This window comes from Carettochelys insculpta, chromosome 1 (assembly GCF_033958435.1).
Source record: "Carettochelys insculpta isolate YL-2023 chromosome 1, ASM3395843v1, whole genome shotgun sequence".
NCBI lineage: Eukaryota > Metazoa > Chordata > Testudines > Carettochelyidae > Carettochelys > Carettochelys insculpta.
This window is the reverse complement of record NC_134137.1, coordinates 350,214,213-350,477,791: the sequence shown is the minus strand read 5'-3', so window position 1 is coordinate 350,477,791 and position 263,579 is coordinate 350,214,213. Positions and strand designations below refer to the sequence as shown.

At 43.9% G+C, this 263,579-nt stretch overlaps 1 protein-coding gene across 3 annotated transcripts; it reads left to right on the top strand.

Annotated features, from left to right (window-relative positions):
• Positions 1-52,714: 52,714 nt before the first annotated feature.
• CPNE8 (copine 8) lies at positions 52,715-253,992 on the top strand. Of its 3 annotated transcripts, XM_075016147.1 has the most exons (20): positions 52,779-53,428; positions 81,579-81,619; positions 99,593-99,639; positions 114,889-114,992; positions 118,527-118,566; positions 122,965-123,041; positions 133,562-133,625; positions 137,472-137,575; positions 138,120-138,224; positions 146,552-146,593; positions 155,810-155,885; positions 176,742-176,795; positions 181,292-181,353; positions 198,517-198,563; positions 214,865-215,046; positions 221,630-221,757; positions 235,060-235,162; positions 238,050-238,107; positions 240,110-240,183; positions 252,206-253,992. In XM_075016147.1, the coding sequence occupies exons 1-20, from the start codon at positions 52,851-52,853 to the stop codon at positions 252,392-252,394; spliced, it is 2,175 nt and encodes a 724-aa protein (XP_074872248.1). In that variant the 5' UTR covers positions 52,779-52,850; the 3' UTR covers positions 252,395-253,992. The 3 variants fall into 3 exon arrangements, with proteins under 3 accessions (XP_074872264.1, XP_074872255.1, XP_074872248.1); XM_075016154.1 differs by lacking the exons at positions 133,562-133,625; positions 137,472-137,575; positions 138,120-138,224; ... (5 more) ...; positions 214,865-215,046; positions 221,630-221,757 and having other exon boundaries at positions 52,775-53,428; XM_075016163.1 differs by lacking the exons at positions 133,562-133,625; positions 137,472-137,575; positions 138,120-138,224; ... (9 more) ...; positions 240,110-240,183; positions 252,206-253,992 and adding an exon at positions 124,548-124,703 and having other exon boundaries at positions 52,715-53,428.
• The last annotated feature ends 9,587 nt before the right edge of the window (positions 253,993-263,579 follow it).

The window sequence follows — 263,579 nt, the reverse complement described above, 5'->3', positions numbered from 1 at the left end:
CAGAGAGTTCTTCTACAGATAGGGGAATAGTCTGCCTCCTTTCCCAGACCTGAAAAAGAGCCTTGTGTAGCTCGAATTCTTGTACCGTCTTCCAACAGAAGTTGGTCCAAAAATAGCTCACCTATCTTGTTTCTTTAATGTTGTATTTATCACTTACACAAGCCTACACATCCAAGATTATAAATTCCTACCAATTGTTATGGTATTATGATATTCACACCATATTTAGAGCTATGGAGAAATATTAGCTGCTGTTGTTGTGGTTATAGTATTCCAACAACATGGGAAAATCTGCCATAATATTATTTAGCAGCTACTTAACAAAATAATGAAGTTAGCATGTGTTTCAGACATTTTATCAAAAATGAGTGCCAGAACATCCAAGAAAAAATAAGATACAGTTAATTTTAATGCGTGTTTTTCTATTTGCACAAGCAAACCTGGTTCTGTTCAATATCTTCATAAATTATTTGGATAATGGCAAAGAAAGTACACTTACAAAATTTGCAGATGATACACAGCTGTGAGTGGTTGCAAGTGCTTTGGAGGATAGGATTGGTATCCAAAATGATCTTGACTAATGGATGTAATGGTCTGAAATAAACAGGATAAAATTCAGTAAGGACAAATGCAAAGTACTGGACTTAAAAAGACGTAATCAGTTGCACAAATACAAATGGGAAATGCCTGTCTCACACAGTGTGCTGCAGAAAAGAATCTCAGGTTAGTGTGGATCACAAGCTAAATATGAGTGAACAAGGTGACACTGCTGCAAAAAAAGTGAACATCGCTCTGGGATGGATTAGCACGAGTGTTGCACCAAAGGCCTGAGAAGTAACCCTTCCATTCTATTCAGTACTGCTACAGTCTCCACTGGAGTACTGTGTCCATTCTGTGTCCTGCACTTCAGAAAAGAGGTGAACACGTTGGGGAAAGTCCTTAAGAGAGCAACAAAAATGATTAAAGGTCTAAAAATATTACCTAGAAAGAAAGATTGAAACAACTGGATTTGTTTCTTGTGGAGAAGATAAGTCATAGGGCAGGGGACATAACAGTCTTCATGTAGGTAAAAGATTGTTGTTAAGAGGACGATGATAAATTCTTCTCCTTAGGTATTGAGGACCGGACAAGAAATGATGTTCTTAAATTACAGGAAAGGAAAGTTAGGTAGGCATTAGAAGAGCTGCTGATTGTCAAGGTAGTTAAGCACTGGAACAAGTTACCTAGGGAGGCTGTTGAATCTCTGTCTATGGGGGTTTATAAGAGCAGGTGAGATAAACACCTGTCTGGTTGGTCTAGATAATACTTAGTCCTGCTTCACATCAGGAAACTGAGCTGGATGAACTATTAAGGTCATTTCTGGACCCACATTTCTATGATTCTATTTAAAATGTTTGCTTTATAAGGGAATTTGTTGTAGTATCAGCCAGTGATTCAACTTGTAAGTACTATAGTATCCTAAGTGGTCAACCCGGTGCCGAATCAGCATGTCTCATGTAGGTCTCTAGGAAGATCCACAAGTAGACGATGAAGAAATCATCCTTTTGACTGTGAAACGAAAATCAAGGCTATTCCTGATGGCTGGAGTATTCTCTGTATCCTTAGTTTCCTTCTCTGCAGCGAGAAAGACAGGAGGATCAGCACAATGGCAGATCCTTCCACCTTGATAACTTTCCCTCCTCTGCTCTATCCTCAAACATCCTGCAGAGCTGGGCTTTACATGTGGCAAGTGGGGTATGGTGACCAAATGTTCCCCTATAGTACTGCATCAAGGTTAGTGAAAGTAAAAAGATATTTCTTTAAGGGCTTACTCCTATCAAAGACAGATAGCCACAGGCTCAAGCAACAGATGTAGTTTTTTTGCTATGTTACACTACTCATCTGACTTTGTAATTTAAGTTCACATGTAATCAAGCCTATTTACATGCATTTCTTTCTTATACCATCTCAGTGAAGAAATCAACTGAGCAAATAATATTAGACAATAAGTTTTTACGCTGAAGGAAAATGGAAAATTCAATTGTACAGGAAAATGTCATAAATAACTGTAATCAGAATCCCCTCAAAGGGAATTTTATAACATCAGAACTGTGTCTGAATAAGCTGAAAGCATCACAAACTTAATAGTGGTTGGGGACAGAGAATATACTCCTTTGAATATGCTTGTAAAGAACTAATCAAGCCATCCCTCACTATGACAGTATAAAAAGAGATCAGCGTTGTCAAAAGTTGTTACAAAATAATTATTGTTTTCAAACTAAAAAAAAAGGCAGCTACCACAGATCTCTTTGACCTGTCAACTATTTAAAATAACAACGAATATAAGCAACAAGAAGTCCTGTGGCACCTTATAGACTAACAGATATTTTGGAGCATAAGCTTTCGTGGACAAAGGCCTTCTTCATCAGTGGTCTTTGCCTATGAAAGCTTATGTTCCAATACATCTGTTAGTCTATAAGGTGCCACAGGACTTCTCATTGTTTTTGAGGATACTGACTAACACAGCTACACCTCTGATACTTGTCACCATGCCAGGAACTTAAGGAAAAACCAACCAACTGCATATGGTAGCAAAGTTTTCAAACCCCACAAAAATTCCATTCATTTAACCTGCTATCACTTTAAAACAGCAAAATATGTTTCTCACAGCCAGAGATCCATCACATTCTAGCCATCATCCTGGCCCAATTGATTGGGGCTGTTTCTACTCTGGAAAACTCAGTAATAAACTCACAGTTATGGAGTTCCAAGATGCTTATGACCAAGCTGTTTAAAAACAACACCAGGTGCTGACCTCACTATGTTCTCACAGTCCTGAGACTCTTAAAATACAGTATGCTGTGCAAGAACAAAAAAGTAGTACTTGATATTAGAAACATGAATAATTCAGACTCAGAAAGGAGTTGTGCATGAGGGAGAGTCTGAAGAAATTCCAGTTGTTAATCAAAAAAAAAAAAAAAACCATTGTCAACTTTAAATGAAGCTTTCATAGAGCATTGATTCAATATGGTTGAATATTTGACTCCTGTTTTTATGTTACAAGCATTGCTTCTGCTAGGACGTTTGAGTCTAATCATTAACAAAGGCTTCTCAGATTACCAGTCTGGTCTGAAGGATCTCTCTTCACAGAACAGTCTAGGAGAGGTAGTCAGGGTAGCCTGTATCTTCACAAAACAAAGGGTTCTGCTCCAGAATCTGAAGAAACGGGTATTTCCCATGAAAGCTCATTACCTAATAAAAAATTCATAGTCTTTATGGTGCTACAGCACTGCTTGCTTGTTCTTCGCAGAACAGTATGTCCGAACAGTAGTGGTGAAAACAACTTGAAAAAACAGATGTATTCCAAGAGCTGTACAGGCTTCTCATGGGGTTGCTGCTGTATCCTGCAAGGACTACGCTGTCGCTGATTGCAAATGCATTGATATGCCAGGATATGACATGAGTGTCACTGTATAGCAGCCTTCATATGGTTTGCCTAAGTAAGAGGCAAAATGGTTATCCTGGCAATTAGAATGAACCAGCATGGCAGAGAGACTGAACTAGACCCCTTGAGGGGATATAGCAGGAAGCATGCTTCCCCTGTGCATTAGAGAGCTCGGAAGCAAGTTTTGTCTCTGCAGTGCCTTTCACTGTGGGCTGTGTCTAAATATACACTAGACCCCAAAGGTATCTGTGTATAAACAGAAACAGTTTACTTAACAATCAGCCTCTTCCTCCTGTCTCTTTCATTTGGTAGTGTGCTCCAACATTTGTGATATAACAGAGTATATTACTCTAGATGCCTTTATGGTGTGATACTACACACACTGCTCTGGAGATCTAATGAATGAATTAATCAGAAAGAGCAGGCAGATTACACAGACAACTATTTATACACATGTTTCTTGTAAAAAGCGATGTAAAGTAGGAAATATGATACCTGACAGAACAATACGGGGTTCTAGAAAATACCATGGACCAAATCCTTAGCGGTTCTGTGCACGTGCAAGTCCCATTGAAATTAGCTGTTGGCTGCCTCACAGGATCTGGCCCTGATTATTTACAATCTGCATTCTGTACGCAATCTATTTCACTGTAACTGTAAATTCTTTTCATGTTCTAAAACAGATTCTTTACCTTTAATTCTGGAAACATCAACAAAATCTATTTATAGTATAACGAACCCCTCCTCCCATCTCCTGTACTCCATTATTTCTACTTGTTGGGACGGTTGACCATTTCCAAACTCCACACATCTGAAGTAGTGCAGTAGCCCCCAGGAGTATTACACCTTATGAGGTGTAGAAATTCCCCTATAATGGGTGCAGGAAGAATGACACAGGAGTTCTGCTAGCCAGATTGAATCGAAAACAAAAATTACCTGAGAGTAGTAAGGGCCTTCTTTCTTGTCAACACAGACCATATTGTTTGGGGCTAAATGGTATTATATTAGGGCTGTTGTCAGTCTTAGACCCTACTGGGTTGGATTAATCTTTCAGGCTAGGTAGCTCTGGGAGCTCCAAAACTTTTGGGATGGTGACTGCAGAAGCTTATTTTGTCTGGCTCCAGCCCTCTGTCTGATGGGGGAGTTGGACCAGATTCTCTTGGAATAATGCAAGGAGAAGGTTTTGTACATGCGCAGACTCATAGAAATGTGTGTCTGGAAGGGACCTCAAGCAGTCATCAGGTCTGGCCCAATATTTCTATCTGACCTGCCTAGCTGGTTAGCAGAGTGTGCACACTTACAGCTGGCAGCATGTGTTCAGCTGTCCCTCCCCCTACTTCGCTCCATCCTGCGCCGAGCTGTTCCAAGACCCTCCTGCTAGCTGTGCAGAGTGGGGAGAAGGGTGTGCTGGTGTTAGGTTATCCACTTGCCCCATACCCCATCTCTGGACAGCAGAAGGTAGAGGGTGGGGGGACAGCGGTGTGAATGGTGACTGAGACAAGCAGCACATTGTTTCTATGATTTTTTTCATGTGGGTCAGCTTATGTGCACTCTTTCTCCCTCTCTTTCTCTCACACACATACACACTGGCTACATCTACACGAGCACACTACGTCAAAGTAGCCTATTTCGATGTAAGAACATCGAAATAGGCTACTTTGATGCGTATCATCTACACGTGCTCCAGGGCTGGTGCCGTCGATGTTCAACGTCGAAGTAGCGACAGAGAACGTCGAAAGCAGCTGCCCCAGAACGAAATGTGGAGCGTCCACACACACAAGTGCTCCCCGTCGAAATAAGGGGTGAGAAAGCAAAGTTTCATGCCGCTCCCTTAAAGGGCCCCTCCCAGACACACTCAGCCTGCACAGCACGAGATCCACACAGCCGACAACCGGTTGCAGACCCTGGGCACGCAGCATGGGCCCCCAGCTGCAGCAGCAGCAGCAGCAGCCAGAAGCCTGGGGCTAAGGGCTGCTGCACATGGTGACCATAGAGCCCTGAAGGGGCTGGACAGAGCGTCTCTCAACCCATCAGCTGATGGCCACCATGGAGGACCCCGCTATTTCAATGTAGCAGGAGACGGATCATCTACACACACCCTACTTTGTCATTGAACGTCGAAGTAGGGCACTATTCCCATCTTTGGATAGGAATAGCGATTTCGATGTTTCGCCACCTAATGTCAATTTCAACATCGAAATAGCTCACGGCACGTGTAGACGTGACGTACTATTTCGATGTTGTGCCAGCTATTTTGAAGTAGCCAGCTAGTGTAGACGCACCCACTGTGTCACAAATGTACGATTCCCTCCTGCTCTGCCGCTGAGGTGAATCTCAACAGAGACCAGAAGCTTTCCCTGTCTCAGAGAAACAGCATATGACATCTCTCAGAAGCTTACCCTGCAGCAGCCAACACACAATCGCTGTGTCACACACCTAACCTCTGTGCCACACACACAGTCATGGTCACACACAGTGCCACAAACACGTTCCCAGTCTATATGTCACACACTGTCACAGACAATCTGTGACATAAAGTCTCCATCTCACATACCCACCACGCATAGGGGTCTCTCTAGCCCCTCAGTCCCACCCCTTCCTCTCAAGGCCAAATTTTGTGGAGTGGTGCCTCCTGTGAAAATTATTTCCCATCCCGATCTAAACGCAAGCATCATTTCCAGATGTTCACCTACCCTGTCCTTAAGAGTCTCCAACAATGCAAATTCCACAACCAAGTTCGGAGGCCTATTCCAAAGCTTAACTACTCTTATAGTTAGACAGTTTTCCCTAATATTTAAGCTACATGTCTCTTGCCACAGATTAAGCCCACTACGGCTATAATCCTCAAAGCATAGGGTTGGAAGAGACCTCTGGAGGTCATCGAGTCCAACCCCCACTGAAAGGAGGACTAATCCCAACAAAATCATTCCAACCCGGACTTTGTCAAGCAGGGACTTAAAGACCTCTAGGGAAGGAGATTCTACCACCTTCCTAAGTAACGCATTCCAGTGCTTTGCCACTCTCCTAGTGAAATAGCTTTTCCTCATATCCAACCTAGACCTCCCCCACCACAACTTGAGACCATTGTGCTTGTTCTGTCACCTGTCACTATTGAGAACAGCCTGTCTCCATCCCATAATGGACATGGAGAACAACTGATCACTGTCATGCCAAGCTTTTAAACCTTTCACCACAGGTCATGAGTTTTAAACCTATTACCATTTTTTGTTTCTGCCCTCTGGGCTCTCTAGTTTGTCTTCCTCCCCACCCTCCACGTATACCCCATCGCTGCAGAGGAGAGCAGGGGAGACAACAGAGCAGGAGAGCTTTCCCAGTCTTAAAGAGTGTGGCACCCACAAATGGACCCATTACTCTGGCTGAGGCCTAATGAGCAGATTGAGATGATCAGTTCTGATGTCTTATATACAGCACTTCTGTTAATACAGAATATTAGACTTTATCATAACTGCATCATGTAGATGGCTCATATTTAGTTCATGATCTACTGTAATAGCCAGATGATTTTCAACAGAAGTACCACTTAGCCAGTTATTCATCCTTTTGTAGTTGTGCATTTGTTTTTTTTCTCCTTCCTACTTGCAGTATTTTACACTTGTATCTACTGAATTTCATCTTGTTGATTTCAGACCAGTTCTCCAATTTGTCCAGGTCATGTTGAATTGCAGTCTGGTCCTCCAACGTGCTTGCAAACCTTTCCAGCCTGGCATCATCCGAAATTTCACAAAATCACAGAATCACAGGGCTGGAAGGGACTTCAGGAGGTCATCTAGTCCAGCCCCCTGCTTCAAGCAGGATCAACCCCCACTAAGTCATCCCAGCCAGGACCTTGTCCAGCCGGGACTTAAAAACCTCGAGGGATGGAGAATCCACCACCTCTCTAGGCAATGCATTCCAGTGCTTCACCACCCTCCTGGTGAAGTAGTTTTTCCTAATATTCAACCTACACCTCTCCCTCTTCAGTTCAGACCATTACTCCTTGTTCTGCCATCTGACACCACTGAGAACAGTTTCTCACCCTCCTTTTTAGAGCTCCCCTTCAGGAAGTTGAAGGCTGCTATTAAATCACCTCTAAGTCTTCTCTTCTGTAAACTAAACAAGCCCATATCCCTCAGCCTATTCTCATAGGTCTTGTGCTCCAGCCCCTTGTTCGAAATTTTATAAGTTTAATTTTCACTCAAGTATCCATTGAATAGTACCAACCTAGGAATGACCCATGTGGGGCTACACTACATACATCCTTCCAGTTTGACAATGAATCATTGATAACTACTCCTTGAAAGACCATAATCAACCAGTTCAGCCACCCACCTTATAGCAAGTTCCCTTGTGCATAGACCACATTCTCCTGGTTTGCTTATGAGCATGTCATGTGGCACTGTGCCAAAAAACCTTACTAAAATGAAAATATAAGGTAAGTGCTTGTGGAGCACTTGGTGAATTATAACTATTTGAGGCAGTGCTCCTAAAGTGCAATGGTAATACAGTTGTACGTAAAGTATCGGACAGAATAAATAAGCTTTATTGTTGGATGACCTCACACAAAATTATAAATATTAAAATGCTTATAGGAAAATCCTTGATTCACAGGCTACAGAATTTGCCACAGAATTCACCACTTCATGTAGAATTGTGCTGTAGATTCTTCTCTCTCATTTTTTTTTAAATTGCTTTTAGCTCTCATATTTGCTGAGATTACAGTTGGTTCACATTTTCATGAGTAATGCAGGAATGTGTACTCTCATTTGTAGGGAACTTTAAAAAAGTCTTGATTGTGAATTTTCCTCTCCATCATAATAGGCTGTTGCTTCTGAAACCTAAAGATAAGAATCTATAGCATAACAGAAACTGAAAATAAGCAGACAAAAAAAATAAATTAAAATTAGTATCAATTAACACAGGGACTACTACTCTGATTTGATTTTTAATTTTCATATTTAATTTGTTTTATTAATTTATTTAAAAATCTTGCAGAACTGCCAGAATTTTCACCAAAGTGCTAAAGAATGTAGGGACTTCTCTTCAGAAATGTGCTGTTTGTCTCCCACTGGCTTTTACCTGTAGCAGCCAGAAAAGGGTCTGCTATCAGTCTATATTCAAGTTGATGTTCCAGTTGCAGATTTAGAGCATGTCTTTGTATTACCTTAGCATATGTTTCTTAATTAATTTTCTTTTAACTTTTTCCACAGAAACTTACTCTACAGATTCATGTACCACTTACTGAGGAGCTGAACATTACGCTTCAGTAGAATATTTAGAACTTATTCATGCATATCAACATAAATGCATCTCAAAATTTGATGTCATCCTGATTTTAACGTCAAAATAAAAAAATCAGTCTTTGTTGCATATATTTCTGGTGTATTTTTAGTACCTGGTTAGTAGAATGTAAAGAACTTTTTTTTTTTAATTCAAGAGCTCTTCAGTTAAAGGAATATTACAATTATAGACAATTCAGTGACAATCACTGCGTGATTAAAGCTGTCTCGTACTATTGTATATTCACATAAAAGAAAACAAGCCTGGAAAAGTCCTCCTCCTTTTGAATCCCAGTCCTGCATTACTGAAGTCAACAGGAGCTTTACCATGAACCTCAAAGGGCGTAGGATTTTGGACTCCCTCTGTCCACCATAAGTATTATAAAAGTCAGGGTTAAAATATTGCAAATATAAACAATTTAACTGGAGAGATTAAACACCATGGTAAGAAGACCAAGAAAATTGGTATTGAAATAAGTATTCACAGACCTTGACCCATAAAAGTGTCCATTTGGTTGTCTTCTGTGCCACTGTTAAAAATGTAGGACCCTATTCTGGGCCCACTGCTCTGGTTTTTTTACACCATTAGGTAGTTACAAACCAACTGGAAGGTCATCTTAAGCAATTACATGGGTAATCCTGTTTTGTATGGGGTATTACCTGTGGGAGCACGAGCACCTGGTGGCCAGGCCTCACTCGCAAGGCAGAATGACCATACACTTCATCTTGGAATGCTATCATACAACGGCGGGAAGGTCTGAAGTCAGGCCAGGAGAAAGAAATCAGAAAGTTGACAAGTAGTTGGAGAGTCCCCAAAGAGAACATCCTGACAAGCAGATAGTAAGCCCCCAAAGAGAACAGCTGGGGCTAGTAGCTGGAAGCCCCCCAAAGAGAACATCTTGGTTGTACAACATCAGAGGGTCCCAGGGGAGGTTCAGAAAAAGACCAAGGACAGAGGAAATCTTGTAACATGTTCTGACAGGCCGGGAGGATAGAAAGCCCAAATTAGGTAACAAACGCTTTAATTGTCCAGGTATCGAACCCCCAAGTAAGAAATAGTATAAAAGGTGATTTAGCAGGAATAAGGGTGTGGGCTCCTGGACACAAGGCGGAGGCTAGCAACTTCCAGTCCAGACAGCAGACCCCGGCCTGATCACCCGGACGTCACCACCACGAAAGGTCCCAACCAAGCCGTATCGCTGACTTGAAGGGCCGCTGTAACGTAGTTATTGGTGAGATGTGGGAGCATTGGATGTTATTGGTAAGTCACATGTAATTATATATAGTTATATGTAACCTAGTATTTAGCTTATGCCAAATAAATAACTATATATATATATAACAAGTGTTAAGTAATTGTAGTTACGAATAAATGAATAAATCACTATTGGTAAATACCACTAGCTGGTCTAGCTGGGTCTGTATAGAGAATTATTGGGACTTAGAACAGCCACAGGGCATTGTGGTGTTCACAATCGGAGTGTTATTGTTCCTGGTACTCATAATACTGTGGAAACCTAGGTTTTAAAGTGAATACACTGAATCACATATTGCTGCTACACTATATCAGGCTGCTATAAAGGTGGGGTGGTTGGTCCTGGGCCACCCGACTCCCCCCGCTGTATCACACCCCACGCGCACCCACGGGACCCAGAGTAGGTCGGCACATCGTCATTACCATGAGGTATACAACAGGAATAGTGGCTGTGCTCCACCTACTTTCAGTCCTTGACATAAAGATGCTAGAGTGATGGGTGGCCAGGTCTACGCTAGAAGATCAAATCGACTTTTACATATGCAAATCCAATTACAAGTTTGCACAGCTGAAGTTGTGCAATTCCTGAAAAAATCGATTTTCATTGCCATTCTATCACTGAGGCCTATTCCTAATGGTGACCTTTTTATTATCAGTGTCAGAGCTGTCCCTACATGAAATATGCAGCTGTGAATAGGGTACCTGAAAATTTGGTGCCCCTCCTCACCTGCATGTTCTTATACGCCAAACAATGGCTCTGTTCACCTCTGCTGTTGTACTGCAATCTGGCTGGTTCCTCTCCCTACTGCCCCTGCCACTTTCTCCTGCCGGGCAGTAGCAGGGCTGCCTTCTACCTGCCCCCTCCTCTACTCCATGTGGTCCACTCAGCCAGCAGACAGTAAGGGCTCCCTCCTGCCAGGCTGGGAGCAGAGAGCTGCTCTCAGCCTCCATAGCTCTTCTCCAGCCCAAGGAGCCCCCAAGCCGAGGAAGAAGCCCCGTGGCGGTGTGAGGAGGAAGACTCAGCCCCAACCCCAGGCAGAAGCCACTTGAGGGTGGTGGTGAAGCTGTGAGACTCAGGCCCTTCTTAGAAGCTACACGAGGAGGGACTGAGGGCGGGGGAAACCCTGAGCCTCAGGCGGAAGCTGTGCAGGTAGTTTGAAGGGAAGTGAAGTCCCAGTCCCCAGGCAAAAGTCATATGTGGGGGAGTGGTATCAGTTGCATAGGGCCCCATAAAATATAAGGACGGCCCTGACCAGTGTGGGAGGACTATTCTTTTTGCCATTGAGGTAGAGTGAAGGAACTATTTTTATTGAAACCATTAGCTTTAATTCGAATGACAAAGTGCTCTCACATGCCCACAATAATAACAAAAATAATAATAATAACCAACCTCACCACGAATGGAAAGCAGCATTCAGCAGGGCCAGGAGCCACTGCAGCCCCAGGAGCAAGCTCCAGAAGGGGTGGACCCAGGGTAGAAAGGATGGGGCTTAGGGCAGTCAGATTTGGGTGCCCCTTGCCATGGTCCCTAAAGCCATACATGGAATGGCAGCACTGCACTCCATGGTGTTTCAAAAGGGTCCGGCGATCTGGCCACCACCACTGCTACTTCAGCAGCAGCAGTAGCCAGAGTTATGGGCCCCTTTGAAAAGCCAGGTCTGGGGGCAACTGCTCCTCTGTTGACAGGCCTGGCAGTATCAGCTCCTATCATGAAACTAAGCCTCCTTTCAGAATTCTGTAACTTGAGAATTTTATAACACATGTAACAGTTTTCATGCCTAGGGAGTCCCTGTATCTCACATTTGCTCTGTCCTTTATGTCCACTTCAAACTGAGGGACACTGACCAGACAGGGTCCAGAAGCAAGTCAGAGAGTAGGCGTGTGTGGACAGGGTTTTCCCCTACTGGATCAAGTGGAGCTGTAAGTCAGTAGAAATTTCCTTTATTGCAATCTAGTACATTATGCTGTGCAATTCTTATGCCTTCCTTCTCACACTAATTGAAAAGAATCAATATTAAATTGTATTAATGAGACAGTTTCTGCTGATGTATTGCAAGATGCAGTGTTCTGGATAAATGTAAGTACATCTGTAGCTAGAAGAGCATGAAGGCCAAACCAGTTTACTAATGGACGTTTTAGTTGTAGATTCATGGGCCAGAACTGAGTTTTCAAAAGTTTGAACTCCAAAGTCCAAGGCTGAACCAGTAATAGCCAATCTCATTCCAGTTTCTTAGATAGCGGGTTCCCTCCCATTCAGTAGTACTGAGTTGTAGCGAACTGCCATGTGGACTCTGTATGGAGTAGTGGCTGAGATTTTATACCTGTGGATTAGTTCATCATTATAGCCTTTATCAGCGTTGATTTCTTCTTTGTTCCTGAATCAGGAAGGTGTTTAAGGACATGTGTAACTTTAATTACATGAGTAATACAAACTGATGTTGAATAATTAGTTGCATACTTAAAGGATATTGTGTGGCAGTGAAGAAAGCTTTGCATGCTGGGGTTTGGGTAGAACCTTGCTGAAGCTGGTGGGTACAACAGATGCCTTTTATTCAGGATAAATGTAAAAAGCAGATTTTGGACTGGATCATTGAAACAATAGAAATTACCATCCAAAACTGATCCCTTTCAAGGCTGGTTAGAATCTGAGTAATGTGGGTAGAAAGGATTGACTGGAAGCTGAATGCAAATGCAGAAGGCTGGATACTGTTTGACAGAGTGTGCATGTGAGCAAGAAGCAGGAAAAACCATGACAGCAACAGTACTATGCTGTAACAAACCCAATAGACACTGAGAACTCATCTGTTTCCCCTTGTAATTCTCTTCTAAGCAAGCATTGACTACAGCCATTGACTCACATTTTGCAACTGTGGGGTTGTTTATTCCTTGTTCTTGCCTGGGAGAAACATTCAACCAAACACAGGCCTGCTCAGATCCACAAGAACTTTAGTAGCTAAGATGCCTCTGGCCATGTCTACATGTGCTCCAAACTTCGAAATGGCCACGCAAATGGCCATTTTGAAGTTTACTAATGAAGCGCTGAAATGCATATTCAGCACTTCATTAGCATGCAGGCGGCCACGGCACTTCGAAATTGACGCGGGTTGCCGCCGTGCGGCTCGTCCAGATGGAGCTCCTTTTCGAAAGGACCCCGCCTACTTCGAAGTTCCCTTATTCCCATCAGCTCATAGGAATAAGGGGACTTTGAAGTAGCCGGAGTCCTTTCGAGAAGGAGCCCCGTCTGGACGAGACGCGCGGCGGCAACCCGCGTCAATTTCGAAGCGCCTCAGCCGCCCGCATGCTAATGAAGTGCTGAATATGCATTTCAGCACTTCATTAGTAAACTTCGAAATGGCCATTTGCGTGACCATTTCGAAGTTTGGGGCACGTGTAGACGTAGCCTCTGGGTGTCAAAGCAGGTCTCAGCCCCAACCCATCCCTCCTTTGCTGGAATGGGGCCACAACATGCAGCAGTTACAATGTTTTTTTATTCAAGTGACCATGCAAATGTATTCCACATCTGGAGCACCCTGCTCCTCCCCTCCCCCTGCATGAGAATGAAATCTTTTGAGCTGCAGTGACCACTGGAATATCCCATACGCCTCACATATCTTCTCTAGCCACAGGCATAAAGGTTGTATGCGCTGTGACCCTTTTCAGTGTTTCCTTACTGCCCATGGTTGTGAGGCAGTGTCTGCGTCACTGTGCACTGCACAGTTCCCTTTCTAGCTGGGTAATTAGAGAACTGATTTTTATTATTGTAACCCATTAGCTTTTTAGAACATAGATTATGAAGATTTTCAAGGCCACATGTCTCCAAAAGCAGCACCCCCTGGTTGTGGCAGAGAGCAAGTCTCTCAGACTCCTTCTTGCAGAGGAGCTATATTCCTATCCATCTTCAAGCCTCAAAGTGCCTCATTTGTCTTGCCCTAGAGCCCCACATTAAAAGCTTTCTGATAACCATTGGAAAACTTGGAATTTAAAAATAAAATATAGTACAGGAGATGGAAAAACAAACCAGTGATCAGACCAGGTATCCGCTGCTTGTATCAAATGTTTTTAAAGGGGATTTTTTTTATAGGTGTCATGTTTCAAAACTGATATCGATTTTGGGACTGGAAAAAAACGTAGAGAATTTGTTTGATAACACACAGGCAGGATGTATAAAACAGTCATAGGAAATGTGATGCTGGGATTGCAAAGAAGAGGTCCCGTAAAGCAGGGAGAGCCCTCTGAAGCACAACAGAGCTCAGGAGTGCAACAGTGGAGGACATTGCTGTTCATGTGTTTTGACCTCTGCCCGAGACAGGCTGGCAAGAAATATTTTCCGATTGCTATGAATCACTTCATTACATGACTTGGTCTATCCAGTCCAGGGTCTGTGAAATGGTGAGGTCCTGGCCAATGAATTCTTCACTTGACTATTGGTTGTGGATGAATCACGCCCCTCTATCTGAATCAATCTTGTTTCACTAGGGCTACGTCTACACGTGCAGCCAACATCGAAATAGTCTATTTCGATGAATAACGTCTACACGTCCTCCAGGGCCAGAAACGTCGATGTTCAACTTCGACGTTGCTCAGCCCAACATCGAAATAGGCGCAGCGAGGGAACGTCTACACGCCAAAGTAGCACACATCGAAATAGGGATGCCAGGCACAGCTGCAGACAGGGTCACAGGGCGGACTCAACAGCAAGCCGCTCCCTTAAAGGGCCCCTCCCAGACACAGTTGCACTAAACAACACAAGATACACAGAGCTGACAACTGGTTGCAGACCCTGTGCCTGCAGCATAGATCCCCAGCTGCCGCAGAAGCAGCCAGAAGCCCTGGGCTAAGGGCTGCTGCCCACGGTGACCATAGAGCCCCGCAGGGGCTGGAGAGAGAGCATCTCTCAACCCCCCAGCTGATGGCCGCCATGGAGGACCCGGCAATTTCGACGTTGCGGGACGCGGATCGTCTACACGGTCCCTACTTTGACGTTGAACGTCGAAGTAGGGCGCTATTCCTATCTCCTCATGAGGTTAGCGACTTCGACGTCTCGCTGCCTAATGTCGAAGTTGGTGCCGCTACTTCGAAGTAGCGTGCACGTGTAGACGCAGCTCAGGTGTTTGCTATTCTAGCTTTCCTCCTGCTTTGGGAAAACCTCTTGTATGGAGGTTCTGCAGATGAACACGTGGATTTGGACCCTTTGAACAGCATAAAATTACCTCAATCCTGACGTGAGAAGTTCATGTCTTTGCTAGGAAAAAAAACCCAAGACTAGACTTTGTCTCAAATGGCCTTCACCAGCTGTAGCCACCTTTGGCTGAGTAGGGTGCTACGCAAGGTGGACTCAAATTCTTCCTTTTGTGCTGTTATTTAATCCTGTGTCAACTTTTTGTTATGATCCCAGTCCCTCAGTAGGGCCCCTGTGTCCAGGTCTCCATGGCCCCAGTCATTAGCCCCACTGCTGGCAGAGCTATGCTAAGAAGTTTTCTGGAAATTGCAAATGGCTTCCTAGGTGCATATTTGTTTGGCTAATTAGCATAGTAAGGCAAGAGTTTGCTCTTGGCCGAGGGAGGTGCTAGCAGTAAACACGCCGCGTGGATGAGCCTCTGCCGGCTAAACCCCACTCTGTTGCCAGGCCCTTATGCCTGAGGGCTTGGATGGATAAGTACAGGGCTTTTCGTCTGGTGGAATGCATTGGAGTGGCGTTCTGGAACCTTTTTTCCATTAGAGCACCAGAAAAATTTTCATTGCTGGTTCTGCAGCAGCATGGGGACAGGGCAGGAGCCCCCACCATCCTGCAGCAGTATGGGGACCAAGGCAGGAGCCCCTGCTGTCCTGCAGCAGCACAGAGACTGCAGCAGGCACCGGACAGAAACTCCCGCTGTCCTGCTGCGGTGTGGGGACAGGTCAGGAGCCCCCACCGCTCCTGCAGCAGCACGGGGACCAGGGCATTAAAATTGAGCACCTTATCCCCTATGAGGAATCATCAGACTTGAGATCCAGCACCATTTTTTCTAGGAAAAAAAGCACTGGGTAAGTACCTGAAAATAATGCACTTTGCATGTTGCTTTACTGGGAAATCAATGACGTACCTAGTGATGTCATATACTTCTTCATAAAGTAAGAACTTAAAATATACGTTCAGTAGCCTCAGTGTATTCTACAGTGTTATGAGAAATTTGGACTTGATTCCTGCTCTTTTATCTTGTTTCTTGTGGCATCAGTGACTTCAAGAAAAAATCACTAGTCTGCAACAAAACTGTCACAATTCTCTGATCTTGGTCAGCATGTGGGTTGGCAACATCAAAATAAAAAGGAGCATTCATGTTCTCTCTCTCTCTCTCTACCACCCCCCCATGTGGTTATATATTTGAGCACAAACTATAGCTGCTATTTCAGATCCTTTGCAACCTTCCTCCAATACAGAAAGGCCCTGGGTGACTATTTCTAAATCTTAGCTGTTGAAGTGGAAGCCAAAGGCGAACTCATTTGAATGTTTCAGGGTAAGGATTCAACATGTTACTGAAATAGTTTCCAACTGTGGGTTTATTGGCTACAGTTGGATTTACAGAGGTTTTTTATGAACCAGATTGTTTTGCTGGGCTGGGGATGCCAGAGGGGCAGTGGTGGCTCCGTCTCACAACTCCACACTGCTGGGAGGCTGGTGGGGGCTCTTGGTCCCAGGACCACTCTGTCATGGAGCTCAGGGGTTCTGGTTCCCAGCCCTGCTCTGCCGCAGAGCTTAGGGGCTCCAGCTCCTGGCCCTGCTCTGGGAAAACCATGACTACTGAGAGATGTTACTATGAAGCTAAAGGGATGTACAAGTTCCATCAACGTCCCTACTTGGCAAAATTAAAGTTGCCATTACAGCTGACCTGCAAAGAGGAAAGATGGTTGTGCCCTTTTCAGTGGTGTAGCGGTGTTCGCTGGGGTTCACCCGCCAGGGCGGGAGAAGGCCACAACACCTCACTACAGCTGGTCTCTGAGGTGGTGTTTTTTTCCAGAGTAAGCCCTCAGTTTCTGAGTCCGGTTACCTTCAGCAGGGTCAGAACAAACAAATAGTAATTAGCCCGAGCTCAAGGCAGAGCAGCAGTTACCTGAAGGTTCAGTTCCATTAAGCAGAGCCAAGCAAACATGCAGTCAGTAGGTATAGGCCTGCCCTGGTTCAGGGTGGGCAGCAAGCACTGCAGGGCTCAGCTCCTCTCAGCTAGGCTGAACAAACAAGCAGGAAGTCGTTAGACCAGCGCTAGCTCAGGGCAAGGCTTGTGATCCAGCAGGGCTCAGCTCTTTTTAGCAGGGGCTGAGCAAACTAGCAGTCTGGTGCCACCCTATGACAAGTGGCAGGGGTCGGGGATGGTGTGCAAACCCACCCACTTCACTGTGCCCCACCCCAGGGGCCTGAAAGCAGCTGCTGGTCAGTAGAGATCCAGACCCCAACACACTGACATTAACTCGGGTAGTACTGCAGCACCTGTAGGGTTGGCTGCCCCCAGGCTATTTCATATCTCCCACTCTGTAGGTACCCAGGTCCACCTGAGGTCATCAGGGTAGCAGGTAAATGGGAGGTCAGGAAGCTCCTAAGGGTTTGGTCAGGGTTGCTTGCTGACAGGTCCAACCAGTCTTTGGGTCCAGTCTTCAGGTCCTGTCAGGAGCCAGGCCAGAGGCATCCAATCCTTCCAGCATCTGCTCTCTCAATGGGCTCAGCACTCTGCCTCTTATACTTCCTTTCTGCGGGTTAGTCTCTGGGGCTGGGAGGAGGTAAGGATGCTCTGGCTCTGCCCACCCAGGCTTCAGGAAGGACTCTTCTACTTCTGGGACAGGGGAAGGCCACAACACCTCACTACAGGTGGCATGGAAAGTGTTTTCCCTGCTTGTTCTATTACCTTTCAATATCCAGACTAGCAAGTCCAATCTTTCCTGCCTTTTGCAGATATCTTTAGAGAGAACCAGGAAACTCAAAAGACAAGTTTTATCAGTGCTTACCAAAGGAAGAGACACACTGAACCTTTCACTAAAATGAGTATTTAGCCATTTGAGTTAAAATATATATCAATAAACAAAATAATGGACTAGGATCTGACTGCTTCTCTACTTCCTTTGCATCCTGTTTCCAGCACAAAGGAAATGGAAAGCAGACACCTCTCATCAGCTGAGGTGGAAGAATCTTCAGCAGGTATACAGCTGGTTCCTACACCCCTCCTTTGCAGCCCTACGTAAGGGTCCTACATAAGAATTAGGGCCCCAACTTCACAACTTTTAAAAAAAACACCTTGGCTCATCACAGAGGATAAAAGAAAATCTGTAGTGTGTTCCAAAAAAGATTAAAAACACAAGGCAGAGGTATAGCGGGGAAGAGCATGAATTCTGTTTGTTCTCTGCTGGCAGAAGGCTTGTTGTGATCTGCTACAACTTAGGGTACACCTAGACTATGGGGAAGATTGACAACAGGAGGCAACAGGTTTAAAACAAATAAAAGGAGGTGTTACTTCACATAGTGCACCGTAAACCAGTGGAATGCTTTGCTAGAGGACGTTGCAAAGGCCAAGACTATAACAAGCTTTGAAAAATAACTAGATGAATTCATGTAGGATGGGTCTATAAATGGCTAATAGCCAGGATGGGCTGGGATGGTGTCCCCAGCCTCTGTTTGTCAGAAGCTGGGAGTGGGTGACAGGGGATGGATCACTTTGGTGATTACCTGTTCTCTTAATTTCCTCCAGACCATGTAGCATTGGCCTGTGTTGGAAGATAGGATGCTAAAAAGACAGACTTCAGAAAGGAGAAGTGAATTTGTCCTGGGGGCCCACTCAGGCAAGGTGGGTAGAGAATGCCAGCTGGGGAGGGTCATACTGGTGAGTGAGAGAGCTGTACAGGATAATATGGGTGTTCCTCTGCTCATATGAACCCTAAAGTCTTAAAAGGTAAATACAAAGAAACCCATCTGTGCAGTATTTATGTTTAACCAGAGGTTCAGTCAAAGTGATGTTAATTTAAGCATTTTCTGATTGATTGCTGTTGAACTCACTTGAATATGAGTAATTTTTCCAGATGTCCCATATTCCACATAGGGCATTATGGTAATCCTAACCTATAAGAAAATGTGACCTCAGAGTATCTAACTCAAAAAATAACAGGAAGTGCCAATTAAAGTTTGTGGTGGTGGATGATAAGCACCCCAGACCCTGTTTGCAAAACAAGCTCTGGATCTAATCATGGTGCAGAAGCAGAATCTTACAGCTGCAGTGCAAGAAGTGAAAGGGAAGTTCCATGAATAGCAGTGACAATTTTTGAAGCATATGTGAATGTTTTCAAAGGTGCCTTGAAGGAAAGTTGTGACTGGAAGCAAAGCCTGTGCGCTTATCAAGAAATTCAAGAACATAAAACTGAACTCAGGAAAGAAAAAAAAAGCAACTGAAACAGCAAATGACATACTTTGGACAGCTGCTCTCAGCCGTGGGACTCAAAACAGAGCCCAACAATATCAAAGGAATCAGAGACATGCCAGCTCCAGTGCATGGGGAGACAGGCTTTCCAGGAATGATAAATTTTCTGACCAAACTCTCCACATACCCTTGATGTAGCCATGGAACCAATTCATTAACACTCACAGCAGGACATTGAGAGGGACTGAACAGGTTTCCAGCAGCAAGCGTTTGACATGCTGAAACAAAGAACCAATGTTTCCTGAGATGCCACCATTTAGGAGTGTCACTGGGAATCCAGGATGATGCATTGGAGAAAGGAATGGGCACAACAATTTTGCAGGAACAGATGGTTGCTTGTGTCAGCGGAGCCCTGTCAGAGACCGAACAGGGGTATACCCAAACAGAAAAATAGTTTCTGGCTTTGATATTTGGAGTGGACCAATTCTGTCAGAGTGTAGTCAGACACAGACCTCTAGAGGCAGTCACGACAAAGTGCCATCTTAGTGCTCTAGAGAGATTGCAGCCCTTGTTGGCAAGCCTCCATGATACCAGGTTGAGACCAGATAATGTCTCAAACAAATTATTGGTGTTTGTTGACACACTGTGCAGGGCATACATCTTTTAGCATCAGTGATGTGGGAAAAGAGGATCAGGATATAATGCAGGATGTTAATGGATTCAATCTCCCAGTTTTAACAGCAAAGCTGATGGAAATCAGAGACTCTGGAAATTGACATCCAACAACAGGCAGTCGAGCAAGGGGTATTGGCAGGCTGGATACAGACAAACATCTGGAGGCCAACCCCAGAGGGAGGGAGAAGATTCCGCAGAGAGAGGCTGACTTAAATGGGGTATTTGTTTTGGCCGAAGAACCACTGGGTAGGAGTCTGGGCACCAATTTGGTTTAAATGCTTATTTGTAAAATAGAAAAGATGTGGCATGATCAGTAGAACTGGAGTCTACGTGCCCCAGAAAAGATGTTACTGACAGGACAACAGGGAACATGGAGAGCTACTTGATGAAATGCACTTATGTGGAATAGAGCAGACCACAAGGCTTGCTGAAGTTCTATTTCAAGTTAAAGTGGAGCTGAAGACAGGTTGTGTTAATGAAACGCTTGTGAAGTAATTTCCAAAATGAAGGAAGATTGGAAGAGATTTGAACTATTTTTCATGTTGTGTTTCCCCTTTGTTACTTTTCCACTGTGGCTGAAGAAGCATAAAGACAGGATACAGTATGAATAAGTCCAGGGAAAAAGCAGGCAGGCTTTAATCATTTGATACAGGGTCCCTGAGCTAGATCCCACTGTAGAGAGAGGCACTGAGTTCCCCTGCAGGCTACAAAGACACAGTAAAGGCCCAGGACAATATTTTAAGGAAAAATGGCTTTGAGTCAGGTCAGAGGCCTGGCGCAAGATGGCTAGACTATTATTCAATTGCAGTCTGACTGACCCCAAAAGATGTCAAACTAAACACGACCCGGTCCGAGAGCTGGGTCACAGGACAGAAGGGGACCACCAGCAAAGCTGAATGGCCATCAGGGGTCTATGGAGAGAAAGAACTCAACAGTGGCCACTCTGTCATGAGGGTGCACACTAGCTGGTGAGTCATTTTGTCAATGTAGTGAGGAACATGGGCACCTTTCCAGCCCTGAAGACGAGTTTGATGGAGGGTGAAAAAAAAATTCTACGTCTTGACAAGGGTTGCGTGGGGTTCTACAGGTCATGTAAATTTGGATCAACTACTAAGAGGACTAACAGAAGAACAACTGTCGCAGGGGGGTAACCTGTTAATCTGTCGCTTCACAAAAAACAAGCAGCCCTGTAGCACCTTAAGAACTGGCAGGTTTATTTATTATGTAATGAGCTTTCGTGGGTAAGATCCACTTCTTCAGATTGGTGTAGATAGTAAGAATCCAGGGTTTATACAATGGAGGGAAGAGGGGACCAAAAGAATGAGGGCAGAAGTTAAAAAATCGGCGAGGGGTGTCACCTGTCATTAATAAGACCAGTGGAAAAAGTAAATTGAGTGGGATGGGTGTCATTCCTGCAAATATCAAGGATGGGGAAATTGCCCTTGCAATGCATAAAATAATTGAGAACTCTATTAAGCCCAGGGTTAAATGTGTCAAACTTGCAAATGAATTCTAATTCCGCTGTCTCTCTCTATAATCTTGTGGTAAAATTCTTTTGTAGAAGAATGGCTACTTTCAAATCCTTTATTGAATATCCAGGGAGGTTAAAGTATTCCCTTACAGGTTTGTGTGTATTCCAATTCTTAATGTCAGATTTACGTCTGTTCATCCTTTGGTGAAGAGACTGTCCAGTTTTTCCAGTGTGCATGGCAGAGGGGCATTGCTGGTACATATCCCATTAGTGGATGTGCGGTGTATGAGCCCCTGTTGGTGTGGTTGATGCGGTTAGGTCCAGTGATGGAGGCTCTAGTATAGCTATGCGGACAGCGCTGGCAGTGGGGTTTATTGCAGGGATAGGTTCCTGGGTTAGTGTTTCTGTGTTATGGTGTGTGGCTGCTGGTTAGTGTTTTCTTGAGGTTGGGTGTCTGTCTGTGAGAGTAAGGGATCAACTTCCAGTATAAGTTGTAGTTTGTCAATAATGCACTGGAGGGATTTAAGCTGAGGGCTATAGGTGATGATAGCTGGTGTTCTGTTGTTGTCCTTGAGCCTATCAGAAAGTAGATAGCTTCTCAGTACTCGTCTAGCCCTCCCACTCTGTTATCCCACCCCACTCCACTCCGTGGGTAATTACATTTTGTGAATGCTTGGTAAAGATTTTGTAGTTTTGTTGTCTCTGTGGGTGAGATTGGAGCAGATGTGGTTGTATCTTTGGGCTTGGGTGTAGACAATGAATCATGTGATGTGTCTGGGATGGAAGCAGGTGGCATGCAGGTAAGAATAGTGGTTGGTGGTTTTCTGGTATACAGTATCTTAATTGGACCATTGTTGATTTATACCATAATGTCCAGTGAATGGATCTCTTGTGTGGGACGATCCTTTTTCCCCCGCCCTTCTTCCTCCCTCCCCTCCTGCCCACTCCCTCACCCCTACCTATACAAATCCTGATTAATGTTGATTTTCAATAAGTCTGGAACACAGAGGGCATTTCAGAAAGCTAGAAGGAAGCTAATGATGTTTAGAAAGGAGTAAACAGGATGGCCTGTTTAATTACAGAACTGCCGGACTGACATTGATCCTGGCCAAGACAGTGGAGGGGTTGTTACAGATCTTGATGAATAGAGATTTAAAAGAAGGCAATGTAATTATGCTGACCAACTGGGTCTATAGAAAATTGATCCAATCAAATGAATGAGATTTTTAAGTGAGATTACAGGTGTGGTTGGTAAAGATAATAGTATTGACATACTCTGACTGCTATAAGGCACTTGACTTGGTAATACATGACATTTTGCTTTAAAAATTAGAAAGACATAAACTTAAAATGTCATATATTAAGTGGATTAAAAATGACTAACAGAGTTCTCAAAATGTAATTGTGAGCAGGAAGTCATCAGTGAATAAGTGAGTTTCTAGTTATCAAAGGAATAAATTCTTGGCCCTACACTATTTTTAGATATTCTTCCAGCTCATTAATAAAAACATTAATCATGGCTGACAAAGTTTCAAATGACACAAAAATTGGGGTAATGGTACCTAAGTAAGGGAGCCAGTCCCTTATATAGAGTGATCTGGATCACTTGGTGAAGAAGGTGCAAGCAAACAATGTCTACCTCTATACAAGAAGCCTCTGCTGACTGAAGTCACTGTTGGAAGGGATTTTCCTGCAAAACTTCTGTCTACAGACTACGTCTACAAATAAAAGCAGATCAAAAGAGCAATCTGCTCTGTCAACAGAGCGCAGCCAGACTGCCCGCCCTCTCTTGACAGAATGGCTGACTGGAAGCTCTGCAAACAGGGCTGCCTGGTGAACCAGAAGCCCTATCTGTCAACCATAGGGCCCTGGAGTGCCTACACAGCTGTTTTGTGAACAGAAAACTGTCAAGAGAGGCATTATACCTGAACAGGGAGAGGTATGATGCTGCCAGTGGATGTACAAACTCTTGGTAAAGCTCATTTTGCATGCAGACACTCCATGTTTTTTCTTGACAAAAGCCCAGTTTTGCCAGGAAAAGCCTCTCATGAAGATATAGCCAATAAGTTTTAATAGGGCCAAAGGCATACTTATGGGGCAAAGAATGCAGGACATACTTAGAGGATGGGAGACTATCCTGGGAGGCAGTGACACTGAAAAAGATTTGCAGGTCCTGGTGGATAATCAGGCGAACATGAGGCCTCAGTACAATGCTACGGCCAAAAGGCGAATCTCAAGTTGTATTAGTGAGGTTATTTTACCTCTGTTTGTGTGAATGATGCTAGAATTCTATATTTGGTTCAGGCATCAACAATTCAGAAAGGATAATGCTAAACTTGACAGGGGTCAGAGTTGATGCTTGAGAATGATTTAAAATTAGAAACCATGTACTACAGATAGTTTCAAGGAGTTCAATCTATTTATCTTAATAAATAGAAGGTTAATGTGTGACTTGATTACAATATATAAGTATCTACATGAACAACAAATATTTTAATAGGCTCTTCAGTCTAGCAGAGAAGTGTTCTATAGTATCCACTGGCTAGAAAGTGAAGGTAGACAAATCCAGATGGGAAGTAAACTCCAGATTTTAACAGTAAGAAGCTGTGTCTACACGTGCACGCTACTTTGAAGTAGCGGCACTAACTTCGACATAGCGTCCGTCGCGGCTACACGCGTCGGGCGCTATTTCGAAGTTAACTTCGACGTTAGGTGGCGAGACGTCGAAGTCGCTAACCTCATGAGGGGATCGGAATAGCGCCCTACTTCGATGTTCAACGTCAAAGTAGGGACCGTGTAGACGATCCGCGTCCCGCAACGTCGAAATTGCTGGGTCCTCCATGGCGGCCATCAGCTGGGGGGTTGAGAGATGCTCTCCCCTTAGCCCAGGGTTTCTGGCTGCTGCTGCGGCAGCTGGGGATCCATGCTGCATGCACAGGGTCTGCAACCAGTTGTCGGCTCTGTGTATCTTGTGTTGTTTAGTGCAACTGTGTCTGGGAGGCGCCCTTTAAGGGAGGGCTTGCTGTTGAGTCCGCCCTGTGACCCTGTCTGCAGCTGTGCCTGGCACCCTTATTTCTATGTGTGCTACTTTGGCGTGTAGACGTACCCTCGCAGCGCCTATTTCGATGTGGTGCCGCGCAACGTCGAAGTTGAACATCGACGTTGCCAGCCCTGGAGGATGTGTAGACGTTATTCATCGAAATAGCCTATTTCGATGTTGCTACATCGAAATAAGCTATTTCGATGTTGGCTTCACGTGTAGACGTAGCCAGAGTGATCAGCCTGGGACAATTTATCTCCACCACTGACAATTTTAAAATAAAGATTGGATGTTTTTCTAAGAGATATACTCTAGTCTAGGAATTACTGTGGGGAAGTACTATGGTCTGAGTTACACAAAAGGTCAAACCAGACAACCATATTTTCCCTTTTGCCCTTGGAGTCTATGAATCTGTGACCTCTGCTCCCTCAAAATCTTTCACATTCTTGGCAACTGGAGGCCTGCTGTCAGAAATCAATATCCTGGCTTGTGACATCAGCTTCATTGGTGAGCAGAACACTGACTAGACGCTAAGCTGGCAATGGTAAATGGTGGGGTGGGGGGTGGGAGTGGATCCCAGCAAGATGAACAATTATCCCATTTAAAGACCAGAGATGAAGGAATTTGGTTCTAGGGACTAGAACATGGCTCTGACTTGCCTCTGATGATCCTCCCAGCACCGACTATGTATGAATAAGTTATCCAGGTAGGCACCCACATATTGGTGGTGAAATCAAAGTAACCAGACCATAAGTCACTGAAAATGATTACCCAATGTAGGCTGAACAGCATCATGCAGAACTGATATCACCCAAAAGGTGCAGAAAGGGCTGTCTTTTCATGGGACTCTGGTGTTAACAGAATTGGCCAATAGTATTTAGCAACCATGAAGATGGAAATGTAACTTGTCTACTCATGGCATGGTTCTATGAATCAAATTCAGATGTGGACATCACTATGTGAAAGTACATGCAAAATCATGTTGTATTCTTTGGATTAGGCACAAGCCTTGTATGGCTTCTCCACTCACCAATGCTATGTCTACACTAGCCCATTCCTTTCAGAAGGGGCATGGTAATGAGCAACTTGGGAAGATGCTAATGAGTTGCTGCCATGAACATGCAGTGCCTCATTAGCAAAATGGTGGCTGCCTATTTGGTTTTAGGACGAAGGGGCTTTTGAAGTCTGAGAGATCCTTTCGAAAGGCCCCCATCTACAAATGTGGTGCTTTCGAATCGTGCACAGCCAATATTATGCTAATGAGGAGCTGTATATTCATGACAGTTCCTCATTAGCATCTTCCCATCTCGCTCATTACCATGGCTCTTCCGAAAGGAAGGGGCTAATGTAGATGCAGCCCATGTGATTCTTTCATCACTTGCTGGCCCAACTTGACCAAGAGTTCTTTCCAGACAACCTTCCACATTTTCAAGGAGAGCAGCCACAGCCCCTCTCAAGTGCATAGGGGAGGGATAGCTCAACGGTTCAAGCATTGGCCTGCTAAACCTGGGGTGGTGAGTTCAGCCCTTCAGGGGCCATTTAAGGGCCTGGGGGAAGTAGATTGAAAAAAAAGAAGAAAAAAGCATGGTGCTTGGTCCTGTCAATAGGGCAGGGGACTGGACTCAATGATCTCCTGAGGTCCCTTCCAGCTCTATGATATGTATATCTCCGTAGTTCAGGTGTGATGGTAGTCTATGTGAGTTTGCAAGCTGCTATCACCCACCCCTCCCTGCAGTGACATACTGTTTGTCATTAGCATGATTAATTATCCATTCTTTGCAGGTCCTTACACAGTGTGCTATGGTTCATATCCAAGTCACATTTAATTGATTTTAAAAAAGGTGTGACTGTTTCTTAACTTAATCCTGAATGAAGGGAGGCTAGCAGGACCACAAGCACCAATAGAACAAAGACCTACCTGATGGCAGCCACCAGTATCCTTAGCAGAAGAATATCTTTCAGAAAGATAGTCAATCGTGCTTTAAAGACTCTAGAAGATCTACTATATCCCTAGGTAAAAGTTAAGTATCATCACAATTAAAATTTCAGCTTCAGCTTCAGCTTCTCCCACTGGATCTCATTGTACCTTTGTCAGATAAATTAGCCTTCTTCTATCATAAATCTTTTACTTATGTTAGGTGCTCATAGTATCTTTGATATTGCACATAGATTGAGCTCCTTTAGTTTCTACCTCTGAGGCAGGTTGTCCAGATCTTGAAACATTTTTATAGTTCTTTTCTGAACCTTTGTAACTTCTCAGCATCCTTGTTAAAATGTGAATACCAGAACTGAACACAGTGTTACAGTAATGCTTCCGCTAAGGGCAAATTAATTGGTAACAATAGCTCCCTACTTCTATACAACTTTCTTCTGTTGATACATTCAAGGATCACATTTGCTCTTAGCCACTGCGTTGAACTGTAAACTCATATGCAATTCACCATATCCAAAGTCTTTTTCTTAGTCACAATTTAATCCAAAATAGAGACCAGTATCTATAAGAATGGCCTATCTTGCATTGAATTGCATTAAGACATATTCAAGCAAGCCCAGCTTACCACATGATTCAGAGTGCTCTGTAAACCTGTCTTGTATTTACATTAGTTAACACAAAAATTGGTGAAATTATAACTGCAAACTTTACTAGCAATGATCATTAATAAATATATTGAAACATGTTGGCCTGGGGCAGATTCCTACATGACTCCACTAGAAATGCCCCCACTGGATGATATCAGTGGTCCCTGTAAACTGTATGCTTGTGCAGCCACTCAGGAGGAATTCCAGTGCTTCCCACCTAAGTAGCTGGGCATCCCCAGCTTGGTTTGTATTTGCCCTGGTAGTGCACATTCACACATGCCTCAGTGCACATAGCAAAATTTATTTCTCACATGTATAGGAACAATCTGCACTGGGGGGAAAGGATTAGAGGGAACATGGGATTATCTCTGATGGAGAAGTATTGTTTGAGTCCTCATACATGCTGCACTGTTTTTTTATAGTGCTAATTGTCATGTTGTGTGACACTGTATCAAATGTTTTATTAAAATACAGATCTAGTACACTGCATTCTTTTCACCCACTATTGAGATTTTCTTTTTTCTCCCTTGCTTGTCCTTTAAGTTGCTCTTAAAACATACTTCTTGCTTGTCAGCTCTTTGGGTCAGGAACTGTTTTAAAATGTTGATTCAATGTCTAGGATAAAGTGGACTATGGAAACTATGGTGGTGTACCAATAACAATAAGCACATGCTGCATATTGCCTATGGTTTTCCTATCTTCTATTTGTTAAATATTCCATTTTAGTAGGGACTGAAGATTGTTAAACAGTAATTACCAGGATCATTCACCTCTTTTTTTTGTGACAGACCATTACCACACTTGTATTTTTCCAGTTCTTTAATAGTTCCCAGTTCAAAGGAGCCCTAGGGAATAACACTAAAGATGGAATTAAGCTTATTTGGACTCATTCTTTTTTTCCTGTTTAGAATTATTTTCTGTGATAGAAGAAACATCATACAAAAGTATTTTATACAGTACAAATATTTAGGCAATCCAAGTGTAATCAATTCCTGGAAGTTGTCTCTCATGCTATAATACCAAGCTAAAGTTCTTGAAAATGACAATTAGCAGCATGTGAGTGCTTTGCTCTCTCATTATGCATTTAATGGACAAAGCTTCTTATGGTGTCTGGAGGCCTCTTTCATAGGAAATCCTATCCACTTGATGATGCCTGTGGTGGCTGTTTTACTGTGGAACTTAAGGTTGTAAGAAATCATGACAGTTTCCCTAACCCCTGAGGTTCAGGCAGTCACTCGGGGTGTTATGTAGGAGGAAATAACAGGAGTTTTGCAAAGGGTTGGGGACAGCTAGTTTCTGAAATTCTCTCAGGATTTTAGGCCCTTGTACAAGTGAAGAAAGTCCTTCAAGGATGGGACAGGACAGTAAAGTGAACTTGCAGATATGCTGTGTCCTCTGCCAAGGTCCAGCAAAGGCTTACTGCTGGATCAGAAAACAGAGTCCAACTGTGGCTCAGGTATGTACAATCTAGTGATGATAACATGGTCTCAGAACTCTTGAAATCAGCTCTTCTAATATTAACTCACTGTTAGCGATGGGTGTTGCATTGAGGTCAGTTGTGAAGAAGAATTCTGAAAATGGAAACCTCCTCCATGCAGCAGAAGTATCTCAAGCACATGCAGCTAGCTAATGAAAGATGACTGTTCCCAAAAGAAGGACTGCTCTTTACAGCTAGACATAAACACTCAGCAATTGATTGGGATAAGCATTAGGCTTTCAAATTACAGTGGAAGAAATTCCTGTCCCTTACCAAGCATTACTTAAGAGTTTAAAAAAAAATGTGGTATTATTCTTCTGGGCTGAACCAAATGATGCAGTGTACAAATTTACCACTGTTTACCTGTACAAAGCAAAATGTTGAAAAATGAAATTTAGGCAGTTTTCAACACAATAGACAGTTATCAATGCCTGCTATAAAACCGAGTGAGTGGAACAATCACATCATTAGTTTCAAGTGTATTAAGTAACTAACAATTCTTTTTAGTTTTCTGATCTCTTAAGAACATGCTATTTTTTGAAAGTAAAATCTGTCTCTCTTCAGTATTTGTAGTTACAACAATAATCATGCACATAACTCCCATTTACAGATATAGTAGTATATATAGTACTAAAAACTATATTTGCAAAATTAAATTTATCCCTTGTTTACAGTTCCATTGTCTCTTACCTCTGAATCCATTTTTCTCAATGTGGAAAGTGGGAACACAGCACTATTTTTGCTGCCTTCAATGTGATTGTAAAGAAAGGAACTGCTTTCCACTCACATCAAGGAAGAAAAAGGTTTGAGCAATCAGGGCACAATTAGTACCAATTAGAACAATTTTGCAGCTGGGAAAGGAGACATTTTTGTTTCAAGGGACTCTGTCCTCCTGGCACACGTAGTGGGAAACCTGTAATTAACAATATTTTAAATATAAAAAAATTGAGGGTAAAAAAACACAAAGCTTTCACTTGCTTAGCAGGGTTAATTTTACTATTTTTAGTTTGTAGCACAGATTGGAACACATTTTTTGTAAAAAAAACTGTTAATATGCCTATTCAGAAGATTATGTCTTGCCATTAAGTTTGCTTTCCTCATCCCATATGTCTTCCTTGCACAAAGAAGAGAAATCTATTCATATTGAAAATAAAGACAGGGTGTAAACACCATATATACATACGAAGCTTCTTTTAGAAAGCAACATTCAATACAATATTTTCAAAGGGATAAGGATGTAATCTTTAAAGGACTCTCAAGGTGGCTTTCATATTCCAGGCCTAATTTTGCAATGATAGTACTTAGCTAACCATGTGCTTTGCAGGTGCCATTGTATGCATTCACAATAAATTGCAGATGCAATTAATTTCAGGCATAAAACTGCAATTGTAAAATTTAAGGTTCTCTGACAATCAGATCCTAGATGTTGAAATCATCATCTTCCATTGCTACAGTACTTAAGAATCCCTTCAACATTAATATTTCACCTTCAGTAATCTCAGTATAACTTCTTGATTGTCCGATATTGTGTGAACTGCATATTAAGATCTCTGTTCTCTTTTTTCCTGCTTCCCACATTAGAGAACTAAAATCCAGAAAAGGGAGTGCGCTGTCAAAGACATTTTACAAATGTTAGTAGCACTGATTATTTCACCTCTTGGGAGCAATTGTCTTTTTCACAATCAGTGGAAATAGCAGTCTACATTTTCCATTTGGGTAGGAAAAGGCTTTGCATATTCTGTATTAATCCAGCTAGTCCTAACTATATCCTATTGTACAACACCTGTGTCTACTTTTAGTGATGCTTCTGCTCTGTACCAGAATTCCCTATCTATTTAGGGTTCCTGTCCCACCCGCTCCATGCAGAAATTATACAGGAATTCCCTTTTGGGATTAAAATAAACATTTTCCTTAACACAGCTATAATGCTCTCCGGGTCCTCAGCATCAACAATTGTGAGAGAGCTAAACTCCTGTGTTACCTGCCCACTACTTCTTTCTTATAACAAAACTTATTTCATCAAAAATCTTTGAAGCTACATGTTGGCCCGAGGCTAGTGTAATGGCACTGCTTGGGGTCTGGACGTAATCCATTTAGAGCAGTGGTTCTGAGATTTTTTGCCATCCCCAATCCCCATTCAACACAAACCTTTCTGCAGACCACCAGCCAATGATAATGATATTCTGCTAGAACATTTATGACAAAACCAAAATTAAGTTATCTAAAAAAGTCAGATGATTCAAATCCACTCAAATGATCTAACCTTGAGCAGGATACTTTGTCTTACTGCAGTACTTTTGTACCTTATTAAAAGACAGTGCAAAAAAAATGGGACCTATGCAAATAGGCCAAACAATGACATGAAAGCTGTTGTTGTAGGTGTGGGCTTCATTGACCATAACCTGCAAAAAGGCAAACAAATGAGGAACTGAAGAGGAATATAAGAGCATTAAAGTATTTTATTTGAAAAGAACCTTTAATAAACTCAAGGGGTCAAATTCATCCTCAATATACTTCCACTTTCTTCAATAAAGTAAGTCAGGATGGTTCTGTGCAGTGACATAGATACTCAATATGCTTATAAATAAACTACTATTTTTCTAACAAATGTATTAGGTCCTGAGCTTTTGTGGGTAAGACCCAGTTCTTCAGATGATTGGAGTAGAAAAAAAAATTCCACAGGATTACGGAGGGAAACATCTAAAGTGGAATTCCTTTGCAAATTGGGCCATTTAAATTAGGCCTTAACAGAGATTTCAATTATATTATGCATCACAAGGGAAATTTATTTATTAGGCAATTTCTCCAGCTTTGATATTCTGAAGAATGGGACACACGCTACTTAATATAATTTGTTTCTTTTGTATCAGAGAGGTAGCCATGTTAGTCTGTAGCTTCGAGAACAACAAGAAGTCTTGTGGCACCTTATAGACTAACAGATATTTTGGAGCATAAGCTTTCGTGGGCAAAGACCCACTTCATCAGATGCATGGGGGGGGGTCATTTTCAGAGGGGTATTTAAAGAGTGGGGTCCCAATAAAAGGGAGGGCCAGAGCTGACAAGATCTATTCAGCAAGGTGGAAATGGCCCAGTATCAATAGTACTTATCAAAAGAGGAAAAAACAAGTCAGGTCAGAAAGGGGGATGTGAGCCTTTGTCAGAGTCTAATGTGGAGATATTAACATCCATGGCAGAGAAGCTGCGAGCCACTCCCAGTCTCTGTTTAATCCTTGGTTAATGGAGTCAATTTTGCAAATAAATTGCAACTCAGAGATTTCTCTCTCCATCTGATTTTTGAAATTTGTTTGTTTCATGACTGTCACCCTTAAATCTGCCACTGAGTGTCCAGGGAAATTGAAGTGTTCTCCCACAGGCTTCTGTACATTACCGTTCCTGATGTCTGATTTATGTGCATTTATTCTTTTATGGAGAGACTATCCAGTTTGGCCAATGTAAATGGCAGTGGGGCATTGCTGGCACATGGTGGCATATATTATATTAGTAGATGTGCAGGTAAAGGAGACCCTGATGATATGGTTGATGTTAAGTCCTGTGATGATGTCACTGGTGTAGATATGTGAGCAGAGTTGGCAGCAAGGACTGTTGCAGGGGCTGGTTGCAGGCCTAGAGTCACTGGTTTGTGATTTGTAGTGGTTGGTGAGGATTTGTTTAAGCCTCCCAACACAGCTCCCTCTCTGATACTATTTTTCTAATTTTTCTTTTAGTGTCATACAATATTTTGAACTGCAAACTCAGATATTCTCATTATACATATTCATATGTAGCTTTCAGTGATAATTTATTGCCTTAATATGCCAACATTTACTGTCAAAATCTAAAAATAAGACTGATGTAAATATGACGTGTGCAACCACAGTATGAATAAGAGACTTTATTTTAAGGAGTTCTGTGTTCAGTTGTTAAGAAAATAAAGAATGCAGGCACCATTATTGCTTTCAAAAGGCTGCCGTTTTCCCATGCTTTCACTGCTGATAATCGCAAAGAAAAATAAAGTGTGCATGAAATTGCTTTCTCAGGTTTAGCAGACAGTTTCCAGTGGCAGCTGGCCAGCACCTTTTTCCAGAAGAGCTGTAACGCAGCTATGTGACTGTTACCTAAGTGGCACTATAATTTTCATAATGTAATTATTGCTAGTGTTACAGTGCCACAAGCTAATTAGTTTTTTATTACTGTAGAGGAATGTTCATTCATCAAATGAATATATGTGTTACATAATTTGAGTAAGAGTTTTCTTCAAGCAAAAGGCAAAGCTTATGGAAAATAAGTGAAACAAAAGGCTCAGAACACCTACTGAATTTCTTATTTTGAAAGCCACCAACACAATTCAGACTATAGTACTGATATAATTTAATCTTTCATAGTTAAATAGATGTGGCAAATTTGCTTTTATTGGTCTTATTTCAGAAAGTACATATTTTAAAAATTAGAAGTATGATGACTTAAGATTTATTTGAAAACAAGTAACAAACAAGGTCAGTTGAATAATGCATAATTATTGACAACTGTATTAAAGCACCTGTGACAGAGCAGAATTATTATGCTTATGTTTTCCTTTAGATAGTAGAAATATAGATCCTTGTTTAGGAAATCATCTATATTCAGAACAAGACTTTAAGTATGTGCTTATATCCCACTGAAGTCAATGGCAATGTTCTTTTGAATACTGATGAGCTTAGGTGTGTGTTTAAATGCTTTCCTGACTTAGGGTCATAGTCATTTATGGGAGGTAGTCAACCCCGCCTAATTATTCATGCTGCAAAGCTGCAACTTGATTTAAAACAGTGCTGGTTTAAACGTTGCTATGAGATGAGAAAAAGATTCAGAAGTCTGAAGGATGATGGCTATAAAAGAAAAAGCACACATTAAATTGTGTATCTAACAAGTGTTAGTGTCACAGGGAGTAGAGAAAAACTGAACTCTGTGAAAGAGGGAATGACAAATGAGGGAGATGATGAAAAAGAAGCTTTTTTAAAATCTTAAAATAGTTGAAGTTGGTGAGTCACAACTGTTATACACAAAAAGAACAAGAAGTCCTGTGGCATCTTATAGAATATCTGTTAGTGTATAAGGTGCAACAGGATTTCGTGTTGTTTTGGCAGATACAGACTAACTCAACTACCCTTCTGATAACTATTATACAAGGTGATTGTTCAATGATATATTATGTACTAAAATTTCCCACCATTGCTACACCACTGTAGTGGCAAGAGTGCTGTCTTACATAAGGCTCCAGGGGTTGAATTTACAGGAGGGACTTTAACTTTTTTTGGGTACCTTGCAACCTAGTAGAATTCATAATCCTTAAAATATTTACAAATTATGTGACAACACATTTAGGCTAGATCCACAAAAGGGACTTAGACCTAGCATACAGGCACCCTGCCTGCAAGGTGGAATTCATAACCCTGAGTTAAGCACTCGGGCTCCCTATTTAATGTGTAGTTAGGTGCCTAAGATTACATCCGTCCTGCAATGTATGCCCAGAGTTTGAGCATCTACACTGATTGTTAAACCTATTTGAAGAATTTCCTAATATAAGTTCAAATCTGGGGCTCTGGTGTCCATACTGTAGAATGTAGACTAGAGTCAAACCACCCATACCCCAGTTTCCCTAATACTGTACCCTCCTGTTAGCCGGTGGCCGGGTAATGTGTGGTGAGGTACTCCCCTGGGTCCTAAACAACCCAGTTTTTTACTGTTAGAGCAGGCAGCTCCTAGCACACTCACCCACGGCCAGGCTGTAGTAACCAAACGGTTAAAGTTCTTATTGTTGTGCCAGGTGTGTTGCTGTGACAAAAGGGTTAACAGGGTCAGGCTTGGATCTTAACTAGTTAAAAGTTTATTTAAGCTACAGTTATAAGCGTGCGGTTACAAAAGGCTATTGTTTGCTTCTTATATGCTAGCAAAGTACAGGTGTTAACAAGTTACGTTACAATCCAATACAAAGATATCTGTTACCATCTAACACAATGATTTCTTGACACAGCGACATCTAGTTACAGAGCTCTAATTCTTTAGCTGTGCACAAAAAAAGTCGGAGACCTAGCATGGGTGTATCTTACCCTCTCTGTGTCTCTCGATACCAGCGTAGCCAAGCCGGATCAGTGACTCAGTTCTGCGGAAAGACGAATACGAGGTTGGGCATCCCCAGTTGTGGACCTCGGGAGGCAATCACCTGACCCGACCAGCAGGTAGTTGGTGGAATGCACTCAAAGTTAGAGTTCTGCTGGGCCCATCTTTTATACCCCTTTCTTGGGTTACGTATTCTCTTTCTTATCTATGGTGCCAGATCATACTGGTCTGTCTTTGTGACACCAGTTTGTTACAAGGGCATTTCTTACTTAATTTGCACTAGTAAGACAGGAGATAAGCAATTTGAGAGTACAGGACATTCTTTTTGCGTGGGCGGGGCACTTCCCCTTCTGGGATGGTTGTGTGGTCATCATATCGATCAATGCTAGCATATCTGGGCCTCAATGAGGGCATCAAAGACTGTGCTGTCAGCAGCCGTTTCCGTGCCCTGTGTGCTTCCCGGGGGAGGGGGGGGCAGCTAGCAAGCTGCCTTGTAAGGGGGAGACTTTGTCTGGCTACACCTCCTGAAGTGTGGCTTCTCTCATCCTTTGAGTGTGGTTCACTGTGGAAAAGTTTGCATGTTGCAGGAAGTTTGAACAGCCTGCAAAAACAGCCTACGGATCTCTTTGGTCTTTGTGCTCCAGCTACTGCTGTCAGCAACATTCAATATGGAACATCTTTTTGAAGAACTTCTCTTGCTTGGACTTTAAGTTCTGTATCAGGAATTGGGTTGTGCATCCTTGAGCTGCTGATGGACATTTAGGCAGTAGACATAGCTGATGATGGAGGAGGAGGAGTACCCCAAGCATGGCAGACTCAAACTGGCTGATGTTGCTCATGATGCTCAGTGAAGCTGTTGGTGCCCCTATGTACCTGGCACTTCTAGAACAGGGTGACAAACCCTGACAGGTGTGTGTGTAGGGAGTCACATTGTCATGCAGGTCAGGGATGACCAGCAGTAGGTCCAGAACTTTAGCATGATGAAAGCAACATTTCTGGAGCACTGTGAGCCGCTTGCCCTGACCCTGCAGTGTAAAGATTCATGCATGGTAATTGCCAGTCCAGAAGCAATTGGGTGTAATTGTCTGGGAAGCTGGTTACCCCAGGTGTCAGACCACTCACTGCTCTGCAGAGATGGAGTAATGGGACAGGGGGACAACCAGATTCAGCACTCTTCTCTCATTTCTCCGCACACACTCTGCACTGCTAGCAGGAGGGTCCTCCTAGGAAATGCTTGGCTGCAGGATGGAGTAAGAAGAGTGGAGGGGAAGCTAAGCACATGCTGCCAATTGTAAGTATGCAGACTCTGCTAATCAACTAGGTGGGCTGGATAGAAATGTTGGGTGGGAGGCATCCTGCCTCCAGGCCTTATTTTGCCCACTGCTGGTACAGAGGAATATTGTTTTCTTACTAATTTTCCATGATCATTATTTACCTATGTTATTTCAAATACAGACTGAATGATAAGATGGAACACAGTCTGACTATGGATTATGTATTAATTATATTGGTTACTGAAGAATTGCCAGTTATCACTTCATGTTTGACAGGTTATTGTTCCAAGATCAGGCAGAGTAATATCAAAATTACTGTTTCATAGGAACCCCGATGTGCACAGCTGCAACTCTCTGACTATAGGAAGAGTATTTTTACTAGCTTACTATCATACATTCAGCAAATTCACAGTTTTTGTGGTGCCCAACTAGCAATGGGAAATGTTATTCCAAATGGCTGGTGGGAAAACAGTAGCATATGCAACCAAAATATTTAAACATATATGAATGGAGTGGGTTTGTCAGCTTGGAGAGTGGCCCTGGAAAGAACGCCCTTCATTGAGCTGTAGCTACCTATCTGGAATTCGTGCCTCAGGAAATGTCTGCAGCTATCAGCACTTGAGACTGTGTTAAAATTCATAACAGAATCAATATGATAATGTGTGTTGCTTCCACATGGCATAACCTCTCATGACTCCATGCTGATACACGAAATTCCACAGCTGTCCTTCTTACCTCCCTTCGAATTTGTCAAATTCTGGATGCAATTTAACACTTGTTGAATTTAGCACAAGTAATTTTGTCACCTATGTACTACCTCTAACTGAAACAGACTCATTTGTGAATGGAGCCAATATCCACACTCCACTTTCTCCAGACAACTCACTGTTTCTGGACAGCTCGTTACAGAGTGGCATACTTACAAGCATGGCATGTAAGGTTATTATTTTTAAGAAACTGGAATGCCTAGCAAAAATCTGCTCTCAAATAAAATTTCACTTTCAAGGTTTTTTATTATTTGCATGGCCCAGTTGTCATATTGAACTCTAGGTGGTGAGAGGTAGCCAAGCCACTACCACGTAACTTGCCAAGAACAGATACATGGTATTAGCCAAGGCTCCTGATAACTTTTGCATGGGTTCACAGAAATCCCACACCTCATTCTATTCGTAAACATTAATATGGAGCCAGAAACTTACGCAGTGGCTTCTGTCCTTTCCCCATGCCCTCCAGGCTCCCTTGTGGGCTATTTCTCAAGAAGCGGAGATGAATCAGCCCTTCTAAGTACCGTCTGAGGATGTGCTCCTGCTGAGGGTGCTCTCCAGCCTTGTCTCTGATGTTATTGGGTTTTGGATTGAACACAAAAAACACTGTTGCAATCATTGTCCCACGTTTGCACTAAATCTTATACCAACTGGGCTATGTGAGGTATCCATTGAAAGCTGGTGATTCGCTGAATCTCTTTATAGTGCTCATATATCTGTATCATTTTTATATGTAAAGTTATAAGTTTTGGTTCTGTGATTGTATGCAAAATTTTAGTTTCTGGGAGGTCACAATAGGAGGCATGGCAACCTATTGTGAAAGGGTTCCTAGTCAGGTGAAGCTGTACTTGACAGACAAAGGACCTTATCAGATTCCAATCAATTTGGCAGTGAACATGTAACTGAGCAGAGAGGCAATGTCAAACTGTCTACATAGGACTTGGACAGGTGACCCTGCCCATGTGACAGGCACCGTATTGGATGTGCTTGTATACAAGGAGGAACAATGGAATTCCCTCCACATGGGCAAGGGTATAAAGGGGGGCTGAGATTTCTTCAGTATTGTTTTCATTCCCGCTCATCACTTCAGGAGCATCTCTGCTATGAGCTGAGTCTGGAAGGATGGCTGACCCATCCTAACAGAGGATGTACTCCAGAGACTTTTAAAATAGCAGCTAGCTTAGTGATTTGTGTATGTAATTCCTTTCTTCAACAATTTTACTCTCACACTATTCTTTCTTTCTTTTTATTAATCAATTTTTAGATTGCAAACGACTGGCACAGCATGCTCTTTTGGATAAGATCTGAGGTATACATTGACCTGGGGATGTGGCTGGTGCTGTGGGCCTGGAAGAAGCTCTTTGGATCTGGTGGGATTTTTTTTTTCATAACCTCTTATCCGTGTAAGGACAGATACAGGTTGTGGAACAAAGTAAGCTGGCGTTTGCAAGGGAATTGTTTGTGTGACTTCCTGCTGGCCAGTGTGGCAACAGAAGTGCTGTTTGTGCCTTATAGCAGAAGACCCCCCAGACTTGGGCTGTAAGTAGCCCTGTTTTAAGCAGTTTGCCCTGGTTTGGCTCTCTCAGCTCAAGGCTGAATCTGACAGACTTTTGCGTAGACGGAAGGGGATTTAGGATGTTTTTATCTGCATTTACACTGCAACATAGACATAATCTAAAACTGGGATTAACAAATGCCAGCCTGCTGAGTAGCTGCCTAAGGGTACCTGTAAGAGTCCTGGGATGCCCAGCCCTTGGCCCAGGGCAGGGCGGCAACCAAAAAGGGTTATAACACCGGCCCAGCCCCCAATTCAGGGCGGGGCAGCAGTCCACAATTTATAGTACAAGCCCAGCCCCCCGTTCAGGGCGGGGCAGCAGTTCACAGCACAGGCCCAGCCCTCGGTTCAGGGCAGGGCAGCAGTTCACAGTTTATAATACAGGCCCAGCCCTCAGTTCAGAGTGGGGCAGCAGTTCACAGTTTATACAAGCCCAGCCCTCAGTTTGGGGCGGGACAGCAGCACAAGGGTTTGAGCACAGGCCCAGCGCGGGCTGGCCCCGTCAAGGAGGGGGTAGGGGGTCGCAGACCCTCCCACTCCACTGCGACCTGGCCTGGGGCCCTGTGGGTCGCTCACACACGACCACGGCGGTGGGGATCCAGGCTGCAACACACTGCCATGGGTTCGGGAGCGTCGTTCCCCAGGCCACTTCCTACCTCTACCTCCACCGGGGGAAGGTCCCAGTCCATCTGGTCAGGGGGTCCCGCGTGGTCGGCCCCCTCCAGATCGTCCACCTTTGGGGGCTCCGGCCAGTCAGTCATGTCCACGTCATTGGGGTAGTCTGGCAGCGGTAGCACGGTAGGCCCGAGGCAATCCTGGGCCTGGGGGCTGCAGGGGTCTGCAGGAGCTCCGGGGCAGGCCGCTCCTGGGGCCTTGTGGTCGCTCACTCTCGCTGGTCTGGCAGCGTCCGGGGTTTCCTCCAAGGCGGGGGGTCTCCACCGGCGCGAGGGTCCTGGCAGGTCTGGGAAGTCCGGGTAGTCCCCCTGGGGCATCTGGATCCGTGGTTGCTCTGGGACGCTGGGGGCTTGCTCCTCTGGGCAGCGGCGGCGGCGGTGGCAGTGGCAGCGGCGGGCCCTCTGCCCCTGGCGCCGGGGAGCTTGCGGAGGTGCTCCCTCCCTGCCCGGAGGCCCAGGCTTTAATGGGTCTCGAGCCCTGCCCTTGGCTCTTCTAGCCCTAGGCCCCGCCCTCTGAGGGGCGGGCCACTGGTGTTCTGGCTCCGGGCCCACCCACCAGGGCCTCTGCGCAGCCTCCTCTGCCTCCGAGTCAGCAGGAGGCCATACCGGCTCACTACAGTACTACAGTAAATGGATGTGGCCTAAGCCTTGCCCCTCAAGGGAGTTTGGCACCTAGTCTGCGATGGAGGGAGACACCTATCTCCAGTTAGGATGCACAGTCATAAAGCTTCCTGTGCAGTTAAGAGCCTACATGAGATATTTTTCAAGATAAAACAAGGAGAAGCAGGTGATGTCACCCTTATAACCTTTAGCCCAGGTTTAGAGCATTCAATTGAGGAGATGGGCTACCTGGTTCTAATCCCCACACTGCCTTATGCGAAGCAGGAACTTGAATTAGCTCTTCCATCTGCCAAGATTATGCTTTCTCTCAATTTCTCCTGTTGAAGCTGCATCACTGTGTACAAACTCAATATTCATTATAAGAGGATGATTTTATAACTCACTTGGAGACCCAGATTCCAGTCTCCCTGCTTCAGTGAATATTAAGTACTTCAACATGATGAACTTTAACAGGAGCTATTGAGCACCCAACTCCAGAATATCCCATAGCCCAGAGTTTAGGGCATTCTTTGCTGGGGCTGGGAGATCCAAATCCCTGTCTCATATCAGGGCAGATTTGAACCTACTATTCCCACATGCTAGACATGTGCATGAATCACTGGGATTAAGGGCTCCCTTCCTAGAGTATCTTTTATGGGATCTTAAATTGCTCTAATATGCCTACTAGTTCAGCACAAGGGAAGAGAGGGAGATAGGGGAGGAAATACCTAGTTCATGAATCTGCTGAAGCTAAGGTGTAAGCTGGCTGCTGAGCTGCTGGATGATGCCAGAACTTAGGCTATGGTGTACATGCCCAGCCTCCAAAATGTAGGAACCTCTGGGGCTTTAATGGTAGGGACTTTAAGCACCTGACAAGAGCAGGAAGGCCTTCAGCAAATACTAGAGGCAACTGAATGTTAGTTTTAGGTGCCTAAAATGGCATGTAGGCCTTCTTATGAATTGCACCCACATCTGTTGGCGTTGTAATACAGTGCCATCTCACATGGCTCAGCGCACATCCAGATGGCACGATGAGTAACAAACCAGCAGCCATCCTTTCCTCCTTTAGATGAACAATAATGGGGAAGATTGTCATGATCCTAGTGTAGCCTCAGCTAATAGAATCAAGGGTATAATTCTCATCGACATTAATGGAAGCAAGAATGGAGAACTGTTTGGGCTATCAACAGGCCAACACACAAACTCATCTGATATACAGGGTGTAGGTGATAGCCATAACCAGTTCAACTAGACATGTTATTCATCTGTGAGCAGTGCTTTTTTTGGGTTTAAAAAAAAAAAAAAGGAGGAGCCAGTACTCAGCGGGCTCCCTACCCTCCCCACCACCGCAACCGCTACCAGGGTTCCTGCAGCTGGGGCTGCTGGTGGGACTACCACGCCCCAGCCAGCTCCCCACTGCAGGTCTGCCATGGACCACTGGCCCCCAGCTGGGTCCCTGGGGCTGGAGTTGCTGGTGTGGCTCCCAACACTGGGATGGAGCTGCTGAGGTGCTAGTACTGAGTACCAGCCCATACCGACACAAAAAAAGCACTGTCTATGACAGCATAATGTCTCTGATTTGGTATCAAACTGCCTCTTAACACAAAGACACAACGCAGGAAATTCAGACAAAGAGAGCTTTATCATACTGTCTCAGATCACAATTCTGCACCTCCAGATGGTTCATCTACTGGTGTGTGCCTCTGCTAGGTCTCTGAAAAGCACAGTTCACTGCACTAATGACAGAGAGGAAGAGATAAGGAGGAACCTGAACTGTATTTCATTTTGAATCACAGCCAATAATCCAAGTGTGACTTTTATATATAAATGGTAGTAGTAGGTAGAGTTGATACATTTATGTGCTGTTCCACTTTTCTAAACTTCATAACTGCTTCTATATGTAAGGTCATATTCAGGCTGCTTCTACACGTCACCTCCCGTCAGAGATGTCAGGGTAATGAGGCAATTTGAAGCAGGCTAATGAGGTGCTAACATGAATATTCAGTGCCTCATTAGCATAATGACAGCCACGCTAATCTCAAATGCAGACTTCGAATTCCAGATTGACAGTGTAGATGGGGGCAGCTTCGAAATAAGCACCCTTCTTCAACATTCCCTTACTCCCACAAAACTAGATTAGAGTAAGGGAATGTCAAAGTGAGGCACTTATTTCAAAGCTGCCCCCTCTACACTCTCAATCTGCAATTCAAAGTCTGCACTTCGAAATTCACATGGCCACCATTATGCTAATGAGGTGCTGAATATGCATGTCAGTGACTCGTTATCCTGCTTCCAATTGTCTCACGTGTAGAAGCAGCCCCCTAATAGTAGCTTAAATTGTCAAGAGGGGAATGTATGAGATGGAAAGTTTTGCTGATTCATTTTAAAGAAAATCAGGCATTTCAAATTTTGTTTTTTGCAGTAAGTAATGCGGTGAAGCAAGTTAATGTCTAAATGGTTTCTGAGACAGAACCAGAAACAACAGCCGAGTAAAGTGAAGTTACTATGTGATAAGTCATGCAGGCTTGTGATATTTCACTAGTTAATGCAGAAGTCAACCTCTTTCATCAGTTAACATTTGGATACTGACTGTGCTGCTCTAAAAATATCAAAATAAATGCTGTAGGAAAATTCTGATTCAATGGAACAAATGTGTCGATTGGTGGACAACATCAGGTTATCAAAGAGCATGCTGAGGTGCAGGATTCACAGCTTGCTTTTATGCAGGCAAAACTGAGGGATACAGCATGTTCATCACAGACTTAGCAAGCAGTGGTTTGTCACAGCACAATGTGATTTTTCGTTCTGATAAAACTCAAACTCTGTACTAAAGTCTTCAATATACTATTCTATATGTATCTCCTGTTCCTGACATAAGTGGTTTTCTAACACTTCTTGCCATTCCAAGTTCCTCAACCCTTCTACAACACATTTTTTTATCACTACAAAAATTGAGTCGTAAAATATTTTCTTGAGACATTAATGACCTACAAACAAGGAATTTGAGGAGGTGGTAATACAGTCATCAATGTTTGCATCTTGTGTCATGAAAGCAATTGTTACAATGTTCACTTATTCTGAAGACTGTAGACTGTTTCCAAGCTATGCATCTATTACCATAATGGAGTTCCAAGACTATAACAGGCTTCAAAAAAGAACTAGATGAATTCATGTAGAATAGGTCCATCAATGGCTATTAAGAATGGTGTCCCTAGTCTCTGTTTGTCAGAGGCTGGAAATGGATGACGGAAGGGGGATCACTCAACGACTGCCTGTTCTGATCACTCCCTCTGGGGCATCATGTATTGGCCTCTGTTGGAACACAGGATACTGGGTAAGATGGACTCCCTCTATGGTTTTTATCTGCTTTTTCTGAGTTTATGCTCTGAATCTGTCAGCAAAAAGAAGTTCTTTCTAATATATAAGAAGGAGAAAGCATAAGGAAAGCAGAGGTCTATAAGGGAAGGTGAGCAAATAATAGATTACACAACAGGCTGAAGCACTTAGTTTACGTTAGTCTTCTTTAACAGGATTATTTGTGACCAGATGTTTAACACAAATAATATTAAGAAGTGGGGGAAGAAACACAGGCAGGGATGGGGAAGATCAGGTTAAAGAATATGTAGATAAGTTAGATGTATTCAAGTAAACAGCATGTGGTAAAATTCACTGTATAGCAACTAACTAAAGCAATCTCTGTACTAGGAGCCATTATCAACAAGGACTCGTGAAGGATGGGTGATGTAATGAGCCAGATGACTACAGAAAGGCCAACATAGTACCTATGATCAAAAAGGAGAAAAAGGATCTGGGAATAGACCAGTAAGGCTAACTTTAACAGCCAAAAAGATAATCAGGGAAACAAATAGTTGAGCCAACAGTTTATAAGCACCTACAGCAATGTTTCCCAAAGTGTGGTCTGCAGCCCAGTACCAGTCCTTGGGGAAAAAAAAAATACCAGTCCTTAGAAAATATACAAATTATTAGGCATGATCCTATTAATTTTGTATGTTTTGTATTTTCCCACGTAATTAAGGTAATAACAATAAGTTAGGCGCTTAAGTATTTTATAATCAAGATTTATATTATGTACTATTATTATTGTGAATAAATAATAAACAGTGAAAACATTGATTTTTCACTGATTTTTTTAATATGCATTTATATTTTTGGGACACGAAAAAGGTACTGAAAAAACCTGGGTTCCAACTATATAAAACCTGGGAAACCCTGACCTAGAGGATTATAAGGTGCTAAGTAGAGCTCTAAGAAAATTGTGATGTTGTGGAAATCCCAAAACTAGCTGCAGATTATGATTTTTCCAACAGCAGGGAGGCAGAAGCAAGAACTTCATGTCAGGCTCATGTTTTGTGAGGCTAATAGATAAAGATTCCTTCTTCCCCCAAATGCTACTCTGACAGCAGGCTACCCCATGGGTGTGCAGTATCTCACAGGGCAGCCCTCCCCACTGGCTATGCATGTGTCCCCCTACGCTCTAGCCCTTACTGTGTATTAATGAACCCAGAGGGGTGGGATGGAAGTGTTGCAAGGAACCAGTTTCTGAGGAGCCCTGTATAAAGTGGCTGCTGCTGCTGCCACACTTTAGCCACCCCCTCTCTGCCCACAGGGACTAGGTATTGACAGAGGGAAAGACCTTCCATGGTGGTGCATGGGGGGAGCACATCCCCCAAACACCATGGAAGGGAGTGGCAAGGGACCAACCAGGGGTAGAGTCATCCACACCCAGGGTCATTAGTGGGGTAGAGGGGAGGGGTTGGCACCTGCAGCAGGTGTCTGCCTCCTCCCCCCCGCACTCACCATCAGCAGCACAGGAAGTGGAGCAAAGCATCCTCAGGTCACTCTGTACTTCTGGTGCACCAGTTGGTGAGGGGATGTGACTGCCCCCACAATCAATGGCAGGAAGCAGAGCAATGTGCCTGGGGGAGCAGAGCATGCTGTAGATGTATTGCTCTGCTCCTCCGACTGCTGCTGGTGAGTGTAGGGGGGCCAGACCCCAGCTGCCAACTCTGGACCATTGGTTCTGCTTGTCCCCGCACCCAAGCCATATTACCTGGGGGAGGAGGTTAGGAAAAGAGGTGGGTGAGGGTGGAGTAAGAACAGGGGTGGGGAGGGTGCAGACCTGGGGCAGGGAGAGGTAGGGTCTCCCAACTCTTCTCTAGGGAGGGGGATCATGTGGTCCTTATGCCCCCCTCACCACTTGCCTCTGAGACCTGAGGAGAGGGTGTGTGTGGGTGTAGTGAGGTGCTGTGCCTCCCCCCAACTCAGAGGCCGAGGACGCCACTCAGAGAGCCTGGTGGGCAAGCCCAGAGCCAGAACACCTGTGCCCTGCCCCTCAGAGGGCAGCACCTGCGGCCAGAAGGGCCAGGGGCAGGGCTCAAGGCTCATTAAAGACCTGGCCTCCAAGCAGGGCAGAGGGTTCTGACCGGGCTGCTGGGTGCCAGGACTGGGGGACCCACCACCAATGGGCCAGCTGGTGAGAGCTGCCCAGATCAGCCTGGGCAGCTGCAGCCAAGCTTGCCGTTGGGCCAGTACCCCAACATCCCTGATCTACCGGGGCCCTTGTGCCTGCAGCGGGCCCCCTCCTCCGAGGCCCTGCTAGGGCTGGAGAGGCTGCCCATGGCCAGTTACTCTGGGGTCCCAGAGGAGCACGGTCCTGGAGTCCTACCTGACACCTGTAGTGCTGAGGCCTCCGACCACCTGGAGCTCACAGTCCATGGACTACCCAAATGACGTCGAGACATCTGACTGGCCAGACCTACCAAGGGCTACCTACCCGGAAGAGACCCACCAGCCTGGACCTGCTGACCAAGCTGACTAGCACCCAGCACCGATGGCGGTTGAGGTAGGAAGTGGCCCAGGGAACGCTCCACCTGAGCCCATGGTGGTGTGTTGCAGCCTGGATCCTCACTACTAAGCTCAGGGTGAAAGGCCCCAGGCTCAGGCGCAGTGGAGCAGGAGGGCCTGTGCCCTCCTACCCCACCGCCCTTGAGGGGCAGCCCCTTGCCTCTGCCGAGCCACCCCATTTGGTAGCTAGCTGCTAACCTAGTGCCCCGCAATCAACTAAGGGCTGGGCTTCTAAACTGTTTATTTGACTGCTGCCTGGCCCTGGACTGAGGGCCAGGCTCCCAAAGTGTTTGCTTACCTGTGGCCCTGCCCTGAATGGAGGGCTGCCTGCTGCCCCACCCTGAACTAAGGGCTGGGCTTCCTACCTGCAGGCTTGCCTCCAGCCGTCCCTTAAAGGGGACAAGTCCCCAAGGTTGGCCGGACACAGAGGGGGCAAGCTGTGTCAGCCCATGCCACCTAGAAGAGGCGACTGCCATGAGTCGAGGCCATTACAGTGGGGAATTAGGGACATGAGACGGGGACAGCTGGTTGAGGGGCTGGAGATGGATGGGATGGGGGGTTGACTTTCTGGTGAAGGGCTGGGATGGATTGGGAGGCTGGTGAGAGGGTTGGGGGATGGCACATGTAGAAGTGACAGCTAGCGAAGTCTGGGGAGACAGGACAGGTTGAAGAGGGGCTGGGTGAGAGGTAAGGAGAACATCAGTTAAGGGAGGGTATGTGAACTACACCAAGCATGAAACCAGTGCAGGTGAGCCAACTCCACCTTCTGTTCTGCTGTTGGACAAACTGTAGCAGTTAAATAGTAACAGACAGAGAGCCATGCTAGTCTATTTACTATCAAAACAAAAAAAGGCAGTCAAGTAGCACTTTAAAGACTAACAAAATATTTATCAGGTGAGCTTTCGTGGGACAGACCCACTTCTTCAGATGTAGAGCTGTAGAGGGGCAGCCAGGGCAGGAGAAGTGGGTCTGTCCCACGAAAGCTCACCTGATAAATATTTTGTTAGTCTTTAAAGTGCTACTTGACTGCCTTTTTTTTTTTTTTGTCGCAGTTAAAGGAGGACTTTGGCAGCTGGTTTTATGCAAGTGTAACCAGGGGTGACTCACTGCCACAGTGCTACCTATTGGCCAGTGTGGGATCGGCTCTTCCATCTCAGAGAGCACTCTTTGCTGGCCTTTTCCTGTCCATTACCTGCCTCCTGTTAGCATCTCCATCTCATCAGGTGCCCAGCATCTTCCAGCTCATCGTGTCCCTTTCCTCACAGTACTGCCCCATGGCAGTGCCCCCACATCCTGGGCATATCCCCTAGGGAACTCAACCCCCCATAGCTGCCACCTTACCTCCGTGACCCTCTGCCAGTCATCAGCTAGCAGCTGACTCAAGAGCAAACTGAAGTACGAAAGAACCATTCATTGGCGGCATGGGTGTGCATCTGCCTTCTCCTGCCCTGGCTGCCCCTCTACAGCTCTGGTAACTGCCAGGCCTTGAAAGCAAGGTCTCAGCCTGAGAGTTTGCCTACCTAGACTGCCTCATCTCAGATACCCTCTCTAGCCCACCCAGCACCCAGGTTCTTTCTGTTCCATAGTTGGAACCATAGTATGCATCTTCTCTCCAGGAGCCTGTCTTATAGGGACTATCTAAGTCCTCATTGCCTGTCTTTAGCTCTCTTCTAATTGGGTCCCAGTCTCAGCCTTCACCCAGAGCTGTTTTAACCCCTTATGGACCAGTGCAGGGCAACCAGCTCTTCACAGCAAGGCCAGGGTTCTTTTTTTTTTCCAGCAGAACACAGTGGAATTATGTTTGGTCACATTTTTCCTGACTGCCATTTTGGAAGCCAGCTGGGTGGGGTGGCTCCAAGCAGCATGCAGCTCTTTAAGGAGCCATTTGCGGCTACTGCCACTCACTCTTCCGGCTCCCTGCCATGCTGAAAGACTAGTATTTGACTGAATCGGTTTAACAGCCATAGGAAGGATCTGGCATTAAACCATCCACATTGAGTGCTAGTTTTTCAGCCTGGCAAGGCCCTGTGAGCTGCCCCTGCTGTGTTGCTGGAGGGGGCTGGGCCTCGGGGTGGGAGGGGCAGTTTGGAGCTTGAATTCCACCACTTTCTTTTTTTTTTTTTTTTTTAAGAAAAAAAGCACTGAGGAAGCCACAAGCAGTCAGCACTGTTACTGCTTGGAACATGAGCAGCTACAGCCTCAGTAAGAAAGTGGAATCATTTGCTCCAAACAGTGGTGGCGCTAACTGCTGTGATTTCAGAAAACCATTCACCAAGTCCCCTCCTGACTTTCCCTGCAATCTGCTGTGATTTTTCTAACAGCAGGGAGATGGAAGTGGGCATCTGCATATGTCAGTCTATAGCTGTTGGGAAAATTGCAGTAGTTTGAGGAAGAGCACATTTTACGCAAAAGAAATGGAGCAGTGACTTTTCATTGACTGCATTCTGTGCATATCCTGTGAAAATCATTACTTTACTCATGACAGTCCTGTGATTTTCTTCTTAATCTGATCTTTTGTCAGGGTCCTAGTGATAAATAATAGTCAGAATGGATTTTCAAGTACAAATCATACTAAATCTATCTAATTTCCTTCTGGTTAAGCAGTGGATATGGAAGAAGTAGATATGACATAGCTTGACTTCCGTAAGACATCTGAAAGATAGACTTTAAGGTCAGAAAAAACCCCATCATGATTATCTAATCTAATATCCTCGACTTTACAGGCCACACAACTTCACTCACCCACTCCTGTAATAGATCTGTGACATTCTCTTAAGCAAAGTAGGGAAATCCGGTCTGCATGAAATTAACACAAATGGGTACATAACTGGGTTGAGAAAGAATATTATAAGAGTATGTGGCAATAGTTTCCTGTCAAACTATGAGGATGTATGTAGTAGAGTGTCTGTCACAGGAGCTTACTTGAGATCCAGTACTTTTTTCTGTGTGTGTGTGTGTGTGTGTGTGTGTGTGTGTGTGTGTGTGTGTGTGTGTGTGTGTGTGTGTGTGTGTGTGTGTGTGTGTGTGTGTGTGTGTGTGTGTGTGTGTGTGAGAGAGAGAGAGAGAGAGAGAGAGATTACTTACCCTTTTGAGGCCAGTATTAGAATATAAAATACTCTAGACAATATGGAGAACCTGTCTAAAATAAAACATGATGCACTTTAATAAAGACAAGTGCAAAATATGACACAAGAAGGATAAAGTCAAATGTACAAATACAAAATGGGGCATAACTGGCTAGACAGTAGTACTGCTAAAAAGGATCTGAGGGTTATAATGGATCACAAATTGGATGTAAGTTAACAGTGTAATGCTGCTGGAGAAAAGGATGTATTAACCAAAGTTATTCAAAGACATGGGAGACAATTGTTTTGCTCCACTCAGCATTGGTGAGTCCTCAGCAGTTGAGTATCACATTTTAAGAAATATGTGGACAAACTGGAGAAGCCCCAGCAAGGAGTGACAGAAAAGAATAAGAAGTTCAGAAAACATGGCCTGTGAGGAAAGGCTGAAAGAACTGGGCATGTTTAATCTAGAGATGAGGCAGGAGGAGGAAAGACCTATGATAACGTTCTTCAAATATGCAGGATGTCGCTGTAAAGAGAATAGTGATCAGCTGTTCTTCATGTGCGGTGATGATAGGACAAAAAAGTAATTTGGTTAGTTTGCAGAATAGTAGATACGGGCTATATATTAACAAAAACTTTCTAAGTATAATTAAGTACTGGCATAGGTTATCTAGAGAGGTTACAAAATCCCTATCACTGGACTTTTAAGAATTAGGTTAGACAAATACTTGTCAGGAACAGTGTAGGTATACTTAATCCTCCCTCATTACCACGGAATGGACTAAATGACTTCTGAGGTTCCATCCAGCTGTACATTTATGATTCTGTGGTGCTTTACTATGTGTAAGCCTACATCCTTTCCTAATACATATGTATTGTTCTAGTCATCATATATTCTCATATATTTATATTTTGGTTCAGTGGAGTTTTATCAGGGATGAATACTTTTTGCCTGATAGGTGTCTGCTCTTTTTCCTCGAGATAATTAATATATGATAATTATCTTTATAATGAAAGTAAGATTGAGTTTGAAGGTGATGGATAAGATCTGGAAAAGCAAAAGCTTAGGAATGAAGCTGAGCATCTTGAAAATGTGTGTATTCAGCAGCATGTTGTATGTGTGTGAAACACGGGTGATAATGAAAGATTCAAAGAGAAGGATATTGGCGTTTGAGAGGCGTTGTTATAGAACGATCCTGAGAACAGGATGGATGCAGAAAGTAACCAACGAGGAATTATATAGGAAGATACAGCCAAAAGAGAACCTACTGCACAGGTAACAGAGAGAAAGCTGTGCTAGTTCTTATATGGCTATGGTCTGAAGAAGTGGGTCTGTCCCACGAAAGTTCACTTAATAAATTATTTTGTTAGTCTTTAAAGTGCTACTTTACTGCTTTTTTTGTTTTGCTATTCCACAAGGTTATACAATGGAAGTGACAGCTACTGGGGCATACTTGCAGAATGAACGATGAATGAAAAATCAAGACTCTGGTATTTGACGTAACGGACAGTTTGAATAGGAGAGTCAGACCCCACAGACAATGGGTAGATATAGATTGGCGCAGAGCTAGTGTACAAAAACTAAGCCACTCTGCACTGCACAGGAAAAGATGGAAGGAAACAGTGAGGGAGGCATCTGACACATGGTTGTTGATGATGATGAATTGCCTTGGTGCTAAATCCTAGTAGTGGAGATAAGTTCCATTTAATTTTTACTACAAAATATGTAAATGAGGACAACAGTATCTCAAGCCAGTGGCTGGTCTCATATAATTTACCTCCTGTTTCTAGTAGAATGTTTATATCAGAAAAGCTGACTTACGTGAGTTATCCCTTGGTAAAAACACACTTACTTTAGCAGTGAAGACAAAGTGTATGAAGAAATATCTTGAGTCTTTGTGTCTGTTTTTCTCTCAGTGAGGAGCCGCTCCACTCCAATGTCCAAGATGCTGATTGCTTAGGATCTGACATAGTAAGTCTACACAGCATCTTGGAAATGTAATTCCCATCTGCTTGTGTTAACACCTGAAAATAGCAAAGTGGCTGTGGCAACATGGGCTAGTCACTGGAATACTAGCTCATCCAACTCCCCTGGGTACATATTGTCCACATGACTGCAGTTTACTCAGCAATCTTGATCAGTTTATGTAAAGCTATTTGAAGAGTCAGAAGAAATACCTGACTTATTTTCTTATTTTCTTGTAACAGGTACTTAAGACCTTCTTTTAAGGAGGACTTGTTTTTCCTTTTTATTGGGAATGTTCGACTCTCTAATTTTCTTTTTCCTTATTGATGAGAAAATTATTCCTGGCAAATCACTTCATAGTAATTTTAGTCTGAGAGGAAGATACAGGCCTTTAAGAGGTAGGGAACTTCCAAGACATTCAGAAAAATATTAACCAGGTCTCTGTCATGCCCCCTTTCCTTGTCTTCACATATCAGCACTGAGAGCTCTTGACGAAGGTGGCACTGCATCAGTTCCTTGAATATGTCTGTTTGGTTTTCTTTCATTGATGCAATTGCCCAATACTCATTTATGATTGACTTTAGGGCTCTTTTTGCTGGCAGAGACATTGGACACTGCTGGCTGAGGTCAAATATCCTTGAACTAAAGATTTTACGGTCTAAGTCCCTGATGTTGCAATCACATCTTTGTGACTGGATCTTTGCACCTGGGCAAAGCTCCACTCAATTCAACCGGTCTCCATACTGGCAAAAGGGTTGACCTGCCACATCATCTTGCAGACTCAGAGGCCTGTATCTGACATACATCATTTTGCAGTAACAGAGCAGAAGAGTAAGGGAAGAGTTACTTTTAAAAAAACCCAACAAACAAGGTGAAGTGACTGTAGTTTTTTAAGAGTTCATGTTTAATTTGGATTCTACTCAAGTTAAAAGACACAACTTGTTTCAGATATAGCTATCCTGACAATTTTTTTTATGGTTGAACAGTTATATTTACTTTTTTTTTCAATATACTCTTTTCCTGTTTCTCTGTGAAAGACCACACAAATAAGGACATGGAAGTATGGTCCAGCAAGAAGGGTACTAGTATGTAAGTCAGGAAAGCTCACTTTAATTACCTGTTCCACCGCAGACATCTTGTGTGAACCTTGGGCAATTCAAGTATCAGAGAAGTAGCCATGTTAGTCTGTATCTTCGAGAACGACAAGAAGTCCTGTGGTGCCTTACAGACTAACAGATATTTTGGGGCATAAGCATCACGAAAGTTTATACTCCAAAATATCTGTTAGTCCATACGGTGCCACAGGACTTCTTGTTCTTGGGCAACTCAGTTAATCTCTGTATATTATCCTAATCTTTAATAAGTACATTCTTAACTCACAGGAGTGGTCAGATTCCATGTTAATGAGTATCACATAAATGCCCAGGAAATATGAGATTATGGCCCTGATGATGGAAATATTTATGAATTCTTTAACTTTATGGAAATTGTCCTGCTGAGTCCAATGGACTATTCCCATGTCTCTTCTGTACTATCACTGATAGAAATGGTAGAATTATCTAGTAATGGACCAGTACTGTTGTTGGAATTCTTTTTGTTCTGAATATGTTTTAATCTCTCTCACTATCCTTAACTATATGGTCACATATTTCATTTTGCATCCCCCCTGCCACCCCATTCCATCGTGAAGATTCCTCCTTCCTGCTTGTCCCAGGTGGGCCAGAGGCCAGCTGATGGATGGCAGCAGTTGCAGGGGATTCCCTCACCTTCTCCTACCTCTAACAGTCACCATGCAGTGCTCCACCTTGGCCTCCCAGCCTGCTGAGCCCAACTTCTCCCCAGGTGGCTGGGAGGCCGCCAGCCGCCTAGTGGGGCTCAGTGGGGCCAGAGAATGTGGCACTGTGCAATAAGTGGAGGAGGGGAAGGGAAGTAAGGCCTTGGGGAAGTGATCCACTGAAGCTTGGCCCTGCCTGCCTGTCCCCAGCCCTGGTAATCCTTGCCAGACTTGTCAGGAAGCGGGGCAGAATGAGGTAGCCTATGCAGGGGGAGGAGGGGTGCAGCCCTTTGCGTATGGGCCTGTATCCCTCACTCTCAGTAACTTTCACCATCCTGGGGGTTACAGGATGCGAGGCACGTTTTTGAGGGGGGGCGCATTTCAAAGCTGGAAACCTTGCTCAGCCCCCCTGCGCCCTAGGCTCCCGGCATGGGTCTGCCTGCATCACTCCTGCCCTGAGCCCTACGCTCCCGGCATGGGTCTGGCTGCACCACTCCTGCCCCTGTGCCCCTACGCTTCCATCAGGGGACCGTCTGCAGCACTCCTGTCCCCGTGCCCCACGCTCCCTTGGGAGCCTGCCCCACTCAGCCCTGTGCGCGCACAGCTGCCGCCCCCCAGCGGCACCGGACCCCACATTAGCACCACATGTGGCCGCAGAAGACTGCACTTAACGGAGTCCCCCGCCAGGGGCCGCTGCACACGTGTTTCGGGGCAGCACGGGCGGGCTGGATCCGGTGTCTCCCGCTTCAGCAGGGTTTCCCCAGATCCAGCCGCTCGCTGCGGCTCACGTGCCAACCTCCCGGCCGGCGCCGCCCGGGGCAGGGAACGTTCCTAGCGTGCGGCCCGGAGTCGCTGGCGACCGAGGGTCACTCGTGGGCTTCGTGTCACGCGGGGGGGGGGGAGAGTTCTGCCCGCGGTGACGTCACCGGCCGCGCTCTCCTCGTCCTCCGTCGGCGTTTCCCGCCCGCGAGCTGTTGGCAGGCGCTGAGCCCGGTTCCAGCCAGCCAGTCCGCGGCCAGCGCCAGCAGCGGGCGCGGCGCCCGGAGCTCCGCGAGCTACCCCGCCCCCGCCCCACCCCGCCCCATGTTCGGGCCGGAGAAGAACTCGGGGCAGCCGACGCTGGACCGCGGGGGCAGGCTGGGGAACATGGCGTCTGTGGGGGAGTTCAGCTCGCTCAGCGCCAGCATCCCGGCCACCAGGGTGGAGGTGTCGGTCTCCTGCAGGTGAGAGCGGCTGAGACGGGGCGCCCCACCCGCGGGCGCTGCCCTGCGTGGGGAGTGCGGGGTGAACGTCCCGCCTGCTCTCCTGGTGCCTTGGGCGGACGGGGTGGACGTGCCTACACCGGCCCCTTGTGGTGTCCCGTGGGGCGGCCGGGGTGGGACATCCCTGAGCAGCGCTGGGGCCCGTGCACGCCGCGGAGAGCTGGTTTCGGGTCTGGTTGCGAGCTCAGCCCGTGCTTTCCGAGAGACGTGCCCCCACCCCGCGTGCTGCTTCGGGGGGAAGTTTGCAAACCCTCCCGCAGAGCGGGTGGGAAGCGGGACGCCCAAACCTGGTAGCACGGGCTCGTTCGCTGCCTGGCGATCTGGCGTTGGTGGCAGCAAGGCAGGGAGTGACGGCAGGTACCCGCAGATGAGGGATTCCCTCGTACCAGAGCGGTCGGTCAGCAATGCCTGAGCGCCTGCCCGCAAGTTATCTTGTCGTGGCAGCGCTGCGTGCGATGCACTGATTATCTCCTCGTGGGAGGGATGCCCACGGCGTGTGTTGCACAAGGTGTTTCGCTTTAGATCTACTCCAGACTTCTCACTGCGGGGGCCAGGGGGAGAGACCCTCGAACTGGGTTCCTGTGGTCAGGGAGCATTTCCTCAGCCCCGTCCCCACGTCTTGTGGGGTGCGGAGAGGAGGGGGAGCCCCTTCAAGGCATTGTTTTAAAAAAAACAGGTACAACTCTGATAAAATCTTAATTGTCCAGTCGCACACTCGGTCCATCCTTAACTATGATGATCGTGGTTAAAATCTAATTAATATCCTGTTCCTCGCCCATCAAAACTTACTGGGGCTGGTGCATGCGGGCGGGCAGGATGCGGTAAGTGTGGCAAAGAGGCTTTTTGCTTCGAGGGTGAAGAATTGTTGCTGTGTCCTATGAGGCTCTCTTCCTCGTGCTTAGCAATCTCCCTACGACTGCCCAATCGACTGTTGAACAGAACAGCAGTCCGTGTCGTTGTGGCTTTAATTGTTCGTGCTGCTTCCTGTTGAGAAGGAATATGAAACCGTTTGCTGAAACCTTGCCAGTGACATATTGTACTAAAGTATCCCGAGCTACTTCCTATCCTCTCTGACGCTCCAGAAGTGACTAGGTCGGCGCTGAAGGCGTGGCGGTGTTTTGCAAAACACAACGGCTGCTCGGCCCTCTCCCCCCTCCCCCTTATCCAAAGTAAGCCTCGGAGCTGTTTGGAAAAGGGAGCACTTCGAAACCAGGTTTAATCAACGACAAGTAAGATAGTCCTCGATTGCCTCCTCGCTAGGCTGATGAAAACCTAACCCCCCCAGCAGAAGGTGCTTGTTTATTCTTAAGTGGTCAGCCTCCTCCAACGATACAGTACTTTTGTTTCTCACCTATTGCCTCTCGTCTGAAACTAAAATGACAAGACATTTTTGCATAGCGATGGCCTTCTTGTTAATTTTTTGTGCAGTGTATGGCACAAGGTTGTCTCCGTCATTGATGAGGCTGCTTACTCACTGTGTGTGATACAATTAATAATCGCAAAAGACCGAGCTTCCCTATTTAGTAGGTAGAAGAGGGATGAAATTATTTAATGGGGTTTGGTTTTAAGACAATGCAAATGTTCTTCCTCTTGGGATGGAGTGTTTTGCATATTGACATTTTCAGTTTGTGCTACCTCAGAATGCTGAATTTCTAGAAGTCTCTATAGGATATCTAAATAGCACCCAAAGGGGAGCTAGACAATACACAGGACATGTGATTAAACAGGCTTCTAACAGGTTTGGGAGTTTAGCTTTAGTGTTGGGCTTTGTAAGTAAAGGCTATGCTAATATTTGTCATTTTATGGTATCTTTCACTTTTGACCCAGTGTTTGCAATTAGGGAACACTTCCATCAGATTGTTTACTGTACTATTTTGTGTTTTCTTTCACATTCAGTTTTAGTACTATAATATGGAAATAACTAAAACAGTAACTTTCATGAAACTTGAGTGAAGACAGTACTGATTTAAAAACCATATATACAAATACAGCTGATTAACTAGATAGCTTCTTAAATAGTCACTCAAGAAGTCATTTAAATGCTATACCTTACTTAACGTGATTGTGGAAAATACTGGGTATTCATGTTTCTCTGTATGTGCCCTAGGCAAAAGAAACATTCCATAAATTCATGCAACAGAAAGAAAAACAAGCCAGTTCAAACAAAACTGACTTCTTATTTAACTATTAACTCCTCCCTCCTGATTCTTCTTTCCTGTTTTATGTCTTGAGTCTTAAATTCTAATGTCTAAATATATAGGAATTCCTTAAGTGGTAAGCTTCAGTTTTTTGATTGACAGTAGAAGCATGCAGTAAATGGAAAGTGAATGACTTTAGGAAACACACTAATGAATAACACATGATTATGACTCATATATACTCATGTTTATTGACTAAGAACCCAAAACAAATAGCATTTCACAAAAAATATGCAGTATGGACAGAAGAATAAATTATGCCAGCCAGTTACAGTAATAAATGCTTACATTTTTCAATAGCAATTATATTTGTTTTTAGAAAATTTCTGCTTTAATGTATACTGTGGTATAGTATCTTAAATGATATTTTCATAATATAGAACCAATCTTATCACTAGATTGTACTAATTATTAACTAACAGATCATTAATTTGTGCTTGTCTGTTCTTACATCCCAACTACATTTTCCACTTCCTTTTTGGATATGTATAAAAAAACCATTGAACAGTGATCCATTTATTATCTGCTCACTGATGTAATTCGACTGTTAGTGGAGACAATGTGATCTACTTGTAAAAGTAAGAGATGTGGAGTTAGGAATACAATGGATGCTACTTTAGCTTGGACAATAATTCACCCTGTGACCTGTAGAAGCCACTTTACCTCTTGGTGCTTTAGTTACCTCATTAATGCATTGAATTTTCTAATAAAACTAGAGTCACATTAGTATTACTGACCATCAGAGATTTAAATAATGAGTGAGACCATCTAAGAAATCACGGATCTTGTGATTGCTCCTGCACAAAGATATTTTTTACTAGATTGTATTGTGTTTTTTTTCTGATCTGCCATTTAACTATTTTTTTAAATTGTCTCGGCCTATCACACACATGTGACAACTGGTGTTGCCCAGTTTCCTAAGTTTATTTGGTAAGGCATTCTTTTTTTTTTTCCCCTACCTGCTGCAGCTCTCACTCACACATCTGTCTGTTTCCTGCGCAGTGGTTAATCCTGCCCCTCCTTCCTCCAGTTCCTAATCAGTTTTGCCCATCTGTAGCCACAACACCTGCAGGTTTTGCCCCCAGTTTCTCTATCAGTTCAGTGTTACTGCATTTTTGCTGCTCTTGGGGTCTTTTGCTTCCATCTCCTAGGCTTGGGAGGCTACAGTTACCCAGCAAATTTATTCAAAAATAACAGCAGTTATTTCAAAATAACTTTGCTGTCGTCTAGACTATTTGAAATAGTGGGTGCATTATGTCGTAATCTGTAAACCTTGTTGCTGGCGGAAGAGCACCTGTTTTGAAATACTTGCTGTTAAGATGTGGAATAGCAGTTACAGTAAACCCTCCATTTAATGGACTAATGGGGGGAAGGGATGTCTGTTGTTCCTGAAAGTCCATTAAATGCAAGGGTTTACTACTCCTGGGTCTCCCAGCTCCAGTCCCTGCCCAAAACAAAAATTAAAATTTAAAAAAAAAACAAAAACTGCCACTCACCAAAGCCACCACTGGAGGAACCTCTGGACCCTGCCCTGTCTCAGATCCCACTGTGCATACTGAAGTTCACCATAAGTGTCCCAATGTAGTATCTAGCCCCTCTTCACTGGGCACTCGGAAAAATTACCAAATGGCCCCAGTGAGTCAATACATACACAAGCTCATTTGATTCAGCTGGGTATAAACTCCCAGTATAACAGCACAGCTCTGTGTTGGAGTTATAGTGAAAACAACTATAATATTGTAGTCTGAATTTAATTTTAGCAGGCTAAGTTCTTGTCAAAAGAAGTCTTTCGTGCTCAAATGTCCTTTATAGTGCTTTCAGCCAACCCCTTGTTGAGATCCCATTTTTGTGATTGTAATTGTACTATCCAGTTAGTCCCCAGATGCAGGATAAAACAGGGGTCCTTTTGCCTTTGGATTATAAGCCAGAGTTGATGGTCTTTGCACCGGAAACACAGTCCCTTGTGGCTTAGTTTCCATCATCTTTCCATGTTGATTTAACATGTTAGTATTGCCTTAGATTGCAAAGGTGGCTCCCATTGTAATAAGTCTTGTAAATGTAATTTACTAAGTACCACTTGATCAGCCCAAATCAACCTTTTGATTGATTACTTTCTCACTGTGTGGTTAATGAGGGGGTAGGGCTGATCTAGGAAAGAGAGTCTTAAAAGCCAGATGGGAAGTGGCCAGGGGACTGCAAACGGGAATTTGAGAGGGCAACCTTATACAACCAGTATGGTTAGGAAGGCCTGCATCACTTGTGCCAAAGTTGCACATGTCTCCTGAGCCTGTAGTGAGACAGACAACTTTACCATGGATGTCTCTACCCAGATCCTGTAACAGCAACAAAGGGTCCTGTGGCACCTTATAGACTAACAGAAAAGTTTTGAGCATGAGCTTTCGTGAGCACAGAGTCACTTCCTCAGATGCTGGTCATGGATGACCAGCATCTGAGGAAGTGAGTCTGTGCTCACGATAGCTCATGCTCAGAACTTTTCTGTTAGTCTATAAGGTGCCACAGGACCCTTTGTCGCTGTTACAGATCCAGGCTAACACGGCTACCCCTCCGATACCCAGATCCTGATGTCCTTTTGCAGAGGTTGTGGCATGCATTTCCTGCTTACAGAAGTCCAGGCTTGGGGATGCCATCTAGAATGAAAGGTGCGTGCTGATAGAATGTCTAAAGAAACAGGCTGGAGAGCTACAGGAAGAGGTGGCTAGGCTGAGGAGCATCTGTGCCCACAAGGAATTCTTTGAGAATATCAATATGGAGATGTCCAAGGCTGAGGAAGCCATCCAGCTACAGAGGATTTCTGGTCCAACAATATAGGAGGAGGGGATGGCTCTGTCTCAGAGAGGGCACTGGCAGTTGGTGATTGCTGGCAACAAGCAGTGGTCCACTCCTGTGCCCAGTACAAGTCATAGTTCTAGAGAATCATTATGCTGCTCCAGCTGCAAGAGATGAGGAACCCCCTCAGGCAGCAAAGGAGGAGAAGCTGTGTCCCCAGGGCTTGGAGCTCTGCAGCCACCACTCCCAGGAGGAAATGTAGGGTAAAGGTGATTGTAGACTCTCTTCTGAGAGGGGTGGAGGCACTCATCTGTTGCCATAACATGACATCTTAGGAAGTATGCTGCCTGCCAGGTTTCATGTCTGAGATGTTATGAAGGGATTGACAATGGACATCCAGCCCTCTGACTACTACCCCATGCTGCAACCATGTGGGCATGAATTGATACTATGAAGTATCATTCTGAGCAGATCAAAAGGGGACTACAGGGCTCTGGGTGTATGGGTGAAGGAGTCTGGAACACAGATGGTATTCTCTTTGATCCTTTGGGTCAAATGTAGGGGGTAGGGAGAGATTGATGTATCCTTGTGGTGAATGCCGAGTTGTGAAGATGGTGCCTTCGGGAGGGCTTTGGCTTTCTTGACCAGGGGATGCTTTTCCAGGAAGAACTTCTAAGCATAGGTGGAGTCCACCTATTGTGGAAGGGGAAGAGAGTATTTGGACGCAGACTGCTAATCTGACGAGGAGGGCTTTAAACTAAGTTCAGCGGGGGCAGATAACCAACGCCAGAAGGCAAGTGAAAAACATGGGGATGTGAAAGATGGGTCAAACTGGGGAGAGCATGGGCTGTAATAGTAGGGATACAGGACAGGTGAGACAGAATTGGATGGCAAAATCATGTCAGTATCTTAGCTGTCTATTATTGTGAGGCATATGGGGAATAAGCAGGAGGAACTTGAAATACTAGTAAATAGAAGACTGGGATATTGGTATAGACAGGTACAGCTTGTTCAGGAAGGACAGATGGGGGGAAAAGGGAGGAGATGTTGCATTATACACTTGGATTGAGGTTAAGATGGATATAGGAGACAGATTAGTTGAGTCTCTGGGTAAGGTTAAATGGGGTAAAAACAAGGATGATATCATGATAGGTGTCTATTACAGACCACCTAACCAAGCAGAAGAGGTGGATGAGAGTTTTTTTTAAGGCAACAAAATCATCCAAAGCACAGAACTTGGTGGTGACGGTGGAATTCAGCTATCCAGATGTTTGTTGGGAAAGTAATGCAGCAGGGTGCAGATTATCCAACAAGTTCTTGGAATCTATTGGTAGACAATTTTTATTTCAGAAGGTGGAGGAAGCTACTAGTGGGAAGACTGTTTATAGATTTGATTTTTAGAAAATAGGGCAGAACTGGTTGAGAAGGTGAAAATGGAAGGCAGCTCGGTTGGTGGTGATCATGAAATTATAGAATTTATGTTGCTAAGGAATAGTAAGAGGGAGAACAGCAAAATAGATAATGAGTTTCAGAAAGACATACTTAAACTCAGGGAGTTGGTGGGTAAAGTTCTATGGTAAGAAAGACTAAGAGTAAAAGTAATTTAAGACAGTTGGCTGTTTTTGCTAAGGGGACATTCTTACGGGCATAAGACCAAACTATTCCTATGTATAGGAAAGATAGGAAGTATGGTAAGAGACCACCCTGACATAATTGGGACAAAATCAAAAAGGAGTCTCGCAAAAAAGTGGAAACTAGGGCCATGTCTAGACTGCATGATAAAGTTGAATTTAAGGCAGCTCAATTTTATAATGTCGCTGTCTTCACTGCAAATACCACTAGGTTAATTTTAGGGAGCGTTAAGGTCGGTATTGTAACGTGGTGAGAAGTGACTTGACGTACCATCAAGTTCGAATTTAAAAGTTCGAATTAAGGATGGTGTGGAAATGCTATGTCTTTTAATAGACTTTTCTGGCCTCCAGAGGTGTCCCGTATGTATCGTGCAGTGCTCAACGGTTGTCTGCTCTGGCTGCTTCCATCTCTGCTGCTCTTCAGGTGTGCTGGAAGTCAGTAACAAGAAGCCCACAGATTTGAATTCTTCACCAGTAAGCCCAGGAAATTTAAAGGGTGCCCAGAAGCCTGAATTTCTTGTAGCCATTGCATTGCATAGGTAGCCATTGCTTGCCATCATGAGTACTTGGGTTTATGATCTGAGTTCTCAGAGTTGCAAGAGAGCTCCAGCATGGACCCAGCAGATCATGGCTCTCCTTGCTGTTTTGGCAGAGGAGTCAGTGACTGGCGGACTTCGAGTGTGCAAGTGAAACACAGACATTTCTGGAAAGATTTCATGTGGGATGATTGATAGAGGTTATTTGTGGGATGCTCAGCAATGCCAGGTGAAAGAACTCCAGGAGGCTTATCGCAAAGGCCGGGAAGCCAACGTGTGGTCTGGGTCATCTCCAAAGATGTGCTGGTATTATCAACAGCTGGACATGATTCTTGGGCGGGACCTGACCATGTTGCCCAGTCTTAATTGGGACTCTTCAGGAGGCTCTGTTCTGGAGTGAGATGAGAGGAGCTGAGCCTAGCAGCTGAGCAGGAAGAAGAGGCCAATGGAAAAGAGGATGGGAGCAGCCAGCAGGGGCCTGAGGAACGTGTTCCTGACAGCCCAGAGCTCTTTATCCTCAAGCTGGTCCTCTCTACTCCGATCCTGGAAACACCAGGGCCCGACTCTTATGGTGAGTGTTTTTTTTTTTTTGTTTTTTTTTTTTCTGAATACTACAAGTGGGTTGTGGCTGGTTATAGGTATAGATTATCTTTGGATCTATGCCCCTGAGAACAGTGTGCGAATATTTCTGGGGATGGAGCACTTATGCTTTTTGGAGATCTCCCTTTTATTTTTTTGTTCAAGGCTTTTGAGCAGGCCTGACTTACTGTGGCTTCCACTATAGCACACCTTGCCATGCCAGGCAACCAGATAGCAATCTGGTATCATGGCGCCACACAGCATTTTGACAAACTTTCCAGGCTTGTGGTCACACAGGATGAGCTCTTCTTTGTCAGTATCTGTTTAGTTTTAGGAGGGTGATGTCTTCTTTATCAGCCTAAAGAAGCACAGTAATTTGGGTTGGATTTCTTCACAATGATCCCAGCCCTTTTATATTTCCTTGGACCACATTGCTGCACCATGTGGCTGGTGGGTACTCTGTTGTCCCACCCCACCCCACAGCTGGTAGACTCTCCTAGCCATCACCCCTCCCACCATACTGTTGGCTTGATTGGGAGCCACGGATAAATGATTTTCTCTCACCAAGTGGCTGGAAAACTTTCTCCCTGCATTTCTTTGAACTTTATTGGGATCCCTCCCACCCAGCCATCCATGTGGTTGGAATCCAACCTTTACCCCTTGCCACACCATTGCTGGGTTCTGCAGACCATGCTTTTGTACACAGGTGTGTCCAGGGCTGGCTTTCCCTGCTTTAAATGACCTTTTCCTGATGAGAGTTGCTCCTAGGACTGCCGAGAAACCTTTTCCCCCTGCCATGTGGCTGGAAAACTCTAGCCCTGCATTTCTTTGCACTTTACAGGGATTCCTCCCTGCACAGCCATCCATGCAGCTGGAATGGAATCCTTCCCCCTTACCACGACGCTGCTGGGCTCTGTGGCCCCTGCTCCCAGACACTGGCATGCCAAGCACAGGCGAGTTTTCCTTGTGGAGAACTGCTCCAGGGAATGGCTTAAAAAATAAATTTTTCCCTGCTTCTGGACACTGATGGCTTCCTCCGCTGTGCATCTCCCTTTGCACCCCACCCGGTTCTCCCTAGTTAAGCAGACAATAGCTTACCATGTCCACAATTGAATGGTCTGGATAAGTGGTGGTTTGTGCAATGTTGAGTTTGATTCTTTGTCATCCTTAGAAATCAAAAAGAAAGTTTCACTGATTGTGAAGACAGAGACCCATTCATTCTATGAGTAAATGCATTGTGTGAATTGTATCTCAGTTTTGACCTTCACTTTCCAGCATAGAATCATAGAATACTAGGGCTGGAAGGGACCTCGAGAGGTCATCGAGTCCAGCCCCCTGCCCCAATGGTAGGATCAAGTACTATCTAAACCATCCCTGATAGACATCTGTCTAACCTGTTCTCCATCGCTGGAGATATTTAAGATTCCACAACCTCCCTTGGCAATTTATTCCACTGTTTGACCGCCCTGACAGTTAGGAACTTTTTCCTAATATCCAACCTAAACCTCCCTTTCTGCAGTTTAAGTCCATTGCCTCTTGCTCTATTCTCAGAGGCCAAGAAGAACAAGTTCTCTCCTTCCTCCTTATGACTCTCTTTTAGATACCTGAAAACCGCTATCATGTCTCCTCTCAATCTTCTCTTTTCCAAACTAAACAAGCCCAATTCTTTCAACCTTTTTTCATAGGTCACATTCTCTAGACCTTTAATCATTCTTGTCGCTCTTCTCTGGACCCTCTCTAGTTTCTCCACATCTTTTTTTGAACTGCGGTGCCCAGAACTGGACACAATACTCCAGCTGAGGCCTAACCAGTGCAGAGTAGAGCGGAAGAATGACTTCTCGTGTCTTGTTCACAACACACCTGTTAATGCATCCCAGAATCATGTTTGCTTTTTTTGCAACAGCATCAAACTGTTGACTCATATTTAGCTTGTGGTCCACTATAATCCCTAGATCCCTTTCTGCTGTAGTCGTTCCTAGACAGTCTCTCCCCATTTTGTATGTGTGAAACTGATTGCTCCTTCCTAAGTGGAGCACTTTGCATTTGTCCTTATTAAACTTCATCCTGTTTACCTCAGACCATTTCTGCAATTTATCCAGATCATTTTGAGTTATGACTCTATCCTCCAAAGCTGTTGCAGCCCCTCCCAACTTGGTATCATCTGCAAACTTATAAGCGTACTTTCTATGCCAATATCTAAATCATTGATGAAGACATTGAACAGAACTGGTCCTAACACAGACCCCTGCGGAACCCACTTTTTATACTTTTCCAGCAGGATTGAGAACCATTAAGAACTACTCTCTGGGTATGGTTATCCAGCCATTGATGCACCCACCTTACAGTAGCCTCATTTAAATTGTATTTGCCTAGTTTTTTGATAAGGATATCATGAGAGACTGTATCAAATGCTTTACTAAAGTCTAGGTGTACCACATCTACCACTTCTCCCCTATCCACAAGGCTCGTTATCCTATCAAAGAAAGCTATCAGATTAGTTTGACAAGATTTATTCTTTACAAACCCATGCTGGCTGTTTCCTATTATCTTACCACCTTCCAAGTGCTTGCAGATGATTTCTTTAATTACCTGCTCCATTATCTTTCCTGGCACTGAAGTTAAGCTGGCCGGCCTGTAGTTTTCTGGGTTATTCTTATTTCCCTTTTTATAGATGGGCACTATATTTGCCCATTTCCAGTCTTCTGGAATCTCTCCTGTCTCCCATGATTTTCCAAAGATTATAGATAAAGGCTCAGATACGTCCTCTGTCAGCTCCTTAAGTATTCTAGGGTGCATTTCATCAGGCCCTGGTGACTTGCAGACATCTGATTTTCCTAAGTGATTTGTAACTTGTTCTTTTTTTATTTCAACTTCTAACCCTACCCCTTTCCCACTAGCATTCACTATGTTAGGCAATCCTTCATCAGACTTCTCAGTGAAGACCGAAACAAAGAAGACATTGAGCATCTCTGCCATTTCCAAGTTCCCTATTACTGTTTCTCCATCCTCACTGAGCAATGGCCCTACCCTGTCCCTGGTCTTCCTCTTGTTGCTAATATATTTATAAAAAGCTTTCTTGTTTCCCTTTATGCATGTAGCTAGTTTGAGCTCATTTTGTGCCTTAGCCTTTCCAATCTTTCTCCTGCATTCTTGTGTTGTTTGCCTATATTCATCCTTTGTAATTTTTCCTTCTTTCCATTTTTTATACAATTCCTTTTTTATTTTGAGATTGTGCAAGATCTCCTGGTTAAGCCAAGGCAGTCTTTTTCCATATTTTCTATCTTTCCTACACAGCGGGATAGCTTGCTTTTGGGCCCTTAATAATGTCCCTTTGAAAAACTGCCAACTCTCCTCAGCTGTTTTTCCCCTCAGTTTTGCTTCCCGTGGGACTTTACCTACCAGCTCTCTGAGTTTACCAAAATCTGCCCTCCTGAAATCCATTATCTCTATTTTGCTGTTTTCTGTTCTACCCTTCCTTAGGATTGTGAACTCTATGATTTCATGATCACTTTCACCCAAGCTGCCTTCCACCTTCAAGTTCTCTACCAATTCCTCTCTATTTGTTAAAATCAAATCTAAAACAGCTTCCCCCCGGTAGCTTTTTCAACCTTTTGGAATAAAAAATTGTCTCCAATACAATCCAATAACTTACTGGATAGTCTGTGCCCTCCTGTATTAGTTTCCCAACATACATCTGGATAGTTGAAGTCCCCCATCACCACCAAATCTGGGGCCCTGCTTGACTTTGTTAGTTGCTTAAAAAAAGCCTCATCCACCTCTTTCACCTGGCTTGGTGGCCTGTAGCAGATGCCTATCAGGACATCACCCTTGTTTTTTACCCCTTTTAGTCTAACCCAGAGACTCTCAACACGTCCATCTCCTACGTCCATCTCCACCTCAGTCCAAGTGTATACATTCTTAATATATAAGGCAATACCTCCCCCCTTTCTTCCCTGTCTGTCCTTCCTAAGCAGGCTGTACCCTTCAATACCAACATTCCAATCATGTGTATTATCCCACCAAGTTTCTGTGATGCCAATGATGTCATAGTTATATTTGTTTATTAGCACTTCCAGTTCTTCCTGCTTATTACCCATACTTCTTGCATTTGTATACAGGCATCTAAGGTATTGATTTGATCTTGCCTCCCTGTTTTGACCTGACCCTCTTTTCACTCTGACATTGTTGCCCATGCTGCCTCCCATTTCTGACCCTTCACCCAGGTTTCCTTGTTCTCCATGCATCCTCAGCATGAGAGACAGGGTGCAGAAGCACAAAAGGTCCAAGCAGGACCTTATCCCACAGCACTTGGTGTAGGCTGAATCAGCTTCTGCTGCCAGCCAGAGGGACACAGCACAGTGGCCGCAGAGCGTCCTAGAGCTTAGGAGAGAGCATTCGGCACACCTGAGAGAGGGCGTGGCACATCTTGTCACAGCTATGACAGACCAAACCGAGGCCTTGTACTCCATACTTCAGCTGCAGACTCACTCCCTGTGCAGTATTCAGTTTGCAGGCTCCTCTCCCTGCAGCCCAGATTCCCCAGAATCCAGGTTGCCTACCCTTGCTCACCGCAGTTCCCAAATGGTGGGGAGGGAGGGCAAGGACAATCTGCCACTCCACTCCCAAGACCCACTGCAAAAAGATATTCCACCTCCCTTGACCCCCCTGCTTTTCCCTGTTGCTTAACCCTGTTGTCTCCCAAATAAACTTTTTTTCTTTTTATGACAACCGTGGTCTGATTTATTGGTTCACATGGGTGGTGGGATGCAGAAATCATTGTGGGAACTCAAGGCAGGGGGACCCAGATAGGGGTTGAGAGGGCTGATAGCACAGCTGCCTGCTGCTATGCCAAGGTCCACAGAGGACTCATGGCAGAGGGACTTGGGCGGGGGTGGAGCGGACTGATCTGCCTTATTTCACACGTGTGCCTCAGCTAAAAAATAACATTAGCTTTTTCATCCTGACCCCAAATACAAACATTGTGTTTGGGGAAAATAACACTCCCTTTAGATCCATTCTTTTTCCTGAACCTGAGTCCCCTTACACCCAAATAAAAGTATTCTTTCTGTGAAAGCCACACTCTGATTTATTGGTTATTCCTTAGCATTATTGGTCTTTTGTGGGACACACATCATTTTGGGGAGTGTGTTTTTGGGGGGATGAAGTACAGCAGAATTGTGTGGCTGCCCAATCATTCATGAAGCTATTTTTTCAAAGCCTCCCTAATTTCTGCTGCCTCTGCATTTACATTGGAGAATGCCCTTGTGGGTGGCCTGCTCATGGCATCAGCTTCTGTACTCCAGGTGCTCATGAAATTCTCCCTCCTGGATTCACAAATGTTTTGCAGAATACAGCATGCTGCAACTTTGGTGGGGACGTTACTTTCTGAAAGGTCCAAAAAGGTCTATAGGCACCTGAACCTCACTTTTAAATGTGCAAAGACACATTCTACCACCATTCCACACTTTTTAGAAGAAGTAGAATTGGAAATATACATCTCCTAGAACTGGAAGGGACCTTGGGAGGTCATCTAGTGCAGTCCCCTGCCCTCTTGGCAGGGACAAGCACCATCCCTGGCATCTATTTGCCCCAATCCCTAAATGGCCTCCTCCAGGATGGAGCTCACAACCCTGGGTTTAGCAGTCTAATATGCAAACCACTGAGCTCTCCCTCCCCCACTTTAAAAAAAAAAAAAAAAAAAAAAAAAAAAGTCCAGTGCCCTTCCTTTTTTTTTTAAAATCCATTTGCCCCAGATGTCTAAGTGGCCTCCTCAAAGATTGATCTCACAACCCTGGGTTTAGGACACCAATATGCAAACCACTGAGCTCTCCCTTCCCCCTACTTGCTGAGTCTGAACTTGAAGTAATCCTTGCCGCAGTCCAGGGAGCCTGTGCATGGCTTTATGAGACAAGGAAGCAGAAGGCAAGCAGGATCAACCAGTATTACTAAAGGCATCTCCACGTAACCAATCTTGATTTTCTGGTCTGGGAAAAACGTCCTATTCAGGAGCTTTCTGTACTGCCCAGAATTTTGGAAGATGAGTCGTCATGAACCTTCCCCAACCATTCCATGTTGATGCTGGTAAAACACCTTTGTGATCTACTAACATCTACAGCAACATCAAAAACTATCCTTTTCTGTTTATATACTCAGAGGCCAGGTGTTTTGGTGCCATGATGGGGATGTGCATGCTATCTGTTGCCCCACTGCAGTTAGGAAACCCCATGGCAGCAAAGCCATCCACTATGGCCTGTACATCTCCCAGGGTCCCAGTGATCCTCAGGAGTTGCTGACCAATTGCTTTGGCTGCCAGCACCATTGCGGCTCCCACTCTAGATATGCTCAGCCTGAATTGATTTGCCACTGAGCAGTTACTGTTGGGTGTTGCAAACTTCCATGGAGTGATTGCCACTTGCTTGTGAACTGTTACAGCTGGTCTCATTCTTGTATTGCTGCACTGCAGGGTTGGGGTCAGCAAACCACAAAGTTCCATAAAAGTGGACTTGCGCATGTAAAAGTTCTGCAACCACTGCTAGTCATTGCAGGACTTCAAAGTCATGTAGTCCTACCAGTGTGTGCTGGTTTCATGAGTCCAAAACCACTGCTCCACTGGGAACACTACACCCAGGGTGGCCAGCAATTCTAAGTTCTTGGCCGTCAGTTGAGCAGTTTCTTCTCCAACATCTTCATCGTCATTCTCGACCATCATCTCAGCTCAGTGCCTTTGTACTCGAAAGATAAACTGCACGAGATTCTGGGGAGTTGCAATAATGGTCTGGGCAACAACTTGAAGCCTTTGAAGATCCATGCTTGCACTAGTGCTGTGTCGGAGAAAATGGTGCAATCTCCCATTCATTTTTCATGCCGTTAGTTGGGAGTTCTGAATTCTGGGAGAGTGCTTTGCATTCTGGAATAATGACATTAAACATCCACAAGCAACAGTGGCAGTTTTTTTCCCACAACCCAGTGGTACAAAACCCCTAGAATGCAACAGGGCTAAGGCACTGTGTGATAGGTACCCACAATACATTGCTTACGTAGGCTACCTTAGGAAAAGCAATGGAGATGCAGTAAGTCAACACAAAGAAATGATAGGTCCGCTTTCCAGAACATTTGCGGACTATTAACTTTGAGGTTAAAAAGTTGAATTTATTAAATCAGTTTTGTTTCGGAGTGTAGATGTAGCCTAGGTCACGTGATAAAGGATGAATATAAATAAATACAAGTCTGTAGAAGGGAAATTAAAAAGCTGAAGGCACGAAACATGCTCAAACTATCTAGAGACACAAAGGGTAGCAAGAAAACATCTTGCAGATATTAGGAGAAAGGGGAAGAAAAAGGGCAGGGTAGGCCCATCACTCAATGAAGTGGGGAAAAAGTAATAACGATTATTTTCTTTTGGTTTTCACTGAGGAGGTTGGTGATTGGTTTGGTGGTGAGTGCTGAAGAAAATTTATATAGGCGTTGAAGCTTAGTTTCGGAGTAGAGCAAGTGAAATATTTTCAAGTCACCAGGGCCTGATTAAATGCATCCTAGAATACTCAAGGAACTGACTGAAGAGGTATCTGAGCTATTAGCTATCATCTTTGAAAAATCAAGGAAGACAGAGAATCCAGAATACTGGGAAAAGGTAAATTGCAGTGCCCATCTATAAAAATGGAAATCAGGACAACTCAGGAAACCTACAGACCAGTCACCCTCACTTTTGTGCCAGGAAAAGTAGTGGAGCAAATAATTAAATAATTCATCTTGAAGATCAGTAACAGCATGGATTTGCAAAGACCAAATCATGTCAAACCTGACAGCTTTCTTTTATATGATAACAAGCTTTGTGGATAAGGAGGAAGTAGTAGATGCCAGACTTTAGTAAAGCATCTGATCCAGTTCCATATGACCTTCTTGCAAAGAAACTAGGGAGATGCAGCCTAGATGGGGCTGCTATAAGGTGGCTGCATAATTGGTTGGCTGTTCTGAGAGAGTAGTTATGATAGTAATGCTGCAAGGGCACAACAAGTGGGGTTTTATAGAGATCAGTTTTGGGGCTGGATCCATCAGTATCTTCTTTGGTGATTTAAATTGCATACATAATATGCTAATAAAAATGACTCCAAACTGGATGAGATTGCAAGTGCTTTGGAGGACAGTATTATAATTAAAAATGATCTGAACAAACTGGAGAAATGGTCTGAGCTGCATAAGATAAAATTTAGTAATGACAGATACAAAGTACTACACTTAGGAAGGAACAATCAGTTGCACGCATACAAAATGGGAAGTGACTGAATTGGAAGGAGGACTGCAGGAAGGGGTCTAAAGGTCATAGTGAATCTCAAGCTAAATATGAGTTATCATTGTGACACTGTTGCAAAAACTGCCCATAATTCTGGGGTATATTAATAGGAGTGTTTATAAGCAAGATAGGAGAAGTAAGTTCTTTGCTCTACTCTGCCCTGATTTAGGCCTCGACTAGAGTATTGTTTTCAGAGGGGTAGCCATGTTAGTCTGGATCTGCAAAAGCAATGAGTTGTCCTGTGGCACCTTATAAACTAACAGAAATGTATGAGCATAAGCCTTCGTGGGCAAAGACCCACTTCATCAGATGCAGGTTCTGCATCTGACGAAGTGGGTCTTTGCCCATGGAGGCTTATGCTCATACATTTCTGTTAGTTTATAAAGTGCTACAGGACCCCTCATTGCGTTTTCAGTTTTGGACACCATATTTCAGGAAAGATATGGACAAATTGGAGGAAATCCAGAGAACAGCAACAAAAATGATTTTAAAGGTCTAGAAAATATGACTTGTGAGGGAAGATTGGAAGAACTGGGTTTGTTTAATCTGGAAAAGAGAAGACCAAAAGGAGACATAATGGCTTTCAAATACCATAAAGGTTGTTACAAGAATGAGGGAGAAAAATTATTCTCCTTAATTTCTGATAGGACAAGAAGCAATTGGCTTGAATTGCAGCAAGGGAAATTTAGGTTTGACATTAAGTAGAGCCTTGTAGCTGTCAGGATGGTTAAGCACTGGAATAAATTGCTTAGAAAGGCTGTAGAATCTCCATCATTAGAGATCTCTAAGAGCAGGTTAGACATCACCAGTCAGGGATCGTCTAGATGGCATTTGACCCTGCCATAAGTGCAGGGCTTTGGACTTGATGACCTCTTGAGGTTTCTTCCAGTTCTAGTATTCTGTCATAGGTGCTTTGTATGGCAGTAAAATTTTTAAATTGTGATTCAAATCACCAAGTGGAAAACCTCTATTTCAATGGCGCCCAAACTTTTGAGGGTTGCAAACCCCGCCTCCTCTTACTTCTAGCCCTTTTCCCTCGCACCTGAGCTGAGGCCAGGAGCAAGGCCATTGAGTGGTAAGGACTGTGGGCAAATCTAGGAACAGAGTTGCACCAAGCTGTGGGCAGGGAACAGAGCCCAGGCTGGAGCTTCTGGTGAGAGTGGAAGCAGAGCAGTGCAGAGATTGGGGCCAAGGTCAGACCTGGGGCCAGATGTGGGGTTGAGAGGGGGTGCTCTCCCTACTCCTGTGGGTGCTGACCCAGGTCTCGACATGACTCCCTGAATGTTTCTTCATGCCCTCTTTGCTTGGTCTGCCCCACACTTTTTTGGACATCTTTGCTGCATTTCAATATATATATATTTTTTTTAAGCAAAGTTTCCATTTCTATTTGGCTTTTTTTTTTCTTTTCAGTTGAGGTAACCATTTGTAGGATGCGAGAAGAGTTTGTAACGGTCTCATGAGAGCATATCGACCCCTCTGTGAATCCTCAGGAGAATCTAAACAGACCACTCTGTGCAAGGTGAAAGCTGCAAAACTAACTGCCATGGGAACAGCTGCAGAACAAGCCGCGCTTGCCAAGATTTCAAGGCTACGCTGGCAGTAGGCCACAAGAGATAGTGATAAGAAATGCATAGGCAATTTTAGGCAATCTTATGTTAATGAGCTCAGCTTTATCAGCTAGTGTTAGGAGGCCTGTTACAGAGCCTCTCCCCGAGCGAAGCTCCGGCACGTCGGGTTTCCCCCCCATGGGTGACAACAACGTCTCCGGGGCTCCCGTCGCGGGTGTCACGTGCTTTCAATAAACCAAATATAGCATTCTCCTTCTGGGTGCAGCCTCGTCTCTGGGGAACCCGAGCCTGGTTGGCTACACCATTAAAACATTTTGATTTACAGCTAAATAGAACTTTTATATGACATCTGGTATCTTTTTGGTATCTGGGAGGCTACATTTTACTTATGCAATTACATAGCTTAATTTCAGTTTTTTGATGTATGTTTTTGGTATGTTAGAAAATGTTGCTTTATCAATGAGAATTCTCTTTTTGCTTGTGATTTGTATCCACCTTTATTAGGATGGTAACTGGAATATACAGAAAGCAGTCAAGTAGCACTTTAAAGACTAGCGAAATAGTTTATTAGGTGAGCTTTCGCGGGCCAGACCCACTTCTTCAGACCATAGCCAGACCAGAACAGACTCAATATTTAAGGCACAGAGAACCAAAAACAGTAAGCAAGGAGGACAAATCAGAAAAAGATAATCAAGGTGAGCAAATCAGAGAGTGGAGTGGTGGGGGGAGGTCAAGAATTAGATTAAGCCAAGTATGCAGACGAGCCGCTATAGTGACTCAAAGTTCCCGTCCCGGTTTAAACTGTTTTAAATCTCTGAAAAGTGTGCAGTTTGCTTTGAAATTACAGGTTTGGAAGCCCCAAAGCAGCAGGACACATCTGTTGATTTACTCCTTTTTTCTTGTGCTAGAAGAGGTAGTGAGACAACCACAAGAGGTAGCTCTCCACAGAGCGGCGTTCACATTTGTCATGGAAAAAACTCCCCCGTCCCCCGTGTATTGTGGCTTTTTTTATGCACTTGTCAACCACAAAAGCTGTTGATCAAGTGCAAGTGTAACCTCTTTACATAATCTAGTTCTGTTATTTTATTTGAACCAGTATGTTGTGATTGAAGTGTTTGGGGAATCCTCTATTCAGTTACACAAAGGCTGTTAGATATTCAACCTTTGTTGGGATAATGAACTAATTAATTAGTTTGTACTGCACAATGAACACACTGGGCAATACAAGACACGCTTCTGGAGTGCAGGGTTTAGATTCGGAAATATTCAGGTGTTTCCCGTCTATGCATGAGTGGCTAGGAGAGCATTCATATAACTGCTTATATGCTAATGGCTGTGTGAGCAGGGCCTGGAGAAGCATTTTTTCCCCCCCATCAGCGGCACAGTGTAAGAGAAATCATGGTCTGGAGAATTAAGAGGACACAGCTGTTGAGAAATCTAGGAGGATATCACAACTCCAATTCTCTTCTTTCATAGATCCAAATATCAGAAAGGACCATTGTGGTCTGGTCTAATTTTTTGTGTAATACTGGTCATAGAACTTAAGGACTGAATCTCATTCTACCCAAATAACAAAGAGGTCCTCAAAAATAATTTACTGGGTCATGCTCAGTAAGGCCCTGTCAAAACGCAAGGATAGGATTTTTCCCCTATTGATCAGTCTTTAAGACTCTTTTCTCGCTACAGTATCTAGTTTGAAAATTAATAAGGAATATGGTACCACCATATTCAGCTGCATGTTAGTGTTAGACATCTGAGACTGTGCAGAAGATGAGGGCTCTCACTTTGTGAGTGAATTTTAAGCTGTGTGATCCACGGGCCATTGTCCAGCAGCACAGCCAGAGCGCGTGGGCCCAGCCTGGAGAGAGCAGGAGCACTGTGGCAGCCCTAGGGAGCTGTCTGGTAGCAGACCGTCGCTGGTCCAGCAAATTCTTTTTTTTGGGACCCCTTAGGTCCCAACCCTGCCAGACCAGGGAGGTGCAGCTTGTCCTGTGAATAGTTCTCTACTTCTCTTGAAGGATTTTCATCACAGTGCTATAAAAGTGATACTACTTAACCTGCAATTCCACCATTTGTAGAAGGGTGTTTCTGACAGCAAAGCCAACACCATGTTCTCTGGGTTCTTCTTGGGCTTTACCCTGCCAGAAAAAGGTGTAGTCCTTTTCCTTTAGAGATCCCGAATCTGCGAGTCGCGTCTCTTGCAGTGCAGCCATATCAACTCGGAGCCTCTTCAGTTCCTCGTTGATGACAGCGGTGTTTCGGGTGTCACTGATGGCCTGAAGATCTTCAGTCAAGCCGGTCAGCATGGTCCGCACATTCCAGCAAGCAAGCTTAAATTGTTGATATTTCTCATTTCTTGTTGATTTTCTTACTGGTTTGCCTGGTGCCCAAATTTCAGTCACTTGTCAGGTTCAGGAAGCTTAAGCCTCACGCACCCAGAGAGGCAGGTGAACTGTGGCGGGACAGTACCCTATTGGCTGGGGGCTGCCCAGCTTGAGGTGGGCGGTGACTGTCCAGTGAGATGTGAGGATCTCTCCCACCATCGAAGGCAACCCCCGGCGCTCGTTCTCTACGCCAGTCGAGCAAGAGCTTATAACCGGTATCTGTTGCCTCCTGTGTTGACGCAACGCTGTTCAGCGATGCCGGAGTACCTCTCCAGGCGTGAGCCTGAGCACTTATTATGGAGTCATGGACGGATCAGAAAGACTTCTTCGGATCACGCTTCAAACTTGCGCCAGTCCCATCCACCTGATCAGCGCTTATGCTCCAACCCTGTATGCCACACCAGAAGTAAAAGACAAGTTCTGTGACATGCTTAGTGCTGCTGTAGCGCAGATACTTGCTCGTGGACAACTGTACATCTTGGGTGACTTCAGTGCAAGAGTTGGAGCTGATTGGGCCTCGTAGCCTTCCTGCTTGGGACACTTCGGTGTGGGAAAAATGAATGACAGTGGACAGTGTCTCCTTGAACTGTGCATGTACCACAATCTGTGCATCACAAACACATTCTTCCAAATGAAGCCACAGCACAGAGTGTCGTGGAGACACCCAAGCTCGAAGCACTGGTATCAACTAGACGAGGTCATCACTAGGCGTAATAACCTCAAAAACGTCCTTCTGACACACAGCTATCATAGTGCTGACTATGATACAGATCACTTGCTACTTTGCTCCAAGCTCAAGCTGAGACCCAAGAAGCTGTACTGCTCTAAACCTGCTGGAAGGCCCCGCATTGATGCCAGAAGGACGGCAAACTTGGAGAAAGCTGAAAAGTTCAGAGAGACCCTCCAGGAAAATCTGCGCAGCGGCCCTGGGGGCGCCAATGTGACATCCAAATGGCAACATCTGAGGGATACAGTTTACAACACGGCCTTGTTGGTGTTTGGAAGAAGAGCTAGAAACACGAATGACTGGTTCGAAGCTAACTCCGATGAGATGATTCCAGTCATTGAAAAGAAGCGCGCTGCACTCCTGGAGTACAAACGCTCACCGAGCGAGAGTACCCAGCAAGCACTTGGAGAGGCCAGAAGAACAGTACAGCAGACAGCCAGGTGCTGTGCCAACAACCACTGGCTCCAGCTATGCAGCAGCATCCAGACCTGTGCCGACTTTGGTAATCTCAGAGGAATGTACGAGGGTATGAAGAAGGCATTAGGACCCACCCAGAACAAGATGGCACCTCTGAAATCCAAATCTGGTGAAGTCATCGCTGACAAAGCCAAACAGATGGAGCACTGGGTTGAGCACTACTCTGAGCTGTACTCACGTGAGAACGTTGTGGTTGACACGGCCCTCGATGCTGTCGAGCTCCTACCAGTAATGGACGAACTGGATCAGGAATCGACTGTGGATGAACTGAAGAGAGCTATCGAAAGCATTGCAGCAGGAAAGGCCCCTGGCCAGGATGATATACCACCAGAGGTAATCAAGTGTGCCGCGGACACACTCCTGGAACCCCTACATGAGCTACTGTGCCTGTGCTGGAACAAGGGTGAGGTTCCACAGGATATGCGTGACGCTAACATTGTAATGTTGTATAAGAACAAAGGAGACAGAAGCGACTGCAACAACTACCGTGGAAGCTCCCTCCTAAGCGTCACTGGTAAACTGTTTGCTCGTGTCATCCTTGGCAGACTCCAGAAGATTGCTGAGAGGGTGTACCCCGAATCGCAGTGAGGATTCCCTGCAGAGAGGTCTACCGTTGACATGGTCTTCTCTCTAAGGCAGCTGCAGGAGAAGTGCAGGCAGCAGAGGAAGCCACTCTACATAGCTTTCATTCACTTGACCAAGGCCTTTGACTTGGTCAGCAGGGATGGTCTGTTCAAACTGCTCCACAAGATAGGCTGTCCTCCACAGTTACTCAAGATGATCCAGTCATTCCACGAAAACATGAGAGGAACCATCCAATATGATGGCGCATAATCGGATGCTTTCAGAATCAGGAGTGGCGTCAAACAAGGATGCGTGCTTGCCCCGACATTGTTCGGGATCATCTTTGCACTCCTCCTGAAGCATGCCTTTGGATCTTCAACAGAGGGCATCTTGCTGCACACAAGATCTGATGGGAAACTCTTTAATCTTGCAAGGCTGAAAGCTAAGTCTAAGGTGCGGGAAGTGCTCATCAGAGACATGCTGTTCGTGGATGCTGCTGCTGTAGTGTCTCACACAGAAGACCAGCTTCAAAAACTGCTGGATCAGTTCTCCAAAGCGTGCAAGGAGTTTGGGCTTACCATCAGCCTAAAGAAGACAAACGTACTCGGTCAGGATGTTGCTGAATCCCCATCAATCAGCATTGACAACTATACGTTAGAGGTCGTCCACGAGTTCGTTTACCTCGGGTCCACCATCACTGACACCCTGTCGTTGGACACCGAGCTAAATAGGAGGATCGGAAAAGCGGCCACAACTCTGTCCAGACTCAGCAAGAGAGTGTGGAATAACAACAAGCTGTACACTCACACCAAAATGCAAGTCTACAGAGCCTGCATCCTCAGCACCCTCCTTTGTGGCAGCGAGACTTGGACCCTGTATGCCCGCCAGGAGAAGAGGCTGAACGTCTTCCACTTGCGCTGCCTCAGGCGCATCCTTGGAATCTCATGGAAGGACAGAGTGACCAACACCGCCATTCTCGAGCAAGCAGGAATCCCAACTATGCACGCCCCCCTCAGGCAGCGTCGGCTCCGCTGGCTTGGCCACGTCCACAGGATGAATGATGGAAGGATTCCAAAAGACATCCTGTATGGTGAGTTAGCCTCTGGCAAAAGACCTCCCGGACGCCCCCAGTTGCACTACAAAGATGTCTGCAAGAGGGACCTCGGAGAGGTAGACATTGAGCTGGACAACTGGGAAGAACTAGCAGACGACTGCAGCAGATGGAGGCAGGGGTTACACAAGGGCCTTCAGAAGGGTGAGATGAGGATCAGACAGCTAGCAGAGGAGAAGCGAGCGCACAGAAAGCACACTAAGGACTTGCCAGACACCCACCACATCTGCAAGAGATGCAGCAAGGACTGTCACTCTCGTGTGGGTCTTCATAGTCACAGTAGACGCTGTAAATGAAGTCCTCAATTGAAACTATAAAGGGCGCGATCCATAGTCTATGCAGACTGAAGGACGCCTACTACTTAACCTGCAAAACAAAAAAAGACTTTTCTTTTGTGCACGTATCATTTTTGTAATTGAAGTTATAAATATTGTATATATATTTGTGTTCCAAATGTTTATCTCTGTGAAAACCTCAGCAGGAAGTCTGGCCAACCTATTGTGAGAGTATGACTTGTGAGGGGATAAAACAAAGTAGCGGTCATGTAGCATTTTAAAGACTAAGAAAATTATTTATTAGGAGATGTGCTTTCTTGGGACAGACCCACTTCTTCAGATCTATAGAATTTCCAGTCCAGACCCAGTTATATAACACAGAGGTCCAAAAAAAAATGTAATAAAAACTGACAAATCAAATACATAGAACTGAAGGAGGGGGCGTTGAGGGCTGGGGGATGTTAAGTGTCTTGCCTGAGATAATTATGAACATCAAAGGAAGGGAAACAGTCCTTGTAATGCGTGCAATAATTGCTGTTAATGTGTTGAAGTTGAGTATGTGTTGAATTTGAGTAGGAACCCCAGTTCACAAATCTCTTGATGTAATCTGCTTTTAAAGTCTCTTTGTTGTGGGATGCATATTTTTAGGTCTTTAACAAAATGGCCCACTCCATTGAAATGCTCACGACAGGCTTATGTGAGCATTGAGATTCCTAATGTCTGCTCTGTGTCCATTTATTCTTTGGTGAAGGGTTTGCCTAGTTTGTCCAATGTACATTGCAGTGGAGCATTTGTGGCACATAATGACATGTATTATAATGGTTGAGGAGATAGCAGTGATTAGCCAATAAAGAATATTTAATGGGTGGCAATCTGCATCTGAGGGTCTTGGCTGTAAAACATGGAATCCAGCAGACAGGCAATAGCTGATTGCCTAAAAAGGACTTGGTCAGGTGACTTGCTTGCGTGACCCTGTCTATCTTGGAGTACACTCTTACACCAAGCACGTCAAAGAAGCGGTTTGATTTTTTGCAGCCTGCAGCTACATGTATTTCTGCTGTTAGCTCCAGCCCCAGGAACCTGGCAGGGGCTGGAGGAGCCCTGGCAGCTCTGGGGCTGGCAGCTGGGGCAAATAACCATTTTACCCATTAAAGTTTATGAACCGTTAACATATTGTTTTATGTTTTTATTAAGTGTTACAACAATTTTAATTGAGAATTTATTGTATTCAAACAAGACCTGAAAAATGTGATAATGTATACCTAACACATAATCTACAGTAATAAATCATTATCTCTTTCCTGTGGAACTACATTTTCTTTGGTGGCTCTGAAAGCTATCAATTTTCCTTCATACGGCCCTCTGTAGGCTTTGAGTTTGCACCTGCTCTTACACATAGAGAACAGTGGAATACCCTCTAGAAGGGAAAGCTATAAAAAGGACCCTAAGGTTCCTTCATTTTTTTGTCTTCAGCCTGCCTTGGAAATTGCCTGATGCACCCTGAGAAATGCAGAGGACTTTAATGGATACCCTGGCCAGGATAAGAGCATTACTGACCTGAAGATTTTACTTGACATAAAGGCAGCTGTTTAGGGTTAAAACTCCCAAGAACAGAATTAGCTGTGCATTTTCTCTTTGATAAATCATTTTGATCTGCTGGTCCTTATATATAATCACTTAAATCAGGGGTGAATATACTTTTTACGTTGGGCCCCGCTTTTCATCCCTCCAACCTGTTTAATGCAACCCAAACTGATGGAAATTTTGGTTATGTTCATATATAAAAACAAAAAAACTCTTTTGGCACATGTAAGAAAATATGTAGAATATGAAAACTTTATTAATTGGTATATAAATGTGAATACGCATACATAAGAACAGTAATATATTTCAACATTTTCGATGAGATGGGGGAGTCTGAGATCCAGCAGCTGATTGTGCTGTGCCCTCCCCCCTCCCAAGGAAATTGCTCTCCTCTCCCAAAGGGGCCTGCCCCCCACTTTGCACACCCCTGACTTAAATTCTTTTGTTTTGCCCAATAAAAAGTCTTGCTTTTAATCAAGCCCTGTGTTAATTATTACTTGGGGAAAGCTACCACTGTGCATATCTCCTTTTAATTGATAATGAGCTCTCCACCTGCAAATCGTTTGCACAGAGAGAGACGAAATTTATTTGTGGTTTTGATCCCTTTTGGGGGTTGATTCCCTGGATTGTGTACTCTAGATCTGCATCCACCCAGAGCTGTGAATAAACAGTGTGTGCATTCCTCTGCAGAAGAGCGGTTATGCCAACTTTGTGCTTTGGCTGGAGAGATCAGAGGATCTGGCTGAGCGGGTCAGGGTGGTGGGGGGAATCCCAGAGAGCAAGAAGGTGGGTGTCAGTGGCGTGATCAGCAGTACACTCGGGGGAACATCCCAAGGGGGCTTTTGTGACTGCTCCCTGTCACGCAATGACTTGGAAGGAAAAAAAAAAAAACCAAAACATAAATTGGCAGGTGACCCAAAGATTGGGGGCAGGGAAGAGTAGAGGAGGGCAGCATTTTTCATCACTGGCATTTTTAAATCAAGATAGGATTTTTTTTTTTTCTCAAGACAGATTCTTTAGTTTGAACAGGAATTGGTTTTGGGACGTTCTGTGACCTCTGTTTTCTGCAGCTGGTCAGACTATTTGATCACTACAGTCCTTTCTTGCATTACATTTTATGATTGTTTACTGGTTCTAAAAACACTCTTCACTCGCAAAAAGACTTGCATTTTTGTGGACAGTTTAAGAGCTTTGCACACTGTGCAACAGCAGTCAAGTGAATGTTTGTGTAATTAATGGAGTAGAGAATGGTATGGAAATAAGATTTTTTTTTTTAGTTTATTAAATCAGTCATAGCCTCACCCAGAATACCCTCACAGAGGTAGCTGTGTTAGTCTGTATCTTCACAAAACAAAAAAGCAGTCATGTAATACTTCAAAGACTTACAAAATAATTTATTAGGTGATGAGCTTTCGTGGGGCAGACCCACTTCTTCAGATTTGGGAATAGTTCTGTTCATTTCATTTCTTAAAAAATACATATATGTGCTAGAAATGGGAGGTTCAGAGATGATTTTAGACAACTGAGATAAAAAGAGGAGATGTGATAAAGATGTAGAAAATAGTGAATGTTGCAGAAACAGATGACCTTAACTTTGCCCTCTAGCAGTTTGAAAGATCAGTTTAAGTCATGCTTGTTTAGTTGGTGACCCCAAACCTAAAATGCCATAATTTGAGACCTATTGCATATAGCTGCTACAATAGAAAGCTAAGGTTGTTTTGATGTCCATATGGAGTATTTTCACACACGAACATGTTTGGATTGCTTTTATATTTAACTCTCTCTTTTCTTTTTTTTTTTTTTTTGGTTAGCACTTGATTTTTGAAATAATTAAAATACCTGTAAAGTACTCTACTTTGTGTAGTCCCAATCTTAACTCTGTTTTCGTATAGCATGTCTTGACATAATTATTGGAGAATGGAGGAAATTTAGAGCTTCTTGTAACTTTTTCTGAAGCCTCTGATATTGGACACTGTCAAATATAGGCCTGTTGACTTTGATGGGCCACTCATCTGATCCAGCGTGGATCATGGTAACTGTCTGAAATTACAGTCAGTTTGTGGTAGTATTCATTTTAACCCTAATGGAATGGATTAAGAAAGGCTTTGTAATGGCATTTGGTCAAATGTTATAGGGAATTTAAGATGAGAGCCATGAAAGATCATTGTTACTCAAAAATTAAAAAACAAAACCAATCTTAATTTTACTTATTTCATCCAAAATACAATGCTGGAAGAACTATGAAGTTATTTAACCTGAAGGAGGTGTAACCTCAGAGGCTCTGAGACATGGGAAAGTGAAGTCTCTGCTCTACAGCCTTGGCTGAGAGCCAGCTGGCTTTTAGCCCAGGTAGTAAAGCACATGGCTGTTGGTCACAGTTTATTTCCTCCTGCTGGGAACAAACAGGGCTGTGTTAAAACTTCCAGACTAATTCCTCTTTACCAGGGCTATTTCTGCACTGCTCTTTACAGCTGGGCATGGGGTATAAGAAAAGCACTGTGCACCAAAGTGCTACTAGTAACAGAGAGGAAGCCGTGCTAGTCTATACACTATCAAAACAAAAAGCAGTCAAGTACCACTTTAAAGACTAGCAAAATGGTTTACTAGGTGAGCTTTCGTGGGACAGACCCACTTCTTCAGGCCATAGCCAGACCAGAACCATGGTCTGAAGAAGTGGGTCTGTCCCATGAAAGCTCACCTAATAAACCATTTGGCTAGTCTTTAAAGTGCTACTTGACTGCTTTTCAAAGTGCTCCTCTGTAACTAAAAGTTTCATAGTTGGCATTAATGATTACTGTAGTCACTAATGTTAGTGAGCACATTTGTAGGAAAAATACCCTAAGTGCAATCAAATAAGGAGCTTGGAAATAGAACATTTTACTAGAGGGATCAGTGCCAAAAGATTGTTTCAGCCTGAAAGATTAAGTTGAGTCTAGCAGCTTGGTTTAGGTAGAAGTCTGCCAAGTTTCAGAGAAACTAAAACTCGTGAGCTCTACTTTTAGCAGAATTTTGAAATAATTTAAGCTGTCACAGTAATTTTGTGAATTTATTTCAATTCCTGTGAGACATTTAAATTTTTAAAATATATTTTTAAATGATCCTGGATGTTCTGCCTCTTTCCCATTTTGTAATAGTTGAGCTTACAACCAACAGCTCCCAATGCATTTGAATTTTGTGACAAACTGAAAAGTGTGAAGTTTTAAGACTGGCAGAATACCAACTCTGAGTAAATCTGATATGGATAAGAGATGGTGGAGAGCCAATTATGTCTCCGTATGTTAAATCAACTGTTTTAATCATGTATTCATTGTTGAAGCTTTCATGTATGCAGAAAAATATAATTTTCTTAATTTTTTCTCTGTTTTCATAGCAGTGTCACTTACCTGTCTTTCTTTAACAGAAACCTTTTGGACAGAGACACATTTTCAAAATCTGATCCAAGTAAGTAAAAACAATTTTTATTATGTTTTTTTTACACTGGTAAACTGCAGCATAAAGATGACAGGGAAAGCTCAAGGGTGATTCAGCCTCTAAGTCAATTTAGTTCTTGTCTCCGCAGTGGAGACTTAGCAAAGAGTTATTTGTAACAGTAGTTTTTGTCACGTAGACAATTGTGTGGTAGAAGGTGGACTGAGACTGCTGGATTCATTTCAGATAGGCCACTGAATAGTCATTGGCTGATAACTTTTAGTTTTTGTCTCTGTGAATTACATTTTCAACAAGTGACATAGGATACAGAACCTTTAAATTCTATTGCCAGTTTCCTGAGCTATCTAGGGACTTGGAAGATTTAAGCTTTTTAAAAACTTTGCTGGAAAATAAATGCAAAAACTCCTCCTGTTTTCTGTCTTCTAAATCCTATTTTCCCCTACCTCTTTTTCCAGACTTCTAAACAAATGATATAGGAAATCTTCTAAGAATCTCTTTCCTACTACTAATCTTCCTAATGAAAAGAATTTCATTTTAAATCTAGAGTCAAAAGATAAGTAAATGGCATTTATGTTTGTGTTGATAACCCAATATGTGTTGGGTCACTTAACAATGATTGTAAACTCCTTAAAGAACAGATGTGAAAGATAGACAACTCTTCTATTAAGAATGTAGATGTGCAGAGGCCCATATCCCTGAATGCCATCTTGGCAGGATTATCCTTAGCACGAAATTCTTGGCTTTGATCTAGATAGGCACCCTACGCTCAGACTTGAAAGTCAGAAGGGACAATTGTGATAATCTATTGTAACCTCCTGTGCTTTGCAGATCACAGAACCTTACCTGCTCACTCCAGTTGTTGACCCCTAAGCTTTGACCAAGTTACTGAAGTCTTCAAATCATGGTTTCATAAAATCAAAGAAAATCAGGATTGGAAGAGACCTCAATAGGTCATCTAGTCCAGCACCCTGCTCCAAGCAGGACCAACCCCAACTAAATCGTTCGAGCCAGGGCTTTGTCAAGCCTGGCCTGAAAACCTCTAAGGATGGAGATTTGTACCACCTCGCCTAGGGTACCCATTCCTGTGTTTCATCACTCTTAGGCTGTGTCTACACTACAGTCCCCTTTCAGAGGAGGAGTGCAAATGAGGGAGAGGGAAAAGGGAAATAAAGTGCTGGTTTACAAATCTTGTGCTTTATTTGTATAATCTCTTCTTATCATTGCCATTCCTAAGCCCGGATGAAAAAGGAGGAAGGTTGGGCATTGGGCTAGCAACCCAATCCCGTAAAACCTATCAATCGCTACAGAAACAACAAGTGCAACCAAACAAAATAAACACCTAATTTGGCACGAAGGTATCAGCTCTTTCTCTATGATGGCGCTAAATGAAAGCTGAAAGGAAATTCAGTGCCTGATGCAGAGCTCGATCCGAAGTGTCAAAGCCACGACGGAAGTCGGAACCTGGAACGTACGAACATTATACCAGTGTGCAAAGCTAGCACAGTTACTTTGTGAATTGTACAGCTACCAAATGGACATTCTAGGTGTTAGCGAGATGAGGTGGTTAGGAAGTGACAGGATACTCAGTGATAGAAAGACCACTGTATAATCTGGAAATGATGACCAACGTGCATGGTGTAGGCCTGGTACTCAGCAAGGATGCAACGCAGGCGTTAATTGGATGGAAGCCCGTGAGCGACGCATTATCACAGCAAGGTTCCAGTCGAGGCATGCAAAGACTACCGTGGTTCAAGTATATGCACTGAGGATGCTGATGAAACCGAAAAAGACGCATTTTACGACCTTCTGCAAGACACTATCAATGGTGTCCCCAATCACAATATGAGGCTACTTATGGGCGATATGAATGCACGAATAGACAGCAAAAGACAAGGATGGGAACACGTGATTGGCTCATATGGATCAGCGACACAAACAAGCGATAATGGAGAGCGCCTACTGCTGTTCTGTAGTATGAATAACTTGTGTATTGGAAACACCTATTTTGCACACAAAAATATTCATAAGAAAATATGGCGGTCTCCTGATGGCATCACTAACAACGAAATTGATTATATCTGTATCAGCACATGCTGGTGATCAGCTCTGTTAGATGCAAGAGTGTATCGTGGAGCCGATATTGGATCGGACCATCATCTTCTGATGGCATCGCTTCGCCTTCGCTTAAAAAGAAAAAGAGAGAGGCAATCACTCCAGTCCTTCACAGTCGAAAAGCTGAGAGATCAGGCCATGGCCGAACAGTACAAGCTCGAACTCAAGAATCAGTTCCAACAAATGCATCGTGAAACTGAACTCGAAGACCAGTGGACACAGTTCAAACAAGCAGTGACTAAGAGCGTGGAAGAGACGATTTGACAGAGAAGAGGCACGCAAAGAGAGCACTGGATACAAGACAGAACCTGGAAACTGATAGATAAGCATAAAATTGTGAAACAGCATAGAGACCAGGCAAAATCGCCAAACGAGATAGCAGAGACTATTGTGAAGTATCAATCGCTGGATCATCAAGTTAAGAAAAGCTGCCAGGCTGACAAAAAGGAATGGTTGGAATGTAAGGGTGCTGAAGCAAAAGCAGCAGCTAAGAAATGTGACACCAGGACGCAGTATCATGTTGTCCGAGAATTAATGGGTGCAAGATGCAACTCCAACATTCCTATCAAGGATAAAAATGGGAAGATCTTACTTAGTAAAGAGCAAGATGCACGCTGGGTAGAGCACTTCAAAGAGATATTAAATCAGCCAGCTCCCGTCACAACCTACAATTTTAGTAATTCCAATCCTTCTGATGAACTAGAAGTAGACCTAGGTGTGATTAAATTTGAAGAAACTGATACAGCCATTAGATCGCTGAAGAATAATAAGGCCATCAGTCTTGACCAGATCACGGCCAAATTACTAAGGTATGGGGGCAACAGTATCGTGCAAGAACTAACGGGGTTGTTGAACGCATGCTGGTGAGCAGTGTGTGTCCCAAGTGATTGGAGGAAGGGAGTGATTAAGTGACCAAAAAAGGGGAATGTCACCGACTGTAGTAATTGGAGAGGCAATACGCTCCTATCAGTCCCGGGCAAAGTGTTTTATATTGTCTTGCTCAGGAGGCTTCTGGCTGCAGTGGATAATACACTGCAGGAGGAGCAGGCTGGATTTCGGCGCAGACACTCATGCAGCGAGCAAATTTTCACGTTGCGCAACATCATTGAACAGAGTATTGAATTTCAACGGCTGCTGTCAATAAACTTTATCGATTTCAAAAAGGTGTTTGACAGAGTACATAGAGAGTCATTGTGGAACATAGTACATAGTTATGGTATCCCGCAGTGCTACATCAACACCTTCCAAAATCTCTACCTAAACGCCAGTTGCTGTGTGAGGACCAATAGTGGTATGACCGATTTCTTCAATATTGACTCTGGTGTGCGGCAAGGGTGTGTTCTATCACCATTCTTGTTCCTTTTGGCTGTGGACTTCATTATGAGGAAAGCAATGTGCAGGATGAATTTTGGTATCTCTTGGGAAAACCAGTGCCGGCTCACGGATCTGGACTTTGCCGACGATATCGCGCTGCTTGCAGAAACGGGCGAATGCTTGCAAGACATGACAACAAGTTTAGAAAAAGAAGCAGGTAAAGTTGGGTTGAGGATAAACAGCAATTTAAAACAAAGGTGATGCGGGTCGGAAAAGCTCAGATGAACACACCAATAGTGGTCGAAAGTCAGTCCTTAGAAGATGTCCGGCAGTCACCTATCTTGGCAGTATTCTGCCCAATGATGGGGATGTCAAGGCAGATGTCAACTGCAGAATCGGGAAACCCTCGGCAGTGTTCCAAAGACTATGCCAAATTTGGTCTGCGTCAACAATTGGCCTGGCTACAAAGCTTCGACTCTACGGCACTGTTGTCATGTCCACTGCAATCTAGGACAGTGAAACATGGAAAAACACTGCAAAAATATCACATAAGCTGAATGTGTTCCACCAGCGATGTCTGCGTAAGATCCTTGCTGTTACCTACATTGATCTCATTACTAACAAAGAGATTCTCTGAAGATGTGGTCTGCGGAGACTGCAAGATGTTGTGGCAGAACGTAGATTATCTTGCTGGACACGTCTTGCGTCTTTCAGATAATCTTCATCCAAAGGTAGCAATGCAATGGACACCAGCAGAAGGAAAGAGAGAGAGGGGAAGACCACTGAAAATGTGGCAAAGCACGGTTAAAGGAGACTTTAAGAACATTGGTATAATGTGGGAAGAAGCGGAAACGGTGGCATGAGACCAAAATCTCTGGAGAGCACTTGTTGCCCAATGTGCCCAGATGCACAGGCGGGTCTAAGTTGTCTTATCTTGTTTCCGGAAGAGATTTTTCCCAAAAACAAAAATGGCAATGTAGATGGGGTTCCTTCAAGCGGGTGGAAAACAATTTTGACACAACCCTTCATTCTAACTTTTTTTTTCTTCCAGAAAAATTAGTGCTTTCAAAAACGGGTTTTTTTTCCCCGAAAGAACCCTCTCTACACTGCTGTTTTTGTTTTCATAAAAGTCTTTTCTGGAAACGCGGTCAGAAGAGATTATGCAAATGAAGAGCAAGATTTGTAAACCAATGCTTCGTTTGCATTCCTCCCCTGAAAGGGGAATGTAGTATAGACACAGCCTTAGCGAAGCAGTTTTTCCCAATAGCCAGCCTAGACCTCCCCTACAGCAACTTTTGAGATAACTGTTTCTTGTTCTGTCATCTGCCACCATTAGCTGTGTCTACACGTGCACGTTACTTTGAAGTAGCGGCACTAACTTCGAAATAGCGCCTGTCGCGGCTACACGCGGCGGGCGCTATTTCGAAGTTAACTTCGACGTTAGGCGACGAGACGTCGAAGTCCCTAACCTCATGAGGGGATCGGAATAGCGCCCTACTTCGACGTTCAACGTCGAAGTAGGGACCGTGTAGACGATCCGCGTCCTGCAACGTCGAAATTGCAGGGTCCTCCATGGCGGCCATCAGCTGGGGGGTTGAGAGATGCTCTCTCTCCAGCCCCTGCGGGGCTCTATGGTCACCGTGGGCAGCAGCCCTTAGCCCAGGGCTTCTGGCTGCTGCTGCGGCAGCTGGGGATCCATGCTGCAGGCACAGGGTCTGCAACCCGTTGTCGGCTCTGTGTATCTTGTGTTGTTTAGTGCAACTGTGTCTGGGAGGGGCCCTTTAAGGGAGCGGCTGGCTGTTGAGTCCGCCCTGTGACCCTGTCTGCAGCTGTGCCTGGCACCCTTATTTCGATGTGTGCTACTTTGGCGTGTAGACGTTCCCTCGCAGCGCCTATTTCGATGTGGTGCCGCGCAACATCGAAGTTGAACATCGACGTTGCCAGCCCTGGAGGACGTGTAGACGTTATTCATCGAAATAGCCTATTTCGATGTTGCTACATCGAAATAAGCTATTTCGATGTAGGCTTCACGTGTAGACGTAGCCATTGAGAATAGCTTGGCACCATTCTCATCAGGTAGATGAAGGCTGCTGTCAAATTCCTCTCCCCAGCCCCCCAATTCTTCTTGTTCTAAGTAAGCCCAATTCTCTCAGCCTCTCCTCATAATTATTTTTGTTGCCCTTTGCTGGACTCTCTCCGATTGGTTCACATCTTTTCTGTAATAGTGGCACAAAACTGAATGCAGTACTCCAGATGTGGCCTCACCAGTGCAGAACAGAGGGAGTAATCACTTCCCTTGATCTGCTGGCAGCAGCCCAATAGGTTGTTGCCCTTCTTGGCAACAAGGGCACACTGTTGACTCATATATCTGGCTTCTGGTCTACTATAACCTCTAGGTCCTTTTCTGCAGAACTGCTACTTAGCTAGTTGATTCCCTAGCCTGTAACAGTACACTGGATTCTTCCATCCTTAGTGCGGCAGGTCTCCATGCTTTGTCCTTGTTGAACCTCAGCAGATATTTTTTGGCCCAATCCTCCAATTTGCATGGATCACTCTGGATCCTGTCCTACTCCACACCCCCAGCCTATCTACCTCTTCCCTCAGTGTGGTGGATTATACTACCTTGCTGAGGGTGCGGTCCATACCATCATCCATTAATTAAGATGTTGAACAAACCCAGGCTTTGGGGCGCTGTGCTTGATACTGGCTGCCAAAAAATCGAGCCATTGATCACTGCCCATTGAGCCAGCTTTCTGTTAACTGTATGGTCCATCAATCCAAACCAAACTTCTTTAACTTGCTGGGAAGAATACTGTGGAGACCATATCAAAAGCCTCGCTGAAGTCAAGGTTCTATCACATCCATTGCTTTCCCCTGTCCACAGAGCCCTGTATCTCTTCAAAGAAGGCTGTTAGTTGGCCTGGTATGACTTACCTTTGGTGAGTCCATGTTGACTGTTTTTTATTCCCTTCCTCTTGTCTAAGGCCATGTCTACACTTGCCCCCTTCTTTGAAGGGGGCATGGTAATCAGGGTGTCAAACTTTGAAGTGCCAGCATGCTGTGTAGCTGCAGACACTTCAAAGTAGTGTGGGCACTTCAAAGTGACTTGACCCCCCAAAATTTTGGGGAGTCAAGGCACTTTGAAGTAGCATGGGCACTTCGAAGTGCCTGCAGCTACACGGCATGTCACCACTTGAAATTTAGACACGTCAAAGTTGCCACGGGGGAGAATTTGCCTAATGAAGTGCTGCATGTGCATTGCAACACTTCATTAGTAATCTCCTATCACCATGATTAGTGCAGGCATAGTCTAAGTGTTTCAAAATGTTATTTTGAGGATCTCCTCCATGATTTTTCTAGTGACTAAAATGAGGCTGACTGGTTTGTTCCCTGGATCCTCCTCCTTCCTTTCCCCCACCCCCAACTTGGGCAATAGCTTTGCCTTTTTCCAATCATCTGGGAGCTCTCCCAGTTGCCAGCAGTTTTCAAATATAATGGCCAATGGCTCTGCCGTCACTTCAGCCAACTCTCTCAGTACCCTTCAAGGCATTGGATCCAGCCTATGCATGTTTTTTCACTCTTAAGGTTGGCTTACATCCTTCTTGTATTGTGCTGCCAAGTGTAGCAGTCCAGGAGCTAACTTTTTGTGAAGGTGGAGACCCAAAAAAAAAAAAAAAAGCCTTGGTTACTTCAACTTTGTCTGCATCATTTGTCATTAGGCTGCTTTTCCCACTCACTAAGGGTCTCTCACTTTTCCTGATCGACTTCATGTTGCTAACATACCTGCAGGAAATCCTTCTTGTTATCCTTCACATCCCTTGCAAGCTGCAGCTTCTTGGTCACATCCCTGCATACTTGAGCAATGTTTTTGTATTCTTGCTGAGTCACTTGCCCAAGTTTCACTTTTTGTAAGCTTTTGGTGTTCAAGCTTTCTGAAGATTGCTGTTTTTTTTTAAATGCCCAGCAGGTCGCTGTTTAAAGCAATGGTGCAAGTAAACAAAATTCTTATCAGTATGGGAGGAGGGAGAGCTCATCTGTGGGGGTGGTGAGGGGGTGGCAACTTTGTCTTCTCTATGTGACTTGGTCCTGAGCTGGGTGAAATCCCTTCTGTATCCCATGTTACTAGGGGAGTGGCGTGGCTACAGGAGGTGCCGCTGGCAGTTCTGCTGTTCCTTTCTCTGCTGCCTCTCCCAGCAGGAAATAAGTGACAGTTCTGCTCCTCCATGGAGCCATTTAGTCTTTTTTTACAGGATGTGGGTGGTGGGAAGTCTGGTTGAAGTTCTGTTCCTTCTGGGAGTTTCTTCCTGTCTAGAAGTTCCATTAGTTTTTATAGGCTAATCATAAATATTATTATTTTTGTTGTCTGTCTGTCTGTCTGTCTGTCCAGGCACATTCTCCCTACCCCATCTCCCTCTGTGCTGTCCCAGCTCCAGCCCCTCCCCCAGCCAGTACAGGCCCCGGCCCCTGATGGAGTTATATCCACACCATGCCAGCCCCTCCCTCCATCAAGTGTGGTGCCTGCCCCAGTCCCCCAACAGAGCACCCCCTGCATCCTGCCAGCTTTGTCCCTCCCTTGGTCAGTGTGGGGGGCCCGGCCCAGCCCTAACAAAGCTCCTCCCTGGCCAGCACAGGTCCTGGCCCGTACACTTTGGGTGTGTATTACAGCAAGTTTCTGTCTAGAACTTTCTTCCAGCCCAACTTCCGCTTCTTAGGCAACCTAATTCAAATAGCAGTCAGTTCCTTACTGGGCCTTGTTATAGGGTGAGTGCTTCAGGTCTTTGTTGAATATGGAACTCCAGAAATAAATGTTTAAGAGAAGCTCCTGATTTTGCATTCTGAAATGCATGATAGGTACATGCATTGTTTAGTGCCGATAGTTCTGTGTATGATTTATAATAAAAGGTGTAACTGCCATTAGAAAATACTGTTCCTCCCTGCTGCTCTTGATTCTATATCTAATTTATTTTTTAACCTTGTCTATTCTAATGTTCATTATTCATCTTAGCTTGTTTAATAAAACTCCCTGACTGCTTCTTCTCCAGTAATTTGGTGCCTCCAAGAACTTTGAATTCACAGCTGAGAAGAGAACTCTGGCAGGGAGGTGCCTTTTGCTGTCCTCCTGAAGTATTCTCTCAAATTTTGGCTAGGCTGTGAACATCTGAGAAACCTAGAAATCTGTTTGCACTTGTTCAGACTTATTAGAGCTTTGCTGCTAAATTCTCTAATGGACTCCTCGCCCTAGCTGAGAATGCCCCCTGCAGAACTTTCTCTAGAGGTGTGACAACATGCACTAGAATTGACATGGACTAACTCGACTAAACCTTTGGTACTTTTCTCCCTGTGGTCTTAATGCTCCCCTTGCTGTGCCCAGGTACTGTGGAGAAGGAGATTTCCCTTCTGCATTTGAATCAGGCAAAGAACTGGACCTGGGAGAGATTAGCATAAAGCAAAGTGGTTTTGGGGGGTGGGGGGGAGAGGGCGGGACAGAGAGAGAACAACAACTGGGGCCAGTTGAACCAAGACTTGGGAGCTGTGTGGGGTGGAGGGGAGAGGATACAGATGAAGGAAGGCTTGAATGTGGATGAGAGCAGATTGGAAGGGATGGGGCAGAAAGAACTGATGGCACAGGCCTGCCTGAGCATCTCCTTGTGGATGTTCACACTGGTAGATCTATGTGCTTCTTCGCTCCCTTGGATCTGCATATGGGACTGCGGCTGGCATCTACCAAAAGTTTTTATTTTTTTTTCCCCTAGTACTAATTCCAAGTAATAGGATTCTGTGTTCCAGTTGCCCTGGACTCCAGGATGGGTATTGAGTTTCCCCCATCAAACAGACCCTCTCTAGAGTTTCACTCCCATGGGTAATCCAATTTATGGTTTAATCCCTCAGGAGCATGGGGTAGTTGAAGGAAGTAATACACTTGCAAAGGGATTTTCAAATTGAAATTTTGGTTTCTTGTGAATTAAACTGATTGTTTCAGGTCAGCCTGTGATTACTTTCACTTAGACATTTGAAAATTATGGTGTCTTAAGTTCCTATTTGCCTAAGTCACTTGTCAATGAGACAGCAGTCCCCTTTGGTTACTTAGGCTATCCTTAGATTTCATCCCATTCTATGAATGAAAATGGAGGAGGAAGGGACAAAAGAGGTGAGGTAAGTCTTCCTGCTTTTAGAACTCCAGATCTCTCTCTCTCTCTCTCTCTGCTGGCAAAGAATTAGTGTAAATAAAGAAATATTCACCAGCAGAAGAGATTACACAAAAGATGATTTAGCACTTTTACAAATTCCAGGTGTTTAGCTAGTGATTTTCCACCAGTTCAGTGGTGTGTGACTTTTAAAAGCCCATCAGCAAACACATACAGTACTCCTTGAATGGTTCACCTCCAGCTATGTAATATATTGTGACCATATTGTAGCACTATTATGTTCAGCAGTTAGGCATCCAGAGTTCAGCAGCATTAATAATGTAGCAGTAATCTTTCCAGAAGTTTGTCTAAGACTATGGAAATAGGTTTTAGTATATTCAGCATAACGTCTACATTTTTTAAGTCCATTGTTGACTACTTTGCCTATTATAGTTTTATGTGTTTCATCACATTTTTCTTCCCTTGTCAGAATAGGTCAGATATTAATAAATAGTTCAGAAGTGTCACCCATTATATTTCATTATGCACTTTGGATAAGAGTTAATTTGAATCATTTTACTTTTCTTAGTAAAGCTGAAGCAAAATATTTTTAAAATAACCAATGCGCAATTTTATCAACCTTTTTCCTTAAGTCTTTGACTAAGGCTGCTTCTACACTCGCTCCCTCCTATCGGAGGAGGCCTGGTAATGAGGCAGTTTGAAGCAGGCTAATGAGGCACTGACATGCATATTCAGTGCCTCATTATCATAATGGCGGCTGCATGAATTTCGAAGTGCAGACTTCCAGTTGCAGATTGAGAGTGTAGATGGGGGCAGCTTCAAAATAAGCATCCCACTTTGACATTCCTTTAGTCCTGTTTAGTTCTGTGGGAGTAAGGGAATGCCAGAGTGGGGTGCTTATTTTGAAGCTGCACCCATCTACACTGTCAGTCTGCACTTCGAAATTCATGTGGCCTCCATTATGCCAACGAGGCATTGAATGTTCATGCCAGCACCTCATTAGCCTGCTTCAAACTGCCTCCTTACTGTGCCTCCCTCTGACAGAAGGGGATGAGTGTAGAAGCAGCCTAAAAGATGCATCTACACTCATATCTTCATTATCTTCTAGATTTCTTTTCCATTTGCTGTGTTTGTGGCATAGTGTGTGACAAAGCTATGCACTTTGAAGTTGTAGATACTGCAGATGATGAACATTCACAACTCTCTCTATGTTGAAGCTGAATCCTGAAACACAATGGTGGGGAAGTATCAGAGGGGTAGCCGTGTTAGTCTGGATCTGTAGCAGCAACGAAGGGTCATGTGGCACCTTATAGACTAACAGAAAAGTTTAGAGCATGAGCTTTCGTGAGTTAACTCACGTCTTCAGATGCTGGTCCAGCATCTGAAGAAGTGAGTTAACTCACGAAAGCTCATGCTCTAAACTTTTCTGTTAGTCTATAAGGTGCCACATGACCCTTCGTTGCTGCTAATGGTGGGGAAGAGTCTCTCTTGCTGAGTAATACAGGTTGAACCTCTCTCATCTGACACTTTCTTGTCCTGCATGATTTTACTTAGCTGAATGTTCACTTAGCATGGGTGTGGCCAATTTCCTGGTGTCCTATAATGTTTGTTTACAGCCACCAGTCCTGGCTCTCAGTGTTCTGTGTTGTTCTAAGAGTCCCATAGGCAGTGAAAGCATTGGTAATGCTGCTAGCAGTATTAACTTTTCATGGTTTGGCAAATTCTCTCCTTTAGCACCTCTCAGGTCCTGAGGGTGCCTGACTAGAGAGGTTCAGCCTGTAGCTAGAGCACGGTTTTAACAAAAAACAAAAAAAAAAGCTCCAGCTGTTTGTACTACTGTTCAAATGATTTATTCTAAATTCAGTCTTATAGGGAAAATAAACCGTAAAGACCATCTACTTAACACCTGATCTCTAGCACCATGCCCAACATGAAAAACCCATTGTAAATGTCAAAATTCATGAATACCTAATAAAATACATAATTAGGATGTATGTTTGTATTGAGCAATGAAAATACTTTCAGACGTGAGCAGTAACAGTAGAAGATTTGTTGGAATATTTATCAAACATGCCAACAATGTTTTCAACACAGCCACTTTGAAATTCCTGAGTAACTCAGATTATTGTCATAAATCTATTTTTTGAGTGTCTAACTTATTTGATACCGTAGCAAGTCATAGTGGGCATTCCATAAGAATGGGAATAAATTCACTTATAATTTTTTTACCTTTAACCATTTGATTATTGTAGAGGATGTGGGCATGTCAGAACAGTCACTGTCTTCTGAAGAACATTTTTCATACTGTGTCATTCTGACAACCAAGCTTTGCATTAGTTTTTGTTGCAGTCTACTTTTGATTGACATTTTTGGAGTGGTACAGAAATTTCTTGAAAATTTACTCCCAGATACAGTCTTGTTCATGATTTCCAACCACCCCAACTCCAGTTTCCAGGAATTTTAAATCAAATACTAGTCTATATGTTGAAGAATGTGTTGTCCCTTCTTCCCATAATGTCCTGCTTCGACACCAGTGTTGCTCCTTTTCTATTTGCATGCTCTTCTCTTTCTCCCTTGTTTAATTCTTCTACTTCTTTCCCACTTCTAGCCCCAGAAAAACCTTACTTAACAACAATCCAAGACTTTTACTTATATAACCCACATTCCTTTTGCACTACATTGTTTTATTTATTTGGAGACCAAGATGGAGGCAAGCAAGCAGTTGAGAAATTTATTTAGGGTTACTACATTTGGACGTTCAAAAAAAAAAAAAGCTCTGAGAAGGAGTGGATCCGTATATACCAACTCATATTGTATTAATGTTTTAGAGTATATCTAGTACATTAATACAATGAGAGTGGGTAGACACTGATTCAGGTACACTCACCCTTAGGAGTGTCCTCTTTTTTTCTACAAGGTCAAATATGGTAACCCTAATTTTAATGGATGTCTGTTTGCTTGTCTCTCTGTGTACATGTGCAAGGAGATAGAGCAAGGCTAGTTAGTAGAAGTGCCCAGAGCCATGCAGAAGCATGGGCTGGGCATGACTCTCCAGCTCATGGCAAAACAGTGATCTATCCAGTGTTTGATGTTGCCCACTATGGAAGTATTCATAATTCGAGATCTGTGGCAGTCATAGCTCAGGTAGGCATCTGACACTTGCTGTCACTGCTGTGTGTTTTTGTTTTGTTTAAATATGTGCCCTTAGCTATCACGTGTCAAAGTTATCCACTAGATAAACTGACTTTACTTTGTTAACTTAAGAATATTTTCATTCCATAGGATGCTTTTGTGGTTCAGTTTTGTTTTCTTTTTGGTAGACGCTTTTTGGAATACTACTAAACAATGAGCTTTTCTTTTTTTCTTTGAACCTATTTATTTATTAGCCTTGTAAATCTTGATAAATGTCTCTGGCAGATTGATGAAGATTTATGTAATACATAAGATTAAATTTAGTTAGTGCTATTTTTAGTGAAAGTTGCTGACAGGATGCGGGCAATAACAAATCACAGTAGCAGGAACCTCATTGGCCCGGGTGAAGTCATGGCGGCCATGTCAAATCATGGAATCTCTGATTCTCATGACCAGCTTTCCTTCTGAGTAATAAAATAACACATTTGTCAACCTAATAATCAAACTCATGAAATTGTAAAGATTTGCATAAAATTGTTGTAATGCAACTGTAATCTACTTGCTATGGTTGTATTCTGAGCAGCACTGATAACACCCCTGTATAATCTTCCTGATGTGTTCCCATGGTTTGTTTTTTTTTTTCAGTTGCACATAATTAGGCTTGGCAGAAATTGATAGCTGTTGAAATTATAAAAAAGGAATGGTCTGTCCATGCCTATGTTTAAGGATTTAAATTTTCAGTTCTAGGAAATGATGAGAGAGAGACAATTATTTAATGACAGATGAGATTCAAAATGTTAAAATAATATAGCTGTTAAACATGTGTCAAAATATGCAAAGTAAATATCCTTAAGTCGAACTGTTAGTTTTCAAGCAGTACTTTTCTTATTTTTTTGGTTTGCAAATTTCTATTACTATCAATGGAAATAATTTTCCATTGGTTTGTATGGTGAGATTGATGATTACTGACACCTTGCAGATTAAAAATCAAATCTTTACACACCTGCTTACAACTTGGGGAAAATATAATCATTTTATGTTAAGATTTGCATTTTAGAAGTCTTACACTGGTTGTTACTAGAAAAATTTCCAAACAGTTCAGCTGCTTTCAAAAATAAGGTTAGGGAGAAAATGTTTTTTTCCATGTTAAATTTTTACAGCTGTTTCATTGAGAAACATGGATGCTTCTCTGGGGGAGAAGGCAGATGATCCTCTCTGATGTACCCAGTTGAGAATCTAGGTGCAGGTCCACAATGCAAAGTGGATACCCTTGCCTCAGCATAAATGCTCCGAAGTCCTGTTTTTCTCTTGGCAGCAATGCAGTCTTCCTTTCAGGGACTGATACTATTCCTGTGTTTAAGGAATGAAATGAGAGTCTTTGGAAGAGAAACTATACAAATCCATAGGAATACCTGGGTGGCACATGACCAGAAGATGAAAGTACCAGGAGACAGTATCAAACAAAGATGGTTTTCAGGTATTATTGGAGAGAGTGATAATTATTCTCTGTCTGCAAACAGACACCCCTGAGCCCTTGTTAGACATTTCAGAGATGCAGACCAAAGGGAGGCTGGTTATACCTACTATATCTACTCTTTTCAACCCAGCCAAGATTCTGTGTCTCCACCTGTGTCTGTGTGTATACAGGGTACATACTGTGCCAGCTGATGGATTTCAGTTTATATTGCTATACTGTAATGGTTCTCAGTATATCTCTGACTGAGCGTCACCTTGTTATCCCTTGCTTTGGAATTAGGGAATCTGTCTGTGGGTGGTTTGGGGTTAGCTCCCTATAAACACCAGTCTCTCAAGCACTCTCCTGTTCACTCTGCAAGCCCTGTCTTTGCCTTGTTGGTAAATCAGAAAGGCATGGCAGTCCTGAGTCCCACTGAAGTCTTCTCATTTGATTTTTTTTTTTTTTTTTTTTTTTTTTTTTTGGCCCTGAGAAATTGCTACTCACAGAAATCCCAAATTCTTTTTTTCACAAACAAGCAATATATCCCAATTTGCCAGTTTTACCATAAGTCAATACTCTTTTATATAACACAGCACTTATGAGCTCTTACAATAAACCAAATGAAGGACTATTTAAGAAAGTATAGATGTTCCACTAGAAACACGAATGATTTTAAACCAGTGGTCACCATGGCTATATCTATATGGCATAAATATTTTGAAATAATATGTCCACACACAAAATGCTTTTTGAAATTGCACGCAGATATTTTGAAATAGCATTTCCTGTTCCGAAGCACTATTTTGAAAGAGTGCCAGTGGAGCCCATAAAGGCTTATTTTGAAATAATGCTATTTTGTTTCTTAATGACCCCTATTTCTTGTTGTTCTCAATACAGGTGTTATTCCTCATGGAATGACGTTTACTGGAATCTAAATAACATGTCTGCCATTTCGATTTCAACATAACTTTGCCTTGTAGGTGGAGTCAATAAGTCCCCATAAAATGACAGAGGGCCTACACTTCAGTTCTGTAGTAACACAGGATTTCTGCTCCTCTTCCCCTGCCCCCCCCAAAAAAAAAAAATTTAGATCTTGTTTCCTGAGAAGCGATCCAGCTCTGCAGTGGATTAATTTTTCATGGAACACCCACACTGAACAAATATGTCTCCTCAGTGAAAAGATCCAGAGTGTTTTTCTCCATCTTGTGATATATTGATACCATAGGTGATCGTCTGTCTGTCCAAACTATTCCTTGTTGTCTCAAGTGGTTTTGGTGTTTATACCAGCTGGTGTGAGGTTGGTCAGTTTCCTCCCACGGCAGCACTTTGCAGAGCCTCCGTGAGTGGAAATGCCAATGCCACAGGAGCCCCTTTCATGTTGGGAGGCAGCTAAAATGCTGCTTTCCAGCCTGAATGGGCTGGCAGGGAGCCTCCCACCTCTACACTGTGGCAAAGGGGACAGAGGGAGGGTGGGAGCCTTTTGGAGCTTGGACGTGGTTTAAATGCTGCATCCCAGTGCCAATGGGCTGGCGGGGAGGGGAGTTGCCCTCTGGAGTTGCCTCCTTGCCCTCACCCACCTTTTTGCACACTGGCAGGCCCAGATTTCCTGCTAACCTGGTAAGTTTCCATTTACTTAGCATTTATCAATTCCGTTATTAAAAATTATACTTTTAAAAATTTTGTTCCAAATATGAAATTCGTAATGTGAAAAGGACAAACTCAGACACCAGTATGGGATGTTGCATGTGGAAAAGATTTAGTGCTATGGATAGTTAGAAATAATTGAGTTGAGCAGATGCGTCTGTGCTCATTGTTGAAGATGGTGTATGCTGTGATGGATTTGATCATGTTTAGCTTTTTGTATGCACTACGCTGCAAAACCCTCTAGTAAGATCGTAACCATAACAAGTGTAAGAAGGTGACATTTACGAGCAATCGATTCAGCTGCAAAAAGTGGGTGTGCTGTGGAATTGTTTCTCTCATTGAAGTGTGCCATTTTACTGAAAAGGTTGGGAGCCACTGAAGGAGTTTGATACACAGGCAGTTGATTTTAGTGGGTCTAGTGAAGACCTACCAAATTGACTACAGATCACTCTCCATTTGACCCTGGTACTCTAACCCATATGAGAAGAATAGGGTAAATCAATGGGAGAGTGTCTTCTGTTTGTTGACCTTGTGCAGTGTGGACGCTGCACATATAGTACCTATGATATGTCAACTCCAGGCTACATTATTCATGTAGCTGAAGTTGTGTACCTTAGGCTGACTTAATATGGTTGTGTAGATGTAGTCACACAGCCAAAACATTTCAACAACAGTTACTGGTAACTAATCTGTTAATTAGGCCTACCACACCACTGTTTTAGGTGCACTTCACACATTCCTTGCCATAAAGTGTTCACAGCCTAAATAAAGACACAACCTAGAAATGGAGGTAAAGATAGAGTGGAAGGAAGATCGAACAAGATGCTTAGTTTAATTAAAATCATAGTACACATCTTGATTCCAGTTTAAATTCTCTCAATGCATAGGTCCAACCCCATCCTGTTCTTCCTTAATATCAACTTCATCCTCCACAGAATATAAGAATCTTGACTTGGTATTAATTAATTTTATTTTTATTGGTTTTTCCCCTTAATGAGTATAAACTGTTCCCAGATCTGCATTTTAACCTATCCATATCAAGCCTACATGGCAGACTCATCTTCTGTGCCTCCCAGACTTTGTGCATCCTTCATTCTTTTAACTGGAGTCCAGCTGAAATTTGATATGGGATATAGCATCTTTCCCAGTAGAAAGAAAATCCAGTTTAGGGCTTGATCTTTCCCATACAGTCAATAAGGGTCCCTTCAGCTCCAATAGGACTGGAATTTGGCTCTTATCCTTTTATTGCTGAAGACTGCAATCCAAAGCATTCTTTTTCTTTAGTTTAGAAATGTATTGGAGCAGGGTAATAATCTGACAGAAGACAGAAGGTGGGATGGTTTAGGGACTGGCACTGAATTAGTTTTACTCTTGATTATTTGTTCATATGTGGTGAACAAAACTAATGGCTGTTTGTGAATGAGTTGATTGTCCTAATCAAATTTGTATTGAATAACTGTTACTATTAACTATGTTACAGAAGTGCAGAGAAACCCAGATTCTTAAACCTCAATTTCCAAGTTTTCCTGCTTTCGCCTCCTGAGATGGAGATGGAGATTAAGATCTAATGTGTTTTATTATCTGTTGGTGGAAAAGGGAGTTCTTTTTTGGACTGAGGCAGCAGTGTGAAGTCTGTTACTAAAAGTGGAAATATTCTGTGTGGGCATTTAGCAACTGCTCCTAAATTTACTTTTGATATGGCATTTCCTTTTTTTAAGGCTTATGTTGCACAGGTATGTCACTTGGGCAACACTAAATGGTTTTAAACAAAAATTTATACAGTGCCTTTTTTGTATATTTGGAGCAGATATAAGGAAAAAGGCTCATTAGTGGGGGGTTTTTCCCCCTCTCCCATCCTATTTTCTCTTTGGTTTCTCTATTAATTCTCATCTCCTTAAGTTAACTAAGATGGTCAGAACAATTCTTCAGTCTGATTTTAATTAAATGTTGCTTTACTGAATTTCAAGCAGTATGTATAACCCACTGCTAGGGCCATTCTATTCCCATGCTCATCGTCCATGTTGCCGCCTCTGAGCACAGGTGTACTAGGGATTGAGTGCCAGCATTTGATATATCCTAGATATTAATTTTAACAGCAATATATGATTTACATAAAATGAATCTGTTTTAAAATAATGTAAAAAAATTATGAAAATGACTAAGCATTTCTTCTTTTCACAGTATGTGTTTTGTACACACAAGGCATTGGAAACAAAGAATGGAGAGAGGTAACGGGTTTTTTTTGGTATATTTTTGTTTTATTATTTAAGTCTAGTTGTTTGTCATGCCAAAAAGGGGAAAAATTATGGTTAGTTGCCTGATTGCTATGCTAAAAAAATTGAACTCTTAAATTTACAAGGAAAAAAATGCAAAAAGCCTCAGTGTCACTTTATTTTGAAATCCTGTATTGGATTTACAACAAGAAGTCCTGTGGCACCTTATAGACTAACAGATATTTTTGGAGAATAAGCTTTAGTGGGCAAAGACCTGCTTCATCAGATGGATATAGCAGTTTTAATTAATTTAAGAAGAAAGCTGAAGTTAGTTATCTCTGTTCATTTTCTAGGGAACAAATGTCCACCTGACTTATGTGCAGCACTATATACCATTGTTGGTACATTTAGCAAAGAGGTGAGGTGTTTAGTGGATGTAGAAATTGTATTCCTGACTTGCCTTCCTAGTCAAAGCAGAGACATTGATGTAACTCTGTGGGAAAACAACCGTGTTGCTTGTGTTGTATGTGCTCTCTAATTAGAGGACTTCATTTTGCAGAGTTGACAATTCTGTACCTTTTGTGACTAAAATCATTAACAGTAATAAGGAGGAAACATCTGATTGAGAAACAAATATGATTTTAAAATGATTCTGTATCTCAAAATAAGACTTTGAAAGCTGCCAACTATGACAGAATATTACTCTTGTATCTGTGTGCCAGTGACCAGATGGGGAATTCTCTAAGACTAAGCTATTTTGAGAGAGCATGGCAAAAACATGCCTGCCTTTGCCCTATAAGTGAAAAACTACTAATTGTTCAGTCACTTGTTCTTTTCCAATTTATTGGAAGAGCTTCTCTGTTGTGAAATGCTGGTGAAGCATTTTATTGAAGTTTCTTTTGAAAAAGGGTTGCTTGTTTTATTTAGGGCCATCCCTTTCTGCTAGCTTGTTGAATAAATTCAAAATATTTTGATCAGCTCCCATTAATAGCGATCATCATTTGTGTTGTCAGGCTTTGAATCAAGAGGTTCTCCTTGTCTCAGCTGGCTTAGGCCTGTACCCAGCATAAAGAAACTGTCACCTTGGAGAGTCCGTGGGAGGCTGAGCCATTGGCTTTTCAGAGCAGTGCTACCCTCTGCTTTGACATCTATAAGATACTTTTGGGACTTTTGCTGCATCTTTACTGGTTTACAGTTCAGAGTAATATGGCAGTCAGCAACACCTCCCTCCTTTCCATTCTATATCGTGTAACTTCAACTATTCGTAGACATCAAGTTCCACTATGATCGCCAATTACAAAGCATTGCTTGCCAAATAAGATCACAATAATTACTCCTTGAGCTCAGATTTTCATTTTTATTTCTGAAGAGAAAAGAGAACAGTTGGTTAAGGTCCATTTAATTCAGAAGGACACCTTATAGACAAGCAGGCTGCCCTGGACTTGGCAGACACGTCAGCAAGGTCTGTAGCCACCCTTGTAGCAATGCTAAGGGCTGCACCTTTCTGAGGAAAACCAGAGAGGTGCAATCAAAGGTAGAAGCTCTTCTGGTTTGGAGGACTGAAACTCCTTGCAGCCTGAACAGATGAGTCCTTCCATTCTCTGAAAGACTCTAGTGACATTCAGGTATCTCAGCATTTGTACAATTAAAACCAAGAAAAGACAAGACACACATAGTTTCCAGAGGTTCCAGTATATACAAGTGCACAGAAAATATGAACAATGTGGCTAGAAACATCATTCCACAAGGAAATGACAAACTCCATCTCAATGTAGTACATTAAGCAGTATTGCAAGCTTTTTTTCCATTTATTCACCTTGGTGCAATAAAAATAGAGACCCACTCACTACAGAATTCATAGAATCATAGGGCTGGAAGGGCCCTCAGGAGGTCATGTAGTCCAGCCCCCTGCTTCAAGCAAGATTAACTCCAGCCAAGTCATCCCAGCCAGGACCTTGTTAAGCCATGACTTAAAAACCTCAAGGGATGGAGAATCCGCCACCTCTCTAGGCAACACATTCCAGTGCTTCACCACCCTCCTGGTGAAGCAGGGTTTTGTTTTGTTTTTTTGTAGATTGACCTCCTGTGGTTCAGCAAATTCTCTGGTTCAGCATTGGTCAGGTCCCATGGGTGCCAGACTAGATAGGTTCAACCTATAGAAATGTTCCATTCTGTCACACCTACCTTGTTTCAGGATTTTTAACCAATTCTTTAAAAATAATGTATTTAAAGAAAAATAAACATACAAAACAAAAGCACATGTTCTGGGAGCTGTATTTTATATCTGTAATGCTATAAGTTGCAAGACAAATCAAAAGCTTCTCTTCCAAATACAATTGGCTATAAACCTAGTACTTTTTCAGCTCAAAAACTTTCTGGCTGTGTCTACACTATCACAAATCTTCGAAATGGCCATGCAGATGACCCCGGGAACTTCTAAATGCCTTTCTTCCTATCTGCTGAAAGCATAGTAAAATTAGAGGTGTCCTTTCGAAAAGGACCTCCATCTGGATGAGCCGCGTGGGAGCGAAATGTGGCAATGTTGAAGAGCTGTGGCTGGTGGCATGCTAATGAGTCATTGAATATGCATTTCAGTGCCTCATTAGTAATCTTCGAAATGGCCATTTGCATGGCCATTTTCAAAGATTTATGCTAGTGTAGACATAGCCTCTGTGGGGAGTGAGTCAAAACCTCATTATGCAGAAATGTGAAAGCAATGAGTATCTTGTTTTAATGGCTGCATCAAGAAAACAAGGGCAGAAATGAGTGGATAATGAGGGAGGCCACATGTTTCTTATACCAGCGCCTCCATTCACTTTCAGAAATGAAGTTACCAGTGAAATGAACATTTTTTTTGTATAGTATTCTGTATTCAAGAGAGATGGCTGTTTCTAAAAGAGCCAGTATTACACACATGACAGCAAACTGTCTTGATGTAAAGGAAAGATAAAAATAATGAAACCCATATGGTGGCAAAAGGATTTCTTTACAAATATAAAACTTAAAAGGAATCCGATAAGAACAGATGGCTAAGAAGAGTAAGTGCAGAGGGATGAGTGCCGCCTCGCAAGGGATATAAAAGTTAATGAAATAGGTAAGTGCAATAAAAGGCTTATTACTTAAAAGTGCAAATAGTGAGTGGCACAGCAAAGGCTAAATTGCACTGATGCCTTTTTTTTGGCTTCAGGGTTTGCTAAAAGGTTAATTGGGACCAGGTGATTAACACTATGTTAATCATAAGGAACAAGACTTTCTGGTCAGAATGATGAATTAGGTTAAAGAATATTTAAATAAATGAGATGTCATCAAGACACTGGGGCCAATGTACTTTCTTTCAGAATATTTAAAGAACTAATCAAATGGATTTCTGATCTATGGTATTTTATATCGCATCACATAGACAAACCACCTTCAATTCCTTCTCAGCTACTCACCTTAGATGGAACCTCAGTAGCTGTGTGCACTGAGTTTTACCTCAAGTGTGTCCCAATTTAGTACTTTTAGTGGTTAATTATAGTGGTTTTTAGTAGTAATTGTAGCTGTAGTAGTTTTGAATACAGATGCTAACAGGGGAATCCCTTTCACACAAGAGAGGGCGATCTCATGATACCAAAGCTGGCTCCCTTCTCCTGCAAGACTCTGGATAAGAGCTTGCTGGGGCTGCCGTCTCCTACCATGCCCCAAGGGTCACAAGACCTGGCTTTAAGACCCAAACAGGTGGGCAAGCCTAAGCCCAATGTGGCTCGAAATGTAAAGCTGTGGGTTCACTGTCACAAACACTGCACTCTGCCACTGGCAAAAATAGTGGGTCAAACATAGCCCCATGCTTGATGCTATCAGCGCATATGCTTATCCTGCTGCATAACAAGCGAAGTGGCCACAGCCTCCTGCTGCCGGTATCTCATTCGTACCCTTTACCTCCTGGGACCAGTGAAAGGCAACCACAGTACCTTCCACTTTGTTCTTGGTACTGATGCCTCTCCATTACTGGCCAGGCAGTATCTGTCAAACATGACAGTCCCATATCCTCCCTCTACAGCGAGGAGGAAGCAATGTCTTTATCAAATGTTGTCTTGCCTAGTATCAGAGAGGTAACCATGTTCATCTGTATCTTTGAGAACAACAGGAAGTCCTGTGGCACCTTATACACAACAGATTTTGGAGCAGAAGCTTTCGTGAGCAAAGACCCACTTCGTCAGATGCCTAGGTATCTCTCCTCTCGCAGAGGGATGTGTCGCCCATGATCAGTAATGCCCCAGTGGCTCCCTGGCCAGTGGTAACCACCTGTTATGTCCATCTGGCCCTGCTAGAATCCCTGTGCACCTCTCAGAACACACCAGCAGCAACAGCAGTGTCAATATGCCGCTCAACCCTTTTGAGGCACGCACAACCCTTTCGACATGTCTAAAGATCGAACTGAGTCAGATCAGTTCCTCGGTGATGATTGCAATGATTCATCACACACTTGATTGCAGCTCTCCTCCTCTGAGGACATGCTGATGCCACCACCTCCCTCTGCAAGTGGTGATTTCAAACTATTCCAATATCCCTTTTAGAAGGGTGGCTGACACGCTAGTGATTCCACTAACGTCGTAGCCTGATACCCAACATAAACACACCAACGTACTCCATGCCACTCCATCAGTAAAATTGGCATTGCCCTCAGGAATCCAGCTACATGTGTGGCAAACACTAGCCACCATTTTGCCAGTGGGCAACAAGGCAGAGAGGAAATGTCAGTTTGCAGAGTGTAGAGTTCCTTTTTACGCACACCCCTACTATTCCCTCATTGTTGCAGCTGCCAACCAGAGGGCTAAACAGATTTTAACTAAATCATCTCCTCCTGAGGAGTGGAAGAGACTTGATAGCATGATAGAAAGGCCTTCTCCTCTGCTTTCCACCACATACTTGAACAAATGCCTGTCTTCATTGAGTACATTCCAGGTCGTAAAAGAGAGCAATTTACAGCCAACACAAATGAGGGCTCATTCATAGCTAGGACAGCCCTACAAGCCTCTCTCAAGTCTGCTGACACTGCCATATGTTCCCTAGCAGTGGCCATGGTTATGAGGAGACCCTCATGGCTCTACGTTTCTGGCCATAGGTAGTTCAGACAAGGGTGGAAGACTTCCCCTTTGAAAGTTAAAAACTCTTGCAGAGTCTATTTCCTTGGACTTCCTGAAAGACTCCAGAGCCACCCTTCACACACTGGGCATTCAGGTGCCTGTGTAAAACCGTTAACAAAATAAGCGTCATACTTAAACAGTAAAGCAGTTATTGCATTCCAGCATGTCACTGCTCAATTTCAGTGTTCTTTTTTTCTATGCGTCCCGCTTATAATATATGTACAGTGATATTAGATAAGGCAGCTGCAACCTCTAAGCAATCTAGGAGGGTAAATGTAGACACTAACAGGGACTTTCCCTCACTCAAGAGAGGGCAATCCCACAACTCCAAGCCTGTTCCATTCCCTGTGAGGGCTCCAGACAAGAGCTTGCCATGGCTGCTATCACCTAATGCCCCGCAGAAGTCACTTGTTAATGCCCGGACAGCCTAAGACCAACATAGCTCAAAAACCTTAAAACTCTCACATCTCTGGTGCAAACACTGTGCTCTGCTACCAGCAAAACTAGGGGGTCTAACAAAGCCCCATGCTTGATCCAGTCAGCATGTGTGCCTGTCCTACTAGATGGCAAGGTAAAGGGTTTGCAGCTGCAGTACCACAACTGACTGGTGACTCTTGACCTTCAGGACACGTATTTCTATGTAACCATCCAGCTCACATAGAGGAAATACTTAAGTATTATGGTAGGTGGGCAACACTTCCAATACATGGTACTTCCCTTCTGCCTCACCACTGCATCCATGGTATTCTCCAGGGTACCAGCAGTAGTGGCAGTTCATCAGCACAAGCACAAAATATGCATCTTCTCTTCTTGGAATGGGTGCCTGATAAGAGGGGACTACCTGCAAAACACACACACAGCAGTTTATAAACAAGTAAGGCAAAGGTAGCAAAAAAAAAGTAGAAGTTTCCTAGATTCACTCACAAGCCACCCTTTGAGCCACTAGCCATTATGCCACCAAAATACCTGTCTATGAAGGTGGCTTCCATAGTGGCAATAACATCAACAAGAAGGGTAGGAGAAATTGTAGCCCTCGTGGCAGACCCACCTTTTACTGGACACAAAGTGACGGTCAGGTTCCTGCTTGTTCACCTGAACTTCTTGCCTCCTCAAAGGAGGCTATGTTACACAACCTTTGAAGCAAGATGTGCAATTGTGTTCTACCTGGAGAGTGAGCTAGAGGAAACAGAAAATCAGACAGATTCTTTGTAGCATGATTGTGGCCTCGTGCACAGCGCCTGTCCAAGTGGATTGCAGATTCCATATGCACGGTGTATCGACTCAGAGGCAAACAGCTGCCACAGACTATCAGGGCTCATGCCACATGGGTGATGGATACCACGATGGCCTCCCTGAATAATGGGCCATTAATTGACATATGTAGGGCCTCAAACCATGCTTTTGCGCACTGTGCTTACAGAAGGGGCCAATACCTGCCACAGCTCTGGCAGATGCAGTTCTTCCTTCCTCCGCATAAAAGACTCCAATACCCACCTCCATCCAATGGATTCTGCTGTGCAGTAACAATGGTTCTTTGAGATGTGTCTCAGTGGCTGCTCAAGTACTCCCCCCATCCTCCCTTCTACTTGGAGTCTACAGTGACTTCAGGAAGAGAAGGAACAGAAGAGGGGTTTGCACCACACGTGCACTTCACGGAGTGGCCAGAGCATGAGGTGCTCAGTGCGTGTGCATGGTGCAACAATGTACTGCTCTGAGATCTTCTGATCAGCAGCACAGAGGCACCACAAGACCTGAGTGGAGCACCCACAGGGACACATCTCAAAGAGCTATCAATACTATGCAGGGTGAGTAACTTCACCTACTTCATACAGCGTAAAGTCAACCTGTGGAATTCCTTTTTAGTGGATGTTGTGCAGTCCAAAACTATAACAGGGTTAAAAAAAGAAATACATTCATGGAAGATATGTCCATCGGTGGCTATTGGTTGGGACGGGCAGGGATGGTGTTCCTGACTTCTGTTTGCTAGAAATTGGGAATGGGTGATGGGATGGATCACTTGATTTTTTTTTTTCCTCTTCTCTTCATTCCTTCTGAAGCACCTGGCATTAGCCACTATCACAAGACCAGATTCTGGGCTAGATGGACCTTGTTTGTTTGAGGCAGTATGGCCATTCTTATGTTCTTACCTACTAGTGCAACACAAAAGAACAACTCCAGGCTATCATTGCAAAGGCCAGCTGCTAACCAGGCCAGCGCTTCTGACTTTCCTGGTTCCCGCTGGTCCTGCTTCTCGTTTGACTTCTGTTGCAGTAGTTATGAGATGGATGTCTTGAATTCAGATCTTGGGATTTTTGAGAATATTGAGAATTCGGTTAGAGACTTTCCTTTTAATGGCACTAACCAGATGAGTTTGATGCATATTTTACCCATCCCACTAAAGTTTCTTCAGAAACAATGAGAAGTCCCATGGCACCTTATAGACCAACAGATTTATTGGAGCATAAGCTTTCATGCATGAAATCTTATGCTCCAAAAAATCTGTTAGTCTATAAGGTGCCATAGGACTTCTCGTCATTTCTGAGGATAAGGACTAACAAGGCTACCTTTCTAATACTTGTCACTAAAGTTTCTTTCTTTCATTTTGCTGTCATTCAGGACAATTTTCAGTTCAAGGTACTGGCTTTTGGCCTATGATCTGCCCTGGGGGCCTTTCCAAATGTAGTCAGTAATAGTGATACACCTCTGCAGATGACGAATTCTGATGCTTTATTACCTAAATTAATGGCTTCTGAAAGTTTGCTCCCTGGACCTAACTTCAGAGGCAACTTGTAAAACCATAGTTCTTCCTTAAACTGGGCTTACAGTTGAACTTTTTAAAAATCCTTCATGACTCTTGGGCTTCTACACGTGTGTTTTGTTGTGCATTCTACAGTAACTCCTGATTCAGCTGTTCTTTTTCAGTGCTGGATTTGACTCTGTAGCACAATCCTCTATAAAGGGAACTACTTAGTTGCCTATCATGGAGGACCCATATGGACACTCATCAAAGAAGAAGTGGTCACTTACTATGTGCAATTATTTTAGTTCTTGAAAATGTTTGTCCCTGTGGGTGTTCTGCTACTCAACCCTCATTTCTTCTTCGAGTGTCCCCGTGGGTGCTCCACATTAGGTGTTGGGCTCACCCGGCGCCGCAGATCAGATCTTCCAAGCAGTTTCTGCCAGACCGCGCATGCGCCGGTGCGCGCCGCTCCCTTGCGCGCTCCTGGCCACGTGCGCGATCCGGTCCCTGCCAGTTCCTCTTAACCGCCGTCGGCTGCAGACGGAATCCGACTAGGCTACGGCCAAGTTAGCGTATTCAATGGTTGTAACTGTTTTTTCTTGAAAGTTTTCAAGTTCTTAGGCTACTGTTAAGTTAGCCAGTTGTTTTTAAAAAAAAAAAAAAAAAAAAAAAAATGGGACGGCATTCAGTCCAGTCCTAGTAACAAGCGGAGCACCGGAGGCCAGGAGCCTAGGGCCATTAGCCCTCCTGCCGCGGCAGGCTATCAGAGAGGGGGAAAAACAGCACAGAGAAGGTGCTGAGTACCCAGTAACAACTGAAGGATTCACCAACAATGTCCTCTTCAGGATTCAAGAAATGTGAGTCCTGCTGAGAGGCAATGCCAGCGTCTGATGGGCACAGTCTCTGCATAAGGTGCCTGGGGGAGTCCCACGTCACGCAGAAATGCTCCTTCTGTGCAAAATTAACAGCCAGAGCAAGGGAGGACAGGGAGATGCGGCTTAAAATGCTGCTCTTCGACAAGGCCCTCCAGCCAGACGTGCCGGAGCGGCCGCAGCAGGAGGGACCCTCCGGGGCCCATAAATGGAAAGCCTGCCTCCCTCACCCCATCAGCGCAAAAATGGAGGAAAGCCTCCCCAGCCCGATCCCTGCCGGCAGCAACAGCGAGCGGGACGGGAGGAGTGCACAGCCCCCAGCTGCAGCAACAGCTGATCGGCGGCGGCACAGAGAGCCACGTGGAGGCGGCTCAGCCTCCGATAATCAAACAGCCACCCCGCACCGCAGGCAGGGTGGTGGCTAAACAACCGCCGGTACCGGCGGCACCGCAAGCAGCGGCACCGACCCCCGGGGAACCGGTGGTGCAGAGCGCACAGGCACGCAGCCTGCAGGCACCGGAGGACACCGCCCGTGCAGCACCGCCCATGAGTGTGCCGAGCACGGCGCGGACGGGGCCGAGATCCCCTACACGTCAGGGGGCGGAGCTACCTCATCAAGGGAGGGGGAAGGCTGCACACAAAACAAGGCACCGCAGCCCCTCTCCAGACAGGGCTGCAGAGTTGCTTTCTCTCAGCCCTCCGCTTATGCTGCAGACTCCAACCAGAAGGCAGGGGTCCCCCCTAGCCTACCCAGAGCCCCCGTCTCCATTTTTACAACCAGCCTCGCCCTGGCTGGGACCACCTTCACCCTTCCTGGGGTTTGAGCCGCTGGAATACTATCACAAACCGTTCTCTCCAGTGTCCCAGATCTCTCGACGATCTTGCTCCCCCAGACGCAGAGGGTATGCACCAAGGGAGTGGTCTAGGTCACCTTCCCAAGAACAGTGCCCATGCTGCCATGGTCGCCCCTATCACGCGGGGCATAGACACCACCGGCAATCTACCAGGAAAAGATCCCTACAGACGGTCCCGTGTCCCCAAGGGCAATTGCGAACGGGGACAGAGACTCAAGTATCTCAGGGGGAACTGGTTATGGAACCCCGAGATTTTCCCTTGCAAGCTTCCAGCGAGAGGATGTAACATCACCAACAGGAACCGGAAAGGTCCAGAGAGGCATATCCTAGTGGTTCCTCGCTCTCCTCCCCGGACGAGGCTACGGCCCCGGGGGACGTCTATCCTCCGGACGATCTCAAACAGTTTCAAGAGCTGTTTAAGAGGGTGGCCTTCACGCAAGGCATCCAGACAGCAGAGGTGCAAGAGAAACACCATAAGCTCCTCAAAAATCTGAGACCTCTGGCCTCCTCCAAAATAGCAATACCGCTTGATGAAGCAAACTTGGAGTCCGCCACTATGATATGGCAGACCCCTGCAACTATCCCGCCTGTCCACAAGAGAGCGGATAAGAAATACTTCGTGCCGGCGAAGGGCATGGAGTTCCTGTTCAGCCACCCACAACCAAATTCCTTGGTGGTGGTGTCGTCGCAACAAAGATCAAAGACATCTCAATTCAAGACAGGGGGAACAGACAAAGATGCCAAGAAGCTAGAGCTGTTCGGCAGAAAGGTCTACTCCTCCTCCACTCTACTGTTGCGAATGGCAAATTACGCAGCGCATTTAGCGAACCATAATTTTGACAACTACACTAGGTTAACCTCCCTCATGGACTCGCTTCCAGAGGACAAGAAACCGGTGCTCAAGGCCATCGTGCAAGAAGGCTACGCAGCCTCGAGGACGGGAGTTCAGATCGCCCTGGATGTTGCGGACACAGCAGCACGCTCCACAGCTACGGCAGTGGTGATGCAAAGGGAGTCCTGGCTCCAGACTTAGGGTATACCGAGGGATCTGCAGGCAAAGATAGTCGATCTTCCCTTCGACTCGCAGAAGCTGTTTGCTGAATCAACTGACTCGGTCCTTCATTCCAGTAAAGATTCAAGAGCCACACTTAGGACCCTGGGGATTTACACCCCTCCATACTGAAAGAAAAAGTACTACCCTCAACAAAGACGGTACCAGTACCAGCAACAGCGTCCCCAGTACCACAGGGGTTACGAGCAAGGGCGACATCAACAGCACCAGCGGTACAGAGCTCCCAGGCGACGTTCCCAACAGAGCCGTGCGTCCTCGGGGCAGGGCCAAAGGCCACAAGTTTGACGCACAGATCCAGGGCTGCACCATCACTACCATCGCACAAGGTCATCCGAAGTGGCTATTCCACCATCGCCTCCGACCATTTTACGACCAGTGGCAAAGGATCACCACAGACAAATGGGTGCTGGAGATCATAGCCACGGGGTACGCCATCCCCTTCCAGTCGTTCCCACCGCCACGACCTCCACCCAGGCCCCACCTCCAGGAGGCCTCCCACGTAGCGAGGCTCGAGCAGGAGGTAGACCATCTCATGCTCATAGGGGCAGTGGAAAGAGTGCCGGAGCAACTGCAAGGGAAAGGGTTCTACTCGAGGTACTTCCTCACGGAGAAAAAGACAGGAGGCTGGAGGCCCATCTTAGATCTTCGAGGCCTCAACCGGTACCTGCGCAAGCAATGCTTTCGGATGATCACAATCGCCTCCATCCTTATGGCACTGGATGATGGAGATTGGTTCGCAGCCCTCGACTTACAAGGCGCGTATTTTCACATAACTATCCATCCGGCTCACCGGCGATTCCTCCGGTTCATGGTAGGCAAAGAACATTTTCAATACAAGGTCCTACCATTTGGCCTCTCCTCGGCCCCCAGAGTCTTCACCAAGACCTTGGCAGTGGTGTCAGCCTACCTGCACAGACAGGGGGTATTTATATTCCCGTATCTGGACGACTGCCTACTCAAAGGGGCCTCGAAGGAGGAGGTACTACACATGATACGCGTCACAGCAGGCACGTTCTCTTCGCTCGGCCTGGTTATCAATCTTGCAAAATCAAAGATAGACCCCACACAGGACATAAAGTTCATAGGGGCATGCATAAATTCTATTACAGCAAGGGTGTATCTACCAAAGACTCGATTTCGGGCCATCGCCTCCCTCATGCAGGTCATCACCTTCAGCCCTACGGTGCCGGTCCTGACGTGCTTACAGCTGCTGGGCCACATGGCAGCGGCGACGTTCATAGTACAAAACGCCAGGTTACACATGCGCAGCATGCAGCACTGGCTGGCGAGCGTATACAAACAGGCAGCACACTCCGTTCACAGGGTGGTGTCACCCACAGCAGAGGTGCGCAAATCCCTGCAATGGTGGGTAAACCCCAAGAACTTGCTAACAGGGGTACCCTTCCACCAACCACAAATATCGGTTTTTCTTACTACAGATGCCTCCCTCCTAGGGTGGGGAGCACACATGGGCGAAGAGGTGACTCAAGAGCTGTGGTCCTCCACGGAGCAGTCACTGCACATAAATATACTGGAGCTCAGAGCAGTGTTCAACGCCTGCAGACGCTTTCGAGACCATATACAAGGCAAAGTTGTCGGGATCAGTACAGACAATAGCTCCACCATGTTTTATGTAGATTGGCAAGGAGGAGGTCGGTCCCATGCCTTATGTGCGGAAGCAATCCGGTTATGGAACTGGTGCATCGCCAACAATATAATCTTGAAAGCCTCGTACTTACCCAGGCGCTCACAATGTGAAGGCAGACCAGCTGAGCAGGCGTTTTGCACTCACGCACGAGTGGCAGATCCGTCCCGATCTGCTACGACTGATTTTTCACGCATGGGGTTTTCCCAGATAGACCTGTTTTCCACTCAACACAACAAGACGTGCCCGCGATTCTGCTCCAGGGCAGGACTGGGACGGGGGTCCCTGGGGGACGCATTCACGATCTCGTGGAGGGGCCCCCTGCTTTACGCTTTCCCTCCCACAGTGCTGATCCACAAAGTCTTGCAGAAAGCCAGGAGGGAAGGAGCCTGAATGATCCTGATAGTCCCAACATGGGATCGACAGCAATGGTTCCCCCTACACCTGCGCATGTCGGACCATCCACCGATGTCCCTTCCGGTGGCGCCGGATCTGCTCACGCAAGCCCAGGGGTCCATAGTGCATCCGCACCCCCAAGGCCTGCGACTACAAGCATGGTTAATCCATGGCTCAGCTCCCTAGAGAGCACATGTACGGAGGAAGTGCAGCAAGTCCTAGAAAGTAGCAGGAGGACTTCCACCAGGAAGACCTACAAGCAGAAATGGACTCGCTTCATGGCATGGTGTTCTACCAAACAGCTAGCCCCCATTTCGGTGCCTATACCTGTGATATTAGAGTATTTACTGGACCTCAAGAGAGGAGGACTCTCACTATCCTCGTTAAAGGTCCACCTTGCCGCCTTTTCGGCGTTCAGACACGAAGAGGAAGGGCACACGGTGTTCGCCCATCCCATGGTTACCAGGTTCCTCAAAGGGTTGGTAAACCTATACCCCCCTTGGAAACCGCTTCCACCTTTGTGGAACTTGGATCTGGTGCTCAGTGTGCTAATGGGACCACCGTTCGAGCCATTGGCCACGGTTTCTCTCCGCCTCCTTACGATAAAGACGACCTTTCTTCTCGCAATCATGTCAGCCCGCAGGGTGAGCGAATTTGCGGCAGTTATGGCAACGCCACCCTGCACTGTTTTTTCCAAGGAGGCAGTAACCATACGGCTGCATCCAGCCTTTGTTCCCAAAGTTTCTTCTGAGTTTCACATTAACGAACCTATTGTCTTACCCTCGTTTTATCCAAAGCCTCGTAACTCTAACAAAGAGGCGCGCCTACACCTCCTGGACGTGAGGAGGGCACTAGCCTTCTATATAGACAGGACCAAGTCCTTCCGGAAAACGGATAGACTCCTAGTCTCTCTCGCTCCCAAATCGAAAGGAGAAGGTCTCTCTTCGCAGAGAATCTCGAAGCACATCGTATCCTGCATAAAAATGTGCTACGAACTCAAAAAGACCCCTTTACTGGCTACTCGCAAGGCTTATTCCACTAGAGCGGTGGCAGCATCAACAGCCTTTTTCAAGGGCGTTGCGCTAAAAGACATTTGCAGACCGGCGACCTGGTCATCCTATGACACCTTCGCCAAACATTACGCCCTTCACAGGGTATTCCAAGAGGATACCCGTCTCTCGACAGCGGTCCTCTCGGGGACAAGCTGCACATAATCCGATTACCCACCTCCTATCTTGGGTTACTGCTGGGTAGTCACCTAATGTGGAGCACCCACAGGGACACTCGAAGAAGAAAGGTTACTCACCGTAGTAACGGTGGTTCTTCGAGATGTGTCCCCGTGGGTGCTCCACTAGCTGCCCATCCTCCCCGCTTCGGATCTCTGTTTAGTGTTTTGCAGGAGCATCCGAGGCGGTTGGTCAAGGAACTGGCGGGGACCGGATCGTGCACGTGGCCAGGAGCGCGCGAGGGAGCGGCGCGCACTGACACATGCATGGTCTGGCAGAAACTGCTTGGAAGATCTGATCTGCGGCGCCGGGCGAGCCCGACACCTAATGTGGAGCACCCACGGGGACACATCTCGAAGAACCACCGTTACTACGGTGAGTAACCTTTCTTTCTTTTTGCTTTGGAGTTCTCTGCTCTGGAGTGTCATGGTAGGGAAGGAATTGCGGACAGGTCACCCATTCAGTGCTATGTAACAGTATGGAGCATGAAAAAGCATGTGCAAACAGAACGGATGCTGCTGTGAGAAATCTGTAACGAGGTGTGGGATGCTTAGCACACTTAAGAGTGGAGCATGCACAGGGACACATTCAAAGAGTAAGTTACTGCACTAAGTTAGTGTACACTTCTTCCTATATCCATTGAAGATAGGACAGGAAGTCATTTGTTTAGTTGCAGCAAGGGTGATTTTAAGTTAGATAATAGGAAAATCTTTATTAATATAAGTATAGTAAAACACTGGAACAGATTACTTGGAGAAGTTCTGGAATCCCTGTCACTGGACATTTTTAAGGACAGGTTAAACACCATTTGGAAATGAAGTGGGTCTTACCCACAAAAGTTTAAGGTGCTACAGGACTCTGTGTGGGGGTGGGAGGGGAGGTTGAGGCTAAATACCAGTCAGTCCCTGGGAGAGTGCGGGTATTGGTGGGGAGGGGGAAATTTAACTCTATGTCCTCTTGCATATACAAATGTCCTTGCAGTCCTATCCTGCTCTTATTCTTTGATTTTTTTTTTTTTTAAGGGTCTATAGAGTTTCAAATTGCGAAGAGTTAATATAACTAGTGTGCATGGGAAGGCGGAGTTTTCCTAAGCTTAAGGGGAAACTGTTTGTATTGAGTGGACCTCTGACAGTCTTTTTGTTCTTACTTTCTTCGTGTTTTCATGTGGGCATGGTCTTCTGCTTGCAAAAATCTCTGTTCCAGGAGAAATCTACATTACAAAACCTCATGTCCCTTGCATGTTTCTGGTCCTGTGTTTGAGATATTATAATGGTATGTAACTTATTATAAAAGGATCCTATGCTGTTCATAAGCTGCTATTTTTCTTTTACAGTTTGGAAGAACAGAAGTAATTGACAATACTTTAAATCCAGATTTTGTAAGAAAATTTATATTGGACTACTTTTTTGAAGAACGAGAGAACCTACGGTTTGATCTGTGAGTTAATCAAGACTCATTTGAATCTAATGTCATTAGCACTGTGCAAATGCACTGCTGTTTTGTCAAAGCAACCAGTGGTTTACTTTGGAAAAAGTGACATCTTTAACATGAAATAGATACGGTTGGATGAATGTGGTGGTTTTAGATTTATCCAAATGAAATAATTATGTAAAATAGTAAGCCATTCAGAGCAAATGTGAGGAATGAGTAAATGTTTAGTAGTGAAAAGCATTTGCTTTGTTTTTTTATAAAAATATTTTATAAGACTAGAGTATTGAAAAACTTAAAATTTCATTAAATTGTTAGGAAATTATACTTGGGATATATTTGCAAGCAAGGTGTTAAGCAAATACTCCAAGTGTAAATGATCAAATATTAATTGCAGACTCAGGGTTTTCTTTATCAGAATAAGACTTGACTCCATCCATAGGTACAAGTGTATATCTGATAAAAATTTAAGATGGAGATAATTGTTTAAGAAGTGAATGAAATTTGACATTGTTCGAAATAATACAATTCTTCTGTCTTTCCTAATTTTTCAGCAGTTTCTACATAGACTAGAACAAATAATCCTAGATATCTTTGTGCTACTCATAAGTACACATTTATGAGATAGAATAACCCTTCTGATATTCTTGAAAGACTAAACTAGATGCTGTCTTTGTGGAAGTAGTTGTAACAGTCCATAAAAACCACCTTTTGTAAATCTCAAAGACCTTCATAAAGTGGGTGAGCATTATCTCTGTTTTGCAGATGGCTTAATGAGAATATACTTACAAATATGAAATAACTGGAATATACTTGATGCAAAATACTTCATATGAGAGATCACTGAAAAGCTTGTGATGACATCCTCCCTGACTGAATTGACCTTGTCAGCTCTGGCTTTCCTTTTAGCTGGGACTCCATCTTTTTCATGAGCCTGTATAATTTGACCTGCCTATGGAATCTCTACTATGTTGCATCTGTAGAAGCTGGTCTTTGCCCACAAAAGCTTATGCTCCAAAATATCTGTTATTCTATAAGGTGCCACAGGACTTCTCATTGTTTTTGCGGATACAGACTGACAAGGCTACCCCTCTGATACCGAACATGGCTTCCCATTTGTGTGCATGTATCATCTTTGTAGCTTAAGTTAGGGATATGGAGTATAAACCGGTATTGTTAATGCAGTCATGTGAAGTGATGGCCATTAAGGTACTTCAGGACTATAATGGCACATTAGCAAAAGGGCAGTGAAACTTTACCTTCTTGTGGGTCAGCCTGGGAAGTATAGAGACAGAGGTCTTGCAGAGACACATGACTGTCACCTGATACTGCAATCCATCTACACGTACATTTCCATCAGTAGGTAGGAGAAAGTCAAACTGAGACAATGGATTCCTGTCTTATGCAAATCCTGTTAAAAGGTATGTGAATCTAGTTTATCAGTTATCTATAACTGATCCACCCAAAATGGCCACTGAAAATACCTAAGATGGAATGGAGGAAAAGAGTGGGTCCAGATAAAGAGGGTTTCCAGTTTGTGAAATAAGCTTATTAGAACAACTCTCAGGGGGAGATGCTGCACGTGACCAGTTTCTTAACGTATTAAGCCCAGCTTGCGTGTCCTGTATTGTTTTGCTTAGTAAGCTACGTTGTTTTGTGTGCTATCTCTTATGACCACAAAGTCCTGGCTTTTATACTTCATCACTTATGTTTTTTCAGTAAACCTAGTGTAAGCAATTGGTACCTTAGGGAAACGGAAAGGAATCTGTGCATATCTCTTTACCCTGAGAAAGAGGGTGAACATGACCTATCTTTCTTTCCCTCTGTTATCAGTCTCTGTCTGATAAGAAGGAACTGAAGATCTGGGGTGGTGTTGAGCCCTTTATACTATCACATAGCATCACAAGGCACTAGAGAGCACATGTTCTGCTCTAACTGGTATTGCTGAGGGAAGAATGTCTCAAGTTTTGGTACTTGACTTAAACTCTTGTATTCTGATTGGAGCATAGGCCATCTACAAATCTCCTCCACTTCCCGTTTTCTGGGGACAAAACTTCTACCTGACTCCAGAAGTACCCCGGTTCTTGTCCTTCGATCTCAGTAGATCTTCTCTGTGTTGCCTGAGGTCTTCCTCTTTTGCGTTTTCCTTGTGGGTTCCATTGCGGAGCTTGACAGATTATACTGGATGATGGTTTTCTGAGAGTGTGGCCTAGCCATCCCCACTTTCTTCTCTTGATTTGAACATCAAGTGGTTCTTGTCCTGCTCTGTTCCAAAGCTCCTCATTTGTGACAGTCATGCCATTTCATGTGAAGAATGTACCTCACCTGTCTGTAGCTTGTGATTTGAAGACTTTTTAGTATGCCAGGTCTCGCATCCATATGAAAGCACATTCTTTGTATTTGTGTTGAAGATCTGCAGTTTAGTCTTCACAGATATTATTTGAGAGATACATATGGGATGAAGAGTCTGGAATGCAGCTGTTGCTGTCCCTATCCTGGTATTGATATTTGTCTGTTCCTCCATCTCTGCCAATAATATTTCCCACATCTGCTCCACATCTTCCAGGTCATACCCCCCATCCGTTCCCCCCCAGTGTGGTGATGGTGGTGTTAGACTGGCTGATCCTCATTGTCTTGGTCTTTGCCTTGTTAATGCTCCATCCAGGCATTTGGGGCAGTTTTGTCTCGTGCCATGACCTTTTCTTCCGTGCTTTCATGTTGGTGTGAAAGGAGGGCGACATCAGCAAAATTAACATCTTGCTGTTTGAAAAGCATCCACTGAATGCCCCGTTGATGGCCATCTGTTGTCCTGCTCATAATCCAGTCCATTGTGACGAAGAACAGGAAAGGTGACAATAGGCACTCTTCTTGCACTCTTGAGAGTATGCTATAAGATTCTGTCAAAATGACTGTGTGAACTACTTGGCATGATGAGGGTTCATACATTGAATAGATCAGGTTAATAATTTTGGATGGGATACCACAGCATTGCAGCAGTTTCCACAAAGTGTGTTTATCAAGGCTGTCAAAGGCTTTTTTGAAGTCTATGAAGATTATATACGGGGGCAGTTCCACTCAAGCAACTGTTCTGTGATCACTTTGAGAGTTGCTCTTTGGTCAGTACAAGATCTATTGCTTCGGAAGCCTGCCTGTTCTGAGCTGTCTCAATTTCTGTCTTCATTCTGTCCAAGAGAATCCCATTGAACACTTTTCCTGGAATAGATAGTAATGTGATATTCCTTCAGGTTGCCTTTCTTTGGAAGCTTGATAAGGTAGTCATCTTTCACATTTTGTGTACTGAGTACGCACAAATGAAGTAGAATACAAACATGCAACACATCCTAAAGAAAAACATTATGCAGCAGGTTAGAAACTGTTTTCTCTGGTATGAGGGAATCTTATTTATGTATGAAATTTTTATTCAAATGTCTGATTATCAATTGTGCATATTCATTTTGTATATGTGAATAAACTGGAAAATGTGTTTTTTACGTTACCTTAAAGCTGCTACCTGGGAATAAATGTTTTTCTTTCATTCGTTAGGTATGACGTTGATTCAAAGAGTCCCAACCTGTCAAAGCATGTAAGTGGATGGTTATAACACTCGTTTATGGGATTTTTTTTCTGTACGGTGTTTATTGTGTAATTTAAAAAAACTGCCATCCTTTAGAAGGTCTATGGTATTTACTGGCAAATGGTGTGAAATGCATCAGACACAAATACAGGAATTGTAGTGTGCTGTGATTTAGAAGTGCATAAGTCTTTTCTAAAGTCGGATTCTTATATCTCCATAGTGCATATCGGGAATGCACATATAAAAAAGAGAGAGAGAGTTTTTAAATGTTAATGCCTGTTTAAGCAAATGAAGTGCTATCATCTCCTTATTGACACTTCTGTTGGACCCAAAAGTTGAGGCAGTCTACCTGCTGTTCTCTGATTTTCCAATTAGAAATTTTTAGCACTTGTGAAATCAAAGTAAGGAAGATTTCAAAATTATGCAATATTTTAATTGTAATACAGCAGAGCATGATAGAGAAGCTGTCATAACTGTTGGATATAAATATTTTATTAATAACTGATTGGAGAATTTGAAGGAGGACTCTGCAGCTTGGAAGAAGAGGATAGAAGAGGTTTGTTGGGATCGCTGTGTTCAGAGGCTGCAGAGAAAATTGCAACTCATTTGGGAGAAAGAGAGGTAGGCTTGCCTGGGTTTGTAGGTAGGGCCAAAACAACCTCCCCTGATATTTGTTCTGAATCTGGGCTTGAGGTCTGAACCTAAATTTTAGGGTCAGGTCTTTTGATGCAGTGTGCTTCCTCTATAAATCACTAGGTAGCGTGTTGTTAATACACAATAGTACCATTCAGTATCTGACAAAAATGCTATCAATCTAATATATGTCTTAAAAGGCTGAATATGGAAATTATCTGCATATATGTGGACCCAGAAATCCTAATCTGGATGGTCTGCCTAGCCCAATATCCTGTCTTCCAACAGTGGCCAGTGCCCGAGTCCTTGAGAGGGACTGAATCGACCACAGCAATTATTGCACCTAAAACAGCAATTGGGGCAAAACTCCATTGCAAAACATAGAACAAAGACTGCTTTATATTGTCACGTTTAACTTTCTAATTAAATGTAATGTTTACCTCAGGTTAGCTAGTACACTGACAATACTAATTTTGATTGTCCTTTCAGTTATCACCTTGCCACTACTTGGGATGCTAAATTATACATTCTTCATCTTCTAAGATGAACCCATTTATGTACTTAAATAATCGATTTAATCAAGTAATTCAGAGATCCTGGGTTGCACAGAATGTTTCTTTAGAAGCTATGTACAAGATAAGGTCTTTAAGAAAATACGTTTCTGCATCTCAAGAATCTCCACAAACAAAAAAGACGATGGTTAAATGCATTTCTATATTGCATTTTTCAGATATATGTCCATGAAACCTACACAAGTCAAAGCAAATAACTGTAAAATTCAGTAAATCTTTTACACTATTTGTCAAATCCTATTAAAAATCTACTCACAGGCTCTTTTCAGTGCATCTCATAACATGGTCAGGAGGGTTTTCATATTTTCCAAAAGTGGGTGTGTCTGAGAAATGAAGAATTTATAATTTCGCATCCTGAGTAATGGCTAGGTGATAATTGAAAGGACAATCAAAATTAATATTGTTAGTGTACTAGCTTAGGATGGTAAGTGGTTTATTTGTTGTGACAGGAGGAGGTCATTCTAAGGAGCAGTGAATGGGAGTGCAGATAATTTTTGGGGCAAAGGATTAGTTTGGGGCTATGGTAGGTTGACAGGATGGGTGAGGTCTGTTTATTGGCAAAAAGCCATCTCTCTGTGGGAAAAGCGGAGGTTCTGTAACCCCAGCCCCATGCTGAGCTGCCATTTAGTAGTAGGGAGATGAGGGAATGAGGCAAATTTCATACCTTCTACAAAGCTCTAAGTGAATTCAAAAGTCACCTTTACTCAGCGCAGATAGGAGGGAGACCCCTGCTGTCTGCAGAGGGCTTTCATCCCTGGCCTTCCAGCTGCAGAGGCCATGACCAGACACCCGCTGTGTAGCCCACCTCTGTCTCCTGGCACACAGAGCCAAAGACTAGGCCCAGGGTCTGCAACATGTGGCTCTTTAAGGACTTCGTGGCTCCCAACATTTGATTACAATATTTTAAAAAAAACAAAAACAAAAACAAAAAAAACCCTCTCCTGATTGTTTTTGATTAATGGTGAGTGTCTAAAAGCCCAACAAGGAACAACTGATATGTAAATAGCAAACAACATATGATGTTGAAACATTGGATATATTCAGTGCATTGTGGAATATGATGCTTTATCTGTGTTTTGATCGTGTTGCTAATTAAGACTTGGTTTTAAAAAGGAAAAGGAAGCTTGTGGCATTCCTGTTAAGTGCAACACATTTTAATAAAGAAAACTAAAATTAAATTTGAAGTATAATGGCATAATTAAAGTGGGTTTGGAAGTGAAAGTCAGGAACATGGTAGTACAAACACATGTGAAGTGTGAGGAAATGGAATGCATAAAAGGTTTGCGAGCATCCTGCACTAAACGTATATCACATTACAAATCATTGTGTGTGCACTGTCCTTAAAATAGGGGTTACAAAAAGTAAGGTTTGTTGTTATTTATTAAGGACTATATTCACATATACTGTAGCTCTTAAATTATTGAATTTTTACCAAATTTAAAAAAAAAGGGCTCTTCTTGATATTCTAGTTGCCATCCCCTGGCCTAGGCCTACTGCTGCTGAAATAGGGCTTGCTCCCGTCACAGTGCAGGACTATGAGGGCTTTTCCAACTTGTCAGTGTCCAGCCAATAGAGCAGAGAAGCGGTTCTGGTCCAGAAGGACCAAGGGAAACCTGCAGAAACAGAAGAAGAAAGGCTGGTGAAAGAAACCTCAGGCTGTTTAGGGGATGCACCAAGGAAGGGAAAGTGAAATAACCTTATCTTGTATTTGAATGTAGTGAAGACATATTTTAAAATGTTAAGGTAGTTATTAATGAATATATTTATTGTATGTACCTCATTTGACATTTATGAAACATAAAAGCATAGATATATTGTCAATGTTTCCATGTGAATATCATGTGTTTTATAGGACTTGAACTTCGTTTTTATGAAATGATTCTTGAGAATTGTCAAGCATTTACAGTTGCTACTGAAGTTATATGAAGCCTTTTGAAAGTGAATTGTGTGTGGTTCAGTAACTTTAAGAATCAGGCTCTTTTTCCTATTTATTCATATCACCCTTGGATGTTTTGAGACAGCAGGTCTTTCTGTATATTTTACCTTTATTCACACATATATAGAAGATTGTAGAACCTGTATAGTAGTGTAATTAGCATAAGGTAATTTTTGAAACTTTTCACTGAATGACTATATATGTGAGTTTTTTATTGATTTGTACAGGATGTTTTTATAAGAAATTCTTATGCCAGTTACACTGATCAGATCTTCAGTTACTCTAGTCTGAATAGTATTTTAGATAGAATTTTTTTCACTAAAGGGATTAAACTACTAGATGTCTTCACTTGTCAGTTTATAAAACAGATTTAGGTTTTTCTCATCACCTGAAGTATAACATTTATGGGAATAGATGCTGCAGAATGTTAACCCCTTGTCTTCATAATACACTGATGTGAGATGGGTTTTGACTTGTGATTTGGTTTTCAGTATGCATAGTTGCCTTACCACAGTAAAAATGAATTATCCATCTCTAAAGGGACACTTTCCAACAGTTGACGTGACAGTGACATCTGTGTGGTTACATAAGGTACAAGTCACTGTAGAATTCTGTCCATTGCATTATGATTTGGTGAAGTCTCATAGGTATATTCATTCTATATTTTTAATTTGCATGTATTGATGACATCAAAATTTCCAAATCAGTAGAAGGCAATATTTTGTTCTCTGCTTTTTTAAATTAACCTATTCATAGTGATCTCTAGGTGCTGAAAGTAGTAAGCAGAGAGCAGAATTAAATTTCAGGTTTATATGAAAATAAAGGACAAAAATCAGGCAAAGGAAAATTATTGCCATAAAGTGCTATTTACATTTTTAAAAACTTTACAAGAATTGTTTAATTTTTTAATGTAAAAAACCCATAAAAATGCTTATTTACATTATATGCTGTACATACTACTGTAATTATTTCAAAGTACCTAATTTTATGTAAAATACTGAAATTAACTGTGACTTATGGATCATAGTGAAATTTCACAACAGTTGGTAGAATATACATGTGTACACAGATGATAAAAGTTCAATAAAGAAAAGGAGGATAAATGTATTTTAGGAAAGTTCAAAGACTAGATCAACGAAAAAACAAAATGGTTTCCATGGAGGATATACTGATGTCTTATGACATATCTGTTTTTGTTTTGTTTTTATCTTTTTTGTTTTGATAGTATATAGACTAGCATGACTTTTTTGTTTTGTTTTTTTTCAGGATTTTTTGGGACAAGTGTTTTGTACACTAGGAGAAATTGTTGGATCACAGGGGAGCAGACTGGAAAAGGCAATTGTGTAAGTGTATCATTCTTTAATCTTGGATAAATAAGTACTGCTTCATAAGGTGTGGTCATTGCTATTAATTTATTGAGACACTTTGGCATATATTGTGCCAGACAGTTGTGGAGAAAATAAATTGGGAGGTGACATAAATAATATTCCATTTTGGATTTTTATTATATTTCTGTTCTTTGTGTAATTATCAAATGAAGTGATGTAGTAAAATATCTTGTCGCCTTTCTTTGACCTCAGCTGTCTTGTTAATTGTATTGAGTTTATTGCGTTCATTTACAGAGGAACAAGAAAGCAGTCAAGTAGCACTTTAAAGACTAACAAAATATTTTATTAGGTGAACTTTCGTGGGACAGACCCACATCTTCAGACCAGAGTCATGCCAGTGCTATTTGACTACTTTTTTGTTTTGATAGTACATAGACTAGCATGGCTTTCTCTCTGTTACTATTTACAGAGGAGGTTGTGAAGGCTAGGACTATAATAGGGCTCAAAAAAAGAGAGAGAAATTTCATGGAGGTTAGGTCTATTAGCCAGAACGGATAAAGAACAGTGTACCTAGCCTCTGTCTGTCAGGGGCTGGAGCTGGATGGCAGGAGAGAGACTGAGTGATCATTACATGCTTGGTTCACTCTCTCTGGGGCACCTGGTATTGGCTACTGTTGACAAACAGGCTGGATGGACCTTTGGTCTGACCCAGTATGGCCATTCTTACGTTACTGTTTGTTGTATTTTATTTAGGTAACAGTATAGCTGAAACTTTCTAGAAGTGTGAACAGAGGCAGGTAACAGGAGAGTTTTGGGACATGTAACTGTGTACACTGTGGTGAGAGGTAGTGGGACTTGCTGAATAATGCTTTTGGTCCATGTGTGGGCTGTTTGTTTGTTCTGTGTGTGTAGATCATGTAGCTGAGCTGTGGGGCCCTGGATAAACATATGAGAGATGTTCGTCTTGTATCTTTTTTTCCCAAGAATCCCATGGCTCTGATTTGATGAACCTTGTTATTTGGAGTCTTTAAGTGGTTAATTGCTCCCCACTGGTTAGGGAGTGAAGGTAAACCAAACAGGGGGAACTTAAATATAAAAAAATCACTTGATGGGCAAACTGAAGAACAATGAATAGAAGTAGTTACCAGGAGCACTTCAGAGGGTGGTTAGAGGAGGATTTGTGGAACTGTGCTCCATGTTTTTATGTAAATATGTTTTAATATGAATATGCCTAACTTGAATATGCTTCGTGCAAAATTCAGCCTGTAACTTCTTGTTGAAAAGCTTGTAATCCTCTGAATGTATATATTGTATTAATGAGCATGTATGATTCTTGAATGTGAAGTTAGAAATATGAAAGGTACACATGCTTATTAATCTTGGTCTTCCAGTGGTACTTAAGATTTTAATCACCCTCTACTGTAAATAGCATTTTTTCCTGTAAGCCCAAACTGTAGTTGGTCCTGCAAAGATGTGTGGCCTGGTGCTGGAATTAATCTTGAATTTTATACTCTTCTACAGGGGAGTGGGGATAAGAAACCAAAGGATTCCTGTCCTGGGGAAATTCTATGTAAGAGGTGGAGGAGCACATAAATGATTGTCCTCAGCTGGGTTTTGAAACTGCCTTCCTGCCCAGGGAGGATACACAAGAACACCCAAAATAACTGTAATGAGAGGGGTGAAGGAACATTGTTAGGTCAGAGAAAAAGGTCAGCTCTAGCTTGTAAAGAACTGCATCTGAAATAAAAACCAGGGTGAGAAATTTGACTTGTGTCTATTTAGGTTTAGCTGGCATGTGAATATAGATGACTTCAGAGAACTTGGAAGGAAGAGGAACAAGAAGAATTTCCAAGTGATCTTTCTATCCCATGAGCAGAGGTGGAAAGAAACTAAATAGAAATACTTAGTTACATTATTCAAGTACATTTTTTTGGTATTCATACTTTACTCGATTTATTTTTGTGACACTGACTTTTACTCAAGTAGTTTTTTTAGAAAATACTGTACTTTTTACTCCACTATCACTTCTGGAAGCACTTAGTTATTCACTATTTTCATGATCCTAATGACGCTTGTACAAGCCAATATTCTGATTGGTGATTTCTTTAAAAAAATAATCACTGCATGACTATTGGATGCTTTGCATTTGTGGCTGTGCTTTAGCCAATCAGCCTGCACAATGACCATGCCAATGAAGAAGACTTTTAAAATCTACATCAACAGCTTTGCATTAAAAAACAGCAGAAATGAGACTCCCTGAGCCTTGTGAGTCACATCTGGGAGAAGCACAGTGCCACACATAGCTGTTCATCTTACCTCTGGCTAGGGGAATGTGGTGCCAGAAACAGCTTGTAGGAGGGTTTCCCACTGCTTCTGTTGGGCAGATTTTGGCTAATAGGGGCAGCGGAGGGCAGTACCTGGGAATGGCATGGAACAAGGTAAGCACCCCCTCCTGCTCCCTCATGACCAGTCCCCTCAGCCCCAGCTCTCCGAGCCCCAATCAGCTTCTGCACTCACCCCTCCTTCCAGGTCATCCAGCTGCAGTCAGCTCCTTCATCCTCTCCCACCCAGATCTCCCAACCCTGGTTGGTTCCTGCACCCCTCTTCTGCTCAGCTCTCCCACTCCCAGACTGCTCCTGCACTCTCCCTTGCACCTGCACCCTCCCACTCTTCCAGACACCACATCCTCAGCCTGCTCCTGAACTGCCCTCCCAGGCAGACCTCCATTTCCTGCCTACTCCAGCACCCTGCTTCCCATCCAGACTAAGGATGTGAAATCCCATTTAACTGGTTAAATGCTAAATTTATTCTCCCTTCCGTGCACCTTCTGGCACATGTAGGGTAAACGACAACCTTGCTGTAAATAATTAGTTGATGAACTGGAGTGGAAGTTCTAAAAGCCTTCCAATGTTATCTTTTTAAAAATAAAATAAATTATCTGCGTAAAAGACAACACATTCCAAATTAGGCTACACAATTTAAAACCTAAATTGAGATTTCATGTTACATGAGGGAGGCATTTCTAGGTTTATTTCCAAACAAAAGGCTTACAACCCCCCCCAAAAAAAGCTGAAAGAGCATTCCAATGGATTCCATTTAATTCTGCCTACACAACACCATGCTTTTCTAAAGGAAAAAAATTGCATGCTAATTTGAATTGTAGTCTTTGAAAGCTGTTACCCTAGAGGTGAAAATCACATTATGCTTTAACAACTTGATAATTTACAATATGCATAAAAAGTATATGGAAAAAACTAAGCCTGTCAGCTCCTTTAATCTTTCTTCCTCGACTTGTCTTCTTGAGAAGCAGACAAAAGATTTTTCACTTTTAGGTCAAGACTAGTAGGGGGCCTAGATAAAAAAACATATCGGAGAGAAGGAAATTATTCTGGGGCATTTCATGCATATGTCATAGTTTCCCTCTTTCTGATTATGCAAAGGTAGGCTGGTAATACAGGAGTCTTGCTGATTGCAGCAGCACATCATGGATGGCTAGCATCACCGTTCTTGCACTCTGCTTGCCCAATTCCTGTCTTGTGAGGCTTTTCCAAAACTGAAGGTCATGGGCTGTTCAGAATATGGATTACACAAATTATTATCTGGAAATAGTACAAAGTGAAGACATCATCTTGGCCTATTGAGAAGCAGGAAGGACCACCTCCATGACGGTTAACCTGTTTCAGAGGTGATATTGTAGACTCTTAAGATTTTTATTGGGAAGATATTTTGGAGATAGCTTCTTTCGACAATGGGCAAGTATTCCTATGCTCATCCAGAAAGGCATATTGAACCGGAAAAGCCACAGAAATTATGGCCATAGGGGATTTACTCTTGTTTCATCCTTTGAGTCTCACAACATGGAAAGAAATGCCCAGTGGGACAGGAGAGAATGATCTCTGATCTACAAGTGGCATTCTTCAGACATGAGCTCAAGGGAAGAGAGGTTGGTTTCAAGTGATAAATCCACGACTAAGAAGTTTAAGCATGAGGTGATGAGACTAAAAAGTAAGGAAATGTAAGAACCTTTAATCAGGACATAGGTTGTGGGAAAATATAAATGTAAGTACTGCCCAGACCCAAACAGGAAGTCCTGTTCCTGAGGCACTACACAGTGACTGATAAGTATACTGGCTTGTCATTAGGAACTGAAATTAAAAGATTTAAATGCAGATGTCCAACCAGAGCAAACTAGACAAAAATGATGCTGATGTCAAAAGCTAAATCCGCATCTCAGAACTGAGTGCTCTCTGCGTTGAATCTCCGTTCCTAAGGTACACTAGTTACATGGCACTTACACTTGAACACTCTCTGGACATAGAGAAATGGACTGCCCATTAGAATGGCTTTGGAAAATGAGTGCTTTCTAGGGCTACGTCTACATGTGAAGCCAACATCGAAATAGCTTATTTCAATGTAGCAACATCGAAATAGGCTATTTCGATGAATAACGTCTACACGTCCTCCAGGGCTGGCAACATCGATGTTCAACTTCGACGTTGCACGGCACCACATCGAAATAGGCGCTGCGAGGGTACGTCTACACGCCAAAGTAGCACACATCGAAATAAGGGTGCCAGGCACAGCTGCAGACACCATCACAGGGCGGACTCAACAGCAAGCCGCTCCCTTAAAGGGCCCCTCCCAGACACAGTTGCACTAAACAACACAAGATACACAGAGCCGACAACCGGTTGCAGACCCTGTGCCTGCAGCATGGATCCCCAGCTGCCGCAGCAGCAGCCAGAAGCCCTGGGCTAAGGGCTGCTGCCCACGGTGACCATAGAGCCCTGCAGGGGCTGGAGAGAGAGCATCTCTCAACCCCCCAGCTGATGGCCGCCATGGAGGACCCAGCAATTTCGACATTGCGGGACGTGGATCGTCTTCACGGTCCCTACTTCGACGTTGAACGTCGAAGTAGGGCGCTATTCCGATCCCCTCATGAGGTTAGCGACTTCGACGTCTCGCCGCCTAACGTCGAAGTTAAGTTCGAAATAGCGCCCGACGCGTGTAGCCACGATGGGCGCTATTTCGAAGTTAGTGCTGCTACTTCGAAGTAGCGTGCACGTGTAGACACAGCTGAGGTGTCACCTGTGCTGAATGCTAAGAGATCTTCTTTTCTGGAGAAGGTATAAATGGTATAACATCTTCACAATGTTCATCATACGGACCTTCGACAGATTTCAAGAGCTCTTTTTCCTAGCGTTTTGGATTGGAGAAGGGCCGTCTTGGTAGAGAAATTGTTTGTGTTAGCTGACAAAGCATCCTGTACAGACTGGCTTTTTTCCATCCTCTAATGCTTATTTTGAGGCCTAAGAATGCACACCTTGCAAGGAGTGGTTCTTTGTCCTACGCTGCTAGTTAACATTTTTGTCAGTAACCTGAAATAAAACATATCCTCACAGGCCTAAGGTATTAGATGATACAAAGACTGGGAGATGGCAAATAAAAGAGGATAGATCACTAATACAGAACTATCAGGAGAGAGTGGTGAATTGCATGCAATTAAGCAACATGCATTTAAGTGCAACCAAAATGTAAAATTGTGCATATAGGAGCATAGAATTTAGACCATCGGTACCTAATGCAGGACTCTGTTCTAGGAAGCAGAAAACATGAAAAATACTTGGAGGTCATGGTGGAAAATCAGCAGAATATAAGAACAAATAAGGTGCAGTGGCCAAATGGGCTAATGAGGAGCCCTGAGTAGCAGCAGAGAGAATGTTTCACTTTTACATTTGACCCTGGTGAGGCTGCTGCTGGAATACTGTCTGGTTCTGGTGTTAACAATTAAAGAAAGGTATTTGATAAATTGGAGAGAATTCAGAGAAGAGCCTCTACACTGATTTAAAGAATAAGGGAACATACTTACTTTTTACACTTTTTTTTCCAGATCATTTTATGAGTAAGTCGATGAATAGTGGCCCCACAACAGACCCCTGGACGATACCACTATTTACCTCTCTCCATTCTGAAAAGTGACCATTTATTCCTATCGTTGTGTTTCCTATCTTTAAACCAGTTACCAATCCGTGAGGACCTTCCCTCTTACCCATGACTGCTTTCTTTGCTTAAGATTGTTAAGTGAGGGACCTTGTTAAAGGCATTCTGAAAACCTAAGCCCACTATATCTAATTGATTTCCCACTTGTCCACATGCTTGTCAACCACTCTCAAAGAAATCTAGTAGATTGTGAAGAGAAATCATGCCTCACCATGTTGACTGTTCTATAACAGATTATGTTCATCTTTGTATCTGACATTTTTGTTCTTTCCTATAGTTTCAAACAGTTTGCCTGGTACTGAAGTCAGGCTTACTGACCTGTAATTGCTGAGATCACATCTGGAGCCTGTTTTAAAAACTGCTGTCTCATTAGCAACCCTACAGTTATTTGGTGCAAAAGCTGATTTAAATGTTGTGTTACAAACCACAGTTAGTAATAGATTCACAAATGATCTGTCAAAGCTCCCATCTTTCTCAGTGTACTTCTGAAATGGGAATGACAGTCCACACAGTCATCTGTGGCACATAAGAAAAGTGTCAAGCATTCTGTTTTGGGGCGGGGGTGGGGGAAGGGGATCTGAGCATGTTGACCGATATATTCCTCCAGGTATGAAATCCAGGGCTCTTCTGCCTATTTAATCTCTTCCCATGAACACCAGATTCCTGCACAATCTCAAGTGGGACACTGATTGATTGAACCATCCTGTGAGCCGCAGCATGACCCAGGTTGTTAATTTTCTGAGACTGATAGCCTCTTGGTTGCCACCTCCGTAACCTTACTAATACTTCCCAACGCTTTCTTTGAGTCATGACCAGACACTGCACTGAAATATGGCTTCTCTGCATTTGACAGCCTGGATCTTGGAATAAACTCTTAGAGAGAGAGGCTGCTTATCCAAATTTAGTACTTTTGTGCAGAGTGGATAAAAATCAAAGTTTTTTTTTTTACATCAAAAATCATTTTTTATTTTAAATCATCAATAAAATACTAAATTTCTCATTTAAAATAAGTTACAATAACTGTTTCCTCACAAACATGCCTAACTACTAGTTCTTGTTTCTCAAGTTCTGGGCTGTCAGTTTCTGTTTCTCAGCAAACTAAGAAGTAACAGGTGGGAGGAGAGACACAGGATGGATAGGATTGTTGTTCTGTAGTTATGTGATGGTGGGCCTTGGCCAAGCACAGCAGAGGAGTTACTTAAGACATTGTCTTAAAAACAGAGAGACCATAATATATAGGAAAAGATGGTGGCAGCATAGAAGGAACAGTCGAGTGGAGCAGAAAGCAAAAGGGAAAACCTTTATTAAGTGCATACACAGCTTCCTATATTCCCCCATGGCTTTGCCACAGAAACACTACCATGCTTCTGTGGGTAAGAAAGACTTTCAGGGAATATTTTAAATAAATTTATTTCCTGGGTGAAAAAGGAAAATATGTCAAGTGTGAACAGTGCAAGAAGATGATGAAGGACCTAGTTTCAAAGGTAAAACATCATGAGAAAAATTGCTTATTGGAAGAAGATGATGTGGATATGGCTGAGGAAATTAGTTGGTTAGTAACTTATATAATTCACTTTACAGTGCATCAGTGTTCAAGACTCTTTATACCTTTTATTATAGTTGTGATTTGACAAGTAAGTTTCCAAGCTGTTTGCAGCATTAGATGTTGCTAGGAGAAATAAAAAGTTTAGCTTTAGCTAATCTTTATGGCTTGTTAATTAGTTAACTAGGTTTAGAAGCAATCATTCAAATGTACAATACAGAAAGTTGCAGTAAGAGATATCTAAAGTTGCCAAGTGTCAGTTTTTAAAATTTTATGTTACATAATACCTGTCCCTTATTTTGGAGCATCCTGGTCAAAATCTATTCTCTATTTTACTTTAGTATAACTTCAGTTTTTTTCCATAGGGAAACTCATTCTATACTTGTTTTCTCAAAATAATAGATGTGCCAGTGAGTTCAAAGGAGCTTACTATGAAATTTAAATGCACTCTAAGCACATTCATTCTCAGTTTTTTTTAGTAATTTGATTTAAACCAATGATTTGTGGGTTGATTTTAAATCATTATTTAATTATTTAAATTGCTTTGATTTAAATCAATCTACCCTGGCATCCTTTTGCTAGTTATTGGCTGGGTCTACACTTGCCCCCAACTTTGAATGAGGCATGGTAATCAGGGCAATGGGAGATTACTAATGAAGTGCTGTGGTGAATACACAGCACTTCATTAGGCTAATTTTCCCCCACAGCAACTTTGAAGCTTCAAACTTCGAAGTACCGGCCACTTTATGGAGTGAAGGGATTTTGAAGTAGCATGGCCACTTCAAAGTGCACATGCATGCTGGCACTTTGAAGTTTGAAGCTGCAAAGTTTCCGTGGGGGAAAATTAGCCTAATGAAATGCTGTGTATTCACTGCAGCACTTCATTAGTAATCTCCCGTGGCCCTGATTACCATGACCCCTTAGAAGGTGGGGGCAAGTGTAGACAAGCCCATTAGGTATAATAGTAAATACATACAGTAAGAGATTGTTGTATGAAATTGTCGCTATGGTGTACTATAGGATTATTATTCAATGGTATCATAATAAGCACTTTGGTTTAGCTTCTCTGAATTAATTTAAATATCATTTGTGTTTTACATTTGGTAGGAAAAAATAATCTGATTTTCATTACGAAGACTTTCTTTGCAGAGCAACAGTTTATTTTGGTAGAGTGAAGAAATTATGAACAAACACCTATTTTTAATTCAGACTTTATAATGTGACAAATTTATTAACAAGAAGTAAACAAAAATTACTGAAGTCATTTTAGAGAAAGACTTGATTAATGAAAACCCTGAAGGGGTGATTTTTTTTTGGCTTTACAAAAAAATTATTTAAGACAAAATACACTTTTTGCATCAGACAATGCTTTCTAAAAAAACTGGCACAGTTATATACTTTAAGAGTAAGTGTGGGGATATTGGTGAGTGGAGGTTTGTGACTTTTTTTTTTCTATGCCAGAGAATTATTTCCTGTCCATTAAACATGACGTACACTTTGCAGCCTAGGATGAACAATTTTTGGCCTCTGATTGATGAGTTTTATGATCTTTGAGACAATATGGCTAGAAATGGGCACTGTGATTCACTACACAGCAGATTTCCATTTTTTCATTAAAGAACTACTTGTCCTACAAAAATGTTTGTGACACGTCTAAACACTTGTCACATGATATGAAAATATTTTAAGATCTGTGTGTATTTCAAGGATTACGTTTTAAAATTTTCTTTACTTCAAAGCCAGTTCAGTTAGATTCATAATACTTGTAGAGCTTGGTTTTACAAGAGAGGTTTTTGAAGACTGCTTTCAGTTAGAGCTTAACATTATAAGACATTTCTAAATTACATTTTCCAGGAAATAGATGGCTTCTTATAGAGGTATTTCCACTTGTTAGATATGGTGTCCCTGATGGAAATCTGCAGACCAACCTTGAAAATATTTGTCCATTGAAGATGTTTGACTTCCCATGCAAAGGTGATGTCTTCGCTGTACTGTTTTATTAGAGAATTTACCTCCCAGCTGCCTCAGTTCCTTTGCCACTACTGCAATGAGTAAATGAAACTTACATTTATGTCCTCAATACTTGGTTGTTTTTTTTTCTGTAAGTCTATTGTAAGGTCTCACTGTAGTCAGATTGCAGAGTATTATATGATAATATATATGCTCATTGGACACCTTAAGGGCTTCAGCAGCTGAGGCAATCATACCTCTTCCGTTGCTTTCCATTTCCGGGTGAGACTCAGTACCTCAGGGCACTTTTTGCCACATGGGAAGGAGGAAAAACTAGAGATTAATTTGCTTGAATAAAATTACAGTAGGGATTATTGAGGCTCATGCCTTATGGTTTAAATTCATCACAGGCAGGAGTCATGAAGAAAATTACCCTTAAATGACCCTTGTATAATGTATAAATAAGTAAATGTTGACTATTTATGCCTACTTCTGAACCATCTGGCATTGGCTACAGCCACATACAATTTCTGTTCTTTATGTTCCTAATTAATATGACTCTCTGGCATACAAATCTCTTGCACACCTCCCTACAATAAAAACAATATATTATTTCCCTTCTTATTTCTTGCTATATTTTTAGTTTTGTGAATTAAAAAATTTTATAACTACTGCTAACATAATGGAAGCGATTATGTATAATTAAACACTATAGAATGAATCACAAAATAGAAGCATTTAGTTGTCTTCTAAATTTGTTTTTGGAGTTTTGTCCAAACGTATTTCTCATGGAAACGGTATATCTTTTAAGATCTGTTAAATTGCATCTTTTTCCAACTTCTCGGGCTTTTTTTCAGCAATAGCCTCTCCATGGAGGATACTTCTTTATTGCTTCATAGCTCATGGCAATGAAATAAAATTTATTTAGGATTTTCTTCATATGACACGACACTTCAGATTATGTCTATGGAATTTGGCTGCTGTCTTGGGCAGTTTTCACTAAATGGTAGTAAATGATTCTGAAATAAATATTTGTTTTCAGAGGAATTCCAGGGAAGAAATGTGGAACAATCATACTGACAGCAGAGGAGCTGAACTGTTGCAGGGTAAGTGAATGCATTGTTTCTTAAATAGTTTGCTGTTATGGTGCTAACTTGATCTGATATTAGACTCTTTTTTTTTTAGTGCATTTTACAAATGGGGAAAAAGAAATGGGAACACTTACATCTTTATGGACTCCTGTCGCAATTAATTATTTATTTCTTCACTTAATTGTTGTTTTCAGTTGCTGTTAACCTGCATAGTAGAGAGAGAAGTAGAGAAGAATTTGGAGCACAGATAAATTCCAATTAAACTTACTTTTACTGCTCACCAAATTATCATACTCTCAAGGTGTGCCAAGACAGTGGCTTGGACTGAGGGAGCTTTTTAATAGCAGTGTCTGTCAGAATGCTATATGCACTCTGCCTTTTTCCTCATAACTCTGGACATATGGGAGGGTGGGGACTCCAAAGAAGGTGTGGTATACGGATCATCTCAGTTCCTTCCAAATGTGACAGCAGACAGACTAGGAATCCCATTTAGGTGCTTGACCACAGTGTGACAAGGTAAGACTGGGAGGGGGTAAGAACAAGAGGGAAAAGCAGGGCAGGCAAACAAGCAGAGTGTGAACAGCTCAGGGGGAAGCCGCCCTGGGTCAATTGGGGCCAGCTGGTCCCACTTAAGCCTGCTTTTAAAAGAACCCTTGCCCAGTAGGCAAGGGGAAGAGAGAGAGCGAGAGGAGGAGAGGCGAACAGAGAAGCAAAGCAAAGCAAAAGGAGTTTTGTAGAGGCACCAAGAGGAGGAGAGGAGTGCTTAGCCTCAAGGGGCTAAACCTCCTACCCAGGAGGCCCTGAGATTTGGTGTAAGGCCAAGCAGGCCGAACACCCAGGAGGAGCCAAACCAGACACGGGGGGACAGGCTGCTGCTGCTGCCGCCATGACCACTACCTGGAGGAGGTATGGGGGGAGGAATTGTCTCGGGAAGTGACCCACGGAAGAGCTGCGGTGCTCATAACGAGGGGAGCCCTCCCCCACCACCAGCAGCCGCACAGGGTCCCTGGGTCAGAACCTGAAACGAGTGGGTGGGGCCCGGGTTCCCCCCCAGACCACCATTTCCCCTCCCCCCGGTCTCAAGGGCACCGGTGTCCTGGCCATAGGAGAGTGGACTAAACAGGGGCCTGGAGCCCAGGAGCCGTGCCAGCCGTGCCGCAACAGGTTAATTGGACTGGATTGTTTCCTGTGCCTCCATCTTAGTTTTACTTAATTTTGAGCTCATTTTTGATTAAGGATCTTGCATGTGAGAATTAAAAACAAGCCTCTCTTACTCTGCCATGTTTTCTTTTTTCAGGTGTGTATGGAAGCTTGGTGGGGTAGGGAAGGTCTTTTGTCCTTTTATTGCTCCATATAGATCAGCTTTATTCTAAACTAGCACCTTTCCTTGCTCTATCTTTCCTAAAGAATAATGAGAAGTCCTGTGGCACCTTATAGACAAACATTTTTTGGAGCATCAGCTTTCATGGGCAAAGACCTGCTTCATCTTTTCCCACGAAAGCTTATGCTCCAACAAATCTGTTCGTTTATAAGGTACCACAGGACTTCCTGTTGTTTTTGTGGACACAGACTAACACGCCTAAGCCTCTGATTCCTAAAGAATGTTACCTAGAGTCTTGGTCCAGCTTCTAAGACCATGAGATCACCTTCACTCAATAGATATCATAAGGTGTTCCCTACTAATACTGGCAGAACTGGAAGGTACCATGGGCAAGGTGGTCATATTGGTTTTCTGTCTAGATATTCTCCAGCATTTAAAAGGGCTAAAGAAAGGCAAACACACAGGAAACCTTTCAAAAGCCTTCAAAGAGAATGTTGTGCACTAGTCTTCATACTTGCCAGGATGAAGAGATCTGTATCAAGCACATTGTTTGGAGTAGAGCTCTAGAAGAGCCTATTTAACTTCTCGCTGTAGATCCAGATGTTCAAACTTTTCCACATAAGAACACGGGTTCATAGTCTTCTTCCCCTCTTTGTAGAATGTTTCAGTTTCATGAAGTTGCAGAAATAATGGCTACCACCTTAACCATTCCTAGGTAACATAAGAGGAAACTATATACTTAGTTTTCAATATTCTGAATCCATCCTTTAGGGGTAATATTATCTTGTGAATTCAAGGAAGTTTATTACAGCTAGCAAAACAAAATACCTGATTAAACCAAGTATTGGGAGAGGCAGTTTGTCTTTTTTTTTTTTTTTTTTTTTTTTTTTAAAAACCTACAGCAGTCCCAGGGAGACAGAATACAGACTAACAGCTATCAAAACAAAAAAGCAGTCATGTAGCACTTTAAAGACTAACAAAATAATAATAATTACCTAACAAATTATTTTGTTAGTCTTTAAAGTGCTACATGACTGCTTTTTTCGTTTTGATACAGTAGTCCCCTGACTTTTACCATGGTTGCGTTCCTGCACAACCCCATGTAAGTCAAAATTCATGTTACTTGGGGGAACCAGGAAACTGACCAGCACAGTAGCACTGGTCAGTTTCCTGTTTTCTGTGAGCAGCAGGGAGCCAGGCACCAGTTCCTCACCACCCTAAATCATGTTAAACCGAGATATGTGCAACTTGTGAATCTCAGCGTTCTATTGTAAACAAATTGATTATTGACATCTTTTTCTTGCTGATAATTCCAGCTCGAAATTCATTGATAGTGATGACTCCTGCCCAAAGACATAAAGCTGGTGGTTGTGGAGAATGAGGAGGTTATTTATAAATGTTATGTGTGCCTCAGTTTACATGTGGTAGTCTCTTGTCTCACTGCATAGCATCAAGTCAGAGGAAGCAGTAATGGAAAACCTGAACAGGAGATAAAACAAAACAATGGCAGAGATAAGACCGTATCATAAATGATGCCAACACTCTTGGGAAACAATGCGGAAACTGTTTCCACTAGGCTGACAAGTTATTCTTTTTGGGCCTAACCTCAGATAGAAGCATATAATAAAATGTTATGGATGGTAACTTAGCAGGAGGGAAGGAGGAAAGAAAGGGTTGTTAGACTGAGTCTGACACACAGGCTGAATAAGACACAAGCAGAAGCTGCAACAAGCAGTCTGCTTCTCCTAGCCTAGAGAAAGAGGCAAGTGAGCTAACTGAGGACTAATAACAAATAGTGCTGTTCTTACACCTGGTGACGTTATGTCTTCTGTGACATACATAACAATATGTACCCATTTAGACATGAGGCCTCTACAACGCTGGCTAAAAAAGGCATTATATACCAAATATGGAAAGTGCACAGAGGTGCGTTCCTATTCCAACAGTCAACTCTGCAATTCTGTCGGCCACAGAAGACCCAAATATTTCCAGTCTGGGGTGGTAGCCTATTATTAATTCAGTCACTGGAATTTCAGAGAGGAGGGGAAAAATCCATATTAGTATTCTAGATTTAGGTGGTTCAAGTATTACAAGCAATATTCCACTGACACTTTATGTGAACAAGCAAGCTGTGGAAAGGAATGAAGTTCATTTGCCTGTAACCAGAATTCTTTTGAACTCTGCATATGCAAACTCCACACCCACCTTCAGAGCCTTAATTTGAACTTTGACTCCAAGAAGGTGATGGAAGGAACTAAGGCATCTGGTGCACCATGCCATGTCTTCCTATTATAGTTCTGCCTTCCGAATGCTTGGAGCCAAGCGGGGGGAGGGGTCTGTGAGTGCTACTTGTAGAAATCTTCACTGGGCCAAGCTGCACTGTTAGCATATCCCAACAATGTGTATGTACAGAGATTATTTTGAAGGTGAGTAATCTTAGATGTTAAAATATAAATGAAATAGGTTTTGGCCCATGGTTTATTCTTTATTTTGGCAGATGACATGCTGTGCATTACTCTATTTATTTATTTATTTTTTAGGATTCAGTACTTATGCAGTTTTGTGCGAACAAGTTAGACAAGAAGGACTTCTTTGGGAAATCTGATCCTTTCCTAGTATTTTACCGAAGCAATGAAGATGGCAGGTAGATACTCTGCAACAAACCTATACAATAAAGGAATGTATCTGTGGATATCTGGTGGTGACATTTTGTAATATACACACACTGCATTTTGATTGATTGGGAGACTGAAATTTCTAGTTCTGTATAAATTACCTAGAGCGAGGTCATGCATAGAAGGGTCTTAGAAATCTCTCTCAAGTAGGTCTGTCCAAGTCCAGAAAAATAGTTGTTATTCCTTGTGTAAGCAGCTGAAGATTACCAGGTCCCAACTCGCCTTCTCTGAGTTCTGACCTTTATAGGATCAAATACCCCTCCTAAAGTGAACACAGCAGTCATGAACTGGCACAACTGCAAGTTTATGAATTCCAGTGTCCAGCTTTTTCCAGTTAGGTAAAACGCTCCAAGAACTACACTTCATCGTACTTCTGTTTTAAATTGTATGTAGATATTTCTAGTTTTAGAATAAAGTTATTTAAATACTGAGGTAGATCAATAGATTGATTTTTTTTTTCCTGCATATTTGTGACTTTGCATTTGATAACTCAAAAGTGCACTTTTTTTCCAGTTTTACGATCTGTCACAAGACAGAAGTTGTAAAAAATACATTAAATCCTGTGTGGCAGGCATTCAAGATCTCCGTCAGAGCACTATGTAATGGAGACTTTGACAGGTAAGATAAAGATTGAGTTCCATATGTAAAGAGAATTTTCTTTTACCTAGCATTCTTTTGTGGGTAACTTCTGTAAGCAACGCTGCTTCTGAATTTTTGGTTGGGCTATTTAATCTTCATTTTAGAAGAAACAGAATTACAATAGACCCCTGACTTACGTGGGGTTTGCATTCTCGCAACCCCTGCATAAGTCAAATTTTGGACAACTCAGGGGAGACAGGAAACTGATGAGGGCAGCAGCCCTGGTCAGTTTCCTGGCTCCAGAGAGTGGAGGAGAGCTGGGGACCAGACAGCAGTCTGGTTCCTGGCTCCCCTCTGCTTGCAGAGCTAGGAAACTGACCAGGGCAGCTACCCTGGACAGTTTCCCTACTCCTGTCAGTGATGGCAGCTGAGAGCCTGACTCTCAGCTGCCGCCACGGAAAGAAGCGTCTGCCACCCCAGACTGGACTGGAGAAACCTCTCCTGGCAGTGGCCAGGTCCCCGCCACTCACAGTTGCGTTAAGCCACGATATGTGCAACTCGAGTGCATGTATCTCAGGGTTCTACTGTAGTTCAAAACATTGGTTAAACTTTAAAAATATTTGTCTGATTCCTTCACTCAGGGAACAAAGTTTCTTTTATCTAGGAAATAATTAAAAGTTGCAACAACTAGACATTTCACATAAATCAATGTGGGAAAATATTTATCATGAGTAATTCAGATTAGCAAATCATCTTCTGTACATCAAAAGGTGCTGGTGCTGCTGCTGCTGCTGTGCACAGAGTCTCATTTCTGCTCTGCTTCAATGACAAGCAAATACCAATGCACTAATTTTTTTCTGGGATGGAACTTGTTCTTCAAAGGAAGCTGGGGCAGTGGTAGGGGAGGAAGATGCCAGAAAAAATATTTTATCAAATGATTTTGTCTACAGTGTTGAAAATTGATCTGGTTTTCCAAAAGAGAATTTTGAAAAATTATTGGAAAAGAATTTGGGCAGTGTCCTGACACCTGCTGATTTTCTAGTCAGTGCTACTTTGAAATTTTTCAAGATATTGTGCTCAATCCTGGATTATGGAGCAAAGAATCTAAGAACTCCTATGACGTTTTGCCTTTGGTCCCCATATTTCACTGTAGGGAAAGAATCTTTTTTTCCTGTCAGTGAATAAATATGTACTTGGTGATGGCATAAATAAAACCTGTAAAGGATTCACTTTAATACGATACATTGTCAGGCTGGCTGTTGTTCTGGATCAGTAGTGATGTTAACAAGGCCCGTTAGGGCAGGTCTACACAGCAAAGTTCTTTTGACATAACAGCTGTTATTTCAAAATAACTATCATAGTGTCTGCACAATGCAACCACTATTTCAGAATGATTTTGAAATTGGTAACCTCATTCTATGAGGAATAGAACCTATTTCAAAATAAGCCATGTGTCCAATGGCTATGTTTCAAAATAGGCTCTATGCATGTAGATGGCTAAGTGCTATTTCGAAATGCATTTTGTGTGTAGCTGTGTTATTTTGGAATAGCTCTTCAGGAATAGCTTATTTTGAAAGAGGGCTGCTGTATAACATACACTAAGGTTATATCTACACTACGGGATAAATTCAAATTCAAAGCAGTTAGCTTGATATTAAAACATCACTGTCTTCACTGTAAATACCATTAGTTCAAATTAGGAAGCACTAATACTGATATCATAATATCCTCAGAACCAGCTGGTTGTAGCGTCAAGTTCAAATTTAAAATTTTGAAGGAAGGCCAGTATCGAAGTGTCGTGCCTTTAAAATCTAATTTATTTGCCTCCAGAAGTGTCCCATGTGTATTCAACAAAGCTACGTGGTTATCTGCCAGGTATGGCCGCTTCCTTCTCCACTGCTCTCAGTGTACATAGGAAGGAGGTCATAGGAAGCCCACGAATTTGAATTTGAATTTGAATTCGAATTCATCAGCACCCAGGCCTTGAAATATAAAGGGAGCCCATAATGAAGAATTTCTTTTATACCTCATATCGCACTGCATTGGTAGCCATCTCTTTCAATCATGAGCACTCCAGGTAGTGATCAGCCAAGTAGTGGTCAGTCTCCCAGGAGGGCTCCAGCATGGAGCCATCAGCGGATAATGGATTTTGTTGCAGTTTGGGGAGAGGAATCAGTGGCTAGCAGGCTTTGGGTGTCCAAGAGAAAAGTGTGCATATACGAGGTTACTCCCAGGACACTACGCAGTGCTGGGTGAAGGTGAAGAGTCCGGGAACCCAATCGGAATTCCAGGTCATCTCCAAAGACCTGCTGCTATTATGAACAGATGCACATGCTTCTCGGCAGAGACCCAACTACATTGCCCACTCTTAGTTAAGACAGTTGTGGAAGTTCTGGTCTGGAGTCCTGGGAGAGCCGAGAGGAGCTGAAGGGCCAGAAGGAAGAGGCCAGTGGAGAGGAGGATGGGGGTAAGCAGCAGAGGCCTGAGGAAGTTCTTCCCGAAAACCTGCAGCTATGGGTCCTAGAGCTGGAACTGGTGCCCTCTATGCCAGTGCCCTCTATGCTGGTCCCCAAGCTCCCAGGACCAAGCTGTTCTGGTGAGTATTTTTTTTTTCTGAATGTTAGAAGTGGGTTGCGGGTTAGTATAGATATGAGTCTAGGTTTTCTATGGATCTGTGCCCCTCAGAACATCATGTTAATATTTCTGGGGACAGATTGCTTATCCTTTTTGGAGTTCTCCTGGAAGGCCTCAGCCAGGCACTCTCTTGTATTTTTTGCACAAGGTTTTTGGACAGGCCTGACTTACTGGGGCTTCCGCAATAGCACAACTTGCCATGCCAAGCAACTGGATAGCGATCTGGTGTCATGGCACCACACAGCATTTTGGCAAACTTTCCAGGCTTGTGGTCACACAGCATGAGCTCTTCTTTGTCAATATCTGTTAGTTTTAGGAGGGTGATGTCATCTTTGGCAACCTAAAGAAACATAGTAATTTGGATTGGATTTTTTTTTTTTTTTTGCAGTGCTTTCTTCCCCTTTACATTTCCCTGGAGCACATTGCTGCACTACATGTTTGCCACACACTCTCTCTCTCCCCACCTCCATGTGGCTGACAGGCTCTCTGGGCCTTCTCCCCTCCCATTTCCCTTCCCTCCCCCTCCACCCCGCATTTTTTTTTTTTTTTAATTTACAGGCATCCCCCCACACCCAGCCATCCATGCTGTTGGAATCGAACTTTTTCCCCTTGCAAACCAACATGTGCAGCACAGGTGGATTTGCCCTCCTTTTGCATGCCCTTTTTTTCCCTGACGAGTACTGCTCTGGTGACCACTGAGAAACTTTTTATCCTGATCCAGCAGAAGGCTGGAAACACCACCCTGCTGGCATTTTTTTTTTTTTTTTTTTAATTTACAGGGATCCCTCTGCACCCAGTCATCCATGTGGCTGGAATCGAACCCTTCTCCATGCTTCCCCATTGCCATATGGCTACCAGTCTCTATGGGCTTTGCTTCTTGCAGAGGATTACTCTAGGAACATCCGAACAAACTTTTTCCCCTGCTCTAGGACACTGGACAGCTTACCCTTCTTTGCAGCCCCCCTCACCTCCCCCCAAAAAGTGGACAATAGCTTGCCATGTCCACAACTAAAAGTTCTGGATAAATGATGGTGAATGATGTCTTGTGCAATGCCAGCTTTGAATCCCATCCTTAATAAGCCTTAAGCAGCCTTGCAAAAAGAAACTTTCCCTGATATCAGAAACAGCCTCATTCATTCCATGGGTAAGGGCTTGATTTGACCTTCACTTTCCAGCTGTCATGCCCAGCGTGGGAGACAGGCCGAGGAAGCACAAAAGGACCAAGCAGGATCTGATCCTGTAGCACAGAAAGCAGTCTGGAGGAGAAACCAGTGACATGAAAAGGAAGACAGCACAGTGGTGGCAGAGGACAGAACAAAGGTGGCAAAGTAGCCTTGACTTTCAAAGAGAGCAAGCAGCAAACCAGAGGGAGGATGTGGCAAAGCTCTTAATGGCAGTGAGCACACAAACAGAGGTCCTGCAATGACATCGCTATCATATGCATGGCAGATCATTCATGAAGCATGGTCAGTGGCTGTGTAGGCGGCTGCAAGTAAGCCCTGCCTATGGCCTCAGCCTCGATATTCCAGGCATTCAGGAAATTCTCCTTCTTGGATTCACAAAGTTTATGCAAAATAATGCATGTTGTAATCACGGTGGGGACATTAGTTTCATAAAGGTCCAAATGGGTCAATAAGCATATGAACCATGATTTTAAGTGGCCAAAGGCACATTCAACCACCAGCCTGCACTTGCTGAGTCTATGACTGAAGTTTCCTTGCTGCAGTCCAGGGCTCCTGTGTAGGGCTTCATAAGACAACGGAGCAGAGTGTAAGTAGGGTAGCCCAATATTACAAAAGGCATCTCCACATCACCAGTCTGGATTTTCCAGTCTGGGGAGAAAAGTCCCATCCAGGAGCTTTCTGTACAGCCCAGAATTCTGGAGATGTGCGCGTCGTGAACCTTCGTCAACTGTCCCAGGTTGATGTTGGCGAAACAACCTTTGTGATCTAACTATGCCTGCAAAACCATCAAAAATTCTCTTTCTGTTTATATACTCAGAGGCCAGGTGTTCCGGGGCCATGATGGGGATGTGCATGCCATCTGTTTCCCCACCACAGTTAGGAAGCCCCATGGACCCCATCCACTATGGCCTGTACATCTCCCAGGGTCAGGAGATGCAAACAGGTTGCATTGGCTATCTGTATCACCATAGCCTCCACTGTATATCTGCCCACCCTGAATTGATTTGCTACTGACTGGTAACTGTCAGGCACTGCAGACTTCCACAGAGTGATTGCCACTTGCTTCTGAACTGTTAAAGGAAGCCACATTCTTGTGTTGCTGCGCTTCAGGGTGGGGATCAGCACATGACAAAGGTCCATGGAAGTGGATTTGCACATGCAAAAGTTCTGTGGCCACTGCTTGTCATCCCAGGATTCCAAAACTATGTGGTTCCACAAGTGTGTGCTGGTCTCACAAGTCCAAAACCGCTGCTCCGCTGTCAGCAATGCACTCAGGGCAGCCAGCAGTTGAGTTCTTGGACCACAGTAGAAGGATTCCCTCTTCAAAACCTTCATCATCATCATCACCATAATACTCAACCATAATCTCACTTTGTAATCAACAGAAAAATTGCATGACAGTCCGCGAAGTTGCTGTAACGGCATGTGCAATGACTTAGAGCATTTGAGGGTCCGTGATTGCGCTAACGCTGTCTCCCATTTGTTTTTGCACGGTTACTGGGTGCTCTGAATTCTGGGACAGTATTTTGCATTGTGGGATAGTGATATCAAACACCCACAAGCAACCAGGGCTAAGGCATTGTGGAAGATATATTCATAATGCATTGCATGCGCAGTCGAACTTTAATAAGGCAATGGGAATGTGAAAACTTGACACAAAGAAACGGAGGGTTGAATCCCCAGAAGGACACTTGAATTCAAATTTATAATATCATGGTTAAGAAATAGAATTTGTTAAAAGTTGAATATATCTTGTAGTGTAGACATAGCCTACATTCCCCTTTCAGAGGAGGACGACTGCAAATAAAGGAGATCGAAAATGCAAATGAAGTGCTGATTGACAAATCTCGCACTTCTGAAATAGGCTTTCCTGAAAACAAAACAAAATAGGAAGGAGGATTCTTCTGAAATTTTTTTTCTGAAGGAACCCTGTCTACACGTCTGTTTTTATTTTTGGAAAAGCCGCTTCTGGAGACGGGATCACATGAGATTTTTATAAATAAAGCATGAGATTTGTAAATCAGCACTTCACTTGCTTTCTTGATCTCCTTCATTTGCATTCTCTCCTTCAAAATGGGAATGTAGTGTATCTGTAGCCTTACTTAGTTCTAGGAAAGCCATTTTTCCTCAATACTATACGCTAGCAGCAGTGACCCCTTGAAGTGGGAGAATTTTCTCCAATTTCTACATGTCTATCTATCATCCAAAAAGAGTGGGAGTGAAGGAAACAGGTAGGGAAACCTTTTTTCACCTATGTAATCATTCAACATTTGCTGCTATCTCTTAACACTGAAGAAAGGCTTTTATCCATCAATAAAACAAATATTTTAGCAATTTAGGATATAATCTAAAACATAAAGCACACATTGTCAATGTTTTGTACGATGGATGCATGCATAAATAATAAATACATAGAATCATAGAACTGGAAGGGACTTCTAGAGGTAATCAAGGCCAGTGTCCTGCACTTATGGCAGGGACAAGCAACATCTTTACCATCCCTTGTAGGTGTGTTTGTGCTCTTCCTAACATCCATCCTAAATCTCTGTTGCAATCTAAACCCAGAAATCTCAGAAATTAAGGAAAATAATATAACATTGTAATAATAATTGGTATACCGGATCAGACAGCTAAGTTAGCCCAATATCTTATGTCAGACAGTAGCCAATAATAGATTCTTGAAAAGGAAGGACGTAAAAGATACCCGGTGTTTTTCTTAATCTTGTCAGTTAGGAGGTAGCTGTAGATCCTTATTGTTTGTTTTATTCTAACATACGTGGATAGAGCCAGCATCCATGTAAATGTCTAATTTTATTTTTATACCTAGAAAGTTCTCAACAGTAACGATGTCTGGTGGCACTAAGTTCACAAGTTAATCATGTTGTATAAAAAAAATCCTATTGATTTAAAATTTGCTAACTTTTTCCAATTACATTGACTATTCCCTGGTCCTTGTACTATAATAAATAGTGAAAGGGAGCACTTGACTTGCTTTTTTCATGCCATATATTTTTGGAGAGGTTTGTCATATTCTTTGTAATGGTTCCAGTATTTTCATTTTCTCTCATGGACATCTTTCCAGATCTCTGACTACTTTTGTCACCTGATTCTAAATCCCTTGTTTCTGTTACAGCTTTTTTGAGATGCTGTGACCAGTTCTAAACATAATTCTGATGTGGGTATTCTATTGTTCTAACAGCATCACGTTTACAATATATTAATGCAGCCTAATGTTGTTTCAGACACCGCAGGAAAAAATAAAAGATACCAAGAATGTGATTTAACTAGGCTGTAACTTTATTAAGTAACTCATCTGGGGAACTATATGGTTATAATTCATCTATTGCGGGTAGCCCTTCATGCTCTAATTAAGGGAGGAAGCTGTCTTTACCCTATACACACACACACATCTTTAACTTTTAATTACCACACAATTCCTGGGACCAGAACTACCAGAACTGGGGGGAGGGGGGTGGGGGGGGGTAGGGACACGACAGCACACATGCATTAGAAATGAACTCATGCATGTTGAGGGGAGGTGGGGAAGGATGTCTGCTTGGAGGTGAGAGCAAGACTGAGATGGGCTGAAGTAGCAGCTGCTGCAGGGAATGGAACCAGGAAGGGCTTGAATGGGCCTGAGAGCAAGTAGGGAAGCCTGTCTTCCCAGCCTGGAGCTGGTTGGTTGTCTCCCCTCCTACGTTACTAACTCTGAGTCCCATTACTCTCCAGCCCTATTTGCAGGGCGCATTTGCACTCCACTGGGATCCCAGGGCCCTCCTCTCACATGAGTAGGGTTACAGTAGATGCTGGTGTTGACCAGGGCACCCTAAACTTGTCCCAGTGTCCTTAGCAAGATGGGGGGCAGCTGTGGATCCCTGGGAGGGGTGGCGCCTTGGGCAGCAGGGCAAGGCTGGGGCTTCCCAGCCATTCCTTCTCAGCCAGTGACTGGGAGTGCCATGGCTGTAGTGGTGTTTTTAGTGTTGCCGCCTCTTTAGCCCCTGGGCCATAAGGGCAGAGAAGTGCTTCTGCAGCCATGCTGCCAAACCCTACCAGCAGGGCTGCTGATGCAGGAGCAAAAAGTTGGTTGTGTGCAGTCTGAGCTGGTGACTGATTCTTACAAGACCACTATGCTGGTTCACTTTCATCTTTGCACACAAGAGATGATGGTATGAAGAAAAAGATTTGTCTCCTCACTGTATCAGATTTAGAAGCCAAAAGTCCATTGCCTACCTTCTTCAGGAGATGCCTCCTTCTAATCTTGCTTCCAGCACCTGTTAAGCAGGGAGCCAGATTCCTATTGAACAAGCACTTGTACTGGTTATTTGCCATGTTATGAAAATGAGTTTTACAGTCTAATCTAATACAAGGTCCCTGAGCTGTTGAAATGGTTAAAATACTAGCCTTACCCATGCCGACTTTGTAAGTCTATCCCAACTGATGGTAATTAAAATGCACTATTTTCAGATCTTAAGTATGGGTTTTTTTGTGAAAACTTGCATTTAAAAACATGTTTGTGTGATTTTTTTTTTTTTTTTTTTTTCCCCCCAGAACCATTAAAATAGAAGTGTATGACTGGGACAGAGATGGAAGGTAAGATACTTCCATGTTGCAAATCACTAAAATTGGATCGTCAAAATGTTGTTTATTTCAAACCCAATATTTGGCAGTAATTGTTCTTAAATGAAAATTAGATATGCATTTCAATGTCAATAACTATAGCACATGTGTATCAAGAAAAGAGTATGGTTCTACACAATTACCTTCTTGCTTCAGCTCTCCATCTTAGATTATTGGAGAAAAGGTCTAATCCTTGCATTCTTTCCAAAGCTTACTAAAGATAGGAGAGCTGTTTAGACTTTGCAGTTTGGAAGCTATTCTCCAAAAATAATAAATATAATAATTGTAAACTGAATATGAAATATGTTGATCCTAGGGTTATAATAATTCTGCTGGGAATGGTTAAACTTTTGTGCATGGGTATAGCTCTCCACCTGAGTTTGTTCCTAAAGAAAGGGGACCAACTGGCTAAGCAGTAGTACAGTGGAAAGGGACATAGGGGTTCTGGTGGCTTGAAGGCCAGATAGGAGTAAACAATGTGCCCTTGTAGCCAAGAAGGCTAATAGCATGTTAGGGTGCATTAGGAGGAGCATTTTGAGCAGATCTAGAGAAGTGTTTTTTTTCTAAAGAAAGACTTTTTTGCAGTTCCCATTTTCCTTCTATAATGGACTCACCTTTTTTTCCAGAGAACTCAGTCTTTCATATTGTCATTGTAACCCAGATACCTTCTGGGTATGGTTTGCTGTCTCATGTAGTGGCACTAAGACCATCAACAGACTGGCTAATCTGCTCTACAGTCTTAGCTACCAGTGAGCTGGCTCTTTGCTCATGGAGTAAGAGCTCATGCTGTAAGCTCCAGAGGTCCCATGTTTGATTCCTTCTTTTGGCATTACATCACTATCTGCAGTCTTCTGCTGTTTGAACAGATCAGAACATCACTAGTATCTTTCACAGAAAAATGCCAGAAGTTTTTGGAGCTGTCAAAAATAAAATACTATGGTTTTCTAAACTTCTGAAAATTCATTAGGTACTCACATTTTCCAAAGGCATTTCTATTGTGGTTAGAAATATTTTTTTCAAAATTTTAGAACCAAAATTTCAACCAGCAATTTTGTTTATAACAGTGGTTCCCACCCTGGAGTCCAAGGACCCATAGAGTTCCACAAAGGTATTGCAGTGGGTCTGTGGGGAAAAAAATAGGTTAATAAAAATGACCATAGAAAATAAGCTTTATAAATTGCAAAGTTATAATCTATTATTTTTAAATTAAATATGATCCAATAATATTATTAATTGCTGTCTAAAAATCTGTTGTGGTTTCCTGTTTGTTTTAATGAAGTGCACATAGCATCTAGAATTGGCTTTGATGGGGCTTCATGAACACTTTGGGGCATGATTGGGGGTCCATGAATGGTTTATGGGGGGTGACTGGTGATCTGCACTAGTGAAAAGGTTGGGAACCACTGGTTTATAAAACTGTAGCACTTAGGAACACCAGTAAGGGATAAAGAACTCATGCTTAAAAAACATACTTTGCAACCTACACTGCTTGGGTGGAAGTTTGCCTCTAAAGTCCAACTCTTTCTTGTTTCATTTTCTATGATACTAACAAACTTTGATTCTTTCTTTAAAAATTATTGCTAATGATCTAAAACAAGTTAAGCTTTGTTTGCCTTTAGTATCATTTTTGCCTTCTCAACTCTTTTTCAGACCACTCAGTTAATAAAAATATTGTCTAGTCTTGTGCGAATAAGCTCTCCCTGTGCAGTTGACTGTTAATTCAAATTCATCCCTCTTGCTGAGCCATTCCCTGACCAGGCAAAATAACATTAGACAGTAGAACAAGTAGTCCTATAGTACCTGAAAGACTCACAATTTTATTTATTAGGTCCATGAGCTTTTGTGGTAAGGCCCACCCATGAATGCTCATTACCTAATAAATAAAATGATTAGTCTTTAACGTGCCACAGAACTACTTGTTGGTTTTTGCGAAGTTACAGACTAACATGGCTAGTCCTCTGAGATTAGTTTGAAAAGTTTTATTTATCAAGTTTGTTTTCACAGAGTGGCTGTTAGTCTCCAAGGTAAACTGAGCTTTATTAATCTTTTCTGTGATTCCCCAGCTACATTTACTTGAGCCTATGAAAATTTGATGTATTCCCATTTCCAGCATGTAACAGACATAATATATGCTTGGGCTGGAATTATATTATAAATTTTATATATATATAAATATATTTTATATATTCCCAATATAGTAAAATGGAAAAACCAAATTTGTATGGCAAGAGGTCACAGAAAACAGGTAATACTGTTTCCGCTCTCTCAGATCTGAAATTAAAATTTTATATACATTTTGAGAAGAAAATAAGTTGTTCTTAGTCTTGGTCTGACTAGCTGACAAATTCACCTATTTCCTTGTGCACAACTAATTCCTAGGATACTCTGGAGTTAAGGCAATCCACCTCCAACCCAGCATATCTGAAGGGGAAGGAGTTGGTGTTTTGCTGTATTAATGTCTCTCTTATTTAAATCTTACTCTGAATACCTGCAAAGTTTTAATACCTAAAAACAAAGAAGGGGTGGGGGGGCTAAAAATTTTTCTTTGGCTATCAATGTGCATTTTTCTCTCTCCTCTACCTTTTTTAAAATTCTGGATAGCAACAATAATATCTCTTTATATGTAAAATTTTGCAAACAGTAGTTTACTAAGAGTAAATTAATGCCTCACTACAGCATAGTAGTTAATGTCCCTTAGCAGTGGTCTCCTTTTGTAAAACAGTGTTACACTGAAGTGTTGAAGCATTCACAGCTAGGCAGGTCATTTGTTGAATATACATATAAATTGGCAATGGACAACTGTCCGGAAGACTTTTAGAGAACTTGCTGGACGGGGTATTTGGGGCCCACTGACTGTGGAAAGTATTCTGTGGTCTGAAACTATCTGTACATGCCTCTGGTCAATCTGAGTTTTACCACTTGTACAGGGGTTTTGATCTAGTTTCCTTTTCCAGCACCCTTGCTCTTAAAAACAGGCTCCAGTTTTTGACATTGAGCTCCTTGCTCTCATGTCATAACATATTTCTCTAAAGTATAGAACTTTTCTTGGCTCTTTTGTTTATTTCCAAGTAGAAGTTTTAACTACATGTACCAAAGTGTGCCCTTAACAAATATCTTAAATCTTTAAGTATGCCTTTGTCGTAAACAAAACCTAAAATGTGTATGTTTATATTCCATAATACTCTTTGTGGACTCCCCTGATGATTGTAGTGAAAGTCTGGATTTCTATGTACAATGCTTCCACAACTGTGCTCAAACTGACATTATATGCAAACAATGTCAAATGAGAGACAATCTCAACTATGCTGAATGCTATGCTGTCCAGAGCCTCAAAAATAACCCACACATTATAATCAAACCAGTTGACAAAGGGGGTGCTGTTGTCGTCATGAGTAAGTCAGACTATGAACAGAAGGCAGCCAGACAACTCTCCAACACCACATTTTACAGACCTCTCTTCTCTGATCCCATTTTTGGAATTCCAAAAGAAATTACAACTACTACTTAAGGAACTCCCTGCTGCTACTCGGGACCTTTTTTACTTAGATACACCATCTGAGCTCCGAGCTGGATTATTCTATTTACTTCCCAAAATCCACAAACCTGAAAACCCTGGACACCCTATCATTTTGGGTATTGGCACCCTTACCACTGGACTATCCAGTTATGTGGACTCCCTCCTCAAACGCTATGCCACCAACACTCCCAGCTGTCTCCGAGATACTACTGACTTCCTGAGGAAACTACACAACATGGGAAAAGTTCCTAACACCACCATCCTTGCCACCATGGATGTAGAGGCTCTGTACGCTAATATGCCATATGAAAATGGACTACAAGTGATCAGGAATATCATATCTGATGTTACCACAGCCATTGTGGTGTCTGACCTCTGTAACTTTGTTCTGACCCACAATTATTTCTGATTTGGCAACAACTTATACCTCCAGATTAGTGGAACTGCTGTGGGCACCCGCATGGCCCCACAATATGCTAATATATTTATGGCTTACCTGAAACTACGATTCGTCAGTTCTTGTCCCCTATAGCCCCTCCTTTACTTATGATACATCGATGACATCTTTTATGATTTGGACCCAAGGTGTAGAGTCTCTAAAAGAATTCCACAGAGACTTTAACAATCTGTACCCCACCATCAACTTATGCCTCAACCACTCAATGCGAGAGACACGCTTCCTGGACACTACATTATAAATCAACGATGGTCTGAACAGTACCACACTCTACCGGAAACCCACTGACCACTATACTTAACTACGTGCTTCTGGCTTCCATCCTGCACACACAAGATCCATTGTTTACAGTCAAGCCCTTAGGTACAATTGCATTTGCTCTGATCCTACTGACAGAGACCAAAAACTACAAGATCTCTACCAAATATTCATAAACTTGAATTACCCACCAGGAGAAGTAAAAAAAAAAAAAAAAAAAAAAAACCAAATCAACGGGGCCAGACAAATACCCAGAAACCAGCTACTTCAAAGTAGGCCCAAATAACCCAGTAACAGGACACCACTGCTCATTACCTACAGCTCTCAGCTCAAACCACTGCAACACATCAATAAAGACCTACAGCCTATCCTTAATCAGGATACCACGCTCCATAAGGCCCTAGGTGACAGGCCTGTTCTCTCCTACAGACAACCTCCCAACCTTATGAGGATTCTCACCAGCAACCACAGACTATACCACAAGAATACCAATCCTGGAACTTTTCCTTGCAACAAGCCCAGTTGCCAACTTTGTCCACATATCTATTTTGGAGATACATCACTGGACCTAACCAAGTTACTCATAGAATCACGGGCACATTCTCATGTTCCTCAACTAACATCATATATGCCAACATGGGCCAACAATGCCCACATACCATGTACATAGGGCAAACGATAAACACTCTTCAACAAAGAATAAATGGACACAAAACAGACATCAAGAAACTCCTAATTCACAAACCTGTCATCCAGCACTTTAATGTAGTGGGCCATTCTGTTAATGAGCTTCAGGTATGTGCTTTACTGAAAAGGAACTTTAACAATCACCTACAAAGAGAGAGTGCGGAACTCTCATTTATATTCAAATTCAACATATTAACATGTGGTCTGAACTGGCGCAGCAGTTACCTGGCCCATTATAAGGACTCTTTTACATACTTTTGCTTTATCTGACTCTTGACTCCCTTCCCCCACCCCACCGCCTCTCTTCTCTTCTGATTTGCCCACCTTGAAACAATTTTTAGTTCTCTGTGCCTTAAATATTGAGTCTGTTCTGGTATAGCTCTGGTCTGAAGAAGTGGGTCTGTCTCACAAAAGCTCACCACCTAATAAATTATTTTGTTAGTCTTTAAAGTGTGACCGGACTGCCTTTTTCTGTTGTTCAGTAGACCCAAAAAAGTTTTCATGGCTATTGCAGAGCACAGCAAATTTTATTTGCGGTTTGTTTCATTTTTTTTTAAACTGTGTATAATCCATGAAATATCTGCAGCAAAAATAGAATGAACATGACATCCATGATTTATCACTGATTGTGGGATAGTAAAGTATAGTATACAGTAAAGTATAATTCTGGTCTGGAAAGCCATACAGTTTCTTACTCAAATAATGTGCTACTTTAGGTAGTCAGATATGCTTATGTTTGGGGAAAAAATCAATTTTTTTGCTTCTGTTATTTCTTTATTGCTGTAGAACCTTTTCTGTGGCTAAGGCTGTGTGGGTAGGATCCTATTTTTCTATTGCATACGTGATCAACAGAGGAATTAATTCGGTTGCATTTACAGGGCTAAATTCTGCCTTAGTTTATCCTTGTGAAACCACATTGAAATTTCTGCAGAGAGCAAGGTTGCATGTGTGTAAATCAGAGCAGATTATGGCCAGCAGAATGGTCCAGTGGACTTTACACAGGACTGGGAGTCAGAAGATCTGGTTTCCATTTCTTGTACTTGCTCATTGAGTGACATTGGACAGATTATTAGACAGGAGTCCATATAGTTTTCATACTTACTGTGCTCTGAAATTCTGTTAAGGGGCACAGGCAATGCATGTATCTATTAGTAGAGATTTTGTTCTTTGAGTGTTTGTTGACATTTGATTCAAATCAGATGTGCAATGCTATATGCACAGTTGCCAGAAAGTTTTTCCTTGAGCAGCTCCTGTTGGGTCAGCTGTGAGGCTTCTGGAGTGGCGCTCAGTATGTCATCTTGCTGGCTTGACCCCACTACACTTCCTTCTTGTCACCTATGGTAGTTGTCAGAACTATGAGTGACTTGCTTCCAAGTTCTTCTCGCTTTTCCCTAGCACTATAGTGTATTTATCTCAGTAGTTTGCAGTTTGTTTTCTGCTTGTTTCTTTAATAGCTGCAACATCAAGTGACAAGTTACTGTACTTAATGAAGGTAATGGTCTTGTGTATCAAAACAAAAAGCAGTCAAGTAGCACTTTAAAGACTAGCAAAATAGTTTATTAGGTGAGCTTTCATGGGAAAGCTCACCTAATAAACTATTTTGCTAGTCTTTAAAGTGCTATTTATCTGCTTTTTGTTTTGATAGTGTATAGACTAGCACGGCTTCCTCACTGGTCTTGTGTATGGGACAGTCAGCTGTGAATAGTTGTGCTTTTGCTGTGAGTCTGGACTATGGTTGGTCCTACAAAGACAAGTGAATAGGGGAGCTGCTGTGCTGACAGCCATTTTGGGTGTTGTACTTTTCCACTCAAGTTAAGAAAAAGTTTTAACTGAACACAAAGGATTCCCTGATACCAAACAATAGAGACTGCTGCCAGATGCAAGGAGAACCCTGGTTACAGGGTGGGAGGGTCAGACTCATGCTAGGAGGCTGTTTAGCTTGTGAGAAAAGGTAATTAGACCTACTGTTAGGGTAAGAAATCACATGTAACAAGTTTCTTAGAGTGCTCAAATTACACTCTGGGACACAGTGAATAGTAACAAAGAGGAAGCTGTGCTAGTCTATACACTATCAAAACAAAAAGCAGTCAAGTAGCACTTTAAAGACTAGCAAAATGGTTTATTAAGTGAGCTTCCGTGGGACAGACTCACTTCTTCAGACCATAGCCAGACCAGAACAGACTCAATATTTAAGGCACAAAGAACTAAAAACAGTCTCTGTGCCTTAAATATTGAGTCTGTTCTGGTCTGGCTATGGTCTGAAGAAGTGGGTGTGTCCAACGAAAGCTCACCTAATAAACCATTTTGCTAGTCTTTAAAGTGCTACTTGACTGCTTTTTGTTGGGACAGAGTGGAGTGCCAATGCTGAAGCTGTAAATACAGTTGTTCTGGGATACTCCAACATTCTTGAAGAACTAGAAAGCCTCACAGATAACAAACCTCACAAATCAGCAAAAGGAAAAAGGTATAATAATCTTGAGTGATGCAATGGGCATTTTCTGCACTTTGGAAACAGATTTGTGTGACGTCAGGAATGATGTAGTTCAGCCCATTCAGCAGGCGCACTCTAAACTTGCAAAGTGCTCAAAATAAACTTCCCACTGCTGTAGACTTAATGATGAGTCTTCAGCAAATGTGGGATAGTTACAATGAGTGTGAAATTCAAGGGGTGGCAAGAAGTGTAACCAGAGTGTAAGTCAGCCAAATTCCACAAGAGAGAGACTTGTGGTGCTGCTGCTCATTCGTTCAGTGACAAGGAGGCCTGCAGAGTTAGTATCTTCACCACAGTCACTGACAGACTGAAGAGTTTATTAGAACATCTGATCAAGGCTTACAAAAATATTGACAAATCCTTTAGGGTACTAATAAAGCTTTCAACTAACACTTCAAGTTTGAGTCCATGGAGGTAACAAATGTCTATGTCAGAAGTACCCAGATGATCTCCTAGCAGATTTTATTAAAGATTTTCTTCGACTTATTAAATTCGCATCGCTCTCATATAGAGAGAAGATGATGAAAGGAAATCTATTTGGATGTTCCAGGTTATCACTGAATCCAGTGCAACAGAATGTTTCCAAATGTTGAATGTATCCATTATGGTTATATTTGTTACTAATGAGCACTACCTATAGGGGAGAATGTTCCTCCTCTCTTCTAAAAGGGGGGAAAAATGTCCCAATCCATAGTGACTCAAGAGTATCTTAGTGCTTTGTCTCTCTTGAGAAATGAGAATGAAATTGTCAAGTCTTTGTGTTATGACATCATTTCATGCATTTGCCACAGCTAAACTAGGGGAAGACATTGTTTGAAAAACGGTGAGTATTTTGAGAGTAGAATAAAATTGTTAATTTTACATAAATATGAAAATATAAATGTTTTGACTTAATTTTTGCAATATGTAATTCATACATAGGTCCTTCCCTCCCATTATCTAGGCCCCTCATAATGGTTCTTCATGATTTGCTTGTCATGAGGAGCTAGTCACAGAAACCATTTGTAATGTTTTGATTAGCTTTAATATTTTGTAACAACTAAAATTTGTAGTGTATTTTCAACCATTTCTGTTTATAACATTTTTGTAATTGTATTCAATAAAGTTTGTAAAAACTTTTAAATAGATTGTAATAATAATTTTATAAATATCATTTTCATCTATATTCTTGAGGTTTCTCCCCTCCCCCCCATGAAGTACTCTCTTAATCTGTAATATGAACTATGTGATCAGTGAATTATAGCATGTGGGGGAGGAAGGTGGTCAGGAACTGTGGACAACTATTTCCCTTCCCAAGCCGGTAGATATACAGGTACAAGGAGTGAGTAGAATCTTGGCTTGTCTCCTTCATTGAATGAACCAACACAAAAGTGACTCCTTGCGGTTGCAATTTTTTCCCCACTCAGCATTCTTCTGTCTCTCACACACTGTCACACTCTCATGGTGCAAAAGTGGGGAGCTAGAGAGTGAATGGAGGACTTAACAGTTCCATTCAGGTACTGTGCATGGTGCACAGTTCTTATTCGGGGTTGATCGTAAAAGTTAGTTATCGTGAACCATCAGATTCAATCAAATCTATTTTTAATCATAATTTTGTGGGGAAATTATTGAATATGCTTTATATTTAAGTTAACAGAATAACAATTATTTTATGATAGTTACTTTTCCTCACATATCTATTTTTGTGTCAACTGTGCTTCACATTAGCTGTACATTTGGAAATTAGGGAAAAGTAGTTTATATTGTACATGTGTTGATTTGAAAACTTTTTCTTTCCAGCCATGATTTCATTGGAGAATTCACAACAAGCTACAGGGAATTGTCTAGAGGGCAATCACAATTCAACGTATATGAGGTAAGTGTTTTGAACTTTTTTAATTTGAGGAAATAGATAAAATCCAGTTTCATTGTTTGCTTGTCAAATTGGTCAGTGCCTATCAGAATAAAAGCCCGATAAAGGCAAAACAGACATTTTGGATCACAAAGACATATGCTCTTTGGACAAGAGCAGTATCATCAGTGGTGTTTTGGAAAAAAACAAATCTGTTTTTCCATAGCTCTTTCTTGGGTGTGTGTGTGTGTGTGTGTGTGTGGTTTCTACACAAAGCTGTTTTAAACTGTGTGCGTATGGCAAACAGCTTACCAAAACTGACCAAATAAACAGTTACAAAAATCTTCCTTTTTAACCTCATAATATTTGCATATTATTTCATCTCAGAATGTATTGTTTGATTTATTTTGTCTCTGTAGCAGTTGTGAAGATGAGCTATTTAGGTTTCTTTCAAAAAGTTCATTCAGGCTTTAGACTAGATTTGTCAGATGATATCTATAGATTTCCTAACATCAATAGTCATCACCCCATGATCTGCTCCAAGTTATTACAAAGGAAAATGCGCTTCGTTATACTGCAGGAAGAAGATCAAATTCAATCAAGTATATCCTACCAACATGTAGTAAACGCCCAATTCTCGTTATGTACAAGACTGGAACATTCTTTTTTGAAGTTGGGTGGTAATTGTTCTTCTGATGCCAGTGAGAACTACATTTGGCAGGCCTCTGGTCTATAATTCATTGTGCCAAGACTCTTGTTTTTATGATTTGTTGGGCTGTGAAGGAAGCACTCGTGTGGTTTTGTAGTGTCAGGGTACATCTGAGCAGCAGCTAACTTTCCTGTCTCTGTGACACTGGTACTCACAGAGAAAGAAAAATGTTAGCATCCCTGCGCATAGTAGTTGATAATTTCCTCTTTGCAACTTGCAAGGTCTTGGAGATAGGCACACATGGATAGTGGTGTCAGTGACTTCAGCGGGAACAACCCAAAGGTACCAAGTTTTTTGTCACGCATACGTGACTTTATCTGCATTACCACACTGCTTTCTTCTGTGTAGAATAGGAACAAGGTTGGGGAGGATACAAAAGCACAAGCTAACTCCCCCAGAAAAGTGAGATCAAAGCTGTATGGAAAGGGAGAATAGTAACGGAGAGCAGGACCAAAAAGCTGGTGATATATCTGTCACAATTCAGGCCAACTACACCTGTATCCCTTTCTCTGATCTCTCATGGGCACCTACACTAGGCTCTTTATGAGACCTCTCTCCCCCCACCCCCCCTTCTGGCCAGAGTGTTTTTCCAGACTGCTTGGTTCTCTGTCTACACTGATATTTCCAGTAATACTGCCTAAACCAGTAATTTTTCTCCAAAGGCTGTGGACTTCTGTAATTGCTAGCAGTTACAGATTGCTGCACAGCTCTTTCTAAGCAAATGCATTTATTCTTAAGGTGAAGTCATTTCACAGAAAACATACTTAAAAAAATCTGTATAATTGCTATGACATTTACTAGAAGATCACATCCCTCACCTGACTGCAACAAGGGCTCTGATAGCTGTCAGTCCTTCAGATCTCTCAGAGGGTTTTTCCTGTGTCTATAAGTTCATGATGGCCTTAGCTCAGAGTGAATAATTCATAGGTGTTTTAATTTTTCCTTTATACAGCTTGGAGCTTTGATCTTCATATTCCGGGAGCAGCCATGATGGACAGTGGCTTTTTCCTTGCATGTAGCTTCAAAAGGCTGAATTTTGACATAACTGGAGATGGAGGGTTTGCATTCACCTTCCCCTACAGATTGCCTAGGAAAACCAAAATGATTAGGGGACTGGAGCACATGTCCTATGAGGAGAGGCTGAAGGACCCGGGCTTGCTTAGTTTGTAGAATAGAAGAGTGAAAGGCAATTTGATAGTAGCCTTCAAATTCCTGAAAGGGCAGGCTCCAAGAGCATGGAGGAAAGCTGTTCTCAGGAGTGACGGATGACAGAACAAGGAGCAGTGGTCTCAAGTTACAGCAGGGGAGGTCTAGTTTGGATACGAAGCACTGGAATGCATTACTAGAGAGGTGGTGGAATCTCCATCCATAGAGATTTTTAAGTCATGACTTTACAAAGTCCCGGCTGGGATGATTTAGTTAGGATTGATCCTGCTTTGGGCAGGGAGCTGGACTTGATGACCTTAGGTCTCTTCCAGCACTAGGATTCTATGGTTTGGTTCTATGATGCTTGGTTTCAAAAGTCCATTCTTGTCTGAGAAATTTTTATAATATAGCTCTTTGAACTTCAAAGCATTTCCAAAGATTCACTTCTGAACTTCCCCCACCACCATGACTGAGGAAGATTACATGCAGCTCTGGCCCACAACAAAACATAAACCATTTGTTTAATGAATTGAACCCCAACATTCTTAAACTCAGTAATATTTTCCAAAGCATTATAGACATTTAGGGTTGAAAGGTACCCTGAAAGATCATCTAATACAGTCTTCTGCACTGAGACAGGACTATATTGTCCAGATTGTCCCTGACAATTTTTAGTTTATGTTCGTTCTTAAAAACCTCCAGTGATGCTAATTCTGCAATCTCCCTAGGTAATTTGTTCCCGTGCTTAACTGCCCTCAGACTTAAGGTTTTCTTTATGTCTAACCTAAATCTTCCTACCTGTAATTTAAGCCCACTCTTAGCCTGTCTTCAGTGGATAAAGAGAAAATTTATCTCCTTCATTATGATTACTTTTTATGTATCTGTTATTCCTGTCACTCTTCTCCAAACGTAAAACCCTGTTTTTCAATCTTTCTTTGTCATGTTTTCTAGTCTTCTAGTCATTTTTATTGCTCAGTTTTGAACCTTCTCCAATTTGTTTACCTCTTCCCCAAAGCATAGGACCTAGGACTGGACACAGTACTCCAGCTCAGATCGTATCAGTGTTGAGCAGAGTGGAAGAATTCTTATTTCTTGCTTACAGCATTCCTGCTATTACATCCCAGATCATTTTTGCTCTTTTTACAACAATGTTACATTGACTCATATTTATAGCCTTATAGATTCACCCTAACCTCCAGAAACTTCTCAGCAGCACTCTTCCCAAGGCAGTCATTTTCCATTTTGTAAATGTGCAATTGATTATTCTTTCCTAGAAGCAAGTGTGGACCCTGGGGACAAACTCCTGGGATCTGTTATGCATACAGAGTGGCTCAGAATAAAGATGCGATGAAGCCAATTCATCTTGTAATAGTATTCCTAAGTGTAAAAGACTGCTGCACTGAAAGTACGTGAGTTTTTGAAACTACCAGTATCCAGTCAGCTTTATTGTTTAGCATGGCTCTGGTTTGAACTAGACCAAAAGGGCAGTTCTTTTAGAGCAATTAATGTAAAATACAAAGTGCAGTTAGTGAAAAATCAGACTGTAGGGCCAGTGTAGTGTAAGTGGTTTCAAAGCCTAACAGAGGAGTAGAGTTCAAGAGCTGTGAAGCAGCTCATTTGGTAAAAGGTGTAGAGTGTGTCTTGACAGAAGCAGCTATACCAGGAAATGAAAGGAAGCCATTAGAACAGCTGCTCTTATGATATTCAGCTAGAATAATAAGAACTTGAAGATGTGATTGTGTGCCACATTGCATTGTGCTTTAGCCTGTGAGTGGTCCAGGTTGCAGTGAAGAGACACCAAATCTCATGTAGGAAAATGGCCTGATTTGAGTGTCCCCAGTTTTAATTATGAAGAAGCCCATTGGAGACTTGAGGATATGCATTGATCACAGGACACTTCTTTCATAGAAAATTCAAGATAGCTATTTGCTTTACCACAGAGCAGGTATACTGGATAAACTGTCAGCAACAAAATATTTTAGCAGTTTTGATTTGGTATCTGGAAGTCATCAGATTTAAAGTAATATCTGAGGATTGAGTTAAATATAGCCTCTGACAACCTGTGCACTGTTTCATTTTTGTAGAATGCCTTTTGGACTGGTGGATGCAGCAGGGCCGTTTCAGCGGATAGTAAATAATCTGAGACAAGTTTTTAGAACTGAAAACATCCTTATGTATTTAGATGACCTTATTTTGTTCTATAAAACATGGGAAGAACACCTGGTTGAAGTTGAAAGGATTCTAAAAAAATTAAGGAATCAAGACAATAGAGCTGTGGGAAACAGTGTCAGTTTGAGAATGGGTTGGAGTCCCAACTCCAGAAAGTGAATGTCATAGAGAACTGGGTGGTTCCAATAAACCTGGAGGAATTGTAGCAGTATGTAGTCCTCTCTAAATTCTACTGGAGCTTTATAAAAATGTTTGCAAAGTGGGCAACACTGTAATGCCTTAGCTAACCAAGAGCAACTTTGTTGGGACTGAGGAACATGCAACAGCTCTTCACTCACACAAGGAAGGACTTGTAAACTAGTGATGTGCTTACATTGATAGATCATCCATTCACCATAACCTGTGATGATTCAAAGGTTGCAGTCAGTCACACTTGAACATGTAGACAAGTTTATTAGGCACAGGCTTTTAGAGGTCATAAATTAGGTGAAAGAGGAACCAAGTTTTCAGCTACAGAATTGGAGTATATGGCTATCATGGAAGCCCTCAGGCCTATTATCCCTGTTTAGTAGGTATGAAATTCAGAGTACATAGTCTGAGCCTACGTCTATATTTACGTTGAAGCTTGGTGGCTGCTGTGCAATTTTTGATACGCCAGTTGTGTACCAAAAACCTGCTTTGCAGACATCGACTGCCGTGTCTGCCTTCGACAGAAGGTCAACAGGACTACTCCTCCTATCAATCTTCCTTAATCCTCGCAGCTTGCAAGGAGTTCTGGGGTCAGCATTGACCCTGGAATGTGCCGTTTCATGCATGTGCGAAACAGTGTTCTAAAATATCAATGCAGAGCAGTCAATCTTCTACCGTAAGTGTGTAGCCTAAGTCCCCTGCAGTTTACCACGAACCTGAAAAGCTAAATGCAGTTGCAGATGCTCTCACCAGTCTGAGGGCAGTGAGAATAGAATCAAATTGGTCATCTGGAAGGAACAGTCTGTGGCTTCTGAGTGATATGCAGTGTGCTAACAGAGCTATCAAAGGTGACTCAAAATGGGCTGGTACAGCACAGTCCAAGAACAATTATCCATTGATCTGGCTACCAACTTGCTGATATCTGAAGGCACCTGGATTGTCTTGCCCACAAGCATACAGAGAAGTGTACAGGATTGTCTTCATAATGATTAAGCAGGAGGCCAGGTGTGTTCTGAATACTTTGAATTGGGTATCTGACAGATTTTTTTGGTGGAATATAGCTGCAGATGTTAATAACTAGGCACTTGTCAAGAAAGGAAAATGCCAGCAAGAAGAGAGAGAGCTCCTGTGGGGGAAAATTTCTCCAAACTGATAAGCTCTAGGAGTTCCTATAGATAATGTGCTTTTTAAATCAATCAGAAACCCCAGCTGGAAATATGTATTTGCTGATGGTGTATCACACCTTTTCAAAGTATGTGGTGGTGCAACCAATGAGGCATAAAGTGAATGAGAAGGTTATGAATGCACTGATGAAATGTGAAGTGTTGTAGTTTCATCCACCAAACTGCTTCTGCACTAATTGGGGAAGGAATTTGAATCATAGTTATTACACAAGGTTTGTCAGCAGTTCCAGATAACCAAAGAGAGGACAAGTGTTGCCCCACTCTGTGAATAATGCAGAAATGGAAAAAGTAAACCACACCATTGGTTCTATGCTTTGTCCTACTGAAGACCAAAATCACAAAACCCAGCTTTTGTTGTCATCAGTTGAGATTCAATCATCCATTACTTTCCTCATAAGAACTTTGCAAACCCTTGATTCTAGTGGCTTGATGTTCAGGCAACAAGATCTGGCAAGGCCCTGAGCTTGATGAGGCAGAATCTTACAGCATTCCAAAAGGCAGAGGAACAGGTAGGCCGGAAATGAGCATGCAAGATCCTAGATGCCAGAAAAAAATGGAAAAATATGGGCCTATTGGAGAAAGATGTGTTTATGCAACTGGAAAAAGCAGCCCAGAGAAAAACCCCTTTGTGCAGGGGGGTTTACACAGAGATGGAGAAACTAAACAACTTATCTTTGGTAATACAAACACGCAAGAGCCTCACCCATTTGTAGTTCATCAAGAGCTGAAGTTCTAATTAATTGAAAGGTAGGGAAGGCAAATACGGAATATTCCAACATCCATTGAAAGGGGATGCAGAGGACAATTTGGACATAGTCCATTTGGCTCCTGTGGCTTTTGTTGGGAAACTGGCCGTTCAGGAGAAATTGCCAGGGTGTGTGCTGCTCGCTGCCATCTTCAACAGTCTATGTACAAGGACAGGTCTGACTTAGAAGAGATGACCCTTCCTTTCACAGATATCTGGACCCAACTATAAGCAATATGTCCATGATGGAATACAGGACTCAAGGGGGCAGTTGCACACACAAACCTGCATAAATGCCAAACTGCTTGGATTCTTAGGGGTTACTGTTTAAATTCTTATTTAAATGGGTGGGTGGGAGGGAGGTGATGTATGTGGTTGGGGGGGCGGGGGCTGTTAAGATTAGTTTAGACAGTGTGTCCACCAGTAGATGGTGCTGTATCTTTATCTTAAGTTGTCTTGTATGTTGTTAGGTTGTTGATCTGCTATAGTGGATTGACAGGTGATGCAGTCCTGCCTGCGTACTAGAAGTTGGCACTTGATGCTGCCTAATAAGTCTGTTTGTCTAAGAGAGACATTACTTCCCCACTTGCAAGTACTGAATCTGTATATATTTCTTTAATAAAAAAAATTAAAAGGAGAGAGAACACAACATTACTTTTGTCAAAATATCAACAGTAATTCATAACTATTCAGTTAGAAAACACCAAACCTGAACTACCTTGGATAAAACAAAACAGCAGAAATGTAGCACTTTAAAGACTAACAAAACGATTTTTTTGGTGATGAGCTTTCATGGGACAAACTCGCTTTGCATCGGTTTTCCAACTTGCAGAGTGAAACTCTGGCAGATGCATGTCCCTTTAACGTTCTGCTTCCCTTTTCTGTCTGCTGCACCTTCCCTTGCTCGTCCTCAGTCTCTACTATCCCAAAATCCAGGGATGGATTCGGATGGGTTTACTGCCTGCCCCTGGGAGGAGAGATTGATTGCGTGATGCGGCTGCAGCAGATCTCTGCTGGCCCTGATTGCTGCTGCTGCTGCCGCCGCTGCCACCTCTGGTACTGCTTACTAGCATTGCTGCCACCTTTAGTTGCAATGCAGTGTTCTGAGGTCCCCAGTACTCCATGAGCTTTTTGTAATTTCACAGGGTAGAGGGAAACCTCATAGTGCTCCTTCCTCTGCATTACCTTTGACTGTGGTACACTTCCCACACCATGTCCAAGTCTTATCCTGCTAAACAAACCACCCTGTCAGTGATTTCAGCTCTAGTGATTGCTCAAAAGAAACAAGGATTCCCTACTGAATCCCATCATTTCTGCCTTTAAACAGTACAGGAGGAGGGTCAAATGGCTGGCAGGAGTCTTTAAACAGAGTCCACACCCCTCTCCCCATCTACTCAGTCTTTCATTTGTATTTGGCATCATTAGTTTCAGATTTTATAGCCTATAAAGCTATGTTTTTAGGTGACTCTCCCTTCAATGAAAGTGTCTAGGGCAGGCCTGCCAGGAGCTCCCTCTTGCAGCAGACCACAGCATGACAAGTGAATCTGAATCAGTTTTTCTGTTTTCTACTCCTGAGGGACTTCTGGGCCACTGTGTATGCAGAGAATGTATGTACCCTGCCGAAGCAAAGGGAAGCCACGAGCAGTTATGTGATCCTTCCCAGCAGCATATTTCAGGTGCTGAGCGCCACTGGCAGAGAAGTATTTCACTGTGGGGCAAGGGGCAGGACTGGGGAAGACCCAGTGGCTGCTATGCTGTGCTGCACTTAGCTGTGAATTTCAGCTGGACTGGTGAGGATGGGACTTCCTCTTCCCATGCAAGGCTTCTGGGGCAACCCAGATTTCTCCCTCGGCTACAGGAAGTTCAGCAAAGCTCCCATCTCTGCACCCATTGCTCTTGAGCTGTGGGGCAGGGTGGAGAGGGGAATCACTATACAGGGAGCAGCTCCCCAACCCACAGAACCCCCTTGCATTCAGATTTTCCAATACCCCAGATTCTTCATATCTGAGAATCTCTCCTGCATAGCCTTAGCCTCACTCTCCCCCGGACCCAGAACCTCCCACCACAATCAGTGAGCCCCACTCATCCAGTACTTGTACCACCCAAATGAGCCACATGTGCCTGGATCCCCACTCCCCCCCAGAATCAGGACCGTGCCCACTGAACCACCCCCCCACCCACTCAGGCCCTCAGCCAAACTTTATTCCCCAAACCAAGACTGATTTCCCCCCCCCACACACACACACACCTGGTAATCCATAAACACCTTCACTTGGACCCCCCCTCCACAGCATACCACTAACTCACCAGCATACCCAGAACTCACAACAAGTCCCAGTACAGCCAAATATCCTTGAACACCCAGGTCCCCTACTGAGTTGCCCATACTCAGATTGCCCCACACCAAATCCTTTCAAATCACACCTAGACCCATCCATGTTAAATGTTTTCTCACTTGTACCCTGCCAGGCTGACTCTACTTGCCCATACTGGGCATAGAGGGATAGTGCCCTCCTGTGCTTTTGTGGCAGGCTTGGTCACAGAATCACAGGGCTGGAAGGGACTTCAGGAGGTCATCTAGTCCAGCGCCCTGCTTCAAGCAGGATCAACCCCTGCTAAGTCATCCCAGCCAGGACCTTGCCCAGCCAGGACTTAAAAACCTCAACGGATGGAGAATCTACCACCTCTCTAGGCAACGCGTTCCAATGCTTCACCACCCTCCTGGTGAAGTAGTTTTTCCTAATATCTAACCTACACCTCTCCCTCTTCAACTTCAGACCATTACTCCTTGTTCTGCCATCTGACACCACTGAGAACAGTTTCTCACCCTCCTTTTTAGAGCTCCCCTTCAGGAAGTTGAAGGCTGCTATTAAGTCATCTCTAAGTCTTCTCTTCTGTAAACTAAACAAGCCCAAATCCCTCAGCCTATCCTCATAGGTCTTGTGCTCCAGACCCTCCATCATTTTTGTTGCCCTTTGCTGAACCTGCTCCAGCAAATCCACATCCTTTTTATACTGGGGGGCCCAAAAGTGGACACAGTAGCTGCGTCTACACGTGCACGCTACTTCGAAGTAGCGGCACCAACTTCGACGTTAGGCGGCGAGACGTCGAAGTCGCTAACCTCATGAGGAGATAGGAATAGCGCCCTACTTCGACGTTCAACGTCGAAGTAGGGACCGTGTAGACGATCCGCGTCCCGCAATGTCGAAATTGCTGGGTCCTCCATGGCGGCCATCAGCTGGGGGGTTGAGAGATGCTCTCTCTCCAGCCCCTGCGGGGCTCTATGGTCACCGTGGGCAGCAGCCCTTAGCCCAGGGCTTCTGGCTGCTTCTGCGGCAGCTGGGGATCTATGCTGCAGGCACAGGGTCTGCAACCAGTTGTCAGCTCTGTGGATCTTGTGTTGTTTAGTGCAACTGTGTCTGGGAGGGGCCCTTTAAGGGAGCGGCTTGCTGTTGAGTCCGCCCTGTGACCCTGTCTGCAGCTGTGCCTGGCATCCCTATTTCGATGTGTGCTACTTTGACGTGTAGACGTTCCCTCGCTGCGCCTATTTCGATGTTGGGCTGAGCAATGTCGAAGTTGAACATCGACGTTGCCGGCCCTGGAGGACGTGTAGACGTTATTCATCGAAATAGACTATTTCGATGTTGGCTGCACGTGTAGACGTAGCCAGTATTCCAGATGTGGCCTCACCATTGCCAAATAGAGGAATAACTACTTCTCTAGATCTGCTTGAAATGCACCTCCTAATGCACCCCAGTATGCCGCTAGCTTTCTTGGCTACAAGTGCACACTGTTTACTCATATCCAGCCTTTCATCCACCATAACCCCTAGGTCCCTTTCTATCATACTGCTGCTGAGCCACTCGGTCCCCAGCCTGTAACAATGTTTGCGATTCTTCCGCCCCAGGTGCAGGACTCTACACTTCTCCTTATTGAACCGCATCAGATTTCTTTTGGCTCAGTCCTCCAATTTGTCCAGGTCCCTCTGGATTCTCTCTCTACCCTCCAACGAATCTACCTCTCCCCCTAGTTTTGTGTCATCGGCAAACTTGCTGAGGGTGCAACCCAGTCCCTCATCCAGGTCATTAAAGATGTTGAATAACACCGGCCCCAGAACGGAGCCTTGCGGCACTCCGCTTGAAACAGACCTCCATCCAGATATTGAGCCATTGACCACTACCCGTTGGGCCCGACCATCAAGCCAGCTTTCTATCCATTTTATAGTTCAAGGATCCAATCCATATTTTCTTAACTTATGGAGAAGAATGTTGTGGGAGACCATATCAAAAGCCTTGCTGAAGTCAAGGTATATCACATCCGCTGACTTCCCCATGTCCACAGAGCTTGTTACCTCGTCATAGAAGCTAATCAGATTGGTCAGGCAGGACTTGCCCCTGGTGCATCCCTGTTGGCTAATTTTGATCACTTTCCCCTCTTCCAAGTGCTCCAAAATGGATTCCTTGAGGATTCCTTCCATTATTTTCCCAGGGATTGAGGTAAGGCTGACAGGTCTGTAGTTCCCTGGATTGTCCTCTTCTTTTTTAAAGATGAGCACTACGTTTGCCTTCTTCCAGTCATCTGGTATCTCCCCCGATCTCCAGGAGTCATCAAAAATAATGGCCAAAGGTTCAGCAATGACCTCTGCCAATTCCCTCAGTACCCTGGGGTGCATTAAATCCAGACCGATGGACTTGTGCACATCTAGTTTTTCTAGATAGCTCAGAACTTGTTCCTTACCCACAGATGGCTGCCCTCCACCTTCCCATACTGCATTGTCTAGGGCCATCATGTGGAAGTTGACTTTTTCCGTGAAGACTGAGGCAAAAAAAGCCTTGAGTACTTCAGCTTTTTCTGCATCATCTGTCACTAGGTTACCTCCCTCATCCAGTAATGGCCCCACACCTTCTCTGATAACCCATTTATTGTTCACATGCCTGTAGAAACCCTTCTTGTTACTCTTCACATCCCTTGCCAGCTGCAGTTCCACTTGTGCTTTAGCTTTCCTGATTACTGCCTGGCATTCTCCAACCGTATGTTTATGCTCCTCCTTAGTCAACTGTCCATGTTTCCATTTCTTGTATGCATCCTTTTGGAATTTAAGCTAAGGATTTCCCTGTTAAGCCAAGCTGGTTGCCTACCCATGTTTGCATTTCTTACTATGCAGCGGGATTGTTTGTTCCTGTGCCTTGTGCTGTATCAGGACTGTGCTGTGTCTCACCTCTGAGTTCATGAGCTCCGGGCATGCTGCAGAGCGATTGACTTCCTCTTTGCAGGCCATGCTCCTCAGTGCTGCATTGGAGCCTCTGTGTTTATCAGACAAATACAATTTCCAGAATTCCAACCAATTTAAAAGTTTTGCTCACAATATTTTTAATGTATTCTGCACAGTTTTTGATTTTTGGCACAGAATGCCCACAGGAGTAAATTGCTTTGGTCTCACAGGAAATAATCAGACGAGACTTGTGAGGGGATGTAGCCCTTGTGGAGTTCATTGATTACACTAGTTCTAACACACACATCATAATAAATGTCCCACAACCATAGTCCAAAACTCCCCAGCATAGTCTGAACAGTGCATGCAACATGCAGCAGAGGTGTCCCTCACCAGGCTGCAGCACTCTAGCACAGCCCTCTCCTTGAACTAAGATAGCCACTTCAGCCCTTCCAACCTAAATGCAGCCTCTGAGCCATGAGTGTGCTTGCCAGGTGCCATCCCTTACTTTCTCCGTCCTGGCCCTCTCACAGTTCCTTGGGGTCCATCTCTCCAGCCCTAGAGACATCACCAGGTATGCAAATCACATTAAAAAACATAATCCAGACTACAGTCTCTCACACACAAAAGTGATGGTGTCTAGCCATTGCTACCACTCAAAAGAAGAGACCTTAGAGTCACTATAAATAGTTCTCTGAAAAGCCTGTTCAATGTACAGCAGCAAATACAAAAACCCAACCCTGTTGGGAACCACTGGGAAAGAGATGGGTATAAGACAGAAAATATAACACCACGATATAAATCCATGGCACACCTGCACCTACAATAGCGTATGGAGTTCTGGAAACCCATCTCAAAATATATATTAGAATTGGAAAAAGTACAGAGAGAGGCAACAAAAATCATTAGGGGCATAGGAGAGCTTCCATCTCAGGGGTGAGATTAGAAAGGCTGAGACTGTTCAGTTTAGAAAAGAGAAGACTTAGGACAATATAGTAGAGGTCTATTAAACTCATGAATCATGGAGAAAGTGAATAGGGAAGGGTTATTTACCCTTTCACATAACAAGAACCAGGGTGTCTCGATGAAGTTAATAGGCAGCAAATTGAAAACCAATCAAAAGGCAGTACTACTTCACACAGTGCACAATCAAGCCATGGAATTTGTTGCTACAGTGAGTTGTGCCACCCAAAAGCATAACTGGGTTCTAGTAAGAATTAGATAAGTTCATGGATTAGAGGGAAATTACTTAGCAATTATAACAAAATGCGGGCTAAACAGAAATGTTAGTGCACCACAAGATTTGAATGTAGTAAGATAAAAACTGTGGAGATAGGTTCTCTTTTTCGGACCTGGTAGCTGAATTAATCCAAAAGAAAATATTGAGAGTTTGAATGGGACCCCACATTATAATTTATTAATAGGGAGTGGCAGCCAAAGCAGATGGCGACCAAAGATGAGAATGAAACGGTGCTCATGAACAAGAAGAAGATTTGCAGCGGTGGATGATATATTGCACTGATCTATACAAAGCAGAGTTGGGCCTGGGTGTCTCAGAAAGATTGATCAAAGAATTGAGAGATCTCCACTGAGCATTGAGAATACAAATGATATTTCAAAGGAGGAAGAATAAAGAGCAGTGAAATGACTAAAGAACACCACAAAGCCCTGGAAATGATAAGATCATGGAAGAGATGATGAAATATGGCAGAGAAAGTATGATTCAGGAAATACACAGATTATGTAATATAGCATGGATAGAAGGGAGGGCGCCTAAGGAATGGACAAGATCCATGCTAGTGACAGCACACAAGAAAGGAAGTGCATTAGAGTGCAAGAACTACAGAATGATTGCCCTAAGGAGTCATGTAGGCAAGATGCTGATGATGATACTGACAGAAAGACTAAGATTGCAAATGAAGAACATGAAGTGGCTCAGCAAGCAGGGTCAGGAAAAATAGCAGTACCATACAGCAGATATTGGCACTAAGATTGATAGTGGAGAAAGCTTGATGAAAGAACAAGCATATCTTCATTTGCTTGCTTGATTTTTTTTTTTCAGGAGGCATTTGACAATACAGATCAGAAAGTCACTTGAATGGTGTTAGTCGTACAGAGCACATAGCAGACTGATACAGTTGTTGAAGGATATCAGTGACAATGCGGAGGCAGTGGTGAGAACATGGGGAGAGTTAGGATGTTGGTTTAGAACAAGTAGAGGTACGAGACAAGGAGATCCACTATCGCCGAGTATCTTCTTCTTACATCTAGAGAAAGCGATGGACAAGATCAAGAAAGAGGTAGAAGGGATATCTGCACACGGAATAACAGTTAACAGCTTGAGGTTCACAGATTATATAGTTATCATTGAGAAAGATGAGGTTGAAACTGTTCAGGTGTTAAACAAGGAAGGGAAATGGTATGGACTGATTATGAACATTGGGCAAAACAAAAACAATGGTATTGGGGGATAAGGTAATTAGAAGGAAGATCAGTGTAGATGGGATTGAACTAGAGAATTTAGAGAAGTTCATGTATCTGGGGAGCAACATAATGCATGATCTAGACTGTGAGAAGGAAATAGTGACTAGAATAGCGAAAGCAAGTTCGAGCTATTTGGGAATATTTGCAGAATGAATGACGAATGAAAGATCAAGAACCTGGTATGAGGCATAATGGATGGTTCAGACAGGAGAAGCAGACCCCACAGAGAATAGGTAGATGATATAGTAGATTAGCACCAAGCCAATCTACAGAAAGTAAGTCACTCTACACTGGAAAGCGTAAGATGAAAGGAAATAGTGAGAGAGGCATCACACATCAACGGGTGCTGAGCCCATGGTGGGTGGTGGTGGTGGTGATGATAAGTATTACAAATGAGGACTTTCAGTAGTGTCAGAGGATTCCCAACACCCAGCTCTGCCCCAGGCCACTTCTACTTCACCCCTTCCCCGAAGGCTGCATGCCTTCCCCATCTCTTCCTGTCCTTTTTGTGCTCTCGCCTGCCTCCTCCCATCCAGTCCCATGCGCCTTTCCCTAACTGTGCTGTGTGCTGTACCCTGTCTTTCCTCACCCAGCCAAGAATCTCCCAAGCACTGAAAAATGGCGCATGACAGTGGATGAAAGGTGCAGGGAGGATGGGGGAGTGGCTTATCTGTGAGGCCAGCTGATGAGGAAGTGCGGGAGGAAGGGAGTGCTGATATGGAGGTTGGAGCACCCACCGGTTTTGCTCCTTGAGTGGTCTAACCCCTGAGTGCCCACAGAGTGAGCACTTAGGAGTGTTATATCCCTACCTCAGTGGATTTTTTTCTTTGTCTTTCCCCCACATTCAAGAGTTCATGCAGTTCTCTAGGACAGTCAGGGTTGGTCACTTTCAGAATGTAAGAATGTAGGATAGGATCTCATATTGGAGATTCTCTATGACTTAGTAAGGAGGAGAGGATGAAACATGATGAAACAAAGGTAGCATCTGATGAGGAACAGTCAAGTATAACAGAGTCCCTCTCAATTACATCATGTAATGTCAGACAGCTAAAGAGTGACAAGTTCTTAAAGTGCTTATATACAAATGTTAGAAGTCTAAATAATAAGATGAGTGAGCTAGAGTGCCTCATATTAAATGAAGATATTTATATAATGGGTATCACAGAAACTTAGTAGAATGAGGATAATCGATGGGACACAGTAATACCGGGGTACAAAATTTATTGGAAGGACAGCACAGGTCGTGCTGGAGCGGGGTTGGCACTGTATGTTAAAGTGTAAATTCAAATGAAGTAACAATCATAAATGAACCAAACTGTTCCATAGAATCTCTCTGGGTAGTAATCCCTTGCTTGAATAATAAGAATATAATGGTAGGGTTATATTACCGACCAGCTGATCAGGATTGTGATAGTGACAGTAAAATGTTCGGGGAGATTAGGGAGGCTATCAAAATAAACCTGATGATAATGGAGGATTTCAGCTATCCCCATACAGACTAGGTACATGTCACCTCAGGATGGGAAGCTAAATAAAGTTTCTTGACACCTTAAATGACTGTTTCTTAGAGCAGCTAGTCCTAGAACCCACCAGAGAAGAGGCAATTCTGGATTTAGTCCTAAGGAGAGCACAGCATCTGGTCCAAGAGGTGAATATTTCTGGACCACTTGGTAATAGCGACCATAATATCATTAAATTTAACATTCCTGTGGCTGGGAAAATACTACAGAAGCCAAAAAAGTGCCACCATGGTTATACAATAAAGTAAAAGATGTAGTGAGAAACAAAAAGGCATCCTTTGAAAAATGAAAGTTAAATTCTAGTGAGGAAAATAGAAAGGAATATAAACTCTGTCAAGTGAGGTGTAAAAATATAATTAGGAAGGCCAAAAAAGAATTTGAAGAACAGCTAGCCAGAGAGTCAAAAAGTAATAGCAAAAAAAATTTTAAGTACATCAGAAGCAGGAAGCCTGCTAAACAACCAGTAGGGCCACAGGATGATCGAGATGCTAAAGGAGCACTCAAGGGAAATAAGGCAATTGCAGAGAAACAAAATTATTTCTTTGCATCAGTCTTCACGGCTGAGGATGTGAGGGAAATTCCCAAACCTGAACAATTATTTTCAGGTAACAAATCTGATGAACTGTCTCAAATTGAGGTGTCATTAGAAGAGGTATTGGAACAAACTGATAAACTAAACAGTAATAAGTCACCAGGGCCAGATGGTGTTCGCCCAAGAGTTCTGAAGGAACTCAAAAGTGAAATTGCAGATAATCTGCTGATGGGAATAAGGGGCTTCAAAGTTTCTGGGGTCCTTTGGAAAAGGACCCCTGTCTGGACGAGCTGCATGGCAGCGAAAAGCGGCAATTTTGAAGAGCCGTGGCCGCAGGCATGCTAATGAGGTGCTGAATATGCATTTCAGCGCCTCATTAGTAATCTTTGAAGTGACCATGGTAGTAATCTTCGAAATGGCCATTTGCATGGCCATTTTGAAGATTTGGGCTAGTATAGACATGGCCACAATAGGAAATATTTTTTCACACAACACACAGTTAACCTGTGGAACTCTTTGCTGGAGAATGTCGTGAAGGCCAAGACTATAGTAAAGTTTAAAAAAGACCTAGATATGTTCATGGGGGATAGGTCCATCAGTGGCTACTAGCCAGGATGGGCATGAATGGTGTCCGTCCCTAGCCTCTGTTTGCAAGAGGCTAGAAATGGGTGACAGGGAATTGATCACTTGATGATTACCTGTTCTGTTCATTCCCTCTGGGGCATCTGGCATTAGCTACTGTTGGAAGACAGGATACTGGGCTTGATGGGCCTATGATCTGAACCAGTATGGCTGTTCTTGTGTTCCTATCTGAAATTTGAGTGGAATAATGAAATTTTAACCATCCTTTTGTCTTGTTTTATTACAGTTGTCCTGTACTGCCCAAGGAATGTAGTTTGTGGGACAGCAATTTTATATTTTCCCTCGGTTTATGGCCTGAAGTGTTCTATTTTTCTAACAATATATATATTTAATAACTCTGCCAAGATTTAAAATATTATTTTAATTCCTAGTCATTCACAGAACATCTGTGACTACTGTATAATACAACTTGGCAGTCTGCCATATGGATTCCTCTTTCATAGCTGTCTGGGAGATTTAGTTTCTAAATCTCATTGATAAAATGTCTTTGCTTCCACTTTCAGTGTTTCGGTTGAAAATACGTTCCCCTCTTGCTCAATGTGTTTATAGTGAAACTTACTAAGCAGTACAGGTGGCTCTGAGCAGACATTCCAAAGGGAAGCTTTTATTTGTTTGGTTGTGGGATTTTTATGGCAAAATTTTTATCATATGGGCTGCTTTCCATTACAACAATCTCTTGTGAGTTATTTATAGCTTTGTCACTTCTGCGAAATTTGGGCTGAAATTATTCATAGTGAGTATCTGCCTCATGTTCAGTTTATTTGGAAAAATGTTAGGGTGAGGGAACAATACGTTGCTTTGTTCCTATTAACAAAATTCTTGCAACCATTTAATTGAGTCACTCTAGCTTTGGAAAAGGGACTTAAAATTTGGAAGTCACATGGCTTACGCTAATGGCAGGGGTATGCCTCTTGCCATCTCTATGAGAAAACATCCAAGTTCTGAGCCTCTGAAAATCTAGGTTCACAGATGCTCAATAAAACTTGTCAAAGTTCAATGGCTCAGTTTGCTAAATATTTCTCTTGTACTGAGCATGCTCCACCATCACACTGCTCCTGTGTGGCTGAATTCTGGCCAGATTCTCGCCGAATTCTGGCCAGATTCTCGCCAAATTCTGCTTATGTGCCATAGTCACAGAATAACTGTGCGTGTACAGTTCCGAGGCTATAGGCAAGGAGATTGACTTTCCTTGCACTTGCTCCTCCCAGAAACTGATTGCAAGAAGATTATCCTCTGTTCTCAGTGCTCCATCTTCTGGCCAGGTAGTAAGAAGGAGGAGGAAATGGCTTGCCTGGGATGCAGAAGGGTAGGGTGCTAGCAAGGCTGGCCTTGGGGGGAAAATGGCACTCTGAGCGAAATGGTATTTTGACATGCCTGGTCTTTGAGAGTGTGGCATCTACCTACCTTGTCTCTGGTTCCTGCTGGCCTCCCTACCCCACTACCCTAGGCCTCCATGAGCTCCCCACCCCTCAGGGGCTCCACTTTTTTATTGAAAGAGATGCCAGAGCTCAGCCCTCTGCAAAAATTAAGCACTGACTGCACGTCCTGACAGCAGCAGCTGCTGGCTGGCTGTGCTCTGAGCTCTAAAAGCATTCCCACCAGCAGCAGCAGCAAAGTAAGAGTGTCATGTTATATGGTGTATTGCCACTCTTTTACTTCATGTTGCTACTGGTGGCAGAATTGCCTTCAGAGCTGGGTGCTAGCCAGCAGCTGCTGCTCTCAGGACAATCAATTTTGAAGGCAAAAAACCCTCTAGAGAACTGCTGTGTTACAAGAAATTTGTCACACTGTCACATCAGGTGATTTGGGGAAAAAATTAAATTCAAAATGCTCTACAGCAGATTGTTTTATACATTGTAAAAGATGCTGCCTCCTAAAATTTGTCTCTTATATCTACTCTGTCTGGCTAGTTTGATAAAATGCATTGAGAGAGGATCATTTATAGATTGGCTCTCCTTCTTGCGGATCGGTTATTGCAGAGTTGATATTTTAAAACAAGATTAAAGACTTGTTTGACCCATTTTGTTTTTTTATTTGTAATTAAAAATAAATTAGGAGGCAAATAATCTAAGAAATACTTTTTCACATAAAGCAGGATGAATACTGGATCACCTACTATAGGAATTTCCATTATCCATAGCTGTGGAATTGGAGTAGTAAGAGACTAAGGCTTAAAAAAAAACATATTCACGGTAACCAGTCAAAGAAGAATACAGAACAGACAGTGTTTGCTTTTGCAGTAGAGTACACAGGTTGGACCTCTATAAAGTCCGGACTTTACAGTCTGGTAATGTATGTGGTCCGACATCCTTGTTGAGTGCTCCTGGGCTGGAGCACTCGCAGGGAAGATATGGGCCCTACACTCAGCAACTCTTCCCAACCTTCTCCCACCACCAAGTTTCTGGATGGCTGCAAATAGCTCATTAGAGGCATTGAGTCTCGAGGAGTTGGGCATGCTCTGGGGAAGAGGCAGGGTGGCTCTGGAGTACAGGAACACTGTGGCTGCCGGGCATCACCATCATAATAATAATGAATAATTGCTTTTCCACTAGGCACTCTTGTGTCTCTTCTCCCATCTCTTCCTGCTCCCCAGCCCCTTCACTGTTCTTGTTTTTCGCACCCATATTGTGCACCCCCTAATACCTGTACTCCCCTTCTGCTCCTCCTCCTTCTCCTCTTCTAAGCTTTGCGCTTCCCTCGTGTTCCCCCATAGGACAGCTTACCTGGAGGCACCGAGCAGCTGGCATTGTTGCTTGCTGTCCTCAAATGCTGCTTCTCTGTGCTTCCTTCACACAGACGCTGGGAGCACACACAGGATGCACCCATCAGCACACTCGGGGATCAGCTGTCTGCTGGTGGGCCCTGTGGATCAGTTCTTCCCTCTCCCTCTCCCTCATCCTCCTCATGCCTCCTGCCCACCATGCTTTTTAGTTTGAGTCTGCACAGCACTTCCTAACCATGGCACCCTGGGCAGTCTCCCATACAGCTTACCTGTAAGGGCAGACCTAGGATCTGCGACTGGAGTTGATGAGGCAGGAAAATGGAGAGGACTGAAGCAAAGAGAATAGCAGAGGAGGTGAATGTGGGATCTGAGGCCTAATTTGCAGAAGTGCAACAATTTTCACCTGCAGCTAAAGTCAGATCTGTGCGTTGAACAAATAGTACTATAAATGCTATGAAAAATCATACAGAAAGTATCTCAAATTGGGTGCCCAAAGTGAATGTACACCTTTGACATTGTGTGTCTGTGTCAGTTCTCCCTCTGTAAAATTTGAATAATAGTATTACCTTACATAGCCAGGGTTTTGTGAAGAGAAATTCATTAACATTCTGAAAGCACTCAGACGTGTATAGTGAGCACCAAAGAAAAGTTCATAAAGGAAGTTACCACTGCTTTTGGAGCAGGGTGAATGGAGAGCAGAAAATAAGGCGTGATTCACACACTGAATTATGAGGATAGAAAGAGTGATTGAATAGCTGATCATTCAGTAGGTATCATCCGTTCTGTGTTCTCAGTGAGCATTGATACAGCCTCGAGTTTCTGCTTGTATTCTAAATCAATATAGAACTATCATATTGCATATACAGGCATTTTAATTCTGGCCTGTCCTACCTTGGAGTGCTTGACATTGCAACAGTAACATTGTTCCAAAATGTGTAATTTATAGTTTATGGCTTCCTACGTGCAACGTTCCCTCTAATTTTTCCATCTATGTGTGGAATAAATTTTTTGTGCACTGAGGCATGTGCAGATATGCACCACCTGTAGAAACATGCTGCTGCCTGTGGGTACTCTGCTGATCAGCTGGGAGGCATTTGAATGGCTCCTGGCTGGCAGGCCAAACGCTCCTCTTTCAGGGAACACTGCCTATGTGTCAGACTGTAACTGCAGCATGTGCTTACTCTTTGTGCCGCTTTATACAAATACTGTGCTACATTGTGATCTAGCTTTGTGGTTCTGTTATGTAAAATTAAGAGACTGTGCCAAATCCTGAAGCTTTTATTCAAACAAACAACTTGTTTGGTTTATTTTAATGCATGGCTGGTAATTCTGTGTTTAATTCTTATTTTAACCAAACCCATTTACCCATTCTTTGAAGGTTGCGAGTCCCTGGTGGGCATTTGCTCGCATAAATAAAAAGCAGCAGCTTGACTCATTAGTATCTTACAATTGACTGGCATTTTTAGAAGTGTGTAGACTTCCTGAATATCAGTTCATAACTGCAACTACTAATGTGGCATATATCTAAAGTAGACTACTACATATCTTAAGAATATTTTAAGAATTTTCACCATGTCAACTGTTTAATGAATGGCACATGTGTAATAGTGTGATCTGTCCATCTAGGTAATAAATCCAAGGAAAAAAGGAAAAAAGAAAAAATACGTTAATTCTGGAACAGTAAGTAGAAAAGTCTTATATTAACTGATGCTTTCCTTTTCTATCTGACTTCTTCAACTACATATATTCAAACTACTATATTCAAACTACAACTTGATAGTGTTTAGAGTAAGGTTTTCTTTGAAGAGTGCAAAAGTTAACTTTATAACTCTTTCTCTACTTTTCTCTCTTCTGTGATTAAAGGACAGTGATTCATGAACACTTTATCCAAAACATAATTTTGGCTTCTGTGCGCACACACGCATGTGTGTCTGGAATTGCTGAAGGCAACTGAATTAGATAACATTGACTTTATCTGGAATAAATGTTTACTTTAACAATGTATTAAAATATTTTAGTTATTCATACTGTATACAAAGACATTAACAAATAAGGAATGGTAGATTGTGTCTCTAGTGCTTAAGAAAATAATCGTTCTTTAGTCTCAATTTTTCACAGAAATAGATTTAAGAAATGGTGTGATGGTAATCTCTAAGAGTACTTAATTGAGGTACTAACAGCTAATAATAGTGTTGTAAAGTATTTACTAAAAATGCAAGAGCTTTTTTTATTCTCAATTATGTCAGTTTGATCCACAGTAATAATTACAATGCTGCTTTTAATATTCTGGGATCCAGAGGACTCAAAACATAAGTTAATATAAGACAAATTTAAATGTGCAAGAATTTGTACTTCAGAAAGTAAAACTAAATACAGGCAAGTACCGGTTCTGCATATATGCTTAATTTCCCTCGTGCGGACAGTCCAGCTGAAGTCAATAGGCCTTCCACTTGCAGGATTGCACCCTTGAAGTGGAAAATGATTTTTCCTGTATTTTTCTGGTTATACATGGCGGGGGGAGGGAATTGTCTTTTCCACAAACCTATCCAAAAAAGATCCAGAATACACTAACATTATTTCTGTGAGACTTTATGGTTAGGTCTTTTGATGAAATTAGTGATTTTATTTCATGTTTGTGTATTGCATTGCTAATGGTAGATTTTTAATATATTAGGACAAAGTAATAGTATGCTTCATCAGTGTGAAGACAGCTACTGAACAAGTGGTTCCCTTAAAACTGTGCTACAAATAGAAATATTCAGAATTGTTGTCAAGATTGTTAGAAAACAGTCTCTAAAAGAAGCAGCATAGTTATTTTTTATGTGTAATCATCCTGATTTTCAGAGTGTGGTCATCTTTTGTTAAGTATTCTGACATATGCATGCAATCATATTTGAAAGGTATAATAGTGGATGTGAAACTGTGACTGTGTATCAGATGAGGTTGTTTTTTACCTTCTGTCTGAAGTTAAAATGCAATTTTACAGGGCCAGGCTTTGTATTTTCTCTGTAAGGGGAGATTCCTAGTGTAATTTTGGTCATTATTATGATAACAGTAATTTTCTTCCCTGTCTAATTTCCTCCCTGTTTTTTGCCAATCCCAGTCTAATCTTGTGCCTCTGTATTGCTCTCCTTTCCTTGTTAGCCTTCTGTCCTCCACATTATATAATCCCCTTGTAACTTACATTTTCCATTTTGCATTTAATTTGTAGCCTCTCCACAGTTTTCCTGCCTGCTTCTTGAAATTTTCCTTCTCCCAGACCTGTCAGAAGCACTAAGAAAAAGTGGATTTGTTCACTACACGCTACCTAGCTCCCACTTGTAAGGACTGTGTGAAAACAGTGTCATTCTTATGTAGTGTATGCCATTTTTCATGTAGGAGGGAAAATCTTAAGCACAATTGTGTATGAGAACATGAGACATTTTAAACACCTAAAATAGTAATGATTATAGTACAATGCAAAACTTAGGCCTTTTTTGTAATTATTTTGTACAGGGAATGAAGTAGTTTAGTCACAAACCTTTTGTACACAGACAAGTTATCACTCACAATATTAACTTCAGAATGGAAAAACATGATTGAATAATTGATAGAATGGCCATAAAAAATAAGTGATAAGCCATACAAATGTTCAGTGTGTCCGGGGGCGGGGATGTCGGGGTAATGAAATGTTCGCATTGTCTACAAAAATCACCCTTTCGAAAGACAGGTAGCGCTTTTTTCTGATAGTTTTCCCACTTTCTTCTTCAAAGATCAAGAAGGTCCAGGTGTGAGATTAAAAGAATCAAACTGAACTTTCTGTGAACGTAATGCCATATCAAAAGGAGCTGAATGCTAGATCGCTTCTGCTTCAGTTTAGACCATTGTCATTTGCAGAAGTATTAGAGGTATTAGAGTAGTAGAATACTTCATACAAAATAGGGCAATTAGCTAGTTATCTTAGGTGTGTGTACACAAACACAAGAAGCCTGTGAAGTAAACAGGAAGAATTGGAAGCCTTGGCACAGTCAAGGAACTATGAATTGATTGGGATAAAAGAGACTTGGTATAGTAACTCTCATGGATGGGCATTAGTTGTTCTCAAAGGACAGGTGCAGAGAGAAACTATGTAGGTGCTGCAATTTGTGTAAGAGAGCAGTGTGATTACACAGAACTCCATTATGAAACTGAAGAAAGGCCTGTTGAGAATCTTTGGTTTAATATTGGAGGGGAGAGCAGCAAGTGTGACATTGAAGTGGGTGTCTGCTATAGGTCACCAGACCAGGAGGATGAGGTTGATGTGCCCTTCTTCAAACAGCTAAGAGAAGTTTCCAAATTAGACTGCAGTTCTCGTGGGGGACTTCAGCCCCTGATGTCTGCTGGAAGAAAAATAGAGAAGTGCACAGACAGTCCAGGAAATTTTTTGGAAGTGTTGGGGACCATTTCCTGGTGCAAATGCTGGACTAACCAACTAGGAGTCGTGTTCCTTTTGACCAGCTACTTGCAAACAGGGAAGAGTTGGTAGGGGGAGCAGAAGTAGGTGGCAATCTAGCCATCGGTGGCCATGAGATGATTGGGCTAAGGATTTTGACAAAAGGAAGAAAAGTGAGCAACAGAATATAGACTGTGGACTTCAGAAAAGCAGACTTTGACTCTCTTGGGAACTGATGGGCATGATCCCTTAGGAGGCTAATCTGAGGGGGAAAGGGTCCAAGAGAGCTGGCTGTATGGGAGACACTGTCACAAACTATGTCAGTGTGCAGAATGAATACCAAATATAAGTGACCAGCTTGGCTTAACAGAGAAATCTTTGGTGAGCTTAAACAATAAGGATGCTTGCAAGAAGTAGAAACTTGGAGAGAGAATAGTATCAGAGGGGTAGCCATGTTAGTCTGGATCTGCAAAAGCAACAAGGGGTCCTGTGGCACCTTATAGAATAACAGAAATGTATGAGCATAAGCTTTCGTGGGCAAAGACCCACTTCTTCAGATGCATCTGACAAAGTGGGTCTTTGTCCACGAAAGCTTACGCTCATACATTTGTTAGTCTATAAGGTGCCACAGGACCCCTTGTTGCTTTTGGGGAGAGAATGAGGGAGGAGTATATACACGTGCACATTGTAGCAATATCTTCAATCAGGAAGGCCAAAGTGCACTTGAAGTTGCAGCTAGCAATAGATGTGAAGAACAAGAAGTGTTTCTACAGTTATGAGAGCAGTCAGAAGGTGATCTGGAAAAGAATAGGACAATTTTTCCTGAATGGGGAAGGCAGCCTAGTTATAGATGATGCAGAAAAAGTCAAAGTACTGAGTGCTTTTTTTGCCTCAGTGGGATGGTGGCAGATGACAGTACAAGAAGCAATAGTCTCAAGTTGCAGTGGGAGCGGTCTAGGTTGGATAATAGGAAAAGCTGTTTCACTAGGATGGTGGTGGAAGACTGGAATGGGTTACCTCAGCAGGTGGTGGAATCTGCATCCTGAGGGATTTTTAAGGCAAGGCTTAACAAATCATGGCGAGAATGATTTAGCTGGAGTTGGTCCTGCTTTGAGCAAGTGAGTGAACTAGATAACCTCCTGAAATCTCTTCCAAAGCTGATCTTCTGTGATTCATAACACAGCTACTGTTTTGGGCCCATGCTTTTCCTGAATAGAGAGAGAGGATAAGAAAATGTGCACATTGTAATGTTTGACAGTGACAAATAAGAGAATATCTCATCTTTTATTTCTTTTTAGTTTACAGTTTTTCATTCTTGACTTCCATCATTACCCAGAGGTCCCCACTGAAATGAATTGACATGAAACATGCATAGATATTTTAACGTAGCTGTTCAAATAAGGTTGACGCGCTCACATGATGGATCAGCTAGTCTTAGCATCTGACTTTATCGCATACAGTGATCTCCACTACAGTTCCTTCCTACCCCATATGCAGTAATGTTTTCTCGAGTTTTTTTTTCTGTTGTATCTCTGCACCCTTAACTTTAGTCTAGGATAATACCAGTCATTTAAAAGTATTTTTGGACTTGCAGGCTTGTCCCGTGCATTCAGAGATTTAAGAATTGCTTACCTTCTTTCTTCCCTCATATTGTAGGAAACAATACAAATAATATAAGCCTGAAGAATGGCGTACATGAATTTGCTCCTTTTATTTGATTTGTGGAATGTCCACTTATGCCTGATTCTGTTTTACTTGCTTTCAGGTAACATTGCTTTCCTTCCTAATTGAAACTGAAGTTTCATTCCTTGACTATATTAAAGGCGGGTAAGTGACCCCGATAAACTTTTCTTGTTTTCCTATTTTCATTGTAATTCGCTAATAACCTGCTTACATTCTTGCTAAGTGATAGCTCTAAATATCCATAAGAATGTCATTACTTTTTCACTTTTAGGGAGTAAACTTACTGATGACTTTCTTATGTAGTTAGGTATTTCTTTTGATGCTTTGTTTTCATAGTGTTTTGTTTATTAAATGTGCTTATGTGGGTGTTTGAGAAGTCAGTGCTGAATAAGTGTATCTTCCACATGGAGCAGAAGGTGGTAAGGTTTGTGATGGTCATTCGTTTTTGTGGAATTTGATTCCACAGCCTCAGACTAGCCCTCAGTAAGGTCTGTCACAGACACACACAAGTTCCCCTGTACCTGAAGAGTTGAGGTGTTATTTAAGGTCCTCACCCTGGAGTTTTAGGCAATCTTTTAGGTATCCCAGACCTAGAGTATATAAGTAGGTTGCTTATTAACTAATTTGAGAATGGATTGAACGTATAGCCCTGTGTAAAATGCATGTTCCAATGTCAAGGTGACACAGGCATGGATAACCATAGCAAGGTGAACATTAAAAAGCTGAGCAAATAATGAGATGCCCTTGAGAACAATTGTGCATAAAGAGTAATTTAAGATACTACAATATGCTCCTACCTCATCCACTCAGTCCCAACATTAAACCCAGTTCTCACTGTCTTATTTAGATGCTTCCCCTAGTCCTTTAGGCCTAAGGCATATCTTGTCTCCTCTGGATTGAATTCCAACTACTTATCCTTCATCTGCGTCCTCTCACTAGATATCCTGCCCATGTACTAGCAAACAGGTTACAAAGTCAGAAGAGACAGAAATATAAAACTGGATGCTGGCTATATGGTGACCCTACTTCACAGGAGTGGCCCTTCTCTCAGGCTACGCTTACGCTAGTTTTTTTCAAAAAAGCCAGGCCTTTTTTGAAGAAATCGGCCGAACGTGTGCGCACACAATGCGTTCTGTCTGTAGTAAATCAAAAGAACATGACACTTCTTCCGGCGGCCCTCTTCCACTCCCAGATGAGGAAGAGCACCTTCTTCTGAAAAATTCTTTTGGAAGAACAGCGTGTGTAGACACTTAGGGGTCCATTTTTTTGAAAGAGGAGTCCTCCATGGTGCTGGCCACCTGGAGCTGGGAGATGCCCTGGCCAGGGCTATCAGAGCTCTATGCTTTCTGCGTCTGGCCACTTTAAAGGTGCAGGGAGCCTTGGAAACCTTGTGGCAGGAAGCAGAGAGCATGGAGGCAGCAAGGAGCTGAGCTGCACAGCCACCCTCTGCAGCAAACAATGCAAAAGTGTCAGAGAGCCAGAAAACCCACAACCCCCCAGGGAGCTGGCCGAGGGGTCTTAGGAGTCCTCCTGGACCACCATATGTCAGGGCCCGCCTCATGTACTGAGCCTGACCTCTGGGACCTTGTAAACCTGTGGCATGACGAGGTTATCCTCCATGAGACCACTGACAAGAGGCGAATACCCCTGCCAATACCTGTTTTGCCACCAGCTTGGCGGCACGGGGACACCCTGCCTCGACACTGGAGCAGGTACACTGCAAAGTCACGGAACTGCAGTGGGGGTACACCAGGGCCAGGACCCTCCACCTGCCCCTTCTACAAGGAGCTGCACAGCATCCTTGGGGGTGATGGCAGTTCTGCCCTCCCCTACCACCTCCCTGCACCCTCCTTAACACTGTGGCAACAGGACAGGACACTGAGTTGGAGGAGGAAGAGCTGGGTCCATTCAGCTGAACCACCTAGCTGTAGCCACCGTTGAACCAGGATTTGAGCGATGGGACCCTTGTCATCACTGTGGCCTCGGCGTCCTACACAGCATGTCGAGCAATACGTCCCCGGACCTGTTTGAGGATACCCCTAAGTAAGTTCCCCATGCATCGCTCACCTCAGGGGGGGCCCTGCCATGGCTGGAAGTGGGCCAGCCACTGGCCTCATCCCACACGCACCCCGGAAAGCCACGGTTCCCAGCTCATGGACATGCCTGCGGGTAACAGTCAGCACATGCTTCCATGGATAGCTCCATGAGCTGCACTTGTGGGGAAGGGATTGGGGTGGAAGGAAGCCTGGACTGTGCCCAGTGTGCTCTGCACCCATGCGGGGACTCCTCGGTGCCCAGGATCCCCCCCAGGGCCTCTGGGCCATCGAGGGGGGGCTGCTGCCCACAGGGGGTAGGAGGCACGGTTCTCGGACTCCGGTGCCGGACTGATGTACTGTCTTTCTCTCCCCTTCTATCCTTACAGCTGCATTGTCTGAGGGGAGGGCGATCCCCAGCACGCCAGCTGTCCACATTGCTGGGCTGGGAAGTCCAAGAGTGGTGGCAGAGAGGGCCAGGGCACCCCCACCACCAGTGCCTGGGTGGGTCCGTGCCCGGAGGGCGCATTGTCTCACTGTGGACGACACCTGTGCCTACATGGCCACCCTCCGCTGCCAGAATGACCTGGCAGAGCGGCAACTGTGTGTGGAAGAGGCGGACCTAGTGTGGTGGTGGGAGGTGGGTGGTGGCCAAGCTCATGGCCCACCGTGGGATAATCACCCTTATCCTGATGGAGCAGTCAGCCCAGCCTCCCGCTCCTGTTCTCCCCTCCCTCTGCTCCCACCCAAACACCCCCAGCTGTCACACTGGCCTTTGCCTGGGTGCTGCTGTGCCAACCCACCTGCCCCTCCACACTACCCTGCCCCCCTCTTCTCCCCAAACTTGCACTTTGTAACTAGTTTTCATTAACGAAGGTTTTTTTTGCACATGATTTTCCAGTTTCTGTAGTAAAGGTTTTATTTTTGCACCACCCCCATGTCCCTTGTTATGGGGGGAGGGCTGTGAGGAGTGGATGGGCAGGTGGGGAGGGGCTGTGAGCCAGAGGACCCTGCAGGGGGTGCCCTGGGGAGGGTCATTGGGGCCCGTGGGCAAAGCTCTCCCTGAAGGCCTCCGAGATCTGCACCCCATCATGGCATGCTTGGTGCAATCTTTTTGTCTTCAAAGTTGAACTAGTAAATATGTGCTTGTGTACAAATGTCTTGCATTCAAAAATAAAACAATGTCAAGCTTTAGAAACTTACCAGTCCACTCTTCCTACTTCTCGTTCAGCCAATTACTCAGACAAACTAGGAATTTTATTCAAAGCATCTCTGAGTTATGACGATAAATATGAATAACACGTTTTCCATAAATCATGGGGCAGGGGTCCATCACAACATGGGCATGGAAAAGGATGGACAGATGGATGAAAGTGGGACTATTAAATGTCTGGAAAAAAGTGTGGAATAAGAGACCAGGAGCACTTCTGAAGAAACCCATTGTGCTCATATGGGACATGTTCAGGGCACACAGTACAGATGAGTTGAAATATGTGGCCTAAAATTGAAAACTACTTTGGTCATAATACTTGAAATCTTAACTTCTTCTTCGAGTGGTCCCCGTGGGTGCTCCACAATAGGTGTTGGGCTCGCCCGGCGCCGCAGATCGGAAATCTTCCAACAGTTTCTCCTGGATCGCGCATGCGCCGGTGCATGCCGCCCCCCTGCGTGCCCCCGTCCGCTTGCACGATCTGGTCCCCGCCAGTTCCTTCTCAACCGCCATCGGCTGCAGACAGAATCCACTCAGGCTAAGGCCAGAGTCAGATTAAATAGTGGGTTTTCTTCCACATGTAACTTGTTGTTTTCAGTTTTTAAAAAAAAAAAAAAAAAAAAAAGAGAGAGAAAGCAAAGACAGAGAATATCAGCAAAAAAAAAGGAAAAAGAGAGGAGCGGAGAAGAGCGGATGTGAAGGCCGTTTAGGCCACCCGCTGCCGCAGGCCGGTGATCACTATTTGGGGTGGAAAGGCACAGATTAAGTGCTAAGTACCCTATTAACAATAAAGGACTCACCGCAATGGCCTCTTCAGGTTTTACAAAGCGGAAGTCATGCCATGAAGCTATGCCGGCCTCCGAGGGGCATAGCGAAGGCATCCGATGCCTGGGGGAATTGCGGCTACCCAGACGCGTTCTCACTGTGCTAAGCTCACAGTCAGGGCCAGGAAGGACAGAGCGATGAGGCGTAAAATGCTCTTGTTGATAAGGCTCTCCAGCCGGACTTGCCGGAGAAGCCTCACCCAGAAGGGCCCTCTGGGTTGCATAAGAGGAGGGTAGTTTCTCTCTGACCCCCTCAGTGCAGAAACGGAGGAAACTCTCCCTGGCTCGATCCTTGCCGTGCGTTTGCAGCGAGCAGGACGAGCGAAGCACACAGCCACCAGCCGCATACTCAGGCAAGCGGCAGCGCACGTGGCAGAGGCTGAGCCTCCGGTTATACAGCAGCCGGCATGCGCGGCGCCTAGAGCGTCAGCTAGGCAAGCGCCGGAACCAGCGGCATCGCCACAAGCGGCACAGACCCCCACCGCACCAGCGGTGCAGGGGCACCAGGCACGGAGCCTGCAGGCACCGGAGGAGGATACCTGCATGGCACCGCAGCTGACGGTGCCGAGATCCCCAGCATGGGAGGGGGTGGTGCCGGACCCGCAGCAGAGGGGCAAGGCAACGTCAAAAACCCGGCACCGCAGTCCGTCTCTGGACAGGGCTGCGCTGCTGTTAGCACCAAGCTCTCCCCCTGTGATACACACGCCGCACCGAAGGCCTGTGTCTCCACTGGCCAATCCAGAAAAAAAAAAGAAAAACCTCCTTCTCCGTTCCTCCAACCAATGTCACCATGGCTTGGGCCACCTTCACCCATGCTGCCATGGTCGTCCTTATCATGCTGGACACAGACAAACCACAGGCCTACACCCAGGGGCAGGCCCCCCCCCCGGCCGCTCAATACCCCCGTGGGCACTCCCAATCGGGGGCGGAAACAGTTGTCTCAAGGGGAGTTTATTTTAGAACCCCGAGACTTTCCTTCACAATCCTCCAGCGAGCAAGTGTATCATCGACCGCAGGAACCCGAGGGTTTGAGGGAGGTTTACCTTAGTGGTTCCTCTTCATCCTCCCCAGATGAGGCCATGGCCCCTGGGGATGTCTCTCCCCCGGATGACCTTAAACAGTTTCAGGAGCTGTTTAAAAGGGTGGCTTTCACGCAAGACATTCAAACGGCAGAGGTACAGGAGAAACATCACAACCTCCTGAAAAATTTGAGACCCCTGGCTTCATCCAAAATTGCTATTCCGCTGGACGAAGTCATTCTGGAGTCAGCCACTACTATATGGCAGACTCCGGCCTCTGTTCCGCCTACGAACAAGAGAGCGGATAAGAAATACTTCGTCCTGGCAAAGGGCATGGAGTTCCTCTTCAGTCACCCACAACCAAATTCTTTGGTGGTCGGGTCGTCCCAGCAGAGGTCAAAGGCTTCTCAGTACAAATCGGGGGATCGGACAAAGATGCTAAGAAGCTAGAGCTGTTTGGCAGGAAGGTATATTCCTCTCCTATCCTGCTATTGGGAATGGCAAATTATGGGCACACCTAGCTAAACATAATTTTGATAATTACTCCGGGCTTACTCCCCTCATGGATCCACTTCTGGAAGATAAAAAGCCAGTGTTAAAGGCAATTGTTCAAGAGGGCTACACAGCATCGCGGACGGGAGTCCAGATTGCCCTGGACATGGCAGACACGGCGGCACGTTCAACGGCTACAGCAGTGGTCATGCGTAGAGAATCCTGGCCCCAGACGTCGGGTATCCCGAGGGACCTACAGGCGAAGATCGTGGACCTTCCCTTTGATACACAAAAGCTGTTTGCAGACTCAATCGACTCGGTCCCTCACTCCAGTAAGGACTCGAGAGCTACACTTAGAACCTCGTGCATTTATACTCCCCCATGCAGGAGGGAAAAATTTTATCCTCAGCAAAGACGCTACGCTTACAACCACAGCGTGCTCAATATCAACAGGGCTACGGCCAAGGGCGCTATCAATAGTAGCAACAGTACAGAACTCCTAGGCGACATTCTCAACAAAGCCGTACGCCCTCGGGTCAGGCCCAAAGGCAACAAGTTTGATGGGTATGTCGGGGGCTGCACTATCAATACCCTTGCTCAATGCCACTTTCATCTCATGTTCCATCATTGCCTCAGACCGTTCCACTCCCAATGGCAAAAGATCACCACAGACATATGGGTGCTGGAGATCGTAGCCACGGGTTACACGATCCCCTCCCAGTCGCTTCCACCGACGAAGCCTCCCACCAGGCCTCACCTCAGGGACGCTGCCACGAGGCGAGCCTCAAGCAGAAGGTGACTCACCTTATGTTCATAAGGGCGGTGGAAAGAGTGCCGGAATAATTCCAGGGGAAGGTTTTTATTCACGCTACTTCCTATCAGGGAAGAAAACAGGACACTGGAGAACCATCTTAGATCTTCAGGGCCTCAACCGTTACTTGTCCAAGCAGCGTTTTCAGATGATCACAGTTGCCTTGATACTCACGGCACTGAACGATGGAGACTGGGTTGCAGCACTCGACTTACGAGATGCTTACTTTCATATAACAATCCACCCGGCACACAGATGCTTCCTCCGCTTCACAGTCGTCCAGGAGCGCTTCCAGCACAGGGTTCTTCCGTTCGGCCTCTCCTCGGCCCCCAGAGTCTTTACCAAAACCCTGGCAGTGGTGTCAGCCTACCTGCACAGACAAGGGGTGTTTATTTTTCCCATATGTGGGCAACTGCCTGCTAAAAGGGACCTCGAAGGCAGAGGTCTCATGCATGATACGCGTCACAGCGGATACGTTTCTTTGCTGGGCCTAGTCATCAACCTCGCAAAGTCAAAGTCCGAACCCACACACCATATAGAGTTCATAGGGGTACGCATAAACTCTATCACAGCAAGGGGGTACCTACCCGACGCCCGCATCCGCGCAATCAGTTTGCTGGTGCAAGTCATTACATACATCCCCATGGTGCCGGTCTTTAACGTGCCTACAGCTGCTGGGCCACATGGCGGCAGCGACGTTTGTGGTACAGAATGCCAGGTTGCACGTGTCAAGCCTGTAGCATTGGCTGGCAAGCGTTTACAAACCGGCATCCCACACTGTCCACAGGGTGGTGTCACCCACAACAGAGGTGCGCAGATCCCTGCCGTGGTGGGAAAACCCCGAGAATCTGCTAGTGGGGGTGCATTTTCACCAACCACAAATTTCTATTTTTCTTACTACCGACACCTCCCACGTGGGATGGGGAGCGCACATCGGCGACAAGGTAACACAAGGGCTATGGTCCCCTGCGGAACAGACACTGCACATATCCATATTGGAGCTCAGAGCAGTGTTCAATGCCTGCAAACATTTTCGAGATTACCTACATGGCAAAGTAGTCGGGATTCAGTACCGACAATACCTCCACTATGTTTCTACATCAATCGACAAGGGGGAGCACAATCCCGTGCCCTATGTGCGGAAGCACTCCGATTGTGGAATCGGTGCATCGCCAACAACATAATGTTGAAAGCCTCGTACTTGCCGGGCACTCACAACGTGAATGCAGATCAGCTGAGCAGGCGCTTCGCAATCACGCACGAATGGCAGATCCGCTCCCATCTGCTACAGTGCATTTTTCGTACATGGGGGTTTTCCCCAGATCGATCTGTTTGCCACCCAGTGCAACAAAAAAAAAAAAAAAGTGTCCCCAGTACTGCTCCAGGGCAGGAGTGGGGCGGGGGTCCCTGGGGGACGCCTTCATGTTTTCATGGAAGGGCTCCCTACTTTACGCATTTCCCCTGCAGTGCTTATCCGCAAGGTCTTGCACAAAGCCAGAAGGGAGAGAGCTCGCATGATACTCATAGTCCCGCTTGGGATCGGCAGCAATGGTTTCCCTTGCTTCTGCGCATGTCGGACCGCCCACCGCTCCCTCTACCGGTGGCACCGGACTTACTCACACGGGCTCAAGGGTCCATAGTGCACCCGCACCCTCAGGGTCTGCACCTACAAGCATGGCTAATCCATGGCTCAGGTCCTAAAGAGAACATGTACGGAGGGAGCACAACAAGTCCTGGAATGTAGCCAAAGGACCTCCACCAGGAGGACTTACAAGCAGAAATGGACTCAATTCACAGCCTGGTGTTTTGCCAAGCAGTTAGCTCCCCTTGACGTTCCTATACCTGTAATACTAGAATACTTATTGGACCTCAAGAGAGGCGGGCTTTTCTCTATCCTCGCTAAAGGTCCACCTCGCCGCTATATCAGCCTTTTGGCATACAGAGGAAGGGCCTACTGTATTTGCCCGATGTGATGGAGTGGGGGGGGTGCATGTGTGAGTCAGGCTGGATGTCCGAGGCAAGCAGCAGCTCCCAGTGGCTAAGGATGACCCTGGGGCTACAACTGGCAGATAACACCTCTGCCTAAACAAAGAGCAGGGAGGAGCTGAGCTGGGTTTTGAATCGGGGGTGGCAGTTAGAGGCTAGGAAAAGGGAGAGCTGGAAGGCAGCCAGCCTGAGGAGGGGAAAGCTACACCCCAGAGGGGCACCCCTCGGGGTCTTCTCCCCAGGACAGGTTGGAAGGACTGTCTCTGGCTGCTATGCTGTTGCTTCTGTGACAAACTGGACATCTGTTGCCTAATAAACCTGCTGTTGTACCTGCTGAGTGAGTGTCACTCCTGCCAGCGGACGGGGTGCACTGCAAGGGGACCCCTGAACCCCATCACACTGGTGTCAGAAGTGGGATGCACTGCACCCACGGATGAGCTCCCAGCAGTGGCTGACTGAGCACCAGAGAAGGAAGGAGTCTCACAAGAGTCAGAGGGGGAACAGAGCCATTCCTGCAGCTGCTGCTGGTGAGTGGATACCCCGGGAGATAGCGGGGAGATGGATTATACCCGACTCCTGAAGGCAGAGCTAGCAGGGCTGTGCAGAGAGAGGGGCCTGACCGTGGGGAAGGCGACCAAGGCCCAGCTGATTGCACAGCTGGAAGAGAATGACCGATCCGGGGGGGCAGAGCCTGTCCCGGCAGAAAGTGGCCGGTCAGCCTCGGGAAGCATTTCGGATTCTTCGACAGGAGCAGGGGCTCGACGCCGTCCGACAGACGCGGTGCCCACCAGGTCGCGCTCAGCTAGCGGTGGTCCATCGCGGGCAGAGTCCCCCGCCGCAGAGCTGAGACGGCTGGAACTCGAGGTGAAATTAAAGGAACTGGAGCACCAGGAACGGGAAAGAGAGCGTGAGCATGAGCGACAGGAACGAGAAAGAGAGCGTGAGCGCCAGGAATGGGAAAGAGAGCGTGAGCGTGAGCTCCAGGAACGGGAAAGAGAGCGTGAGCACGAGCGCCAGGAACGAGAAAGAGAGCGTGAGCACGAGTGCCAGCTACAAGAGAGACAGCGGGAGGAGAGAGAGCGAGAGCGGGAGCATGAGCGAACCATGGCAGAGGCGAGACGCCAAGAGGCCCCAGCTGCGGTAAGCGGGGAGAGGGCCAGACGGCTCGGGGTGGCCAGTCACTTGGAGACGCGTGTGCTGGCCCAGTGTCAGGACACAGGGGACATGGACGAGTTCCTTACCGCCTTCGAGCGAGCCTGTGAGTTGCATGAGGTTCCCCCAGATGAGTGGCTCCGGCACCTCACCCCCTTGCTGGGCCGGAAGGGTGCAGCGGTGCTCAGCCAGCTGGTGGGGCTGCAGCCTGGGGACTATGAACGGTTCAAACAGGCCCTGCTGCATAAGTTCGGGCTGACTCCGGAGATGTACAAGAAGAAGTTCCAGGAGGCGCAGAAGAGGCCAGAGGAAACCCACGTAGATACAACCGCCCGCCTGAAGCAATACTACCAGAAGTGGGCATTCGGAATGGGAGTCCAGTCCGTAGAGGACCTGATCGAGCTGGCGGTTGTGGAGCGATTCTACGAGATGTGCGCACCTGACCTGAGGGTGTGGCTCGTGGACCGGAAGCCGGGGGACTCACATGATGCAGGGAAACTGGCAGATGACTTCACAAACAGCCGGGCCAGGTTTGAAAGTGAGCCCCACAAGGAGAGGGAGTCTCGGAGAGAGAGGGAGTCCCGGAGGGAGAGGGAGTCCTGGAGAAACCGAGAATCTCAGAGAGACCGGTCCCTAACTGTACGACAGAGGGGACCACCTCTTGGGCAAGCCCAGGAAAGAGGGGCCAGCCACCCACCCCCCAGAGAGCCAAACAGAGCCCGGACAGAGCAGCCGGCCCGAGGGACACAACCAGACCCAGGCTGTTACCGCTGTGGGCGAAAGGGGCATAGAGCAGCCCAGTGCCCCAGGCTCCCAGACAGGTTGAGCAGGCCGGGGGGTCATGGAGTCAACTGGGTGGGGTCCCAGAAGTCAGAGGGGCTGGCGGCCAAGGCGGGTGGTGCTGACAATGGGCACTCGGATTGGGCCGAATCCGCCCCACAGACCAGCTCCTCAGGGGGACCAAATGCTCAGAGGCCAGTTTACAGAGTGGGGGCAGCGCTACCTCTGTGGAGCAAGTGTCTCAAACACCTCGAGGTAGACGGGAAAAAGGTCACGGGGTTCTGGGACACAGGCGCTGACATGACGCTGGCCCGACCCGGGGTGGTGGCACCGGGCTGCATGATACCCGATTCCCACCTGACGATAACAGGAATTGATGGGACCCCTTTCAAGGTGCCCATGGCGAGGGTGCACCTGAAATGGGGGAAGAAGGAAGGCCCCAAGGAAGTGGGCGTGCACAGCCATTTGCCGGCGGATGTACTGATGGGGGCTGACCTGGAGAACTGGCAAGGTGAACGCCCTCGTGCCCTGGTCCTGACCCGTAGCCAAAGAAAACGAGGGGTGCGCTCCCCAGATTCAGGGGTACAGGCCCAGCCAAAGCCACAGGGGCCAACCCTGAGAGAAAGGGGGCCCCCAAAAACCAGATCTCACAGGCCAGGGATGCTGGAGCCAGGCAGGGATGGGGAAGTAGCCTCCGCTCCTGCCCGAGCGGAAGAATTCCAGGCAGAGCAGCAGAGAGACCCCTCCTTGCAGAAGCTGAGGGAACTGGCCAGTCTCAGCCCAGCTCCGCAGCTGGGGGAGGGCTGCAGGGAGAGATTCCTGTGGGAAAAGGGATTCCTGTACCGGGAATGGGCTCCCAGACGCAAAGCGGAGCCATGGAAGGTCCAGAGGCAACTGGTGGTTCCCCAAAAGTACCGGCGCAGGCTGCTGTACCTAGCTCATGATGTCCCGCTCGCAGGACACCAGGGGATCCACCGCACCAGGAGAAGGTTGTTACAGAACTTTTTCTGGCCAGGGATCTTTGCAGCTGTCCGTCTGTATTGCCTGTCCTGCGATCCCTGCCAGAGGATGGGGAAGAGCCGGGACAAGGGGAAAGCTGCCTTGAGGCCACTGCCCATCATAGAGGAGCCTTTCCAGAAAGTGGCTATAGACATAGTGGGCCCCTTCAGCAAGGCAACGCGTTCGGGGAAGAAATATATTTTGGTGGTGGTAGATTTTGCCACGCGATACCCAGAAGCAGTGGCCTTGACCTCTATCGACGCTGACACCGTGGCAGATGCACTGCTGTCCATTTTCAGCAGAGTGGGGTTCCCCAAGGAGGTCCTCACAGATCAGGGGTCCAACTTCATGTCGGCCCTACTGCAAAGCTTGTGGGACAAGTGTGGGGTCCGGCACACCTGGGCCACAGCCTACCACCCGCAGACCAATGGGCTGGTGGAGAGGTTCAATGGGACTCTGAAGCAGATGCTGAGAACCTTCATGAATCAATACCCCCATGACTGGGACAAGTACTTACCCCACCTGCTGTTTGCATACAGGGAGGTGCCCCAGGAATCCACGGGGTTCTCCCCGTTTGAGCTGCTGTATGGAAGGAGGGTACGGGGACCCTTGGACTTGCTCAGAGAAGAGTGGGAGGGGACGGCCTCCCCTGAAGGGGAGTCAGTGGTACAGTATGTACTGACCTTCCGGGAAAAACTCACCGAGCTCATGGGCCTGGCCAGGGAGAACCTCTCCATGGCCCAAAGGAAGCAAAAGGTCTGGTATGACCGTAACGCCAGGGCCCGAGCCTATGCCACCGGGGATCAAGTGATGGTCCTTATACCTGTGCGGCGGAACAAGCTGCAAGCGGCCTGGGATGGGCCCTTCAAGGTCGTCAAACAGCTAAATGACGTGAATTATGTGGTGGAACTGTCGAACCGGGCCCACAGCCACCGGGTCTATCATGTGAACATGATGAAACCTTACTGGGACAGGCAGAACTTGGTGCTGGCCGTGTGCAGACACTGGGAGGGGCAGGGGGAAGATCCCTTGGTGGATTTACTCACAAGGACTGGAGCCGGCTCCTTGCTGGAGTCTATTCCCCTCTCAGACCAGCTGACCCCTGCCCAGCAGACGGAGATCAAGGAGGTGCTGCATTCGCATCAACAGCTGTTCTCGGACAGACCCGGACGCACTGACCTGGCTGTCCACCGAATAGAGACAGGCACCCACGCCCCTATCAAGTGTGTGCCATTCAGAGCCACAGGGAGGACGGCTCAGGACATAGAGCGGGAGGTTGAAGACATGCTGGCTCTGGGGGTGATCCAACCCTCGTCCAGCCCCTGGGCCTCTCCCGTGGTGTTAGTCCCTAAAAAAGATGGGTCTGTTCGGTTTTGTGTGGACTATCGCAAGCTTAACGCCATCACTGTCTCGGACGCCTACCCCATGCCCAGGCCTGATGACCTTTTAGACAAGCTGGGGGGAGCCCGTTACCTCACCACCATAGACCTCACCAAGGGGTACTGGCAAGTGCCATTAGACCAAGATGCCCGGCTGAAGTCGGCTTTCATCACTCCTGTGGGGCTCTACGAGTTCTTGGTCCTGCCCTTCGGCCTCAAGGGGGCACCTGCTACCTTCCAGCGTCTGGTGGACCAGCTACTGAAGGGGATGGAGAGCTTTGCCCTGGCTTACATGGACGACATCTGCATCTTCAGCCAGACGTGGGAGGACCATGTGTCCCAGGTCAAGCAGGTGCTGGACCGACTCCAGAAGGCTGGTCTGACTATCAAGGCAGGGAAGTGCAAGGTGGGAATGGCTGAGGTGACCTACCTGGGCCACAAGGTGGGCAGCGGCTGCTTAAAGCCAGAGCCAGCTAAAGTGGAGGCTGTCAGAGATTGGCCAACACCCCAGACTAAGAAGCAGGTACAGGCCTTCATTGGGATGGCGGGGTACTACCGGAGGTTTGTGCCCCACTTTAGCTCCATCGCAGCCCCCCTCACGGAGCTGTGTAAAAAGGGAAAGCCTGACAAGGTGGTTTGGACCGAGCAGTGCCAAGAGGCCCTCTGCGCGCTGAAGGAGGCTCTGGTCAGGGCCCCAGTGCTGGCAAATCCAGACTTCAACAAACCCTTCCTGGTGTTCACCGATGCCTCGGACGTGGGGCTGGGGGCGGTGCTAATGCAGGTGACTGACAAAGGGGAGAAACACCCCATCGTGTACCTGAGTAAGAAGCTGCTGCCCCGGGAGCAGAGCTACGCGGCCATAGAGAAGGAATGTCTGGCCATGGTGTGGGCGCTGGGGAAGCTGCAGCCGTACCTGTTTGGACGGCGTTTCACCGTGTACACCGATCACTCACCCCTGACCTGGCTGCATCACATGAAAGGGGCCAACGCCAAGCTCCTGCGGTGGAGTCTGCTCCTGCAGGACTACGACATGGAGGTGGTCCACGTCAAGGGGAACAACAACACCATAGCCGATGCCCTGTCACGCAGGGAGGGCCCCGAACTTCCCCAGGTCACTGGCTAAGTGACCCCGCTCAGTGCGGTCTGGAAGGGGGGAGAGATGTGATGGAGTGGGGGGGGTGCATGTGTGAGTCAGGCTGGATGTCCGAGGCAAGCAGCAGCTCCCAGTGGCTAAGGATGACCCTGGGGCTACAACTGGCAGATAACACCTCTGCCTAAACAAAGAGCAGGGAGGAGCTGAGCTGGGTTTTGAATCGGGGGTGGCAGTTAGAGGCTAGGAAAAGGGAGAGCTGGAAGGCAGCCAGCCTGAGGAGGGGAAAGCTACACCCCAGAGGGGCACCCCTCGGGGTCTTCTCCCCAGGACAGGTTGGAAGGACTGTCTCTGGCTGCTATGCTGTTGCTTCTGTGACAAACTGGACATCTGTTGCCTAATAAACCTGCTGTTGTACCTGCTGAGTGAGTGTCACTCCTGCCAGCGGACGGGGTGCACTGCAAGGGGACCCCTGAACCCCATCACACCCATCCTATCAGTACCAGGTTCTTGAAGGGGCTGGTAAACCTGTACCCCCTCCTCGGAAACCGCTTCCATCATCGTGGAATTTGGACTTGGTGCTCAGCACGCTATCGGGTCCACCTTTTGAACCATTAGCCACAGTTCCCATACGTCTCCTTACGATAAAAACAACCTTCCTCCTTGCAACTACGTCACCCCGCAGGGTGAGTGAGCTCGCGGCAGTGATGGCAACGCCACACTGCACAGTATTCTCAAAGGAGGCGGTAACCTTAAGGCTGCACACAGCCTTTGTTCCAAAAGTCTCTTCGGAGTCCAATCTTAACGAGCCAATAGTTTTACCCTAGTTTTACCCGAAGCCTCACAGCTCCAGCAAGGAGGCACACCTGCATCTCCTAGATGTGAGGAGGGCGTTGGCCTTCTACACAGACAGAACTAAGTCCTTCTGGAAAACGGACAGGCTTCTAGTCTCTCTTGCTCCCGGGTCAAAAGGAGAAGGTCTCTCTTCCCGGAGAATCTCAAAACACATTGTGTCCTGTATAAAAATGTGCTTCGAACTTCGAAAGACTCCTTTGCTGGCCCCGCCCAGGGCTCACTCCACCAGGGCGGTGGCAGCGTCAGCAGCTTTCTTCAAGGGCATCGCGTTAAAAGACATATGTAGAGCGGCGACCTGGTCATCCTATGACACCTTCGCCAAGCATTATGCCCTGCCTCGGGTATTCTAAGAGGATACCCGTCTGTCGACAGCAGTCCTCTCGGGGGCAAGCTGCACATAAACCGATTTACCCACCTCCTATCTTGGGTTACTGCTGGGTAGTCACCTATTGTGGAGCACCCATGGGGGCCACTTGAAGAAGAAAGAGAAGTTACTCACCTGTAGTAACGATGGTTCTTCGAGATGTGGCCCCGTGGGTGCTCCACCACCTGCCCATCCTCCCCGCTTCGGATCTCTGTCTAGATCCGAGCATCCGAGGCGGTTGGTCAAGGAACTGGCGGGGACCGGATTGCGCACGCGGCAGGGGGCGGCGCGCGCCGGCGCATGCGCGATCCAGGGGAAACTGCTGGAAGATTTCCGATCTGCGGCGCTGGGCGAGCCCGACACCTATTGTGGAGCACCCACGGGGACACATCTCGAAGAACCATCGTTACTACAGGTGAGTAACATCTCTTTCTGTTCTACAGCCACTTGATGTCTGCCTGAACAAACCCTTTACAGACAGGCTATGCAAAATGTGCTCTGAATGAATGAATGAATGAATGTGCTTTGGCATGGCAAAGTGGAAAAAAAGCAGCAATCTTATGAAGCCTAAAATCAGTCTGCTTGCTCAGTGAGTCAAGAATGCATAGTTCATTTCTTTGGAAATGACAGAAAATTCATTTCAGAAATGCTGTGTCAGCAATGCATTTGGCTCTGAATAGAGCATCATATTTGTTGATGACACTATGGAAGCTGAGGACAAGGAATCTGAAGATGACCTTGCTGACATCTGTGATGACAATGCAGGAGCAGCTATGACTGCAACAGAGTTTAACTGAAATGGAGACTGATTCAGACTTGAAGGATTTTAAGACTTTTTTTAAATAAATACATTAGAATGATATGAGACTTTAAAGTCAGTAAATGGAGATATAAAACATTGAAGCTGCGTCTACACTAGCAAGTTCTTTTGAAATATTTTTCGTAAGGAGGGGCTCTTTAGAAATATCCAGTGGAGCGTCTCCATACAAAATGTTCTTTTGAAATTAAATAGAATGCAGAGCTCCTTTCGAAAGCACTCTTCCATTCCTGTTTCAGGAGGAGCACCTTCTTTTGAAAGAAAACATGTGTAGACACTTTGTGGACCCTTTTTTTGGAAGAGCAGTCCTCATGGTGCCTGATTTTTCAATCCCTGGCTCTTTCTTTCGAAAGAGCGGGGGCTGTGTGCATGCTTTCTTTCGAAAGAGCAGATTGCTCTTTCGATTGGCTGCCACTTCCTGTTGCTCCCATTGGCTGGAACCAGTGAAGTACATTCACTGAGAATTGGAGGACTCTTTGCCTGCCCTTGCTCCCAGTACACACAACATCTGGGCATGCCAAAGGCTTATCCTGGCAGGCTGGAACTCTTTGAATCAGTTTATTTTTACCAAAAAAATTCAGTTTATGAATAAGTGTATACGGTAGTCGGCCCTGTTGGCTTATAAAATGCCCATCTCTGATATTTCCACAGCAAATAGTCTAAGTTGTTTTTCCAAGATTGTTTCATTTATGACATGCGATTCGTGGCTTATTTTATTTGCCTGTTATTGGGGATATTTTGATGAACCTTAATTATCATAGAGCTCATCCACCTCCATGACAACCCCTCACACATACGTTTGCAATTGCATTCTTGTTTTTGAAAGGTTTTCCTTCATTGGCTCCATTGTGCTTTGCAAGTGAATGTTGGGTAGCAGATTCCATCCCCATTTTCTGCTCAAGGAATACTTAAGCAAATTTAATATGGCTAAATTAATAGGATTGTCCGTACTGTCTTTGAGTATTATTTTTCCTAAAGTCTCCTTACATTTTTCTCCCAAAGGCTATTGCTGCACTGTATAACTGGGTTTCCTGGTTTTTACAACTCTTTTTCACTGATGCTACATGAAATCAGTTTGAGAGAGCCACATGTTTCAGCTATCTACTAAAAAGGTGTGATACAGAATATAGGAAGTGATGGGAAATCACAATGCAGAACTGTGGAGAATGGAGGGCTGTATTTACAGTGTTTATTATAGCTGTCTTGGCTCTTCGTAATGTTTTCTTTGGCTATGTGTAATATGAGGTGAGAGCTAAAGTATGTAAGGGAAGATTTACACAAATGCAATTTACAAGTAAGAGAAAATTAAGTTTAGAAGACAAGTTACCTCGTGAATCGATGCTTAATCGATGACACTGAATAAATGACAAAATTGATTTAACCTGAATTTTGCAGAGATACCTTTTTGACCAGGAAGCTAATGTATTTTAATTTCCATTAAAAGGTCTATTATCTCTTTTGCATATTGACGAGATTCCTATTTGCTTGTTTGACAGAACCCAAATCAATTTCACAGTGGCTATCGATTTCACAGCATCAAATGGTAAGTAGCAAAAATAGCTTCTTGTAAAATTAAATGCTATGTCTAGTTTCAAAACATTTTTTCTTTAGTATCACATACCTATTTCTATATTTATTCTAAGCAGTATATATTTGCAATTATTGTGTATTATTTGTGTCACTAAATGCCCAGTGCCCCCAGCTGTACCAAAGCTCCATTACTGCACTATACAAACATAGAGTAAGAGTCATTTCTTGACCCAAAGAGCTTACGATCTAAATAGACAGAATAGACAAAACTTGGGGAGAAAGAACACATTAAATAAACAAAGTGAACATTGTGATGGCCTGCAAACATCATGTTCATCATTGACAAGGCAGGAAGGCCAATACGTCAGTCAATGGCCATCTTCTACTATGTAGCAACATTCTGTGGTAAACATATTGATTTTTCCATCCAGAAAGCCTTTAAAGTCAAACCAGTGGTGATAGAGGTGGCTGCTGAGCTCAGCTATGGATATCCTAAGTTGTTAATCTTTGTCTGCCATTTATAATGAAATATCTGATAAAGACAAGCAGAATCAAAAACATCAATTCCTTGCTCTTCAGCCTTTCTCAGCACCCACATTTCATTGCCATTCAGTAAAGATGGTATAACTGAATAAATCTTAAGTTTTCTGGTAAACTTGATGTCCCAGAGTTTCTACAAGGGCCACTCACTGATCCAACACATTATCAGCTACTTCTACACAAGCATCTGCATCTTTCACATTATCCTCGAGCACTGTCTATGATGCTTTCCAAGAGTTGATAGTTATCTGCCCCATCTCCTATCATGCAACTTAATACTAAGCTGATTGTAATCTAGATTTAGGGGCATCTTGAAGGTGATGACCAGAGATTTAATCCTATCTAAATTATTAATCAGACCAATTCGCACAACTTTTTGATTGACCCAGCTCGGCCATCAACTGTAGAGAGTCACCATATTGAGCCGACAAGGCAGTGTCATCACATTAGAGACAGAAGAGGTGTAAGGTAGGTGGTTTAATTGCTTAGATTGGACCAAATTCTGTTGGTGGAATTCTGAGTTCTTCCTCAGGTCTAGGTAATGTAAGCAGAATATTTGAGCTGAATGAAATATGGGACAAATAGTTAAAGAGAATCTTGTCCTTACTGAATTTCAACCAGTTTATTTCGAACCATTTCTCCAGTTTCTCCAAATAATTTTGAATTTTAATCCTGTCTTCCAGAGCACTTGCTGCCCCTTCCTGCTTGATATCATCTGTAAACTCTATAAACGTACTCTCTGCACCATTTTCGAAATCATTGACGAAGACATTGAACAGAATTAGACCCAGAACTTCCATTTAATCACTTGATGATTACTCTCTGGGAATGATTTTCCAACTAGTTGTACACCTACCTTATAGTAGCTCTAAGTTGTATTTCTTTAGTTTGCTTAAGAGAGAGTTGTATAAAACATTATGAAAAGCCTTGCTAAAGTCAAGATGTACTACATTATCACTTGGCCCCATACACAAACCTTGTTACCATGTCAAAGAAAACTATTAGATTAATTTGACACTGTTTGTTCTTGAGAAATCCATGTTGTGTTACTTATTTTAGCTGTATTATCTTCTAGATCAGTGGTTTTCAAAAACTGTAGGTCAGAACCCCAAAATGGGGTTGCCAGGGCTGGTTTAAACTTAGATCTTCAGCTCTGGGTGCCAGGGCTCCAAATTACAGGCCCCTTGCTAGGGCTGAAGCCCTTGGACTTCAGTTTTGCCCCCAGCCCCAGGGTGTTAAGGCAGGGCCAGGATTCATCCCCGCCCCACACCTTTAGTAATTTTTCTCAGTAGGGCATCACAATGAAGTTGAGAAACCCTGGTTCAAGGGGGTTGTTTATAATTGATTGCTTAGTTGTTTACTCCCTTATTTTTCAAGGTATTGAAGTTAAATTGACTAGTCTGTAATTCCCCAGGTTATCCTAATTTTCCTTTTTATAGATGGACACCATATTTTCCATTTCCCGGTCCTCTTGATCGCTCTCATCTTCCATGATTTTTTAAAGATAATTGCTGATGGATCAGATAGCACCTCAATCCACTCATTGAATATTCTACGATGTATTTCTTCAGGCCCTGGTGACTTGAAGACATCTAACTTGTTTAAGTAATTTTTAACTTGTTGCTTCCCTGTTTTAGCCTCTGATCTTCCTTATTTTCAATGACATTCACTATGTTAGACGTCCAGTTGATACTATCCTTTTTCATTAAATTGAAAACATTAGCCCTGTAACAATTCTGACATTTCACATTTTCCTCTTAGTGTTCTGTCGCTACCTCCCCCGCCATCAAGTAATGGCCTACCCTGTCCTTAGTCTTCCAACTGCTTCTAATGTTTTCTTCTTACCCTTATGATTATACCTAGCTTTAGCTTGTTTTGTGCATTGACTTTTCTAATTTTGTCCCAACAAAGGATATTCATCCTTTTGTTATTTGACCAAGTTTCCACTTTTTTGTAGGACTTGCTTTTGAGTTTCAGATCATTGAAGATGTTCCAGTTAAGTCTGCTTTGTCGGTTACCATACTTCCTGTCTTTCTTACACGGTAGAATAGTCTGCTCTTGTGCCATTGAAAATCTCTTACAATAACTGCAAGCTTTCTTAAACTGCTTTTCCCCTTAAACTGTCTTCCCAAGGGATCTGACAAAACAGCTCTCTGCCTTCCCAAAATCATTATCTTTATTGTGCTTTTTTCCCCTCCTACCATTCCTTAGGATCCTAAACTCTGTCATTTTATCATCATATTCATCTAAGCTCCATTCCACTCTGAAACGATCAAAGTTTCCTCCCTATTTGTCAAAATCAAATCTTGAACAGCCTTTCCCCCAGTATTTTTCTCCACCCTCTGAACTAAAAATGTTTCCAATACATTCCAAGAGTTTCTTGAATAAACCATGTGCAGGTGTATTTTCCCAATCGGAAATCTGGGTAATTGAAGTCCCCAGCACCTCCATGGTCAGTGTACAAGTACTCCTGGGGCACTGAGGAGTCATCTCTGTTGGGCTGAAGCAGCTGCAGGTCCTGTTCCCAGATCTATTCCTGATGCCATGCAGATTATCAGGGTTCAGGGTGCCCACCTATGTGGCCACCACGATGGCAAGGTCCCATTAATGGCCATTTTGGACCCATTGGGCCTATCGCCAGGCTCAAGGTCAGGGCTTCGTGGCAGCCTCTGTAGCATCTTTTGCTCAAGGTCCCCCTTTCTCTGCTTTTACTTCACACATGGTTTCAGCCTCCCCACCAGGTCAGGGGCAGTTCCAGTGTCTTCAAAGTCAGCACCACAGGTACACACTGAGGAAGGACAGACAGTTGCATCTACTCAGGAGCCATTGTGACAGTTTGAGGGCCAGGAAGATCTCATGACCAGGGCCTCATCATCCTCGTCACCTGACAAAAATGTGGCATGAGCCTCAGTTACAACTTTGCCTGCCATGAAAGTGTGTGACTAGGATCTCCTGCATAGGTTGGTGAAAAATCTAAGTATACAAGCAGAGGATGTTAAGGAGGCAGCCTCGATGATAGACATTCTTGCTCCCGAGGGCCCTCCAGGTTGGCCACTCATTAAGACCATTAATATAATTTGCCAAGGTCTTGAGACAGATTCTGGCCTCATGCTTCCTCCTGCTAAGTGGGTGGAGAGGAGATATTTCATACCTCAGGTTGGCTATGTACACCTGTTTAAACATCCACAGCCAGGAACTCTTCTGGTAGAGGCAGCAAATGACAGAGAGCGACAGGGCTAACAAGGGTCTGCCACCAAATCCAAACAGGCTAAGAAATTAGACCTGTTTGGTCACAAGATATATTCCACCAGGGGACTACAATTAGTGATGGGAAATCAGCAGGTAGTGATTAGTCACTATGCCTTTAACACCTGTTTATTGGAGGGCATAGCACTCAGGATCAAAATTCCAAATAAATCCATCTCTCTCTGTGTACATTTGCACAGGGAGGACTCATTAGACAGGCCCCCTTCATCAATGAAAGGGAGATATGCGCAGTGGTAGTCCTCCCCAGGTAGTAACAATCTATACTGGACTTCCTTATAAACAAAAGCAGTGGGATTTAAGTGATTGCAAGGAAACAGACAGATAAAAGTGAGTCACGGAATTAAACAAGAGAAAACATATAGCTAGTTCTGTTCCACTAAAAATGTAAGTTACTTGTGAGTTCTTACCCAAACCAGCTGCCTTTATATCAGTTGAAAAGATCCTCTCCTGACTTGGGTCTCCAGTAAACTGTATAGCACTTCTGTTTCTCCTTGGGTGGGTCAGGCAGTTTCCAAGGTAGGCTGAAGACAAAAGAGCTGAAGGAGTCCTATTGCTTAACTTGCTGCTCCCCACCCCCACCTGAGTAGGGATCCTTTGTTTTAATAACATCCTCTTGTGGAAAAGAAAGAATTCCAAAATGAAAGACTAGACCTGGTGGTGTGGTCATATGTCTTTCTACACCAGCCACCTGCAGAACAAATAAAGCTGTTTACAAGCCATCCGGTCAATTACACGGTTATTAGTGTTGGGACAGCAGTGACGGCCCTCGTTAGCACATTTAGAACTATAAAGAAACATACACTCCATATTTCTAACTTCTCGTGCAAGAATGATACATGCACAAAAATATGATGTACAGACTCACAGGTTACAACATTAAAATGATAGTTCACAAGAACATTTTGTCCAAAGCATCTCTTATGCATATTTATATTCATAACCCATTTTCCATAAACTGTGTGGGGAGGGGTCCATCACAACCCCAGCCTCCTCCACGCTTTTACTCTGGTCTACCCAGACTGGACAATAATAGGAGGAGGGGTAGAAATAGTAAGAGGTGCTGATCTTGGTTGTCCTCTGGCAAGGGCTTAAGGACTATCCAGAGGGCCTAAACCCAGCTGTTGACGGTGCACCCAGAGATGGAGTACCAGTCATATGCACTGCTCCTCTTTCCTCTGTGAATAGTTTGTCTCAATTCTATCATGCCTGGGCACCCATTACATCAGATCACTGAGTCCTGAGCACAGTAGAATCAAGATACACTTTTCTTATATATTTGTAGAATGCTTTCTTGTTACCCATTATGTTTCTTGCTAGTTTAATCTTGTATTGTGCCTTGGTCTTTCCAATTTTGTCCCTGCATGGTTGGTTGGGTCATAAAGTCATCCTTAGTAATTTAACCTAGCTTTCGCTTTTTGTTTGACTTTCTGAGTTTCAGGTAATTGAAGATCTGCTGGTTAAGCCAGGGTGGCCTTTTTACCATATTACCCATCTTTCCTATGAACTGATGTAATTTGCTCCTGTACCCTTAATAATGTCTCTCTTAAAAAGACTGCCAAGCTTCCTGAACCCTGTTTTCCCATAAACTAGCTTCCCATGGAATCTTATCTATCATCTCCCTGCGTTTGCTAAACTGTTTTCTTCAAACATATTGTCTTTATTGTGTTTTCCTTCCTACCATTCCTTAGAATAGGAGTAGCAATAATTTTGTTGTGGGGGTACTCCAAGATTTTAGTAAGTCGTCAAGGGTCACACTTTTCTGTGGAAGGAATGTGAGCTCTGTGATGGACCTCAGGATAGGAACTGGGGTGCAGCATAGGATGTGGGGTCTGATAGGGAGTTTGGGAGGAGGAGGAGGTTGTGACCTGGGTAGAATATTATGGAGGAAGGTTGGGGAGTGGATATGGTGCAAAAGAGGATGCTGGCCTGGAAAAAAGGTGTAGGAGGGGATGCAAAGACTGGGAGGGATCTGAGAAGTGGTAAGAGGCAGGCTGTGGTCGGGAGGCGCTTACCTAAGCAGCTCTCTGACAGATTTTCTTGCCTGCCCACTGGCTGTTCCACGTGTGTGTCTCTGAACTGCAAAGGTTTGCCATGAGAGAGCTTTGGACACTTCCCACACCTCCCCCAAAATCTCTCAGCTCCCATTGGCTATCCCCCCTCCACAGCTGCTTTGAGCTGTTCCCTGCCACAGGGGCAGGCTGCAGGGCTGATTAAAAGGCTTGGCAGACCTGATTTTGCCTGCCCATGTCATAGAATCACAAACTTTGTCATTTCATGACCAGTTTAATCCAGATTATCTTTCACTCTGATTCTCAGCTTCTTCCTCCCCATTTGTCAGCATAAAATCCAGAACAGTCTCTTGATTAGTTGCTTTCCCTTCCTTCTGTAGGCAGAAGTTTCTCTCCAATGCATTCAAAAACTTGTTGGATAATTTGCTCCCTTCTGTGTTATCTTTCCAGCAGATATCAAGGTAGTGGAAGTCCCCCTTTACTGTGAAAATTTGTGGTTTTTGATAGTTAGTTTAGAATCTCATCTACCATTTTTTTCTGGGTAGGTGTGATCTATATTAGACACCTACCTTGGAAGCACCCTTACTTTTTATCCCTTTTATCCTTAGTCTGCCACCTAGTTTATGTCAACTTCAATGCAAATGTATATGTCTTTAATATACATAACATCGGACCCTCTCACTTTTTTCCTTGCCTGTTATTCCTGAATGAGTTGTACCCTTCTACACCAATATTCGTGTCTCATAAATTAAACCACCAAATTTTGTGGGTCCTGGTTATGACCTAACTTAGTATTCTCTGGTTTTTCTATTTCTTCCGCACACTTCTTGTGTTAGTCCATCTACGTCTAAGATGTTTATTAGACTTCCCATCTACATTCTCCCTTGTCTCACATTTGTCCCTACTATGATTTTCTGCTCAGATTCTGACACTTCTCCAGGTCTCCATACTTCAGTTTAGTTGTGAGCTTTTGTCTTCTACTCTACAAGTTTGCTGAATACACTGAATCAGAATTAAAGCCAGCTACATAGAAAGTGGTATACGTGGCTTATTAAATTCAGACAGCTTCGCAGAAATTCAAGCTAAAGATCTGCTTTGTACAGATGGACATCATTAGTCTCTGACAGGTTCATGTTATAGTTGCTTGTGTCTTCCGCCAGCTGAGTCTCTGAGGGGCTTCTCTGAGCACTTTATTTCTTATGAGCACAGATGGCTGTGAGAAAAGAGGGCAGCCACAGGGAATTTGGAGCCTGTAAGAAACTATATGGCTGTAACCAGGGACACTTTGAGTATTGAGCTGCTGATACCTATGTATTGCCTCTACAGGCTTAGGCTGAGTTTCCAAAGGGGAACCCTGTGAGGCTGGACTTGGCGGGCAGGACCATTGATTGGCTGGTACTAGTACTTAAACCAGGAATCCATTAAAAGTAGCTATCTGAACAACACACAGACTGCCTGCTTTTGTGTCTGCTTTGGATTCAGCTTGCAATGGATGCTAGGCTCGGTTTTCCATCCATGGTTTATCCATGACTTTTCAGTTGCTGACTGTAAGCTGGCATCTGACAACCCTGATTTCCTGGTATCTGACTCCGCGTGCCTCCTGCTCTTACTGCTACACCTGACCACCCATCCCAGTTGTGACAGTGACCCTGGAAAGTGCACAGTGTCCCCAGAACATTTCTGATGTGAGAAGAGAGGTGTAACTAAACTGAGCATCAGCTACCTTGTTTCCCTTCCTTATTCATAAGCGTGCATGATTAATTGTACAAATATTAGCAATAAAAATAGTAGATTGATGCTTCATTAGACTGAGGATACATTCTGAATAACATGTTTTGTTTAATTTGTTTTTATTAGTGTAGACTTGAAGTTTGCAGGTGGTGTGACTAGAAAGCTGTTATGTAATGTCTGAAAAGTAATAAAGTACCTGAATAGTCTATTTGAACTAGGGCTATGTAAAAGGTTTGCATAAAACACAAACCCATTGAAAAACAGGATGGACTTGGGATTTTGTTGTCTTTGGACAGCTCAGTTATTCATACCTTTGGTTACTTACTTTTAAAATATTATTTAGACTTTTTATATTTATATATACACATTTGAATTGTGACTGTACAGAGCAGTTCCCACCCTATTGTGTCCAGAATGTGCACTTAGTCCCTTAATCTGACACTTTACGTTGTTGCTTGCTCTTTCTCAGTTTAGTGTGGAGGTCGTTGCCACTGATCTTGGGGACCCAAGGGTGAAGAGTAGGTACTGCCTCACAGATTCTTTGTGAAGCTGACTGACACAGACTACATCTCTTCATCCATCTGGGCCATAGGATGGTACCTACATTCACTTCAAAAATAGATGATTTGAACTTGTAAACACTTCCAGTACTGCCCATTGCCTATTAAAGCCAACTACAGAAACCCCACAAAATATATAATACAATTGGTAGATAGTCATATATCTGAAAATTGGATAATAAATCCTGCCTTCAAGCATTTTCCTTTTCTAAGTCCCTATCCCCTAGTTATGAATGAAGCATAAATCAGTAGTTTAAGGTAATGTATACTTGAGGAATGATGTAATTATCTAAGATACAAGAAGTATAAACCCAGAAAGGTCAGGGTTAAGATTAAATTTAAAAGAAATCCAAACATGTATAAGTTTGAAAATGTATAAATCTGACACCCAAAAACATTAACTTTGCCCAATGCCTACCAGTAATGCCATGCAAAAGATGTGTATTTATGATATAGGCATTTGATTTCAAATGTAAAGTCCCAGATTATATGAAACTGAATCTTAAAGATGTATTGGTTTTTTCTTCTTAACATAACTGCAGTTGTTTTGTAAATTTCATTAAAAAGTATAATGTATTTCAGCATTTCTAAAAATAAAAATTACCAGTCTACTCACAACTAACTTACTCAAGCTTGTGATGAAGAAAAAGCTAGTTTTTAAAATGTTACTCATGCTGTTAGTAAACTAAGCTTTTCTATTCTGTTAGCCAGGAACATATGTAAGAAATAAATCTTTCTCATATTAGTTCCTGTTTTTTCCATCCATATTTTTAGGCTCTCTTGTCTCCTTTTGATCTTCTTAATTATTGTCTAGCATAGCAGAAGATATTCTTAGTTTTTCACTTTGTGTAGCACACCATAAATTAAAAATTCAGTCATGAGTAGCGCAAGGGAGTCCATCATTGTGCCGCCCTGTGCATTACATATCTGTCAGCAGAAACATTTGAGAAGACCCAGTGCTCCTCTCATTCTCATCACTTGAATCGGAGTAGAAGAGTTATCGCTGCTTATATGACTATAAATCACAACCACCTTAGCATTACAAAAGCAGTGCAAGACTATGGCAGTGAGTTTAAGAAATTTCAGGAATTGTCTTTTCTGAGCAGAAAGAAAACTTTTATGTACTGACTACAACTCTTAAATATAGATTATTACCCCAGGTTTTTATAACTTGGCTGTTAGTCATTAGGTTTTGGAGCGTACTTAATCAAACATGGTCCTGTTTTGCACTTTTATAAAACAGTGATTTCTAGTTCTTGCTCCTGAACAAAAATCTTGAGTTTACTAAGGTTACAGGTCCCCTTCATTACCTCTCCATAGAAATAATGATTTATTTTTCCACTCACAGAATAGCTCTCCATAAATAACCCCCCAGATAGTTTTCAGATCAGGAAAATGTTTAAATAAACAAGGTTTATTTGGGATACTGAGAGACTCTCGTCGCAAACAATATATATGGCATGAAAACATGTCTTTATATTAGTAAAACTAATTTACACTCATCTGTGTTAAGAGGTTGTAAGAGAAATCCAACAATCACATGCTTACATCTTTTAGCTTGGTGTCGGTCATCATGGTCTGTCAAAACCTGAGCATCACTGCAAAGCTGCAGGTTCAGTCTCAGTTTGAATCCCACTCTTGTATTGAGTTCTAGTGACCTTTCTATTTTGTCTGTGAGACTCCTTTTCATAAATCCATTTGTTCTCCAAGTCTTTGCTGTATTATCGTATTGATTAAGATTCTTAGGTTTTATTCACTTTAGGTACTGTAATGTTTAGACCCAGTCATATATTTACTCATAAGCAAATTTCCACCTTTTTTAATAAACATACTTATTTTGATTTTCCTATTTGAATATTCAATTATATGTTCCAGTTTTATTCAAATCTTCACCTTCATGTTTGTGAAATAATGAATTGTTTAGACTTATGTGAGAATATTTGCATGAATCTCTTCCAGACAAAAAGCAGTTCTTCAAGTGTCCACGTTAGGTGTCGGGCTCGCCCTGGCGCCGCAGGTCGGATCTTTCCAGCAGTTTGTGCCGGACCGCACATGCGCCGGCGCGCGCTGCTCCCTTGCGCGCTGCCGGCCACGTGCGCAATCCGGTCCCCACCAGTTCCTCTTTAACCACCATCAGCTGCAGACGGAATCTGCTCAGGCTACGGCCAGAGTCAGCGTATTTAACGTTCTTAAAGTGTTTTAGAGTTTCTTTTTCAGTCTTTTAGATTAAGTTAGCTTGTTACTGTTTTCCAAAAAAAAAAAAAAAAAAAAAAAAAAAGGAAGGAGTAAAGCTTCCAGTCTTAGTAACAAGTGGAGCACCAGAGGCCTCCTGCCGCAGCAGGCTGAGTCAGAGAGGGGAACAGGCACAGAGAAGGTGCTAAGTACCCTATTAACATCTCAAAGACTCACCATAATGTCCTCTTCAGGATTCAAAAAGTGTGAGTCATGTCGCGAAGCGATGCCGGCCTCCGACGGGCACAGTCAGTGTATAAGGTGCCTTGGGGAATCTCATGTCACCCAGAAATGTTCCTTCTGCGCTAAGCTCACAGCTAGAGCAAGAAAGGACAGGGAGATGCGGCTCAAAATGCTGCTCTTCGACAAGGCCCTCCAGCCAGACGTGCCGGAGCGGCCGCAGCAGGAGGGACCCACAGGGGCCCATAAAAGGAAAGCTGCCTCCCTCACCCCGTCAGCGCAAAAACGGAGGAAGCTCTCACCAACCCAATCCCTGCCGGCAGCCACAGTGAGCGGGACGGGTGGAGCGCATAGCCCCCAGCCGCAGTTACAGCTGACTGGTGGCGGCGCGGAGACGTACGTGGCAGAGGCTGAGCCTCCGATAATCAAACAGCCGCCCCGCACTGCTGGCAGGGCGGCGGTCAGGCAAATGCCGAAACCGGCGGCACTGCAGGCGGCGGCACCGATGCCCAGGGAACCGGCGGTGCAGAGCGCGCAGGCACGCGGCCTGCAGGCACCAGGGGAGACCACCTGTGCGGCACCTCAGTGGAGCATGCCAAGCGCGGCGCAGACAACGGGGCCGACATCCCCAATGCGAAAGGGGGCGGAGCCAGCCCCGCACGGGAGGGGAAAGGCAGCACAGAAAACCCGGCACCGCAGCCCTTCTCCAGACAGGGCTGCAGGGCTGCTTGCTCTGAGCCCTCCACTCATTCTGCGGACCCCAACAAGAAGGCGCAGGGGTCACCCCCAGCCTATCCTGAGCCCCCATCCCCGTTCCTACATCCAGCCTCACCATGGCTTGGACCACCTTCGCCCTTTTTGGGCTTTGAATCTTTGGAGTACTACCAAAAGTCAGTCTCTCCAGTATCTCAATTGTCCAGACGATCTCGCTCCCCCAGGTGCAGGGGGTATGCGCCTCGAGAGTGGTCCAGGTCCCCATCTCAGGAGCAGTGCCCGTGTTGCCATGGTCGCCCATATCACGCGGGGCATAGACACCATAGGCATACTCCCAGGGACAGATCCCCCCAGACGGTTCAATATCCCCGAGGGCAATCGTGGACGGGGACGGAAACGCAGATATCTCAGGGGGAAGTTGATTCTGGAACCCTGAGATTTGCCCTCGCAAGTATCTAGCGAGAGGATGCATCACCGTCAACAGGACCCAGAGGGGTCCAGAGAGGCTTACCCTTGCGGTTCCTCGCTATCTTCCCCTGACGAGGCCACGGCCCCAGGGGACGTCCATCCTCCGGATGATCTCAAACAGTTCCAAGAACTGTTAAAAAGGGTGGCCTTCACACAAGGCATCCAAACAGCAGAGGTGCAGGAGAAACACCATAAGCTCCTTAAAAACCTGAGACCTCCAGCCTCTTCCAAAATAGCTGTTCCGCTTGATGAAGCAATCATGGAGTCCGCCACCACAATATGGCAGACCCCTGCGTCCACTCTGCCTATAAACAAGAGAACGGATAAGAAGTACTTCATCCCAGCGAAGGGCGTGGAGTTCCTATTCAGCCACCCGCAACCAAATTCTCTGGTGGTGGAATCGTCTCAACAGAGGTCGAAAACTTCTCAGTACAAGACAGGGGGAACGGACAAAGATGCCAAGAAACTAGAGTTGTTCGGCAGAAAGGTCTACTCCTCCTCTACGCTGCTGTTGAGAATGGCGAATTACGCAGCACATCTAGCGAACCATAATTTTGACAACTACTCCAGGCTGACTTTTCCCTCAAGGACTCGCTTCCAGAGGACAAGAAGCCGGTGCTCAAGGCCATCGTGCAGGAAGGCTACGCAGCCTCGAGGACAGGAGTTCAGATCGCCCTAGACGTAGCGGACACGGCAGCACACTCAACAGCTACGGCAGTGGTCATGCGCGGGAAGTCCTGGCTCCAAATATCGGGTATCCCGAGGGATTTGCAGACGAAGATCGTTGATCTCCCCTTTGACACGCAGAAGCTGTTTCCTGAATCAACCGACTCGGTCCTTCATTCCAGTAAAGATTCAAGAGCTACTGTTAGGACCTTGGGGATTTACACCCCTCCATACAGGAAGAAAAAGTATTACCCTTAGCAAAGACGGTACCAGTATCAACCACAGCGTCCCCAGTACCACAGGGGTTACGAGCAAGGGCGACATCAACAGCACCAGCAATACAGAACTCCCAGGCGACGTTCCCAACAGAGCCGTGCGTCCTCGGGGCAGGGCCAAAGGCCACAAGTTTGACACACACAGATCCAGGGCTGCACCATCACTACCATCGCGCAATGTCATCCGAAGCTATTATTCCACCATCGCCTCCGACCATTCTACAACCAGTGGCAAAGGATCACCACAGACAAATGGGTACTGGAGATCATAGCCACAGGGTACGCGATCCCCTTCCAGTCGCTCCCACCGCCACGACCTCCACCCAGGCCCCACCTAAAGGATGCCTTCCATGAAGCGAGACTCAAGCAGGAGGTAGACCATCTCATGCTCATAGGGGCAGTGGAAAGAGTGCCGGAGCAACTTCCAGGGAAAGGGTTCTACTCCAGATATTTCCTCACGAAAAAAAAAAAAAAGACAGGAGGCTGGAGGCGCATCCTAGATCTGCGGGGCCTCAACCGGTACCTGCGTAAGCAACGCTTTCGGATGATTACAGTCACCTCTATACTTACGGCACTGGACGATGGAGATTGGTTTGCAGCCCTCAACTTACAGGACGCGTATTTCCACATAACTATCCACCCGGCTCACGGACGCTTTCTCCGGTTTATGGTAGGCAAAGAACATTTTCAATACAAGGTTCTGCCGTTCGGCCTCTCCTCGGCCCCCAGATTCTTCACCAAGACCTTGGCAGTGGTGTCAGCCTACCTGCACAGACAGGGGGTGTTCACATTCCCATATCTGGACAACTGCCTACTGAAAGGGGCCTCAAAGGAGGAGGTACTTCACATGATACGCGTCACAGCAGGCACATTCTCTTCGCTGGGCCTGGTCATCAATCTGGCAAAATCAAAGATAGACCCCACACAGGACATAGAGTTCATAGGGGCACGTATAAATTCTATCACAGCAAGGGTTTATCTACCAAAGACACGCTTTCGAGCCATCGGTTCCCTCGTGCAGGTCATCACCTTCAGCCCTACGGTGCCGGTTCTGACGTGCTTACAGCTGCTGGGCCACATGGCAGCAGCGACGTTTGTAGTACAAAACGCCAGGTTACACATGCGCAGCATGCAGCACTGGCTGGCGAGCGTCTACAGACCGGCAGCACATACCGTTCACAGGGTGCTGTCGCCTACGACAGAGGTGCGCAGATCCCTGCAATGGTGGGTGAACCCCAAGAACATGCTAACAGGGGTGCCCTTTCACCAACCACAAATACCGGTTTTCCTCACCACAGACGCCTCCCATCTAGGGTGGGGAGCACACATGGGCGAAGAGGTGATGCAAGGACTGTGGTCCTCCACGGAACAGTCACTGCACATAAATATACTGGAGCTCAGAGGAGTGTTCAACCCCTGCAGACACTTTCGAGACCATATACAAGGCAAAGTAGTCGGGATCAGTACAGACAATACCTCCACCATGTTTTATATAAATCGGCAAGGAGGAGCTCAGTCCCGTGCCTTATGTGCGGAAGCAGTCCGATTGTGGAACTGGTGCATCGCCAACAATATAACCTTGAAAGCCTCGTACTTACCAGGTGCTCACAATGTGAAAGCAGACCAGCTGAGCAGGCGCTTCACACTCACGCACGAGTGGCAGATCCGTCCCAATCTGCTACGACTGATCTTTCACGCATGGGGATTTCCCCAGATAGACCTGTTTGCCACTCAACACAACAAGAAGTGCCCACGATACTGCTCCAGGGCAGGACTGGGACGGGGGTCCCTGGGGGACGCACTCGCGATCTCGTGAAGGGGCCCCCTGCTTTACGCATTTCCTCCCACAGTGCTTATCCACAAAGTATTGCAGAAAGCCAAGAGAGAGGGAGCCCGAATGATCCTAGTAGTCCCAACGTGGGATCAACAGCAATGGTTCCCCTTACTCCTGCGCATGTCAGACCGTCCACCGATGCCCCTCCCGGTGGCGCCGGATCTGCTCATGCAAGCTCAGGGGTCCATAGTGCATCCACAGCCCCGAGGTCTATGACTACAAGCATGGTTTATCCATGGCTCAGCTCCCTAGAGAGCACATGTACGGAGGAAGTGCAACAAGTCCTAGAAAGTAGCAGGAGGACTTCCACCAGGAAGACCTACAAGCAGAAATGGACTCGCTTCACTGCATGGTGTTCTACCAAACAGTTAGCCCCACCTTGCTGTGCCTATACCTGTAATATTAGTGTATTTACTGGACCTCAAGAGAGGAGGACTTTCCCTATCCTCGTTAAAGGTCCACCTTGCCGCTATTTCGTCTTTCAGACATGAAGAGGAAGGGCACACGGTGTTTGCCCATCCCATGGTTACCAGGTTCCTCAAAGGGCTGGTAAATCTATACCCCCCTCGGAAACCGCTTCCACCTTCGTGGAGCTTGGACCTGGTGCTTAGTGCGCTAACGGGACCACCGTTTGAACCTTTAGCCACGGTTTCCCTCCGTCTCCTTATGATAAAGACGACCTTTCTTTTCGCAATCACGTCAGCTCGCAGGGTGAGCAAGCTTGCAGCAGTTATGGAACACCACCCTGTACAGTATTTTCCAAGGAGGCGGTAACCTTACGGCTGCATACAGCCTTTGTTCCCAAAGTTTCTTCAGAGTTTCTTATTAACGAACCTATAGTTTTACCCTCGTTTTATCCAAAGCCTCATAACTCTTAACAAAGAGGCGTGCCTACACCTCCTGGACGTGAGGAGGGCGCTGGCTTTCTATATAGACAGGACTAAGTCCTTCCGGAAAATGGATAGACTCCTAGTCTCTCTCGCTCCCAAATCAAAAGGAGAAGGTCTCTCTTCACAGAGAATCTCGAAGCACATCGTATCCTGCATAAAAATGTGCTACGAACTCAAAAAGACTCCTTTACTGGCCCCGCCCAGGGCTCACTCCACTAGGGTGGTGGTGGCATCAACAGCCTTTTTCAAGGGCGTTGCGCTAAAAGACATTTGCGGAGTGGCGACATGGTCATCCTATGACACCTTCGCCAAACATTACGCCCTTCACAGGGTATTCCAAGAGGATACCCGTCTCTCGACAGCGGTTCTCTCAGGGACAAGCTGCACATAATCCGATTACCCACCTCCTATCTTGGGTTACTGCTGGGTAGTCACCTAACGTGGATCACCCACGGGGACACTCGTAGAAGAAAGAGAAGTTACTCACCGTAGTAACGGTGGTTCTTTGAGATGTGTCCCCGTGGGTGCTCCACCACCCACCCATCCTCCCCGCTTCGGATCTCTGTTTAGTGTTTTGCAGGAGCATCCGAGGCGGTTGGTCAAGGAACTGGAGGGGACCGGATCGCGCACGTGGCCAGGAGCACGCAAGGGAGTGGCACGCACCGGCGCATGCGCAGTCCGGCAGAAACTGCTGGAAAGATCCGACCTGCGGCGCCGGGGTGAGCCCGACACCTAACGTGGAGCGCCCATGGGGACACATCTCGAAGAACCACCGTTACTACGGTGAGTAACTTCTCTTTCTATGACCATCGTGTTGTTTAAAAGCCTAGTCTAGTAGATTGCATATCTTGGATTTTTTCTGAAAACAGACACCTTCCACAGCTTTAATGCTGAGTTGTGTTCCCAAGTGAATCCATTGTGAGATACATCTGATCTTTGTTTTAACAGGTAACCCTGCACAGCCCACCTCACTCCACTATATGAATCCATACCAACTGAATGCTTATGGCATGGCACTGAAGGCAGTAGGTGAAATCATTCAAGATTATGATACTGACAAAATGTTTCCAGCTTTAGGTTTTGGGGCTAAGCTGCCCCCAGATGGAAGAGTATCACATGAATTTGCTTTGGTAAGAATATACATAGAATTCTGTTTTTAATAACTTTTCTTGGATGTTCATCAGATTGTTTTGTGGTTGTGTGTATGCTCAAATTCCTTTCAGTATAGAAAAATCTTTGAGAATACAGTAATGAATTGTGGCCTCTCTTTCTAGAGTACTTTAATGTATTTTTATCACAACAAGCAATGAAACAGTAAAAAATATTCTACCAGTTGAGTCATCCAGCTTTCAAAAGCACATAACTTTTGTGTTCAGGGGAGCAATTTCAGCAATCTTCATTGGGACTAGCTCATAGACAGAAAACCAGCTGATCAGGAAGGTCCCTTTAAACCCAGAAAGAGGAAGGAAAGGTAATATTTGTAGGCTTCAGCTGCAATAGCATGATAAAGAGTTGTGGCTGAGGATATGACAGATTTGTGGACTCCAGGAGAATCCCACATTCTTCATCTTTCCTACTTTTGGGTCACTAATTGTGTCCCAATTTATATCTATATAAAAAATTCAAACTGAATGATTGAACAGATAATTAAATATTCTACAACCACTAACAAGGTGGCATTTGCTGCTCATCTTACTGGGTTCTTCAGTAATCTCTCTGGAGTCCATGAAGATTAATGATGAATCTCAGAAGCTGCAAGAGAGAAGAGGGCACACTTGTGAATTTGCCAGAGTGCTATATAGACTTTAAAGATGAAATCTAGCAATTTAGTAGATGATATTGCTAATGCTTGAGTGAAATTTAATAATGAGTCCCGAGAGTACTAGCTGATTTTAATAGTATGTTCTGAGGTCATTTCTTATTTTAGACAGTGGCTTTCAAATCAGGACATTTAGGAGCTGGGAGTATGATTCCCATGTCATGTAGGTGTACACTAATTTTCACTGAGCCAACACATTAAGAATAATTCAGATTGAACCTCTGTAATCCGGAACTCTCTTGTCCAGCAAAGTCCACAATCCAGCATGATTTTAGTTAGCCGTATGACCACTTATCACAGGTGTGGCCAAGCTTCCCGAGGTCCCATACATTTTTTCAACAGCCACCAGTCTTAGCTCTGTGTCCTATGCTGTAATTTACCCCTTAATGTCTTCTGAGAGCCCAGTAACCAGTGGAAGAGTTGGTAATGTGCTAGAAAATACTGACCTCCCATCATCCAGCAAATTGTCTCATCCAGTGGCAGTCTGGTACTGAGGGTGCAGGACAAGAGAGGTTCAACCTGTAGCATAATATGGACAACTAGAGATGCCACACAAGTGCTGTGCCTCCGGGACTGTGCCAGGCTACCGTTGCCAGAGCAGCAGGGGCCATGCGGCTCCTAGGTGGAACCACAGGAGCCATGCCAGGACCAGAGAAGGTGTACAGCTCACAGCTGGTGTCGTGCATGCACAAAGCAGGGAGAGGGGGGCTCCATGTATCTTTTATTTCACATTCTTCAAAGCTCACAGGAAAATAAGAAATATTCAAGTACCAAGACAAACTATCCTCATATAGAAAGAGGGTGTATCTGATAAGGCAGACAAAGTACAGTTTTTAGGTATGAGTGAAAACTTGTGCTTTGGACTTCTTTGGAGTATGAATAGTTTGGCCCATGTAACCTTCATCATCTTTGGTTCAGACAGCAAGTTATTTCTAGCTTGCATAAAACCTACACTTTTCATACTCCTCTGTGACTCGATTAGCTCAGAACGTTATTGATTTGTCTGCATAGGAAAGCATTCTCTTTTTCTATATCCCTGTTTAATCTTCTGTGTGGATTTTTTTAGCCATGCAAAGAGGGCTCTATTCTTATATACATTTGTAAAATGGTGTGTATAATAATCCATTATAAGAGTGGTTAAAAGCTGTTTAAACATTCCAGATCAAGTCCTTGAAATTCAGATTCAAACTTTACTTATCTTGGTTCCAGAGGCAAGATGAAGTGTTGATTGCTGGTTTCCTATTATTTGTTCTTAGACTGAGATAGACATTGTTTGGGGAGTAAACAAAGATAAATACTGTAACCTTTGCTGTCCTTGATAGAACAGATTTAAAGCCAGATGACATTATAGTTGTTGTTCTCAATACATTTAGGGGCATATATGAAATCTGTACATCTTACAGGCTCGCTGTGTTCCCTCTAGTTTGATCTAATGGCAAAGCCTCCCCACCCCATTGTCTCCCATCAGAACTGTACAAGAAGAGATCTTTGTGCTGTTGATTATATGTGCTGTAGAGGGTGGTGCCAGAACAGTACTGAAGGAAGAGCTTTTGTTTCTGGTATTCCCTTGTTCTGGTGCACTCTGAAAATGAAGTAAATACTTTGGGAAGATAAAATTACTTGTGATTGTTCTGGAAAATATTACCACTACTCTGAACCAGAAGGGCTAGTTTGTGACCTTAGACTTCAAGGTGCTTATGCACATGTGTTAAGACATGGTATATCCCTCAGTGTATTTTCAATCACTCTGGCCACATCTACACTACCCCTCCCTTTTGGAAGGGATATGTAAATGCCATGGGTTGAAAATGCTAATGATGTCCTGATATGACTATTCAGCACCTCATTTGCATAATGGCAGCCACACAGAGCATTGAAAGTGCTGCTTTCAAATTGAAAACTAGCCATGTAGATGGGGTTCCTTTGAAAGGAAACCCTGATTTCGAAAGCACCCTTCTTCCCAAACATGGCTACTTTTCAATTTGAAAGCAGCACTTTCAATGCTCCAGGTGGTAGTCATCGTGCAAATGAGTCACTGAATATTCATATCAGCACCTCATTAGCATTTCTGACATTCCTCAACCCATCATTTATATACCCCTTCCAAAAGGGAGGGGTAGTGTAGATGCAGCTTCTCAGTACAAGGTGTACTGCCCTTTAAGTATACAGTGATCCCCAGAATAATGGCTACCTAAATAAAGTTACAACTAATATATGTATTATCAATTGAAATGTGTACTGTCCAACACTGTGAGCAACTGGAAAATTAGAGCTGCTTCAGAACAAGATGGAGAAATACTGATGTAATATACTTGAACTGGTGGAGATGCATTGGATGGCATCGGGAGATGTGCAGTTACAAAGTCATTTGGTCAGGGTACAAAACAAAGCATGAGGCAGGAATCAGATTCCTTCTTAGCAAAAGAGCTACAGGTGCATTGCTGGGATACAAACCTGTGAGTGCAAGAATGATGGTAGCGAGAGTCGAAGCAAAGCAGTTCAACATCTTGGGCATTCGGTGTATGCACCCAAGTCGGACTGCATGGAGGAAGAGACTGCAGTATTCTATAAAGACTCGACAAAGACGCTGAAGAAGATTTGGAAAAAAGATGATGTGCTGAACATCAGAGGAGATGGAATGTGAAGGTCAAAATAGATAACGAAGGTTGGGAGAGAGTCATGAGAAGCTTGGATATGGAGAAAGAAACGAATGAGGAGAGAAACTACTAGAGTTTGCTATGGAGCACAAGATGGTGATCTGCAGCACAGGATTCCAACAAGAGGACTGTAGAAAGTGGACATGGCAATCGAATGACAGGAAGTCCAAGAACATGATAGATATGATTTTGAAAAGAAGATGGGTAACATCACTACAGCAGTGCCAAACTTTCCCAGGAGCAGATATAGACTTGGACCACAGTCAAGTGATCACAAACATTAAGATTAAACTAAAGAGAAAGTGTAAGACATAGCTTAAGAAAAGAGAAAACATGGCGAAGCTAAGCAAGGAAGAAATAGGGAATGCGTACAGAGCAGCACTCGTAGAGAAGACTAGGAATGTGGTCACAGAGAAAGACCTAGATAAGACAGTCGAAGGGATAACCACAGTGATAGAAGAGGCAATTGAAAAGACTGTTCTGGAAGAAGAGAAGATCAAAAAGAAGTGGATTATGCAGGAGACAATGAAAATGGTCCGAGAGAAGAGAGCGCTGAAGATCAGAAGGAATGTTTCTGAGAGAGTGCAACAGCAATGTAGGGTGAAATGCAGTGAGGTAAGGAAAGCAGCCAGAAAGGATAAAGTGAAACAGGTAGAGGATCAGAGTGAACTTATAGAGAGGTATTATGTCAAATGTAAGACCAGGGAGGTGTATAAAATGATTAGGAATATTGATAGGAAGTGGTAGCAGAAGCAGATGGTGATCAAAGATGAGAATAAAGAGTTGCTCATGAGCAAGGAAAAGGTTATGCGGTGATGGACGAGATATTGCACCAATCTGTACAAAGCACAGTTGGACCTGAGTATCTCGGAGAGACTGATCAAAGAACTGAAAGAGATATCTCTGCTGAGCATTGAGAGCAAGACCGATATTTTGAAGGAGGAAGTAGAAAGAGCAGTGAAATGACTAAAGAACAACGAGCCCTGGAAAGAAGATTGCAGGAGAAATGATTAAATATGGCAGAGAAAGTATGATTCAGGAAATACGCTACTTTGTAATATAGCATAGAAAGTAGGGAAGATGCCTAAGGAGTGGACAAGATCCGTGCTAGTGATGGTACAGAAGAAAGGAAGCTCATTGGGGAGCAAGAACTATAGAACGATTGCCTAAAGAGTTGTCTAGGCCAGATGCTGATGTTGATACTGACGGAGAGACTAAGATCGCAGATACAAGAACATCTAGCAGATGAGCAAGTGAGGTTCAGGAAAGATAGAAGTACCGTATAACAGATATTGGCACTAAGATTGATAGTGGAGAAAGCTCGATGGGAGAACAAGAACATCTACACTTGCTTCGTTGATTTTTCAAAAGGCATTTGACAGTATAGATCAGAAAGGGAACTTGGGTGGTGTTGGATTCACATGGAGTAGATAGAAGACTGATACAGTTGTTTAAGGATATTGATGACAATGCAGAGGCAGCGGTGAGAACATGCAGAGAGTTGGGAAGTTGGTTTAGAACAAGTAGAAGTATGCGACAAGGAGATCCAATATCGCCAAGTGTCGTCTTCACGCATCCAGAGAGAGCGATGGACAAGATCAAGAAAGAAGTAGAAGGGATAGCTGTGCAGGGATAAGAATAAACAACTTGAGGTTCATGGATGATTATCATTGAGGAAGATGAGGAGAAGCTAGCGGAAATGGTTCAGGTGCGAAGCGAGGAAGGGGAGTGGTACAGAATGATGATGAACATTGATAAAACAAAAACAATGGTATTTGGATATAAAGAGCTAGGAAGGAAAATCAGTGTAGATCAGATAGAACTAGAGAATAATGTAGAGAAGTTCACATATCTGGGGGGCAACATAACGTATGATCTAGACTATAAGAAGGAAATAGTGACTAGAATAGTGAAAACAAGTGAGTTTGAAGGCCATGGGTAAGATCTGGAAAACCAAATTGATAAGTTTAGGAATGAATCTGACCATCTTGAAAATGTGTGTATTCAGGAGCTTGTTGTATGGATGTGAGACATGGGTGATAATGAAAGATTCAAAGGGAAGAATATTGGCATTTGAGAGGAGTTGAGGATAGGATGGGTGCAGAAAGTCATCAATGAGGAATTATATAAGAAGATGCAGGCAAAAGAGAACTTGCTGCAGAAGTTATGCAATGGAAGTCACAGGTATTTGGGTATATTTGCAGAGTGAACGAAAAATCAAGAGCCTGGTGTGAGGCATAATGGATGGTTCGAATAGGAGTGGCAGACCCCACAGAGAAAGGGTAGATGATATTGTAGATTGGTGTGGAGCTGGTCTACAGCAACTAAGCCACTCTGAACTGAACAGGGAAAGATGGAAGGAAATAGTGAGAGAGGCATCAGACAGCAATGGGTGCTGAGTCCATGGCTGTGGTTGATGATGATGGTGATGATGATGACAGAATATTCAGCAAATGGCAGGTGGTTGGAGTGGTTTAACATCTTGAATGAAACCTTCATATATTAGCTTTATATAAGGCAACTGGCTCATAGAATGACATAATTTCAGGAGTTAAGGTTTTTTGTAACTACCAACACTGAGATTCAGTATGGAATCTTAAAATTAAATGGATTTGAGATAATCCATTGTTATTTGTTACCCAGTATATAAATTGATCTTGCCAATTTGGCAGCCCATTGTGCATAGGTATTCAGTGCAATGAGTATTGTAGAGATGTAGTTTAAAACAAAAGAAAAAAAGCTTGCCCTAAAAAGCTTAGTATTAAATATAAGAATTCCAGGCAATCCTATGTCAATCCAACATAGTGAAATCACAGGTACCATGTATCTTCTTCATGAGCTAGTTGCTGCCATGCTCAGGATCAGCTTCCCTATGACAAAGCAGAATACCGATGCCAACAGGAAGCTATGGCATCCCTTAACTTATATACTATCTATACATTGGGGTCTGGCAAATATATTATTTTTCCTTAAATTTTTAAGTTAGAAATTAAGTAGTAATATATTCCAAAATATAGTCCAATAAATGATCCACTTTATCCACTTCATCTCTCTAATATCCTGATACCAAAATAGCTGCAACAACACTGCATACAGTATTAGTCTTTGTTTCATGCCTCAAACAAATGCAAGATGTTCAGTACTTAGCATATTAGAACTTTCTGTACATTATGATACTGTTTATTTTGATTAATAACTGAAATATTAACAATCCTGTTCAAATTTCTTTCTCTTCAGAATGGAAACCCTCAAAATCCCTATTGCAATGGAATTGATGGAGTAATGGAAGCATATTATAGAAGTTTAAAATCTGTACAGCTTTATGGCCCAACAAATTTTGCTCCAGTAATTAATCATGTAGCAAGGTAAGTAATCCCAACAGTTGCTCTGGAGAAACCAAATACATTGACATGGTATTACCAATATAATTATTCCATTGAAAAGACAAACATTACTAAGATGTAAAGTTGAGAAATCAAGTGTTCAACTGTGAGGAAATAGATTTAAAGTTGGAAGTTAAATCTTAATTTTTGACTTCATGTGTAATCCTTAAAATGTGGTCTTTCTATATATAATATTATTTTGTCAAATAATTAAAATATTCCAATAGTTACTTCTTTTACAACATTCTCTACAGTAAACATAGGGAGCATCAGGTTTTTTTCAGATGCAGTTGTTTCACAGAAGAGGGAATTTGGCCTTGTCGGTATTGTATTGTATACAGTATTGTGTACTGTATTATTGTGTATAAAGACAGGTCCTGGTCCCTCTCCCAGCCCATTTATTCCACTCCACAAGCAAAGAGGGCCTGGAAAGCTGCCTTAATTTGGCTATTGTGAAGTCTCTGGCTGTGTTCAGAGGCCTGCTCAGGCCTTGTGTATGCTACCATGGACCATCAACATAAGTTTTCTGCAACTTCAGCTGCATGAATAATGTAGCTGAAGTTGAAGTACCATTGAACCCCGAGATATACACATTCAAGTCACATGAGCCTCGGGTTAATGCAACTCTGAGTGGTGGGGAGCTGGTGCCTGGCTCTGGGCTGCCCGCTACTTGGAAGCTGGGAAACTGACCAGTGCAGCAGCACTGGCTTCTGTGAGTGATGGGCAGACAGGCTGTGCTGGTCAGTTTCCCAGCTCCTGTCCGGGGCAGCAGCCAAGAGTCAGGCTGCCGCCCATGACAGGACCTGGGAAACTGTTCCTGGCAGGGGCAGCAGCCTGACTGCGCTGATCAGTTTCCTGTCTCCTGTGAGCGGCCGAGAGCCAGGCTCCAACTCTCCACTACTCACAGAAGAAGGGAAACTGGCCTGCGCAGCAGCACACGAGTCATGGGTCATCATGCATTGCAGTCCAATGCAGACAGAGATATGGCAGTAGGTTCGGCAGTGTGTCCACAGTAGGTGCAACAAAGCAAAACCCACGATCCAACTATGGAGGCTCTGCTCTGCAGTCGCCTGCCACGGAGCACCCACAGGAACAGCTCTCGAAGAGGAAAGAGAAGTTATTCACTTCATGTTGTAATGGTGGTTCTTTGAGATGTGTGACCCGGTGAGTGCTCCTTGTCCCACCCACTTCTTCTCAGTGCAGCAGACATAGTTAGGGCACCACTAAAGCAACTGAGGGGAGAGAAGAGCTGCATGCGCTGTTGCTAGTGGTGTGAATGGCACATTCTGGGTTAGCGCGTGCACAGCCCCCACTCGATACTGTTCAGCAAAAGTCTCAGTGCTATGGTGCTGGGCAAGCCCAACACCGCCCATGGAGCACCCATGGGGATACGCATCTTGAAGAACTATCATTACAGCATGAAGTGAGTAACTTCTCTTCTTGTTTAGTCTCAAGCACTTACAAATACAATAGGTTGTAGAGCACCCTAAACTGCAAATTACCCCTCAGATGTTTGGAGCGGTCTTTAGGTGATTTCAGCCATAGAGTTCCAATGACCAGCTGTCCATCTGTGGCTGAAGATCTTCATATACCCACAATGCAATGCCCTTGACCCAGGCTTTTGGTTCCTGTTCTATACCCCAAAACATGAAGAAAAAAAAACCAAAAAAAAAACCATGCTTATCACAGATATTATGTAGCTGATCAAATGGAGCAAATGTAAAGGTTACAAGGCAAGCTGAAAACAGGATGTGGTTTCTGGATCATTTGTGTGATAAGTATACGTATTTCCAGACTGCCTATTTCTCACAGAGTTTCATCCATACACTCCAAAAAAGAGTACAGATGGTCATGTTCCTGGCACACAAGGTCAGGTTAACCTCGCCTCCCTTATCAAAGCTAAATTGTTACAAGATTTACTAAACTGTTACTAATAGTAAGCAAAATACTTGATAGTCCATTCCAATAGTTGGCAGCTGCTTAGACGACTGATCGTTGATTAAAATGGCTCTCTGTGCCTCCAGACTTCAAGAGGCAAGGGTTCTCTTCTCACTATGTTCTAATCCCAAACGGGAACCTCAGGCGCATTCTAGACCTGCATTGCCTCAAAAAGTGTCTCCAGAAGTTAAAATTTCACATGGTTTCTCCAGCTTTTCTTGTTCCTTCCCTGGATCTGGGAGACTGATATGCTGGTCTCAACTTGAAGAATACATATTTCCATTTTCCTGGGGCACAGACAGTTCCTCCATTTTGTGTTGGGCCACCGCCAGATTCAATTCGTAGTGCTTCCCTTCCATCTCTCTCATCAGTCCCAAGAGTTTACAAAGTACACAGTACCCGTGGCTGCATACTTGAGGGGTGCAAACTTAGCTACACCTCAACAACTGGTTACTAAAGGGACTGTCCCAGAATCAGGTTTGGCATTATTTTGACCTGGTTTGTTCTACCTGTTTTGACCTGGAGCTCTTAATGTCCATTTTGTATTTAATTCCAGAATTTATTAGCATGTTCCCTGACTCTGCTCAAGCCCAAGCCTGCCTCTCTGAGGCCTGGTTATAAGACAGGGTAGATCTCACTTTGTGCATGCAAGTCTACCCTCTTTCCAACGCTCACATATGCCTGCAACTCCTGGGCCACATGACAACCTGGAATTCCGTGTGTCAGGAAAGGTGGCTCCACTTCAGACTCCTGCAGGCATGGATGATGTGTTTGTGTCCCTACCAGACACAACGTAGACTGTGCAGTTGGGGGTGCCAGACCACATACCGGAGTCCTGTGTCAGTGTTAGTAAGGATTCCTTTCATGGCTCCATCCCAGTTCGTGACCTTGCACCTGGCATGGGGAGCCGACCTGGACAATTTTAGCACACATGTTAATTGTTCAAGTCATGATCACTCTTCAAATATCAAGGTCAGGGAGCTCAATGCAGCTCTTCTGGCCTGCCAAGCATTTCTACTTTGCATAAAAAAAGAGGGTGATTCAGGTCCTGAGAGACAATTCAGCAACTATGTTCTGTATCAACAAGTAATACAGAGCCAGATTGTCTACCTTTTGCTAGGAGTCCCTCAAACTCTGGAACTTCTGCATACAACACAGCATCCACCTTGTAGGTACACATCTCCCCAGGGCCAGGAACGTTTTGGCAAATTGCCTCAGTGGGACTTTTTCATCTCCCTGCGAGTGGTTCTGCCAGTCAGAAGAAGTCAGCTTCACCTTCCAGAGGTGAGGAACTTCCCAGTGGACCTGTTCATGGACAGGAAGAACAGGAAATGCACTGTTGTCTGCTCAGTTCAAGGGATCAACAGAGACCACCTATCGGAAGCTTTTCTGCTCCTATGGTTGGAGACTCTGTTCTGTGCCTTCCCACCAGAGGTGCTGATTCAGAGTCCTCATGAAAATCAAGCAGACCAGGGCAAAGGTGATCCTGATAGCATCAGCTTGGCTACATCAGCGCTGGTTTGGCAAGCTGTTGGACCTCTCAATGGCTTCTCTGTTACAGCTGCTGTCCCAAAATCACAAGTCTTCTGCATCTGAATCTGTTGGTGCTGCACCTGGTGGCTTGGCTGCTGTGTGGTTACATGAGGAGGAGCAGAAGTGCTTAGCTGCTGTCCAGCAGATCTTATTGAATAGCAAATAGCCCTCCACAAAAGTGACCCACCAGGCCAGTTGGAAGCAGTTCAGTTGTTGGAACCTGGGTAAAGGTATTTGTCCTGAATGGGCCTCACTGCAGTTGATCCTGGACTACCTTCTGCATCTCAAGCTCCAACTCCTATCTTTTTCTTCAGTCAGGGTCCACATGGCCACTCTATGTGTCTTCTGTCTGTCGCTTGAAGGTAGCTCAGTTTTCAACCAGGCCATGACTGCAAAGTTCTCATAGGTTTTGAGTGTGTCTGTCCACTTCAAGGACCCCATTCCACCGTTGGGACTTAAAAATTGTGCTGTCATGGCTCATAGGAGTCCTCCTTTGAGCATTTGGCTTCCTGCTTTCTCTATTTTCTTTCCTGGAAGGTCATGTTCCCAGTCAAGATAGCATCCAGATGGCAAATCTCTGACATTAGGGTGTTTTGCCTCTGAACCCATCCTGTACATTCTACAAAGACAAGGTCCAGCTATGACTGCAACTGGCTTTACCACCCAAGAAGGTCTCTCAATTTCATATGGGCCAGGCTATCTACTTGCCTTTTTTTAAAAAAAAAAAAGCTGCATACATTGCATTCCCTAGATATTAGGATTTGCATCAGCCTCCTACATTGAAAGGACCAAATGAGTACAATTGTTAGCCACAGTAGCTGGCAGAAAGAAAGGTCATCAGGTGTTCACTCAAACAATTTCTTCTTGGATCGCTGCCTGTATTTGCTGCTGCTACATTCTCATGAGCAGATTTTCTAGCCCAGGTGCCTATTCATGACATCTGTGGGACGGCTGCGTGGTCATCCATCCATGTGTTCGTCCCATCATTCACTTACCCAGGAGGCCCAGCATGAGTAGAACAGTACTGCAAGCTGCTAGAATGTGAGGTCTGAGTCCACCTCCAAGGATACTGGTTGTGAATAATGGAATCGTCATGAGCAAGAACTGGAAGAAGGAGAAAAGGTTACGTATCTTTTCATGACCAATTCTCATTTCTCCCTTCATCATAATTACCAGCAAGAAGGAACTGAAAGAGCATAGGGTTGGCAGCACTTGAGCACTGCATTGAAGAGGGCAGTTCAGCCATCCTTACACATCCTGCTAAGGCAAAAATCTCCAACAGTGCACATTGGTGTGCACCTGTCTAGAGTGGAATGGAGATGAGCAACATACCTTGAAAAACAACAGTTATGAAAAGGTAGGTAACAAGTTGAGTTTGCAGGGAGATCATGATCAGCCATATAGTAGTCAGTAATATACAAGATAATCTGCTGCCAGTCAGTAACATACAAGATAATCTGCTGCCAGTCAGTAACATACAAGATAATCTGCTGCCAGTCAGTAATATAAGGAGTTCATACAAGAACTTTAGCTCTAGTAATTGTGCAGGGTAAGTATCTTCATATCATAGTAGATATTATACTTTACCAGTATTTAAGATCTTTAAGTGCTTGCTCATGTCTGTTCCAATATTGGTGTGACTGTGCTGTGCGCCGTGAAATTTTGTCAATTTACCCTCACTGTGGCTCTTTGCTGACACACCCTGGGGGAAATGCTGACCCCGCAGGACCCTGTTCATGCTGGGAGACAGCTGAAATGCTGCTTCCCAGCCTGAACAAGCTGACACTTCCTGCAGTGTCAAAGGTAAGGGAGGGCGGGAGCTTTTTGGGATGTGATTTAAATGCCATATCTTGGCTCCAACAGGCTGGCAGGGAGGAGAACCCATTTTCAGTGGTTAGTTGTTTACTCAACATCCCTAGCATGGCATGGAGCAGATTTTGAAAATGTGTCTGTCTGTGTTCACTGTCTAAGACTGTGTATTCTGTGGTGGATTTGAAATATGAATGCATTTGATCCTTGTTTAGCTTGTTGTATGCACTACTATGTTGAAAAGCTTTCCAGCAAGACTATAACCGTAGTAGATTTAAGTTAATGTGATGTTTTTGAGCAATCAATTCAGCTGAAAAAGTGGGCGTGCCATGGAATTGTTTGTCTCATGGAAGCGTGTGGTGTTACTGAGAAGGTTGGGAATCACTGCCCCAGAGTCATGTTGTCACGGCCATCGCCCTTTCAGTTCCTTCTTTCCAACTGTGACTGTTGGCAGAACTTTTCTGCTCATTCGTGCTCTTGCATGTACTCTCCACCATGGACTTTGTCTGTTTTTTTTCCTTTGTATAGTTAAAAAAATTAATAGTTAATTGCTAGTTAGTAGCAATAATAAAGTAGCAGGACCCCTCAGTGGGAGTCTCCCATGTCTCTGGCACCAGGGCATACCTTGGCCTAAAAGGTTCATGCCATGCCCATTAGCAACCTCCACTCAGTTTGCCTGAAGGGCACTAAAAGGTTCAAAGCCTGTATACCAAAAGAAAGGGATCAAAAATGCAAGTTACTCCTCATGGATGCAGCTCTTCGACCCCCACCACCTTCCCCTGAGTCACACCATGTGGTCTGCACCTCTGTCTCACTGAGAAGTGTGCTGTCTTCTCTGAAGAACAAGAACATTAATTCGGCCTCTCTAGCACTGACGACGGATTTCTCATTTGTGTCCTGGGATTCCTGGCACGACCAAAGTTCTCTGATGCAAAATGTTTGCAGATATACCTTTCAGAATAAGCTTATCAATTTCAGTATTTAAGGAATAAACAAAGACGATTGCACCAAATGGTGTGTGGACACGCACTGAAGGAATATGAAGAGTGTACACTAGTGTGTTGTGTTGTGCAGTGCCTGCTCTGTGTGGATCTACTGGCATGCACTCCATAATCCTTAGTGCTCATCAGAACAGCGCTCACGCGATGATTTGTACCAGTTACAAAGTTTTATTACTTTACCCATGGATTGGAAAGCAAAGGGGGACAAGGAAAATGGATGCTCCTGGGGCTAGGCTCCTAAGCAGGGAGGAGCAATGTTCGCCTCAACCCTCCACAGTCCCCCCGCCCTCCCATTCCTAGGCTTTACTCCCCAAACCCACCGCCCATCTCCAGGCTTTACTTACTTCAGCTCCCACATCTGCCCCATCCCAAAAACCTGCTTCCATCCCTAAGCTTTACCTACATCCCACAAATCCATCCACCCAGCCCCAGGCTTAACCCCTCTCACCCCAGGGTGAGTTCAGTTTCCCTGAAGGCCATCTGGCAGAACTACTACCCCTTGCCCTAGAGATGGAGTGCGAGGATCAGAAACTCCCCTCACGTGAGCTCTCTCCCAGCCTCCTGGGGGTGTTAGTGCTGGGAACCCTACCACGGGAGAGCTCCTGGCTGGTCTGGGCAAGGGCAGCTGCACCCTCAGGAACTGGCAGTGCTGAGTTGTCCTGGGACAGAGCATGGGCCTGACTAGGCTGGCTGTGCACACCAGCCGCCAGCAGAGTGGAGGTGCTGGTGCCTCTGGGATGCAGCAAGAGCAGCCCCGGGCACTGTCCTGGAGGCAGCTACCTGATGGTTTCCCAGCCAGGCTGTTCTGGGGGCACAGGAGGCACTCACAGCCCTGCTCTAAGCCAGGAAGCAGCTAATTACCATGTTGCCTCAGAGGTTGTGCATTCTGGGCAGCGCTGGTGGCCATACGGTCCTCCTGGCTGACTCCAACAGGAGCTCTATGCTGGGGGGAAGGGCCCTTCCTGCCAGCCCAGCAGGGGCTTTGTTCCTTTGCCTGTGCCTGCTGTTGGGGAAGCTACACCTCACTGGCACAGGGGGACTGAGGCGTTGGCTTGGCTACGGCAGGACAGGGAGCTGCAAGAAAAGTCTGCAGTGGCAGCGCTTGGAGCCGCAACTGACTCCTTAAAAAGCTGCATGCAGCTCCAGAGCCACAGATTGCCCACCACGATCATGTCTGTACCTTACCAGTGGGTCTTGTACAATGGGAAGTACTTTGTTCTTTGAGAAGATGCTTTTTCGTCTTTTGACCAAAATTGCCCTAGGATTTATAACCTGATGTTTATTGCATTTACAGCTTGCAATTAAAAAGTCTATTAAATATTTTTACAAAGCACAAATTATAGTGACAGTAAATCTTTTCAAACACAGAATTAAAGCATAACATTAAAGTAGGAGATATATAAGTGAAATGCTTTTTTGCATGCTGATGTAAATGTAGAGCAACAACTATAATTTTGCATTTAGAGGGTGAAGCCAGATCAGACGTGCCTTTCCCCCCTCTCCCCTGCTTTGCCTTCGCTCCACCCCTTCCTCACACATGCCTCTCCACCATGCACCCATGCTCTGCTCATGCCCCACCCTCTCCCAGGCCCTGCTGTGCCCTGCCTGCCTTTTCCTGCAGAAGCACTATGGCACTCCTTCGTGTTTGTGAAGCAGGTATTGAATTGCTACATGTTCCATGGTCTGTTCTAGGTGACCACAGCTGAACACTGGAGAGATCTGAATTTTCTGTTTGTGCAGCAGATATGCGTGTCTGTCATGATTTGTGCAGGTACAGCTTAGGTCTGCCTGTAAGCTTCATGGAAGATCAAAACCAGGAAGTTTCTGCGTCAGGTGCTTTGTAAGGTGTTTATTTGTGACCTCTTGTGAATTCCGTTTGGCTTTTCAAACTTCATTGAGGTTGAAGTTGAATTGTTGAAGATTAAATGTAAGGGCCCAAAGGGACTTACATGACTTTAAGTGGTGGTGAGGGACGACGATGATAAAGTCCTGGTGAATAGGAGGGTTCATTTTCCATGACCCTCTGAAAATTCCTAAAGGTTTGCAGCATCACAGTGAATCACAGCGAATCACAGCATCACAGTGAGGTAGCAATATGCAAAAGCACTGGCAGCCAACCTGCTGAGATCAAATTGTAGTGCTTAGTTGGATGCTAACAAGTCAATTATGGGCTACTTCTAGTCCATGCCAGTGAATAGTATTCAATTTTGGGAGTAGATAAGCACCATTGCTAATGTCTGTAACCCTGATGCTGATGCTCTTCAATTAGTGCTGGACCACATAGACCAAAACGTGGTCACAACAAAAGCATTTGAGCCAGCCATTGAAAGTACTGGGGACTAACTGAAGAAATTCTGGGAAGGTACTGTCTTTACCAGCCTCCTTCCCTTTCTTCGTGACAGCCAACCCATCTTTCATTTCATCTGTATTGATGGCAGTGGGGTCTTGTGGAGGGATTGAGGTCTTTTGAAATAAGCATAAACACTTTGAAGTAATAAGTAAAGTTTTATGGCTGGGGGCTCAAGCATCAAGGTATTATCTTCTCTCTTGCTTGGCTTATCCCTGAATTTAAAAAAAAAAATCTGTTGGAGTTTCTTTAAATTAGCCTGATATTTCATAAGCAATCAAAAATACAAGCATATATTATGTTGTCCAGTCATCCTGGTGTAACTTAATTGTAGGCTTCTCTTTAAAATTCAGTACAAGTACATTAAGGTTTGTAATGGCATAACATTAGAAGAATATATTATTATAATGTTGTTAATATTAATTTTACATCAGTATTGAGGCTTCTTCCTTACAACAGCCTCGTCATCCCTACCAGGGATCCTTCAGATGCAGATCTGCTGGTGGGTAAGGGTACAAAAAGATGAGGGAATTATTGCTTTTGAAGTTATTAAATATGTGTGACAGATCCTAACAAAATAAAAATTGCAGAAGAATAGATGGGATCTAGAAGATGTAATATTTTAAAAAACAGTATTCATTAAGCAATGAGTTTAGGCATTTTTGCTGAAAGTACTTTTTGTCTTTCTAGATTTCTTGAGCATTCTCCAATGCAAACATTAATATAACTTTTATTTCTACAGTGCACATTATATAATATAAAAATTCATAATAAACCAAAATTAAGAGAGTATATTTGTCTATTTTAGGTTTTCAAAAACTACCTTTCGTACAACAGGATGAAAGTACTACTAACTACTCCTGATCTGGAATTAGAAAAGACTGAATATTAATTTTCTTTACATTTCAGCTGTGAATCTCAAAATAAATAACATTTTAAAATTCAATTTCTTTTGGACTTGTTCTTTATTTTGCATCACTTCTGAACCTAAATTTAATCTTTATTAGGCAAAAGCAGATAAGTCTATGTACTAGAGCAATGGTTTTCAACTGTTCTGCCATGAGACCTGTCAGTGTGCTCTGGAAATTTCATCAGTTTCCCCTCCCACACCCAGGTATTTGCAGAGGCAACAGGTGCGGGGAAGATTGAGAAATTTCAGCATGCTTAGATGACCACACACCAGCTGGGGTCTCAATCAGCAAAGCTGCCTGAGTCTGAGCTGGCATTTGTCCTCAATTTCCCTCTCCAGTCTGCTTTGCAAAGCCTCTGTGAGGGGAAATTGACCAATCCCGCACCATCTGAGAATTAGGCACCTTGCTGCTTGAGCCCCCAGCTGATGCAGGGTTGATCAGTTTCCCCTCTCCTTAGTTCTTTGCAGAGCTATGGGAGGAATTGATGACCCCAAGCCAGCTGGAGGCTCAAGCAGCAAGGCTGCCTGGGTCCCAGCTTGCCGGGTGTTGGTCTATTTCCCCTCCAGAGATTTTGCAGGCTGCTGTAGGGAAACTGACCAACCCTGCACTGGCTGTTACTCCTATCATTTCAAGCTCTTATTTGCTTGCCTTTTTCCCCTCTCTCTTCACCCCACCTTTTGGATTCTGATTGGTTCATCCTTCTATTCTCTCCCCTGCCCCACTGCTGACAATCTCTTACTCTAAGCTAAGTCATCTAAGGACAGGCTTGGAGGGCACCTTGCCCTTTGCCCTCATCCTGGCACTGCCTCTTCCTTTAGTACTACAGCACCTCTGTGTAGGATATTCCTCCCAGCTCTTATTCCTCCTTTATTTTATAACCCTGTGTCAAAAGGCGCTGTGCACACCGGCAGGCCCAAGTTTCCCACTAACCTGGGAAATTGCTGTTTACTCTATTTTGTTTTTTGCTGTGATCCACTGAATTTGTTATTTATTGGTTCAATTACTGAATAAAAATTGGCTTGTTGTACGCACTGCTGTGTTGAAAACCTCTCTAGGGAGACCATAACAATAGTAAATATAAGTCAATGTGACATTTATGAGCAGTTGATTCAGCCAGAAAAAGTGGGTGTGCCATGGAATTGTTTGTCTCACTGAAGTGTGCCTTGTTACTGAAAAGGTTGGGAACCACTGTACTAGTGTACAGTTTCTTACTGCATATTTTCACTGGCAGGTAGGTTTTAATTTAGTGATCTACTTTTTGTCAGTGTTCAGGAAAAAGCTGTTGTGTTCAAGAAGAGCCTGATTCTGGCTTAAATCAATTAGACTAATCAGGCAAGATTTAAAGGACTTGGGTCCATATTGTACAGTACACCAAATAAAATAGAGTTTTCAGATTAAGCCATAATGTATGGAAACAGTGTCACCAGTTAACCAGAGAATTCCAGATTCTCTCAGCCAGCTCCTTAATCAAGCACAGAATGCAAGGTGACTAACAAGCAGAAGTGAGCTAGGACCACAGCTCCCAAGCTACCCATTCAGTTATTAACAGTTAACACACTGCGTATTGCAAATATCACCAAGTGCCTATACATCTTAAATTTCTGCTGTTGGGTGGTGGTTTAACGTGATTGATTACTCCAAAAGTGCTTCTTTTTTAAAAATAGTCTTCATTCCTCCCATGTTGTCGTAACAAATATTTTAGTTACACCTGCACTGCACAGTGTGCTACTTTGATTGATCTGTGTCCTAATAAACTATGGACTTATCTTAAAGTTTAGTTTCATTAACTATGTGGTCATGAAGCCCAAGAATAAATCTACAATTACATAGCTTAGAGCTTTTTTCCATACTTGTTTAAAATGCAACTGCAAACCTGTATCACAGAGAACTATTTTGAATTGGGCTGGTGCTTGGAAGTTTGCCTTCCAGTTTTTCAGTGTAGATTGTTAATACATCTTACACTAGTCCAAATAATGTTTGCGTATGACAGAACCTTAAACTGTGCAGAAACCCAGGCAGCTATGTGCTCTTCTGTAACTACATATTGACTCTAATTCAGCTGTATCGCTGCTTCTGGTAGCTTGCTCACCACACTACCAGTGTCTTGCCCAAAGAGGCAATACAGCCTGGAGAGTGCACTATGTTCTCTGGAGATAGTCTCCATTTGGGTGACTGAGGTCTAATTTCTAAGTATGAGGAAGGGTCCCTGTGTGTGTTGATCTAGAGCAGGTGATCTGGACCAGGTACTTTAGCTAAACAGATTCCTGAACAAATAATTGCTTCCCTGTATCCCTAATTAATGTGTGACTAAAAAGTAGAATAAAACAATATGAGTCTCTTTGTGTAAACTATATTATGCAGTGCTTTATTAACTTGTAAAATAGTGACCATCTACAGTCTGGAACAATCGGTGCTTGCTAGTGATGATACTCCATATTTAAATTGCATCATATTGCATCATGCTGTTAAACTAGTCACTGTTGCTAGTTCTGCTACCCAAGAAAATGTGGTAATTTTAATATGTTGTACTAGTGAAGCTTTTTCATACTCCTCAGAGATGGATCCTACAGTCTGCAGAGCTCATTTAGGGGATGGCTAGTTTCAGGTGTTACAAGTGCTGATGAAGAACATAGCAAATTGTTGCATGAGCTACAGACATTCTGGTTGTTTAACAACCTCCATGTATCTTCATATAGTGTGCTGAATTTTTATTATTTTAAATGCACTACCATGCAGCCATTCCACAATAATTCTTCCAACAATAACTTTTCCCCATTACACCACAACAATCTTGTCTTTGGTTCTAATAACTTCTTAATAGCTAGGACTCTACAAAATTCACAGCCAGGAAAAATGCATCACAGACTGTGAAATCTGATCTCCCCGTGAATGGTCTTTTGTGTACTTTTACCCTATCCAGATTTCCTCAGGGAGGCCAGCATTTCTCAAATTGTGGGCCCAAATTAAAAAGGGAGGTTTAGAGTGAGTCACAGTGCTAATTTAGGAAGGTTGGGGTATTGCCACCTTTATTTCTGTGCTGCCTTCAGGTCTGGGCAGCCAAAGTGTGGGCTAGCTCTGCAGGCAGCAGTGCAGAAGTAAAAGTGACAATACCACACCACAGTTTTTGTGCTGCTGCTGCCATCAGAGCTGGGCTCCAAGCCAAGAGCTTCTGCTCTCCAGCTGTAAAGTCAGTATTGCCACTAGCAGCAGTGCAGAAGTAAAGGAAGTTGTACCACAATCCCCCTACAATAACCGTGCAACCCCCCGCTTCCCCCCCAGCAACTCCTTTTTTGAGTCAGGACCCCTACATCATAAAATTTCAGATTTACACAACTTGAAATCATGAGATCTACCATTTTTAAAATCCTATGTCCATGAAATTGACCAAAATAGATTGTGAATTTGGTAGGGCCCTACTAATAGCTAAAATGCTTCTAAGGCACTGCCAGATACTGTATTGTCCATTCTACCTCTCACACTGTATTGGATCTGCGGCTACAAAGTATTTTGTTCATTTGCTTCTGTAGGTATCTGTAAAAGTTGTTATCCTACATAACACAGTTACTTGATCACATACTCAGTTAAAGGCAGAGTTGATTATTTGAACTATTTTTTTCTTTTCAGGGGCCTAGCATAGACCCTCAGCATTATTCTTTTGAGCAGTTGAATTATAAAAAGTGTAGCTTGACATATATTTGTATGTATGTAGGTTTTATACAGTTTTAATTTTTTCTTTTTCTTTCAGGTATGCTTCCTCAGTAAAAGATGGCTCCCAGTATTTTGTTCTTCTCATTATTACGGATGGGGTTATTTCAGATATGGCTCAAACAAAGGAATCTATAGTAAATGTAAGTTCTATTTGAACTTGGATTTCTGTATATTGTAAGCAGTATACTCCCTGGTCTGAATATTTGAACAGTAAACTGTTCTTTCCAAATTACAAAAATTGCCAGGGATAAAAGCCAAATGACGCTAAGAAATCTTAACCAGCTTTATCAAATCAGTGCTCTGAGGAAACTTGTGGTCTAGCTGATACTATACAATTATTGTGCAATCTACAAATTACTTCTCAGTCCTCTTTATGTCAGATGGTCTTTGGCATAGGATGTTCCCCTGCTCCATGTTCTTTGTGGCATTAGTATGCAGTGAAGCAAGACAAGAATTTTGCTATTAATATGCGCTCCAGGTGAGCCCCCAGGAAAAACTCCTATCCAGAATTATTTTTCTGTGAGTGACAGGTATTCCATATCTCTTTTCGTAGCAGAACTTCCACAGGATTTTTTAAGAGTTTTAACTAAATTCAGCTTCCTCATTGATTTTGAAGTTTTTCCCTCAAACTTCTAAACTTAAAAATTATTTTGGCTTTCTGAGAAGGATTTGAAGGACCCTCTTTTCCTCTCCCTTCCCTGAAATGGCAGACAGAGATGGCAAGCTATAGAAACTCAGCTCCCACATGATGTGTAGCCAAAATATACATCAACACAGGTGAAATTCCCCTTGCTGAGATATGGGGAATGTTGTTGCTTTCCAAAGGGAGAGGGAGGAGAAACTACACTATGGGAGGCTTTCAACTCTCTTGTTAACACATCCCAGGAGGCTTGCAATAGTATCACATTGTTTACTCATATTTAGCTTATGTAGCTTCTGAAGAAGGGGGTCTGTCCCACAAAAGCTCATCACCTAATAAATCATTTTGTTAGTCTTTAAAGTACTGCATGACTACTGTTTTGTTTTGTTAAAATACAGACTAACATGGCTACCGTTCTGCTACCATTCATGTTTAGCTTGTGGTTGACTGTAACCTTTAGATCCCTTTATGCAGTGCTCCTTCCTAGACAGTCATTTCACATTGTGCATCTGTGAAACTGATTGTTGCTCCTGAAGAGAAGTACTTTGAAACTGTCCTTGTTGAATTTCATAGTGTTTATCTCAGACCATTTTTCCAGTTTGTCCAGATCTTTTTAAATTATAACCCTTTCTTTCAAGGCAGTTGCAACCCCCCTCCCATCTTGGTATCAGCTGCAAACTTCCTTCTATCAGTGTCTTAATAGATAAAGAGTAACAGATCACAGAACTAAAAATGTTAGTAGTATATGTACAAGTGATCATGACTTGATCACATTCATAATGTACAGGCTGAATATAAAGTCGAGACCAGCAATATGTATACTTGGTGTTTTAATAGGGCAACATTCACAAAACTGAAAGCAATCAGGAGCCAATCAGCTGTGTGGAAAATTTAATCAGAAATATGTGAATAATGATTGGGTATTTATCCTTCCTAGATGCCAAAAAAGAAACCACAACTTCTTTCCAAGTGAGGAAGATGATCTTTCTGGTTTAAAAATATTCCCTGGTTTAGAGGGAAAGTAAAAGAAGTTATTAAAAAAATACATATATAGCAACTGGAAGAGGTGGGAAGTTGATAGCAATGAATAGAATTGAGAAGTTAAGAGATGGGAAAAAATTATATGGAAAGCTTAGGAAAACAAGGAGCTCTGTGGCCATCTGAGTTAAGGAAAATAAGGAGATTTTTTTTTTTTTTAATTTATCAGGAATAAAAAAAAATCCTGACCAGTGATATTAATCCTCAAGATGGAAATGGCAGAATTATCAATAATAATGCAGAGAAATGGCCGAAGTGTTCAATAAGTATTTCTGTTCTGTGTTTTGGAAAAAACCAGATGATATTGGCTCATCATATGGTGATGATGAACTCTTTCTCTTCTGCCAGTATCTGGGAGATGTTCAGCAGCAACTACTAAAATCACACACCTTTTAAATTAGCTGGTCCAGATAATGAGGGCTGGACTAGATGACTTCCTGAGGTACCTTACAGCCCTAGAAGTCTATGATTTGCATCCTAGAGTTTTAAAGGAGCTGTCTGAGAAGTTACTTGGATCAGAGTAATTTTTCAATAAGTCTTGGCATACTGGAGAAATACCAGCACGCTAGAATGGAAGAAAATGGTTTTCTCTTTTTTAAAAAGTTTGCACAACTGGATGTCCTGCATAATTATAAGCCTGTCAGCCTGATATTGATCCAGGGTCAGATAATCTAGAGGCAAATATGGAACTCAAAGTATTGAGGGAGGGAATTGTAATCAGTGAAAAACAACAGAGGTTTATGGAAAAACAGGTCTGTAAAACTAGCTTGATTTTTTTTATGTGAATACTGGTTTGATTGATTAAAATTAATAGTCTTGATGTAATAGACTTTACTAAGGAATTTGACTTAGTATTTTGAATAAAAACTAGAATGATATAAAATTTGCCAGGCACACATTTAGTGGATTAAAAACTGGCCAAGTGATAGGTCTTGAACTGTTATTGTAAGCAAGGAGTTGTCAAGGAGCAGCTGTATTTCCAGTAGGCTTGGTCCTTGCACTTTTGCAACTGATTTGCATTGATTAATAAACTGCTGTAGGAATTTTAGCTGTGCACTCCTCATGTGCCTTAGAGTTTTTTTGTTGCATTTAATCAAATTTTTATCTGAATCATAAGAAACACACTTTGGGGGAATAACTCAGAACAAAAATGATCAGCTATCATACTCTTTTCATCCAAGATTATTTATGCAACTTAAAGCTAACGACTTACGTGTATTTTTCTTGGCTAATCATTCCTTTCCTCCTCAAAACATAAGAACCTGTCCTTGTTTTAATTAAATTATTTTAAATCCAGCATATTTGCAGATTATACTGTTTATTAAATCTGTTTTCTTCCTGTTTTGAAGGCTTCAAAGCTTCCAATGTCAATAATTATAGTAGGAGTTGGACCAGCAGAATTTGATGGTAAGTGTTCTTTTATCAATATGCTTTTCCTAAAATGCTTATTTCTTATATTTCAATAATATATGACTCTTCAAATAAATTATGTGCTTTTTGAAGAACTGCATATTATGTTACAATCTATGAACAGTGGTAAAATTTCCAGCTGAGTGGACTAATAGCTCAACGTGCTTATATTGGCCCTGAGGACATCCACTCAGTACACAGAACCATGTTTTGATTCTTTCATTTGTAGTGCTTCAGAAGCAGCTATTTAAAAAGAGAAGAGCAGAGAAGTGGGTATGCTCAAGAAATTTCGCTGGACAGATATTTAGTTATTTATGCCATTTCAGATGGCTGGTAGTATTGACTATGTGCCTGATGCTTCTAACTGGGGTAACCAAAGATATGAGAGAACGCTGAGTAAATATAAGATATTCTCTACGTTAATTTAATCTTCGTATAATAACTGTGGTTATGTACTACCTCTTGATTTGGGACTGGCATTATATAGCAACAATGTTGGGAGAATAACACAGTGTGAACAAAAAAGCTCCAAAATTACTGCCAGTAGCAGCACAGAAGGAAGGATGGTATGGTGTGGTATTTCCACCCTTACTTCTTCAGTGTTTTCTGCAGCGCTGAGACCTGAGTTAGCAGCAGCCACTGTCTGGGTGCCCAGTGCTGATAGCCGCAATACAGAAGTCAGAGCAACATAGGTATGGTATAACTGCCCTGATTTTTGCCCTGCAGCTGGCAAAGCGCTGCCTTCAGAGTTGGTCACACGGCCAACATCACGACTACCACTCTATAGTTGCCCAGCACTGGAGCAGTGCAGAACTAAGAGCGGCAATACCGTGACTCTCCTAAAATAACCTTGCGATACCCCCCGACTTCCGTTTGGGTCAGGACCCCCAATTAGAGAAGTGCTGGTCTCTCCCACCCATGAAATCTGTATAGTATAGGCTAAAAATGCACCGAAGGCCGGATTTCATGGAAGGACACCAGAATTCACAGTCTATGGATGCCTTCTGCATGTCTGTGAATTTGTTAGAGTCCTAAATATTAGATATCAAAATATAGAAAGTAATTATTCTTAAATCAAATATTAATAAGTTCTCAAGCAAACTTTGTATTATTTGGCCTATTTCTAAATTTTGATTATCATTGGTAGAATCAGTTTTTATTTTGGTATGGTGAAATTGACATTTTCCAATATTTATTGATTAAAACAAATTGTCCTTCCATGCCTGCTATATTTGGGTAAGGTAGATATGCTTCAATATATCTTCAAACAAAAAGAAGCCATACTTGTATGTGAAGGTTAGCAAGTGTGCATCACTAATAGAGGTTAGAATTTGAAGTTTATGTACGTATAATTGTCTCTCAAAGGATCAAAGTAATGGCCTTACTGAATCAGTCCAGTGGTCCAGTTAGTGCCATATTCTATCTTAAACTGTAACTGATACTGGATGCATTAGTAAAAGGTCCACAAGACCCTAAAGTGGCCAGTAATGGAATAACTGGCCCATAGGAGAAGTTTTGTCCTCAGCCATTCAGTTAGAAGTTGGCTTACACCCAGGGCCCATCCTTACCAGTGCTGGTTCCCTATGCAGCCTCATCACTGCAGAGGCAGAAGCTGTGGAGGATCAAGAGGTGCCAACTCTCCTGAACCAGATAGTTCAGCTGTGAAATTGATTTAAAAAAAATCAAAAAGGAAAACATGAATGTGAGAGGAATCAGTCAAAAATTTTCCTGTCTTTCCATGCCAGGGTTTATTTTGTACTAGAGAAGCAAATAAAACTATAAATACAAGAAACAGACTGTTTTGCAAATGATAGGAGGGTGGATATTAACTGTTGTACCTCATACGTTTTGTGTAAAGGATTTTAAGAGGAGCCTTAAATTAACAGAAAAACTTGTTGCTCTGGTTTCAGAAGGATCTAAAATATATTTTTGATAACGTAGTTTTGTTGGATGACTGAAACAGCATGTGGATAAACTACCTTTTTTAATTTTTTTAAAGCTATGGAGGAATTGGATGGTGATGTAGTCAGAATCTCCTCGAGAGGAAAATATGCAGAAAGGGATATTGTACAGGTGAGAGAGAGAAATTATTACTAGTACGACTTAATAAAAGTTAACACTTTGAATTGAAGTATTTATCCATATTAGGAATATCGATACATGAAATTTCAGAATGCGTCAGATATTAGCTGATAAAGTGTTTTGCATTGAAGAACATGTTCAAAGCAGATATGTGCCACCTTGTACCGTAATTCTTATTAATATTTCAGTTACTACCAACAGGTGAAATCAAGACAGGGAGGACTGAGTTAACTATATGATACCTTAGAAATAACAATGACTTTTTATCTGCTCTAGACTCACAATTTAGCACTGTAAGCACTTATATAATGTGATAGATATGTACCTTCCTAGAAGAACGTGTTAAATGAAAACTCACTGTGTAAACTGGAGAGTAAATAAGAAATAGGGTTATGTTCCATGACATGGCAAAGTTTTACAGTTTGGGGATGTACAAGGGAGTTTGGGGCACAGTCTCTTAAAGGGAGTTTGGGTGGGGAGGAAACTCAGGGTGCCAGATCAATGGGCCTTCACCTCGGGCAGCTTCTCATAAGCAGCTCCAGGTCCTAGCTGGCAGTGCAGCCAAGCAGCTCTGCACACTGCCTCCACCCAGTCTGCATTCAGGGAGGGATGGGGGCAGTGCATGGAGTCACCTACCCATGGCTCAGCGTGGCTTGGGTGCCGTATCTGGGGGCACTTATTTTTGGTCGCTCCACAGAGGTGTGTCTCATCATCTCCATGTAATACCTCCATCCCTTGCTGAGTGCTGACTCCAAGGGCAGCACCTAAGCACGGATGCAGCAGCCAGAAAGTTGCTTAAGCTATCAGCACTGGCCCTGCTATTCAGGAATCTCCTTCTCAGTGCTGGGATTGGAAGTGCATACTCCCATAGTCCTGGCTCCAGCCCCAGTGTACTCTTCCATATCAGGGACTTCTGCAGTTGCAGCTACTTTCTGTAGATCCCAGGTAGAGGGAAGCCAGCAATGAGATGGCCAGTACCTCAATCTCCAGACTTGGAGCCAGTCTCCCTGGTACTGGCTGTATCAAGTCCCCATGGCCAGAGGAAGCAAACGCCTCAGCAGATTCTGAGATTGAATCTATGTGCCTCAGCCTATACATGTCCAGAAGCCCCTGTGGGGAGCCTGACAGCTGTGCTGCCAGCCACAGCTTTGGTGTTTTTAATGCCCAACAACTGAGGCTTCATCTACCGTACGAGCTTAAAATCGACTTTATTAAAATCGATTTATTAATGCTGGGTTTTATGAATTCGATTGTGAGCATCCTCACCTTCCCACACGTTCCCCACAAAATTGACTTATTGCTACCACACACAAGATGCCAAATCACCTGTTGCAGCAGTGTATTGTGGGAAGCTATCCCACAGTTCCCTGAGCCCTGTCTCATTCTGGCTATTTTCACTGGTGCAGCATGGGAAAAAAAATGCCCCGCAAGTGGCTGTGGGTGTCATTTCCTACATTTTGTTTCCCTCATTATCCTGCCGTGTTAACTAAACATCCCTTTTTCCAGGCAGAATCTGGCTTGCCTATATAAGAGATGTGTTTTTTATAGTTGACAGAAGGGGAAGAGTAGTAAAGCACTTAGAAAAGTTTAGAAAAAAGATATCAGGTTTCCCAACCAACATGTTTTCAAAACAGGATGCAGAACCACTGGATCTTTGGAGGTTTGGATCTGGATTTAGACTTGCTGGCAAAGATGATCCCCAGATCACTAATTTTGTCTCAAAGGTCAGCCACTCTAGGGACAAATTTCTCAGTTTGTACAAGCTGCTGTACAAACACCCTTGCACCCACTCCTTTCCAGCCAGCATTCTATATGGCACACCAGGAGAGAGCCTAAGACTCCATGGGCCATCAAGGAATCATCCAGAGGGGTCCCAGGAGCCAGCCCAGGGCACTGAGTGGCAGGTCCCTCCTGGACTGAGCAAAAGGTGCAGACTCTCCTGGACCTGTGGGGCAAGGAGGATCTACTCCAAGACCCCAAGGTGAAGTGTTGTAATGCCCAGGCAGCTTGCAGAAGGCCCTTTCGAACGGATGTGCAGAGACGCACATGGGGATAAAGCAAGCACAAAGCTTGCCTAAGGGTCCCACTGGGCTGCTGGCCAGGAGCCTGCTCCTGGCATCACACCCCCAACTCCCTGCCCTGGGTCAGAACCCAACACTCCTGCCCTAGGTCGCAGCCCCTTCTCAGACTCTACACCAAAATCCTCTGCCCCAGCTTTCAATCCAAACCCTCTACACCTACTTCTGCACACATGCCCCTGGTCACAACTCCCTCCTGGACTGTGTACCTCAATCCCCTACCCCGAGCCAGCCTCCATCCCAGACCCCACATCTCCATTAATATCATGGAAGAATGAGGTCCTTGACTACTTACCAAATTCTTAAAGTGGGCTCCCATCAACAATTATTGTCCACCCCTGGTTTATGCCTTTGTGCAGTGATGCAAAGCAACAGATGGTGCTCAGATTGCCTCAGTGGGTACTGACAGAGGGAGTATCTCTTGACGTCTCTGAGGGGATAGGGCATATCCAATATATCTTCAAATACAACGGAAGTTACAGCTATTTGGGCATATCTGCAGAATGACCAATGAGTGAAAAGTCAAGACCCTGATATTTGGCATAACGTATTGTTTGAACAGGAGAGGCAAACAGCACAGAGAATGGGTAGATGATATAGTAGACTGGTGTGGAGCTAGTCTACACAAGCTAAGCCACTCCACGCTCAACAGGGAAAAATGGAAGGAAATAGTGAGGGAAGCAGCGGACACCAATGGGCACTGAGCTCATGGTTGTTGATAAAGTATGGTAATGGGGGGGTGTCCATTGTTTTAGAAGTAGCTGTAGCTTCAGAAATGTAAGGGTTTGCTTTCTGCAACATGTGGAGAAACATCTGCTGGGTAAGCCAAGCCTGCCAAACTTGAACCACAATGCAACCATGACATTGAGATGCGCTGGGGTCCACTCTGGATTTTAAATTCAATTTTGGCAAAAGGATGGTTATAAAATTGGGGGTGGAGAAATGATACACATTTGGAAAGTGATTGGAGAAGAGAAATATCTCTTTTTCCTCGAGTGTCCCCGTGGGTGCTCCACGATAGATGTCGGGCTCGCCCTGGCGCCGCAGATCGGATCTTTCCAGCAGTTTCTGCCGGACCGCGCATGCGCCAGCGCGCACTGCTCCCTTGCGCGCTCCCGGCCACATGCGCGATCCAGTCCCCGCCAGTTCCTCTTTAACCGCCATCGGCTGCAGACGGAATCCGCTCAGGCTACGGCCAGAGTTAGCGTATTTAATGTTTTTAAAGTGTTTAGAGTTTCTTTTTCAGTCTTTTAGCTTAAGTTAGCTTATTATTGTTTTCAAAAAAAAAAGAAAGAAGAGAGAGTAAAAAGTAAAGTTTTACAGCCTTAGTAGCAAGCAGAGCAGCAGAGGCCCGGGGAAGTAAGGCCATTAGGCCTTGTGCCGCGGCAGGCTGAGTCCGAGAGGGGAACAGGCACAGAGAAGGTGCTAAGTACCCTATTAACAACTCAAAGACTCACCACAGTGTCCTCTTCAGGATTCAAAAAGTGTGAGTCATGTCGCGAAGCGATGCCAGCCTCCGATGGGCACAGTCAGTGCATTAGGTGCCTCGGGGAATCTCATGTCACCCAGAAATGCTCCTTCTGCGCAAAGCTCGCAGCCAGAGCAAGGAAGGACAGAGAGATGCGGCTGAAAATGCTGCTCTTTGACAAGGCCCTCCAGCCAGACGCACCGGAGCGGCCTCAGCAGGAGGGACCCGCAGGGGCCCATAAAAGGAAAGCTGCTTCCCTAACCCCATCAGCGCAAAAACGGAGGAAGCTTTCACCAACCCGATGCCTGCCGGCAGCCACAGCAAGCGGGACGGGTGGAGCGCATAGCCCCCAGCCGCAGTCACAGCTGAGCGGTGGCAGCGCGGAGACGCACGTGGCAGAGGCTGAGCCTCCAATAATCAAACAGCCGCCCCGCACCGCGGGCAGGACCGTGGCCAGGCAAGCGCCGGAACCGGCGGCACCTCAGTTAGCGGCACCGACCCCAGGGGAACCGGCGGTGCAGAGCTCGCAGGCACGCGGCCTGCAGGCACCGGGGGAGACCACCCGCGCTGCACCGCAGCAGAGCATGCCGAGTGCGGCGCAGACAGCGGGGCCGAGATCCCCGACGCGGAAAGGGGCGGAGCCAGCCCCACAGGGGAGGGGAAAGGCAGCACAGAAAACCCGGCACCGCAGCCCTTCTCCAGACAGGGCTGCAGGGCTACTCGCTCTAAGCCCTCCACTTATGCTGCGGACTCCAACGAGGCAGCAGGGGTCACCTCCAGTATACGCTGAGCCCCCATCCCCGTTCCTACAGCCAGCATCACCATGGCTCGGACCACCATTGCCCTTCCTGGCCTTTGAACCCCTGAAGTACTGCCACAAATCAGTCTCTCCATTATCTCAATCACCCAGACGATCTCGCTCCCCCGGGCGCAGGGGGTATGCGCCTCCAGAGTGGTCCAGGTCTCCATCTCTGGAACAGTGCCCGTGTTGCCATGGTCGCCCCTATCACGTGGGGCATAGACACCATAGGCAGACTCCCAGGGACAGATCCCCCCAGACGGTTCAATATCCCCGAGGGCAATCGCGGACGGGGATGGAAACGCAGATATCTCAGGGGGAGTTGATTCTGGAACCCCAAGATTTTCCCTCGCAGGTATCTAGCGAGAGGATGTATCACCGTCAACAGGACCCAGAGGGGTCCAGAGAGGCTTACCCTTGCGGTTCCTTGCTATCTTCCCCTGACGAGGCCACGGCCCCAGGGGACGTCCATCCTCTGGACGATCTCAAACAGTTCCAAGAGCTGTTTAAAAGGGTGGCCTTCACGCAAGGCATCCAAACAGCAGAGGTGCAGGAGAAACACCATAAGCTCCTTAAAAGCCTGAGACCTCCGGCCTCTTCCAAAATAGCTATTCCGCTTGATGAAGCAATCATGGAGTCCGCCACTACAATATGGCAGACCCCTGCGTCCACTCCGCCTATAAACAAGAGAGCGGATAAGAAGTACTTCGTCCCAGCGAAGGGCATGGAGTTCCTGTTCAGCCACCCGCAACCAAATTCTCTGGTGGTGGAATCGTCTCAACAGAGGTCGAAAACTTCTCAGTACAAGACAGGGGGAACGGACAAAGATGCCAAGAAACTAGAGTTGTTCGGCAGAAAGGTGTACTCCTCCTCTACCCTACTGTTGAGAATGGCGAATTACGCAGCGCTCTAGTGAACCATAATTTCGACAACTACTCCAGGCTGACTTCCCTCAAGGACTCGCTTCCAGAGGACAAGAAGCCGGTGCTCAAGGCCATCGTGCAGGAAGGCTACGTAGCCTCAAGGACAGGAGTTCAGATCGCCCTAGACGTAGCGGATACGGCAGCACGCTCAACAGCTACGGCAGTGGTCATGCTCAGGGAGTCCTGGCTCCAGACATCGGGTATCCCGAGGGATCTGCAGGCGAAGATCGTTGATCTCCCCTTTGACACGCAGAAGCTGTTTGCTGAATCAACCAACTCGGTCCTTCATTCCAGTAAAGACTCAAGAACTACTCTCAGGACCTTGGGGATTTACACCCCTCCATACAGAAAGAAAAAGTATTAACCCCAACAAAGACAATACCAGTATCAACCACAGCATCCCCAGTACCACAGGGGCTACAAGCAAGGGCGACATCAACAGCACCAACAGTACAGAACTCCCAGGCGACGTTCTCAACAGAGCCGTGTGTCCTCGGGGCAGGGCCAAAGGCCACAAGTTTGACACACAGATCGAGGGCTGCACTATCACTACCATCGTGCAATGTCATCCGAAGCTACTATTCCACCATCGCCTCCGACCAGTCTATGAACAGTGGCAAAAGATCACCACAGACAAATGGGTACTGGAGATCATAGCAACGGGTTACGCGATTCCCTTCCAGTTGCTCCCATCGCCATGACCTCCACCCAGACCCCACCTAAAGGACACCTCCCACAAAGCGAGACTCAAGCAGGAGGTAGGCCATCTTATGCTGATAGGGGCAGTGGAAAGAGTGCCGGAGCAACTCCGAGGGAAAGGATTCTACTCAAGATACTTCCTCACAGAGAAAAAGACAGGAGGCTGTAGGCCCATCCTAGATCTTCGAGGCCTCAACCGGTACTTGCGCAAGCAACACTTTCGGATGATCACAGTCGCCTCTATACTTAGGGCATTGGACGATGGAGATTGGTTTGCAGCCTTCGACTTACAAGACGCGTATTTCCACATAACTATTCACCCGGCTCACAGGCGTTTTCTCCGGTTTATGGTAGGCAAAGAACATTTTCATTACAAGGTTCTGCCGTTCGGCCTCTCCTCAGCCCCCAGAGTCTTCACCAAGACCTTGGCAGTGGTGTCAGCCTACCTGCACATACGGGGTGTTTATATTCCCATATCTGGATGACTGCCTACTGAAAGGGGCCTCGAAGGAGGAGGTACTTCGCATGATACGCGTCACAGCAGACACGTTCTCTTCGCTGGGCCTGGTCATCAATCTGACAAAATCAAAGATAGACCCCGCACAGGACATAGAGTTCATAGGGGCACGTATAAATTCCATCACAGCAAGGGTTTATCTACCAGATGCCCGCTTTCGCGCCATTGGTTCCCTCGTGCAAGTCATCACCTTCAGCCCTATGGTGCTGGTTCTGACATGCTTACAGCTGCTGGGCCACATGGCGGCAGCAGCAACGTTTGTGGTACAGAACGCCCGATTGCATATGCGCGGCATGCAGCACTAGCTGGCGAGCGTCTACAAACCAGCAACACACACCATCAACAGGGTGGTGTCGCCCACAACAGAGGTGCGCAGATCCCTGCAATGGTGGGTGAACCCCAAGAACATGCTAACAGGGGTGCCCTTTCACCAACCACAAATATCTCTTTCTCTCACTACCGACGCCTCCCACATAGGGTGGGGAGCACACATGGGCGAAAAGGTGACACAAGGACTGTGGTCTTCCACGGAACAGTCACTACACATAAATATACTGGAGCTCAGAGCAGTGTTCAACGCCTGCAAACGCTTTCGAGACCATATACAAGGCAAAGTAGTCAGGATCAGTACAGACAATATCTCCACCATCTTTTATATAAATCAGCAAGGAGGAGCTCGGTCCTGTGCCTTATGTGCAGAAGCAGTATGCTTGTGGAACTGGTGCATCGCCAACAATATAACCTTGAAAGCCTTGTATTTACCAGGCGCTCACAATGTGAAGGCAGACCAGCTGAGCAGGCGCTTCGCACTCACACACGAGTGGCAGATCCATTCCAATCTGCTATGACCGATTTTTCACGCATGGGGATTTCCCCAGATAGACCTGTTTACTACTCAACACAACAAGAAGTGCCCACAATACTGCTCCAGGGCAGGACTGGGACGGGAGTCCTTGGGGGACGCATTTGCGATCTCGTGGAGGGGCCCCCTGCTCTACACATTTCCTCCCACAGTGCTTATCCACAAAGTCTTGTAGAAAGCCAGGAGAGAGAGAGCCCGAATGATCCTAGTAGTCCCAACGTGGGATCGACAGCAATGGTTCCCCTTACTCCTGCGCATGTCGGACCGTCCACTGTTGCCCCTCCCAGTGGCGCCGGATCTGCTCACGCAAGCCCAGGGGTCCATAGTGCATCCACACCCCCGAGGCCTGCGACTGCAAGCATGGTTAATCCATGGCTCAGCTCCCTAGAGAGCATGTGTACAGAGGGAGTGCAACAAGTCCTAGAAAGTAGCAGGAGGACTTCCATCAGGAAGCCCTATAAGCAAAAATGGACTCCATTCACTGCATGGTGTTCTACCAAGCAATTAGCCCCCCTTGCTGCGCCTATACCTGTAATACTAGAGTATTTACTGGACCTCAAGAGAGGCAGACTCTCCCTATCCTCGTTGAAGGTCCACCTTGCCACTATATCGGCTTTCAGACATGAAGAGGAAGGGCACACGGTGTTTGCCCATCCCATGGTTACCAGGTTCCTCAAAGGGCTGGTAAACCTATACCCCCCTCAGAAACCGCTTCCACCTTTGTGGAGCTTGGACCTGGTGCTTAATGCGCTAACGGGATCACCGTTCGAGCCTTTGGCCACGGTTTCCCTCCGTCTCCTTACGATAAAGACGACTTTCCTTCTTGCAATCACGTCAGCTCACAGGGTGAGCGAGCTTGCGGCAGTTATGGCAACGCCACCCTGCACAGTATTTTCCAAGGAGGCGGTAACCTTATGGCTGCATCCAGCCTTTGTTCCCAAAGTTTCTTCAGAGTTTCATATTAACGAACCTATAGTTTTACCCTCATTTTATCCAAAGCCTCATAACTCCAACTAAGAGGTGCGCCTACACCTCCTGGACATGAGGAGGGCGCTGGCTTTCTATATAGACAGGACTAAGTCCTTCCGGAAAATGGATAGACTCCTAGTCTCTCTCGCTCCCAAATCAAAAGGAGAAGGTCTCTCTTCACAGAGAATCTCGAAGCACATCGTATCCTGCATAAAAATGTGCTACGAACTTAGAAACACTCCTTTACTGGCCCCGCCTAGGGCTCACTCCACTAGGGCGGTGGCGGCATCAACAGCCTTTTTCAAGGGCATTGCGCTAAAAGACATTTGCAGAGCGGCAACCTGGTCATTCTATGACACCTTCGCCAAGCATTATGCCCTTCACAGGGTATTCCAAGAGGATACCCGTCTCTCGACAGCGGTCCTCTCAGGGACAAGCTGCACATAAACCAATTACCCACCTCCTATCTTGGGTTACTGCTGGGTAGTCACCTATCGTGGAGCACCCACGGGGACACTTGAGGAAGAAAGAGAAGTTACTCACCTGTAGTAACGATGGTTCTTCGAGATGTGTCCCCGTGGGTGCTCCGGCACCCGCCCATCCTCCCCGCTTCGGATCTCTGTTTAGTATTTTTCAGGAGCATCCGAGGCGGTTGGTCAAGGAACTGGCGGAGACCGGATCGCGCATGTGGCCGGGAGAGCGCAAGGGAGCGGTGCGCGCCGGCGCATGTGCGGTCCAGCAGAAACTGCTGGAAAGATCCGACCTGTGGCGCCGGGGTGAGCCCGGTACCTATCGTGGAGCACCCACGGGGACACATCTCGAAGAACCATCGTTACTACGGTGAGTAACTTCTCTATTCCTCATCACTACTACCATAGCAATTCTTGGGGTCAAGGAGGGACTGCATGTCTTCTTCAGTCATATGATGACTGTAGCAGTATCTCCAACCAGCAGGCAGGAATTTTGCAGTTGAACTATAATCTTAACAGTGTTTTTAAAACATTGATCACACATTTAAATATTTCCTAGGAAATTAATAACTTGTGAAAACACAGTTTATCAAAAAAGACTAATTTTACTCATTTATAAGGCACGAACAGCAATACACAATGTTATTTTTTTCTTAATTTACTTAGTATTCTTGGAGTAACCAAAACATTTTAACAAAACTCATTCCTTCGTAGTCGCTATTAATATGTTGAATTCAGAGCCCTGTTACAAATCATTAATACACTTAATTAGCTGAAAGTAATATTATATTGTGCTTTTATTGTTTTGGCTAAGTAATAGTAAGAAAGATGTAAGATAGCTAAATAAATAAAAAGGAACATCATCAAACTTTTAAATCCAGCATGACCTTTTTTATTCACCAGCAGGAATTTGATGTAATACCCACTTTTAGTATTATTTGTAACAATCAGATTAGATAGTAACAGCCCTGTTAGTCTGTATTCCAAGAAAACAAAATAGCAGAAATGTAGCACTTTAAAGACTAACACAATGATTTATTCGGTGATGAGCTTTTGTGGGACAGACCCACTCATCAGGTCTATAATTGACTTGCTTTTTATAAAATAGGCAATTTCCTTAAATGTAAAGTAAGAAAAATGTTTTGTTTTGTTTTTTTTAACTCTGTAGCATATTAGATATTAACTTTTGGGAAAGATAAACCAGCAGGCATGTGGCACTTTAAAGATTAACAAAATAATTTATTAGGTGATGAGCTTTTGTGGGAGAGAGCCACTTCTTCAGATCTTAAATATTTTAGTTAAATAGGCCTATAGCAACTTCCCACCTAATACAGTGGGACACAATAATATGTACATTACATCAGTGCTGTAGGCTCTTCCTTGATTTACTGTTTCCTTATGGGGTAATATTAGGTGACAATCAGAAGCTTCAAAGCCAGTTCAACCCTGTTTTCCTTTCTGCAATCTCTTCAGTGATATACCTCTTTTCTCAGTTCTCTGTTTCTTTCCTGTTCCTTCATGGCCTTGTCTGCATTTAAAATATATTTTAAAATGTCATTGCTAGTACTAGTTTAGTTGAACTGGTAGTAAAACAAGCAGGCATTTTTTCTGACACTTAAAGTGTAGTCACAATCTTTTGTTGCCTTTTTGTTTCTTTCTGTATCTCTTATTCACTATCTCCCACTCCTCCTGACTGTTCAGTGTGTTTATCTTTCTCTTGTCAGTTCTGTCTCACCAGCATTAACTAGATCTCAGTTAAATGACTAGTAAAACTGATTGAAACTCATGGATTTTTACTTTGCTATTTTGGATTTTTGGAAATTCGGATCATCCTGCACCAGAATCTTGCCAAAATGTATTGGTGAATTTCAAAATTTATTTTAGAAACATCAAAACATGTTTCCAAAATTAAGTATGTTAAACTGACTGGTCACAAAATGTTTTTGCAGTGTTGTTGTAACCATGTTATCCCAGGATATGAGAGATGCAAGGTGAATGAGGTAGTATCTTTAAACCATCTTGTGGTTTAAAAAAAACAAAGAACAAGCTTTCAAGTTACACAGGCCCAAAGCTTGTGTAAAATGTTTGCCTCTTTCACATATAGAAGCTGGTCCAAACAAAACAGCAGAAATTTCACACTTTAAAGACTAACAAAATGATTTATTCAGTGATGAGCTTTTGTGGAACAGAACCACTTCATCCAGGAAAAGATACTACCTCATCCACCTGGTCACTGAAAGTCAATTTCACTGAGCTACTGCTGGGGCTCCATAGGTCAGATGTTCTAGCCTTGGCTTTAACAACTGTCCTGACAGGAACCCAGTAGACTCCTGAGTTAGCTGGTTTTCTGGGAGCCAGTTTACCCAGGAGACTGAAGCTTTGGGGTTCCTGGCTCCCAGGCTATCCAAAATCCATGCACCCTGTAAGTCCATCCAGTATTGCCAGGCCTCCAGCACCGCAAAAGAGAGTTGACAGAGCAGGGAACATGGACCCACCAGGAGCTCTGGATCCATACACAGCTACTGGGGCTGGCAAGCTCCCTGCCATGGAGCTTAGTCACAGCAACATTGGCACATTTTCATTGGGAACATCTCGTGTTTTGATGTTCTAGTTATCAAATGTATAGTAGATTTGGGTAAACAATTTGCTTCGGCACAGTAGCGTTTTGTGACTAAATCCATCAGACTATTTTGAACTATCTCAAATTAATAGGAATAGAAACCTTAAAGATGGCAATTATGTCAACTATTTAATTGCTGATCATTTTAGTAGAAGCATCCAGTTTTTGAAGTTTATGGCTTTCTCTGGCAGCTGCAAAGTGATGATGGAGTTTCACATTGTAAACTCGTAAATATCCAGCACATCAGAGATTGAAAATGTACAGGCATGATAAAATACATTGAATTTTAATATCAAAATAAACAACAGAAAGGCTGATGTACTGGGTTCATTTAAATTGGTATTCTGTTATTAACAGACGGTTAAAGTTATAATTGATCTCAACTGTTTGTTTAATCTAGTTAGTTTCATGTTAATTGCTTGCATTAACCCAGGGTTGTGAGTTCAATCCCTGAGGAGGCCTTTAGAGATTGGGGCGAATAGATGTCAAGGATGGTGCTTGGTCCTGCCAGGAGGGCAGGGGACTGGGCTAGATGACCTCCTGAGGTCCCTTCCAGTTTTAGGAGATGTGTATCTCCAATTACATCTATTTTTTTTCTTTTCTTTTAGTTTGTGCCATTCCGGGATTACATTGACAGAAGTGGAAACCATATATTGAGCATGGCCAGACTTGCTAAAGATGTCTTAGCTGAGATCCCAGACCAGTTTCTCTCTTACATGAGAGTGAGAGGAGTCAAGCCATCACCTGCACCACCTCCATATACACCCCCTCTTCATGTGTTGCAGACTCAGATATGACTACTCCAAAATGGTTAACACTACAAACCATGAAGAGCTACTGAGTCAGTGCTTCAGTATTGGTGCACTTTAAGGAACCAGTGAATCAAGACTGTTGTCTGTCTGGATGAAGGAGGTTGTGAGTAAGCTTTTTGGATTGAAACAAATTCTCTTCCTATACCAAAATTCTCAATATGGTTGCATAAGCAACTGAAAAGCTTTTAACTGCTGTGCTCTTCTGACTGAAAATGCTAATTTTCATTTATTTGTTAGGAGAAAGCACAAGTCACAGTTTCAACTCAGAAGATTTTGTTCTCCCTGACTACTGCGTGTTTATAAATATATCGGAATGCAATTCCTCTGTATCAATGTTTACATGTTACTACTTTTTAAATTTCAGTACTTTTATAAATATTCTTAAGAATAAGAGTTTGGAATATTGAATCATGTCTTCTCACTTGCAATAGTTACAGCCACAGGAGAAGCAATATCTCTTTGAATGATTGATTGTACAGACAAATGCAAGCGCAAAACTAAAGAAAAATAGGACAAATACATCCATGTTTCTCAAAAACTGAATTGCTTCATCTGAGTGCTTAGTTCTCAATTCAGCTATCGAAATTTAAAACAGTATGTGAGATTAAGATCCATAGATGTGAATATTGTATCTGTATTTGACTTACTAATAAAGCTAAGCCTCAGGAAGGGGTTTATGTATTTTTCAGAAATTCTTCAATTTCTAAATGTATGTAAGTTTACATTTTTTAAACAGGTTATACTGGCAGAATAGAACAATTGCATACTAAAAGTAATTAATGAAGAATTACCTCAAGTCCCAAAGCTGGCTGACTTTTTAGTAGAATCATCTCATGTTTTGCTTAAGAGCATTAGCACCTTTGCATCTGAAAGCTATTTTTGAAGTGATTACAACATATTATAATGAACCATTGTAACGCCCATCTAAAATGTGACATTGTCACGTTGTCTAGATTGCCCGTTCAAAGGGATGCTGGCTCTTAATGTTTGGATTCATTGTTGTCACCCAATCATATTGCTATCTGAAGTGCACCGATGGTAATATTTCATGAATTAACAGATTTAAAAATTTCACAGCTGCATTGCTTCGTGCACAATGGTTTTATGTATTGAACTACCCAAAATTTTACTATATGCCTGTTGGTATCTAATTATATACTGTTCTGCATGTACAGTTTTTACAAGAAATTCACGGTGTTATAAGTATTTATGTCAAATATACATTTTATTTAGAATAAATGGCCTTAAATCTCACACAATTCCTGGAAATGATTGTGAATTGCCTTCAGATTCTGTTAAAAGTGACAAATGTTTTATTTTTGTGTCGTCATTGTAACTACCTTGTAATTGTACTTTTTCTTTACATATAACAGATTTATTACTTTGTTTCTTACTTATATATGGTGTACGATACAGTATCAAAGTAAGGTGCATTTTTAAGCATGGAAAGATTTTTTTGCTGAAAACATATTTGCAGTATCGATGATATATAACTATGTAAGTGCAGAATCTTCCATTTTGAAATATATTAAAACTTAAAATTATTATCTCACATTGGATATTACTTTTTTCAAATAGGTGTTCTGTCATAAGGATTTTTGTAACAAATATTATTTTAACTTTATTTCACACCGGTTTTGACATAAGAATGAAGGTATTTTTTCACCAAAACGTGTGATTTTTAGCAGGTTTGTGTGGCATGAATGAAATTTAGGAGAGAGCTTCATAAAAATTGTGTTGATCTAGCTTATGTTATTTTCCTTTCTATGCTGTGAATTAATTTAAAATATGCCATAAATTCTTTATAAGATGTTTTTTAAATAGTGCATAAATAAGCACCTAACAAGTAGTTAAAACAAATTAATATTATACCATAATGCACCTCTGTTATTATACATGTAAACCTGTTCTAATGGCCAACAGGTATAACAACTTTTTTCAATCTCCAGCCCAAGCCACTACAATTTTAGTTGTGTTTATATTTGTTATTCAGCAGATCTCAGACTGTGTCCAGAAAGAAAGAGACTTCGATGGCCATTAAGCATCTTAGGCCTCACTCAAGTAACACTTTATGAAAGCACAGGGTTGCATTAAAACTAATTTAATTCTTTAAATGTTAGTGGTAGGACAGTTTTGATATAGGTATATAACCAAAGCAGTTTTTTCCCCACAATAAACAGACCAATTACATCTGCACTTTTTTTCTAGCAATATTGATTTATAAATCACACAAATATGAAGGGTAAATAAAAAGTAATACATAGATGGAGCACCTTCTCCTCAGTGAAAACAAGTGCAAATTGGCAATATTCTCTTGATGATAGACCTCTTAGCTACAGAACTGATGTTCATTTTTTAACTGGAGGCAGTCACAATCTGTCTCCTTTCTGAAAGAGATGAGACAATAGGATCCAAAATTTCAAGAGCACTTAATTTCCTAACAGTCATTTTAAAAACCTGAAACTCAAATCATTCCGCAGAACCTGAATTCCAAAATCATCCCCTCCTGGGATTCACAAGACTCCTGCTCAGATGCTGCCAAGCCCCGTACGAGCCCAAACTCATTTTGCATCTAAATTTTTGTAGTAAAAATTCTCTAAGTACTTATGTTTCTGACTCTGTGCCTGTATACAGCAGTCTCAACATTGGCAAATGCTGAAGCCTGAGAGTAATGCATAAACAAGGAGAAGATAGGCATTCCTCCTCCTAACTCATTTGCAGGGCCAAACTGGTAAGCAGACTCAAAGCAAGTTAGACAAACGCCTGTCAGGGATGGGCTAGCTGTACTTAGTGCTTCCTCAGCATAGGGGGTAGACCTGATGACCCTACCTACACTACATTTCTGTAATACAATGAAATAGAGTAGATCTACATGCTCAAACAAAACTATTGCACCTCTCGCAGGCTGAGCTAAATGCTCCCTCATGGCTAGTAGTTTAAGTTGTTGGAGAAAAATCATGACTGGGAAATAGCACTGCCATCTTGGATATACCTCTCATCATACAGTTGACAAGCAGAAAACATAACTATTCTCAAATTAATAGACATAGTTGAACCAGGAAGGGGTGTGCATAATCTTATAGGAAGGGGCCCATGGAAAGAATCCAGGTGACAATATTTTCATTATTTTGTTTTGAAGGAGAGACCCAATTGTAAGCAAATATAGTGTTACTTGTCTTAATGTCTTTACTCATCTGAGTGTTTCCAAAAGCAAGTCTGCAGATTGTGTTATATACATTTAATTGTTCTCACTTCTCATTTGTGGCGCCAACAGAACTAATAATACAATTTTCTAAAGTGTCAGCTGGAAATTTCTGGTGAAGGTTAATAGTGTGCTAAATGCAGCGGGTTACAAAAATTTTGAGAACCTTTCCAGTATTTACTTTAATGAAACTTCTGGTATGGTTTAAGAAGTGAAATCTTAGTTTTACTTGTGTTAAAATATTAAAATCATTGTTCGGCCTTTCATCGAAGCTAAACTTATATAGATTTTTGCCATACCAGATCAGATCAATTTAGTCAAGTATCTTGTCAGTATGCAAGAAGGAAAAACAAAACCCACACCTGATGAAGACGATTGTGTAATAAATTACCCACATGGGAAGTTTCTTCCTAATCACAAGGAGCTAGTGTTGGATTTATATTCAAAGTATGATGGGGCGAGGGGGAAGGAGAGTATAGCCTTTGGCAGACCTTGTTCTCCTGATCTCTAGAAATGTCTGTTCTGTTTTGAATCCTACTATGTTCTTAAATTCAAAGCCGCTTTGAGACACTGACTTGAAGGGTTAATTAAGCATTGTGTCAAAAACATTCTTTTCTAGGTGAGGGTCTGTATACAGACTACAGATGTGGGTACTCATGCCCATCATGTGCCAGAGCTCGAACTCTTTTGTTGCACTGTCCTTTGGACCAAATATGTGTCATGCTTTGTCTGCATGTCTGCACTTGAGGTTATAAAAAGCCATATAGTTTGACAGCACTCCAGTGCCCTCTTATTGCTGCATGGTCAGACTGAGCCCATTCCTCAGTGCCCTTAGCTCTTTCCAGTATATCGTTCATATTTTACAGTTGTCCTGTAAAATTGTTTCTTCTTCGAGTAGTGTCGCCGTGGGTGCTCCACTCTGCATGTCAGTGCCGCCTTGTGCTGGTGCTTGGAGATTCTTCTGTAGCTGTAGTTTCCTGCACTGCGCATCTGCAGTAGTGCTGCCTCATGCTGCCTGGCATGTGTGTGGCACAGGCTCCTCAGTTCCTTCTCTACTGTCCTCAGCTGTAGAAGGACCTTCATCCTCTCTGGGAAAAAACAGAGTTAGGGAACATTAGTTAGTGGTTTTGTTTTTGACCTTTCTCCAAGTTACTTCCCATTTGTTTTTACACCTCTCCCCTCCCCCTGCAAAAAAGTGAGGTAGGTAATGTCATCGCCATATCGGGCTCCCTGGGCTTTAAGCAGTGTGAGACTTGCAGGGAAGTTATGCTGGTGTCCGATAGCCATGCTTTCTGCATCGAATGCTGGGGTGAGGGTCATCAAACTCAGTCCTGTACACACTGCTCCAGCTTGACTGTGTGGGCTTGAAAGGAGGAGCCACTTGACATAAAACCTACTCTACGAAAAGTTTCTCCAGCCAGTGGCGTCAAAGCAACTGCCTACTAAAGACCTAGTGCAAAAACCCAAACCTACAGACTCTTAACATCCCTTTGTTAAAAAGGCAGTGAGAGAGAAAAGGGCAGCTTTTAAAAAGTGGAAGTCAAATCCTAGTGAGGAAAATAGAAAGGAACATAAACACTCCCAAATTAAGTGTCATAATATAGTAAGAAAAGCCAAAAAAGATTTTGAGGAACAGCTAGCCAAAAATTCAAAAAACGATAGTAAAATGTTTTTTAAATACATTAGAAGCAGGAAGCCTGCTAAAAAAGCAGTGGGGCCCTTGGACGATAAAGATATAAAAGGAGCGATCAAGGAAGACATTGCCATTGCGGAGCGATTAAATGATTTCTTTGCTTCAGTCTTCACGGCTGAGGATGTTACAGAGGTTCCTAAATCTGAGCCAGCCTTTTTAGGTGACAAATCTGAGGAACTCACTCAGATTGAAGTGACATTAGAGGAGGTTTTGGAGTTAATTGATAAGCTGAATAGTAACAAGTCTCCAGGACCAGACGGCATTCACCCAAGGGTTCTGAAAGAACTCAAATGTGAAATTGCAGAGTTAACAACAGTGGTTTGTAACCTATCCTTTAAATCCACTTTGGTACCAAATGACTGGAAGACGGCCAATATAACGCCAATATTTAAAAAAGGCTCTAGAGGAGACCCTGGCAATTATAGACCGATAAGTTTTTAACATCAGTACCAGGCAAATTAGTAGAAACACTAGTAAAGAATAAAATTGCAAGGCACGTAGAAGAGCACGAATTGTTGGGCAAAAGTCAGCATGGTTTCTGCAGAGGGAAGTCGTGTCTAACTAATCTATTAGAATTCTTTGAAGGGGTTAATAAACATGCGGACAAGGGGCACCCAGTGGACATAATATACCTAGATTTCCAGAAAGCCTTTGACACGGTCCCACACCAAAGGCTTTTATGTAAATTAGGTGGTCATGGGATAGGAGGAAAGATCCTTTCATGGATCGGGAATTGGTTAAAAGACAGAAAACAAAGGGTGGGAATAAATGGTAAATTTTCACAATGGAGGAGGGTAACTAGTGGTGTTCCCCAGGGGTCAGTCCTGGGACCGATACTGTTCAACTTGTTCATCAATGATCTAGAAAATGAGGTAAGCAGTGAGGTGGCAAAGTTTGCAGATGACACCAAGTTGTTCAGGACAGTCAAAACCAAAAGGGACTGTGAAGAACTACAAAAAGATCTCAGCAAACTGAGTGATTGGGCAGCAAAATGGCAAATGAAATTTAATGTGGGTAAGTGTAAGGTAATGCACATTGGAAAAAATAACCCAAATTACACGTACTACATGATGGGGTCAAATTTAGCTACGACAGATCAGGAAAGGGATCTTAGAGTTATAGTGGATAGTTCTCTGAAGACATCCACGCAGTGTGCAGCGGCAGTTAGTAAGGCAAATAGGATGTTAGGAATTATTAAAAAAGGGATTGATAATAAGACAAAAGATATCATACTTCACCTATATAAAACTATGGTACGCCCACATCTTGAGTACTGCGTGCAGATGTGGTCTCCTCACCTCAAAAAAGAGATATTGGCATTAGAAAAGGTTCAGAAAAGGGCGACTAAGATGATTAGGGGCTTGGAACGGGTCCCATATGGTGAAAGGCTAGAGAGACTGGGACTTTTCAGTTTGGAAAAGAGGCGATTGAGGGGCGATATGATAGAGGTATATAAAATCATGAATGGTGTGGAGAAAGTGAATATAGAAAAATTATTTACCTTTTCCCATAATACAAGAACTAGGGGACACCAAATGAAATTGATGGGTAGTAGGTTCAAAACTAATAAAAGGAAATTTTTCTTCACACAGCACACAGTCAACCTGTGGAACTCCTTGCCCGAGGAGGCTGTGAAGGCCAGGACTCTATTAGGGTTTAAAAAAGAGCTTGATAAATTTTTGCAGGTTAGGTCCATAAATGGCTATTAGCTAGGGATAAAGTATGGTGCCCTAGCCATCAGAACAAGGGCAGGAGATGGATGGCAGGAGATAAATCACTTGATCATTGTCTTCTGTTCTCCTTCTCTGGGGCACCTGGCATTGGCCACCGTCGGCAGATGGGATGCTGGGCTGGATGGACCTTTGGTCTGACCCAGTATGGCCATTCTTATGTTCTTATGTTTGTTTCAGCCACCACCCCTCTTGCACCAGACCCGTCCTGGCACACTTCATTGCCACTGCCCCAGGCCACACCAGTAGAGCAATCTTTCGGTGAGCACTGTCCTCATCAGCATTGCTAAAGAGGGCACTTTTGGAGCCGAGACACAAGCATTCAGCACTTCCAATGCCATTGGTACCAGGCTTAGGGCACAAATGACACCACTCCAGGTTGCTGCACCAGACGCAGGCTTCAGCACTGCAGAAAACCAGGGCCTCCTTCCAGGGAGGATGCCAGGGCCTTTCACGACCTGTTTTGAAGGGTGGCCAAGGCCCAGGAAAAGGATTTGCAGAAGGTTCCTGCTAAGCAATAACAGCTCCTTCATATGTTACAACCCCGCCCCAAGCTTCCTCCAGAACGGCACTGCCAATGGATGAAGCCATTATAGACCTTGCCAATGTCATCTGGCAAACGCCAGTCTCCATTTCTCCCACAAATAAAAGGGCCCATAAAAGTACTTTGTGACCTCCAAGGATGCGGAGTTTTTATTCACGCACCCATACCCTAACTTGTTGGTGGTAAGTGTGATCTTCAGCAAAACCAGATCTTTCCACTCTACCCGCCCCCAGGGCAAAGCCAGCAAAAGATGGAACATAATGGGATATAAGACGTACTTGCCTGGCATGCTCCTGCTGCGGGTGGCCAATTATACAGCTAGGTTGGCTGATTACGACCACCAAAATTATTCCAAGAGCTGGTCCTGTCCCTACCAGAACACCAGGCCCTTGTCAGCACTATTTGAGAGGGGCACACCATCACCAGTACAGCGATACAGTCTACAATGGACATCACGGACACAACAGCCCAGGTTATGGCGTCTGCTGAAGTGATGCAACGTACGTCTTTGCTTCAATCATTGGGAGTCCCCAGAGAACTACAACAGAAAGTGGAGGATCCCCCGCTTTGACAGGCAACATATCTGCCAAAAAGGCTGAGGTGGTCCTTCATTCAGTGAAGGATTCCCAGACCACACTGCGCACACTTGGCACGTATATTCCCCCAGTCAAGTGGCCTGCTTTTCTTCCTACCAGTGGCCATGGAAGCACTTTCAACAGCAGCAGCACTTGGAGCTGCACCAGAAACACAGACCCCACCAGCAATGCTCTGGTACCAAGACAGCGTCACCAGCAGCCCTCAACGACACACCTGCAGCTATCCAAACAACAATGTTAAGTGTCTAAGATATCGTTTTTTGTTCCAGCCAATACACAGTTTACAACCCCCTTTCATCACCACCTCCTCCCCTTTCTCCATCTCTGGAGGGTCATTACCACAGACAAGTGGGTCCTGGCACTGGTGGCCCAGAGGTATACCATTCCTTTCACCTCCACACCCTTATCAGCCCCCACTACTCTGTCCCTCTTCAGCGACTCCTCTCACATGCATCTGCTCTATCAGGTGATTCGGCAGCCCCTCCACTTGGGGGCCATTGAACTGGTCCCCATGATATTTCGAACCAGAGGGTTTCATTCCACCTACTTTCTCACTCAAAAGAAAAATGGAGGATGGAGGCCTATCCTAGACCCAAGGAGACTCAACAAATACAACTTCTATTGACACTTCAGGATGGTGACCCTCACTACCATTATTCCATTCTTGGACAGAAACAACTGGCTCTCAGCTCTTGACCTACAAGTTGCTTATTTTTGTATCACCATCAACCTGGTGACTAGATGCTTCCTTCGATTCCTGGTGGGGCCCCACCGTTACCAGTACCAGGTCCTTTTGTTTGGCGCCTCTGCCATGCTCAGGGTATTCTCCACGACTCTGGCAGTGGTGGCTGCCCACTTGTGGTGACAAGGGGTCATTTATTTTCCCCTACCAGGATAATTGCATTTTGAATGACCCATTGTTTACCAAAGCTCAACACATGGTGCATTCTTGGCTTCCACATGAACTATGAGAAGTCCACACTTCAACACATGGTCTCTGGAGTTCATAGGAGTGCACATAAACACCGTCACTGCCAAAGCCACACAGCCCATCCGACAGTTTCAGGCACTGTGTGACCTAATTCAGGTGGCATGCCTATTACCCACAGTCACAGTGCGTGCTTGCCTTACACTGCTGGGACATATGACTGCTACCACCCATGTGGTCCGGCTGGCCAGACCCTACTTGCACTGCTTCCAGCCGTGGCTGGCCTCCTGCTATACCCTGGCCAGGGACCCTCTCTCCAAGACCGTGGCTATTCTGCCGCATGTCCTTGCCTCACTCCAGTGGTGGATGTGCCTGGGCAACGTTCTTGCTGGCATGCCTTTTCACCAACTGCCAACCATCCATTACACTTACTATGGACACTTCTGGGTTTGGGGGCCATCTTGATTCCTGAACGGTACAGGGCAAATGGTCTTTCAACAAACAAATGTTTCATATCAACCTTTGAAGGTCTGGGCAGTTCATTATGCATGCAAGTGCTTCCAACAGTTCCAGGTGCACAGGTCAGTCAACATTCTTACCAACAATATCACCTGCATGTAGTTAATCAATCACCAATGGGGAGTCCGGTCCCAATCCCGAAATGCAGAAGCCATCAAACTGTGGACATGGTGCATTTACCATCAGGTCACACCTGTTGCCATGTATCTCCCTGGCATACTGAACTTGATGGTAGATGCCCTCAGCCACTTGTTCAGAGACCATCACAAGCGGGAATTCAATACAGTTGTTCTCAACCAAGTGCTTGCCTCTAGAGCCAGTCTTACATAGGCCTGTTTGCAACCCAACTCAACTTGAAGTGCCACCAGTACTCTTCCAGGGCAGGACTTGGGAGACACTGCCTCAGGAATACCTTTGCCATCAAATGGGATGTGTGCCTCCTTTATATGTTCCCTCCCATTCCCCTGATTCACAAACTGCTGATCAAGGTCAGACAAGACTTGGTACCCTTACCTCTTTCAAATGTCAGTAGTGGCTCCTTATCCCTTTCCTCCTTTCCAGTCTTTTGTCTCAGGACTTTGGCCACGCTCTTCATTCCAACCCCCTCAAGCAGCACTTTCGCGAGTGGCTCTTTTATGGCTCCAAAATGCTGAAACCTTGTGCTCTGAGGAGGTAAAGAAAATTCTCATCAACAGTACATGGGAGTCAACACGCAAGTCCTACCTCTACAAATGGTGGAGTTTTTCTCATTGATTGGATGCTCATCTTCCCATGCCTCCATTTACTCCTTTTGAGAAGGCTTCAGCTCAGATGCCCACTTCAGCAGAGCAGTCCTTCCATCATTGCTCCAATAGACTCCGAACCCCCAGCTCCAGGACACAAATTACTACTACTTAGTCCCCAGAAGTGGAATGCCTCTCTAATTACTTGAAGAAGAAAAAAACGCTGTTGATTTTAGCTGGTTCTTGAAGTTGTCCACAACCCACCTTCTTCACCTGCTTCTTTTGCATATTTGCCAATCTAGATTTTGTATTAGTGAAAAAACTGAACGATGGAGGTGGCCACCCTGTCCTTTATGTCATTAGCTATGGAGGAAATATATATGCTGTCATAATGGACTCTGTTACTCCAGTCTTGTGTGAATAGAAACTACGTGCACCAGAAGTGAAGTACGTGAGGACAGTACATCTTTAGGAACCACAGTTACTGTGGGGTAAGTAACTATTCATTCTCCTATGTCAGGGCCAGGCCCATAGGCTGGATCTGGCCCACCAAGCCCTACCCCACATAACCCAAACCCTCTGTGTTCCTGCTTCCACACCCCTTCCCAAGCCCTGCACCCCCTCCTACTTCCCTCCTCCAGGTCAGAATCCTCTCCTGCACCCAAATCCCCTGTCCTGTGTCACAATCTAAACCTCTGTACCTTCCCTGCACCCCAATCCCCTGTCTCTGGTCACAACCTCCTCCTAGATCCTCCTGGACCCTAATCCTTACCCCAAGCTCCCTTCTGCACCCAACCCCCATCCAGGCCCTGCACCTCTCCATTAATATCATGGAAGAGTGCAGCCCTTGGCGACTTTCCAAATTCTTGGAGTGGCTTCCATCAAAAATTATTGCCCACCCCTCTCCTGTGTCAATTGTTATTAGGCACCACTAACTGGACTGACATCACACTTGAGTTGCATTGATTGTTTAGGTATAATTGCTTCAGTATAAATGTGGTGATGAGCTAAGTCAGAGTAACGTATGCAAACAAACAAGCCTGACAAAGTTCCTTTAGACACGTTCAGGATAACTGCTGCTAGATAACAGCACCATCACATAGCACCATAATAAACTTTTCCTACTGTAACAAATGCTGATATTTCCTTTGGCTACATCAACACTAGTCAAAAACTTCTAAATTGCTACGCAAATGGCCATTTCGAAGTTTACTAATGAAGTGCTGAAATACATAT

What these genes read in the sequence shown, in the direction of transcription:
- CPNE8 (XM_075016147.1), top strand. Translation starts at nt 52,851, where the DNA reads ATGTGGCCGCAGAAGACTGCACTTAACGGAGTCCCCCGCCAGGGGCCG. An exon ending in ATTTTCAAAATCTGATCCAA is followed by an intron (nt 81,620 to 99,592) that starts GTAAGTAAAAAC and finishes TTCTTTTCACAG; the next exon opens with TATGTGTTTTGTACACACAA. An exon ending in TGTAATGGAGACTTTGACAG is followed by an intron (nt 138,225 to 146,551) that starts GTAAGATAAAGA and finishes TTTTCCCCCCAG; the next exon opens with AACCATTAAAATAGAAGTGT.